Genomic DNA, 288,358 nt, shown 5'->3' on the forward strand with positions numbered 1-288,358 from the left:
AGGGTGGGATTGGCCAGGTAGGAGGAGGTAACTATCCAGTGCTCACAGCAGAATTAATGCTTACATTGCAGAATTAATGCTTACATTGCAAGTTAACTTCTTTTCTTCCGCAGGCGAACACACACACAGGCACTGCTACGACATGGCTGCTGTTGAAGGGCCGGAAAGGAATTCCCCTGCATTGGCAGGTTTCGCCTTTCCCATAGCAATTCGTCACAACTTTGGCGGTTGCAGGCCTTGGGCGGAATCCTTTAGACATTTACCCAAATGGGGTGGGGGGGTGGGGAGGTGACCCCCACCCCCATTGTGGCAGCGATACCAGAATTCCCGTTAAAGGGGTCTAGGGGGGAGGCATTGACCATTCGCCCAGCGGCGACAAAAAGGGGGGCAGGCTATCTGCTTGAACATATGTTCTCCAGAGCTAGCTCAACCCCCATATATGCTGGATAACCCGGAAATTACCCAGACCCCCGGCTGGGGGGTTGGGAGGATAAACGCCCAATGCCTGTGCAAGGTCTCCCTACATCTGAATCTTAATAAAATTGTGGCCAATTTTAATCCCATAGAACATTGTCTGGTGTCATTATTCCGCTCGGGGGCTGGCTGGGGTTTTGGGGGTCTCCGCCTGACTGCGCAATTGAAAGAACTAGGTATGTTTCACCTGGGGAAGAGAAGATGAAGAACGTAACATGACAGTAGTCTTCAAATATCTGAAGGGTTGTCACGCAGAAGATAGATCAGTCATCTTTTCCATGGCCCTAGAAGGGTTGTGTTCAACTAGGTATGGGCAAAATTGTCTGGATTTGGCCCATGTCCCTTGCGCACTAGCAGATTGGCAAGTCCATCTCATCCCAAACCCGTAAAGAATTTTAAGGAAGAATCCCAAAATTTAAATGGAACGAGGCAACAATTACGCTGAAAAACTTGTAGAGCTGCCACCAGGCATTGCAAACCGTACTGAGCTAGATGGACCTATTGCCTGATTCAGTATAAGTCAGCTACATATATTGCTATGTTTTTTGAGGGTGTGTATGTGTGAAGTAGTAGTATAGCTCAGTGGTAGAGCATCTGCTTTACATGCACAAGGTCCCAGGTTCTATGCCCGGCATCTCCAGGTAGGGCTTTAACAAAATTATTATTACATGTGCATGCAATAATATAAAAGAGATAAGCTCATTTTGGGAAGTCTGAAGGCTGTGTGTGTGTGTGCACGTCTTATCGGAAAGAGTTGCTCTTTGAAAGCTCGCCCTGCTGTTTCTTTCCCACAGCTCCCCAGCACTTGCTCAGAGTATTCTCCCCGGTTATTTTTCAAGGTCCAAGCTTTTGAGTGATTAGGCCAGAGGCACTCAGCTTTAGTCACATCTGCTGCTTTTCTGGAGGTCAATCACACAGTTCTCCATTCAGGGCTAGGAGGAACGGAGGCCTTACAAAGGAAAACAATTATTCCAATTGAAGGTATATCGATCCACATCCTGTGGTTTGCGTGGCGGTTTGGGGACAGGGCGGCTGCTGGGGAAGAGGAGGGGTGGGGGTGGGGAAGAGAGAGAGAGAGAGAGAGAGAGAGAGAGAGAGAGAGAGAGAGAGAGAGAGAGAGAGAGAGAAAGAGAGAGATCAATTCCTAGGGTTGCTATATCCCAATGGAAAGATGTTTGGGCCACCGTTTGTGTGAGAAATGGGGCTTAGACTACAACAAGAAAGGGAGAAGGGGTAGTATTGAGCACGCACACGATAAGATGACGAGATTACCCTCCTTGATTCTGTCCAAAGCTTATCAGAGTTCATCAATGAATTTGTTGGAAAGTTGTTGTGTTTGCACAAGGACTTCGGCATGTGCAATGGAATTTCTCCCTCTCTTAAGAACACGAGAAGAGCCTGCTGGATCAAGCCAATGGCCCATCTAGTCTAGCATCCTGTTCTCACAACCCAAATGCCTGTGTGCAACCGGCAAGCAGGACCCGAGCACATGAGAACTCATGTTACGAGGGAAGTCCTGGGATAGCTCGGTTGGTAGAGCATGCGGCTCTTAATCTCATGGATGTGGCTTCGAGGCCCGTGCTGGGCAAAAGGTTCCTGAAATGCCCTCCGCGGTCCCTTCCAACTCTATGATTCTTCCCTCCTGTGGTTTCCAGCAAGTGGTTTGCAGAAGCATTCTTGCATCTAACCGTGGAGGCATAGCCATCGTGGCTGGTAGCCATTAATAGCCTTCTCCTACATGAATTTCTCTCATGGCTACATGAGGGAAGAAATGCCATGGTACAGCTGTAGCAGCAAAACTGGAAGCCTTCATCGGCCCCACCTGCAATGGAACATATCTCTCCTGTATTTGTCTCTACTGCCACAGCAGGTACTGCTGCCACAGCAGGTCCCAGTGGTTTGACTTTACTCTTGAAGACAGATGGATGCCAGCAGCAGCAGCAACATGAATTTGCACAATCCTCTTTTAAAACCATCCAAATCGGCAGCATCACTTCCTCCAGTGGGACTGAGTTCCACAGTTTAAGTGTGGGCTACATGAAAAAGTACTTCCTTTTGTCTTTTCTGAATCTTCCAACAGTCAGCTGCATCAGACGTCCACAAGTTCTGGTGTGCTTCTCTGTTTCCACTTTCTCCAGGCCACCTTTAATTTCATAAACGTCTGTCATGCCTCTTACTTGCTTTTTTCCTTCTCCCTGCCTAAGGGTTGGGTGGAAACCCAGAACAGTTTTGAGAGGTGCACAGGGTGAGGAAAGGGCAAGTGGAAGTCTCTGCGTGAATGGGACCACTTCACTAGAAACAACCCAGAGTTTCTTAAGCATAATTCGGTCATAACTTGGTAATAATAATAATAATAATAATAATAATAATAATAATAATAATTTATTATTTATACCCCGCCATCTTGCTGGGTTTCCCCAGCCACTCTGGGCGGCATTCAACAGAAAAATGAAATAAAACAATTAAACATTAAAAGCCCCCCTAAACAGGACTGCCTTCAGATGTCTTCTAAAAATCTGGTAGCTGTTTTTCTCTTTGACATCTGATGGGAGGGCGTTCCACAGGACAGGCGCCACCACCAAGAAGGCCCTCTGCGTGGTTCCCTGCAACTTGGCTTCTCGCAACGAGGGAACCATCAGAAGGCCCTCGGTACTGGACCTCAGTGTCCGGGCAGAACTATGGGGGTGGAGACGCTCCTTCAGGTATACTGGACCGAGGCCATTTAGGGTTCCAACCATGCCAGGAATTTGCACCCTCTATCTTGAAAGCTCTTCCACAAATGTATTTATTAATTTATTTTCTTCCATGGAATAACATGTATTTCTTCCATCATGGAACACACTGCAGCCTACGTGTCGTTCCTAGGTGGTCACTCATCCAGGCCCTTTCCAGACCCAGGGTCTGCTTAGCTTCAGAAATGTGCTGGGTTGATGTGCCTTCTGACCAAATACCCTGAGACCAATGTGTGTCAAGGCTAAATTTAACAGCTGCTTGTCAGCCAGATGTTCAACAGCTGCTCTGAAGGTGCCTGGGCTGATAACAAATATTCAGCGAGTATTTGGTGTGCATTCGGTGTCGACATTTTCAACAGGGTCGGTTTTTTGAGAGTAGAATCGTTGCAGGTGTGGAGCACAGGTGCCTGTATTCCCAAAGTGATGAATGTTCCACGCTGATAGCAGGATGGTACCCTTCCAGACTGGGCACCTGTCTGGGTCTTTCAGTTCAAGTAGACAACCACTACAAGATGAAGTTCCTGGAGACTCAGTATGCTATATGAGCGCATTTCCTTTTGCTTCATGTGCCTTAGCGAGCCTACATGCACTCCCCAAGAACACCAGCAGACACACTTGGGCCCCCTCCAGACTGGTGCTTTTTGTGGGATAACCAACCTTGAATAAGCAACATGTTATTAGTGCATGAAGGGGTTAAGACCATAGAGTAAGCTGTCCTGCCAGGCTTAGCTCAATCAAGTCTTTCTTCCCCATCCGGTGGATCAGAACAGCTCAGCATGTGAGCTGCATGGCTCTTACAAACCACTACACCAATAATTCCTATACCGATAATTTAGGAACTTTCATCACTATAACTATGCCAAGTTTTACTGCCTGTGCTTTCTGACTGATGCATGGAAATGCACACGAACCTGACCTTTGAACAATTTCTAAGTAAACCAATTTTTAACTTACCACACGTAAAGTCTTTTTCTATTATAGGGGAAGAGGGGAGGTTTGGAAGGAACTTAGAGGTGGATATTTAAAAGGTCTAACAGCCTTTATTTCCACACTTCACATTGCTGCATATTTTTATGATTTTAAATCTCTGCTGGAGTTTTCTCATTAAAGAATACTTCCCCCAAACATGGATCTTGACAACCAGAGAATTCTCCTTTTATACATATTTTTTCCTCGACACCAACACTTTTTTTTTTTTGCTGGGAGTGACCTGTGGAGAGTTCTTAGGGTATTCATTATAGGGGCATTGTGGGATAAGTTGTTAGCTGACACCATACATCATCACAATGCCGCTGGAAAGGTGCTACATCATGGCATAATATTATGGGATTATGGGTAAACAAACAAGCAAACTACTTCTGAGAGTAGCTTTATCACTGCTATAGCTTCCAAAAATGTAAAAAAGAAAGCAGAAAGGAACTGATAATTGCTGAAACCGCTAACCAATAAGCCCCGCCCCCAACTTTTCAAACAACGCCTCCGAAATCTCTCTCTCCCAATCCAGATTTTCACTTCCCTGAATGTCCACAAGTGTTGAGCTGTTGAGCATTCAACTGTTGAGCTGAATGTTCTCAAGTGATTTGTGGCTCGGCCTTATAGCTTATGAAGGGCATCTTACCAGTTAGGTATTTACAGGAAAAAAATCCAGAAGTTCTTTATTTCCTGAAGCCTCATATTAGCACCTGTATCCATTTCGGTAATGGGGTGTTGCAACATTGGTCATTGGAAACTGCATGAAAGTCAGGCATGATCAAGAACAGCTCATCTTCTAATTAGTAAGGACCGAAAAGAATCACAATGTTGATGATCGGATCGAGAGTGATTTATAAGTCAAAAGATGATGGTTGGGCATGGGGTTCAAAGCAAACTCTTCAGATCAGAATCTTGACCAGGGCTGGACCAGTGCCGGGTTTACGTATAAGCTAAACAAACTATAGCTTAGAGCCCCACTCTCTTGCCCCCCCCCAAAAAAAATTTAAAGGAAAAAAACAACTGGATGTACATTTCCAAAATATAAGAAAAAAAATAAAATAAAGTAAAACCTACATACAGCAACAGTGGTTTGCGTTGTGTAGGCTCCTATGATGTAAGTAATGGGCCCCGCCTGCTAGCCTGCTTTCTAAAATATCACTGGTTTGCTCATTTCTATATACAATGGTTTCTAGAGACTAGATTATGAGTTTTTGTAAATTGTGTTTCTAAAGGACCTTTTGTTATTGCCAAATGCCAAAGTATTTGCATTATTAAGTTTTTTATGAATAAGTTACAGCTTAACAATTATTTCACTATTAATATACTTCTTAATTGTATTTCAGTTCAACAATTACTTTGATAAAATACATATTTTGTTATGTGCAAAGGGCTTTAGATCCCTATTAGGTCCATAAATTACCATATAGCGTATATTCAACAACAACAACAACAACAACAAAACAGCGGCAATTTGTTGTTGACAATGGACAGCTGGACATATAAAGGGCCCCATTACTTTCAGTAGCTTAGGGCCTCATCAAACTTAAATCCAGCCCTGAACTGGACCAAAGCAATTTGCTGAGGCAAAGAACAAGATCAGGGGTAGGCAACCTAAGGCCTGTGGGCTGGATGTGGCCCAATCACCTTCTCAATCCGGCCCTGTGGACGGTCCAGGAATCAGCGTGTTTTTACATGAGTAGAATGTGTCCTTTTATTTAAAACTCATCTCTGGGTTATTTGTGGGGCATAGGAATTCGTTCATCCCCCCCCCAAAAAAAGTCCGGCCCACCACATGGTCTGAGGGACAGTGGACCAGCCCACGGCCGAAAAAGGTTGCTGACCTCTGGACAAGATAGACAAGTTCTTAGATGTTTACTACATTTCAAGTCATTCTTGTTTCATGCCAAAGTGCCAGGAACTACTGACCACTGCCCCCTTGTGACCAGGCACATATCTGCAACTTTTCTAGAAAGTGCTGTATCTGGCTCACCACTGCCCCATGTGGTGAGCGATGTAATTGCAGCTTCACAGAGAAAAAATTTCCAAACCGATTCCACCTAGGCTGGACATTGGCAACACTTGAGCAACAGGGTCTACGTCAGATCTAGTGAGTTTGTATTGCAGATGGGCAAATTTGTCCATTTCAGCTTCTCATCCTTCCAGTTTTCAGTTCTCCACATTTCTACATCAATTTGTCATTATTATTTTTTTAAAAAGAAGGTCCTTGTGAAAATCCACCAGCACTTTAGTCTGAATTTACCCATTTTTGTATGCAATTTTGCCTAACCTGTACATTGTTGTACAACAATTTCCCTTCATATAATGAATTTTGGTACCTTATTTTCACACGTATATGCATTTTAATGCAGTATATGTGTTTTGTGAAGCTGAGGCTCCAATACTTTGGCCACCTCATGAGAAGAGAAGACTCCCTGGAAAAGACCCTGATGTTGGGAAAGATTGAGGGCACTAGAAGAAGGGGACGACAGAAGGCCGGTGGCACTACTTGCGCTGCCCCCCACTCGCTGGGAATGGCGGGTGGGCAGGAGGGTAGTCTTCTTCCCGCCAGCCTCCAGCCTCCCGGTAGAAAGCCTTGCTCGGCAAGGAGGCGGCTGCCTTGCTCGCTCATCTGCTTGGCCAGTGTATGCTTTGCTTCTTCCTTCCTGCTGGGCAGAGCCGAGGGGCGGGCCAGGGAGGCCTCACCTCCACGACTCTGCCCAGCAGGAAGGAAGAAGCACAGCGCGTTGGCCGAGCAGATGAGCAAGGAAGCCAGCAACCGCCACGCTGAATGAGGCTTTTTACCGGGCGGTGGGGCTTGGCTTGGGAGTCACCGGGGAGTGTCACCCCCCTCCAGGGTGGCACCTGGGATGGACTGCCCCCAACACACCCCTTGCTACACCCCTGGTTGGACTAAATGACCGTGGTGGACCCTTCCAGCTCTACAATTCTATGATTGTATTATTGGGACTTTTATATTGGATAAGATTGTTACTATTAATGTTTGATGTTTTATTATGTTTTTATGTCTTGGGCAACCCAGCCAGATGGCGGGTTATGAATGAAATATGATGATGATGATGATTTTATGGACCCCCTTGCAATGCAGGAATCTTGCCTACAGCCGTCTCTGGCTTGGCTCCAACAACCAACATTTCAGTTAACAGCCAGTCGCTCCGACCCATTGCTCCACGGAAGGACTCAGTGACCCACACGAACAAAAGCTGATCACAAAAAACTAAAAAACTGTGCAATGCAGAGATTAAGCAGAGACGGAGGCTCTGAGGAAGGGCTATAGCTCAGTGGTAGAACATCTGCTTTGCATGCAGAAGGTAGAACTGAGAATAAAGACCCTTCTGAGACCCTGGAGATTGACCAATTGAGCAGATTGACCACTGGTTTGCCTCAGTGTAAGTCAGCACCTGATATTCCGATGGTTGTTCTTGCTAAATAGGGGTAGCTGGAAGTTACAGTGCTTTTGGGGTGCAACAGGGCACAATTTTAATGTTCTACCTCGGACACCGGAACCCTGCAGGACAACCCTTCTTTGAAATATCTAGGCCCCTGGCAACATCCCAGAGGGATGCAAATATAGTAGCAGATGGCTTTCTCGTGAACCAAGGCCAATGTGCTGATAATTTCTTCCTGCAGAGTGACCGTTTGCCCACTGCTTTTTCTCGTAGGGGGAAAATGGCAGGGAAGTTACTCAATAATTTACATGCAATGCTCTATACATCCAAGTCTATAAGTGATGCATTATTCTCCCATCTAGAGCAAGTGAAATTGATTGTATGCTATATCTTCCATTTGCTGCCTTTATCAGTATTTATAACTTTTGCTGAGTCCGAGGATCTGTTGAAGCTAGCAGCCCATCCATCAGGGTAGTGAATTGTGATTTTTGTGTGTGTGTGTGTGTGTGTGTGCGCGCACCCAGACACACAGAGGCTACTTCAGCAACAATCATTTGACTTTACATCAGCTGCAGTCATTGGCCAACACCAAGGCTGTAAATATGAATTAGGAGCAGCAAGCACAACACAGTCATATGCGATCCCTTTTGCCTTTTGGATGTACAGGGTGGGAGGTCCAGCAGGTGTTTAATTATTGTGCCTGCATAGTACTGCCTCGGGTAAGGATGCTGGGTCTTTAATATAATAATAATAATTTATTATTTATACCCCGCCCATCTGGCTGGGTTTCCCCAGCAACCCTGGGCGGCTTCCAACAGAATATTAAAATACAATAATCTATTAAACATTAAAAGCTTCCCTAAACAGGGCTGCCTTCAGATGTCTTCTAAAAGTCTGGTAGTTGTTGTTCTCTTTGACATCTGGTGGGAGGGCGTTCCACAGGGCAGGTGCCACTACCGAGAAGGCCCTCTGCCTGGTTCACTGTAACTTGGCTTCTCGCAAGGAGGGAACTGCCAGAAGGCCCTCGGTACTGGACCTCAGTGTCCTGGCAGAACGATGGGGATGGAGACGCTCCTTCAGGTATACTGGACCGAGGCCGTTTAGGGCTTTAAAGGTCAGCACCAACACTTTGAATTGTGCTAGGAAATGTATTGGGAGCCAATGTAGGTCTTTCAAGACCGGTGTTATGTGGTCTCAGCAGCCGCTCCCATTCACCATTCTAGCTGCCACATTCTGGATTAATTGTAGTTTCTGGGTCACCTTCAATGGTAGCCCCACATAGAGCACATTGCAGTAGTCCAAGCGAGAGATAACTAGAGCACGCACCACTCTGGAGAGACAGTCCGCGGGCAGGTAGGTTCTCAGCCTGCGTACCAGATGGAGCTGGTAGACAGCTGCCTCCATGGACAGCTGTGAGTCCAAAATGACTCCCAGGCTGCGCACCTGGTCCTTCGGGGGCACAGTTACCCCATTCAGGACCAGGGAGTCCTCCACACCTGCCCGCCTCCTGTCCCCCCAAAACACTACTTCTGTCTTGTCAAGATTCAACCTCAATCTGTTAGCCACCACCCATCCTCCAACCACAGTCTTGAACTGTCATGGATGCTTTAGCTGAGATTCCTGCATTGCAGGGGGTTGGACTAGATGACACCTGAGGTCCCTTCCAACTCTACAGTTCTATGATTCCAAGAACCCCAAATTTCATGTACTGAGGCTGGGGGAGCTTGCCTAGACAAGTGAGCTACAATACCCTGAATTTGAGCCCCTTTCTTTGGAAGAGGCATTTGTCTCCCTCCAAAGCTAATAGCAGCTTTGGAATACCTATACCTGTGATTTACATCGGGGGACATGAGAAAAGCCTTATTATATTTTTCCGTGTATAAGACGAGCCCTATTTTGGGGGACTCCAAATTAAGAAAATGGGGGGAGATTGCCCAGAGTTGTTGAGCTTTTTTGGGGGGGGAGGGTTGCCCAAAATCGCTCACCAGCCTGGCTGCCTGGTTCATGTCAATCCCTCTTCCCCTGGGAAAGGCAGCAGTGTGGGGAATAGGTGCCTCCTCACAACTCTCAGCCCCCTTAGCAAATTATCCTTCCCAGGATTCATTGGGGGAAGCCATGACTGTTTAAAGTGGTATCATGGTGCTTTAAATGTTTGGTGCAGATGTCGCCATGTGAACACAGCTTACGGTGATTTGATTAGGCGATGTAATAGAGCAATAAAACAGCTCCTTTTAAAATAATAATATAAATGAAGCAAATTGTTTGTGCTTTTTGTTCGTTTGTTTGTATTAAATCACACTTCAACCTTTTCCAGTTAGGGTTTGCTGAACTGACCCCTCCTTCTTTGTAGACATAACAACAACAACAACAACAACAACAACAACAACAACATATTTATACCCCACCCATCTGGCTGGGTTTCCCCAGCCACTCTGGGCAGCTCCCAATAGACTATTAAAAACATGATAGCACATCAAACATTAAAATTTTCCCCAAAACAGGGCTGTTAGATTATAGCATACTGAAAAGGCATGCTATGGCCTAACTTGCAAATCTATCTACTATCTATCATCTATCTATCTATCTATCTATCTATCTATCTATCTATCTATCTATCTATCTAATCTTCAGATTCTTTATCCTGCCTGCTATACTTATTGCTATTTGCTCTTGCTTTAAAAAAGGAAATAAATAATGAAAATTATAGATAGAGAACCGAAGGTCATCCATACAGTTGTCCCAATCGCAATCTGCGCGGCTTTAACCCTGTAGAGAAAAAGTAATTACCCTTTGGCTTTTGGTGACCTCAACTAACCTTTGCTGAAGGACCAGAGAAAATAAAAGGCTGACCAATTGCCTGCCCTTTGCTGCCCCACAGTTAACCCTCTCAGAGAGCAAACACTGCCTGCGCTCCCCCCCACAAAAAAACACGACAATAGGATGTGGAAATGTTACCATGGAAATCTCGTCGGAAGAAGAAACAAACAACAAAAATCCATTACAATTAGTAGTGGTTTATTGGGTGGTGCCTGCACAACTGTTTGAATCCATACATTGCTTTATCTTTCATATCAAGGGAATGGAAGGAAAGAGGAGAGGTGAAAAGTGGGAGGTGCCAGGAAATGGCTGAAGGATAATCAAAGGAGCAAAAGGAGGGGAGGGCTTTAAGATTTCTGGGGTGGAGTGTCTGTAGGGGTGGCTTGCTTGGGGTAAAAAGACTGGGCTGAACATTTCCCAACCCACCAGCAAACTGAGCAGTTACAGCCCACTAGCAATTACTTCACACCCAACTTTGCAAAATAGGGATGCGGGTGGCGCTTTGGTCTAAACCACTGAGGTCTAAATCCCCACGACGGGGTGAGCTCCCATTGTTCGGTCCCAGCTCCTGCCCACCTAGCAGTTTGAAAGCCCATCAAGTGCAAGTAGATAAATAGGTACCACTCCGGCGGGAAGGTAAACAGCATTTCCGTGCACTGCTATGGTTTGCCAGAAGCAGCTTAGTCATGCTGGCCACATGACCCGGAAAGCTGTCTGTGGACAAACACCAGCTCCCTTGGCCTATAGAGCGAGATGAGCGCACAACCCCAGAGTCCTCCGTGACTGGACTTAATGGTCAGGGGGTACCTTTACCTTTGCAAAATACAAATGGATTGATAATGGCTTGCTTTTAAGAACAGAGCAATGGAGAATTCCCCACTCAAGGAGCTGGGAAAATTGGGGAGCTGAATGTGTGCCAATTTGAATGAAACCCCCCCCCCGCCCTCCCCACAACTTTGGACGCCCTCCAGTTGCCACCAGGGCCTCACATTGGAGGCAACATTGGGGACATATCCAGAGCTGCAACTCTGTTGGCGCAATGGACTTCTGTGTGCAGAATGGAGCTTCCTCTCCTTAGCCCCTTGTACACCCTTACCATCAGCTCTGGATTTTCGGGGTACATGGGGGTGGGGAGAGGAAACAGAAGTCCCACTGCGCCGATGGAACTACATGAACAGAGCACTAAACACAACCCATTAATCTGAGCCAAAGCTCAGATTAGCAATATAGCAACATAAGAAGCAGTAGCAGAGAATCAGACCATTGTTCCATCTACCTCAATATGTTGACTGTGGGGACAGTCAGAATAAGCACGAGTTCAAGAGGAAGGTTGAAGCAGACAAGCTGAGCACTTAAAGCTTCAGTTGCTTTCTGGAAGCTGCTGCTGTAACAGACTCTACCGACCTCCTCTTAGGTGGAATCTGCACATATATAAAAAAAAACGCTGTGAAAATGCTTTTTTAAAAAAAAGTTTCGAAAAAATGCATTGGATTTGCCGGAGCTCACTTCCGCCATCTAGTGTCACATCTGTATATTGCACTTTACAACACGCTTAAAATGTTTTGTTTGCAGCTGTATAGCTGAGTCCCATTGTCTCAATACCTGCTGGACAACTCCACTTCTGTTTGACCCTGGGTCCTCTCGCTATTGATGTTGCTGGACAGCTCCCTTGCCTTGCTTAAAAGGCCAGAATGGGAAAGTTAAGTTAAAGGGCAGTTTAGCTAGCTTCCTGCAAAGTTGTTTCTGGGGAGGTTCAGAAGTTCTCCTGCTTACCGTATTTCCCCCTGTATTGGACGAGGTTTTTTGACTCAAACCTGGAGAACTGCGCTGTAATATTCGGAGAACTTTGAAGGAGGCTGCGTTTTGGTTCTCGCGTTGTTTCAGAAATTATACAGTAGCTTATGTAAATTTACATTTAAAAGAAAACTGGATTTAATGTTTCCCCGTCGACACCTGAAGTAAGCTGGGCTTTAAAGGTTAATACCAGTATTTGTATTCACTTAGCTAAACCTACACCTGAGATGTTGCAGTTTAAAAAAGAAAATAAAGGGTGAGGGGAGAGAAGTGGTCTTCTTCACCCTTGCATCATGGCAAATTGCCTGCTAAGAAAAGCAACACAAGAATGGTGAGAGTATTGGCCTAGGGCAGGCATCCCCAAACTTCGGCCCTCCAGATGTTTTGGACTACAATTCCCATCTTACCCGACCACTGGTCCTGTTAGCTAGGGATCATGGGAGTTGTAGGTCAAAACATCTGGAGGGCCGCAGTTTGGGGATGCCTGGCCTAGGGACTGGGAGACCCAAATTCAAATCCTCCCTCAGTGATGAAGCTCATTGAGTGGCTGTGGACCAATGTCTCTCTCTTACTCTCACTGACTAATCTACTCCACAGGGTTGTTGTGAGGTTAAAAGCAGGTGGAGGGGAGAAGAATGTATGCCACTTCAGCTCCTTACAGGAATGGCAAGATATCAGTGTACAGTGTACAGTGGTACTTGGTTCTCAAACGCCTTGGTACCCAAACGCTGAAAACCCGGAAGTGAGTGTTCCAGTTTTTGAACGTTTTTCGGAAGCTGAACTTCTGATGCAGCTGTCAGCTATTGTTTCCAGGGCGCCTGCACCAATCAGAAGCTTGCGCCTTGGCTTTCAAACATTTTGGAAGTCAAACAGAGTTCTGGAATGGATTAAGTTTGGCACTTTTGTTTTTGCTATTTATTTTGCATTTCTGTTTTTGAGGCTTTTCCAGTTAATTTGTTTTTGTGACTGTGTGGAACCCAGTTCAGCTACTGACTGAAATGGATAAAAGCCCCCACCCCCCCCTCCAAATACAGTAATGACTATCATCAGTGCGGGTAAGAAAAGAAATTGATTTTAGTTTTAATCACCTACAATACTGTCTTATTTATTTTCTAGTACAGTACATTGATTATTGCTTTCATTTTATGGATCAATGGTCTCGTTAGATAGTAAAATTCATGTTAAATGGCTGTTTTACGGGTTGTTTTTAAAAGTCTGGAACGGATTAATCCATTTTGCATTACTTTCTATGGGAAAGTGTGCCTTGGTTTTGGAACACTTTGGTTTTGGAATGGATTAAGTTTGAGAACCAAGGTACACACACTTCAAAATATTCTCTTCTCTGATACAGGCTGGATCGATACACATAAAAAAAGTGTTTCAGGAAAATGTGTTGATGCTGAACTTTAAAGCCCTAAACAACCTCAGCATAGTATACCTGAAGGAGCGTCTCCACCCCCATCATTCAGCCTGGACACTGAGGTCCAGCTCCGAGGGCCTTCGGGCGGTTCCCGCACTGTGAGAAGTGAGGTTACAGGGAACCAGGCAGAGGGCCTTCTCAGCAGTGGCGCCCGTCCTGTGGAATGCCCTCCCGTCAGATGTCAAGGAAATAAACAACTTTCTGACTTTTAGAAAACATTTGAAGGCAGCCTTGTTTAGGGAAGCTTTTAATATTTGATGAATTATTGTATTTTAATATTTTGCTAGAAGCCGCCCAGGATGGGGCATAAATAAATAAATATTATTATTAATATTAATGTGTTGGTGCTGATCTTTAAAGCCCTAAACACGCTCGGCCCAGTATACCTGAAGGAGCGTCTCCACCCCCATCGTTCTGTCCGGACACTGAGGTCCAGCACCGAGGGCCTTCTGGCGGTTCCCTCGCTGCGAGAAGTCAAGTTACAGGCAACCAGTCAGAGGGCCTTCTCGGTAGTGGCTCCCGCCCTCCCACCATATGTCAAAGAGAAGAACAACTACCAGACTTTTAGAGGACATCTGAAGGCAGCTCTGTTTAGGGAAGCTTTTAATGTTTAATAGATTATTGTATTTTAATACTTCTGTTGGAAGCCACCCAGAGTGGCTGGGGAAACCCAGCCAGATGGGCGGGGTATAAATAATAAATTATTATTATTATTATTATTATTATTATTAGGCAAAATTATCCATTTAAAAAAATAATAATACAGAAAATAACAATCTTACCAACGCCATGAAACGCTTTGATATCCCGCTTTATCACTACCCGAAGGAGTCTCAAAGCGGTGAACAATCTCCTTTCCCTTCCTCCCCCACAACAAACACTCTGTGAGGTGGCTAAACGGTACCCTGCTGTCAATAAAACTTACATATTATTATAGAATTGTATAGCTGAAATTCACTGTTTCGACCTATTTTGACACATTCACAAATGACTTGGACAGGACTATTGAGACAGGGTCACTCCCATTGTTCTGTAGGAATTTTCACAGCAACCTCACAGTAATACCGTGGCCGGCAAATGACTGGCAATACCTGGTTTTGAATATTGTACGAGGTTTGAGAGGAGAAGGGGGGAGAGCCCAGTAGTAAGTTGTTTGTAAATCTCTAAATCACACTTCTGACCTTACTTTACGACAAAACTCTATGGCTGTAAACATGACCCGAGTATTCCATTCACAGCAGTGTGTGTGTGTGTGTGTGTGTGTGAGAGAGAGAGAGAGAGAGAGAGAGAGAGAGAAAGAGAAAGAGAAAGAGAAAGAGAGAGACGGAGAGAGATGTATTATAGACAGAAGGCACTGAAAACAAAACAAAACAGTTTGGCATTGACCAAATGATAACCGTTCAGGCTCTTTTCCCATACGCAGCACAGTTATAACAATCTTTTTACGAAGCAAGTCGCCAGCACAGATCCAAACCTACGGCACCGATCCTAGCAAACAGACTTACTTGTCAGCAAGTTCTGCTGCCCCCAATGAGACTTACTCCTGAGTAAATGCATGCATTCAGGTGGCACCAGAGAGACATAGCAGAAAGAGAGCTTCACTTTGCCAAGCCTTCATCCTAGCCATATCTTCCCCAGAGCCTTCCACCCTCGTTTGTTTGTTTTCAGGAACTGACAATAGCGCTGCCTTACTCAAAGTTACCATAGCAGTCGTTAAATAATACATTGCTGCCTCTCCTGGTGATCTAATTTTTTTAAAAACTGCCCAGCAGAAACTCATCTTAGCATGCAGGAGTTTCCACTAAGAAGTCTCCAGGGTTTTTATTGTGGTCATTTTTGGGGGGTCTTGTAATATTGAAATGACCCAATAATAATAATGATAACAACAACTACAATAAACTGAGTCTCTTTAATCTTAGCCACGCAAAGCCCATCCGATATGGCAAACATTAAGAGCGGACGTACCTGGGAGAAGACAGAGCAGGCTCTTGAGAGCCCATCGCTCTCTTTTTCTTTCGAAGTGTCATCCTTGAGCCCCGGCAATAAAGGCTGGTACATGCCACACGTTGCTGGTCTTTTGCTTATGTCCCGCAGTGCTTGAGAAAAGGGGTTATTGCTGCAGAAAAGAGAGAGCGAAAGCGAGAGAGAGAGCTGGCCATACAGTAGGAATAATCACTGCAGTCCGGCTCACCCCCACCTCCCTCCCTCCCTCTCCCTCTCTGTACAAGGCCCCAGATGATTCTGACTGCATCCTTCCATCCATAAATCATTCCCCTTATTCTATTGGTTACATGCTACATGGCAAGTATTGATTTTTCCCGTTCCCTCATCACTGCAGGACCTATGGTTTTTCTGAGCTGGTATACACAAAGATACACACATACACTCTACGTTTGTGCTTGCACACACAGATGCACGCTAGCATATGTACATAATGCAAGATGCTTTCCTGTTAATTCTACACCACCACCATCCTGGGAAAACAAACTCCCAACTCTGAAAAATGTACAATTTGCACCGCACACGTTTTTGAGAATGAAAGAAAACGATCGGCTTCAGGTATGAGCATGGCGGGATCAATCAAGTCGTTCCCCCCCCCCTTCCAAAATGCAAAAGGGTAAAGAACGCGAGTTGGGTGCTGCTGCAAGCTGGGAAGTCAGAAGTCTGAAATGTTTCAGTTGGGAAGCAAGAACTCAGTGGGGAGAGTATAAACTTTGGGTGGTAATTAGATGTTCACAGTCGGCGTGGCGCTACCACTGAAAGCAGCAGGTCGGTGTCAGTCTTCTCATTGACAGCGTTTGTGGAATTCATCACGTGGCAGGATGTCGTCTAGCTGCAAGTTGCTCTGCCAGCAGCAACACTTGGAAGGTGGGGGAACTTGCTGCCTGACCATGTCACATTCTGAACTCAGTCTCATTGAGTTTCTCATTGGTATGAGCTTTCGTGTGCATGCACCCTTCTTCAGATACATGCACATGAGAGCTCATACCAGTGACAAACTTAGTTGGTCTCTAAGGTGCTACCAGGTGGCGCTGTGAGTTAAACCACAGAGTCTAGGGCTTCCTGATCAGAAGGTCGGTGGTTCGAATCCCTGCAACGGGGTGAGCTCCCGTTGCTCGGTCCCAGCTCCTGCCCACCTAGCAGTTCGAAAGCATGTCAAAGTGCAAGTAGATAAATAGGAACCGCTCTGGCGGGAAGGTAAACGGCATTTCCGTGCGCTGCTCTGGTTTGCCAGAAGCAGCTTTGTCATGCTGGCCACATGACCCGGAAGCCCTCTGCGGACAAATGCTGGTTCCCTCGGCCTATAGAGTGAGATGAGCGCCACAACCCCAGAGTCGGACACGACTCGACCTGATGGTCAGGGGCCCCTTTACCTTTACCTAAGGTGCTACTGGAAGGATTTTTTAAAATTTTGTTTTGACTATGGCAGACCAACACGGCTACCTACCTGTAACTCAGTCTCACTGGTCGTTCTGAGTGGGAAAGAGGGAAGTGGCAGGTCCATGACAGGATCAGCCCCTGGCCTCTTTTGTCAAATGATCCCAGGCAGCAAATCTTGACTCATGGGATAGCTGTGGTCAACTGGACAGTACTGTGCCAGATGTAGCACCCATTTGACTCGACAAAGGGCTGTTTCTAGATATTATTGTGTGCAGATTCAGGAACCTCGGGTGGAATGCCTTGATCTTCTGTTTTCTTCCATTTGCATGCACAGACTCTGCACCCCTGACCTTCCCCGAGTGGTTATGAATGATGGACACAGCAACTTAGATTGGACCAAATAAGGTTGCAACTTTATTGATGCCTGCCTGCCATAAGTGACGCCAAGTGTCAACGCCTGGGCATCTGCGCATGCCTCCTCCATGCCAGAAGGAGCACCAGAAATAGCGTTTGTGAATGCATGTGTGCGTGCGTGCACACTCTGGCCCACCGCAGCATCTGCGGGACCGTGAACCGGCCCAAGCCACAAAAACCTTGCCAACCCCTGCATTAAAGGTAAAGGGACCCCTGACCATTAGGTCCAGTCGTGACCGACTCTGGGGTTGCACGCTCATCTCGCATTATTGGCCGAGGGAGCCAGCGTATAGCTTCCAGGTCATGTGGCCAGCATGACAAAGCCGCTTCTGGCAAACCAGAGCAGCACATGGAAACACCGTTTACCTTCCCGCTATAGCGGTTCCTATTTATCAACTTGCATTTTGATGTGCTTTCGAACTGCTAGGTTGGCAGGAGCTGGGACCAAGCAACGGGAGCTCACCCCGTCACAGGGATTCAAACCGCCGACCTTCTGATCAGCAAGCCCTAGGCTCAGTGGTTTAGCCCACAGTGCCACCTGGGTCCCTTACCCCTGCATTAGGCAGTCCTTATTTCACACTTTCTAGTGCATTTCCCCTCACTTTCCTTGCTGCAAACACAATCTGATCCCCTCCCTGAAGTGAGCCTGTTGGGCAAGAGCACGAAATCCACTTTAATTGTACAACCTGAATGTGCCAGTGTGCGAATGAATCTCATTGGAAGAGTAGCGACAATCTGGAAGTAGCTTTTAGCTTATGGAAAATTGCACATGTGAAAATGGGCAGCCAAGAAGTAGCCAACCCTTCGTTTCTTTTTCCTTTATTTGGATAATTGGTTGGAGGGATGCCGCCCCCTTCGTTCCCTCTCTTGGAGCCTCTCGGTGGCAGGGGGGGCGGCTCCGAGGAGGGGAGGGAGGGGGGGAGGAATCCAACCATAAAATGAAACACTGCTAGCTGCCTACCTTTCGGGGGTCCCTCTGGTGGGAGGAGAGGGCTCTGGGAGGGTGGACGGAAGTCAGTGGAAAATATGTTATGTATTTTTTCTTCTGTATGTTTGTTCTCCTTATAATATAAAATCAATAAAATATAATTAAAAAAAGAAGAAGTAGCCAACCACATGCCCATTTTTCACCAATGTTATGAAAACATTTCTGGGAGGTGCTGTAGCTCAGCTGCAGAGCATGTACTTTAGAAGTGGCAAAGAAGTGTTTTAAATACACAGCGTGGATGCCACCTGTGTTTTATGGCAAACCAAGGCTTTGGAGTTCAGGCTCCCTGTCCATAGTATAGCATAGCTGTCAAGTTCTCCCTTTTTAAAGGGAAATTCCCTTATGCTGAATAGGCTTCCTCGCGAGAAAAGGGAAAACTTGACAGCTATGTAGTATAGCGCTCTTAACTACAACAACATACTAGGGACCCAGCTACATTAGTTAAAAAAACAAAACAAAACATTATAAATGTGTTATAACACTGTGACACTAGATGGCTCTGTAGAGCTGAAATCGGAACCCTGTGGAATTTTCCATTGTGAGCTTTAACCCCCCCCCAGAACATTTTCAGAGTGTTTTTTTTTTAAAAATAGCTGTGTAGATGCTGCTTTGATGGGAGGCTCACTGTCAAACTATCCAACTCTCATGTACCTTCTGAAATGTTGCATTCACATCAAAGGGAATAGCATACCCTCCAACATTTCTCCCATGAAAATAGGGATGTCCCATTCAACAACAACAACAATTTTATTATTTAAACCCCACCCATCTGACTGAGTTGCCCCAGCCACTCTGGGTGGCTTCCAACGTGTATAAAAACATAATAAAACATTAAACATTGTTTTTAAAAATCTTCCTTATACAAGGCTGCCTTCAGATGTCTTCTAAAGGTGGCATAGCTGCTTATGCCAGTGTGGTGTAGTGGTTAAGAGCGGTAGACTTGTAATCTGGGGGACCGGGTTCGCGTCTCCGCTCCTCCACATGCAGCTGCTGGGTGACCTTGGGCTAGTCACACTTCTCTGAAGTCTCTCAGCCCCACTCGCCTCACAGAGTGTTTGTGGTGGGGGAGGAAGGGAAAGGAGAATGTTAGCCGCTTTGAGACTCCTTCAGGTAGTGATAAAGCGGGATATCAAATCCAAACTCTTCCTCTTCCTCCTCCTCCTCCTCCTCCTCCTCCTCCTCCTCCTCCTCCTCCTCCTCCTCCTCTTCTTCTTCTTCTTCTTCTTCTTCTTCTTCTTCTTCTTCTTCTTCTTCTTCTTCTTCTTCTTCCCTTGGCTCGGGGGTCGCATAATTCTATACTCTCCAACATTTCTCTGATGAAAATAGGGACATCCTAAAGAAAGGCGGGACATTCTGGGATCAAATAAAAAACCAGGACAGCTTCTGTAAATCCAGGACTGTCCCTGGAAAATAGGGACACTTGGAAGGTTGAGACTAGCTGGCTCCTCTTTGATACCCATTTCAGCCATTCAAAGAAGGAAAGAAGGAAAGAAAGAAAAAGTACCATGTCACAGCACATGTTGGCATGCTCCTCCATCTCTAAAATTTGTTGCACATGGAAATCTAGCAAGTCAGGGAGGAGAATTCCAGAGCTGTCTTCTGCCTGATGTGCAGGAAGTTAATTTGTGTCACAAAGTATACGCCCAGCCCACAGTCTAGGACTGTCTGGAGAATCCATTGGCCTCCATGAATGCAGAATGCAGTCATCCATGCATTTTGCCATATTGGCTGGCACCTGAGAGCAGGATCCTAGAGATCTAAATATAGTGGAAGGAGGTGGGGGCAGGGAGATGGCTGAAGGAGAGTTCATAGCTGTGGCAGAGTGACCTCTGCAAGGCCCTCAAGGTTAGAGAGAGCTTCGGTGATGAGCTTAGTAAGCAGTTGTCACAAAGACATCTGGGACGTCTCTAACCAAAGCACAGACTTTCCCCTAGACTTTGGGGGAGGAACGACTTTGCTGCTGTTGATGTCTTGTGCAGCAATTGCTCTCGCTTCAGCTCACTCCCCTTGCCAACTCCTGTCCTCCAAAGTGCATCCTCAAAGATGCAAACTCTCCGTTCATTGAGATCATCTGGAGAATCTGTTCTGCATGTGCTTTGAGCTGCGGTAAGCATTAGAGAGGGTGCCGGACGGAGCCTTCTCTGTCGTAGCACCCATTTTCTGGAACTGTCCTCAGTAAGAGAGAAGGCTGACCTGTCTATATATAAAATTTGATGCCAACAATGAACTTAAGGGGAATGAAGAGTAGGCCCACAATGTTGCCCCTGTCCCTAAGGTAATGCTCTCCGCTGGCGACTGAGACTTCCCTTTGGGTGTAGAGACAGAGTGGTAGTCCTTTTGCAGACAACCTACACATGCAAAAGTCGAAGGTGGAGCCTGCAAAGCACATGGTATTGCAAGCGTGGGCCCAGTGGCATTATCCTGCTGCCTGCTTCTCTATACATAACGTATCACCCAAGCATCCTGTTTTAAGCAGGACACCCTGGATCACAGAAGTCTATCTTGGCTTCTGCTTGGATCCCAGAATGTCCCGGTTTTTGTTCCAGCACTCTGGCATGTGCCTTCTGATCCAATCCTCTGCGACACCCTGCTGACAATTGCCAGAGCGTCTGGCCGGAAGGTGTGTGCCCTTGCTAACGCCCCGATTTTGGAGATGAAAATGTTAGAGGGTATGCACATAGAATATATGCAAGGAAGAGTGACTGAAGTCTGCTGAAGCGGATGAAGAAACCAAGCTAGAGATTTCATGCATGCACTCAGCAGAGCATGTTCCAGGATGCAATCTGCTGATTGGAAGTAAATTGGAATAAATTGGAATACTGTAAAGGCAAACTCACTGCACTCTGACATTTATCCTATTTTCCTGGCCCAAAAGGAATCTAAACTTGGGTTTACCATGCAAAGAGGCGGCAATGGCGGGAGGGGAAAGATTTATAGGGGAGCATTGGAAGCTGCCTTAGTCCGAGCCCAGACCATTGGTCCTGCTTCCTCAGCAATGTCTACAGTAAAGGTAAAGGGACCCCTGACCATTAGGTCCACTCGTGACTGACTCTGGGGTTGCGGCGCTCATCTCACGGATCTCCAGCTGCTTTTGGACTACAGTTCCCATCATCCTTGACCACTGGTCCTGCTAGCTGGGGATTATGGGAGTAATAATAATAATAATTTTTATTTATTTATACCCCACTCTTTCCGATGCGGAAACCAGGCTCAGGGCGGCCAACAACAAATATAAAACACTGATTAAAAAGTCTTTAAAACAGCTTAAAAACAACATAAAATACAACATAAATGTAGCATCGCCTGGGCTAACTGACCAAGTTAGTTCTGGTATGGCCAGCAAGGAAACCAGGGAAGTATTTAGATGTGAGGACCCAGAAAGGTTTCTTCATAGAAAAAGGGAAGGGAAAAGGAATGGAGGATCAAGCTAAATTGAAGGCCAGACAGAATAACTCTGTATTACAGGCCCTGCGGAAGGAGAGCAAGTCCTGCAGGGCCCTAGTCTCATGGGACAGAGCATTCCACCAGATCGGTGCCATCACTGAGAAGGCCCTGGCCCTGGTGGAGGATAATCTGGCTTCTTTAGGGCCCGGGACCCTTAGGCCAGGCATAGGCAACCTTGGCTCTCCAGATGTTTTGGAACTACAACTCCCATGATCCCTGACCACTAGCCCTGTTAGCTAGGGATCGTGGGAGTTGTAGTTCCAAAACATCTGGAGAGCCAAGGTTGCCTATGCCTGCCTTAGGCTGTTATTACAGTATTCACAGAGTTTAGGGTCTTCTGAGGGACATACCAGGAGAGTTGTAGTCCAGCAACAGCTGGAGACCCAAGTTTGGGGAACCCTGACTGGCAAAGGCTCTCCACAATTTCAACCCTACCTGGAGACGCTGGGGATTGAAGCTGGGACGTTCTGCATGCAGAACAGATTCTCGATTCCTGAGCTACGGAGATGTGGACGCATGGAGGGGAAGCACTTAGACCTTTCCACATCCACTATTTTTCCTCTAAAAGTCTTTTCCTTCCACCGCTAACTTCCCCTGGCAAACTTCTTAGAAGGATGGAAAGAACAGGTCTCAGGGTAATGAGCTGGGGGAGGATTAATTTACCTAATCTCATTCCCACTTTGCAACTGCTTTGCAACAAATAAGAAGAGTTGGAATCATGTGTTTGCTGCTGCCTGCACCATTCTTCCCATTGTGACGTTAGCAGCAAAATATCCCGAGAAGTTGTTTTGCATTCTGTCCTAAAAGTCTTAAAAGAATATCCCAGAGCTGGGCCATCGGAGTCAATACTTACGCTAAAAGGGAGGAGGTTATTTTACTTGAATTGATCACTTAGCAACCAAGATCTCTACCTACGAAGGGTGCCGCTCCTTTGGGTTACCAAGGAACTGCGACAATTGCTAAACAGCTGACCTGCTAATCTACATAGCCTTTCACCCCGGTCAGCTGAACGATGGGCCGATGACAGCCAACGAACAATGAAAACACACCCTAATATTTTATTTAAGAGCTCAGGGATGCCACAGCTGCAGGGATGATACAACCAGCCAGATTGAACTGTTTCAACTCAAGTGTTTCTGCTTTCAAGAAGAAGAAGAAAAAGCCTGGTTCTTCGCACAGCCGGAGAAGGTTGTGATAAATCACACATGAGTTGTTCCAAAACATCTTTGAATTCTCTCTCCCCCGCCCCCTAGTTCCTGCCCTCCTCTCCGCTTTTGCATGGCCTGATGAAATACAATCTATCAAAAAACATCTTAGCACACGGCTGCATTTTAAAACAGGGGTGCAAAGTGTCCATCTGTAAAAGAGCAGATCACTTGTAAGAAAGCAATTACGGATGTAGAGGAATATGTGAAATCTGCCCTTTTGAAGCCTATAACGTTTCGTAAACCCTCCCCTCTTTGCATTTACTGTCTGTCTCGGGGGGGGGGGGGGAAACTATAGAAAGTGAAGCAGGAAAGGTGGCATAGACGAGGAAAGAAATTAGCCGGGGTGATAAAAGAGTATAATAAGCAGGAGAAATTTGGGTGAAAGGGAGGGAAAGGACAGTGGGATATATTACACTGTGGACCAGTTTCCCAAGGGCGATGGAAGAGTCGCATTCATTTAAAACGGTGCAAGGCAAGAGCAGAGGCAATAAACAACAAATGTGTACTGGTGTTTTGTGATGGTGCAGGTGAAAAAAGGAGCGGGCACCTTATGCAAAGAGGGGGAAATGAGAGAATTAGAAAAAAAAAGCTCCTAAGATTAGAAGAGGAATTCAGCAGAGGAAAAAAAAGATGATGATAATAGTGTACATCTATGTACCTCTCTTATTTGAAAACCACAGAGCAGTTTATAGAAAAAGACCATAGAATACAGCAGTACCTAAGCAATAATAACAGTTGATGTTGTGTATTCAGACTCAAAAAGGCTTTTGATGAAGTCTCTCACCAAAGGCTCCTGAGTCAACTTATCTGCAATTGGATAAGGAGAGAAGCCCTATTGTTGATCAGGAACTGGCTAAGAAACTGGACTAAATGGCTCAGTTGGTAGAGCATGAGACTGTTCGTCTCAGGGTTGTGGGTTCAAGCATGTTGGGTGCTCCTCAGCTCTATGATTCTATGACAGATCTCACAATGGATTGCTTGATTGATTATTTAATATCTATAGAGTGGTACCTCGGGTTACAAACGCTTCGGGTTACAAACTCCGTTAACCTGGAAGTAGTACCTTGGGTTACGCACTTTGCCCAAGGATGAGAACGGAAATCACGCACCGGTGGTGTGGCGGCAGCAGGAGGCCCCATTAGCGAAAGCACACCTCAGGTTAAGAACAGTTTCGGGTTAAGAACAGACCTCCAGAACGAATTAAGTTCGTAACCCGAGGTACTACTGTACTGCTCAGTATATTAAAAACATCTCTAAGCAGTGTGCAGAAAACTGAAGTGACAACACACAACTTAAACAAATGTTAGAAAAATATAGAGTTACCTATAAAACCAAGTTACTAATATATGTAAATCAATAGCAATTCATTTTCCTTCTGACACACCCTCCTTCTCAGCCTCCGGGGTTCTCACCTAGGGTCCAAACAAACTCTCAATTCACCCACAAAAATCTCACAAGAGGAGGTCTTGGAAAGAGCGGACATCTCCCTAGACTCTCACTCTAGGCTTGCTTTTTATGGCCAGGCCCAGGGTGGATAGTACACTCTTAGACTGCCCATAGCTGTGTCCCATTCAGCTGCACACTCAGTTGCAGGGGTAGCAGGTTTGTGGTGTTTCCCAGGGGGGCCAGAGGATGGGTCATGGAGCCCACTCCACTCACAGCTCTTTCTTCACCCTCTATCTCCTCCTCCTCCGTCTTCTGAGATACTGACTGCTCCTGTGACACATGAATTTACCACAGCCTAGATGGAGCAGTCACGAAATTAAAAGACGCCTGCTTCTTGGGAGAAAATCAATGACAAACCTAGACAGCATCTTAAAAAGCAGAGACATCACCTTGCCTACAAAGGTCCGTATAGTTAAAGCTATGGTTTTCCCAGTAGTGATGTATGGAAGTGAGAGCTGGACCATCAAGAAGGCTGATTGCTGAAGAATTGATGCTTTTGAATTATGGTGCTGGAGGAGACTCGAGAGTCCCATGGACTGCAAGAAGATCAAACCTCTCCATTCTGAAGGAAATCAGCCCTGAGTGCTCACTGGAAGGACAGATTGTGAAGCTGAGGCTCCAATACTCTGGCCACCTCATGAGAAGAGGAGACTCCCTGGAAAAGACCCTGATGTTGGGAAAGATGGAGGGCACAAGGAGAAGGGGACAACAGAGAACGAGATGGTTGGACAGTGTTCTCGAAGCTACGAACATGAGTTTGACCAAACTGCGGGAGGTAGTGGAAGACAGGAGTGCCTGGCGTGCTCTGGTCCATGGGGTCACGAAGAGTCGGACACGACTAAATGACTAAACAACAACAGATGGAGGGGTGGAAGAATGAGTGCCTCCCGAGGATCGATATAGATACTAAGGATGGGGGAAGTCTCCATAAGGGTTTGCAATTAAAGGTCGCTCATCCTAATTTGCACTTTCCAAAATGGGCCAAGACACAGCCATCCTTCAAAATTTGCACATCTCTGAATTTTGCAATGTTTTTCACCAGTCAAACAATGTGTACCACATGCATCTACTAGGGGGAAGCGTCCATTTGTGGAAATGACATTAAAAAATTGTACTGTAATAGGATAGCTGAATTTCTGGAACCTGGACACAATTGTGTAAGTGCCAGTTTTTTTTAGTCTTCTTTTGTTAGAAACAAATTATTTATACAGGTTTTCCCCCAAGTACCAAGTGCAGACCATCTTCTAAACCAGAAAAAAAGATGTATTGGGAGGTCAGCAGCACACCATGAACTTTTTATAAAACTTATAACAGGTTTACAGTAGCACTTTGGCTTACATTACCCTCTGGTAATGTAAACTTTGGGTTGCGAAAGCGGCAAACCCGGAAGTGTTTCGCCACACACACATGCGCAGAAGCGCTGTACGGTCTGCTGCCATCTGCACATGCGCAGAAGTGGTCCCTCTGGTTGCGGAAACCTCAGGATCCGACTGAAGCTCCGGAATGGATCCCGTCCGCAACCGGAGGTACCGATGTACTATATTTAAAGCTATGTACAGCAAAAGTGATCTTGCATATTTCGTATCATTTCAGAAAACTATGCTCATTTACACAAAACAACTTGTTTTTGTTCAGTTTTGTTATTTACATTCAATAAAGTTTCTGCAAAATCAGTTTAAAAAATGTACCTAGTGCAGCAGCTGTGAAAAAAGCAGTGCTATTTTTCTAGAAAAAGAGGTCGCCGGAACTCACCCTGAATGCCTCCCTTGTTTTCTTAGAATGGCAATGGCGCCCATCTGAGAGATGCCGGAATTCAGTTCTGTCAAGTCCCGGCTGAACCCCCCCCCTGGGGGGGGGAAATAGCATATTTTAGAACTGGAAAAGTTTCAGAAAAGGGCCACCAAAATGATTCTGGTAACAGCATTTGTGGATTTTTAGTTTAGAGAAAAGGTGTGTGAAAGGGGGCATGGCAAAGGTGTGTGAAATAGCGCAATGTGCAGAGAGAGTGGACAGGGATAAGTTTTATCTCTCTCTCTCCCTCTTCCATAAGGTTGGATGTTGGAAGACTCAGGACGGAAAATAGGAAGTGCTTCATCTTGTTGCATATGGAATTTGCTACTCCAAGTAGCAGTGGCATCAACTGGGGTGGGGGGGCCTCTGGGTGCCCAAGCACCCACAAAAAAATTATTGTGGTTGCTCAGCACCCACACCACAGGACCCCCGACGCAACTTCCGGTGCCTCAACAAGCACCAGAAGTCGCATCGGAGGCCTTGCGAGACGCTGCAATGTGCCATCATGACATTATGTGCCTGGGCACCCATAGCCTGGGGCCCAAGTTGACTCTGCTGCCAAGTAGAATAAGAGAATAATAGAATCATAGAGTTGGAAGGGACCCCAAGGGTCATCTAGTCCAACCCTCTGCAATGCAGGAATCTCAGCTAAAACATCCATGATAGACGACCATCCAAACCTCTGCTTAAAAACCTCCAAGGAAGGAGAGTGGAACAAAATTGCTTGATGGTGTGAACAGGGCATCGAAAGTCCCGAAAAGCCTTAGATCAGGCATCCGCAAACTGCGGCTCTCCAGATGTTTTGGCCTACAACTCCCATGATCCCTAGCTAACAGGACCAGTGGTCAGGGAAGATGGGAATTGTAGTCCAAAACATCTGGAGGGCCGAAGTTTGGGGATGCCTGCCTTAGATTTTCATCTATGTCTGTGCACAAATGTTATTCAATCTAGTCTCTAGTCTCTTACGTTCTTAGGCTCTCCACCCTGTGAACTGTGGAACTGCCTTGCATCCAGCCAACGATACTTCGGGCAAGAAAGCAAAATTCGATGGAAAGCAAAAAAAATTGCGCTGCTGCTAATATTAGACCCTCCGCAGCCTGACAGCTGGTATTCTGACAGCCCGTTTTGCTGCAAATGGGTGTTGACTTTGTTTTGTTTGAAAAGCTCTCAAGTGTTGAGCTGCCACCATGCCGTGACATTTATTTGAGTCTCAAGGTAATAACCACAGAAGCACCCTATATAGATTCTCTCCAGATGACCTTATATTCTCTCTGGAGCCAACCTTTATTATTGTTGGTATTCTTAGAGCTGTTTCAGTATCACGTGGAAAGGTGTTTTGTTTTTTTTAAAAAGGCATTTTATCAAAAGGTGATTTTTTTTTGTGTGTGGCTGTGGCTAGACTTGCATTTTCTTTGCCTGGGAATATCTGGAAAATTGGATATTGTGGAATAGTTTTCTCGGTATATGGTATATGGATGTAGGCATCAACAAGGCATTCTTAATTTCAGTGCCAAACCTATGTATCAACTGTAGGAAAATGGGGAGGAATTCCGTTTCGGTCATCTTTTAGTGCAAATCTAGCTAATTCATGCTGCCCCAAATAATGCGCAAATGGAAACGAAGCTTTTGAAATCCACACTTCTACTGAATTTTGTGCTGCAGTTCTCCAGCCAAATCAGGTGCCCCCCCCCAAATGTGTAAATTATAGGAGGCTGCACATAGAAATGCATATTGTATTAGTTGAAATAACTTTAGAAAATATATGGGGAAATTGAATGCAATGTATTAGGCAAAATTGCACACACACAAAATGTATAAGGAGACATGATCAATAAAATGCCAATGAATTCTTTTGCAGACTTAAAAAAAAATAGATGTAGAAATGAACTTAAGATTGGGAAAAAATAAGAAGCAGAGAGAAACCAAAACTGATACGCAACCTAGTCACCTGCAAGATGTTTATTATGCATTTCAGTTTGTAAACAGACGGCTATGTGTATTGCATATTATTCTATTTATTCTTTAAGAGGAGAATACACTAATCAATAATGTAAAAATGCTTCCAGGTGGATGTTTATTGTGGGATGGGGGCTACTGATGTGTCTTTTTTTTTTGCAATGTCCAAAATGGTATAAGTGTCACCAAATACCAGCCCATGTCACTCCCCCCAATTTAATCCAGATTTACCCAATTGCCTCTTAAAAAAAAATCCTGCCAATGACCCGTTTGCAATATTAAGCTCCCATCTGGTGGGGTTTGTGTGTCTATATGATCATAGAATCATAGAATCATAGAGTTGGAAGAGACCACAAGGGCCATCCAGTCCAACCCCCCTGCCAAGCAGGAAACACCATCAAAGCATTCTTGACATATGCCTGTCAAGCCTCTGCTTAAAGATCTCCAAAGAAGGAGACTCCACCACACTCCTTGGTAGCACATTCCACTGCCGAACAGCTCTTACTGTAAGGAAGTTCTTCCTAATGTTTAGGTGGAATCTTCTTTCTTGTAGTTTGAATCCATTGCTCCGTGTCCGCTTCTCTGGAGCAGCAGAAAACAACCTTTCTCCCTCCTCTATATGACATCCTTTTATATATTTGAACATGGCTATCATATCACCCCTCATTTTTAAAATGTTTGTTTTCTCAAGAGTTGGGTAAAATGCATAGTGGAAAAACCTCAAATGGCACCACCATTGCCACAATATGAACGGTCTTGTCCATGGGTGCCCCTGCTATCAGCAATCAGCTAGATGGCGATGAGGAAGAAAGTCTGTTCATATCTGGCTGGGGATTGGCTGGTTGTTCTGAGCTATATGTCCGTTCCATCCCAATTAATTTGTATTAACCTGCATTTAAAACATCCTCATCATCAACAACATCATCACTTTAAATTTGTATACCACCTTTCGATCTTACAATACCCAAGGCGGTTTACAAGCTGAAGAAACAAAGAATGTACACCTTATAACAATCTAATGCAATACAAAAAGGTGATAATAAAACATAACTTTAAAAAACACAACCTACATCAAATAAAGTAACATTCAACATTCCTTAGAATAGTATAAAGGTAAAGGGACCCTGACCATTAGGTCCAGTCGTGACCGACTCTGGGGTTGCGCGCTCATCTTGCATTATTGGCTGAGGGAGCCGACGTACAGCTTCCAGGTCATGTGGCCAGCATGACTAAGCCGCTTCTGGCGAACCAGAGCAGCACACGGAAACGCCGTTTACCTTCCCACTGTAGCGGTTCCTATTTATCTACTTGCATTTTGACGTGCTTTCGAACTGCTATTTTGGCAGGAGCTGGGACCAAGCAACGGGAGCTCACCCCGTCACAGGGATTCGAACCGCTGACCTTCTGATCAGCAAGCCCTAGGCTCAGTGGTTTAACCCACAGCACCACCTGGGTCCAGAATAGTATAGAATATACTGGGTATAGAATAGTATAGAATAATATTAAATATCAGCATATAAAAGTTAAACAGAAATACGCTCTTAACAATGACCATAAATAATTTCTACACTACAATCAATAACACAACGGCAAGCCACAGTGCATCAAATAATACAATACAATTGAGAAGCAGAGACTGGGCAAGGCAGGTGGAGGAAGGCCTTGCCTGATGAAGTCTCTCCCCTCACAGTTCTTCCTCCAGGCACAGCTTCCTTATGAGGACCACACACACACACACACACACACACACACACACACATGCCCTTGAATGTGCATTTCCTCACAAAATGCACATTTAAAAATGCATTTTGATATGCTTTTACAGCTGAGAGCTGTGCCACAGCACAGTTGTGAGGTTTCCCTCACGCTTGATCCAGAAGCTACAGTTGGTGATGGGTGCTGCAGCACGATTGCTGACAGGAGTGGGGCCTTGTCAGAATATGACATCTTTTCTCAGAGAGCTGCGCTGCTTGCTGATTGCCTGCCAGTCCCCGTTTAATGTGTCACTGTCGTTATACAGAGCCCTTAACAACTTGGGACCAACTTACCTATGAAATCACCTTACTCATCCACATCAATCAGCGCTGTTGCAGATGCCACAGAATTCTCACTCTGCATTTGTAAGAACTCGATCTTTATGGGTGGCCTATTATCAACATCATACGGTGGTACCTTCGTTTTCGAACATCTTGGAAGTCGGACGTTTCGGTTTCTGAACACCGAAAACCCGGAAGTAAAGGCTTCCATTTTCGAATGTGCCTTGGAAGTTGAACAGCTTTCCGCTGAGTGTTTCTCAATTTTCTGAATTAAATTTGCAGGCCGCCCTTTGCGCCTCAGTTTCAGAATTCGAACTGTCTTCTGGAACGGATTACGTTCAAAAACCGAGGTACCACTGCACTCTTTTCTGAGCCCTCTGAAAACCCTTTTGCTTAGGCAAGCCTAGTTTTAATCTGCTTTTAGCATATCGTTGATTTTTCAAATCATTTTAAATATATTTATTAATTATATTAATATAATTAATAATATATTTTAAATATATTTTAATATATTTTGAAAAGCCATGTTAAGCTGTTTTTGTTAAATCTTTTAATTCTTTTTGTAAAAGAGCAGGGCCGTCTTAAGTATATTTGGCGCCTTGGCGCCGTGGTGCGAGGCTCCCTCCAGCGCCCCCGCCCTGCCCCGTTTCCCAGCATGGCGGGCGGGCGGAGCTGTGCGGCAGGCGGGTGCAGCGCACAGCACGGCTGCCGGGAGCGCAGCTCCGCGGCGCCCCCCCTAGCGGGCGGGCGCCCTGGCACCCTGTACCACCTAGCCTGGCCGTAGGGCCGGCCCTGTAAAAGAGCTTTGAGGTGCTTTTTTTCTTTTTTAAACAGTGCCTATCAATTTTATGAAACAAGCAAATAAATCATCACCATCAGTAACCATGGGAAGAGCCAGAATGCTGTGGCTCAGAGCATCTGCTTTGCATGATCCCAGGTTCATTCCCCAGCATCTTCAGGTAGGGCTATGAGAGAGAGACCCTTGCCTGAATCCCCAAAGGGCTGCTGTCAGTCAATGTAGACAATACTGAGGTGGCTGGACCAAGAGTCTGACTTGGTATAACCATATTGCAAGCTGCTTCTGTGTTAGTTGACTGACGGCATGAAAACCCTCAGCTTCTGATCTGGGTAAAATAAATTGACGGGAGCAATTGTGGTCAAAAGCAGGAAATGATCTCAGTCATTTCCTCTGACTTCCTGGTAGAACAAGCGGAAACCTTCCCTTGAGCACACCCAATGTATCTTTCTTTGGGCCATGAGATGTGAAGGTAAAAAGGTAAAGGACCCCTGGACGGTTAAGTCCAGTCAAAGGCGACTATGGGGTTGTGGCGCTCATCTCGCTTTCAGGCCGAGGGTGCCGGCATTTGTCCACAGACAGCTTTCTGGGTCATGTGGCCAGCATGACTTTACAGCTCCTGGTGCAACGGAACACCATGACAGAAACCAGAGCGCACGGAAATGCCATTTACCTTCCTGCTACTTGCACTGGCGTGCTTTCGAACTGCTAGGTTGGCAGGAGCTGGGACAGAGCAACGAGAGCTCACTCCGTCGCAGGGATTCGAACCGCTGACCTTCTGATCGGCAAGCCCAAGAGGCTCAGTGGTTTAGACCACAGCGCCACCCCCTTCCTTGAGCATACCCAATGTATCTTTCTTTGGGCCATGAGATGTGTACCATATGCCAGGGGCAGCTAAATTCCAGATGCTGCTGTACTACAACTCCTATCATCCTTGACTGTTGGCCAGGCTGGCGGGGACTGAGTGGGAAATGGAGTCAAACAATATCTGGACATCCACAGATTCACCATCCTGTCTGAACACTAAAACAACATGGAATAATTTCCTTGAGTTGTTCACAGTGCCACCCCCCCCGCCCCCTTGGGTTGAGCAGCCTCAACCCAAGAGAAAACTTGAAACCAATCTCTGCACTTCGTATTAAGTTTGCAGGCATTGGTAATTAAAACTTTGTGACTCTTTATACTAATCTTTGCACGGAATATGCTTTCTGTGGGCCACATGTTCCTTTGCAAAAAAGAACCCAGGTTTCCCCACCCTTGATATTTTAACTCCTCCATTTGTACAGCTTGGTGGAAATAATTATTGTTCTGGGTGTCACCCTGGATGAAAGCGACAGCCTTCAGTCCTTTGATACGCAGGCTTCGTTTCCATGTCCCTATTCAAATCCTATCCTCCATACTTAATAGGCATTGTGCAATTGATCTCCAAGCTCGGCTCTTTAGTAAACCATTAAGGGTCTTTGGGAAAAGATATTATTGCTTTGGTTACAGTGACAAATTAAGCAGGGAAACTAAATTAGGAAACAAAAATAGTGCGTGCTTTATGGGAGGTCTACCAAATGCAGCAAGAAAACAGGCAAAAAAGGGGGGCCCTCCATGGAACTTAGTTAATATGCTTTGGCAATTGAAGAAGGTCCTCAATATTTATTAGATTTCTTACCCATACTTTGCCATAAGGTCCCAGGCTGGGTTACAACAACAGGGCCAGTGGTTTCACCTGGTTGAATATGTGTTATTTCAGCTGTTTTCAATCAATGGTGATAAGTTCCTGGAGCGATTCCTTTTTGATAAGTGGACTTAACTGCCAAGATTTAATTCTGGCCGAATTTCCGCTGAAGCTGCGTCTTTAATTTTATATAGGTACAGAAAACAGCATATTACCCTCGCCATCTGCTCTCTGGCTTTGGGTTTTTGTTCCCCGAGTTCGACTTGAAACGAATTACCGGGAAATAAAGGAGCAAATCCCTGGAATGAGTCGGCACCCCTGCCGTCTTAATCCATAGGAACAGGCTGAATCTTTCTGCCCTGACCAACTTTGATTAGTTGTAGCGTAATTAAAGAAATTACGAAGGAAGTCTTCTGCTCCGACGTGATTAACCGAACCGCAATTCATACTACTTTCTGCTTCGTAAGAATCGCCCTCCTTCCCCGACATAACAGTTTGCATTGATTAATAAAGGAGACAAAAGAAGGACTATAAGGAGGGGGCACATCAGCGCTTTTGGTGATTCATGACCAACAGCCTGAGTTTTATCTCCTGCTCTGTCAGGTCGTGTGTCGTGCGTAATCACTTATAGCTGATGTGCGTTCTTTAATTAAACAAAGCAAATGGGATTTATGTAAACCCATTTTTTTTGGAGGGGGTGGAGAGAAACAGGCGGCAGAGAGAAAGGGATCTCACCAACTTTTTCTTGCTTTATCTACTGCTTTTGCAAAGTGCTCGTAGCGTTTCGCATCAATGCTATTTGTTTTGTCAGGTTTGCACCCAGCAAACCATCCAGGGATTTCAACACACACTGGGGCAAGGGGAGGGAGTGATGTGGGGAAGGTGAACAGGCCAGCCCTACTGTTAGGCAAAGTAAGGTGGTTGCCTCAGGCAGCAGATTTTGGGTATCATATAAAAGAGCAGTAATATTTGATTTGTTACCTTTGTGCTTTTTCCTGCCGGGAAAGGGGAGAGCAGCTTGTGTTTTTTCCTGTTCCTAGTGCCAAAATAATTTGACCAAATAATTTGACTTGTGTGGAGGGATGTGCGAATCTGTCTGTTTGGTTTCTCATTTTTCTAATCTCAAGTTCAGATATGCAGGGAGGACCCACTGAAATTGGTGGGCCTAAGTGAGTCATGCCCATTAACTCCCATGAGTTAACTCTGAGTAAGATTAGCATTGGATACAACCGTTAGGCAGTGGTGAAGACTTTACATCTGAACGGGTGCACAGCGTGTACACATTATAAGATCTTCCAAAAGTTATGCTGAATGCATCAGGATGAGTTGGGACCAGTCTATGCGATCTTGCCACCCCACAATATGCGTTCATGGGAGAAATATTGTTTTCTGCTGCTCCAGAGAAGCGGACACGGAGCAATGGATTCAAACTTCAAGAAAGAAGATTCCACCTAAACATTAGGAAGAACTTCCTGACAGTAAGAGCTGTTCGGCAGTGGAATTTGCTACCAAGGAGTGTGGTGGAGTCTCCTTCTTTGGAGGTCTTTAAGCAGAGGCTTGACAGGCATATGTCAAGAATGCTTTGATGGTGTTTCCTGCTTGGCAGGGGGTTGGACTGGATGGCCCTTGTGGTCTCTTCCAACTCTATGATTCTATGATTCTATGATTTCTTCATATTTGTCCTGTCCAGATGTGGAAGGTGGGTGCAAGAGGGAGCTTACAACAAGTTGCATTAGAACGGATTCAAGTGAACAGTTGCTTCACTTTTATGAAAGGGCACTTGCCTTTAGCTCTTTTGAATTCTGCCGTTGTCCCAGCTAAGGATTAGTTTCCATGCTACCTAACAGAAGCAGCTCAAAACTTCTGGTTGTTGGGAAAAGGCAAACCCAAGCAGGCTTCAGGGTTGAAAGTGGTGTTCTGATGCTCCCCACTGATGGGTCTGAGTGGGCTTACAGAAGTGGTGACCATAGCTGCCAAGTATCCCGTATCCGCCGGGAAAACCCCTTTTTTCTCACCGTTTCCCGGCGGTCTCCCGTTTGGCAGAGAATCCCGGCATTGTCCCTTAAATTCGATTCTTCCTGGCGGCCATTTTTCTGGTGCCGCTTTGCCCTTCTATGGGCACCAGAAAATGGCGGTGCCGGTGCCGGAAGTCGCTTCCGCGCATGACCGGAAGTTGCATGACGCGACTTCCGGTGGCGCTTCGCCCTTCTATGGGCATCAGAAAATGGCGGCGCCGGCGCCGGAAGTCGCTTTTACGTGTTTCTGGTCATGCGCGGAAGCGACTTCCGGCGCTGGCGCCGCCATTTTCTGGTGCCCATAGAAGGGCGAAACGCCACCGGAAGTCGCGTCACGCAACTTCGGGTCGTGCGCGCGCTGCCGATCCCAGATCTTTACGATCCGGACTTGGCAGCTATGGTGGTGACAACAGCAGAATTTGTGTCAATGGGTGCAGGGGTGTAGCTTGTGGTATGTGTGCCCGTGGAGGCATGGTTTCCGGGTGTACAATTTTTGAGGGGGCCCTTAAAAGAAGAGAGAGAGGGATTTTATAAATAGAAGGAGAAGAAATGGAGGCAGTGAGAGATTTTACTTACTTGGGCTCCTTGTTCACTGCAGATGGTGACAGCAGTCACGGAATTAAAAGAAGCCTGCTTCTTGGGAGAAAAGCAATGACAATCCTAGACAGCATCTTGAAAAGCAGAGACATCATTGCCGACAAAGGTCTGTATAGTTAAAGCTATGGTTTTCCCAGTAGTGATGTATGGAAGTGAGAGCTGGACCATAAAGAAGGTTGATCACAGAAGAATTGATGCTTTTGAATTATGGTGCTGGAGGAGACTCTTGAGAGTCCCATGGACTGCTAGAAGATCAAACCTATCCATTCTGAAGGAAACCAGCCCTGAGTGCTCACTGGAAGGACAGATCCTGAAGCTGAGGCTCCAATACTTTGGCCACCTCATGACTCCCTGGAAAAGACCCTGATGTTGGGAAAGATGGAGGGCACAAGGAGAAGGGGACGACAGAGGATGAGATGGTTGGACAGTGTTCTCAAAGCTACCAACATGAGTCTGACCAAACTGTGGGAGGCAGTGGAAGACAGGAGTGCCTGGCGTGCTCTGGTCCATGGGGTCACGAAGAGTCGGACACGACCAAACGACTAAAGAACAACAGACGGGCTAATGCTGCAGTGCCAGCATTTGCAAGAGGGCTGTAAATGCTAGGAGATTAAGATGATCCCTTTTAAGTACCAGAGATTATGGGGAAATGGTTGTGGGCAGAGATGACCACACATCTGTCTCCTGAAAAATTTCTAAGTCTTCCTCAGAAGCACAGGATGTTGGAGATGCTCAGAAGCAGAGTACCTAATCTGATCTGACACTTGATGATGGCAAAATTCAACAAGGCTGGCCATAATGCAAGCAGCAGAACTGTATGGTTATTGCGTTGAAAGGCAACAGGAGCAGCTCCATTGCCACCTTCCATTGCCACTAGCACCTCACAAGTGTGGTGGGACAAAATCCAGACAAAATGGATGTGATATAGGTTGGGATATTTGAAGGTCGTGGTGAGAAGGGCTGATCCACATTACACATTTAAAGCATGTGGTTTATCCCAGAGAATCATGGGAATGTACTCTGTTAAGGGAATTATGGTTTTGTGGGGGTCAACTGCATTTCCCAGGATTCTTTGGGGGAAAGTCACATGCTTTAAATATGTGCTTAATGTTCTTCAGTAAGAGGAAGAACAAGCAAGCAGTAGGTCCTCTGTGTGGGGAAGACAGAGAAATGCTACTGGGTGACAGAAAAAGTGGAACTACTCAATGCCTACTTTGCCTCTGTCTCCACCCAAAAGGAAATAATAATAATAATAATAATAATAATAATAATAATAATAATAATTTATTATTTGTACCCCGCCTATCTGGCTGGGCTTCCCCAGCCACTCTGGGAGGCTTCCAACAAAAAATTAAAATACGTACATTTAAATGCCACACATTAAAAACGTCTCTGAACAGGGCTGCCTTCATATGTCTTATAAATGTCAGGTAGTTGTTTTTCTCTTTGACATCTGATGGGAGGGCGTTCCACAGGGTGGGTGCCACTACCGAGAAGGCCCTCTGCCTGGTTCCCTGTAGCTTTGCTTCTCGCAGTGAGGGAACTGCCAGAAGGCCCTCGGCACTGGACCTCAGTGTCCGGGCAGAACGATGGGGGTGGAGATGCTCCTTCAGGTATACTGGGCCAAGGTCAACACCAACACTTTGAATTGTGCTCGGAAACGTATGCCCAACCTGGTGATAACAGAATAAGTGTTGTAAGGAGGGAGCTGCAGCCCAAGATAGGAAAAGAGGTAGTAAGGGAACACCTAACTACTTTAAATGGATTCAAATCTCCAGGGGCACTAAAGGAGCTTGTGGATGTAATTTCAGAGCCTTTGTCTATTATCTTTGAGAATTCTTGGAGAACAGGTGATGTCCCTACAGACTGGAGGTGGGCAAATGTTGTCCCCATCTTCAAAAAGGGGAAAAGGAAGTCTCAGGTAACTACCAACCGATGAGCTTGACATCAATACCAGGAAAGGTCCTAGAACAAATCATTCAGCTGTCGGTCTGGGGGCATTTAGAAAAGGATACTATGATTACTAAGACCCAACATGGGTTTATCAAAAATAAGTCATGCCAGACCAATCTGATTTCTTTTTTTTGAAGGAATTACAAATTTGGTGGATCAAGGAAATGCTGTGGACATAGTGTATCTTGATTTCAGCAAAGCTTTTGACAAAGGCTCCCATGATATTCTCGCGAGGAAGCTGGTAAAATGTGGATTGAACAAGGTAACTGTTAGGTGGATTTGTAGCTGGTTGACTGACTGAACCCAAAGAGTGGTCATTTAATGGTTCCTCGTCATCCTGGAAAAAAGTGACAAGTGGGGTGCCGCAGGGTTCTGTCCTAGGCCTGTTGTTGTTCAACGCCTTTATAAAATGGCTTGGATGAAGGAATTGAGGGGATGCTCATCAAATTTGCAGATGACACCAATGCTGCAGAAGACAGAATCAGAATTCAAAATGACCTTAACAGATCGAAGAACTGGGCGTAAGCTAACAAATTGAATTTCAATAGAGACAAATGTAAGGTTCTGCACTTAGGCAGGAAGAACTAGATGCACAAATATAGGATGGGGGACACCTGGATTACTAGCAGCACATGTGAAAAGGATCTAGGGGTCTTCGTGGACCATGATGGTGTTAACATGAGTCAACAGTGTGATGCAGCAGCAAAAAAGCTAATGCTATTCTAGGCTGCATCAACAGAAGTATAGTGTCCAGATCAAGGGAAGAAATAGTACCACTCTATTTTGCCTAAGTCAGACCACACTTGGAATACTATGTCCAATTATGGGCACCACAACCTAAGAAGGACATTGACAAGCTGGAATGTGTGCAGAGGAGGGCAACCAAGATGATCAAGGGTCTGGAAACTAAGCCTTATGAGGAGTGCTTGAAGGAGCTGGGTATGTTTAGCCTGGAAAAGAGGAGACTGAGAGGAGATGTGACAGCCATCTTCAAATATCTTAAGGGCTGTCACATGGAAGAGGGAGCAAGCTTGTTTTCTCCTGCTCTGGAGGGTAGGACTCCAACCAATGGCTTCAAGTTGCAAGAAAGGAGATTCCGACTAAACATTTGGAAAAACTTTAGAGCTGTTCAACAGTGGAACAGACTCCCACGAGAGGTGGTGGACTCTCCTTCCTTGAAGAGCTTTTTAACAGAAGTTGGATGGCCATCTGTCATGGTTGCTTTAGCTGAGATTCCTGCATTGCAGGGGGTTGGACTAGATGACCCTTGGGCCCCTTCCAACTCTAAGATTCTATCAGTCTATGATTCTGTGGTATGAATGTGACTGAAGTGTTGGAAGTGTGGATACAACTCAGCTTGCAGATGGTTTTTCATGGGTTACGAAACACAGAGCCAGGGACCTCCAGACTCCCAGACTATCCCTGCGTCTTTAATCAAATTACGCAGAAATGAGTGCTAAATACATGCTATATTCCATTAGCTTTCTGGAAGCTGCTTGTACATCATGAGAAAGCTCAAATATAATGTGGAAATTAACCTTCATGGAAACGTCAGGGAAATGGAATAAACTACCTTGTGAGCCTTTTGGTTCCGTAATTTCTAGGCACGGGTCAGAGAGGTTTTTCTTTCCTCCCACTGCTTTTCCTGGGGAAACCCACTGTTTACTGCTGAATTGGAACAAACGACAAACTGCAGGAAACCCAGTCAATGTTTGTTCTGATTCAGTAATAGGCAGCAGGCTTTTCTGTGCCTAGAAATCATGGGACAAACCAAAATGTGGATCAGCTCTTAGTCTTCATTTTGGCTAAGCAGAGGCTTCACAAATGAGGGTGGTTCTGAGTTTAGCTTAGAAGGAGGAGAGCCAGGGAGCGACTACCCTGCATAGGTGTCATGGGGGGGGGCAGCGAGCTTCACAAACTCTGCCTACTGAGGCAGCAGCACCAAAACCTCTCCAAGCAGCGTCCTTCAAGCTTGATGAAAGACCCAGGCCAAAGGCCACCGGAGGTCAAAGGCCAATGGAAATGAAACATATGCATAGAATCTCCCAGCTCTTCTCCTCCTTGTCACAAAGACAAATGGGGTTTTAAAACATCTGCCCCCACCCCCAATTCCAAATGAACTGAATTTTTTCCTTTTCCTTTTTGCTGGGTGCGGGGTGCAAACAGGGAGAGGAATCTTCCTGGCTTCCTGTTTGTTTGTTTGTTTGTTAATGAGCTGGAGGTGGTTTCAAATCACCCCTGAGCAGCAATGCAGAAGTTTGGTAAAAAATGGATTGCCTCCAAAAGTCTGAAAATGGAAGGGGAAGAGAAAAATGGAGGGGGTTCCAAATGGAAAAAGAGGGGTTTGTGGTTTTCTTTTAAAGCTAAACCCTCTCACTGAAAAGACTGTTTGGTGTACCATAACATTGAAAGATTTTGTATTGGGATTTATTAGGAAATGATTGAAAACACAGCAGTGTGCTTTGGGGAGCAACTATTCCTTATGAACCACCCCATTCCCACAAGCCTTTTGTAAAGGCTCGGTTTCATGTGCATGAAATCAAACTCACCAAGCAGGGACTTTTTAGTAGAGGCACCTACCATGTGGCACAGTCTCCCCAGGAAAGCTTTGTGGGTCTCGTGTTGACAATCCCCAGCCAGAAGGTCAAAGCTTCTTCTTATTTTTAATTAGTCAAAGTCTTTTCAAAGTGATGATTTGTAGGGATGTGCATAGATGCTAGGAAATGATATATTTATTAGATATTATCCTTCCTTCCTTACGTTTGTGAGTTCAGCTCTGCATCCATTTGCAGCTGAAAAGGGAAGCTTAGATAGGCTACTTTTAGCCTTTTGGTTTAAGTAATCCAGGATGCTTTAAGGAAGACTGGATTCTCCTGGCATTTCCCCCTTTTCTCTCCCATAAAACAAAAATCACAAAAATCTCATAAAAGGTAAAAATAACATTTACTCACTTAGAATACTTGTTGAAGAATAACAGACACAGCAGCTTTGCTCAGGCAGGCTTAAAATGGTACTTCAGTTACTAATACATGCTTAAGTCTAGCAAACACGCATTGCTGGTTTGACTGCATTGTAAATATACCACATGATTGACCTTCTAATGTGGCCTCCACCTTTATTCTCATGACAGTCTCTGTATTCAAATGAAAGGGCCCATCCTGATGAAACAGCAAGCTGCAGTTTGGGGCTGTTCCTCTTCCTCCTCCTCCCTCTTGGCTTGTGAGCCTGGTTTGTAGGTCAGCACAAAGCACAGTTGACCTGTTTGGGTGAACCAGTAAACTCTGGGTATGCAAACTGCAGATGAGGGAAAGAAGAGGAGACAATGTGTGAGCCTAAAACTTAGGGTGGTCATGTGATCTACGGAGGAGAGCTCTCTATTGGAAGGGCTGTCTGGTCCAGGTTTGGGTTGAAGATAAAGGGAGGAAATCAACATCATCCTTCTGAGGGTAGGGCCCAAACCAAAGGCTGCAAGTTATAAAAAAGAGTTTCTGATTAAACATCAGGAAGAACTTTCTGACGGTAAGAGCTGCTTGACAGTGGAACGGACTCCCTTGTGAGGTGATGGACTCTCCGTCCTTGGAGGTTTTTCAACAGAGGTTGGGTGCCCATCTGTAAGGGTTGCTTTAGTTGAGATTCCTGCGTTGCAGGGGGGTGGATGCGATGATTCTCAGGGCCCCTTCCAACTCTACAATTCTATGATCTATAAGCAGACTGAAGAGATACAAAACAGAAGACAAAAAGATAGTGCCGCACCCCAAAGTCGAATTCAACTGGACAACTGTCCAGGGGTCCTTTACCTTTTACCTTTGTAGAAAATATGTGTACAGTGGTACCTTGGGTTACAGAAGCTTCAGGTTACAGACGCTTCAGGTTACAGACTCCGCTAACCCAGAAATAGTACCTCGGGTTAAAAACTTTGCTTCAGGATGAGAACAGAAATTGTGTGGCAGTGGTGCGGGAGGCCCCATTAGCTAAAGTGGTACCTCAGGTTAAGAACAGTTTCAGGTCAAGAACGGACCTCCGGAATGAATTAAGTTCTTAACCCGAGGTACCACTGTATAATAATTTGCCTATGCTAATTTAGACATAGAGATGCAAATTCAGAAATAACTAATACAGGCGTACCTTGGATCCCAAATGCCTTGCGAGTTGAACGTTTTGGCTCCCGAATGCTGCAAATGCGGAAGTGATTGTTCCGGTTTGCGAACATTCTTTGGAACCCGAGTGCCTGATGTGGCTTCTGCAGCTTCTGATTGGCTGCAGGAGCTTTCTGCAGCCAATCAGAAGCTGCACCTTGGTTTCTGAACATTTTGGAAGTCGAATGGACTTCTGGAACAGATTCTGTTCAACTTCCAAGGTACCACTGTATTACTTAAGCAGAAATGCATCTCACCCTAGTGGGGAAGGTTGTGATCAGGTGAGCTGTGTGCCTTGCTCCTTCTGCTATCCACATGGGTAACTCCTGATGGTTCTTTATCTTTAAACCAGACTTGGACTGCACAGCCCTCCAGCAGAGGACTTCTTCAAGCAGCAGCTTTCACCAACCTAGTGCCCGCCAGATTTTGTTGGACCGCAACTCTCGCCATTCCCAGCTAGCTGTGCTGGAAGATGTCGATAGGCATTTTCAGCCCAACAGCATAGATGTTTAGATGCTCACGATAAATATCTCCTGTCCAAAGAGCAAAAGTACTTTCAGAATTTCCACCCTCAGATCCATCTTCGGAGCACGTTTGTAGCATGAGGGCAAGATGTAAATACTGGAAGTAAGCTTGGTCTTAGGACAGGAAATATTTACTGTGGGCCTTTAAATTTTTGTGTCCCTGTGATCAGCAAATTCATGGATGGTGGGGATGATGGGGATGATGTTAGATCAAATGTGAACGAAGTGAAGCAGCATGTAGCAGATGAGCCTAATGGATGCTGGGAAGGGCCATCAATACATCCGAAACAAATGTCACTTGGTCTAAGATTAATGACCAGGGTGAGGCTTGTGAGAGTCTCATTAGAACTCTTCCTCAGTGCAGACTTTGTCCTACTTTGTAATGGCCTCGTGGCCTCATTGTTAAGGGGGATAGCTGCAAGATGTGCTGAAATTTGGAAAGGTCATGTAGACCTTGAATGACGGAGGCGATGGACTCCGGTCGCATTTGGGTGCATTTTCTATGGCACATCATCTTGGGAAACCTTCATCACGTCCCTGCAAGCTGGGATGTAAGTATATAAGCCAGGAGTGGGAGCCTCAAGGCAGCTCCTCGTGTCTCTCTTTGGGATCCTCAGGACTCCTCCAGGTCACAAACTCCTGAAGTCTCACCCTTTTCGTGTTTGATCAGCTCGCATTTGTCCTCACACTGTGGCAACGCCTCTTGCTTGCCACACTGGGGAACAGAAATTGCTTTATATCTCTGCACCTGTACTTGTGTGTGTGCAAACTCTGCTTTTTGCATGTCTGGAATGTAGCCTGCTGTACAAATATGAGAGTCGCATTCATTGTTTTGCCCATTCTTCCATCTGCCCCTACCCATTTTTGTTCTTCCTGATGCCCCTGAATAACAGTTGGTGGGAATTGCAAGTGGGGATAGTGCTGCTGAACTCTGTTGCAGCTTCTGGGTGAGGAAAACGGCACTCTGCATATGTTTACAGGCTGTCTCTCCTTTCGCCAGCCTGCAGGCTGTGTGCCTGGTATGAACTCCACGTTTTGCAAGGAGGGGGGTCCTTGCTCCCTCAGTGACATTAGCAACTCGCTACACCAGGTCCAAGCCCCCTCCTTGGCTCATGTGTGGGTCCTCAACAGGTGCCCGCGCAAGTTACGCTGTCAAGCCAGCCCTGCAAATGCGGGGTTTTAATTTCAGCCAATCTGCAGTGCCCAAGTGCTTATTCAGCAGTGCAAAAGCAGGAAGGATCTATTATCCCCTGCCAAACAGAATTGCGTGCTGGAAAAGTTAAAGCTCAATTAATTGCATCTCTAAGTCTCTGGAACTAAATGGCTCGGCAGCTTCTAAAGGAGTTCCACACACACTTGTCTCGTAGCTCGAAACCAGTTAATGGTGCTTTTGCTAAGGAAAAGGTCTGGGGCAGAAAATCTCCAGGCCATCCGCTATAGGACATGTTAAGGCAACTGTCTGAGCAAGAAGACTATAAAAAGGTAAGGTAAAGGACCCCTGGATGGTTAAGTCCAGTCCAAGGCGACTATGGTGTTGCGGCACTCATCTTGTTCTCAGGCCAAGGGAGCCGACGTTTGTCCACAGACAGCTTTCCAGGTCATGTGGCCACCATGACTAAACCGCTTCTGGCGCAATGGGACACCGTGATGGAAGCCAGAGCACACGGAAACGCTGCTTACCTTCCTGCCACAGCGGTGCCTATTTATCTACTCACACTGGCGTGCTTTCAAACTGCTAGGTTGGAAGGAGCTGGGACAGAGCAATGGGAGCTCACCCTGTCGCAGGGATTCAAACTGCCGACCTTCTGATTGGCAAGCCCAAGAGACTCAGTGGTCTAGACCACAGTGCCACCTGTGTCGCTATGGCAGGAAGACTATACTTTAGACCAGTGATGGGGAACATTTTGCAGCCCGAGTGCTGTATTCTCTCCTGGGCAATTTCCAGAGGGCCACACACTGAACCAGCTTTCGTACAGGAGACTAGTATATATTTTCACCCACCCCTCTTGATTTTCCATCCAGGCAAACAAAAGACGTGGTGGCGTACATGGGTCTCACCCCCTCCATTTAGTCCCCATAATAACCCTGTGAGATTGAATTTAAAAATTCCTTCCAGTAGCACCTTAGAGACCAACTAAGTTTGTCATTGGTATGAGCTTTTGTGTGCATGCACACTTCTTCAGAAATGGAAGTCCATCAACGTCACCAAGAAACTTACACAGGTACAGACTGAGATCTTCCTGTGAGATAGGTTAGGCTGAGAGGTGGGAACTGGCCCCAGGTCATCCAGGGAGCTTCATGGTTGAGAAGCAGTGCTTTTTTTTTCCTAGAAGGGGATGTGCGTCAGCTGTTAGCTGGGAGTCTGAAGAGCATCAGCAACTGCATTTCATCTCAGCAGATAATGCAGAGAGAGAGAGAGAGAGAGAGAGAGAGAGAGAGAGAGAGAGAGAGAGAGAGAGAGAGAGAGAGAGAGGTTGTCTTTTATATTAACCCTGCACTAGAACCAAAATTGATTTATAAAGATGAGAAAGGGAGAATCTTAATAGTACAAATAAAAATTCAAGGAGAGAAGATAATCTTAGTTGGAATATATGCTCCAAATGAGAAAAAAGCAGGCCCCCCCCCTGCTTTAAAGACCACCCCTATGAAAGGGATTGGAAGGGATGTGAGAGGCATTTATGCCCTGTAAAGTTGTGATGGGGCGCCATCTGCTGGTCCTCAACAGCCACGTTTCAGCAGCAGCAACATTTGACGAAGGAGGGGGCAACTGTGGGAAGGAGGTTAATTAACCCAAGGCTAGCCAATCTGGTCACCTCCAGTTGTTGTGGACTATGATTGTATCTGCAGCATACATTTAAAGCACTCTTACATCATTTCAACAGCCGCTGATTCCATGCGAAGTCTCCTGGGAACTGTAGTTTGTTATGGCTGCTGGGTGTGTGTGTGTGTGTTCTGTGACAAAGATACTACAGTTCCTGGGATTCTTTGGAGGGAAGCCATGACTCCACACTGATGTAAGAGTGCTGTGGATATATGGCATGGATAACAACAACAACAACAACAACAACAACAACAACAACAACAACAACAACTTATTATTTATACCCCGCCAATCTGGCTGGGTTTCCCCAGCCACTCTGGGCAGCTCCCAACAGGATATTAAAACACGATAAAACATCAAACATTAAAATCTTCCCCCAACAGGGCTGCCTTCAGATGTCAGGTAGTCGTTTATTTCCTTGACATCTGTTGGAAGGGCGTTCCATAGGGCGGGCGCCACTACCAAGAAGGCCCTCTGCCTAGTTCCCTGTAACCTCACTTCTCGCAGGGAGGGAACCGCCAGAAGGCCCTCGGAGCTGGACCTCAGTGTCCAGGTGGAGACGCTCCTTCAGGTATACTGGATGTGAAATTCCATCAGCTTCAACCAGCCTGGTCAACGGTCAGGGATGCTGAGACTTGTAGTCTAGCAACATTTGGAGAGAACCTAAAGTGGAAGTGAACTAGGGATACTGAAGAGTATTTAAGAGAGGTTGCTGAAAGAAAACTCCTCAGGCAGTCTTTGGGGCCCATAGCTGCCAAGTTCCGGCCTGAGAAATAAGGGACTGGACCGGAAGTAGCAGGCCAGAAGTAGCGCTGCCGCCATTTTGGAACTGGGCGGAGCATGCTCAGAAGCTACTTTTGATGCTGCTCCGCCCAGTTCCAAAATGGCCGCGCCAGAATAAACCGGGGGAAAACAAAAAATCCATTTTTTCGGCTGGGGACAGCTGGAAAAACGGGGGTTTCCTGGGGAATACGGGAGACTTGGCAGCTATGTTGGGGCCCTGCCTGAGATGCCAGACATCGAAGCTTCCCCCCCCCCCCCAGAATAAGATAGGATGAATTCAGTTGAGCGTTGTTAAGCCTGACCTAGAAGTTGGGACTACACCAGATTCACATTCAAACACCCTATGTTTAAAGCCCCGTGGTACCATTTTAAACAGTTGTGGCTTCCCCCAAAGAATTCTGGGAGCTGTAGTTAAGTGAGAGGGTCTTGTCAGAGAATGGCAATTCCAAGAGCTCACTGGGAAGAGGCGTTGATGGCTAGACCCCTCTGTAAATTGTAGCTCTGGATGGGGAATATGGGTCTCAGCATTCTAAAGAAACTACAGCTCCCAGAAAGCTGTATGGTGTGGGGTGTGGCTTAATTGTATTCCGATTTAGAGAGAGGGAAAACAAAAGAATGGATTCAGGCTTCCCCTTGAGCAAGTGTTTGCTACAATCTATATTCCAATTTATTATTATATATTTTCTGCTCCTGGGAAAGGCATTTTCCTGCCTCTTTCTCGGGGCAATTAAGAACTTCCATTGGCATGGGGCTTTTGAGATGATCACATCACAAATTGGTCATGAGTGGCTTGCATGTTTTCTTTCCAGTAAGCTTTTCTCTAGCTCTGCGCAGACTCCTTACCTGCCTGCACTTCTTGATTATGATGTTTTGCCCTGGGCTTAGATTGAAGCCTGGGCACCCAGGAAGGCTGCACAGTACAGACCACAATGCAAGGAATTGTAGAATGAAAAAAATAGACTCCTCAAAAGTAGGACAAGCACGTCAAAACCCCTGCAACCCAGCCATGTGAATTTCCCTGATGTTCTTCTTCTTCTTCTTCTTCTTCTTCTTCTTCTTCTTCTTCTTCTTCTTCTTCTTCTTCTTCTTCTTCTTCTTCTTCTTCTTCTTCTTCTTCCTTCCCCATGTTGATTTTCAAATGCAATTTCTTTTCTCATTAATTGATGGAGAGAAAAAAAAGGAAGGGGATAATATCAAGGCACTGCACTAGATTGGTAAAGTTAAAGATAATTTGTCTGGAGATACGAGTGTGCAGAGCAGGGCCCTAGCTTAGGCGTTTCAGACTCAAGAAATGCATGCACAGGATTTATTGCATCCTGTGTACAAACGTGTGTGCATATAGGTAAAATATGTGTGCGATACTCACTGTTTCTATTTATTTATTTATTTACAGGATTTATATCCTGCCCTCTGGCCAAAAAAGTCTTGGAGAGCAGCTTTCAGAAACCAGTACTGAAATGGTCCCCACCCGTAGGCTCACAATCTGAAAAGACATGACACACAAGGAAAAAGGAATGGGTGGGGATGAGGAAAAAGCAAGCTTAAAGCACAGGTTCTTTAACTACAGCTCTTAAAGCCAAAGCCAGTGTCAGTAGTGGTTCAGGATGACTTGCCCTTAATAAGGGGCAGTCCCTCCCCTTAAGCACTTACTCCCTCCTGAAGCAAAGCTGGTGGCATTTGCAAAGCCGGAAAAATAGGGCAACTCCTGACACAAAGTCTGTTTTGATGCCAGTTAGAATCTTCTCTGAAGGGGGCTTGATAGTTACCCCCTCCCTCGCTGATGCCAGTGGCAATTCTGGCTGCCTTGTCCTCCCATGAAGCCCTCCACTTCCATCAGATCCAGGAGCAGTGCTGATGGTGGCATTGCCTGAGTTGGAAGGGACCCAAAGGGTCATCTAGTCCAACCCCCTGCAATGCAGGAATCTCAGCTAAAGCATCCATGGCAGATGACCATTACATGAGAACATTGCTTCATGTGCATCGGTTAGGACATAAAGATTATAGATCCATTTGAAGATTTGCCCTCAGAATCTGCATTTTATTCATGCAATGTAGGGAAGTATGCTAAGCAGAGGCCTGAATTATTGATCAGGAGGACGATAAAAACTCTGTTTTGAAGCAGAAATTATCCTCAAGAAGCCACACAAGAGCAATCACTCAAGAAGGGTGGGAAAGCGAAATGAAGGGATATGGGCAGCGACTCCTGCTTCCTCCTCCATTATTTAGAGGTCCCTCATCGAACGCTCATTCTTATCTTGAGTAGGCGATCAAGGAACATGAAAATCCAATCCTTACAAGATGCTCACGCTGGGCGGCTGGCATCTGCTCATAGCAGAGGGCAAGGTAAAGCTGGGACAATGTCCCAGTCCATAAATATTCAGGGGGGAAAGCTACGGCACTTTGCATAAATTCTTCTCAAACAGGTGCGCCCAGCAGAAGGAGGAGGGCACCGCCCAGCTCCCAGCAGATTCAGCAAGCGTAAATAAAACAAATTATCCTTGGGGAGCTGGAAGGCAGGTGAGGCTTCTGAAACAGCAAGAAAAGATGTTTTAGCCTAGCATTTGAGAAAGGAGATGTAGTAGGGATGGTTGAATCCATCAATTTTGGTTATTCCTTTCTTATTTTTCCAATCTAGTTCCCCCCCCCAAAAAAAATTCAGTTTTTCAGTTCTGCACATTTCCATGTCAGTTTGTGATTTTTTTTTTAAAAAAACCTATCTATATGAAACCCTCAGGAAAAGTCATCAGCATTTGAGTGGAAATCTGTTTAAAGGTAAGGTAAAGGGACCCCTGACCATTAGGTCCAGTCGTGACCGACTCCGGGGTTGCGCGCTAATCTCGCATTATTGGCCGAGGGAGCCGGCGTATAGCTTCAAGGTCATGTGGCCAGCATGACAAAGCCGCTTCTGGCAAACCAGAGCAGCACATGGAAACGCCGTTTACCTTCCCGCTGTAGAGGTTCCTATTTATCTACTTGCATTTTGAGGTGCTTTCGAACTGCTAGGTTGGCAGGAGCTGGGACCAAGCAACGGGAGCTCACCCCGTCACAGGGATTCGAACCGCCGACCTTCTGATCAGCGAGCCCTAGGCTCAGTGGTTTAACCACAGCGCCACCTGGGTCCCTGGAAATCTGTTTATTCATTGATAAAAATAGCTGTGATTCTGAGAGCCTTCTGGATCAGGCCAATTGCCCACCTAGTCCGGCATCCTGATCTCACAGTGGCCAACCAGATGCTGATGGGAAGCCAGAGAGTAGGTCATGAGCACAAGAGCACTCTTCCCTCCTGTGTCTTCCAGCAATTGGTACCCGGAAGCAGCATGGTTGGAGGCATCATGGAACAATGGAGCTCAGTCATACCGAAGCAGATCTATGGTCTATACAGTCCTGTATGGTCTGCACTGATTGGCAGGGACTCTCCGGGGCTTCAGGTAAGGGTCTTTCTTAGCCGTATCTGGAGATACAAAGGATTGAACCTGGGCTGTCCTGCATGCTGTCATAGGAGCGAGCCGGTCAGTAATCACACAGCTCGAAGATGGAGTTAACTCTTTATTAGCAAAAGCACAATCTCCACAGACTTGGCTGAGTGTCAGCCTAATGAGTAGAGCAGCTCATTCTTGGTGGTCTTCCTCCACGAAAATCAGCTCCTGAGACTGAAAGTCCCCACCTCCTCACCAGGGCTTTCCCCAAGCAGTTGGAGCACAGGTGCCAAGTTCCGGATTGAAAAATCCGGGATCAGCAGCGCCGCGGCACCGGAAGTCGCTTCTATGCACTTCCGGACATGCGTAGAAGCGACTTCTGGCACTGTGGACATTTTGGAAATGGGCACAGCGGCATCGGAAGTCGCTTCTAAGCATGTCCGGAAGTGCGTAGAAGTGACTTCCAGTGCCGGCGTGGCACAAGAAGAACATGGCCGCTGGAAGGAGCTCCGTAATCCGGGGGAATATGGGGTATTTTGCCATTCGGGACACCTGCGGGAAACGGCAAGAAAATACGGGGAGGGGGGTTTCCCGGGGAAAACGGGCTACTTGGCAGCTATGAGTTGGAGACTGCAACTGTATGTGGCCAACCTCCCCTCCGTCCTTTTTCTGCCTCTTCTGGTTCTGGGAGAGATGGGGAGGAGGGGAGCTTGTTGCAGCAGGAAGGGGGGACACCTGTGACTCTTCATCACCTGAACTAATCTCTGCTTCTTGGCCTCCTTCCTGTCCTGCTTCAGCTTCTACCTTTGACTCAGGACTTCTCTCTGTCATAGACTCTCCCAGCTCTTCACCTTCCGATACCTCCTCTTCCCAGTCTTCTCCCTCTTCTCCCTCTGTCCATTCATCATTCTCCCATCACCACTCCCTGAGCTCTGAGCCTTCTTCCCTTGATGGTTCCCCAGCTGGTTCCTCCCACCATTCATCTGCGTCCAACCAGTCCATGATGCTCTGCCACTAAGCTGTGCTCCTTGGGCAGGTTGGTTAGGGGAGGCAACCCCATTGAGGAAGAAGACACTTCAGATTAAAGGCAAAAGAGACTTGACATTGGACCTACACAAATCATGAATGCAGCAACTTTGCTAAAGCTAAGCTGTTTTGTGTTCCATTGTTCATCCCAGCTCTACCTCTCTTTTAAATCAGAACCAGGGAAGGCGGTGAGGGTCCTGTGTGAGTGCCTGGAGGCGGTTGGAGGATGGATGGCCGCTAACAGATTGAGGTTGAATCCTGACAAGACAGAAGTACTGTTTTTGGGGGACAGGAGATGGGCAGGTGTGGAGGACTCCCTGGTCCTGAATGGGATAAGTGTGCCCCTGAAGGACCAGGTGCACAGCCTGGGAGTCATTTTGGACTCACAGCTGTCCATGGAGGCGCAGGTCAATTCTGTGTCCAGGGCGGCTGTCTACCAGCTCCATCTGGTACGCAGGCTGAGACCCTACCTGCCCGCAGACTGTCTCGCCAGAGTGGTGCATGCTCTGGTTATCTCCCGCTTGGACTACTGCAATGCGCTCTACGTGGGGCTACCTTTGAAGGTGACCAGGAAACTGCAATTCAGAATGCGGCAGATAGACTAGTGACTGGGAGTGGCCGCCGGGACCACATAACACCGGTCCTGAGAGATCTGCACTGGCTCCCAGTACGTTTCTGAGCACAATTCAAAGTGTTGGTACTGACCTTTAAAGCCCTAAACGGCCTCGGTCCTGTATACCTGAAGGAGTGTCTCCACCCCCACCATTCAGCCCGGACACTGAGATCCAGCACCGAGGGCCTTCTGGCGGTTCCCTCATTGCGAGAAGTGAGGTTACAGGGAACCAGACAGAGGGCCTTCTCAGTAGTGGCACCCGCCCTGTGGAACGCCCTCCCAGCAGATGTCAAGGCAATAAGCAACTATTTTACTTTTAGAAGACAACTGAAGGCGGCCCTGTTTAGGGAAGTTTTTAATGTTTGATGCTGTACTGTTTTTAATATTCGGTTGGAAGCCGCCCAGAGTGGCTGGGGAAACCCAGCCAGATGGGCGTGGTATAAATAATAAATTATTATTATTATTATTATTATTATTATTATTATTATTATATCCATTAAAGAAGAAAGGTGGGCTATCAATCTAACAACCAATTAAATAAACAATGAAAGCACCCTGGAACTGGGGCTTTGAGGAGGCAGAGGCTACTGTTGCTTTCGTAGTGCTTTCGAGGCGTTGGTGGTCTAAGGAAGAGCTGTTTAGGAACAGCCAGGGGCCACCAAAAACAGATGATTAGGGTGCAATAGCCACCAAATCAAGCTAAGGTTGCTGATCTGCATTTGATGATCTTGCTGACTACTGAATCTGGCAACAAGCTTTGCCCATGCCTATTCTCTTCGTATCTTTATCCTGTTTTTGAGAAGTCTGTTGAAAGATATTGGGGGGGGGGAGATTGATGGATGTTAATTATTTGAGCTTATGATATAGCAATATGCAAAACTGGGAACCTTTCCAGAGCACCATAAAGGCTGATCTGACTCTTTTTTTAAAAAAAAAAAGTTGCATCTGAAATATAGCAATGTAGAATATAGTAATTGATCAGGATTCTGCTAAAAGTATTCTCCTGTGCTTAGACTGATAAGCATTAAGAGTCTTCATTTTTCATTCAAACCAGGCAACAGGTGCTCAGTGTCGGGCTATGCAAGTCTTATCATCAGCCGACATGGGAACATTTCCACGAAACTAGGGTGGTTCTGAATTATGGGCTGGCAACTTCTACCATCCTATAATGAATCCATCCACCTGCGGTATCACTGTTCTTTTGAGGTATTGTAACAGTAAGTAATCCAATGGTCTTATGTTCAAAGAATTATGTTAAATGAATTGTTTTTCCAATCTCCTCATATCACCATTGGAGATAACGGTTTGCACGGAACACTTTGCACTCAAGAGCAAACCATTTAACTAGCATCTGGTGTAGTTGCCTTTTGTCTACAGCATCCCAAACTTGGGTCTTCAGCTGTTTTTGGACTACATCTCCCATCTGTTGGGAATTCAGTTCCACCTTAAGGTACAGGCGTGTAGCTGTTGTATGTCACATGTCTGTGCACTTCCGTTGTGTATTGCTATTGTTTTCTCTCTCTGCTGTGCTAATGAAGAAGGAGAGGGCAGGTTTTTCCCCCTCTCCTAAGATATGCTTAATAAACGCCTGTAAATATGCGAATACGTCTCTCTTTCTCTGTGGACGCTCAAGCTGTGTGAACCCTGCAAAAGCGTACCTAGGCTATCAAAGTCTAGGTCGATATCTCCTGGCTACACCGGAGAGTTGAGACTGTTGGGCAATAATACGCACCAACCAAGTGGCAACAGTGGCAGGGTCGACGAAATAACAAAGCCATCTTCAGTATCTTTGCTTGCTTTTATTTACAATTATATACACCACACTCCTCTACTCCATTCCTCTCATTTCACAATACACCACCACCACACCCACGAACCATTTGGGTAGCTTAAATACAGAATTCAAAATAGTCAATTACCCAATCACATTACAGTGAGCAAACTCTACCTTCAATTATTCAAATTAGCAAAAGCTCACAGGTGTGTTAACATTCAGAACAAGGTTACAAACACACATCTCTGTGTAGCACCATTGACCACATCAGTCTTAAAGGAAAAACCTAACAGAGACACCCGGCAGGCAGGCCAGGGGGGGGAGGGGGGTACGGAGCCCTGGCATCTCCCATGGTGTTTTGCTAACACCATCATCCCTAACTAGCAGGACCAGTGGTCAGGACCACCAAGTTCAGGGGAAGTATTCTTCCTCTACTGCATGGGTAGGCAAACTAAGGCCTGGGGGCTGGATCTGACCCAATCGCCTTCTAAATCTGGCCCACAGATGGTCCAGGAATCAGCGTGTTTTTACATGAGTAGAATGTCTCCTTTTATTTAAAATGCATCTCTGGGTTATTTGTGGGGCATAGGAATTCGTTCACCCCCCAAAAAAAATACTCCGGCCCCCCACAAGGTCTGAGGGACAGTGGACTGGCCCCCTGCTGAAAAAGTTTGCCAACCCCTGTGAGTCTACTAGTTAAATTTTCTCTGCCAGCCATTGAGCCTGCTCACAATCTTTCAGATCAGGCATCCCCAAACTGCGGCCCTCCAGATGTTCTGGCCTACAACTCCCATGATCCCTAGCTAACCGGACCAGTGGTCGGGGAAGATGGGAATTGTAGTCTAAAACATCTGGAGGGCCGAAGTTTGGGGATGCCTGTTTCAGATCTAACCTTTGCTGCAGTGAAGCTGTTGTTACACCTGGAGCTGTCCGTGGTCCTGGTCCTGCAGCCTTTTGCCACAGCCTGTGGTAACCTATACCTGGCTCTTTGGATAACCTGGTCAACTTTTGCTCGCCTTACTGACTTGACCAATCCTGATTTGCTCCTTTAAAAAGTAGTTCATATCCCCTCTGGCCACCCACTTAAGGTCTGCCTGATTGCAGTGGGCTCTTGGCCCAGCAGGTATGGAACAGAATCCACCTAGTGAAATAGGCAATCAGAAAGGCCCCAAATGTCAATGTGCATTTAACTGTAGAAAAGAAGGAAAAGATTGGGAATAGCTGATTGAGAAGCCGGAGTCCAAAAGAGAGGCTAGCTGAGTCACCCATGATAATGGTATGCCGAGTTCATGCCCTGATTCTAAGCTCCTTTCCCCTATTAATTAGTTAATTCCCATAAAGAGCTTTGAGGATAGAATGCTAAGTCCTCATAGTGCTATCATTATCCACTGGGTTTAATTAGTCCTCTTTTTACTGTAATTGGATTAAGGAGATGTGATCTTGGAGATAGCAGGGGTGGAGCAAATTCTGTTCTCTGCAGTTCAATGAAAAGAGCCGACTCTGGTTGGTTCCCATTTGCAGAGTATAGAATAAATCAGTGTGCAAGAAATGTGTAGAATGTGCCAGTGAAATTCCACTAAAATGAGGGTCATTATCCTTCCCTTTGCATACAGGTAAGAGGATGTGAAATGACCTCTAGCCAGATTTCCCTAAACAAGTGACCTCCACTGACTGTTGGGCATGCTTCATCTGGAGTTGCACAGTTCAAAAGATCTGGAGGGCACCACGTTAGGGAAGAGTGCCCTAAACTGAGAGAGAAAGGACACTGCTTTGATTAACCCTCCATCTGGAGAATGCCATCTGGAGATCCCAAACTTGGGTTTCTAGCTGTTTTGGGACTACAGTTCCCATGATCCCTGACCACTGGTCCCGCTAGCTAGGGATGATGGGAGTTGTAGTCCCCAAAACAGCTAGAGATCCAAGTTTGGGAAACACTGATCTACAGGTATCTTCAACATACATACCGAGGTTGATTTCTCGGGCATGACTCAGGTCTTCATAATGGCCTCCATATCTATTTATGAGAATCCCCACCTGATCACTTGCCATTTGGTATCACACCGTTTTTTCTAGAAGCAATAGAGAGAAAATTTGCAGCACCAACCATCTTGCCTGTTTCTGCTGTTGAGAAACAAAGCCTGCTGGTCCTGAAGGATTGTAGGGATGGAAGAGGGCAGTGCTGAGAGAGGACTAAAAGTGGGTTGTCAGCGAGCGGTGTAGTAGGGTTCTCATATTTCAAAAAGTAAAAATCAGGACTCCCCGATAGTTGTTGAGCTTTTTTAGACAAGCCTCAAAGTTGTTGAGCTTTTATCCCCCAAAAGTGATTTTTTCATTGACTTGTCTAAGATCCAGGACAAAACGCCACCCTAGGCTGTAGCAGCTGCCCTAACCTATAACTGCTACAGTGACTCAGAGGCTTCTAGCCACATGGAGGCTCTGTTTTAAGCCCCAGGGTGAACCGAGTCTTCCATGCATGGCTCGCAGAAGGGAAGATCAAGCATTCCTGTCCTCTGAAATGGCATGGGTAAAGAATTCTGTTTTGTAGTTGATATTAGGGGTATATTATCCACTCAGCTTCTGAAACCTCTGAGGCATGACCCCTACACATCGGAAAGGTTGAAACTTATGTGTCCCAAGCCTCAGATTAGCAACTGCCCAGTCAGCTTTGAAAACCAGACTTCTGGATAGGATCCGCTTTTTATTTCCCTTTTTGCTTCAGCGGCAAGAATTCCCGATAGGGAGGTCAGGCTTCACGTGCATTATTTATGATCGTCTGCTACGAACGCAGCAAATATTGGTGTTCCCCCACCCACTGCTTCTTTTCCTTGGCTCTCTGATGTTGAAATGGTTGTTTGCCATGCACAAGCTCCTCAACAACAAGCCCTGGGCTAGTTGGGAGGTGCTGGCAATCCCTGCTTTCTTCTCTTGCTAGCTTAGGGAAAAGAGGACTCATTTGAGGAAGGAGCTGGCAGTCCTAGAGACCTGTGGATCAAGGGCAGCATGGGGTTACATAAATGACAACTTAGGAGCGAAGAAAAATGAAGGAGACAAGGAAAGGAAACCAAGGCCATGTTGCTGTCAGGGCTGGAGTCAGAAGCAGGTCAGTATGGAAGACTCAGGGCTCTGCTGTCAGTGAATTTAACTCTTTATTCAAGGAAATGGGCATGCAATTCATCAACACTTCCCAGTAGGTTTTGTCCCTTTGGAGGAGTTGCCACGACTAAAGGTCCCTGCCATCCACTCTTACTAAGGCTCCTCCTCTCCTGGATGTTTCTCAAGCAGTCTCAAACTGCACCTGCCCACCTCATAGAATAATAGAATCATAGAGTTGGAAGAGACCACAAGGGCCATCCAGTCCAAACCCCTGCCAAGCAGGAAACACCACCAAAGCATTCCTGACATATGGCCATCAAGCCTCCGCTTAAAGACCTCCAAAGAAGGGGACTCCACCACACTCCTTGGCAGCAAATTCCACTGTCGAACAGCTCTTACTGTCAGGAAGTTCTTCCTAATGTTTAGGTGGAATCTTCTTTCTTGTAGCTTGAATCCATTGCTCCATGTCCACTTCTCTGGAGCAGCATAAAACAACCTTTCACCCTCTTCTATATGACATCCTTTTATATATTTGAACATGGCTATCATATCACCCCTTAACCTTCTCTTCCCCAGGCTAAACATACCCAGCTCCCTAAGCCGTTCCTCATAAGGCATCATTTCCAGGCCTTTGACCATTTTGGTTGCCCTCCTCTGTACACGTTCCAGCTTGTCAGTATCCTTCTTGAACTGTGGTGCCCAGAACTGGACACAGTACTTCAGGTGAGGTCTGACCAGAGCAGAATACAGTGGTACTATTACTTCCCTTGATCTAGATGCTATACTCCTATTGATGCAGCCCAGAATTGCATTGGCTTTTTTAGCTGCTGCATCACACTGTTGACTCATGTCAAGTTTGTGGTCTACCAAGACTCCTAGATCCTTTTTCACATGTACTGCTCTCAAGCCAGGAGTCTCCCATCCTATATTTGTTTTTTTCATTTTTTTTGCCCAAGTGTAGTGCTTTACATTTCTCCCTGTTAAAATTCATCTTGTTTGCTTTGGCCCAGTTGTCTAATCTGTTGAGGTCATTTTGAAGTGTGATCCTCTCCTCTTGGGTATTAGCCACCCCTCCCAATTTGGTGTCATCTGCAAACTTGCTCAGGATGCCCTCAAGCCCATCATCCAAGTCATTGATAAAGATGTTGAATAAGACTGGGCCCAAGACAGAACCCTGTGGCACCCCACTAGTCACTTCTCTCTAGGATGAAGAGGAGCCATTGATGAGCACCCTTTGGGTTCGGTCAGCCAGCCAGTTACAAATCCACTGAATGGTAGCATTGTTTAGCCTGCATTTTACCAGCTTCTTTAAAAGAATATAATGGGGCACCTTGTCAAAGGCCTTGCTGAAATCAAAATAGGTTACATCCACAGAACCTCTGGCCTCTGTTCTGTTCTGCTCTACTCATTATTCTGCACATTCTTGGAGACCAGGGGGGAGACTGAGACCCTACCTGCTTGCAGACTGTCTCACCAGAGTGGAACATGTTCTGGTTATCTCCCACTTGTACTACTGCAATGTGCTCTACGTTGGGCTACCTTTGAAGGAAACTGCAACTAATCCAAAATGTGGCAGCTAGACAGGTGACTGAGAGTGGCCACAAGGACCATATAACACTGGTCCTAAAGGATCTTCATTGGCTCCCAGTACGTTTCTGAGCACAATTCAAACTGTTGGTACTGACCTCTAAAGTCCTAAATGGCCTCAGACCAGAATACCTGAAGGAGCATCTCCACCCCCATCGTTCAGCCCAGACACTGAGGTCCAGCTTCGAGGGCCTTCTGGTGGTTCCCTCACTGTGAGAAGTGAAGTTACTGGGAACCAGGCAGAGGGCCTTCTCAGCAGTGGTGCCCTCTCTGTGGAATGCCCTCCCATCAGATGTCCAGGAGTTAAAGAACTTCACAACTTTTAGAACACACCTGAAGGCAGCCCTGTATCGGGAAGTTGTTAATGTTTGACATTTTATTATTTTTTATATTTTGCTGGAAGCTGCTGGGGAAACCCAGCCAGATGGGTGGGGTATAAATAATAAAATTATTATTATTATTATCACTGAACTATACAGCTTGAGTAACTTACTTGAGTAGGCCATTGAGATGAGAGGCTCACCCAGCCCTCCTGTTCCCCACATTGCCCTGGTGTTCTGCTTGTGCACATGCCAACTGGGGGGGGGGGGGGAAGAGGAGGGAAAGTATTTTGTCAAGCTGTGTGACAGTTCTTCCATTACTGTAACTCTTGAAACCAATCTGAAGAAGTGTGCATGCACACGAAAGCTTATACCCAGAACAAACTTAGTTGGTCTCAAAGGTGCTGCTGGACAATTTTTTAATATATATATATATTTCGACTGTGTTAGACCAACACGGCTACCTACCTGAATATTGAAACGGATTAAACGCGCAAACTCCAGCAGTAAAATGCGGGGTCTTATTAGCGCTCCCCTTCCAGAGCTACAGCTCCCAGAATTCCCCGTGAAGAGGGATTGGTGAACCACTCTGGAAACTGTAGCTCTGGGAGAGGAACAGGCGTCCCCTAACAACTCTGAGCACCCATAACAAACTTCAAGACTCTGTTTTGGTTCTTGTATTGTTTTAGAAAGTCCAGATTATATAGGTCTGACTTCAAATGTGAACTGAATCACATTTCTCCCCCATCCCTCCTGCAGGCCCAAAGTCCACTCTCTCCTTTTCTCTTGTTATAAGAATTTTGAGGTCATATATATATATATATAATAATTGTTCATAAAACATGTACATGAATGTACAGAAACATGTCTGAAGCAGCACAGGAAAACAGGCCTGACTGACACCATTTTGACTCTCTCTGACCAGGTGTTCCTCTGCAAGGAAGAAGTGGGGTGGGGGGAACCTTCTCATTGTCTCAGGAATTAAAGTGATAATCCCTGGCATTCTGATACCTGGGTGCCAGACAAAAGGGTGTGATTAACTTGGCTGGGAAACAGGGAAATGTAAATATCTCTCTCTTTTGTTGATTAGGTTTGGGGGGGGGGCAGGGGTCAGGGTCCAGGATGCTCAGATTACTGCCACCAGACCTCCCCTTTCATGATGTACCTATGATGAATCTAGGGAGGGGGGGTCTTGGGCTACACCCCTTCTGTGACATATGGATGATGCTTCTGGGGGGTGGGCTGAAACCAATTTCAAATCTCTTTTTAAGGGCAAGACATCTTTGTTTGGGGTTCCTTCCTTGTTCTCCTGTGTGAGAGGAAGGACCCTGTTGCAACAGCAAAAATAAAAGTGCCTTGCTTCGCACGTCCTGGTTTGGTCTCTGTTATTTGGTGGGCAGGAGACGCTTAAACTTTGTCTGCTTGCCAGGATACCTGGACTCTTCCTGGGTCAAGGATCCACTTAATTCTAGGGCCGTGTAGCTCTGCAAAATTTTTACAACAGTTTGGCGACCACTTCGGGGACCCAGTTTTGCCTTGAGCTCCGGGTTCACTGAGGAAGGGGAGCCCAGCGCGCCCTTGCCTCTTTTGCAGGGGGGTAAACCAACCTCAGGACCCGAGGCACTTGGTAGTAATTGAGAGTCCAAGCGGGACCCCCAGGACGAAGCAACGTTTAAAGGGACAAGGCTGTTTTTTTTTAGGAACCAGTTGGAAGCTGGAGACAACGGGATTCGACTGAAAGGATCGGTCGTGAGTATTAAAAAGGGGACACCTTGGGTGAGCTAAGAACCACAGCAACTAAAAATCTATTTCTCCACTTGGACTATCCTTTTCTACTCTCCTCTTTGGACCTTAGTTGCAGCAAGGCTGCCAGGCACAGTTACAAGGTAGAACTGAGGTCCAGGGCAACAGTCTTTACGTTAAACGCAGAGCTCAGAAAGACTGTCCCAGCTCCCTTCTGCCAAACTGAGCAGAAGTCTGAGCAAACTGTCGCTTTTCTACCAATCTGGGAATCTGGCTATCCCAGCTCTGTTTCCTATTCCTCTGCTCTTAATCTTCGGGTGAAGACGCCCCCCTGCCACGGCGACCCTTGTTGGGTAGGACCCGTGACCAGGGAATGCAAGTGCGCCTGTTCCTTTCTACTCTGTATTCCTCAGTTCCGACCTGACATTGCGTAGGCAAGCGTTCAGTAGGATCTGAGTCTAGTGTGTAAGAGGCAGGGAAGTTGCTGTGGAACCCTCAGGCAATTGATGACCAGTGGGAGGGTTCCAATAGGGTTTTAGCTGCACCAGGCCGCCTAGTAGTTAGTGCACGCGAACGGCAGGCAGGAACACCACTAGGACGTGGGGGTGAGTCATAGACTCGGGAAGTTAAGAGTGTCCAGGAACAGGGTCGGGGACCCAGAACTGCAGTATAAAAAGACAGAAGTAAAATGGGTGCAACCCACTCTAAGGAATTCCTTTCCCAGACTCCCAACCGAGGCAAAGCACAACTGAGGCTTTGCTCCGGTAAGGACTTTGAGGATGAAAGTCCACTCCAATTCGTTCTCTTAAATTGGCATGAAATCCCCGGGGCGGACAAGCTTGAAGGGAACCAATTGCAAAAACTTTGTAAGAAAAAAACATTGGGTCCGATTTACTATGGACCACCCAGATGAGGGGAAATGGCTACCAGGAGGTTCCTTTAACATACAGTGAATCTCCGCTTTAAAATTAACCCTGGTGAACTCTGAATGGGAAAAGTTTTGTGAGGAATCCTGCAAAGTATGTTATGGTATAAAATTATATATGTTTGCATGTTACATGTTGTCTGTGTTGTCTGTTACGTGTATGTGCGTCTGTTCCTTGTGTCTGCTATAGATAGTTGTTTCCTTTAAAGTAAATGAGAGATATAATCCAGGTTTAGGAAATTAGGGGTTTGTGTTTAAAATTTGGCCATGACACCCACAGACTGCCTTTTTTAAAGCATGCATAGTTTAAAATAATATAAAAATTAAGGCAAGCTTGCTTAAATAATCTTATGTAAGGGCTTGATCAACCCAAAAACATGGCAAATATTTAAAAGAGTGGAGGTAGTGTGTAAAGGTTTGTTTTAAAGAGGCTGTAGAAGGCCATTGTTTCCTCTCCAAAAGTAAAAAGAGGGGGCAGGATGAAGGAAAATAACGAGCTGTAAGTTTAAAAATGCTTGCTCAATGCTTTGAAAATATTTTAAACTTGAAAATGTTCATAAACTCCAGCTATAAGTGGATAAGAGATGTACTCAAGGTTTAGAATGTTATGGGGTGTGTTTAAATTGGCTACAACATCCATAGACTGCCTTCTTAAGTGTGCATAGTTAAAACTGCCAACTTGTTTAAATTTCTAGTATAGAAACAATGTTGAACCGATCAATCTTAAACATTATAAATATGAGAATGAGGTGTGCAAATGTTTGTTATTGAGAGAGGCTCCAAAGGGGAGTCTTTCTCCAAGTGACTAGATGAATATTGACTAAAGGAAAATTGAACAGCTATTCCAATAAAGGTGATTTGTTTGTCAAAGGTAGAGCTTCCATAGCCAGGAATTGTCTATCTGAGTCTAGTTTTAACTTCAATTGTGTTGGACAGAAGGGTTATTGTTGGGCTCCCCATATCAGTCTCTTAAGAAAAAAACAACTCATCTGCTCAAGGGTTCTGTATAAAGTTGGTATTTTCATTCAAATCTTGTGAATCCTGTATCTTAGAGGGTTAGACTAAATGACCTCAGGGTCCCTTCTAACTCCCATTTTAGAGCTATGTGAAAGGCAATGTGTCTGATGTGGTGATGGGTTGAAATTCAGCCCAGCTCTGCTTTCTGGCAAGGAAAGATTATTGGTTTTCAGAGTTGGAACAAGAGTGTCATTGTTGTTTTTATATGGAGTGATTATATAAGTTTTTATCACTTTGTCTATTAAGGTTTAAAGTTTAAGCACATATGAAAGTCTTGAACATTTCCCAATCTTTCTCTAGAGAGTGAAAGAGGGGTGTATGTGCATACCTACCCCTTTCACTACAGAAAGGGGGAGCTGGAAGGGAAAAGGGAAATTGTAACCTTGAAAATGTTTGTTTGTGAACTCACAATATTTAAGGTCTGTGTCACAAGGGAGCCATGTGCTCTGTATGTAATATTTCACCATGTGACTATGAAATATGGTGTTCCTTCTAGGGAAATGCTCCATAGCCAGCAAATGTCTATCTGAGTCACTTTAACCTTGATTCAAATGGACAGAATGGTTTTAGTAAGGAAGTAAATTCCCTCTTAAACTGTTTATCCAATCTTAAGGTTTGCTAAAGGCTTCTATATAACGTTGGTACTTTTAATCTTCCCCTTCCTTATTTTTCCCTTAGTACACACATGTGCTTCCGTGATAGGGCATAGCCTGTGTTTCCTTCCCAGTCAGGCGTCTGTACTCAAATGTATGTGTATCCTAAGGGCAGTGATAGTGTTGAGATCCCCATATTTCAGAAGGGGGGGACTAGATTACTCAAGATCCCTTCCAACCCTTTCCAAACTTAGAAAAAGGAGGGAGAGAAAATGTGTTTGTAAGCACTGAAAAGTGAGTTTAAACCCTGGTGGTATAGTGAAATGGCCTGAATTCAGTCAAGCATTACTCTTTGGTGGAGAAGGATGGAAAGATAGATTTTTAAAGTTTGGCATGAAGAGTTTGAGGTGCCATTCAGAAAGAGGTAGAGATGGTATATCATGCATTGAAAATGAATGTCTGGTGTTATTTTTTCCACCATATTGTCAGCTATTTTTTTTAACTGCAAAACTCCAGCCAACAGTTCAAGCACATACAAATTCATAATCAAGCAGAATGAGCCTTGACCATCCCTGTAAATAAAGGGCCAGAAAATTTTGTCTGGAATTGGTAAGGCTGAAAATCAATGAGAATGCAAAGGATTTTATGAATTCTGGCTCTATGACCATATTACCCATAGATAAGGGGGCAGAGAATTTAGTCTGCCATGGCTGTAATAAATTAATTAAAAACAAACAAACAAACGAAAACATTTGCAATTACGAATTCACCCCGAACCCTGTAGATAAAGGGGGCAAATCAAGATTTATTTTGCCTGGGGTATGAGATGTTTATATAGTACAGTAAACATGGCTAATTAGTGCCATGACTTCATTAAGGAGTTTAATTTGACCAAACTTTTCTTGCAGCTTTCTGGTAAAAATATTGGGTTGCCTGGATATTGAAGTTTTATATATTTAAAGTTTAAGATTTATAAGCCTGCTTCCTAAGCAGCAAGGAACAGGAAATAAGAGGTGTCAGAAATATCTCAGGACACAAAAGCTAAAGAAATGGATTTAAACTGACCAAAGAATTTAATTTCACCACTTTTGTTGCTGGTTTGGTGGAAGTGTAAATTGCTGGGTTTCTGTGTAAAATCTAACCCTATTTTAAAATCTACTCTTTCCCCTTCCCCTCCTTTATTCAGATGGTAATTTTGTCAAGAGGTGCAGCACTTTAAAAAATGGTACAATAGACTGCCGAATCATGAACTCTGTACATGCACAGAGGCTATGTCAGCTTGAAGAGGAAAATAGAGGAGAAAAAGGAGGTTTTAACTAAGGGGCGAAAAGGTTATAATCTGCTCATGAAATATTATTCAAATTTCTTAATGTAAAGCTTTGAACCACTGAGGGAAAACAACCTCATGTATGTTACTGGTCCATCAAAGTTAAATGGTTGCCAAGTTTCAAAATCTTAACATGCCAGATTCTTTCCACAGGTATAAATAGCAGAGTACTACTATAAGTCTGTCTCTTGAGTAGTTTATAAATTAATTAAGAGGTTCAAGGTTATGCTTTGCACATGAAACTTAAATTTAAATTTCTTTATGTAAAAATAAATAAATAGATAAAGAACCATTGAGAACCATCAACTGTTTAGAAGCTGCCAATTCCAGTTCAACATGCAAAACTCTGTACATTTTAGGAACATTTCCTGACTGATTTTCACATGAAATAATTTTCCCTTTCCAGCAGGATACTGAGATTCAGTGTGCAGAGAAATTCTTTCAGAACCTTAATGCAAAATTATCTCCCAATGGGGGGGGGGGGGACGCCACCTAAACAAGCCCCCTCCACACTTGGAAATTCATAGAAAATTGCTGTCTACCAGTTGACAGACTATGCAAACAAAAGGCTCCATTTCTTTCCTAGCAGGTACTCAGGATGGATACTTATCTCTCATTTGCATTTCACCCCAAAGCATTACCCTATGTTAATATAACCCTCCCTTTTCTAATGTAGCAATGATTGAGTGTTTTGCCAATTTTTTTCTTCCACAGCACAAAAAAAAGAAAAAGAAAAAGTGAGGAGTGAGGAGATACAAACAGTAATTTCATTTCTCTTTGGCGCTTCTCTTTAGCTTATAAATAATCTGCTTCCATTTATTAAATCAGTTTTTCCATTATGTCTATGAAATTATTCTAACAATAACCAGGTATTGTTTTGTGACTGTATTTTGTCAGGTAGTCTTGCCTGAGTATTTCTTATTATGATGAATTTCAAAGCTTTTTCCGTTATTTTACCATTTTTCCATCTTAATTGGATATTTCACCTTCAGATCTTTAAGGTTCCTCTCCAATTTATAATGTCTTTGTATTATTTAATGATAATTCTTTTTTTAAAAAAATCTGATATCTTTGTGTCAAGTCCAATTTCATTTGAAAAATTGTTGTGTGAGTGGTAATCTAAATTTTATTATTTTATTTTTGTATCTTTTTTGGTATTTCTACTTTTTCTTTCTGTACATACAAATGTAGCATCTAAGTCATTCTTTCCTGTAAATAATAATAATATTAATCCCTTTCAAACAAGATACGTGAACCTCAAAGAGAATTCAGAACCACATAAGGAAAATGTTAATAACTTATCGATTGGGTCCTAATTAACAAAATTTTTGTCCTTTGTTTCCTCCACAGCCAAACTAGGTGAAGTAAATTAAACAGACTGAGTAGACAATAACAGCAGTAATTAAATAACTATGATCTTATATTCTTTGCAGCTTCCCAAGAAGAAATTTCTAGAATATTCTCCCCTTTCTTGACTATTGATCATTATTATACTATTTATCATTATTATTTTTTAACTAATTATATCTTCAGGCCCCAACCCCCTGCAGGCCTATTTTCAAAAGGATGTTTTACAGGAAACCAAATTGACATTTTATCTCTTTGATCACAACCTAAGAAGGAGGACCTAGAAAGCTATAACGTTTCAGCAAGGTTAGAAGTGCTGTTATAGAAGTACTGTTAGCTTCCTCCCAGTGACTCGAAGGCAGACAAGAAAACCCCCTTGTTGGAGATACATGCAAAAGCAGCAAGAATTATCTCAAGTTCACCTGATTGCCTCAAGATATACAAGTGGCGTATAATTAATAATTTGAAGGTTTTGTGCATTATGTGTTATATAGGAATACTGAAATGTGTCAAATGACTTTGGGACAAAGGGGGAAAGTGAATTGCAAGGACATTCTCTCTCCTTGACCTCAAGACTCTGTGCCCTAGGATTTAAAAGCAGCCGGAATTGTCTCAAGATCATGATGGCCTCAAGACATACAACTGATATATGATTATGTTTTATGTTGTGTGATATTCGACAGAAACATTGAACTATGTCTGACAGTATGTTATTTCCACAAGGAGGGGGGGGGGTGAACCAATTTTGTGTTTAATTGTTTTTTAATGTTTAATGTATAGTGTCCCAATGTTTTTTTTTGTATTATTGCCATGCATTGTATGCCTTTTAAAGGATCAGGATATTGCATAGTTCAGTATTTAGATTAGATCAAATTATGACCACATTTTCTTGTCCCACCTGGCACTCTGCAGTGTGCCAGCCTTCTTACACAATTTTAGATTGTTTTAAATCATTTTACCAAGAATAAGCCCCAAGATCCATGAAACACCAGATAAATGAAGGTATTTATGTCTTGATTTAACAGGAATGATCCCTTTTAGAGTTAAATTTGACTAATTTGGACATGTTTTATGGGGCTGTATAAATTTTAATTTGGCTTCAGTTCTAATTGGGCAAGTGTATCCAAGGTGCAAGTAGCTTTCTTCCTTTAAGAGCAACTGGGCAACTCCCTACAGTGCAAGGCCAGAGCCTATAATAATAAAGGCCCATAGGAAGCCCAAGGCAAAGGCATCTCTCTCATGACATGTCCAAACCTGTGGCAGCTATGGTGAGTGCCAGGCGACATGGTCAATATGAAAGCCCTAAGGGGATTCACCAGGGATTGTTGCTGTTGTGCCACGATGGAGGTGTGCAACCAGAGGAGAGCTAGCTTTTGACACCTGAAGAACACACAAAAGGGTAAACAAACAAACTGCGCTTTCCAGTCAATATTGGTGGACCATCCTGTTAAATGAAATACGTAGAGAAGCATTTTTGAGAAATGCTTCTCCCAAAGTACTAAAACAACACATCTGGTTATTCTTTTGTGGGGCAACAATTTTTAAGAAAAATTATAGCCCCAAATGGGGGATATTGTTATAAGAATTTTGAGGTCATATATATATATATAATAATTGTTCATAAAACATGTACATGAATGTACAGAAACATGTCTGAAGCAGCACAGGAAAACAGGCCTGACTGACACCATTTTGACTCTCTCTGACCAGGTGTTCCTCTGCAAGGAAGAAGTGGGGTGGGGGGAACCTTCTCATTGTCTCAGGAATTAAAGTGATAATCCCTGGCATTCTGATACCTGGGTGCCAGACAAAAGGGTGTGATTAACTTGGCTGGGAAACAGGGAAATGTAAATATCTCTCTCTTTTGTTGATTAGGTTTGGGGGGGGCAGGGGTCAGGGTCCAGGATGCTCAGATTACTGCCACCAGACCTCCCCTTTCATGATGTACCTATGATGAATCTAGGGAGGGGGGGTCTTGGGCTACACCCCTTCTGTGACATATGGATGATGCTTCTGGGGGGTGGGCTGAAACCAATTTCAAATCTCTTTTTAAGGGCAAGACATCTTTGTTTGGGGTTCCTTCCTTGTTCTCCTGTGTGAGAGGAAGGACCCTGTTGCAACAGCAAAAATAAAAGTGCCTTGCTTCGCACGTCCTGGTTTGGTCTCTGTTATTTGGTGGGCAGGAGACGCTTAAACTTTGTCTGCTTGCCAGGATACCTGGACTCTTCCTGGGTCAAGGATCCACTTAATTCTAGGGCCGTGTAGCTCTGCAAAATTTTTACAACACTCTGCTCATTCACGAGCTCTTGACTGTTCTCTAGAGAATATGTCTTGTCTTTGTCATTTCCCCTTCCAGAGCTTCCTGCTCTGAGAGAGGCACTTAGCTTAGCTTGCATCTCATCGCATGTCTGTATCACTTCCACAGATTTACGGCTCAGATCAATGGCAGACCTGGATCCAAACTGAGCCTCTTTCCCACTGCATGCATCTCTAATCCCTCCCCAAGTGGATGATGTGAGGGACCCGTTGCCAAGGGATCTTCCCAGGAGAGAAAGAGCGATGCAAACTGTCAATGGCTTTCGCTGAAAGAGGCAGTGCCTCTCCGCCGCTTTCTGAGCTGTGCCCTTCAGGTGAACTTCTCCCCGAAGTCATCTGGAGTACTGCAGTTTTGGATGCGATGATAAGCAAGGGCATTAGCATTTCCTGGCTGGCATTTATTGAAAGGCAAAGTTTGCTTATGGAGAGTCTCTGAGGAGAGGCGGCTTGGCTCCAGCTCTTTGCCAGAGAAAGACTCTAGGAGTCTTGGTAGACCACAAACTTGACATGAGTCAGCAGTGTGATGCAGCAGCTAAAAAAGCCAATGCAATTCTGGGCTGCATCAATAGGAGTATAGCATCTAGATCAAGGGAAGTAATAGTACAACTGTATTCTGCTCTGGTCAGACCTCACCTGGACTACTGTGTCCAGTTCTGGGCACCACAGTTCAAGAAGGATACTGACAAGCTGGAACGTGTCCAGAGGAGGGCAACCAAAATGGTCAAAGGTCTGGAAATGATGCCTTATGAGGAACGGCTTAGGGAGCTGGGTATGTTTAGCCTGGAGAAGAGAAGGTTAAGGGGTGATATGATAGCCATGTTCAAATATATAAAAGGATGTCATATAGAGGAGGGAGAAAGATTGTTTTCTGCTGCTCCAGAGAAGCGGACACGGAGCAATGGATTCAAACTACAAGAAAGAAGATTCCACCTAAACATTAGGAAGAACTTCCTGACAGTAAGAGCTGTTTGTCAGTGTAATTTGCTGCCAATGAGTGTGGTGGAGTCTCTTTCTTTGGAGGTCTTTAAGCGGAGGCTTGATGACCATATGTCAGGAATGCTTTGATGGTGTTTCCTGCTAGGCAGGGGGTTGGACTGGATGGCCCTTGTGGTCTCTTCCAACTCTATGATTCTATGATTCTATGACCTTGGAGCTGAAATGTTTACTGGCAAAGTGGAGGTAGCCTTCCTCCTTCATTCTCAGTGGAACGCCTCATGCAGTGTTGGTTGATGCTGGAAACTATCTGGTTAAGGCACTTGGAAAGAGGCAAAGGCCAAGGCGACTCGCCATTTCCATTCCTTTAGCCTCCCTCACATTTCTTCACATGTGGCTATGGAGCAGAAGGAGAGGCGAGAAGCAGAACTATTGGGTCCTCCTCTCTGCAGAGAGACCAGTTGTCCTACCCCCCTCCCCCCCCGAAGCAGCCATTCCATCAGGATAGCCAGTTTCCATCCCAGCCAGTCAGTAAAAGATTTATAACTTTCAAATAACGGTGCCCGAGCTTGCTTCTTTTTTTTACCCCTTCTCCTGCCTCATCCCTCTTTCCTTGAGTCTTGCGTCTTTTTGACTGTAATCCTGACGCAGGGTGTATTTCTCTACTCATTTTGTAAAACCCTCTTTGTCTAAAGAACATGGTAAAATGCTATCTGAGATAAGTAAACACACATGTAAATAAATGTGTTTTTTTTTTGTACCTGAAGCTGTTTGCATCCCAAGGATAAGCTCTTGGCTGGGAGGCCATTCCAAGTTGTTTCTTCTGATGCATTCATCTTCAAGACACCAATCTTGGTGCATGTTTCCCCACCCATGAGAGCCAAGGCACAGGAGGGCCTTCTTGGTAGTGGTGGCCGCCCTGTGGAACGCCCCCCCCCAATCAGATGTCAAGGAAATAAACAACTGACTTTTAGAAGACATCTGAAGTCAGCCCTGTACAGGGAAGTTTTTAATGTTTGATCTTTTTTAAAAAAATTAAATTTATTACAAGCATTTTAAATTAAATTTATTACAAGAATTGATGCTTTTGAATTATGGTGCTGGAGGAGACTCTTGAGAGTCCCATGGACTGCAAGAAGATCAAACCTATCCATTCTGAAGGAAATCAGCCCTGGGTGCTCACTGGAAGGACAGATCGTGAAGCTGAGGCTCCAATACTTTGGTCACCTCATGAGAAGAGAAGACTCCCTGGAAAAGACCCTGATGCTGGGAAAGATGGAGGGCACTAGGAGAAGGGGACGACAGAGGACGAGATGGTTGGACAGTGTTCTCGAAGCTACGAACATGAGTTTGACCAAACTGCGGGAGGCAGTGCAAGACAGGAGTGCCTGGCGTGCTCTGGTCCATGGGGTCACGAAGAGTCGGACACGACTAAACGACTAAACAACAACAACAAGCATTTTACATAACAAATGTACATACAAACATACAAACAGACAAACAGACAATAACATACAAAAAGCTTACAAAGACACAAACACCTACATTCCAATACCATACATTGCTAATATTCATATCCTCAAAATTGGTTCTTGACCATTTATAACTTGCTACATCAATAATGAAGTAAAATTATGTATTCCAATTTCTTAGCCCTCCATTCTCAACAGAGGAGGCTAAGTTAAATAATAATCATGGTTCTTAAACTTCCCCATTCTATCTCTCCCTTAAACTCGAACCGAGAATAAACAAAGACATACTATAAAACAGGACATAGACTTCTTATATTCTGACTTTCTTTGTCATAATGTCATCCTTTTGTACTACATCGTTGTTGTCATTTTTCGTTATTAAACAAGAGTTATTCTATTGCAAAGGCTGTGTTGGTATCGCATCTTTTTTTTAGATACATCAAAAACCTCTTCCATTCCTCAATGTATTTATTTCTTGGGTTGTCTTTAATTTTTTTCTGAAAGGTAAGCCAGTTCCGTGTATTCTAGGAGTTTGTAAAACCAATCTTTTTTGCTGGGTATTATGTTTGATCTTTTATCATGCTTTCAATGTTCTGTTGGCAGCCACCCAGAGTGGCTGGGGAAACCTAGCCAGATGGGTGGGGTATAAATAATTAATTATATTATTATTATTAGTGAAGGTATTCCGCTGAAGCCTCCTCTCCAGCCACCAGCCTTTGACACCTTACTTGTTGCCCTCTTGGCAAACAAGAGGAGGATTAGACTCTCAGGATCAAAAACACCTTAAAAGCTTCAGCTCTACATAAAAAAAAAATGGCCAGCTGGCCCTATAGACCGAACCCTGCAGTTCTCAGCACCCCTAAGATCATTGGCGGACCTTGTGGTCTCAAACTTCAATGGTGCCCTATACACTGGACTGGTCATCATTGGACTGGTCATGTTGTGTGGATGCCTGATTACAGTCTTCCAAAGAAACTACTGTACTCTATTCTGAACCTAAAAATGGAAAGTGTAATGCTGGTGGTCAACAAAAAAAGGTTTAAAGACTCCCTCAAAGCAAATCTTTAAAAAATGTAGTATAAACACCGACAACTGGGAAACACTGGCCTGCGAGCGCTCCAATTGGAGAACAGCCTTTACCCAAGGTGCCATGGGCTTTGAAGACACTCAAACTCAGGACGCAAGGGAGAAACATGCTAGGAGGAAGGCACGCTTGGCAAATCCACATCATGGTCAACTCCCGCCCGGAAACCAATGTCCCCAGTGTGGAAGGACGTGTGGATCCAGAATTGGCCTCCACAGTCACTTACGGCCTCACTTTTAAAACTGTGTTTATGGAAGACAATCTTACTTGGTTATGAGTGATCGCTCTAGAAGAAGATACAATGCCAAAATTTGGTGCCCCCACCTCTCACCTTCCATTCTACAGGCCTTCAAGCATAGGACTTTCTCCTGCAAAGTGGGGCATGTGGACACCCTGCAGAGAAACAAGATGCTTCCCCAAGACCCCAGCACATATGTAAAAATGACAGCTATCATTGTCGTACATTGCGCTTTAAGCGTTTTAAGTGAGCGCCACAGTGGGGTTCCCTCGCATTGCATCACCTCGTCTTCTGTTTAATTCATGTTCTGCAGAAACAAGGCCAAAACGGAGTGATCAGATTTCTAGAAGGATAAACGGATGTTCGCCAATTCCAGAGACCCAAAGGTAAGAGGAAAATGATGGATGGCGCTCTGGTGAAACCAGGCCAGAGTGAGCCACCTGCCTTGCAGAAATGTTGTCAAACCTTTCAGGGTGAAATGTACACTGCAATTTTAGTAGGAAAACGCCACTTTCCAGAACTGTTGTCTAATTTGTATTTAAAAACCAATTTTTGTGTGTGTGTGTGTGGGTGTGCTGTTAATCTGAAGGGAGTGGAGAGAGGTTGCATTGATTTTTTTGCATTTGGCCCACGGTGGCAAAGAAATGAGGGAGGTATGGCTTTTATTTGCTTATTTTTTTGCAAAGCGAAGATAGCTTAGAAATATCCCCTTGTGTTCTTTTCTGGAGCAGTCACTATTTTAGCACTTGCAGGCAGTGCTTTTTTTAAAAAAATAAATGTTTAGTTGTACTCTCATTTTCCTACTCATATTGAAATACTGCCCCTCAATGAGGCCAAAATTAGATTCACAAAATGTTTAGGGGTATGCGAACCCCTGCGTCCTGTCCCCCCAGGAAAAAAACCACTGCTTGCAGGTGTCTAGACGCTGTGTGGATCCAACTCTCTGTGTTTCCTTCAGAGCCAGCCCGCCAATGATACAAGGTGTGGCTGTTGCCTCAGGTGGCAGATCTGGAATAATAATAATAATAGTAGTAGTAGTAGTACCGTGTTTCTCATATTATAAGTCATGTCTTATATTATTTTTTTCCTGAAAAAAACACAGCATGGCTTATTTTCAAGGGATGTCTTAATTAAAAAATAAGTACCGGTACCGGTATCTGTACAGACCACAGACCTGCTCCCACCGGGTCTTCGCGCGCGGCAGGCAGAGGCTGCAGCCGGGTCCTGGGGCTGCGTGCGCGGCAGGCAGAAGCTGCAGCCGGGTCCTGGGGCTGCGCGCGCGGCAGGCAGAGGCTGCAGCCGGGTCCTGGGGCTGCGCGCGCGGCAGGCAGAGGCTGCAGCCGGGTCCTGGAGCTGCGCGCGCGGCAGGCAGAGGCTGCAGCCGGGTCCTGGAGCTGCGCGCGCGGCAGGCAGAGGCTGCAGCCGGGTCCTGGGGCTGCGCGCGCGGCAGGCAGAGGCTGCAGCCGGGTCCTGGGGCTGCGCGCGCGGCAGGCAGAGGCTACAGCCGGGTTCTGGGGCTGCACGCGCTGCGCGCTGAGGCTGCAGCCAGGTCTCGGGGGTTAACGCGGCAGCAGCAACCCTTCTTTGCCACAGACCTTCTTCCACCACCCGGTACGGCTTATTTTCGAGGTATGCCTTATATTTTTCCACCTCAGGAAAATCCTGCCATGCCTTATTTTGTAGGGATGCCTTAAAATATGAGAAACACGGTAGTAGTAGTAGTTTAGTCGTTTAGTCGTGTCCGACTCTTCGTGACCCCATGGACCATAGCACGCCAGGCACTCCTGTCTTCCACTGCCCATAGCTGCCAAGTTATCCCTTTTTTACAGGGATTTTCCCTTATGCTGAATAGGCTTCCTCGCGAGAAAAGGGAAAACTTGGCAGCTATGCACTGCCTCCTCCCGCAGTTTGGTCAAACTCATGTTCGTAGCTTCAAGAACACTGTCTATCCATCTCATCCTCTGTCATCCCCTTCTCCTAGTGCCCTCAATCTTTCCCAACATCAGGGTCTTTTCCAAGGAGTCTTCTCTTCTCATGAGGTGGCCAAAGTATTGGAGCCTCAGCTTCAGGATCTGTCCTTCCAGTGAGCACTCAGGGCTGATTTCCTTCAGAATGGATAAGTTTGATCTTCTTGCAGTCCATGGGACTCTCAAGAGTCTCCTCCAGCACCATAATTCAAAAGCATCAATTCTTCGGCGATCAGCCTTCTTGATGGTCCAGCTCTCACTTCCATACATCACTACTGGGAAAACCATAGCTTTAACTATACGGACCTTTGTCGGCAAGGTGATGTCTTTGCTTTTTAATAATAATAATAATAATAATAATAATAATAATAATAATAATAATAATAAATTACTTATACCCCACCCATCTGACTGGGTTGCCCCAGCCACTCAGAGTGGCTTCCAACATAATAAAAACACAGCAAAACATTAACAATGTCCCAATACAGGGCTGCCTTCAGAAATGGTTCCCGCTGCCAATGCTGCCCACCTCCTCCTTCGAGCCTGCCCACCACAATGGCCACTTCCTCCATGCCCACCCAACCCTTTTGCCACTACCTTCTCTGAGCCCGCCCTCTGGCGGAGGCGCTTGGGAGAGCTGTGGGGGAAGGAGGTGTTTTGAGTTGTGGGGAGGCAGGTGAGGGGGTGGGTGAGGTACAAATGGAAGGAGTTTGGCCAGGCGTGGGGATGGGAACGGGGTAGGCAGAGTGAGCCAGGGTGGTTGTCTTTGAGTATATATAACAAGATATTTGTATCAAAATGGCATCTCATCTTTTAACAGCGGCTCGTTTGTCAATTTCAGCAAACTGCAAGAACGCAAGAACCCCCCACAGTAGAGGAATGGATTGTGAAACTTTGTACTGAAGTAACAAAGGACAAGAAAACATACAACCTTTTATTATACTGGATGCATCCCAATACATGTCCATTTCTTTATTTTATGTATTATTTTGTTTGTAAACTGTGTATCTGTGATGCTTTAATAAAGGAAAACACGGCGAAAGAAGGAGGAAAAAAAGCATTGGTATTTTGGGTAGGCTGTGCAAAAGAACAGCAGGAGTGATTCATTATTTCCTCCCTCCCTCCCTCCCTCCCTCTCTCTCTCTCTCTCTTTCAATGACAGGGGTGTTTACTTTGGTGATCACAGAAGTGGGGGGGGGGGAGAACCCTCACCACCACCAGCAGAAAACAAACCTTCAAGCTCAGAATGTAAGCATTTATTCTGGAAATCGATGTGTTCATTTCAGGAGACTGCTCCTCGTCTCAATCAATGAGAGTTCAGTCCCAGGTAAATGCCCCATTTTGGAGAAACAGTATGAGGGGCTTGAGAGAGAGCAGTCTGGATCCTGCGGGAAGGAAAGGGAGAGGCAACAAATTAACAATTTTACAACCTCTTTGTGATCAGGGTGGATATTCGCGTATAGAGAGAAGTGTGAAATCGGGTTATTTTTGTATTGCATTACGACTTAGGACGGCCTTCTATCTATTACTCGAAGTACATCAATACTAAGTTGCTTAAAAACTCACTGTTGCTAAACTTCAAGTCATATAGCAATTTCTTTTCAGTTCCTTGGTGGGATCTTGGGCACTTTGGAATATAAGAACATAGGAAATTGCCTCATGCAGAGTCACTTTGTCTAGTTCAGTATTGTCCACACTGGTTGGCAGCTGCTCTTCAGGCATTCTGGCAGAGGACATTCGCAGCCCGACTTGAAGATACCAAAGACCGAGGCTGGGATCGTCTGTGTGGAAAAGAGGTGCTCACAGGGTTCAAGGACTTTGTGGGTGGTTGTAAGGGTTGCAAGCAGAAAATTCAGGGGGAGAACATTCAATTGCACAAAGAGAAACCCTACCGCTGATGCAATGTTCACCTTTGTTGTTGTTTAGTTGTTTAGTCGTGTCCGACTCTTCGTGACCCCATGGACCATAGCACGCCAGGCACTCCTGTCTTCCACTGCCTCCCACAGTTTGGTCAGACCCATGTTGGTAGCTTCGAGAACACTGTCCAACCATTTCGTCCTCTGTCGTCCCCTTCTCCTAGTGCCCTCAATCTTTCCCAACATCAGGGTCATTTCCAGGGAGTCTTTTCTTCTCATGAGGTGGCCAAAGTATTGTAGCCTCAGCTTCAAGATTTGTCCTTCCAGTGAGCACTCAGGGCTGATTTCCTTCAGAATGGATAGGTTTGATCTTCTTGCAGTCCACGGGACTCTCAAGAGTCTCCTCCAGCACCAGAATTCAAAAGCATCAATTCTTCGGCGACCAGCCTTCTTTATGGTGCAGCTCTCACTTCCATACATCACTACTGGGAAAACCATAGCTTTAACTGTACGGACCTTTGTTGGCAAGGTGATGTCTCTGCTTTTTAAGATGTTTTCTAGGTTTGTCATTGCTTTTCTCCCAAGAAGCAGGCGTCTTTTAATTTCGTGACTGCTGTCACCATCTGCAGTGATCAAGGAGCCCAGGAAAGTAAAATCTCTCACTGTTCGCCTTTAGTGTACATCAAAGTGCAAGTAGATAAATAGGTACCACTCCGGCGGGAAGGTAAATGGCATTTCCATGCGCTGCTCTGGTTCGCCAAAAGCGGCTTAGTCATGCTGGCCACGTGACCCGGAAGCTGTCTGCGGACAAACACCGGCTCCCTCAGCCTATAGAGTGAGATGAGTGCCACAACCCCAGAGTTGTCTGCGACTGGACCTAACGGTCAAGGGTACCGTTACCTTTACCTTTACCTTGACTACAACCCAAGGCCTATTGGAAACGACTTGCATATCTAATTTAGTTCAATCTTCTACCTACCCCTGGAGTAGCTTATTATGCCAAAGAAGAGGAGAAGGAGGAGGAGGAGGAGGAGGAGGAGGAGGAGGAGGAGGACAACAACTTGGAAAAAGAAATAATAATTATTATTTTTGCTGGTGATCACCTGATTTTTCAATAGCTCATTAAAAAGATGCAAGGCAAAAAGGTAAGCAAACTGTGATAGATATTAAGCTGTTTGAAGAAGCATCAACAGAGCCAGGAAGGGAGGAATTTACTGGCAATATACATTTTCCATTTTCCCCCCTGTTTTTTTTTTTTTTACTGGCAGTCAATAAATTTGCTGGCAATTGGCAAGTCACTTTTTGATGGTGTTATTGAGGATGTACCAGCAATCAGAGCCAAAACGAGTAACTTGCCCCAAATTTGCAAGTCTAATGCTGCCATTGGAGAAGATACTAAAATATGATTCCCTCCCCCCTTTCCCAAACCCTTGATTGCTTCTGTTCCGTTCATTTTCATCTTGGTATGCAACTGATAAAGTGTGACTTCGCAAATCTCAGCGGAATATCTTGGGAACAAAAGTGGATAATGACACAAACATGTATTATTTATAATATGCTGGGGATGTAGATATTTAAATAGAAGAAGGGGGGAATCAGCTTGCCAAAATCATGAGCAATAAAAGAAGTCCCAAATGAAGCCAAGCAAGAATCATAAATGAGAAGAAAATTAGTCTCTCTTTGGACAGGAAGGCTCAGAAAATGTTACAAAATTGTGAGCTGAGATGAAATTCACACAAGATTATCAACCTTGTATATCCAACATGCTTAAGTTTAATTAATGCATGAATGTGTTAAGACCATAGAGTAAGCTGTCCTGCCAGACTTAGCTACGTCACCCACCTCACCTTGGGAGAAAGGGTAATCAAGCCTTTGTTCTTCTGTTCAACCATGTGAACCCTACCAGTAAGGAGGTCTAAGCTGGACGCTCCAAGCTCAGACCGTGTGGCTTAACCAAACCATCCTTGTGTTTCTATACAAACAATTTTGAAACATTTACCACTTTGGAACCTAAGTTTTACTGCCTGTGTTTTCTTGCTGCTGTATGGAAAAGCACATGAATCTGACCTTTGAAGAGTGTGTAAGTAAACAATTTTTAATTTACCAAACATGTGATCTCTTTCTACGCAAAGGGGAAAGGGGAACTTTGGAAACTACTTAGATGGGGATATTTTAAAGGTCTAACAGCCTGTATTTCCACGCTTTACTTTGCTGCATTTTTTGTGATTTAAAATTTCTGCTGGGGTTCTCTCACCAAAGAGTACTTACCACCCAGCAGAATAACAAGAAAAGTGTAATTCCTCTCAGCAAAAAGGCAAATAAATGAATCAGCTCAGACAGGATTTTTTAAAATTTAAGGTCCTGGAATCTATTTTGAGGGATTCATTGCTTCCCACAATGAGCACACATATTTTTTCTTGCTGTTGCTGTGGGTTAAATAGGTTAAGCAGGTTTTTGAAAAACCGAAAGACCCTACAAAACCTGCTTCCCAGATGAATGCCAATGTCACAAGCGACAATACCTCTACCACAAGAAGTCCTCCTTCGGTTTGCTTTGGAATCCATCAAGAGACAGTTGTCTACCTATAGCTTCACCTTGCCTAAGATGCCTACTTTCTTGACAAAGATCCCATGACAGCTTCCATCAATCTCAGCATGTTGTTGGACTACAACTCCCATTATCTTCAAGCTCCAGCACGACCAATGCTTAAGGATGATGGGAGTTGTAGTCCAACATCTGGCTCATACCACATTGGCTATCTTGGCTTGTTATCCTTTATATTATATCCTTTGAATTCATATCCTTTGAATTATGGTGCTGGAGGAGACACTTGAGAGTCCCATGGACTGCAAGAAGATCAAACCTATCCATTCTTAAGGAAATCAGCCCTGAGTGCTCCCTGGAAGGACAGATTGTGAAGCTGAGGCTCCAATACTTTGGCCACCTCATGAGAAGAGAAGAATCATTGGAAAAGACCCTGATGTTGGGAAAGATTGAGGGCACTAGGAGAAGGGGACGACAGAGGACAAGATGGTTGGACAGTGTTCTCGAAGCTACCAACATGAGTTTGACCAAACTGCGGGAGGCAGTGCAAGACAGGAGTGCCTGGCGTGCTATGGTCCATGGGGTCACGAAGAGTCGGACACGACTAAACGACTAAACAACAACAATCCTTTATATAAAAGTTTTGCGACTGTACAGCACATGCTACCAACTAAGCAGAGATTTCATTTCACCTGCTGTAGCATTTCCCACTTCTTCAAAATACCCCCCCCCCCCGCCGCCAAAATACTCTTCTAAACAGGTACTAGAGGAAAACTACAGCATGGTATAATTGTTTGGGTGCTGGACTATGACCTTGGTGACCAGGGCTCAAATCTCCACTCAGTCACATGGAGATGAAGCACACGGGGTGACCCTAGGCCAGTCACAGTGTCTCAGCCTAACCTCCCTCACAGGGTTGTTGTGGAGATAAAACGGGGAGGAAGAGAACCATGTACACCAGCTTGAGCTCTTTGGGAGAAAGGTGGGAATGAAATGCAATAAAAATAAAAATTCTGCCTTGGCCAGACTATATCTGGAATACCGGGTCCAGTTCTGGGCACCACTGTGTGTTTGGGGCGGGGGGCAACCAAGATGATAAAAGGTGTAGAAACCAAGCCTTCTGAGGAACGGTGGAGGGAACTGGGTATGTTTAGCCTGGAAAAGAGGAGAGAAGAGGAAGAGTAGTAGCAGTAGTAGTAGTTTGGACTTGATATCTCACCTTTCACTCCCCTTAAAGGTAAAGGGACCCCTGACCATTAGGTCCAGTCGCGGACGACTCTGGGGTTGTGGCGCTCATCTCACTTTATTGGCCGAGGGAGCCGGCATACAGCTTCCAGGTCATGTGGCCAGCATGACTAAGCTGCTTCTGGTGAACCAGAGCAGTGCATGAAAATGCCGTTTACCTTCCCGCCGGAGCGGTACCTATTTATCTACTTGCACTTTGACGTGCTTTCGAACTGCTAGGTTGGCAGGAGTTGGGACCGAGCAACAGAAGCTCACCCCGTCGGGGGGATTCGAACCGCTGACCTTCTGATCGGCAAGCACTAGGCTCTGTGGTTTAACCCACAGTGCCACCCGTGTCCCTTCACTCCTCTTAAGGAGTATCAAAGCAACTAACAATCTCCTTTCTCTTCCTCCCCCACAACAAACACCTCTGTGAGGTGAGTGAGGCTGAGAGACTTCAGAGAAGTGTGACTAGCCCAAGGTCACCCAGCAGCTCCATGTGGAGGAGTGGGGAAGCAACGCGGTTCACCAGATTACAAGTCCACCGCTCTTAACCACTACACCATGCTTGCTCCCCAGCATGAGAGAGGGGATGGTAGCCATCATAGCTGCCAAGTTTTCCCTTTTCTCGCGAGGAAGCCTATTCAGCATAAGGGAAAATCCCTTTAAAAAAGGGATAACTTGGCAGCTATGGTAGCCATCTTCAAATATCTTAAGAGCTGTCACATGGAGGATGGAGCAAGCTTGTCTTCTGCTCTGGAGGGTAGGACTCGAACCAATTGCTTCAAGTTGCAAGGAAGACACTCCGACTAAACGTTCAGAAAAACGTTCTGACAGTAAGAGCTGTTCACCAGTGGAACCAGTGGAACAGACTCCCACAAGAGGTGATAGACTCTCCTTCCTTGGAGTTTTTTTTTTTTAATGGATACCCATCTGTCATGGATGCTTTAGCTGTCATTGACGGAGCAAACTTGTTTTCTCCTACTCCATAAACATGAATTTGTAAATCTGCCTGTGCTTGGCTTACCCTGAGCTTAAAAGCATGACCTTTCAAACACCTACATTTGGAGAGGATCCCTAACTTGGCAGAGAGAGAGAGAGAGAGAGAGAGAGAGAGAGAGAGAGAGAGAGAGAGAGAGAGAGGGAGACATGGGGGGCATCTGTCCCCCAAAATCAGGTAAATAGATTTAAAATTCTTAACTAACTGACCTACTGCTTGCAGATAAGTACTGTATTGGCCCGAATATAAGACACACCCGCAAATAAGCCGCAGTTTTAAAATTCAGGGCTTATTTGCAGGTGCACTACTGCCCTGAACAGGGGGCAGCCCGGACCGGCGCTCCGCTTCCCAATCCAGCGCCGGCACTCGGTTTTGAGCGCACTGCGTGCCTGCCTCTCAGTACTACCTCCCCAAACCTGCGCCGGCTGCCCCCTGCCCAGGGCGGTAGTTCTGGGAGGTGGGCACGCAAAGCTTGGTTCCAAATATAAGCCGCACTTTAACTTTTCAGTCAGAATTTGGGGAAAAAAGAGTGTGGCTTATATTCAAGCCAATATGGTAGGTTCTGCTCTCCCCCCCCCCCAAAAAAATCCTGGCTATGCCCACAGCATGGAGAGACAATATCTGAAATAAAACTGTAACAATACAGGACATTGAAATACTGTACAGGACAATCCTGTATTATGAAGGATAGGTGTCAAGCCCTAAATTCTGTAATTCTATGATTCAATTTTAGACGCGGCGCCTGTGCGCCACGCCCGCGAGGTGGCGCCTGTGAGCCGCGCCTCCCTCTCTCTCGCCCCCCCGCCCCCCCCGGCATCGCACGTGGTCCGCCACCTCCCCGCTGAAAAGCCTCGCGCCGCCTCACTTTCGCTCTCACTCTCACTCTCGCCCGGCCAACGTGGACCGCGCCGCGGGCGCAGCGCCTGCCCAGGGCGCCGGAGCAGACCTTTCCTGTGCCCAATGCGCGCTCTGGGCAGTCCGTGCCCCCGAGAGCGCCGCTCTGAGCGCCCGCAGGGAGCCGGTTGCGCAGCCTGAAGCGGGGCGAGGCCCGGCTTCCCGGGACGGGGGAGGAGGAAGAAGAGGAGGAGGAGGATGGCTGCCAGGGACGAGCCTAGTTGAGAAGCGGGCATCGCCCTTTCCTGAACTGCAACGGAGGAAGGAGAGGGCAGATCGGTGCCCCAGCGCACGGATTCTCCCGGAGCAACGTAGGGAGAGTCCGGTTCTCTCTCGGATCTGTGCCTTTCCCCCGCTTCTCCAGCCCCCGATCTCCAAAGCTGCGTTGCCCAGACTGGGGAGTGGGGCGCAAACTTGCCCTTGGTCCGCATCCTCACGTACAAAAGACCCGCGTGTCGCCTTCACGCGCTTGCTGCGTCCGGAGAGGGCGCGTGGGCGTGTTGCAGGATTTAACAGAAAGGCGACCTGCAGCTGGAAAGCAAGGGAAAGTCCTCGAGTCCTGTCCAGGGATCTAGCAAAGAGACTCGGATCCCGCCAATCCCGGATCCCTGCTTCCGAGGGAGGGAGCCGCGCGGTCTCGCGCCGGAACCGAATCGGAGCAACCCCTGAGTTTCGCGGAGCAGAAGGAAGAGAGGAGACACCCTCTCTGTGCCTCCTTTGGGAAAACAGGCTGGGAGGCGCTGGGTGAGCGACCCTTCTCCGCCCAACGGCGCCAAGGATCCTTTTGGGCGGCTCCACTTTGTTTGCAAAGTGCCGGACTTAGGAGGGGCGCGTGGACTCGCCCCACTCGTGATCGCGCCGCGTGGCTCGCAAGTTCGTAGGCGCGGATGGCACTGTGAAACTCCTTAGCGTGCACGGGTGTGTGTGTGTGTGTGTGTGTGTGTGTGTGTGTTTGTTTCTGTTGAATTTGGAAGATCCACTAAACTCTGAGGCTGAAGATTGCTGACTCGGAGGCGAAGCTGTGCGGTAACACCCCAACTCCTTGTTACAACCCCCCAGCCACACACACAACAAAGATTTTGCTGTTTTAAGACTCCCTCCGCGGGGTGCTGTTATAAACGCAGGCTCAACAAGAGAACCACCGGATCGGAGGATTGAAGATTCCTTATCTTCTGTCTCTCCCCACCTCTAAAATAATTTGCAAGGATGTCTTTTTACCACCAAGGGAGAGCCTCCTTCCTTCTGAACAAGCCACAATAGCTTGGGGGAAAGCACTCCCCTCCCACTTTGCTCTTTACTGCATTCCGAAGTCACTCCGATTTCTCGGAGAGGAACAGTCCCGACTGACTAAAGGCGTTGTTTTCGAGGATCCTCCGAGATCTGGGGTTTGAGGGTCTTGGTGGAATACAGAGTGCAACGACATTCCCCCCCCCATCCTAGGCAGGCGATCCCGGAGCCACTTGGGCCGCCGGCACCATGTCTAAGGTGGCGACTCCGTCCGGATCCGCACCTGGAGCCGGGGCGTCGGCGTCTGCCTCGTCGGCGCCCGGCTCGGAAAGTTGCGCGGCGGGTGTGGCCGAAGACCTCTCCAAGGTGTCGGACGAGGAGCTGCTCAAGTGGACCAAGGAGGAGCTCATCCGGAGCCTGCGCAAGGCGGAGTCGGAGAAAATGAGCGCCATGCTGGACCACAGCAATCTCATCCGCGAGGTCAACCGGCGCTTGCAGCTTCACCTGGGCGAGATCCGGGGACTCAAGGTACACACCTGGTGGGAGAGAGGGATGGAGAGGGGAGGCCCGGGAGGGAGTAGTCTAATTTCTGCCAGGTGTCTCTGAGGCAGGATGTTTCTGAATTCCCAGCTGTTGGGAATCACAGCTGGGGAGAAATATCTGGTTGGCCACTGGGAGAATATCCTGCATGAAGTTCCCTCCAAGAATTTTTAAAAATGTCTTTAGCTGGAGAATCCAAACGCATCTCTCTCTCACACACACACACACACACACTTGCTTCCCACTGGTAAGTTCTCCTTTTGAATTACTGTACTGAACAGCTTTCCACCAGGGAGATTCATCTGTCTCCCATTCTGTCGTCCCCAAAATCTGCCAGCTGAGATTGGTTTGCCTCATGCTAGTGTTGCGGTGAAAACAATGTTTCCTTGGTCTTAGATGCCAGCCCGCCCTCTCCAAAAAGAAACAAACAGTTATTGCCTTGATTGCTAGGACTCACAGAATCGTAGAGTTGGAAGGGAACCCTAGGGTCATCTAGTCCAACCCCCTGCAATTCAGGAATCCTGCCCACAGCTGTTCCTGGGTGGGCTTGAACCACCAACCTTCTGCTTAACAGCCAGGCACGCTGACCCATTGCGCCACAGAGGTGCCTCAGTCCCAGAGCCTGTGGAGTAAGGTTAATGTGTAACCTTTGAGCATGTGCAGAGTGCAATCAGCACTGAGTGATGGGTTAGGAACAGCTTAAGGTCACCCAAGCGAGGTTTATGGCTGAAGGAGGGATTTGAATGCTGGTCACCCAGGTCCTAGTCCATGACTCTAACCACTGTGCCACACTGCCTCCCAATGCATGTTGGAAAATGTCCCTTGGAGAATGTTCAAAGCTCAGGAGGTGATGTTCTAGCGCATTGGGGGCAGTGGCTGCCTGCATATGTCTCCCCTCCCTAATTTCTTGAATGCAAGTAGACCTAATGGAGGCTTCATTTCTTCTTCCCCTTCCCCCACCCCCAAAGGTGCTATTTCTTCCCACCATCTTCCTGGCCATCTTCTGTCCTTCAAAAACTGATTTTGGCATATCCCCTGGCACTCCTGTCTTCCACTGCCTCCCACAGTTTGGTCAGAGTCATGTTGGTAGCTCCGAGAACACTGTTCAACCATCTGCCGTCCCCTTCTCCTAGTGCCCTCAATCTTTCCCAACATCAGGGTCTTTTCCAGGGAGTCTTATCTTCTCATGAGGTGGCCAAAGTATTGGAGCCTCAGCTTCACGATCTGTCCTTCCAGTGAGCACTCAGGGCTGATTTCCTTCAGAATGGAGAGGTTTGATCTTCTTGCAGTCCATGGGACTCTCAAGAGTCTCCTCCAGCACCATGATTCAAAAGCATCAATTCTTTGGTGATCAGCCTTCTTTTATGGTCCAGCTCTCACTTCCATACATCACATATTACTTACCACCCTGCTATTCCTCCAGGGAACTTCTCTATCTGCCCCTTGCGTCAGTCTCTGCTATTTCCAGTCCAAAAAATGTCTGGAGGGAAAAAAACCAACAACCCCATGCCTGGTATTCTGAAGAGGTAACAGCCTGAGTCTGTATACAGCATTTTCCTGCTCTTATATGGTCCAGGATAGATGCATGGGACTAGACCTGCTTAGCCCCAGGAGCTGAAATGAGGCAGTGCAGTGTAGTGGTTTGATTCAGGTATCAGACAAAGCTGGGAATCCCAGATTTGAATCCCACTTCAGCTGTGAAGCTCATGGGGTTAACTTGGGCCAGACATTTTCTGGGTTGTTGAGAGGCTAAAGAAGGGGATTGTGTGTGTGTGTGTGTGTGTGTGTGTGTGTGGAGAACTATACGATGTCTTGATCTTTTGGGGGAAAGGATTCATAAACGTGAAGATGATGACAACAAGTACCTCTTATTTCTGCACTGTTTGAGAAAGATCCACCCAACCTGTGGTCCTCTGCAGTTTATGTTCCCTCAATACTTCCTTTCCATCCTATGGTGTTTAAGTCACGATTGAGTGGAGATAGCTCAGTCGGTAGAGCATAAGACTCTTAATCTCAGGGTTGTGCGTTTGAGCCCTACTTTGGGCAAACAATTCCTGTATTGCAGAGGGTTTGAATAGATCAGCGTTTCTCAACCACTGTTCCGCGGCACACTAGTGTGCCGCGAGACGCTGGCTGGTGTGCCGCGACGTGCGGCGACGAGAAGGGCGATTTGCATTGTCACGTGCCTGGCGGAAGCCAGCCGGGTCACGATGCGGGGTGAGCGCAGCTCTCAACAGCCACCACCACGGGAGGGTGGTTTTAGACAAACTTAAAGAAGCTGGCTGGATGAGCTCAACCTGAAACTTGCTGAGCAAAGGATTGTGCTGGCAGAGAAATCAGCGGCTTGTGAAGCCTTATTACAGGAGATTGCAACCAACACAGCAATTGGCAAGTGTTTCTTACAGTCATAATTATATAGTCAATATAGGGCGGCACAGAGTTAATTTTTTTAACTTTTTTAATGGTGGTGTGCCTCGTGATTTTTTTCATGGAACAAGTGTGCCTTGGCCCCCAAAAGGTTGAGAAACACTGGAATAGATGACCCTAGGGGTCCCTTCCAACTCTACAATTCTGTGATTGCCCTTACATACCACCTTTTCCTCCAGGGAGATCCAAGGTGCCGTACATGTTTTTCTCTCATCTCATTTAAACGGCACAACATCCCTGCGAGGTAGGTTAGCATGAGAGGCAGTGCCTGCCCCAAGGTCACGCGGTGAGCTTCATGGCCGAGTGGGGTTTTGAACCCTGCTCTTAACAGCACCTGCATGAATCCAGGAAAGGAACGGTGGTCCGCACCCGGGGAGACCACACCCCCACATCCCTCCCTTTGCCCCAGCACCTACACACCACCAGCTTTTTTGTAAAGCTCCCCCATGTGATCACCTGGAGAGAATTCTTGTGCGTTCTAGGCGATCAGGAGAGCACATGCCCAACTTGGATGTGTACACTTTAAGAAGACTTTGCAAAAAGAAAAGAAAAAGTTTGTTGCGCCCCACACGCTTGCCTCATTGGCTTTTAGCATTCCACAACTCACACCCTGTAATGGGCTTTTACAAGATTGCATTTTTGTCCTGATCTCCCCTCCTTGTTTCTTGCCTAGTCCTATCCAACTTCCCACCACATCTATTTAGGCTAGCTCCTCTGGGTGGGTTGTGCATGTGCGGCAAAAGAAAAAAAAGAAAAAACTCGTCCTAATTGCTTTGCAAATGGCTAGTGGATTGATGAGTTAATGGGCCGTATGGATTATTATGTGTTCTGTGCCCTAATGCAGTCCCCACTTGTCAAGAGAGGCAGAGGAGAAGAAACTGTGGAAAGGAAGGTGGAAAAAATATATCTTCACCCACCCACCCCCCAAAGCTCTTTCCGGGTGGTTATATTTAGTGACAGCCCCAGCTGACTATTGATCCAGCCAGCGGAGGAGGCATATAAAACTTTGAAATGATGCACTCAATTGACCTGGCGACAAGCGGGGCAGCTGGAAAGAGGAAGGGTGAACAAGGAACGGCTGCTGAACCTCACACTTGGGTCATTTCAGGAGACCTAGGAAGCCAAGCTAATGACCCATCTGAGCTCAGGAGTGCCTACACTGGCTGGCAGCAGCTCTCCAGAGTTTCAGAACCAGGGGGACCTTCCTAGTCCTTTCTGGAGATACCCTGGTCCTGAACCTGGGATGCTCTTCATGCAAGATGTTCTTCTGTAGGCTGTTTTTTTTTCACCTGCAAAGGGGGAAATATGGAGAATCTCTTGGAGTGAAAAAAGCAGCTTGGGGAGGGCAGTTCTGAACGGGAAAATTTCCTAAGGGTTAAATAGTCCATCTTCTGGATCACAGTAGGGGAGGAAAACATTACATTCCCCCCTCCACACCTGCTGTGACCCTGATTTTTATTAGCTTCCCTCCTGTCGATGCCATTTTAAAAGACCTTCACACTAAAGGCTAAGGGGTCAGCAATTTTTTTTAGCTGCAGGCCGGTCCGCTGTCTCTCAGACATTGTGGCGGGCCAGAGAAGTGGCACCCGGGGGAGGGGGAGCTGGAAAAAGAGGCGAGGGGGGCAAGTAGCCGCCCTCCCCTCCCTCCCCAGCCCCAGCTGCTGTGCTTACTTTCCCAGGGGCCGCCGCCGCCACCGCTTCTTGTGGGTAGGCAGAGTGAGCTCGTCCGCTGCGCTCTCTGGCCCACAGGAGCACCAGGGTGGTAACGGCGGAGGGAAGATGAGCGGTGCGAAAGGGCTGGCTCCGGAGAGGGGCTGCTTAAAATGGTGCTCAGCCAGCTCAGCCCACCCCCTTCCTCCTCTAGGCAGGGCGGGGAGAAGCCAGGAGGAGGGAGGGAGGAGGTGCCGCCGCCGCCGTGTGTGTGAGGGAGAGGGGGGGGAAATGGAATGGCGCAGGAAAAAAATGGCGCAGTCCGAACGAACAGAATTCCCACGCCGATCCACGGACAGGCTGCAGGCCGGATCCTGAAGGCAATTGGGCCTGGTCCGGCCCACGGGCCTTAGTTTGCTGACCCCTGGGCTAAGGCATATTTAACATCACTAACACCAAGGTTCAATCCCCATGTTGGACAACTGCATATTCCTGCATTGCATGGGGTTGGACTAGATTAGGCATCCCCAAACTGCGGCCCTCCAGAGGTTTTGGCCTACAACTCCCATGATCCCTAGCTAACAGGACCAGTGGTCGGGGAAGATGGGAATTGTAGTCCAAAACATCTGGAGGGCCGAAGTTTGGGGATGCCTGGACTAGATGAACCTCAGAGTCCCTTCCAACTCTACAATTCTATGATTCTGCTTTTGCTGCAAGTCTTGGCCGCACTCCCTGTGCAGAAAGGAACTGTATCCTAACCACACTTTCCTGGGAGTAAGCTTAATTGAATTCAAAAGGGATTAGTTATGAGTAGATGAAAGCTAGTTTTGTGCTGAAAGTCAGGCTCCCAGCTCCCTATAGTACTGTACACCGATTTTAATAGATCTACTTTTGAGTATAACTTGGTGGGATACTCAGAAGGTAAGCCAGGCTCTCTTGCAGTTTGCACATTGTGCTTGGTTTCTCCCCCTCCTCACTGGAGTCTTGAAAGGTTTGGGCCCTGTTTGATAGAAGAGAAAAAAAGAGGGATTAGCCTCATTTCCTACCTCTGACTCTCCTGATATTGTTCTTTCTCTTAGAGAAAAAAAGGTAGATAGCATAAGATTTATTTAACTCTGTATCTGGAAGACAGCCTAAATCTGTTCCTCTACCCGTTTTACAAGGAAGATAGCGTTTTATCACCCACTGATGATTCTTCCTGGAATTCTTTCTCCAAAAGGATAGTCATTGGTATTTTTTTAAAAAATAAACCTTGACTGTACTGAGTTTGCGTTGGCCCAAAATATATTTCTGCAATAAAGGCCAGTGGTCTGAAACTTGAGAGGAACTGTAAAGATGGACTATCCTGACTTTTTTGTTTGGAAGATGTAGTAGAACTTCCTCTGGAGTGATTCTCGCACACTGGTGGCCCAGTTTTGTTGGATTGTGTTTTAATGTATTTGATATTTGATGTTAGCCGCCCTGAGCACGGTCTTGGCCGGGGAGGGCGGAGTATAAATAAAATTTTACTTACTTTCTTACAGATGTCAAGGAAATAAACAACTATCTAACTTTTAGAAGACATCTGAAGGCAACCCTGTATTGGGAAATGTCTAATGATAAAACAAATGTCTCATGTTTTACCACTTTTTTATGTGTTGTAAGCCGCCCAGAGTGGCTGGGGAAACCCAGCCAGATAGGCGGAGTATAAATACTACTATTATTATAAATATTATTATTATTATGTTAAAGGTGCATTTGCATTTGCACGACTGGATGCCTTTATCTGCCCCAGTTGCAATTAAACATGTCTCTCCTGTATCAGTCTTTACAGCCACAGCAGGGCTGTAATTCTCCAACGGTTTGACTTCACCCCTGAAGGCACACTCTTCCACTGTCTCTTGAGACAGATGGATGCCAACAGCAGCAACAGTTCAGGGTGGACTAGATGATCCTTGGGGTCCCTTCCATCTCTATGGTTCTGTGTGGGAGGGAATGGCAGGAGGAAGAGTTTGTAATACAAGCTTCAGCTTGTTTCCCATGAGACATGGATGTTGATCAGACGAGAGTCTTCCCCTTGCTAACCTATTGCTTTCTCTCTCTGCTTCTCTCTCCCTTTTGAAGGACATCAACCAGAAACTGCAGGAGGACAACCAGGAGCTGCGAGACCTTTGCTGCTTCTTAGACGACGACCGGCAGAAAGGCAAGAAGGTTTCCCGCGAGTGGCAGAGGCTCGGCCGGTACAGCGCGGGCGTCATGCACAAGGAGGTGTCCCTGTACCTGCAGAAGCTGAAGGAGCTGGAAGTTAGGCAGGAGGAGGTGGTGAAGGAGAACCTGGAGCTGAAGGAGCTCTGCGTCCTGCTGGACGAGGAGAAGGGCGGTGTTGCCGGTTGCCGAAACTCGATTGACAGCCAGGCCAGCCTCTGCCAGCTTAACGCCACGAGCGCCTTTATCAGGGATGTCGGTGACGGCAGCAGCACCTCCAGCACCGGCAGCACAGACAGCCCCGACCACCACAAGCACCACCCGAACTCGAGCCCTGAGCACCTCCAGAAGGTGAGGAGCGAGGGGAGTCCCGAGCATCAGAAACACCGCAGCGCCAGCCCCGAACACCTCCACAAACCCCGCGGCTCCGGCAGCCCCGATCACCAGAAGCACCTGAAAGGACCCAGCCCGGAGCATCACAAGACTCTCGGAAAGGGGGCTGTGGAGCAGCAGAAGCACAGCTGCAGCAGCCCGGAAACGCTGCCGAAGCACTTGTTGAGCGGCAGCCCTGAACATTTTCAGAAACACAGGCGTGGCAGCAGCCCGGAGCACCAGAAGCACAGCGCTGGCGGTGGCAGCCCCGAACTTCTCCACAAACACGCTCTGAGCGGGAGCTCTGAGCACCTCCCGAAAGTGAGGGGGACCAGCCCCGAACATCTCAAGCAGCACTATGGTGGAAGCCCGGACCATCTGAAGCACTTGGGGGGCAGCAGCAGCAGAGAAGGCACCTTACGGAGGCCGGTGACAGATGACCTGTCCCCACATCACCGAGGCCTCTACAATGGGATGAATGGTGAGTACATGTTATTTTATTTTATTGCAATGATGATGTCAAAGGGTCAATCTTTCCTCTTTGCGTGTGTGCAAATTATGGACGCATCAAGGTTGGGGGAAGGCGCCCATTTCTGTACGTACATGATGGAAGGCTTCTTGCGCAGCGCGAAGCAGGAATCGCAGCCAAGGCTCCAGTCACACACCCACCCCCCAGTGATGATTCAGTTGCTAAGTATGGGCGAAGTTGATGGATGCCTTGCCGTAACAGGCTGCACAACAGTTGTATCTCCTGGGCTTTTGCGCAGAAGCATCTTGCCTGTACAAAGAGGCATTGAAATATGGGATTCCTCCAGGCTGGAGCTAATGTACTGTGAGTGCACATAGGCTAGATATGGAATGGAGAGAAAAGGCTGGATGGGGAGAAGCCTCCTTTTCATAGCGGGGATGGAGGGCATCTGTGTAGCTTTTAATTCATTACGGCTGCTGTCTTCTGGCATAGGGTTGCTTCCAGGGGACATTCAAAACATAGCGTCAAGGACTTCACTGAACCTGGCCTTTCCAAAGGCCAGTGCAGGAGTTTCCTTGGTGTCCACAAATTGCAATCTTCGTTGGAGTTTGCTTGGCCTTTTCCACTAATGAGCGAATCGTTCCTCATGGGCTTTTCTCCTGCTGCCATATCTTAGTGAAAGAAGGATTTTAGAGCAGGGGGTAGACAATGCATTGCCTTCCAGATGTTGTTGGACTCCAACTCCCAACCCCCGCCAGCCTTCATGGTCAGTAGTCAGGAATAGGGATGGATGGGTCGGCTAGTGTTGGTTCTCTGTCTATTTCTCTCTCTCTCTCTTTCCAATCTTCAATTCAGTTCTCTACATTTCTGCAGCAATTTGTGTGTTGCTTTTAAAGTCTGAATGAAAACCCATCAGCATCGAAGTGCGAACTTCTCCTAATACACCCACTGATGTATGCAATTTTGACCAATGTATGTATTTTGTTGTTGTTGCAATGAATAACAATGCTTTTTTGTATGTTGATTTCACTAACATAGTTATTACTATTTAGAAGACATTTGAAGGCAACCCTGTTTAGGGAATTTTTAAATATTTGATGAATTACTTCTTTGGTTGGAAGCTGCCCAGAGTGGTTGGGGAAACCCAGCCTGGTGGGCAGGGTATAAATAATAAATTGTTATTGTTATTATCCACACCCCCCCTCTCATATTTACACTTTTGTAAACATTGGTTGGAGAATTGCATTACAAACTTCAGAGAAGTGTGAATTTCAAAGGATAGCTGTGTTTCAACTCTAAGGGCAAATTAAGTAAGTTTGCCTGTACGTAATGGTGACCTGAATCGAATTTCTCCCGCACCCCTGGTCAGGAATGATGAGAGCTGTCACCTAGCACCACCTAGAGGGCACCACGTTGGGTATCTCTGCCATTAGAAGCATCACATTCTCAAATTGAGCCACAATTCTGAATCCCAAAACTGCCCATGCATTGTACCTTTGCCTTCTTAAAGGGGACATTTCAACAGTCTTGCAGTCTTTGTCCTCCACTTAAGGTTACCTACTTGGCGAATGTTTACTCGCTTCATCTTAATTGCTTTTTCCTGGGATTCTCTGCAAAGAAACAAAAGCAGATTCCTTTGACATTTAGCTCTTTCGATGCAGTTTGCGACAGTAGGCTGACATTTTAACAGATGTTTCTGGGATGCACGTCTAGTCTCAGTTGACGGAGAAGCCGATCAGGCTCTCAACTGCTGTGCAGTTGATTTTAAGCTCAAATAATTTCCTAAGAGTGCAGTTGGCGTTCACGTCTTGGATGGTGATCCAGTGACTTGTAGGCTCTGGGGTACATCTGAGGAAGGATCTTGACGTTGTCGTGATGGTTCCACCAGGGTAAAAAAAATGAGATTGGTGGTAGCAGCCCAGGAATCTGTCTTTGTAGAATTGGGATCTTACTGGGAACCTACAAATCTTCCCATTTTGAAGGGTGAGAGTGTGGAATGCCATGTATAGTTTAACCTCTGGAACTTGCTGCTGCAGGAGGCAGTGGTGGCCACCTTACTTGTTGTTGTTGTTGTTTAGTCGTTTAGTTGTGTCAGACTCTTCATGACCCCATGGACCAGAGCACACCAGGCACTCCTGTCTTCCACTGCCTCCCACAGTTTGGTCAAACTCATGTTGGTAGCTTCGAGAACACTGTCCAACCATCTCGTCCTCTGTCGCCCCATTCTCCTAGTGCCAATCAGATGCTCTGCTGATGAACTTTGAGTTCACAGTGGGATCCCTGAAGGCAGACTTAGTTCCAGATATATACATGTGGATCTACCCCATATGGGGATAATCCCAGTGTCCTCTGTTGGAAAGCCAACAGGGCATTTCTAGCTAAAAAGCTGCTCTAACGATGGAGGAAGTCAAGTGTGCTGTGTGCCTTGTCCTTTTGTTACCTGAACAGGTAAGGTCACGCCCACCTCTAGTCACATGCAAAGGAAGTATGTTCCAGCCCGGAGGAAACAGGAAGTTTTCAACTGGCTGGACCAAACCTTCCCCTGCATGTCCATTCTAGGAAAACAAGGAATGTTGTACTTGACTGCTTCTTATGTATCACATCCCACACTTTGTCTGTTCTTCCTTCCAAGCTGTAACACATAGTAATGAACAGGCCTGGTATGGCTTTATTCTCATGGGTGTTAACTTCGCCCTTCCTCCCTCTGCATTTACCCTGGAAAAGAGGAGAGACGATGGGCACCTTCAAATATCTAAAGCAGGGCTCAGCAAGGTTTACCTCGCCTGGGCCAGTTCGCGCCGTGGAAGTGATTCCCCGCACCGTGCTGTGCCGGTTTAGCGCAGCGCGTGGGAACTCGCCGAGCAGGTGGCTCGTTTCGGGGGCAGCTCATGGGCTGGTTAAATGACCCCCGTGAGCTGCTTGTGGCCCATGGGCCTTAGGTTGCCTACCCCTCATCTAAAGGGTTGTGTTTTCTTCTGCTCCGGAGGGTAGGACCTGAACCAATGGCTTCAAGTTTCACAAAAGGAGATTCCGATCAAATATACAGGATAACTTTCTAACAGTAGGAGCTTTTTGACAGTGGAACAGTCTCCCTCTGGAGGTTGTGGACTCTTCTCCCTTGGAGGTTTTTAAGCAGGGGTTGGGCGACCATCTGCCATGGATGCTTTAGCTGAGATTCCTGTATTGCAGGGGGTTGACTAGAATAGATGGTGCTTAATTCCCTTCCAGCTCTACGATTCTATGGTTTCGGCCTTTCCCCAAGTGGCTGTGTGGGATGGAGAAAGACGCGATGTGCTTATGTCACATCACTTGCTTCCATTATTGGTGTAGGGCTAACACCTACTTCTTTCCCCCAGGAACCATTATGTGGGTCATTCCACTCTGGGATGATTCACAAAAACCAGGGGGGATGCTTCAGTACAGCCTAACAGCTATGAATTAATAGACCGTGTGTGCTCATGAGGCATTCTTCAATAGTTTTATTCCAAACGTCTAATTTTATAACTCCTTTGTTTGACTGAGAGTCTGGCTCCATTTCCTTGCCATTTCCCTTTTTCTCTTTCTCTTTTTGCATTTATGGGGAATATCAAAGGCTGTCGACTGCCACTTCTTGCTCCCCCTTGAGGTTCTTAATGAGCAGAAGCAAAAGTGCTGACTCTCTCTCTCTCTCTCTCTCTCTCTCTCTCTCTCTCTCTCTCTCTCTCTCTCTCTGGCACTGTAATGTTGGAGGTGTGATAGATTGGGAACTGAGACCAGACCTTCAGAGCTCCGGCATTCATTTAAAAAAGGTAGCAGGGAGAAGAAAGGGAAATAAATGTGTGTGTTAAATGAGAGTGAATTATACCAGAATTATACCAGAATGAATTATACCAGAAAGATATGGAGGTCTCGTACACCCCAGGTAGTGTGGTTGCTGACCTTGAGCCAGACATCTTGGAGAGTGAAGTCAAATGGGCCTTAGAAAGCACTGCTAATAACAAGGCCAGTGGAAGTGATGATATTCCAGCTGAACTATTTAAAATTTTAAAAGATGATGCTGTTAAGGTGCTACACCCAATATGCCAGCAAGTTTGGAAAACTCAGCAATGGCCAGAGGATTGGAGAAGATCAGTCTACATCCCAATTCCAAAGAAGGGCAGTGCCAAAGAATGCTCCAGCTACCGCACAATTGCGCTCATTTCACACGCTAGCAAGGTTATGCTTAAAATTCTACAAGGCAGGCTTAGGCAGTATGTGGACCGAGAACTCCCAGAAGTGCAAGCTGGATTTCGAAAGGGCAGAGGAACCAGAGACCAAATAGCAAACATGCGCTGGATTATGGAGAAAGCTAGAGAGTTCCAGAAAAACGTCTACTTCTGCTTCATTGACTATGCAAAAGCCTTTGACTGTGTCGACCACAGCAAACTATGGCAAGTTCTTAAAGAAATGGGAGTGCCTGATCACCTCATCTGTCTCCTGAGAAATCTCTATGTGGGACAAGAAGCTACAGTTAGAACTGGATATGGAACAACTGATTGGTTCAAAATTGGGAAAGGAGTACGACAAGGTTGTATATTGTCTCCCTGCTTATTTAACTTATATGCAGAATTCATCATGCGAAAGGCTGGACTAGATGAATCCCAAGCCGGAATTAAGATTGCCGGAAGAAATATCAACAACCTCAGATATGCAGATGACACAACCTTGATGGCAGAAAGCGAGGAGGAATTAAAGAACCTTTTAATGAGGGTGAAAGAGGAGAGCGCAAAATATGGTCTGAAGCTCAACATCAAAAAAACCAAGATCATGGCCACTGGTCCCATCACCTCCTGGCAAATAGAAGGGGAAGAAATGGAGGCAGTGAGAGATTTTACTTTCTTGGGCTCCTTGATCACTGCAGATGGTGACAGCAGTCACGAAATTAAAAGACGCCTGCTTCTTGGGAGAAAAGCAATGACAAACCTAGACAGCATCTTAAAAAGCAGAGATATCACCTTGCCGACAAAGGTCCGTATAGTTAAAGCTATGGTTTTCCCAGTAGTGATGTATGGAAGTGAGAGCTGGACCATAAAGAAGGCTGATCGCCGAAGAATTGATGCTTTTGAATTATGGTGCTGGAGGAGACTCTTGAGAGTCCCATGGACTGCAAGAAGATCAAACCTATCCATTCTTAAGGAAATCAGCCCTGAGTGCTCCCTGGAAGGACAGATCGTGAAGCTCAGGCTCCAATACTTTGGCCACCTCATGAGAAGAGAAGAATCCTTGGAAAAGACCCTGATGTTGGGAAAGATTGAGGGCACTAGGAGAAGGGGACGACAGAGGACAAGATGGTTGGACAGTGTTCTTGAAGCTACGAACATGAGTTTGACCAAATTGCGGGAGGCAGTGCAAGACAGGAGTGCCTGGCGTGCTATGGTCCATGGGGTCACGAAGAGTCGGACACGACTAAACGACTAAACAACAACAACAAATGAGAGAGCTCCTAACGATTGGGAAGAGCGGTGGCTGAACTCTCCATCCTTGGAGGTGTTTTTTTAAATAATTTTTTTATTTGATTTTCCAAAATAGACAAAAAGAAAAGAAAGAATAAACTTACATGGAAAGATCATACAAATTCCACGTATCAAGATTAATCTGAATCTCCTGACTTCCCCCCATCCCATCCATGGGTCCTCTAAATTCTATTTGCAACTGCATATCAATACGTCTCCAATTTTTCATCTTCCTAAATTATCTGTACTTTCTATTACATTGCAAGTGTATTTAGAATCCTGCTAATGTTTTGACCCGTTTGCAATGATTTTGTATATACATTATAAACATTTCCCATTGCTTTTTAAAAATTTCTCGTCTTCTTGGTTCCTGTGCTTCCCAGTTAATTTTGCCATTTCGGGAAACAGTCCATCAACTTGATTTGCCATCCTTGGAGGTTTTTAAGCAGAGGTTGGATGGCCGTCCGTCATGGATGCTTTTGTTGAGCTTCCTGCATTGCAAGGGGTTAGACTAGATGACCCTTGGGGGTCCCTTCCAGCTCTACGATTCTGTGATTCTATGAACACATGCTCTCCTGGAGAGTAGGGTGCGGGAACTACAAGGGAATACAAGTGACGTCTGCAACAAATTGTTGCAGTGCACCACCCCCTCCTAAAAGGATTCCATCTGTTCAGGGCTGCAGTCAACTGTTCCCTCCAAGCAGGGCACTCATCCCCCCCCCCACAGACACCCATCCCACCTTTGTCTTAAGGTACCTGGTTCCCAAGTTAGTGCGCTAAAGCAGGGATGGGGAATCTGCTGCCTTTTGATGTTGTTTGAACTTCAGCTGTTGTCAGCCCCAACCAGTATGCCCAGTGGTCAGGGATCATGGGTGTCTGGAATCCAGCAAGCTCTGGAAGGCCACAGATTAAAATTGGTGCTTTATCTTGAGATCGGAAGTAGACCAGGAAGCACGGCTGTTGACTGAAAACCGGTGAGATCACTTCCCCGTGCCAGTCCTTAATCCAGTGGCTGCATTTTGAACCGGCTGACATTTCTGAGCAGTCTTGCAAAGACAGACCCGTGCAACAATGTGAGAGGCAGTGTGCCTGTAGATACCTTTGGGTATTGTCAGGGTTGTTGCGACTACTCTTGAGTAACGACCCTCCACATGCTTGTCTTTCAGAAGTTTTTTATTAGTGCACATTATTTACAGTGAAGTGAGCTGCTGCTTTCATGTCTCATCAGTCCGAATCAGAATCCGGCACTGCCCCCTTTCGTGATCTGGACCAACATAAGAGTTGCGGGACTGCGAATCTCCTCCCTCTTCTCCTCCTCCTTAATTCGGGGGGGGGGGGAAAGGTCTGTGGCCCATCTGAGTCCCATCCTCTCTTTCCTCCTCCCTCTCTTCCTGCATGAGGAGCAGTGGCTCTTGGATGTTGCCAGAGCTCTGGCACTCCCTCTCTGTCTCCTGACCTTCCCCTTCCGACCCTTCGCTTTCATTACTGCTGGGAGATGGGCTGCTCCTGATGGGGGGAGGGGCTGTTCCCTATAAGCCCTCCCCCTTACAGGTATCAAATGTTTAAAGGAAAAGGGAGCAAGCTTTTTTCTCCTCCTTCTCCTGCTCCGGAAGGTAGGACTTGAACCAATGGTTTCAAGTTAGAAGAACGGAGATTACGACTAAACAACAGGAAGAACTTTCTGACAGTGAGAACTCTTTGACAGTGGAACAGGCTCCCTCAAGAGATGGTGGACTGTTCATCCTTGGAGGTTTCTAAGCAGAGGTTGGATGGCCAACTGTCATGGATGCTTTAGTTGAGATTCCTCGGGTCCCTTCCAACTCTGCAGTTCTAGGATTCTATACTAGTTGATGGAAACCAGAGGAAGGGAATGTGCTGTTGTGCTCAGGTCCTGCTAGCCCAGGGGTCCCAAACTAAGGCCCGGGGGCCGGATGCGGCCCAATCGCCTTCTAAATCCGGCCCGCGGACTATCCAGGAATCAGCATGTTTTTACATGAGTAGAATGTGTCCTTTTATTTCAAATGCATCTCTGGGTTATTTGTGGGGCATAGGAATTCGTTCATATTTTTTTCCAAAATATAGTCTGGCCCCCCACAAGGTCTGAGGGACAGTGGACTGGCCGCCTGCTGAAAAAGTTTGCTGACCCCTGTGCTAGTCTGTTTCCCACAGGCATGTGGTCAGCCACTGTAAGAACAGGTTGCTGGACCTGATGAGTCATTGGCCTGATCAACAACAACAACAACAACAATAATAATAATATTTAGACCCTGACCATCTGGTTGGGTTTCCCCAGCCACTCTGGGCGGCTCCCAACAGAATATTAAAAACACAATAAGACATTAAACATTAAAAACTTCCCTAAACAGGGTTGCCTTCAGAGGTCTTTTAAAAGCCAGATAAAGTGGGACCTGTGGTTACAGATGCTTCAGGTTACAGACTCCGCTAGCCCAGAAATAGTACCTCGGGTTAAGAACTTTACTTCAGGATGAGAACAGAAATCGCGCGGGTGCAATAGGAGCCCCCATTAGCCAAAGTGGTACCTCAGGTTAAGAACAGTTTCAGGTTCAGAATGGACCTCCGGAACGTATTAAGTTCTTAACCCGAGGTACCACTGTAGTTCTTTATTTCCTTGACATCTGATAGGAGGGCGTTCTACTGGGCGGGCACCACCACTGAGAAGACCCTCTGCCTGGTTCCCTGTAACCTCACTTCTCACAGTGATGGAACCGCCAGAAGGCCCTCGGCGCTGGACCTCAGTGTCCGGGCTGAATGATGGGGGTGGAGATGCTCCTTCAGGTATACTGGGCTGAAGTAGTTTAGGGCTTTAAAGGTCAGCACCAACACCTTGAATTGTGCTCGGAAATGTACTGGGATGCAATGTAGGTCTTTCAGGACTGGTGTTATGTAGTCTCAGTGGCCGCTTCGTCACCAATGTGGCTGCCGCATTCTGGGTTAATTGAAGTTTCCAGGTCACCTTCAAAGGTAGCCCTACATAGAGCGCATTGCAGTAGTCTGAGCAGGAGATAACCAGAGCATGCATCACTCTGGAGAGACAGAGGGCCTACTCTAGTGTTCAGTCCAAAGCTGAGCATGGATATCTGTGGTCACCAGACTCTCTTAGCCTGAGAGGGTAGTTCCCATGATTGGGACCCCATATGGCCTCATCCTTTGCATATTTACTCAAAACTAAGTCATGCTGTTTCCAGTGGGACTCACACTCTGGTAAACATGGTTTTTGTTTTGTTTTTGTTTTACCACCAGATTTGCACCACGTATTGTTTCCCTAAAGCTATTGCTCCCTGAGCTGCCTGGCATTGCCACGAGTTGAAAGGCTAGCGCGTGGCAGGAATGATAGGATGGTTACTTTAAGAGCCAAGCTGGGCTTCTGGCTCATAAGCTGTCAGGACCAGGAGGCGAAACTTTCTCTGGCAAAAATAAAAAATAAAAAAGAATAATTGTCCAGTAGCACCTAAGAGACCAACTAAGTTTGTTCTTGGTATTGTAGCCTTATTAGCTACTAAGGGTTCTTAAGTTGTGCCCAGGCAGGGACAGAGACAGTCAATAACGACACCGGGGGTTGAGTTCCATTCAGAGAAAGAGTTTAATTCTTAAATTTAAGAGACTCTTGGTGATCAGCTCATGACAAGAGTAAAGAAACACAAATTTGCAAAGCTTCTCATACACTTCTTGGGCTCCTTTCCCCCTCCTCTGTAAATGTGCGCATGCAAGGGAGTCACCGGTTACAAGTCCATATAAGGATCTTCCTGTGTCTGGTTCTTCTTGTAAACACATGCTGACTCATGCTACCCCGGTAGCATCCTCAAGCAGCCTTGAGTGGGGGGCTTGAGTCCCTGACTATCTTGCCTCTTGTGCCTGATATATGCGTCCTTTCCTGGTGTAGACCTTGAGCATCTCCTGATGCAGACTGCAGGCCTTGTGCTCTCTGGGAGGCCATCCTGTCTAGCTATTGAATGTTTTCATTACACTTTAACACAGAGACACAGAGGCACTAAAAGCATTTTAAGGAGAAAAACATCCTAGGAATATGGGGGCTAAGCCACATAATCAGAATTATACAATGCAGGTAATGCAAACCATAGGATCAGATTTAGCTCAAAAATACAATTAGCAAATCTCTCTCCACAGTATAAGCCTTCGTGTGCATGCACACTTCTTGAAGTGCGTCAGACCAACACGGCTACCTACCTTTCTCTGGCAAGATGCAAGAACTTAACGTCCGAGTAAGCGCTATGGGAGGAAAAAGCTCCTTGGCTGAAGAACTTGGTCGGGAAGCACTGCTGAGGAGCGAGGAAGATCTGTCATAGGCGCAATGCCCAATGGGGAGCTTTTTAATGGTTAGATAATGTTTCTGAATGTAAGGAAAGCGTAAGAACATAAGAACCTTCTGGTCCACTATCTCGTTCTCCAAGCTGAATTCAAGCCGAATACAATTCACACCATTACAGTAGTCTGACAATTCAAGGCTTGATCTGTATTTAAACATCTTGTACTTGGATTTGTGATCTTGCCAGGGAACGTGGCCAACTGACTTAAATGGAGCAAAGCCCACTTAATAGACTGTAGCCTTCGCTTTTAAAATAGGAAGCTGTTTTCTGGTGGGGTGGTTTGCCAGACACGGAGCACTCTGAGAAGACGAAATAGAGTGTTTCCCCTTTGCAGTTAGCGATCTGTCACCACACAGCGTCGGAATTTCTACAGAAAAAGCAGGTTTTCCAAGAACACTTGAGAATGCCAAAGGCTGCACAATGCTCTTGTGAGAAGCTGCATTTGCAGCACTTCAGTATGTTAAATTGCAAAGTATTTTTTTTTGGGGGGGGGTTGGCCATCTGCAAAGATAGAAAAGAAAATAGAGAAAAGCTTGTTCTCGCTGTCCTTGGGCCTCACTGGCATTTTTGACACTCAGTGTCCTGATGATATAACAGTAACCTTGTTTTCAGTATATAATATAACAGTTTATAATATAACAGATGATATAACAGTAACCTTGTTTCCATGTACATGTGCTTAGAATTGCAGTAGCCTGATTGCCTTATGGCAGGGGTTGCCAGCACGGTACGCTCCTTAGGATGTGGATTCTGCTTCCTGTCATTGCTAACCATTGGCTATGCTGGCTGATCCTCATGGGAGTCAGGAATCCTGGAACTTCTGGAGGGCACTGCCTTGGCTGTCCCTGCCATAGACAGCCTAGTAGTCTGGTAAGGAGGGTTTGGCAGTGTTAGAAACTCAGATATATAAGCTAGGTGCCAAATGGCTCTCTCTACCAAGACATGCCAAAATGGAATGTCTTTAGAATTCTATCCGCTATACAGGGCCGGCCCTACGTGTAGGTTGGGTGGCGCAGGGCACCATGGCGCCGGCCCACCAGGAGGGCGCTGCGAGCTGCGCCCGCCCGCTGGCCGGCCGGTCCGCTGCGCGCTGCGCCCACCCACCCACCGCGCTGGGAAATGGGGCGGGAGGGCGCTGGAGAGATCGCGCTGTGCCTGCCCGCCCACCCACCGTGCTGGGAAACTGGGCAGGAGGGCGCTGGGCAGGAGGGCCCTGCCGCTATATTCCATCTTCGCAATCGGAGTTAATTTCTGGAACCAGAATGCTTTTTCTGTGCAGCCTGAGCCTGAGCAGTCACTATTGAGAAAAACAGGTTGGAAGAGGTCAATATATATGTGGACTTTCCCTGGATCAAGTGTCTTTTCTTCCTAAAGTTCTCAAAGCTCTTAACATAGCTCATGGTTGTCATCTGAACTAGCTCGATGTTTAACTGAGAATCAATCACATCATTAAAAAATAAGACTTTAGAGCCATCTTGCCCCCAAATGGCAACTAGACATTCCGTTTTGGCGACGGTAACCTTTGGAGCTTAGCTTATATATCTGAGTTTCTAACACTGACCTGGAGATGCTGGGGATTGTACTTCCAATCTTTTTTTGCCCTTGACTTAGAAGAGACAGTCTAGGCGGCTCCTCCTTACGCCTGCTCTGTCCTTCCCCAGTTTCTCCTGCTTTTCATTTCTTTCTGAGCACCCTCTCCTGTGGCAGCTTTCCTGAGCAGCTGGACTTTACAGCTGGCTTGACAGCCAGGAAATGTTGCCTGCACATTCCAGCCTTGCCTGCACCGCCATCTGTTCCTTGGCATTCAAACCTGCTGGTTAACCTTGTTGTATCTGGTTCAGGAAGCACCAAATCAGTCCCGAGAACATTGCAAACGAATCGAGAGCTTGGCATCTGAAAGCCAAGGCTAACCAAAGCCAAATTGGGCAAGGACCTTAAGCGCCATCCCCTGATATATGAAAGCGCTGGATTTCCCAGAGGCTCTTGGCCCAGAAGAGCTCACCACACATTTTTTGTTTTTTAAAGCCAGTGGAATCAAAGTATTCTCAGCCATCCTTGCTTCTTCAGACTACTAGTTCTTCTTCTTCTTCTTCTTCTTCTTCTTCTTCTTCTTCTTCTTCTTCTTCTTCTTCTTCTTCTTCTTCTTCTCCTCCTCCTCCTCCTCCTCCTCCTCCTCCTCCTCCTCCTCTTCCTTCTCCTTCTCCTTCTCCTTCTCCTTCTATCACTTGTAGCCGAGTAAGATTGTCTTCCAAAACAGGGTTTTAGAAGTGAGTCTGTAAGTGACTGTGGAGGCCAGTTCTGGATCCACACATCCTTCCCCAGTGGGGACGTTGGTTTCCGGGTAGGAGTTGATCACGGTGTGGATTTGCCAAATGTGCATTCCTCTTAGCACGTTTATCACTTTCATCCTGAGCTGAAACATCTTCAAAGTCCATGACACCTTTGGTAAGGTGGTTCTCCAATTGGAGCGCTTGCAGGCCTGTGTTTCCCAGTTGTTGGTATTTATACTACATTTTTAAAGATTTGTTTGAGAGCATTTAAACCTCTTTTGTTGACCACCAGCATTACACTTTCCATTTTTAAGTTCAGAATAGAGTAGTTGCTTTGGAATGCAATAACCAGGCATCTGTACAACATGACCAGTCCAACGAACATTGGTTTGCCAACATATAGAACTGGAAACAAGAATTTGTCACTTGATTCCCCCCCCCATACAAATTGGAGTTGGGTGAACAAACTCGATGGGGTTGAGGTCTTTACAGTCCTCCCAGTGTCTGCTGGGATGGGGCTCAGACCCACCCCCACCAAATCTTCAGGGGGGGGGCAGAGGAGTCCTGGTGGGATGTTGCCTCGGGCTGTGCTAGATCAAGAGACGCCAGTGTGAATGTCGCATCAGGAAGAGGCATGGCTGGCCTCTCCCAATGCAACAGTTGTCATGTGTACAATGTGCAACATGTTGGGTGCAACTAGGCGCCTGTATCTGGAGTGGAGTCCCTAAGACGGTTGGATGGTGCCTTGTATGCTGTCTTCTGGCAACTCTTGCTGGTGTCAAACGTATTGCTGTGCTTTCCTTTTGGACCACATCAGTGAGGTCGGGAGAGGGGTCTTGTCGTCTGGGTAGACCAGGACTTCCACGCACCCTGCCCAGGCTTCTGCCCCGTGGGGGTCACTTCGGTGCTGTAATGCCGTGGTTTGACTTCACCCCCGGAGGCACACTCCATTATCTCTTGAGGCAGATGGACGCTAGCAACAACAACCAGTCAACCAACACATGTATACACACACACACACACACACACACACACACACTAATGGGGCCACACCCCTGTTTGTTTCACAGGCATGATTGGGTGGGGCTTGTGCCCCTGTTTGTAGAAGGAAGGGGTAGAGAGTGGGTTGGTTTGCTCACTAATTCACTGCTCTTTTGTTTCTTCTTCTTCTTTTTAAAGAAATATTTTTTATTTGATTTTGCAAATATGAAATTATAACAATGCAACCACACCCACTCAGAAGATTCCTCCGAATCTCTGGACTTCCACTTGATGGGTCCTATTAGTAAATCTTTTCTACTGCATCTTTTACAGTAATCCATGTTTTCTATAACTCCATTTTCTCCATATTTCTTGCTACATTACAAGTGTTAGTCACGCTTGGCAAATCCACACCGTCATCAACTCCCTCCTGGAAACCAATGCCTCCACTCTGGAAGGATGTGTGGATCCAGAATTGGCCTCCACAGTCACTTACGGACTCATTTTTAAAACTGTGTTTATGGAAGACAATCTTCCTCGGCTGTGAGTGATCGCCAAAGAAGAAAAGTATTATTAAAATCCTGCTAGTGTTTTCACTTGCTTACAGTGGTCTCCAAGGTAAATTACCGTATAAATTTCCCTGATTCTTTGTTGAAGTTTTGGTCTTCTTGGTTCCTGAGCTTTCTGGTCAATTTTGCCATTTCGGCATAGTCCAACAGTTTAAATTGCCATTCTCCTCTGGTAGGGACTTTATCTTCTTTCCAGTGAGCCAGTGTGGTGTAGTGGTTAAGAGCGGTAGACTTGTAATCTGGTGAACCGGGTTCGCTTCCCCGCTCCTCCACATGCAGCTGCTGGGTGAGACCTTGGGCTAGTCACACTTCTCTGAAGTCTCTCAGCCCCACTCACCTCACAGAGTCTTTGTTGTGGGGGAGGAAGGGAAAGGAGATTATTAGCCGCTTTGAGACTCCTTAGGGTAGTGATAAAGTGGGATATCAAATCCAAAATCCAAACTCTTCCAACTCTGGGCTAATAGCATCCTTGCTGCTGTCATCACATATATAAAGAGTATTTTCTGCTCCCTTGGAATATCAGCACCTGCAATTCCTAATAAAGAAGCCTCTAGAGTGTTTTTTTAAAAAAATAAAGTTATTTTAAACATTTTTTCAATTCATTATATATCATTGGACAGTGTTCTCGAAGTTACGAACATGAGTCTGACCAAACTGCAGGAGGCAGTGCAAGACAGGAGTGCCTGGCGTGCTCTGGTCCATGGGGTCATGCAGAGTTGGACACGACTAAACAACAACAATATATATCATATGTATCACTGCTCTTTTCTTTCAACATGCTGGAGAGTCACACCTGCTGTATGTAATGCCTGTTTCTGCCTGGCTAGAAATTTAATAGTGCTTCTTCCTTGCCTCGGTGGTGCGTAGAGAGAGAGATGAAATGAACATTCATAGGTCCACCCACTTTTCCCACTGACCTCGCCCTCCCTTGGTACACAGCTCCCAAAAGGAAACAACACCCCCCCCATCACAAGTGATGGTTGTTTGATCCAAAGGCTACTCAAAGCCTTTACTCGAGGTCTGGCTGGACTCAGGGAGCAGGGCGCTCGGCTCGTATAACTCAGCTCTTTTTTAAATAGCATACTGGCTTTCTCTTCGGTACAGTTAATGAAGTATAAAGCACGAGGTTGGCAGGGTTTTCTTGGAAATATAGCTGCGATTAGGGAGCCTGAGTGAGCAACACTGATTTTAATGCATAACTACATTAGGGTAATTCTTGGCAACTGCCGCTTACTTAACCTCTTCATTCCTTTAGGATTTATAAGGCACATTAATCACAGGCCTCCGTCTCCTCCTCTGTGCATAGACTGTAGGTTATTATTTAAGCTTTCCGACCGAAGGAATTGGAACGTTTTAGAACAGGGCTTCCCCAAAAGTGACAGGGATGAGGTGTTAGTAAAATTGCCAGTTTGTTTTTACTGCTCCTCTGCCTTTGATGGTGGCCTGATGCTTAAATGTGAACCCTTTTAAAAGGAAAATACTGGTGGGATCCATTGTCTTATGTGCTTAATCCAGCCTTCACTGGACCCAATAACCCTTTCCCTCTGTGTAAGCGACAGTTAAACCCCAAAGTCTCTGATTAACCATAGTTTCTGCTTTGTCCGAACCAGAAAACAATGGTGACCAGATTCGGAACAAGCCAGGATATTAAACCAACTTCCAAGCTTGTTGGTTTGAATGTCCTGGTTTGCTCCAAAGCTGGTAATTATAGTTCCCTGGTTCAGATTAAATGTGAATTGTGGTTAATTAATTAGAGGTTTCTGGGTTTAATTGCTGCTCACAGCAATGGGAGGAGAGAAGGGGCTGCATTCACGGTCATGCTTTGGTTTAATTACTAAAGATAGAGAATCATAGGATCATAGAGTTGGAAGAGACCACAAGGGCCATCCAGTCCAACCTCCTGCCAAGCAGGAAACACCACCAAAGCATTCTTGACATATGCCTGTCAAGCCTCTGCTTAAAGACCTCCAAAGAAGGAGACTCCACCACACTCCTTGGTAGCAAATTCCACTGCTGAACAGCTCTTACTGTCAGGAAGTTAAATAAAAAAATTCCTTCAGTAGCACCTTAAAGACCAACTAAGTTTTTATTTTGGTATGAGCTTTCGTGTGCATGCACACTTCTTCAGATACCAAGTGTGCATCTGAAGAATCTGAAGAAGTATCTGAAGAAGTGTGCATGCACACGAAAGCTCATACCAAAATAAAAACTTAGTTGGTCTTTAAGGTGCTACTGAAGGAATTTTTTTATTTTACTTCGATCCAGACCAACACGGCTACCTACCTGCTGTCAGGAAGTTCTTCCTAATGTTTAGGTGGAATTATCTTTCTTGTAGTTTGAATCCATTGCTCCGTGCGCCGCTTCTCTGGAGCAGCAGAAATCAACCTTTCTCCCTCCTCTATATTAGACATCCTTTTATATATTTGAACATGTGAGTTCGAAAGCCCCTGTGCACAGCTCCGACTGGCTGGCGTCCATAACGTCAAACACCCACTTCCCCTCCATTGCAGAAGCAGTTTTACAACTCTCAAATAAGCGTTGTTTTTATTGCACTTTCAGTGCAATCAAGATCTCGGTGGATATGCAATTGTTAGAGAAAGGAAAGGGAGAGAGCCTGTTTCATTGGCTTGTATTTCTTCCACTTTCATTGCAATGTTGGGAGGAGGATGTTGAAAATTCTGCTGTGGCTCTCCCCGTCCCCCCAGCTACTGTAATGATTCAGTTTCTGGCTGGTAAGGGGATTAGGGAGAGTTAGTCCCAGGCTGGACAGGGGATTGAACCTGAGACCTTCTGCATTCAAAGCAGACGCTCTACCGCTGAGCTAAGGCCCTTTCCCATCAGTGCTGCCCAACAGGGAAGATGAAGGAACTGACTGGCCAATAGGACGTGTAAACCATGAAAGAACCGGCTGTGCTTTCTCTCACCGCAGCAGAAGAACATGCTGTACAGATGGTCATTCTGCTATTCCATTGCACTCAGGGGTCCCAAAGCACATCTCTCTTTAGAGATCGGCAATAAAGTGTTGCATGCCCAACTCTGGATTGATTTTACGTATTGGTTTTAGAGAGAGGAAGCATTGCTTTAATTACTGCTCAAAGCTGAATTCGGCTCCTCTTCTGCAACTTCCAAATATGATCCCTTTTTTATTATGACAACAAGAGAGGCATTATGTTCAATTAGTCGGCTCGAAATAAACATTGACCAGGTGGTATTTGAATGGAAGTCTCTGTTGAAAAAGCATCAGATTGAACGCACCAGCTTTTCCCACGCTTGTGCTAAGGATTGGGCAAAATTGTTGGTTTGTTTTGGGGTTTATGTCCCCACTGTTTGTCACAAGATCCCAGCGATAAATAAATGAAAACACATCAACAGCCTGTTAGTTCAGAAAACAACAGACGACCCACTAAGTTGAAAATGCCTGTAAGTTTTTAGCTGATGCCTAAACCTGACTATGTTGACTAGGGTTGCCAGACTCAATAGAGGACAGGACTTCTGTGCCTTTAATTGCCCTGCTCTCTTTTGAGCCTGGAAACCTTACAGAGAAACCAGCAGACCCTTTGCTTGGAAATTAAACAAAGGGTCTGCTGGTTTCTCTTTAAGGTTTCCAGACTCAAAAGAAAGCAGGGCAATTAAAGGCACAGAAGTCCTGTCCTCTATTGAGTCTGGCAACCCTAGAAACAACTCCAAGCTGTGTTTTTTCCCCTTTACTTAAAAAAATTAATAACACAGAGCACAACTACTTTATAATATGATCATGGGGCATCCAGAAAGTATAAAACAATGCAGCTACGTAAGAACACCCCCAAAATAGAATTATAAATGAGCCTCTTACATATGTACCTTAAGTATATATACAAACTCATTGAGATGTTTATGCTTGCTTTGGCCAGGTAATCTCATTTATATTTGGTCTAATTTGAGGCAAACAAGCTCTTGTCTCCTCACCAGCACAAATAAGCCTTTCTCTTTTGCCGAACGTTCATATTTGTCAGAACTGAAAATCCATCTTCACAGTATGTCATGGAGAACTGCAGAAGAATAGCCAATGTTCTCGAAGAGAGTCATGGATATTGTTTCTGGTGGTGTATCCCTACTGCACTGAAATGCTCAAATGCTTCTTTGATTGTCCTTGAACCTTCTTGTCATACTTGCTCCCCTTTCCTGCCTCACCTGCTTGACATGCCACACCTTTTGAGAACCACTGTCTTTGGGTCAGAGGAAGTGTGACCCTATTGATTCTCCTAGGTATCTCAGTTGACCACGGTATCTGCCTAGCTCAGTGGTGGCCAAACGTGGCCCTCCAGCTGTTTTTGGACTACAACTCCCATCATCCCTGACAAGCTGACAAGCTGGAACGTGTCCAGAAGAGGACAACGAAAATGGTCAAAGGCCTGGAAATGATGCCTTATGAGGAACGGCTTAGGGAGCTGGGTATGTTTAGCCTGGAGAAGAGAAGGTTAAGGGGTGATATGATAGCCATGTTCAAATATATAAAAGGATGTCATATAGAGGAGGGAGAAAGGTTGTTTTCTGCTGCTCCAGAGAAGCGGACATGGAGCAATGGATTCAAACTCCAAGAAAGAAGATTCCACCTAAACATTAGGAAGAACTTCCTGACAGTAAGAGCTGTTCGGCAGTGGAATTTGCTACCAAGGAGTGTGGTGGAGTCTCCTTCTTTGGAGGTCTTTAAGCAGAGGCTTGACAGGCGTATGTCAAGAATGCTTTGGTGGTGTTTCCTGCTCGGCAGGGGGTTGGACTGGATGGCCCTTGTGGTCTCTTCCAACTCTACGATTCTATGATCCCTAGCTAACAGGACCAGTGGTCAGGGATGATGGGAATTGTAGTCCCAAAACAGCTGGAGGGCCAAGTTTGGCCACCACTGATCCTAGCTTGTCTTTGTATGTTGGGGCTTGGAGACGCCATGGCATTACTCCTACTTGGTTCCAGGGTGTGTGTGCCCTGACCCCTGGCAGTTCATCTGTGGGGTGCCCTAGGGCATCCCTTTGTCCCCAATGCTATTTAATTAATATCTCTATAAAATCATATGGGGGGGTGTCATTAGGATATTTTGGGGTAAGGCATCACCAGTATGCTGATGGTGGCCACCTCTATTACTTGGTACCATCTCAATCATGAGAGGCCATGTATGTGCCTGAACGCTAATACTGTGACGGAATCCTAACAAGCTTCTCTGGATGGCCGATTCCCAGGTCTAGGAATTGTGTACCTGTCCTGGATGGAAATGCATTCTTTCTGAAGGACCAGCTGCATCTTTTGAGGATGCTCCTTAGTCCACCTCCATCCCTAATGGCACAGGTGATCGTAATCACCTCGGAGGGCTCATTACTAACTCGGTGCATCAATTGTGACTCTCCTTGGATGGGGAGAGCTTTGCCTTGGTAGTTCCCCTTGAACCCGATTTGGCAGATCTGCACTGGCTGCCTGTTAGCTACTGAGCCATGTTCAAGTTTTTGGTGATGGCATTTAAAGCCCTAAACAACTTGGGACCAGGAGACCCCTTTCCCCAGTACAAACCAAGACGATTTTTTTGAAATTATCTGAGGAGACCCCGCTGTTCATTCCACAAGCGTTACGTGTTGACAATGTGGGCACATGTCTTCGTAGTGATAGCTCCCAACCTCTGGAATGCGCCCCCCCCCTTGGGGGAATTCATGAGGTGGCGTCAGTAATGACCTTTAAACACCTCTTAAAAGCTTTCCTAGACCTCAACTCTTTAATTCTCTGTTTTGAACTTTGCTCAGCTGTCTCTGCAATACTTTATGCAGTTCTGTTCTGGTTCTATCCAGTTTTTTCGAAAGTTTTATAGACTTACCTCGTTTGCATTTCTATTGCTTTTATGGAAATCATTTAGGGATTTTCACAAAGTAGTATAGCATTTTAACAAATAAGCAAGCTAACAAATACCCTGTTTTCCCGAAAATAAGGCATACCCATAAAAGAAGCCGTAGCAGGATTTCTAAGCATTTGCACGATATAAGCCAGTGATGGGCAACCTTTTGAACTTGGTGTGTCAAAATTCGCCAAAAAACCGAGCATAACTTGGGTGGTGTGTCACTTCAAGAAAAAAAACCATAATTTCGCGATATTTATAGTTTAAATAACAAAAATGTATAATTGTAATATATAACTGTATTTAACAAACAAAAAACTAATTATTTAACCAAACCAAACAAAAAACCCCTTATTTATCACAAAGTGCCCAGAGTTGTTGAGCTTTTTTGGGGGAGCTGCTGACCAAAGTTTTGGAGGTCTTTTTGGGGGGTGCAAAAGTTGCTTTGCTTTTTTGGGGGGGATGCCCCAAAGCTGCTGCGCTTTTTTTGGGGGGGGGAAGAGAACAGAAATAAATGACGAATAATACATTCGCTGGAACTAACACACAGCACCGACAGTCTGCCAAAGCGCAAAAAAACCAGCACAGAATGCGTTAAAAAACGAATGCTGTTACACCCAATCATAGTCTGCCAAAGCGCCAGAAAAAAACAGCACAGAAAACGTTAAAAAACCAATCTCTGGCTACCAGCAACAACAAGAACAACAAAGGATCCGGGGTTTTAACAGCGGAGACAAGCTGTAGGAGGAGCGGGAGAACAAATGGGGGAAAAACAACAACAACAACCGCGTGAATGGGCCGATGGGGCGTGTGCCAGCAGTGAGGGCTCTGCGTGTCACGTCTGACACGCGTGTCATAGGTTCGCCATCACTGATATAAGCCATACCCTGAAAATAAGACATAGTGATAGGTGCAGTTCTGGAGGGCGCCAAGGAAGATGTCTTTAAAAAATAAGACATCCCTTGAAAATAAGCCATAGTGTGTCTTCTTGAGGAAAAAGAAATATAAGACAGGGTCTTATTTTCGGGGAAACACAATAACTTCCAGAGAGGCTGCATTCCACATCCAGAGTTCTTTCGCGATATCTATGACCTAGATCTTCCCCTGCATTTTTGACCTTTGCACATTCTTTGTTTATGCTGTTAGTTTCCCAGTTCATGTGGGGTGTTGAAGTCCTGGGCGGTGGACAACTGGGTTCAGAAGGTCGCTGGGTGACTTTGGGCCAGTCCATATTTCTCAATCTAACATACTGTCAAAAGATTATATATAAATTTGAGATTTGCCATAATCTGGATTATGAACATTGGTCTGTGGCAGTCTGGTTGTTCTTGCATTGCAGGTGTGAGGCCGGGAGGACCCTGGACCCTAAAGGCTGTAAAAGTTATGGGATATTTTGCATGCTAAAGTTGAAAACATTTAGTGGTGACGAATAACCACTATGGTGTGATGTTATCCTTGGTGTGATTTTATAAAGGAACCACTTTAGACTATGTGAACAGCATGAATATCATATTATAGATTTGCCCAATCAAATAATAATAATAAAAAACACCCTCGGTCAATTTTAACCTGTCAAATATTGTCTAATAGTTGACTAGTGTTCAATGCTTTGATTGATTAGAAGAGTTAAAGATAGGAAGAAAATGACTCCTATTAAAACAGTTGTCTTTTAGAAGATTCTGAAAGCTTTACAGAGCATTGAACAAGTGCTTTCTTCTCTCCACAGCAAAGGCAATGGACTCAGCAGTAGCAGTGGTTGGGGAGAAAAGTTCTTTGGGGTAGGGCAAAATTCAAAGGTGAAAGTAGCAGGTCAGAGCTTGCTTCCGTATTCCCCCAATCCCTTCGATCCTGAGCTGTTTCATCATGATGATGATGATTATATTTATACCCTACCCATCTGGCTGGGTTTCCCCAGCTACTCTGGGTGGCTTACAGAATATATAAAACATAATAAAGCATCAAACCTTTAAAAGATCCCAATACAGAGCTGCCTTCAGGTGTCTTCTAAAAGTTATGTAGTTCTTAATCTCCTTGACATCTGAAGGGAGGGTGCCACTACCAAGAAGGCCTTTTGCCTGGTTCCCTGTAACTTTGCTTCTCCCAGTGAGGCAAACCACCGGAAGTTCTCCGGAACTGGACCTCAGTTTCCGGGCTGGACGATGAGGGTGGAGATGCTCCTTCAGGTATACTGGTCTGAGGCTGTTTAGGGCTCTAGAGGTGTGCACCAACACTTTGAATTGTGCTCGGAAATGTACTGGGAGCCAATAGGCCAAATAGGATCTTGGAGTGAAAATGGCCACTGTCAGTGGTGGCCAAGCACTTTTGCTTCTGCCACCTCAACCATGGGCCCTGTCAAAGAAAAATGTCGAGGGGGTAAGGAGTGCCAGTTCCCTCTTGCCTTCTGAAATTGCCGCTCACTTCATCTCCCGTTTGGATTACTGCAATGTGCTCTACGTGGGGCTACCTTTGAAGGTGACCCGGAAAATGCAACTAATCCAGAATGCGGCAGCTAGACTGGTGACTGGGAGCGGCCACCGGGACCACATAACACTCGTCCTGAGAGATCTACACTGGCTCGCTTCCGAGCACAATTCAAAGTGTTGGTGTTGACCTTTAAAGCCCTAAACGGCCTTGGTCCTGTATACCTGAAGGAGCGTCTCCATCCCCACCGTTCAGCCCGGACACTGAGATCCAGCGCCAAGGGCCTTCTGGCGGTTCCCTCATTGCGAGAAGTGAGGTTACAGGGAACCAGACAGAGGGCCTTCTTGGTAGCAGCACCCGCCCTGTGGAATGCCCTTCCATTAGATGTCAAGGAAATAAGTAGCTATCCTAATTTTAAAAGACACCTGAAGGCAAACCTGTTTAGGGAAGCTTTTAATATTTAATGCTGTATTGTTTTAATACTCAATTGGGAGCCGCCCAGAGTGGCTGGGGAGACTCAGCCAGATGGGCGGGGTATAAATAATAAATTACTACTACTATTATTATTATCTGAACGTTCTCGTTTGCCTCGCCAGTGACCATGCTGTGTGTTTGCTTCCTTCTTCCTCCTGGACCCCATGTCCCACTTCCTGTTCGAAGAGTCCTGCAGCTACAGCACATAGCCAATAGGAGGTGCTAGATGGTGTGGCTTAATCCATAGATCATAGGATTGTTGAGTTGGAAGGGACCCTGAGGGTCATCTAGTTCAACCCCCTGTGATGCAGGAATATGCAGTTGGCCCATACGGGGGTCGAACCTGCGACCTTGATGTTATCAGCCCCACGCTCTCACCAACTGAGCTATCCACCAGATTAATTGGCAAAGAGCAATTCCTTTGGGGTGAGATATAGGGCCGGGGGGGGGGCTGTCTTGAAATGAGGGGTGCTTGCGTCTGCGAGACCCTCTCTCCTACAAGGCTGGCCATTATAAAGTGACTCCAGTGTTCAGTCAAAAAGCTAGGTTGGAATACTCGACAGTGGGCAGTCGATGGGCCGGTTGACAATATTTGTCCGAGACCAGTATCCTATCCATGTATTGTACGCATCCTTGAAAAGTCAGGTGCAACATCAAAACATAGCGTTTTAAAGTATAGCATTCCAATGCGGTTTTTTGTTCCTAACCAGATCGCCTGCCACCAAGACCAAAGGCTCTGCAGTCTTAACTTACATGGAGGAAGATGAACGGAATCGGTGCCTCTCACCAGGTACAGGTTCTTAGCATCTTTTACTCTCTGTGGTGGGACTTTGGAGAGAGAGGAGACGAGAGCCCTGCAGCGGGAAACGTGGGCAGCCTCTCCCCTCCCTCTGTTGCTTGTAACAGAATCAAACCCTGGACACAGTGGAGATTGTTGGATGTGCCCTGGCAGACTCTCAGCTTTGGGTGTCTGCCCTCCTTTCTCTGCTGCCAAGAGAGATGCCTTCCATTTTAGAAACAAACTATCTGGCAAAATAAATCTTGTTTCAGGCCTGCTCAGAGGGCTGGAGGCTCCGGGAAAAGATAGATAGCTGTATTTTGAAACTTGTTGCTATTTTGGAACCATTGTGACAAGCTGTTTTAGGATTGTTGGCGCTGCAAATTTATGAGTTCTGGCTACATCTCTGCCTCCCGTGCTGGATCCCTGTGGCATGACAAGATTACCAGCGCTGCAGATTGAACATCTCTGCCCAGTGCATCGATCAACTCATGTTTTGGCGTCAGTAGTGTGATGGTGTATTGGACCAGGATTCAACCGCCCACCCCCAGGAAGTTTATGGGGAGCAGAGGGCAGTGCCATAGCTTGGGGGGGGGCACAGAGGTTGTTGTCCCATTCGGGGATCTGTTGGACTTTTCAGGGAATAAACCCAGACTGAAACCAATGGAAGATTTAAGGAGCCAAGTTACGGATTGGTTACAATACCACCAGCTACAGTCATACCTCGGTTTACGAACACCGCGGACCCATCTGGAAGGGATTAATCCACTTTCCATTACTTTCAATGGGAAAGTTCGCTTCAGGTTAAGTACCGGTACGCTTCACATTAAGTACAGACTTCCGGAACCAATTGTGGTTGTAAACCGAGGTACCACTGTACACAATATGTTAAAATTAGATTTTAAAAATGGGTTCTGGGACCAAACCTCACTATTTGAAAGAGAATTATTACAGCATACGGATAAACAATGGTCTAAAATGTGTAATTTTTTTTTTTACTAGAATGGGAAACAAAAGACGAGCTAGTCAAAGCTCCAGTGACACACTGGGCAACAGATATAGGACACAACATAGAATTAAACCTTTGGGAGAAATTTTGGAAAAATGGTTTGAAATTTGCTGCGTGTTACACGTTGAGAAAATTATATGAAAATGATTCACAGATGGTACTTAACTCTGAGTAGGTTGGCTAAGATACAGGTATATAGAACAGAATCAGATATGTGTTGAAAATGTAAAGGAATAGAGGGAACATTTTTTCATATGTAGTGGACATGTAAAAAGGTAAAGAAGAAGAAGAAGAAGGGAGACGATCTACAATGAGTTTTTAAAAAATGTTTAGACTAACCTTCCCAAAAAGACCGGAGTCGTTTCTGTTGGGAATAGTTCAGACAGAAATTGCTAGGTGTCCAGAAAATTTATTTATGTATGCAACAACGGCAGCTCGAGTTTTGTTAGCACAAAACTGGAAAGTGTTGGAGGTCCCAGGCAAGGAAGATTGGCAACTTAAGATGTTAGAACTAGCAGGTTTAACACATAGAATAAGAGAGCAAGAAGAACATGTATTCAAAGCAGTGTGGAAAATATTTATTGAGCATATGAAAAATAACTGTATACAGCTGAAAACTCTGGCAGTATTAAGATCAAAACCTCAACAGTGTAATTCACATTTGAGTGATGTAAGAGTGGAGAACTGCTTAAAATGGTTAAAGTAAAAATAATAATGCAGGAATGATAAGCAAAATGAACCATGGAAGGAGAAGGCTGTTAAGTAACTGGATTTATAAAGCTATGTAAAATGGAAAATTCAATAAGAATTATTTACATATGTATTAAAAAGAGAGGTTGTTTTCCTGGGCGCAAAATGGTTAGGGGCGCAAAATTTCCACAACCGGTGCTTCCTCAGTACAGCTGCATGCTTCCATTGCTGGGCTCTGTTGAAAATGACTTCTCCATGTGAACCAGGAAGTGACCTCTGCAGACAACGGAACAACTCTTCTTTTCTGCAGATGCAAACACTGTTGGGCAGTTGAATGTGCATCCATATTCTGTCCGTTTTCCTCCATCCGTATAGCCCCGGGCACTGGCAACCCACGCTACGCCACTGGTGGAGGGCCTGGGAGAGCTTTGGTGCCCTCGCCAGGATCATCAACAATGATTTCTGCAGTGGGTAGAAGAGACATTGAGCCAGCCTTCTAAATTTTCACGATGGCAGCGTGGCATCACTGGGGCATTGTGAGCAATTCAAATGGGCAGCCCTCATTGGAGCAGGTATAAATCTGCAATCTTATACACCAGTGACAGGGAACCTGTTTTCTTCCAGACGTTGCTTGGCTCCTACTTCACATCTTCTCTGACCGTTGGTCATGCTGGCCAAGGGCTGACGGAGATGGGAGTCCAGCAATAGCCAGAGGGATACATGGTTCCTGATCTCTACACCGTAAATGCCAGTGACCTCCAGGAGGAGACATGCATATGATCGCACTGAGGAGTACCTGAGCAGCCTAACAAAAGAGCAGCAGCCTCCTCAAATCTAAAAATAGATTAAAATGCCTGGGCGAATATAAAAGGGCTTTGACAAAGGATGCAGCTCCTGACAAGACTCCCTGAGGAGCAGGTTCCGCCTTCTGAGGAGCAGGCGGTGCCATCGAAAAGGCTCTTTCTTGCTTTCGCTCTGCCCCTTTTCCTAAATTAAAAGAAATATTCTGAAACGTCCCTTCTCCTTCACACACCAGCTCCTCAAAACGGGCCAGGACAATAGAGGCTGGCCCATTATTTCTTTAATTAAACAATAACAACCTGCACCGAGGCATTTCCTGCAAAGTTTGGGGAAATCGGAGGCAAGGATTTGCAGGATTGCTTTGTTCTTCAGAGGGGTTGGAGCGATTTCTGGCATCTCTCCAATGCCACCTGGGGAACGCTAGCCTTTTGTTTGGAACTCCTCGAAACAGCTGTGCCTCCGCTGTTTCTGGAGAGGCACAATAGCTTCGGAAGTTGTGCCATTCTGCACGGCGTAGGCACCAGCTTCTTGTCTCCCAGTCCTTTCTGCTGGTTAAATTCGCTTGGCAGGCTTTTGGAGTGCTGTGAAACAGAGAACATGGCGGCTAGACTGCTTGCGTGGGCAAACTCCTACCACCAAGCATTGCAACATCTTGTCGGTGGGATCTGCACTGAGTGCCAATCTGCTTACCCTCTGTAGCTTCAGACCAGGTTACTGGGAGTGCGGTGGGGTTCTGTTATGTACAGAGCTGAATTATAGAACAATAGGATCCAGAATCAGCAGTCTGATTGGTCCGCAGGAGCCACCCAATCCAACTCCAGGTGGAAGTGAATCCGCCACCTGATTGGCCTGCAGGAGCAGCCAATCAGGAGGCTGGCAGAAGTGAATCCGTAACCTGATTGGCCTGCAGGAGCAGCCAATTAGGCTGCTGGCAGAAGTCAATCCACAAACTGCTTGGCCCACAGTTGTAGCCCTGAAGTAGCCAATCAGGCAAAGCCCATTGTGTAAATAATGTATATAAGCAGATGGTTTTGGGAAAAGGGCATTCTTCTCTTCTTCTCCTTGATGACTACGAGCTGAATAAAGAGCATGAAATTCACCCTCGACTCCGAGTATATTTCAGGTTCCCTCTTAAAGTCCCTATAATATCAGAAGCCTGCTCCCACAGCAGTTCAGAAGATGGCTTTCAGTGGGGCTGCCCTTGTTTTGTGGAACAGCATCCCTATTAAGAAGAGACGTTTTTGTTCCAACGATTTTAAAAAAATATATAATAATAATAATAATTTATTATTTGTACCCCGCCCATCCGGCTAGGTTTCCCCAGCCACTCTTGGCGGCTTCCAACAAAGATTAAAATACATTAACAATAGTTAATGTACATTAACAATAGTTGGGCAATTTTTAAAATTTTTATTTCTAGGTCCTTGACTTGGATGTTTATTTGTGTTGCTTTTCAATTCATAATTATAAAAGTTACGAACTCTGCATAGACAAAAGCCGGGTGAAGCCTGGCTCTGTGAAAAAGCTATTACCTGCCTCCCTGTACTGTCAACTACTGGGTGTATTTCTAGTGCCTGGATTAATAAGGATCCTGAATATATTTTATATTGTGATTTTATTTTTCAACCACCCTGAGACCTGATGATGATGATGATAATTGTAACAACACATATTGAGTATCTGCAGCTGTCTAGGTGAATTTCATCGCAACCAAGCTGCTATGTACTGAGCTTGGATCCTAGAACAAGAGGCAGGTAGGATCCTAGAAGGCAGCAACCTGATTGGTTTGCAGGAGCAGCCCAATCAGGCACCAGGAGGAAGCGGACCAGCTACCTGATTGGCCTGCAGGAACAGTCCAATCAGGCTCCAGGAGGGGAGTTGAATCAGCCAATCACAGGGGACCCATTGTGTAAATAATGTATACATAGCCAGAGTTTTTGTTGGAAAGCACTCACTCACTGTTTACCCTGAGCTGAAATAAAAAGCATGAAATCAACGCTCAACTCCGAGGATATTTCACAAGCACTCGATCCTGAGAGCCTGCAGTCGTGTCTTCTAATTGCATGCACAACAAGAGCTGTCAGCACACTTCTTGGGCTGCTCATTGAAATGCAGGTTTTGGGTGGGCTTCACCTCCTTGGCTTTTTGCTATTTTGTGCTGTGATGAGCTTCAGCGGTGGAAGCACAAATGCAAAAGGAGAGGATGCCGGGAAAAGGTAGCCAGGTGGCATTAGGTGCTTTTGAAAAGCTGTTCCGCATGCTACACAGCAACCACTAAGACTTTGCAGAGTCCTCGCTATGCTGGAAGCCCAAACCAATCCTGAATTGTATTTTCAAATACATTTTTGTTACATTCACACACCACACTGTTTTACGCCAGCCTTCCCCAGCTTAATGCTCTTCAACTGCTGCTGGGCTACCCCCCTCCCCGCTTGCTGGCTGGGGGCGAGGGGAGTTGGAAGTCCAAAACATCTGGCAGGTTGGGAAAGGGTGGTTTAGGTGTGCAGTTTAAAATGTAATTCGTAAATCGGTCCTTGGCATAGCATCAAGCCCGGCTTCCTGGTTTCATAACGTTCCTGGAAGATGCTGGGCAGGGATTCATCCCATCTGTATTTGTGATATTCCATAATTTTGATAGAATCATAGTTGGAAGAGACCACAAGGGCCATCCAGTCCAACCCCCTGCCGAGCAGGAAACACCATCAAAGCATTCTTGACATATGCCTGTCAAGCCTCTGCTTAAAGACCTCCAAAGAAGGAGACTCCACCACACTCCTTGGTAGCAAATTCCACTGCCGAACAGCTCTTAATGTCAGGAAGTTCTTCCTAATGTTTAGGTGGAATCTTCTTTCTTGTAGTTTGAATCCATTGCTCCGTGCCCGCTTCTCTGGAGCAGCAGAAAACAACTTTTCTCCCTCCTCTATATGACATCCTTTTATTATATATTTGATCATGGCTATCATATCACCCCTTAACCTTCTCTTCTCCAGGCTAAACATACCCAGCTCCCTAAGCTGTTCCTCATAAGGCATCGTTTCCAGGCCTTTAACCATTTTGGTTGCCCTCTTCTGGACACGTTCCAGCTTGTCAGTATACAAGCTGATACGTTACTCAACCTCTTTAAGAGGCTGGACAGGATGAGACAATGTGAGAAAAACAAACCTCCTCTAATTCCTTTTCAAGACGGTCTTTTGTAAAGCACCGAGAGCCGAAGAAGATGTACAAAATACATTTCTGCGCCTATGCACGCAAATCATTTGAGAAGCTCCAAAAGCTTTCAGAACAAAAGATAATGTTTCTGTCATCTCTCCCTTTATTGCATTTCCACTTGTGTTTAAGGCTTTCTAAATACGTGCACATCTGGCAAAAGGAACCGAGCGGAAATCCCTTAGTATGTATATTGGTCATCAGACTAATCTCATTTAAAGGTCTGCTGGGCATCAGCAGGGGGCCTAAAGGCTGCCCCCCCCCCCGACACCATTACAAATTCCATGACCAAAGCTGCAATCCAAACAGCTTCTTTCTCATCCAGAGGAAGCAGCTGGAACAAGCCCAGTTTTTAAAGTGTTAACTTTCTCCCACCGCACCTGAACTTTTATTGCGTCTCAGGCCTTGCACTCTAGGAGAGAAGGTGAATATGGCAGAGGTAGCATTTTCTGCAGGGGAAAATATTCGTTTCGGTTTACATTTCAACGCCAGCTTGATCTAATTTGCTCTTTCCAAAACAGAACAAAATCCAAAGCGCACCTATCTTTCAAAATCCACGCTCCTCTGGATTTTGCGATGCAGCTGCCTGTGTGCAAGAGAAAATGTGCAGAACTGTGTATGTTAAGGAAAAGCCTTCATGAAATGCACACGTAAAAGAAAATAACATGCGGAAACGCCTTCTATTAGGGAAAACTGCTTGCGGTGAGGTAGATATAAGGCAACAATTTAACCCTAAAATGTGTGTGTTGGGAAAAATGAGACCTAAAATGCTGGTGATTTTTTTTGTGGGTCCCCCCGTCCCCGTCCCCATTTAAAAACTTGCAAAGGGCTGCAGCAGTCTGGCGAACTGAACTTAAGATTGGTGGAAAATGAGAAAGCGAGAGAAGCTGAGATAGGGATGGGCAGATCTGTCAATTTCTGGGCTGTGGCACGGGGCTCTTTGAGCATGTCTGTCAATCATGGACTGCAAACATGTCTGCTGAAGGCATCTCTCTCCCTCGGAACTCTGGTGTACGGTTCCTTCTTATGGGATCTCACTTCTGCCCGCATTTCCCTCCTGATAGCCCATACAAAACTGTGGGCAGATTGTTAACATTTTCAACCTGATCACAGAGGTGTGCCGTCCTGCAGGCACTCCAGTTTCTCATGAGTTTAAAGTTTCAGGAACCCTGTTGGTGCTGTGGAGCAAGATGTATAAGGGCAGCTGTCTACCAGCTTCATCTGGTACGCCAGCTGAGACCCTACCTGCCTGGGGACTGCCTTGCCAGAGTGGTACATGCCGTAGCTATCTCTTGCAATGCACTCTGCATGCCTGTCTCCTGGCCACTTTCGCCTAAAGTTTCATTCTCTTCCCCCTTGCTTTGCATCTCTAGTTCTTAAATCCAACACAGGTTTGAAAAAGAGTTTGCACTGGGGCAGGAGCTGTTCCGACCCCGTGCTGGCGTTTCCCAAATACTGGAGTTTAAGTGACTCCTCACGTAAGCTATTGAGAGGTGACTCAGAAACTGCAGCTAATCCAGAATGCAGCAGCTAGACTGGTGACTGGGAGCGGCCGCCGGGACCATATAATACTAGTCCTAAAAGATCTACATTGGCTCCCAGTATCTTTCCAAGCACAATTCAAAGCCCTGAATGGCCTCAGCCCTGTATACCTGAAGGATTTTTCCTCCATCGTTCAGCTCAGAGACTGAGGTCCAACCAGTGGCGGAGAGCAGGTGGGGGCGGGGCTGGCGTGTGTTCTGGGGGCGGGGCACACTGCCCGTAGGGGTGTGGCGTGCGTTCTGGGGGCAGGGTGCCCAGTGCGGGGGGGGGGAGGGCCAGCCGCGACACCACCCTCAGGATCGCGCTGCCCAGGGCGGAGCGCCCCTATCGCCCCCCCCTTCCTACGCTCCTGGGTCCACCTCCAAGTGCTTTCTGCTGGTTCCCTCACTACGAGAAGTGAGGTTACAGAGAGCCAGTCAGAGGGCATTCTCAGTAGCTACACCTGCCCTGTGGAACACCCTCCCATCAGATATCAAGGAAAGAAATGACTCTCTGATTTTTAGAAGACATCTGAAGGCAGCCCTGTTGAGGGAGGTTTTTTAATGTGTGCTGTTTTCCTGTGCTTAATTTGTTGGAGGCTGCCCAGAGTGGCTGGGGCAACTCAATCAGATGGGCAGCAAATGAATGAATGAATGAAATTATTACAAAATTATCAGGGACTGGCTGGACACTGAAGAGTCTTGGAAGAAGGGATCTGTGAACCGGAGGAGCCGGTAACAGCCAGGAGACGAAAGGCAGGGGCAGGAGAAGATGCAGGATTAGAGGGCGAAGAGCAACTGCAGGGGAGGGCTTCCCCATCTCCTCTTCTTGCCCTGCCTCTCCTGCTCCAGTGTCTCCCAGGAGCTGAAGAGAATTGAAGGAGAGGAGGAGCAGAAGCAGGTTGCTCACAGATGCAGCCTTCCCCTGTTTGCGCACACCGTTGATCAGGCATCCCCAAACTGCGGCCCTCCAGATGTTTTGGCCTACAACTCCCATGATCCCTAGCTAACAGGACCAGTGGTCAGGGATGATGGGAATTGTAGTCCAAAACATCTGGAGGGCCGAAGTTTGGGGATGCCTGCCTTAGATGGAGCAGAGGTCAGGAGTGGAGCCTCTCTGTTGCGGCAACTGCCTCAGTGAGTACTTGCCTACAGATCCGCCGAGTTGCCCTCAACATGGCGGGAGGACTGTTGCACGTGCATGACATCACACATGTGTGCCACCACCCCAACCTGGCCAGGCCACCGCATCCTGCCACCCCCACCCGCTTTACCTTTGTGAAAGGGATGTGCCAGGGTGAATAAACTTTGCCCTGCCATGTCCCTGGCAGAGGATGTTGGTGCCTGAGCATCTACTCTGGGGTAATGAGCATCTACTCGGGGGTATTATTATTACCGTACTGTGTTTCTCATATTATAAGACACGTCTTATATTTATTTTTTCCTAAAAAAAACACACTATGGCTTATTTTCAAGGGATGTCTTATTTTTTCCCTCCTCCTCCTGCCGCGGCCGGCATTGCTGCTGCGCCTATCACTATGTCTTATTTTCGGGGTATGGCTTATATTCCTTGAATGCTTAAAAATCCTGCTATGGCTTATTTTATGGGTATGTCTTAAAATATGAGAAACAGGGTAATAATAATAATAATAATAATAATAATAATAATCATCATCATCATAATCTCACAGGCCCATATAAGTTTAGCAAACAAACAGTTGGGTCCCCAGTCCAGATTTTATTCTGATCCTGATCTGATTTTAGGATGTATTTTAATTGATTGCCTGATTTTATGTTACTGTGTTATACATTTGATGTTAGCCGCTCTGAGCCCAGTTTTGGCCGGGGAGGGCAAGGTATAAATAAAATGTACTATTAATAATAATAATAATAATAATAATAATATAATATATTTATTATTTATGCCCCACCCATCTGGCTGGGTTTCCCCAGCCACCCTGGGAAGCTCCCAACAGAATTAAAAGCACAATAAAACATCAAACATTTAAAACTCCCCCAAACATTTCCTTCTGCAGCAGAGTTCCTTTGGCAGAAAAGTTTTGCTGCATCTTTTACTTCTTTACAGCAGCAGCAACAAACAGCAGCATTCCAGCTATCTCTTAGTGAAATTCCCACCACAGGAATAAACACCATTTGGTTCTGTTTCTCAGAGTCTTTATTGTTTACAAAACTTTACACTGGCCATTGATGTATGTCAAACAAACAAACAAATAAAGCAACATCATCTTTTTTTCTTTTTAGCCATCTAGCCAGAGACCTAACGCTGACTCATTCACTTGCTCCTTTACACTGACCTGGTCTTAGTTGATCACATGCCCTAATAAGGACACCTGTTGCTGGGGAAATTATCTGTTGCCTAGCAACTTGTTCAAGACCATTTTCAAGTATCTTCTAGAATATTCCAGCAGTGGATGCACCTGGATGACGATGAAGCTTTTCAGGATAGACACAAATTATTATTATTATTATTATTATTATTATTATTATTATTATTATTATTATTATTGTGGGACGGGCCCCTCCTTGAAAATATTGGCCCCCCCTAGATGGCGCCCCTGCTCACCTAGGAGTACATGAGACTGATGAACCTGCCTTTCCCCAACTTGTAAGTGTACTTTTGACAACAAGAGTTAATTCCTCACTCTGGACATTCCTGGCTGGCTTGTTCATTCAGGAAAGGTGTGGGTTTCATTTTAAGTCCTGCTGGGTACATCGAAATCAATGGGAGTTAAAAAATGAAGCCTTTTGCCTGATTTGCGCCCTGTCTCAGGCTCTGACCTTCCCTGGATTTTAGGAGTTGGACTACATAGAAACGAATGCTAAGCCCACTTACTTACTAGGAGGTGAGCTCCATGAAAATCAGCATGACACACTTCTGAGTTAAGCGAGCTGAAGGTTTGGGGGGAAAGATACCTTGGTTTTGAAACCTCAAATGAAGCTAATGCCCTTTTAACAGGATTATCTCTATGAAGGAGACTGCGCGGTTGAAAAGTGCAAAATAAAGTAAAATGGTTGGAAGGCATTATATACTGTACTGTGATCAGGTTTGCAAAAAAGAGTAAAATAAAATAAAACCCTGTTGTTGGTGACCTATTTTTCATGGTGTAGACCAAAGCAGCCCTTCTGTTTATAGCACTATGGAAAATAAAAATAGCTGTGGAAAATGAACACAGAGTAGCTAAGTCGACAGCAAACAATGTACGCCCATCATGTGATCTTATGACAAGGTCATGACAACATCTGATTGGCGTGTGGCACAAATGTAGGTGGAGCCAGTAAGAATTAGGGATGGGTGCCAAGTTGGGTGAAAGGTTACAGCATTTTTTTGGGGGGGGGTTTGGACCTACAAAGCTATGGTTTGATTTTATGTTTCTATGCTCATTTTGGTTTCTTCTAGTGTCTTTATTTTTCCAATCTTTAAGTTCGGTTTTCCACAATTGCACATTAAGTTTGTGATTTTATTTCACAAAAATTCTTAAGAAAATTCAACAGCATTTCAGTCTGAACTTCTCCCAATGTACAAATTTTGTATCCAATTTCTCGTGCAGAATACAAATATTTTTTTTTGCAAAGTGCTATTTCCTGATATGCATATTGTATTGTTATTTTCACTAATGTATACATTAAATGTGAGGACGCAGGTGGCGTTGTGGGTTAAACCACAGAGCCTAGGGCTTGCCGATCAGAAGGTCGGCGGTTCGAATCCCTGTGACGGGATGAGCTCCCGTTGCTTGGTCCCAGCTCCTGCCAACCTAGCAGTTCGAAAGCACGTCAAGTGCAAGTAGTTAAATAGGAACCGCTACAGCGGGAAGGTAAACGGCGTTTCCATGTGCTGCTCTTGTTTGCCAGAAGTGGCTTTGTCATGCTGGCCACATGACCTGGAAGCTATACGCCGGCTCCCTCGGCCAATAATGCGAGATGAGCGCGCAACCCCAGAGTCGGTCACGACTGGACCTAATGGTCAGGGGTCCCTTTACCTTTACTCTTCCTTTGGGCAACATAGGGAATGTGGAAAGAGGCAATGTGAGGCTATTTCCCCCACTTTGGGCCATGCTTCCTAATGCATGTCTCCCTCTGCTTTCCTCCTTGCATGGGACCAAGCTGGTGCCTATTCTGTCTCATTTTGGATACAGAGCATCATCATTCCAGTAGGCGTTGTTCTCATCTGTATGGATGTGTGATCCTACCCCACGACCACACAGAGGTTTTTAGAAACTTAAAGCCATGTGTTGGCCATCTCAGAGGCATTCCGGCTTCCATGTGTTCATTTGTTGCTTGCACCTGTGTATGAATGACCCCTGGGAGGAATGTCTTAGGTCAGCGATAGCCCAGGGATGGGGAATTCTGTGGGCTCGCGGTATATTGTCGGACTACAGCTCCCATCGTCCCTGTCTGAGTTTGATGGGAGCCTGAATAAATCTGGAACTGCTTTTAGATTGCACCATGCACATCTATAGATGGTTTTTTCCGCCATTGTTTCTTTCAGAGCAGCTGAGATTTCTAAATTCCTTGAGTGTGGGTTCTACAAACTCTCTGGGAATCTCAAGGCTTGTTAGACGAGCGGCTTTTGGGATAAGCTTTTGTTAAATTTTTATCTCGCAGACTTGGTGCCTTGCATAGCAAAAGGTGGAAACAGACGGCAGGCTGTCGATATCTTTGGACGAACAGCTTTGCCAAGAAGGATTTCTGTTCCCCCGTTTCTTTATTTTAAAAGGGAGGCCGCATGACAGTCCTATTTGATTTATTGATACTGGGGTGTCAGTGAAAATAAGATTTTTTTTCTTAACCTACAAGTTTCAAACTGTGCCATGATTCTACGAAAAGTTAAACAATCTCTTGCCAGAAATGATAACCTCCTCAGAGGCCCAGGTCAATAGTAGAATTGCTTTATATCCTACCACAATTTCCAGCTTCCAAGGATCCCTTTTCTTGTTAAGAAAGATGTGATGAATCCACATAAAAATGTGGATTCCATTCTGTGATGTCATCCTTTGAAGCAGGCTTTAGCCTCCTCTGGATCTAGAAGGGGCAGCCAGCTTTGGAATAGCTCAAGTAATGTCATCTTTCTGCTTGAGGAGTCAGCAAGCATCCAGGTGGAAGCGTCGGGGAAAATGCCTTAAATAAGAGACTGGGAGAGACCAGCCAGGCATACAAAAACAGCTTTGCGAGTCTTCAGTCTGGAGATGATAGTTAAATCTGTGAAAAGTGGAGGGGGAGGGAGAAGTTTCTGAAGGGGAAGCTGGAGATGGGGCAAGGATGAGAGAAAGGAGAGGGATATTGTTAGATGGTACTCATACGGAAAGAGAGGGAAGGAATTAAGGAATTCAAAAGGCAACTATGACTCTTGCCCAAAACATGTGGGGCTGCTTTATTCAAACCACAGATTCAATCATAAAACTGACTTAACTATTGCATGGAAGGGAATTCTTGAGCAAGGTTCTTGAGGAGGTTGTCCCAGACCAGATCCAGGTGTAATTGGGGGAAACAAGATCTTCCAGATCCATTCTGGTCAGGGTTTATAGGCCCAGATTTGGTTCAGAAACTGCTTGGGTCACTCTATAAGGATGAGAGAAGGGGAAATGTGTCCTCGTTAATTCTCCCCAACCTCTTATCATCTTTTGATACCATCAAAAATATCCTTCTGGAGCGGCTGTCTGAGTTTGGGGTGGGTGGCACCACTTTGTGGTGGTTCTGGTCCGACTTGGATGGCCGTTTTCAGAGGGTGATATTTGGGGAGTGTTGGTCGGCCCCATGGCACCTTTATAGAATCATAGAGTTGGAAGAGACCACGAGGGCCATCCAGTCCAACCCCCTGCCGAGCAGGAAATACCATCAAAGCATTCCTGACATATGCCTGTCAAGCCTCTGCTCAAAGACCTCCAAAGAAGGAGACTCCACCACACTCCTTGGTAGCAAATTCCACTGCCAAACAGCTCTTACTGTCAGGAAGCTTGCAAGCTTAGCACCGGTACTCTTTTAAAGCTTAGAATTGCGGGTATATCTTAAGAGCCTCACTGGTGGATTGGTTCTATTAATAACTGGCTCACTTAAAAGGAAAAAGAAAATGCAAGATACACTAAGTGATCTGCTTCCTTTGGAAGCTATTGATCCTTGTGTCACTGAGAAGGAATATGTGGGCTAAGCAGCAATTGCATCCTGGAGCCCAGTTATTCTTGGTGCCAAGGAACACAGTCTGCAGAAGCATCGTGGTGGGAAGCTAAGCTGAGATCACCAATGTTTCTGTTGCAGGGGAAAAAAGGTTATAAAAAAGCTTGAGTGTAAGGTTGTTCAGGAACATTTGGATGCACAACTGCATTTCTTTCTTTGCAAAGTGATATGGCTGAATTTCCTGAATGGGGGAGCCTGTGGCTCTGCAGATACTGTTGGACTCCAACTCCCATCTACCCCGGCAGTGTAGCCCAGGGGTCAGGCATGATGGGAGTTGTAGTCCAGAGCCACAGGTTCCTCCTATCACTGCCATCATGAGGAACTGTGTGGCCTTTGGTTCAAGATTCGGCTGACAGTGTTGAAAAGTTTTGATGTTTTAGTATGGGCTGCCGTTGATTTACACGTGTTGTTACAATGAGTTTTCCCAGATCTGGAAAGTTGCTTGTCTGTTTGATGTGCATTTGGACAGCTCTTAAGATACAGTAAGCAAATTCTGCATTGTGGTTCCTGAGATTGAGGTTTTTGTTTTAGGCGTGGATACACTGGGACACCATTTTGAATCAAGATGGCAGACCGAACTTTTCAAAACTGCTGTGATTTTTAACTATTGATTTTAAAAATTCACACTTTTGGGGGGGGCGTGTTTCTTGGGATTCCCGAGCACTTCTGGGTTTGAGGCTGCTAGTTATTTCTGACCTAGTATGATGCAAGCCAGATGCACATTGAAATCAATCCGATGATCAGCATTTGAAAATAACCAGTGACACACAGCCTTGGAACAATGGAGGCGTGCATAAGTCAACAGTGTGATGCAGCAGCTAAAAAAGCCAATGCAATTCTGGGCTGCATCAATAGGAGTATAGCATCTAGATCAAGGGAAGTAATAGTACCACTGTATTCTGCTCTGGTCAGACCTCACCTGGACTACTGTGTCCAGTTCTGGGCACCACAGTTCAAGAAGGATACTGACAAGCTGGAACATGTCCAGAGGAGGGCAACCAAAATGGTCAAAAGCCTGGAAACGATGCCTTATGAGGAACGGCTTAGGGAGCTGGGTATGTTTAGCCTGGAGAAGAGAAGGTTAAGGGGTGATATGATAGCCAAGTTCAAATATATAAAAGGATGTCATATAGAAGAGGGAGAAAGGTTGTTTTCTGCTGCTCCAGAGAAGCGGACACGGAGCAATGGATTCAAACTACAAGAAAGAAGATTCCACCTAAACATTAGGAAGAACTTCCTGACAGTAAGAGCTGTTCGGCAGTGGAATTTGCTACCAAGGAGTGTGGTGGAGTCTCCTTCTTTGGAGGTCTTTAAGCAGAGGCTTGACAGGCATATGTCAAGAATGCTTTGATGGTGTTTTCTGCTTGGCCAGGGGGTTGGACTGGATGGCCCTTGTGGTCTCTTTCAACTCTATGATTCTATATTTGAGACCTGGCACGAATGCAATGCATCAGCCGAATTCTTCATGCAAGATTCTGACTTAACATTAGGAATAACTTTTTGATGGTAAGACATATTTGAGGATGAAATAGACTGCTGTGGTGGGCTCTCCTTCATAATTTATCATTTATATCTCACCCATCTGGCTGGGTGCCCCCCCCGAACTCTATGATTCTATGTTCCCGTGAGTTGAGAAATTGCATAGAATCCTGGCTCTGACATTGAGTGTCAAACCCCCCCCCCATTTTTCCTGCTCCCATCCTGGAAAAATAACCATAGCTGCATGCATTAAACCCAATATGTCAAAATTTGTTTAGCATAACAGCAAGTCAAACAGGCTTGTGACCCCCTTGACCTTATTAGCAGGAGGATTAATGTCATTGGTTGTGGGTAGGGGGGAGACGTCCCTCGCTGGAGCAAAGTAATCAGGAACAAGCTGTTCCCACCGGCAGGCTGTGTGATTAAAAATAAAATTAAAAAAATACATATATTAATTTTTAGAGCCTGCATTCTGGATAGAAGATGCTTTTCGGATTCTGAAACTTTTTAACAGCCTCCTATCGAACCGTTATTAATAATTAACAGCTCATTCATCATGCATGATTCTGATTATTTTGCTCCGCCGTTCTGAGGGTTTGACCTTTTGGTGTCCTTTCTCCACAACTGGATTGCGACTCCCCCCTCCTTGTTAAAAAAAAGTAGAAACATCTTTGAGATCCATTCCTTCCGTGCAATTCCAATCACTTTTGTTTCTGTCGTGAAATGCCGACGTTGATTTATTTTATTTTATATTTTTTTAAAAAGAAAAGGAAAGGAAAAAAAAGAAAATTAGCTTTATCAATGGCTGCTGGTAAATGTTGCTGGCGTGCTGGCTTCAGGTATCTGCAGCTTGAAAAGGTCAGGGTGTCTATTTACTGGTACATTCAGAAATATCTAATTTTAAAGAGGAAGATTCGGCTCTCTTGCACATTAATCAAAGCCCTGTGAAGAGCAGGCAACATTGAAAGTGCTTTGCGAGTAGAAGATCTCGCTCTTAGAGGAAAAATAATAATAATAAAACAACCAAAATCGGCTGAGCTTTTAGCAGGGTTCTTGCAATAAGAAAAAGAAGTCCAAGAAAGTGTGTCCGTTGTAAGCTGGAACTTTGGCTTTTTACCTCTTCGAATACAGTCGTACCTTGGATCTCAAACGCCTTGGCTCCCAAACAAATCAGCTCCCGAACGATCGAAACCCAGAAGTGAGTATTCTGGTTTTTGAATGATTTTTGGAAGCCGAATGTCCGGCTCGTCTCCGGTGGCGTCTGATTGGCTGCAGGAGCTAATATGTCCTGGCCTTTAGCTGCTTAATGCAGTTACGAACGAGAGGTTCCAATATTAATTAAAAAGAAGAAGGAATCCGTGAAAAATCTCTTGGGAAAGACATTCTCGGTGCCCTGACTTCAGTCCCCCTTGGGCAAAATTTGTAACCTTGGATGAAATTATTGTGGGGTTTTGGCATGTTGAAGCTGGAACCAGGCTCATCTGAACCTGATGTGCAAAACTGAATTCAAGCAGCTCAACACCTCATTTATCTTGGCTTGCCTGCTTGTGAGGGAAGATAGGAATTGAGTAGAATCATAGAATCGTAGAGTTGGAAGAGACCACAAGGGCCATCCAGTCCAACCCCCTGCCGAGCAGGAAACACCATCAAAGCATTCTTGACATATGCCTATCAAGCCTCTGCTTAAAGACCTCCAAAGAAGGAGACTCCACCACACTCCTTGGTAGCAAATTCCACTGCTGAACAGCTCTTACTGTCAGGAAGTTCTTCCTAATGTGTAGGTGGAATCTTCTTTCTTGTAGTTTGAATCCATTGCTCCGTGTCCGCTTCTCTGGAGCAGCAGAAAACAACCTTTCTCCCTCCTCTATATGACAATCTTTTATATATTGGAACATTGGCTATCATATCACCCCTTGCCTTTATTTACTTAGTAGGCACTTGTTCATCATAGTTACTGAACCCAGTTTTGATGTGAGTGACAGTTAGCGTGTCTGTCTGTTTATCCCTTCGATCCAATCAACACACAAACCCATACAGTACATTTTTTTAAAAAAAAATCACCATCATCTCAATTAATCTATAAAAAATTCAGTGTACATTTCTGTAATCTGCACATTTTTTGAGAGCAATGTCCCCCGACGTAATGCATTTTTGGATGCTGTTTTCGCTAATGAGTACATTGTTTTGTATGCACACTGTTGGTAGCACGGTAATTTTGGCGTTTTATTCTTGCACATCATTTTTATTCTTCTTGTGTTCTGCCAAATAAATGTCACCCATTCCATATCTGCCCATCTCCTGGAGAAATCCTGTCTGCTTGAAATCCCGGTGTTGTTGCTATTGCAAAGGATCCTGGCAAAGCGAGAAGAGAAAATGGCAGGTGTTTGAAATAAAACATATTCCGGATCCATTGCATTTTGGAACAAATCATTCCACGGGGCACATGTCTAACAGCAGTTCTTACCAAATGCATGAGATACAGATTAAAAACCCCACTTATGAGGTACGAATCGTTCCAAAGTATGTCAGGAATAAGCTGAAATAAACTTCATTTGAAGCACCTGGAATCCCGTCTCTTCTCCCCCCCCCCCCATTTCGCTTTTGGCCTACCGTTTTTACATTCCTGGTTTTGTGTCTGGCTTTCTGCAAAGGATTCCTGGCCATATTCTAGGGACTGTGGCCAGTTCACACAAACATTGGCCAAGCCTGCTTGGCTGCAATTGTTGAATCGTAGAGCAAACCCAACACTCTCCTGCAGCTATAAATTGCAGGGAAAGACGTAGTGGTGGGAAAGCTGCCTTTATTTACTTAATCAATTTAACTACACTTTAATGCCGCCTAAGAACCGAAATTGTCTGGGTGGTTTATAGCAAGGCCATTGTTATGTATTCAGTGATCTGTGTTTGCCTGAGCTTGAGTCTGGACTAAGGATTCTGAGCCCCTGTGTCCTGATTGGATACATGATGTCCAATCACAGAACATTTCAGGATTTGGGTCTCTGCCATTGGCCCTTGAACTCTGAGTCGTGGTTCGCAGCTTGGAAGTTTAGACAGCCAATCACGTTGGGAGTGGGAGTGCCCAGGCTTTCAGGAATGTATATAAGCAGTTGCTTTGCCCCTGTTTCCCAGTTATGTCGTTCAGTAAAGGTTCTTGCTGTTATCGCTGTGTCTTGCCTCATGGGAAACCACCTACACTTCAGTGGGACTCAAAATCTAAAACAGAATAAAAAGATGACAGTACGAAACTGAAATAAAACCAGCAACAGAGGATAACGGAAATTTGAAATTACCCAGGGAGTGCTAAAACACTTTCTATAAAGCCTGGTTGAGTAAAAAAGAAAAAGTCTCTACCTAGTTCTGAAAACATACTCTCGGAGCTGGACCTCAGTGTCTAGGCTGAACGATGGGGGTGGAGACACTCCTTCAGGTAAATATGGGACTGTATCTGGGAAATAGGGACACATGGAAGGCCTGTGAAAACACTACAGGTGAGCTCATCACCTCTGGTGGGCAGTGTTGCAACCAGGGCACGGGCCACGCCAAGTGATCTAGCAAATGGCAGTCTGGATCGCCCGGCTGCTGGCAACTGGCCAATGCTGGCAGGCTTTGGGTGGGCGTTCCCTGGATGGGCATGCCCAACTTGACTAATGAGGTTGCTTGTGCCCACTCCCAGAGAGGATAAATTGCAGCCTGCCTGGCACCCTTCCTCAGCCTTTTTGTCGGATCTCCCACCCACCATCCTTTAATTATGACTTCATCTAACTATGCTACAGCCTTGCTATGGACCCTGTTAGCAGCTGTATTCAGGGCCAGGCAAGGATTTTCCCCTCCCCAACTTGCAAATTGGCACCGGCTGTCTGGTTTTTGCCTACCTGACAGCAATCGCCACAACTTTGTGAGGTTAGGCGTTGGGTAAGGCTAGAACTTGGCCGGAGGTGAGGTTGTAGCCTCTGCCTGTCCCTCCTGGGTAAAGGGTAGCCTGTTGAGAGCCAGTGAGAGCCAGTGTGGTGTGGTGGTTAAGAGAGGTAGACTCGTAATCTGGGGAACCAGGTTCGCGTCTCCGCTCCTCCACATGCAGCTGCTGGGTGACCTTGGGCTAGTCACACTTCTCTGAAAGTCTCTCAGCCCCCACCCACCTCACAGGGTGTCTGTTGTGGGGGAGGAGGGGAAAGGAGATTGTTAGCCGCTTTGAGACTCCTTCGGGTAGTGATAAAGCGGGATATCAAATCCAAACTCTTCTTCTTCTTCTTCTGTTAAAAGGATACAGGAGGAGTGGTTTCTGTCCGATGCTCAGGTGGGGGCTAGGGGCATACCACTCCTCCAACGGGGAAGCCTTGGGGGGGGTACCTCTATTTGATGTAGGTCATAGGGCACCCCTTCCAAGATGTGGTTTACTCTTAGATGCACTTCCAGCAGAGTATAATAGTGCTGGTTTCACCCTGTGCCAAACTGTTCACGTCTGAAACCAATAAAATTGTGGCCTTATTTGAACCCCCAAACCAATACAGTGGTAACTTGGTTTAGGGACAGAATGTGTTCCGGGAGTCCATTCAACTCCCGGAACCATTCGAAAACCAAAGCGTGGCTTCGGATGTTCGGCTTCCGAAAATCGTTCAAAAATACTCACTTCCAAGTTCCGATCGTTTGGGAGCCAATTTGTTTGGGAGCCAAGGTGTTTGGCTTCCAAGGTACGACTGTATGCTGTTGTCCTGTCTGGTTATTTACTCCCTGGGAGCTGGGAACTCATGGGGCCTTGGCGCACAACTGGGGTGCCACCACTGAAAAGGTCTTTCTGTCTAGATTCCCCTACTTCCATGCATCTGGGTAGGTAGGGCCATCAAGTTTAATACCGGCACATTGAATTGGGGCCAGAAGCAGCCTTTCAGCAAAGCAATTTACCCATCTTCCCATTGCTTGATGAATTGACAAGGGGCCTCCAGGATTTACTACAACACAATTCAAAAATTGCAGCTTCGTAGAGCAACCGGCCCGAGAGCCCTCCGGGGCTTGGTGTAAGGTTACCAGACATCCCCGTTTCCCAGGGACAGTCCCCGAATTTACAAATCAGTCCCCATACGAAATCCATTGAAGTTGAAAAGTGACCCCGGATTCATTGAAAAAAAATCTGGTAACCTTAACTCGGTGCCATATTCCAACCATGGCACCCTCTAGCAAGCTAACCCTGGTAGAAAAGCTGTTGGGCTTTCTTCACCAACTGAGCTTGCGCAGCAGCTGGGGCGATGGAATAAAAACTCGCCCGCAATATCTTTGCTTATCTTTATTTTACATAACAATCAAACAGATGTTACTCACCACTCTACACCAGCCAGTACCATACAAAGCATTTGGTCAACTTAAATACAATTTTCAATATAATCAATTACCATATCACAGGCATGTCCAACAGGTAGATCGTGATCTACTGGTAGATCACGGGGTGTTCCTGGTAGATCTTTGGCCCCTCAGTGATCTCCTCCCCCCTCCCCAAAAAAGGGGGAAAACAGCTTCCTAAAAAAAGCTCAACAACTTTGGTCCAGCCAACAACAATGGGTAGATCATTACCAATTTTTTTATACTGTGAGTAGATCACAGTCTATTGGGAGTTGGACGTCCCTGCCCTATCACATTGCTGCATTCGGTGCCGCAGGTAAACTCCCACCTGCTATTTAGTTAAATTGTTAAGATACTACAGGTGTGTTGAATTGTTAAGAGCTCACAGATGCGCTGCCATACAGGTTATAATTACAAACACATACCTCTGAGTAGCACCATTGACCACATTAATATTAAGAAAACCCAACAACAACAAGTATACAGAGATGGCTGCCCTCCTGTGTTGCCCTTTAAGCTGCTGTTCCTACCTAATGAATGTTGCAAGAGACGTTTTGGCCCTGCTCCTACCTTTTAGGGACTCGGCAATGCAGGTCGACCCGCGGTGGGGTACATAAGAATACGTTTGAGCAGAGCATCCAGATGGTTGGCATGGCGGCATTGTTTTCTGGGCATTGTATAGCTGCTTAAAAGCTTAGGAGAGAGTGCAGCTAAGCATAATCAGAATGAGCCATCAGGCTGAAGACAACAATGCACATTTTGCTTGCGTCCAAAATAGCTTTGCAGATACATATTACTTACGGTTCCCTTTGCAGGACGTGCAAGTTGCATCAGGAGTTGCTCATGCAAGGAATTCAAAGTCGGTGTAATTGAAGGAAAAATAAAGCCAGAAGCCAGGGCACATTTCTCGTGACACGCTCGCCATTACAGTGGTTAAGCCAAATCGTTTTATGAGCAGTTACTCTAAAACAGGGTCTGGTCAACAGAGGCAGGCTAACACTGTGGGTGGCCGTCCCCAAATCCAGACAAAGGTTGATCTGTCAATATTGGGGGGGGGGGGGCTTGGCCCCCTGCCCACAAATATATTTCAGTAAATTTTTATTTATAATTTTCATTTATTACACACAAAAAAACCAAACGGTAAAAAAAGTCATTGTTACATGTTAAACCTTGATTCCCCTCCCTCTCTTTCTGTGGTTCCTTAAATTTACTCTACCCCCCCCCCCCGCATTTCTCAATTAAATCTATTTATACTATTTCATACAAATTTTAGCCACTGCACGTTTTTACAATAATCCTGCTAATGTCTTGATTCATTTACAATTTATTTGTAAATATTCAATAAAAGATTTCCATTCCCTATTAAGGGAGTTTGTTGTCTTGATTTCTTATTCTTCCGGGTAAGGTTTTTTTCCATTTCTGCATTGTCTGTTAATTTCTGTAGCCATTCTTGTCATGTCTGGACTTCCTCTTCTTTCCATCTTTGAGCAAATGGAGATGCTCAGGATCGAAGCTGACAACTTCTGCATGAAAAGTAGGTGCTTTGCCACTCCCCTGAAATTATTAGATATGAGAAAGCAGCAGGAAACAGAGGTCTTGATTCGCCTGATTTTTAGTGCCTGTGGCTAAGAAATTAGGAGGCAATTTTACAGTCTTTTAATGAGCATTTGATTGTGTTGCTTTCACGGGGACTTTTAAAACGTCGTTTACCTGCTCCACTTCTTTGGTATCTGGCGGGCTGGGAATTGGAATATAAATAGATGTAACAATTCAGGAGAGGGAGGTATCAAAAGGCAAAAAAAGCACACTGACGCCTGAGAACCTGGATCGCTTATATTGTCCCCCACTCTGCTTTCCCTTAGCTAATCTTTGCAAGCAAGTGAAATTTTATCCGAAACGAGACGCACACGCAGCAATTCACCCGCTGTTCAAAAGCTGCCTTTGTGCAATGATACAGCCAGAAGTGGATAGGACAGGTGCAAGATGCAGTTTCATGCACTGTAATTCGAGGGCTCCCTGGCTTGTAACATCTGTCCCTCCCCCTTGAATTGGCAGAGCAGTTTGATACAGTTCGCATTTATGAGCGAACCTATCGAATTTGCACCTTCTGAAACGAGCTGCGAACCGGAGCTCTCCCGAAATTTGCAGTGCAGTTCCGCAGCTAACCAATGTGTTCAGAAAGACATGTGCCAGGTCAATGCATGCATTAAGATGCCTATGCTAGCGGCAAAAGTGTACAAAAAATGCCTTGCAAATGTGTGCCTGTTAGCCAAAATTGCAATCAAAGTAGTGTGTTGTAGGAGAAACTTGCACTAAACCGCTGCTGGATTTTTAAAGGCTGATGTTGGAAAGTGGAGAGCTGGAAAGTGGAAAATGAGAAATACTGTAGAGAGAAACCAGAATGGACAGGGTTGCCCATCCCATGTCACTCCATCAGTGGGATCCCCTTTTGTTCTGGACCCCCCTTGAGATTCATGTTCTTTAGGAGTGGAGTCAGGGTCCCGGTGGATGCAAGCAATTTTGTCCTCAGATGCTTTGCAAACAAGTCACAGCAAGTTACAGGTAGGTAGCCGTGTTGGTCTGAGTCGAAGCAAAATAAAAAAATTCCTTCAGTAGCACCTTAAAGACCAACTAAGTTTATATTTTGGTATGAGCTTTCGTGTGCATGCACACGAAAGAAGTATCTGAAGAAGTGTGCATGCACACGAAAGCTCATACCAAAATATAAACTTAGTTGGTCTTTAAGGTGCTACTGAATGAATTTTTTTAAGTCACAGCAAGATACTGTCGGTTCTGCCACCTCCTTTGGTCCAGACAGAGGCCCTGCACTACCTAAATTGACCCTGGGACCTTACATCTGCAAAGCAGATCTTGTGCCACAGCCCTTTCTCAATGTTAATAATAATAATAATAATAATAATAATAATAATAATAATAATAATAATAATATTTTTTTATTATTTATACCCCGCCCATCTGGCTGGGTTTCCCCAGCCATTCTGGGCGGCTTCCAACAGAAAAATAAAATACAATAATGGATTAAACATTAAAAGCCTCCCTAAACAGGGCTGCCTTCAGATGTCTTCTAAAAGTCTGGTAGTTGTTTTTCTCTTTGACATTTGATGGGAGGGCATTCCACAGGTCGGGCGCCACTACCGAGAAGGCCCTCTGCCTAGTTCCCTGCAACTTGGCTTCTCGCAACGAGGGAACCGCCAGAAGGCCCTCGGTGCTGGACCTCAGTGTCCAGGCAAAACGATGGAGGTGGAGACGCTCCTTCAGGTATACTGGACCGAGGCTGTTTAGGGCTTTAAAGGTCAGCACCAACACTTTGAACTGTGCTCGGAAACGTACTGGGAGCCAATGTAGATCTTTCAAGACCGGTGTTATGTGGTCTTGGCGGCCTCTCTCAGTCACCACTCTAGCTGCCGCATTCTGGATTAATTTTAGTTTCCGGGTCACCTTCAAAGGTAGCCCCACATAGAGCGCATTGCAGTAGTCCAAGCGGGAGATAACTAGAGCATGCACCACTCTGGCGAGACAGTCTGCAGGCAGCTGATAGACAGCTGCCCTGGACACAGAATCGACCTGCGCCTCCATGGACAGCTGTGAGTCCAGAAGCCCAAAGTTACCTACTTGGGTTGATCTTCCTATCCTAACAATGTAGGCTGGAGGGAAAGATAGGAGCTTGCCCTAAGGCCATCCACTAAGCTTTATGGTTGGACAAACTAGTACACGGAAACATAGCATCATGGAATTTGTAGAGTTGGAAGGGGCCACGAGGGTCATCTAGTCCAACCCACTGCAATGTAGGAATCTTTTGTCCAACATGACCCTGAGATTACGAGTCTCATGCTCTACCGACTGAGCTATCCTTGATTCCAGTCACCAAATGTGTGTTTCTCAGTTTAAATTATTAAGTGCTGAATTCAACATCTCTCATGGCTCGTGAGGTCCAGGGTGGACTAATTTCCCCATCCTCAGTGGGTCATCAAAAATGCCGGCAGAGCAATCCTTGGCCGGCGGGTTGTTGATACAACTTGTTCTGTTTGTTTGGAGCTGCTGTTTGTGCATGTGTTCCAGAAATATCCACCCACGTTAGCAGATTTGCATGAAGGAAAGAAAGCTAACATCGACAGCAGAATTTGAAAATAATGAATGCTCCTCATTAGGGACTGTGTTACAACATTTCAGCCCCTAAAACAAACGCAGGGCTGTTCTAGCCAAGATCTGAAAAGCAATTTGTTACAGTTCGGAAAACAGATGTACTCATTTTTATAAAGATGATCAAGAAACAAACTCCATAATCTTTTCGGAGCAGGAGGATGTTGATCTTTCTTAAATAGTTCATTTTACATTGTGGGGAAGGGACTAGATGCGCCATTGGCCTGATCCAGCTGGCTCTTCTTATGTTTAGAGAAGATTAGAGAAGCCCAGTGCTTGGAAAAGTCATCTCGAAATATCCTTCCATCAGCGAAGCAAGCCAGTCCCACTGGATTGATATTCCTCCTCAGGGTGCCATGTATGCTTCATGCAAATACTGATTAAAAGATCATTTGGGGGAACGTCCTCCTCCATCCCCCATCCAGTGTGGTGTAGTGGTTAAGAGCAGTAGACTCGTAATCTGGTGAACCGGGTTCGCTTCCCCGCTCCTCCACATGGAGCTGCTGGGTGACCTTGGGCTAGTCACACTTCTCTGAAGTCTCTCAGCCCCACTCACCTCACAGAGTGTTTGTTGTGGGGGAGGAAGGGAAAGGAGAATGTTAGCCACTTTGAGACTCCTTCGGGTAGTGATAAAGCGGGATATCAAATCCAAACTCTTCTTCTTCTCTTCATCCCTTTTTTTCTTCCTGATTTCTGCTGAGCAAAATAGACAGCTTTGGGATGAGCCAAATAAATTAGAAATGGAGAAACTGAAAGATGAGACAGTGGAGTACTGCGATGGGAACTGAGTGTCTAGTGTTATGACAGAAGGGAAAAGCTTTTCTCTGTTCACTTTCTTCACAGCCTCCACACACGACGGACCCAAGGTCACTGTTCCTGGTCCGCCACTGCACTGAGAGCCTATATGTGAAATTAAGATCAACTGTACAGTAGTGTCCAAGTTTAGTTAGCATGGAGTAGAGGTGGGACTGTCATTTTGGAAACCGAGTCTGAAAGTGCCCTTAGGCCACAAGAAGATTATTTTCCTGGTTCCAAGAGAAACGGTGGCCATTGAGATCCTGTTAGACTCCAACTCCCATCAGCCCCAGTCAGAATAATAATAACAACAATAATTTATACCCCACCCATCTGGCTGGGTTTCCCCAGCCACTCTGGGCAGCTCCCAACCGAATGTTAAAAACACAATACAGCATTAAACATTAAAAACTTCCCTAAACAGGGCTGCCTTCAGATGTCTTCTAAAAGTCAGATAGTTGTTTATTTCCTTGACATCTGATGGGAGGGCATTCCACAGGGAGGGTGCCACTACCAAGAAGGCCCTCTGCCTGGTTCCCTGTAACCTCACTTCTCGCAGGGAGGGAACCACCAGAAGGCCCTCAGAGCTGGAGCTCAATGTCTGGGAAGAATGATGGGGGTGGAGACACTCCTTCAGGTAAATCTGGGACTGTATCTGGGAAATAGGGACACTTGGAGGGACAGTGAAAACACTACAGGTGAGCTCACCTTCTCTGGTGGACAGTGATGTGACCGGGCCACGTGATCTGGCAAATGGCAAGCTGGATTGCCCAGCTGCTTGGACTTGGCCAATTGGCCTTCAGGTATACTGGGCCGAGGCCATTTAGGGCTTTAAAGGTCAGCACCAACACTTTGAATTGTGCTCGGAAACATACTGGGAGCCAATGTAGGTCTTACAGGATGATAGAATCATAGAATCATAGAGTTGGAAGAGACCACAAGGGCCATCCAGTCCAACCCCCTGCCAAGCAGGAAACACCATCAAAGCATTCCTGACATATGGCCGTCAAGAGCATAGTCACCATGGCTCATAGCCATTGATAGTCTTATCCTTGCGTTCACATTCAACAGAACCCCACACCTTTGCAGTGTTAAAATTGCCAGGATCGCAGCCCTCAACTGCAGTCTGCAGCTGCAGGAAGTTTTCTCTTGGATGAAATAGTTACAGCAATGCCCCCTTCCCCTCTTCCCACTTTAAATCGAGAGGCGTGTGGATTCGAGGGTGGTTTTGATTTATTTCTAAGCTTGGAGGAGAAAATCTGCAGCAATGCAGAGGCTGCAGTTGGTTGAATAAAAGATTCAGCTCAATTTGCCACGATAACGCGCTGCTTCATGCATGAAATGGATGGGCCCAGCTTCACAGTCTTAAGGTGCATCATCAGCTGTGTGGTTGCAGAGAAGTAGAACCAACTCACAGGAAACATCGGTGAGCTCAGAGGTGGACAGGGGAGGGGCTGTGAAGTGGCCGTGCCGCAGATGTTTTATCTGGGCCCTGGAAACACTGCATTTAAAATAATAATAATAAAGATTTGGCATGGTGGTTGGAGCGGCGGTGATGGCTGGTGCTCCTTAGGACTAGCAGGATGGAAGGCAGGAGTCAAACAGTAGGTGGCGCCAGAGCCAATGACAGACAGAGCCAACTATTCCTAGTTTGGTCTCCGTTCTCCCTGCTGATTTCTACCAGGGCAACACTGAGACGAAGGAAGAGGAAGTGGACAGTCAGAGGGGATAGTAGTAGGAAGGTAGGGACTGGCATAGGTGCCAACTCCCAGATTGAAAAATCCGGGATCGGCGTGGCGTGGCACCGGAGGTCGCGCTGCGGCCATTTTGGAACTGGGCAGAGTGGCACCGGAAGTGCCCATTTCCAAAACGGCCGCAGTGCCAGAAATCATTTCCGTGCATGTCCAGAGACTCTAGACATGCTCAGAATGAACCTCCCCGGGCCGGTAAGAATCCGGGGAATTTACGGGAGTTTTTTAAATCTAGGCTGCCAGCGGGAAACGGCTGGAAAAACGGGGTTTTCCCAGGGAATACGGGAGACTTGGAAGCTATGGGGACTGGTTGAGCACAGACTGTGGCTGGTGGGGCACTGCCCTAATTTCTCTGACGGACCAGGCTCTACTGGGGACTGGGCAGACCCGAGTTCAAATCTCCACTTGGCTGTGAAGCTCAGGGGGTGATCCTGACCCAGCTAAATGACTAAACGACTAAACGACAACAAAGGACCGCTGGACAGTTAAGTCCAGTCAAAGGAAAATATGGGGTTGCAGCGCTCATCTCACTTTCAGGCCGAGGGAGCCGGCCAGCAGGATTAAATCACTTCTGGTGCAACAGAACACCATGACAGAAACCAGAGTGCACGGAAATGCCATTTACTTTCCTGCGCTGCGGTACCTATTTATCTACTTGCACTGGCGTGCTTTCGAACTGCTAGGTTGGCAGGAGCTGGGACAGAGCAACAGGAGCTCACTCCGTCGCGGGATTTGAACTGCCGACCTTCCGATCAGCAAGTCAAAGTGGCTCAGTGGTTTAGGCCACAGCGCCACCTGCATGTAAACAATACATGTTTTTAGTTTAGATATGCCAGGGGGGGCACAAGTAGAGAAGAAATCTCTAACTACAAAACTTGGAAGCGTTCTTAAACCACAGAATCAGTCCCTCCTCCCTCACCCAGTATAGCAAACAGCAAAATAGTCTTTTATTGTTCATGGATCGATGTGATCTTTCATTGATTGCCCACGAGCAAGAAGCAAACCAGGCTTGCTTGAGATGCCCCGTCTCATTCTTGTTTTCCTCCTTTTTGGTTTTGCTCCATCAAGTCCTATTTGTCTTTGGCCTCTCATGCTTTGCATCTGCCTTGCCAGTTTGACGAACAGCTGTGTGTGTTTTCTCAACCCGCCCTGGGCAGCCTGGTCTTCATCCTTGACAAAGTTGAGGGGAAAAATTCTCACGGGCGTCGGTTGTCCTGGAAACGCCGATGCCTGCAAAAAGGAGCTCGCTGCAAAATCGTGGAAGTGTCTCTGGTTCTTCTGATGTCTGACTTCTCCATTTCATCGTAGTCAGTTGAAGGTGTGGAAATGCTGAGCCAATAACCCCATCGATACCAGTTGCTGGAAGCCACAGGAAGGGAAGGGTCTTGGGTCCTGTGCTTGGATCCTGTTCCCCAGAGGCATCTGGCTGGCCACTGTGAGAACAGGATGCTGCAGTAGATGGGCCACGACAGTCTTGGCTTGGCTTCCCCCGAAGAATTCTGGGAAGTGTAGTCTGTTAAGGGAGCTGAGAGTTGTTGGGAGAATCCTGTTCCTCTCAGGGTGTTACAATTCCCAGAGTTCCCTGCAAAGCCTGATTGTTCTGCAATTCTGGAAATTGTAGCTCGTTGAGAAGAGTAGATGTCTCTTTATAACTCTTAAGCTCCTTTAACTGACTACAATTCCCAGGATTCTTTGAGGCAGAAACTGTAACTGTTTCAAATACAGTCATGCCTCGGTTTAAGTACGCTTCGGTTTGAGTACTTTCAGTTTAAGTACTCCGCGGACCTGTCTGGAACGGATTAATCCACTTTCCATTACTTTCAATGGGAAAGTTTGCTTCAAGTTAAGTACGGACTTCCAGAACCAATTACAGTCATACCTCGGGTTAAGTATGTTCAGGTTGAGTACTCCAGAGACCCGTTTGGAATGGATTATTCCACTTTCCATTGGAAGACAGGAGTGCCTGGCATGCTCTGGTCCATGGGGTCACGAAGAGTCGGATACGACTAAACGACTAAACAACAACAACATGCTTTGTTTACTGAGCAGTACAGGACTCCTGGCATCCTTCTGAGCAAGTGAGCATCTTTCTTATACAATGAGTTCGCAGGACAGGGCTTGGACACAATTGTGGCGAGCGAAATGTTAGTGACAGAAATTGGGGGTTGGGGACACAGGGAAGAAACTGTTTCACTTGCCAGCTGTGTGGTCAACACCATTGCCCTGACCTGATTACTTCAGCTGATGTTTTTCCTAAATCTGTCATGAATCAGTAATTATCAGCTTTCGCAACACTCTGCGACTCTCCTGCGAGAAGCTGTTGAGGGATGTTTTTTTTATTGTGGGCTGGATGTTCCTGAAAGGACCTTTGAATATACAAACACACACACACTTCCTGCATCCTTGGCTTTTCCTTGGCCAGAGAAAGTGCAGAAAGACAGAAGGTGGGGTGGGGGGTGGACGAGGAGAGCAAACTTCCACTTCCCCCAAGTGTGAGGGAAGTTCAGCTGAACATAATTTGGATGCGAACCGAACAATGCCTTTTATAACAGGCTCGCATGTCAACAATATATTTTCCCAGTAAGCCCTGGAAGAGGTCCAGATTGAGGAATTAAACGTTCCTTCTTCCATGGGGGTCCTTGCATAATAGGGAATGTGTGGAGTGGAATGGGATTAGAATAGAATCAGAGAATCATAGAGTTGGAAGGGACAACAAGGGTCATCTAGCCCAACCCCATGCAATGCAGGAATCTTTTTGCCCAACTCGGGACTCGAACCCATGACCCTGAGATTAAGAGTCTCATGCTCTGCTGACAGAGCTATCCCAGACATCATCATCTTGCTTTACTGCTGCCAGCCAGGCTACCCCATATTTTATCAGGAACATGAACTGGCAGACTCTGGACTCGCCTCCTCCTATTGTCTGTTTTTCGAGGAATAACATCCATTTATCAAGGTGACAGACCACAGCTTTCAGCAATTCAGACACCCAGATACAGGCATCTGAGTAGATGTCAGTTTCTGGGATCAGCTTTCAGCTTTCTGAAATGATCTCGCAACACGGTAGAAGAAGAAGGAGGAGGAGGAGGAGGAGGGGGGGAGGAAGAGGAGGAGGAAGAGGAAGAGGAGGAGGAGTTTGGATTTGATATCCCGCTTTATCTCTACCCAAAGGAGTCTCAAAGCGGCTGACATTCTTCTTTCCCTTCCTCCCCCACAACAAACACTCTGTGAGGTGAGTGGGACTGATCATGGAACCCAAGAAAGTAAAATCTCTCACTGCCTCCATTTCTTCCCCTTCTATTTGCCAGGAGGTGATGGGACCAGTGGCCATGATCTTGGTTTTTTTGATGTTGAGCTTCAGACCATATTTTACGATCTCCTCTTTCACCCTCATTAAAAGATTCTTTAATTCCTCCTCACTTTAGGGAGTCACTGTGGGAGCCCACACAACTCAGAAGGGAGGTGGAAGCTGGGGCCCTCCAGACATTGTCCAGCAAGAGATCCCATCACCCCGGCTATTCTCTGGGGCTGGTTGTGGTTGGAGACCAACAATATCTGAATTGCCGCAGCATCCCGATCCCTGGTGTGTACTTGATAGTCAAGATCAATCTACACAACAACAATAGAGCTGGGCAATATATTGATATATTGTCCAAAACCAGTTTGAAGTCCATGTCATGATATCGGTTTCATAATTATGCAGAAATCACAATGCAGGAAAAAACATGAAGCCAGCCAATGCTTCTCTCGATTTCTGCTCTGTTAACTCTGCCAGTTCAGCTCTCCCCTTTTCTCCTGCAGGGGGTTAAGACATGAAGCCAGACTCTACGTAGTTCCATCCTTATTTCAGACATCACAATATATCAGTATATCGTAATGTTGGAAACCAGGTATCGCCCAGCCCTAAACAGCAACAGTAACATCAAAATTGTACCACGTGCTTCTCTGAAAATTCTTACAAGCTTCATCTTCATCTTTTCACGTGATTCAGCTTCTCAGCACTTTATATTATGTGCCTTGGTTTCTTTGAGAAACCTGATTAGCGATGTTGCAGGAGTGTTTTTTAAGCTTTGTGTGATCACTAATTGGTACCCTGGACTTGTACTAAGAATAGATTGAAGTTTGAAACCAATCTAGTATAGTGCAGCCAACACTGTGAGTCAATTCAGAACTCCTGGGGGAATAAAACAGATTCCCCCCCCCCTAGAGTTCCCTAAAAAACTCTTGTAATCGGTAAGCCCTTTACGAACCAGCTGAGCCGACTGAAGTTCACCCATGGCTGCTTCTGGTCTGCCACTTTCCTTGCAGACAACTTGTTTGACCTTGGCTTTGCCCCAAGAGTAAGAAAAAAAAATCAGACTTCCAATCAGACTTGGCTTTCAGCTGGCAAATTTACATTCACTGTAATGGGAGGCATAAACTTGTCTTTCGCTTTTTGATGTTGGCAAACTCGAAGTGTCTAACCTGTTAAGGACTTGACTGTGATGTGTGATGTGTTGTGATTTGGGGGGTGGTGGGGGTGAAGCAATTTCGGTGCCGTTAGCTGAAGCCCGGAAGAGTGCGAGCTGCCATTTCCCTCGCCTCCTTCAGTTTGCATTTCAGAACCAGCTTTGGCTTTTTTTCCTTCTGCAGGTAGACTTATGTGTGACTTTTTAATAAGGATACGATATAAAAATCCCTGCATCGTGGCCTGATCTCCACAGAGAATGTCATTGGCTTGGATATATTCAAGCATTATAGCACCTAAGTCTGCTTGATGCAATGCAGTAGGCCTTTTGATCTTTTTTTCCCTTCTGCGCCAGAAGGAATGATTAAATAAAAGGGCAATGTGTTCCCTAAGTAGTGTTTTGATTTGCAGCATGTTGCTAAGAAGGGTCACCTCTTTGCTTAGCCTTGGGCAGAAATAACGCCTTGTTTTTCCTCCTATGCCCCGCTGATCAGTTAACGCTGCCCAAACCAGGGAAAGCAAAATTAGTTTTGCACCTTTTTGCTTCGTCTAATGGGAGCCTGCAGCCTCAGTTCTACTGTGAGAGGTTCTTAGAGACTGTAGCACCGCTTGTGTTTTGCAAGTATATAATCCTAGGTATACGGAATCCGTAAATTGGAGAGCAATGCTTGAGCGGGAAGGAACTAACTAACCATTTTGCTAGCACAGCTGTCACCAACTTGGTTCCCTCCAGATATGAAGACTTGGGCTAATCTGGAGGGCACCGGGTTGTCAAAGGTTCTGCTAAGAGATAAAAAAAAAGGGCATATGTGAAAGTTTGTGTCTGGGCACAACTCAGAGGGTAGGTTTTAACCTTTAAGGTCCTTAATGGTGTGAGTTCATATTTAGAGGCCCTTTGGGTGTTCCTGCAATGTGATATTTGCTGGGCGGTTACTGCAGAGAGAGCCTTTTTGGTGGTGACACCCTGGCTGTGGAATGCCCTCTCCAAAGAGTTTCATGAGATCTCTCTTTAGTAGTCATTTTGGTGGCAGGTTAAGACTTTTTAGTTTCCCCAGCCGTTTAAAATATTGTTGGCATTGGTTAAAAAGTTACTTTTTTAAAAAAAATCTATAAAAACATTTTATAAATATTTCTGTAAATGAATATATTATAATCTTGCTATTCTTATAGAACATGCTAGATTTTCCAGTTTCACTTTGTTGTAAGCTTGAGAGTGGGTGGTATTCAACTACTGTGTCCCATAAGTGCGAAACTTCCTCTTGAACTAAAGAAATCTCCCATCTCTCATACCTTTCATACATTCTCATATCTTCTCTAGAAGTTTGGGGAACCCCTATAGCAGAGTTAGGGGTTGCTTGTTGGGTGGAGAATGTTCTCTTGCACAAGTAGAAATCACTTAGTGCTATACTGTGTCCTACCCTTCGAATTCGCTATTTTTCTTTTTTCTTTTTCTTTTTAATGAGGCATTATACTGCATATTGTGGCTCATATGGTCATTGTTCAATTGTTGTTGTGGGCTGACCAGATGTCCTGATTATCGAGTGGCAAATAAATACTGTTAATACACAAACTGCTACCTCTTGAAAGTGCGGCTGTTAAAGAGCTTGTTGAAGAAAGTTGCTGTGGAGGAGATTCTAGGTCACAAGCAAACTTCACTTCTGGAAAGTGTAAATTTAGAAACTCATTAAATGGTGTCCTTGTGGGGTAGACATAGTTAAAGCATCTTCAGGCTCTTGGAGAGGGGGTAGACTTTTTTTTTTGATGCGGTGAGAGTGAAATCATGGGCCGTGGCAGAAATCTGGGGGTTTGGGGAAGACATAATGAACTACTTGTTTCCACTGGATCGTCTTCTCCATTCCAAATTTCTTAATTTGCAAGCAGATGAGGATAATGGTTATAGAATCATAGAGTTGGAAGGGACCACGGGGGTCCTCTAGACCAACCCCCTGCAATGCAGGCATCTTTGCCCATCTTGGGGCTCGAACCCACGACCCTGAGATTAAGAGCTACCAACTGAGCTAAGTTGCCCTTTTTGTGTAGTACTTAGTTGCTGAAATAGGGCTCTGTGGTGGATGCAGGTGGTTCTGTGGTCTAAACCACTGAGCCTCTTGGGCTTGCCGATCGGAAGGTTGGCGGTTTGAATCCCTGCAATGAAGTGAGCTCCCGTTGCTCTGCCCCAGCTCCTGCCAACCTAGCAGTTCGAAAGCATGCCAGTGCAAGTAGATAAAAGGTACCTCTGCGGCGGGAAGGTAAACGGCGTTTCTGTGCGCTCTGGTTTCTGTCACAGTGTTCCGTTGTGCCAGAAGCGGTTTAGTCCTGCTGGCCACATGACCCAGAAAGCTGTGCGGACAAATGCCGGCTCCCTCAGCCTGAAAGCGAGATGAGCGCCGCAACCCCATAGTCGCCTTTGACTGGACTTAACCTTCCAGGGGTCCTTTACCTTTTTTTAAAAAAAAAAAGCGGCCATAAAGCACTGGGGAAGTATCTGGTATGTTTGAAGGGCAGTAGTTATGGAAAGGTCCGGCTAAAAGCTTGTGACATGGCTCGGCCAAAGGTCAGAACAGTATCATGAGGTGCCACAGGCAGACAGGGAAAGAATCTAGCCCCCCTCCCTTCTCTTATTTCCAGCTTTCCTCTTGCATCAGTCTCTCGCCCCCTGCCCTCCCAACGCCTTCCCCTTCACACAAGGCTCTTCGGTGTGATATTGTGAGCCATGCTCTACTTCGCAGACACGTCAAAAGTAAAGTGACAGCAACACGATCGGATAAACTGCGTCTTCGAAGGAAGCAGAAGGTTGGCCTTGTGTTGCAAAAACATAGGATGGCAGGGGGGAGACGAGGATCAGCCTGCTGTTTGGAAGAAGTGGGTTGCTGAGGGGCAGACGCAAACCCTGTATGACATGGATGTTCCTTCAAATAACGGCATCTGCATTTAGTTTAGCACGACACCGGAAATCCTGTTCAATTTGCCGTGGCCTGAGGCAAAGCGTTGTGTTAATTTCTCTTCCGAATTATTGTTAGCTTTTCATTCTCAGTCAATGGGGAACATATATGTATGTATCCATTCATTTATGTTTGCTGTGTTTCATACAGTTGTTATGTTACTTGGCTCAGGGTGTGAGTTAGTCTCTTAAAGTTTCGTCTTTTGTCACTCCTGGCCCAGTGAATGAGATAGATTTTCTAAAATGAGTTTTTCATCCTCACGCTTCACGATGGCTTTCCCCACAAATCCTCTTTGACATTACACTGCATGTCATTCAGTCTGAGGGGTTATTGAGTGAATCTATCTTATTTCCAGTCCAACTTACTTTTCACGTGGGTTTTTCCATGAGCCCATCCTGCATTAATCCACTTCCCCCCTCCAAAATATGCATGAAAACCCACATATTCTAACAGTGCATTTTTCATGTTTCATAATTTCATAGTTAGGGATTAAGGAGAAATTCAGTGCACATTTAAAGGTGAGTCTAATTCACACTTTCTGAAAAAATAGTGAACCAAAACATAGCTGCACTTCAAAATGTACACTCCAAATCTTGAAATGCAGTTTTCCAGCCAATGTATCAATCCATTATCCAGGTTAAAGTGTGCATAAAAGTGTATCTCTATTAGTTGAGCATAAGAAAATGTATTGTATTAGGGAAAATTGCTTTGTAAATATGTGTGTATTTGGCAGAATTGCATATAAATATGCTTACATTAGGAGAAATTTTCACTAAAATGCTGGTGAATTTTCAATAGGTCTTTAATCCACTCCCCACCCCCAGTTGATGCAGAAATGTGGAGAAATGAACCTAAAGCTGAGAGGAACAGCAACTGCCCATTCCTTCTCATAGTATTGTGAACCCGAATGTATTCATCCTTGCCATGAAACAGCTAAAGCTTTTAATCACAGATTGAAATCTCACTCAACTGAACAAAGAAACACAGTGTGGTTTGGGACATGATGCTCAGAACGGCATTTGAACCCCTCTTGCATTTTGGGAGTCACATGTGAGAGTGCTGTTAATCATGAAGAAAATGCAAAATTATATCCCAGTTTGCTTGTGTGCCCTCTTACCTACATATCAGGTCCATTGGCCATTGAGGTGGCCAACTAACTTTCTCCTCAGAGGCTGGAAGACAACAGCTCTTGAGGGCGCAATTCTGGTGGAGACAGGAAAGAGAGCGAGAGAAGAGAAATTGGTGAAGGAAGGAAGGCGTTGACAGATTGCATGGGCAGACTTCAGACTTGCAGAAATCTATTTTATTCAAATTGTGTGCCTGCACTCCATAATGTGATCAGTTATGTGGGGTTTACCTGCCCCCCCCCAATATTTTTTCCAAGTTGAAACCCCTGCACAGATCCATTAAAAAGTCCGCTCCATGTTTTCTGTTAAGTCTTCTTTCCCACCAATTCTTCTGGAGGGAAAGCTTTTTTCTGCTGTTACTGCTGTAGTTAAGACAACCGGGAGTTGGAAACTCCTTTCTGGTCTGCTTCAAATTGCCCAGAGATCTACCAGCAGATCCTGATTTACCGCTGCTGTCCTTTCTAATTTGAAGAAGAATGACATTTCCCTTCCCGTTTGTATCCAGAACAATGTGATGGTTTCTCTTTTGGGGCGGGAGGTACAGTACTTTGGCTGTCCTGTTCATGGTCAAAGGTCAACGAGTAATTGAAGCTCGCATGGCTCGGTTGCTGAAATTACTATCATTGCCTCCATTAAACCTGGATTGTCTCCAGTACAGATTGTTGCAATAGGAGGTGGCAATGTTGGGCTTTATGGAAACGGAGTACCGAAAACCAGAAGAAAGCAGTTGTGTGTTTCTTTGTGGGGAGAATCTTTGAATTACAAGACCTGTTCCAGAGGGTTGTTGCAATTGCAGGAAGTCACTATTAATTTCAATGAAAGTTGGGTCATGCCCTAACCAGGCCCAGCCAAGCCCATTCCTCAAGTTCTATTAAGCGTCCAGATACCTGAATATGAAATACGCCTCTGGCTAGCAGTTATTGGAATAACAAATTACGGACCACGTACACTTCTGTACGAGCTGCTCGACAGTGGAACTTGCTGCCAAGGAGTGTGGTGGAGTCTCCTTCTTTGGAGGTCTTTAAGCGGAGGCTTGACAGCCATCTGTCAGGAATGCTTTGATGGTGTTTCCTGCTTGGCAGGGGGTTGGACTGGATGGCCCTTGTGGTCTCTTCCAACTCTATGGTTCTATGATTCTGTTCAGATACAGCCAGGCACTTCTTTTACTTGTCAGCTGTGGTGCAGCCTTGCTTCTCTGTATTGGTTGAGCATAACTAGAATTCCCTGCTGGATTGGACCAAAGGCCTATCTAGTCCAGACTCCTGCTCTCACAGTGGCCAACTAAGATGCCTCTATGAAGCCTACAAGCAGGACATAAGTCCCATAGCCCTCTCGCTGCCCATGTTCCCCAGAAGGCTGCTTCTAATACTGGATGTAACAGAACCATATAACTGGTCACCCCAGAAGCCAAATGTTGCTCATGCATTGATGTACATGACCCATAGTCTCCAAGTGTAGTGTTTTAGTTTTGACGTTTTAGTGTAGCAACTCCAGCCAAAGAAACAATTAAAAGGGCTTGCCGATCAGAAGGTTGGCGGTTTGAATCCCCGCAATGGGGTGAGCTCCCATTGCTCGGTCCCTGCTCCTGCCAACCTAGTAGTTTGAAAACACGTCAAAGTGCAAGTAGACAAATAGGTACCACTACAGCGGGAAGGTAAACGGTGTTTTCGTGTGCTACTCTGTTTCGCCAGAAGGGGGTTTGTCATGCTGGCCACATAACCTGGAAGCTGTACGCTGGCTCCCTCGGCCAATAATGCGAGATAAGTGCTGCAACCCCAGAGTCGGTCACGATTGGACCTAATGGTCAGGGGTCCCTTTACCTTTACCCCATCCTCCTGTCACGGATGACTCTGGGGTTGCAGCGCTCATCTCACTCTATAGGCTGAGGGAGCCGGCTTTTGTCCGCAGACAGCTTCCTGGTCATGTGGCCAATATGATTAAGCCGCTTCAGCGAACCAGAGCAGCGCACGGAAATGCCGTTTACCTTCCCGCCGGAGCAGTACCTATTTATCTACTTGCACTTTGGTGTGCTTTCGAACTGCTAGGTTGACAGGAGCTGGGACCGAACAACGGGAGCTCACCCCATCACAGGGATTCGAACCACTGACCTTTCAATCGGCAAGTCCAAGTGGCAAGGTGCTTTAACCCACAGTGCCACCCGCGTCCCATATAACTTTTAAAAGTCACTTGTAATGAGATGAAGAAGGTTTTAAAATTGGATTGTCAAGTATATAAGGTTTTATGGACGTGCACGAACAAATACATTATAATGGACTAGATGGCCCTTGCGTTCCCTTCCGACGTTACAATTCTGTGATTCTGCGACTCGCCAGCACCAGTTTGCATCACTTTAATTCACTCTTGCTTGTGAACGGGTGCCTAGAAAATGATAATTAGAAAACGTAGCATGCTAACAGTGGGGGATGCCATTATGGTGAGGCCAAATCACATCCCCTGGCTTAGAGGCTGGGCCACCCACTCTCATTGAGTAGGAACTCGGGCGAAGAAGGAGCATGTCTCTCTGCATGTGTTGCATTGTGTTCCCCGCTTGACAGATCCTTGCAATATATTAGCATCCACTCTCCGTTCCTGTTTTCACGCTAGCAAATGCTAAAGAGGAATGGCAATATTAATACAGAGGCATTTGATTGACAGTGTTGTTGACAACGAATTTGCTGGGATGAAGATGATACGTGGAAACTTCACTTAGGATTTTAAAGCACAAATTGGATGTTAAAACTTCACTCATGGAAGGCCATCATTCAAAAGCTGGTTTGGGATTCTTACATTTTATTTTGTTTTGTTTCTCTTTAGATTGATTGCCCTCTTAATCTTTACAGTCATCACAATAACATTTTCATCTTTTGAACATTTGCATGGGAACATTTCCTCTACGTGAATCCCCCACCCCCACCCCAAAACACTAAAATTTAGTTTGTATTGAATTGGCAAACACATCCAAGAGTGTATTCCTTTTTTGACAGCAAATCATCACGTCCGAATAAAAGGTCATGCTTGTTTATCGAGCAGTTGTGCAAACATTCAAAGGGGATGGAGACACAACTGCCTGATACTCTTGGAAATTGCTTCTGGGAAATTTATATTCTAGACCAGAAAGATGGAATTCTGTGATCAGAAAATGCAAATTTGGGAACTGATGATGATGATGATTATTATTATTTTGAAAATTTGCAGTGACTGTATAGAGGCAGAGGACCACAAACTGCGAGCCATAAGAATGGGGATGAATTGTAGGGGGGGGGACCCTGAATCCTTAAAAGGCTTCAGTGCACCTTATTGAAGAAAGATAATTGTTGCATTCTTGAACCCTGGGTGCCAAAGTTTCAGTAACAACCCGGGAGGTAGGTTAGGCTGAGAGACAGTGGCTGCCCAATGTGGCTGCTCAATGTCACCCATTGAGCTTCATGGCTGAGTAGGGACTAGAACCCTGGTCTCAGTCCAGTGCTCTAACCACTACACCGCACTGGCTCTCTTTGGATGTCTCCACTGAAGGCAAGGGGAAGGGGTACACAATTTAATACATAAATCAGTTTCTGCTCTAGAATGCACCTGCCTGTCATCTTAGGAAGCAGCTGTCTACCGAATCAGACCATTGGTACAGCCAGTGGTGTAGCCAGTCGTTCGGGTGCCCGGTGCGGCGTGCGCATCCTGCAGCCGGGGGTGGGGCGAGCCGCCCATGGGGGCAGGGCAAGCTGCGTGGAACCTCTCTGCCACTTCCCCCTCAGCTGTGGGGCGGCTGAGGAAGAGGCGGTGGGCAGATGTAAGCCCCACGCTGCTGTTTCAGGCAGCGCAGAGCCTGCAGGCGCCCAAGCCACCATGTCACCCCCAGGAGAGACGCATGGCTCGGACATGCTGCAGGCCCCGCAGTAAGTTCTGCCCCCTGCGGTGTGGTGGGCAGTAGCAGCCATGTTTCGTTACGTTTCTTGAGTGAACTAAAAAGTTTCATGAGCCCGTTTTTTAAAACTCATATTTTTGTCACCCCCCTTCAGTGATGACACCCGGGGCGGCTCGCACCCACTGCACCCTCTTCCCCTGGCACTGGGTACACCTTGTTCAGCAAAGTGCTGTTGCATTCATGTGGTTGGTGAATAGATAGCTGGGAGAAATGGGGAACTCTTTGGAGGCCAATGTATTGAGTGTATGACTGACTCTGCAGACCACGGTCCCATCCAGATCCTCTCTGTCTGCCATGAGAGACAGCGGCTCTCCAGGGTATATGAGGCTAAGAAAAACCTCTGCCTTGTCACCATGAATCTTTCAATGGAGATGCTGAGATTTGAATCCAAGACCCGCTTCATGTGAAATGTGCCTCTGCCGCTGGGCTTTTACTCCTTCCTGAAGTCTATTCCCAGCAGAGCCACGACAACTTCCCCCAGAAGCCATATTTTTCAGGCATCTTTTGTTTCCTTCATTTAATAAGTGGCAAACCACAGTAGTTAATAATGAGCAATAGATATTCCTTATCTATGTATCGTGGCTTATATTGAAAATCTTTTTCTTGGAGTTACGAATCTTTTTGTTTCCTCGCCCCCGTTCCCATTACCAGCCCAGCGGTGCAACCCGATTCTTTCCTCTTCCAAGTCGTCAGATTCTCAATTTAAGACAGGCCTGGTTTATAGAGCTTTTAAACCGGTTATAAAGATCTGAAGAACTGACATTTTGAGCAAGCGCTGCCTTTTTTTATAGGCTGTGAACAAAAGAGCTAGAACAAATGCTCCGAAAGATGTATTGTGAAGGGGATCTTACAGTTGAGAAAACATGACATTCAGCAAAGCAATGCTTTTGTAGAAGGGGGGGGGGAAGCACTGGTAATTTCCTCCTGGGATGATAAATGTAATGTGGAGGTTTACAAGGGCTTTTACCAATTGTAGGAAAGTCTCTCTACGCGCCCCCCCCAAAAGAGAAATAATATGTTCTGGAGGGTCTCCCAAGATGGTTTTTATGGGACATGGAGGGCTAGAGAGGACAGAAAAGGGAGAGGAAGCAACATTTACATGCATGAAAGTCCCGGTGCTAGTCTCCCACATCCTTTGAGAAGCCTCAGTTGATATCAAACCAATGTGATGCATTAGGGAGCTGGGTATGTTTAGCCTGGAGAAGAGAAGGTTGAGGGGTGATATGATAGCCATGTTCAAATATATAAAAGGATGTCATATGGAGGAGGGAGAAAGGTTGTTTTCTGCTGCTCCAGAGAAGCGGACAGGGAGCAATGGATTCAAACTACAAGAAAGAAGATTCCACCTAAACATTAGGAAGAACTTCCTGACAGTAAGAGCTGTTCGGCAGTGGAATTTGCTGCCAAGGAGTGTGGTGGAGTCTCCTTCTTTGGAGGTCTTTAAGCAGAGGCTTGACAGGCATATGTCAGGAATGCTTTGATGGTGTTTCCTGCTTGGCAGGGGGTTGGACTGGATGGCCCTTGTGGTCTCTTCCAACTCTATGATTCTATGATCAGCTGGAATAGAGGCTTTCCTTATGGCCTGATCATCTCGACCTGTGCCGCCACCGCTGCTGCCAACGTCACTCAAGACATGCACCAGCTCTTGCTCATCCCTAAGCTCAATGGCAGCGGCACTGATGGGGAACGTCCTCAGATCAAATCAGAAGCTGGGATGGCTTTCATAATTCTGGGACTGTCTGTGGAAAATAGGGATGCTCAGAGCTTATGATTTCATCCTCTCCAGTTTGCCAGGGAAAATGAAAGGAAAGTCCCCTCCGATGTCTGGTTTGGTGATGGCCTGGGCCAGGGCCTTGTCTGCAAAGGGTGTACTCTTCATGTCACACAGAGCAATATTCAGCCCCCAAAACACGGAAGCCCCTCAGTGTTAAACCAAACAAGCTCCACAGATAGAACATTTCCCAGAATCCTCTGCCTCACTGAGGGGTTCCATGGTGGACAGCGTCTTTCCTCAGCAGGGGGAAATATGCAGTGTGTAAACAGTTGCTTGAAGTAGAAACTTTAAAACCCCAGTGCTTTAAATAAATGAGATTTGGATGGTATTGGTGTTGGAACAGATCAGGGAAGAAATTGATGCCTAAACCTATAATTAATAATTGGCAACGGTGGACAGGAGCCATTTTCTCCAGAGCCTGCCTGGAATATGGACACTGAAGAATAATGAGAGAATCTTGGCTCTCGTAAGATGCTAATTAGGTTACATCTATGCTGTGTCAGATTTTCTTCTTTTTTAAAAAAATGGCTTGACCTATTTCAGAGAGAACAAAATGAGTCAGGGCAAATCTTATTCCTCTGGGCAAACAGCTAGAAATGTGGGTAAAAAAAAAAAGAGGAAGGGGGAAAACCCACACAAATATTTGCACTTGTTCTGAATGCAGGATAAAATAAAATATGGAGCAGGGGAGGCAATGGTGGACTGGTTGCCATTGGGGCTGGTGGAGCAGAAGATGTGGAGACCAATGGTAGGTGGAGCCAGAGCCATTGCCAGGCAGAGCCAACTAATTCCAGTTTTGTCCCTATCTCCCCCTCTGATTTCTAGAATCTTAGAGTTGGAAGGGATCCCTAGGGTCATCTAGTCCAACCCCCTGCAATGCAGGAATCTCATCTAAAGCATCCATGACAGATGGTTATCCAACCCCTGCTTAAAAACCTTCAACAAAGGAGAGTCTACAACCTCCTGAGAGACAGTCTCCTCTTTTCCAGGCTAAACATACCCAGCTCTTTCAACCATTCTTCATAAGGCTTGGTTTCCAAGACCCTTGATCATCTTGCTTGCCCTCCTCTGGACACGTTCCAGCTTCTCAGTATCCTTCTTGAACTGTGGTGCCCAGAACTGGACACAGTACTCCAGGTGAGGTCTGACCAGAGCAGAATACAGTGGTACTATTACTTCCCTTGATCTAGATGCTATACTCCTATTGATGCAGCCCAGAATTGCATTGGCTTTTTTAGCTGCTGCTTGGCAGGGGGTTGGACTGGATGGCCCTTGTAGTCTCTTCCAACTCTATGATTCTAATGTTTCTTCCCCCTCTCTTTCCAACCTTCATCCAGTCAAGGACATGTTCCTGCATACAAAAGCCCTTGAAAGGGTGGATTGGAACCAGAGAAAGGTGTGGCCTGCGGTGAAGGCATGGCTTGGGGAGAGTCTTGAATGAACTAATAAATTCTAACAGCAGAAACCTGGCTTGTTTTTATGCTCACCTTATCTGCTCCCATCCCTCTGCTGGCATTATCCACCCTCCATTTCCAAGAAGGTACCTGGAGTTTGTGCAGCAGGCAATTATTCTCTGTTTCTCTCCTTCTGCGCCCCTGCAGGCTCCTTTCGTGCAAGCAAACATCTCCATTGGGGGATATCCAGCCACATTAAATTAATTTTTACATCATGTCAGGAATAGCCGTGCAAAATGGAACTAACCAACCAGAGAATCCATCAATAAACACCTTGGCTGAGTTCCACTCTTGCTCCCCCCCCTTTTTCTAAAGAGGAGTTCGGAAGCCTCCAGGGCTACTACAGGTCCTTCTGGTAAAATAGCACCTGTGAATGCTTCTTTCTGCAAAAGTACAGAAGAGAAGCTTTTATTTATTTATTTTTGCAGCTGCACAGCCGTAAATGATCACTGGCTGACCAAGATGGGAACCCCAAGCAGAGAGGTGCTCAGGCAACCCCATCTGATTTGTTGTTTGGTTGTCCGACTCTTCATGACCCCATGGACCAGAGCACACCAGGCACTCCCAACCCCATCTGTTATGTGTGGCTAAATGCAGCCCTGCCACCATTGACAGCCATGTGCTTGCACTCTTCCATTTTTGAGCTGTCTGGCAATCATGTGTTAAAAACTCAAATACATAAGCTAGGCGACAAATAGCTCCTCAAACCAAGGTGACAGTCACCAAAAGGGAATATCTGGTTGCCATTTTGGGGTGAGATGGCTCTAAAGCAGGCATCCCCAAACTTCGGCCCTCCAGATGTTTTGGACTACAATTCCCATCTTCCCCGACCACTGGTCCTGTTAGCTAGGGATCATGGGAGTTGTAAGCCAAAACATCTGGAGGGCCGCAGTTTGGGGGTGCCTTCTCTAAAGTCTTATTAAAGGTAAAGGGACCCCTGACCATTAGGTCCAGTCGTGACCGACTCTGGGGTTGCTGCGCTCATCTCGCATTATTGGCCGAGGGAGCCGGCGTACAGCTTCCAGGTCATGTGGCCAGCATGACAAAGCCGCTTCTGGCGAACCAGAGCAGCACACGGAAACGCCGTTTACCTTCCCGCTGTAGTGGTACCTATTTATCTACTTGCACTTTGACGTGCTTTCGAACTGCTAGGTTGGCAGGAGCTGGGACCAAGCAACGGAAGCTCACTCCGTCACGGGGATTCGAACTTTCAAACTGCTGACCTGATTGGCAAACCCTAGACTCTGTGGTTTAACCCACAGCGCCACCCATGTTGATTTAATCTTATTCAATGTTCTCAAAACTTTCCAAAATATCTAAGTTCAAATTTTGGTACTAATTGAACAACGTTCCTATGAGATCTTCCTTCCTTCCTTCCTTCCTTCCTTCCTTCCTTCCTTCCTTCCTTCCTTCCTTCCTTCCTTCCTTCCTTCCTTCCTTTCTTTCTTTCTTTCTTTCTTTCTTTCGCCTGTGCTGTGGACAATAGATGTGGTATCTGTTTTATGCTTGATCACATGACTAAGGACAGTGGGGTGTCTAATGAGGGACTTGTGTGGAGCCCCATATGCATTTTCCCCTCTCCACACATTCTAACCACTGTCCTGGACCCCTCCTTCCAAACCCCCCCACCCTTTCCAAAGTAATTTGCATTATAAAAGAAGCCGTCATTGGTACCAATGGGAGCTTTGTTTGAAAGGTGAATAGCAGCCTGTGTAAAATATTTCTTATAATACAGAGTGCTGTTAGGGCATAATTGTGAAATGTATTGGGACCATAATTTTGATGTGACAGTAAAACTGAAGTTGTAAGTTCAGCTTGGCAGCTTGTAAAAAGAGTATTTTAAATAGCAATTTTGTAATAGGCCCTGGTACTACAGCCCTCATGTAGAGGTTGGCCTTTATTGGAATAAAACAGAGTAATTAAAGAGGTAGTATTGAAGAACTACTATTGCAAAAAGCGCTTGGAGAATCTATAACAAGAAAGTTCTGGTCTATAACAAGGAAACCAAAATGGATGTTATATACATTTTCAAAGGGTTTCCCCCCTCTTTTAAAAAGAAAATCCATTTGCTTTGATGCAAAGAAGTGACTATTATGTCATTTGTCATAATTGTAAAATGGTTGTATAATATGATATACTAAATCAATTTATTCTTTTTCCTGAGGGAAATTATAGATAATCTTTTGCTGTGGGTGGGTTGGAACATGAGTGCTCTCTTGAGTTGTGGGGGAGGTGAGCTGTCTTATTGCTGTTTACTTTGCATAATATTTTGTTTCAAAGCAATTAGGAAAAAGCTCTATGATTTTTTTCATAGTGAAGATCTGTCTTAGGACTCAGCTATACAGCTGCAAATCAAACATTTTAAATGTGTTGTAAAGTGCAATATACAAATGTGACACTAGATGGCAACAGTGAGCTATGCCAAATTCAATGTATTTTTCAAAATATTTTTTTTAAAGCATTTTCACAGCCTTTTTTTAAAAAAAATACATGTGTAGATTCCACATTGGCTTCATTAAGAAATAAATAACAATAAATTGCAATGAGGAAATCTTACAATTTTACTTTCTCACAGTCTTAAGTTCAGTTCTTCACATTTCTGCATCAGTTTGATGATTTTTTTTAATCCTCAGGAAAATCATTCAGCACTTTTGTAAGACTTTCCCCTGATTTGCAAATATCTGCATGCAATTTTACCTTAAGACACACATTTTTTTGCAGGCTGTTTCCACTGATATAATGCTGCTTTTTTGTATGCCACTTTTTCTGATATATGCATTTCACTGCACATTTCACTGGACTGGATGTGCTTTTGTTTGGCTGCATTGCAAAATTTGTAGAAGAGGGAATTTTGAAGGGTGACTGTGTTCCATCTTTAAATGTGATGTCCTTCAGAAAAATATTTCCCCAACCCTAATGTTTAATGTTTTTAATAACATTAAAATGCCCTATAAAAACCACAATTTAAAGCCCAAATATGTGCTGACTGCTTGCAACGTATTTCTTTTTACCTTTTACTTTCTGTTGTTTATTCCTGAATCTTCTTTGGCTGCCTATCAGCATATAGCTCTTCTAAGCATCTCTTTTCCCCAAGCATATCTACATTCCTTTCTGCGGGAGCCGATTTTGTTTTCATTTGCAGTTTTAAATTGAGGTCAAGTTTCCCAGTCTCCTTTCTTAGAAATCAAAGGGAGCTTATTCCTCAATCCCTTTCTAGCCAAGCTGCATAGGAGGTTATGAGTGAAAGCTGTTAGGGGGCTCACCCTTTGCTTACAGCCTTAAAGTACATGTGGCAGCAGCTGCATTTTTCAGGGAAAAAAAAGAGGTTTGCTGTTATTTATATGTTTAATACATATTTTTATGCTGCCTTTCAGCCAAAGGGTAAAAAGAAAAATAGAAAAGGTTTCCCGGGACAATGTGCAACAATAAAATACAAACCAGCAATAAAATCAATAATAAAGCAAAATTGAATCACGTTGTAATAAAACCCAACTGCAGTAAAACAATTCGAAACTTTAAAGTGCCTGAGAAAATGAAAAGGTTCCTTGGCTGGTGCAGCATGGGCTGAAGCTGAGCCTTTGTGGGTATGAAGTTCCATAAATTGAGCACCAACACTGAAAAGGCCCTTCCCCCAGTTAGAATCATAGAGTTGAAAGGGACCCCGAGGGACATCTAGTTCAACCCCCTGCAATGCAGGAATCTCAGCTAAAGCATCCATGACAGATGGCCATCCAAACTCTGCTTAAAAACCTCCAAGGAACGAGAGTCCACAACCTCCCGAGGGTGTCCTTTCCACTGTTGAACAGTTCTTACTGTCAATAAGTTTTTCCTGATTAGTTGTGATCTCCTTGTAAGCTTGAATCCATTGGTTTGAGTCCTACCCTCCAGAGCAGGAGAAAACAAGCTTGTTCCCTCTTCCATGGGATCACCCTTAAGATATTTGAAGATCGCTATAAGCTCCCGTTGCTCGGTCCAGCTCCTGCCAACCTAGCAGTTCGAAAGCACGCCAAAAAGTGCAAGTAGATAAATAGGTACCACTCTGGCGGGAATGTACACGGCGTTTCCATGCGATGCTCTGGTTTCAGTGTTCCGTTGCACCAGAAGTGGCTTAGTCATGCTGGCCACATGACCCGGAAAAACTGTCTGTGGACAAATGCCGGCTCCCTCGGCCTGTAAAGCGAGATAAGCGCCGCAACCCCAGAGTTGTCTGCGACTGGACTTAACTGTCAGGGGTCCTTTACCTTTACCTTTATCATATCTCCTCTCAGTCTCCTCTTTTCCAGGCTAAACACACCCAGTTCCTTCAAATGCTCCTTATAAGGCTTAGTTTCCAGACCCTTGGTCATCTTGCTTGCCCTCTTGTGCACGCATTCCAGCTTGTCAATGTCCTTCTTAAATTGTGGTGCCCAGAATTGGACACAGTATTCCAGGTGTGATTGCAACCCATCTCATGCCTGGAGCCATATGTGGGGCCATTGGTGCCCAGACACCCACCAATTTTTAACAGAGGTGCTGGGCTCCCCCCCAAGTTCTACATGATGGTGCACACATGCTGTGGAGCATGCTTGAATCACATGTGCATGCCATGGGGCATGCACACAACACGGCAGCATGTCCCTGTGACGTGTGAGTGACATCCGCATGCCACCGTGATGTCATGTGGCCCCGGACACCCTCTGTTGCGGGGTCAAGGTGGCGCAAATCATACAACAGGACGTAACTGGCTGATAAATAATAATTCTGATATCACATAATATGAATGATAATCACAAGAAACACGCAGATAATGAGATCAAATGTGTAATATAACGTAAATACACATACTATATGTCCACACTAAAACTCCATAATATGTGCGAAGGTTCATGTATGGAGATACACGTGAGTTTGCAACAAGTCCGGTGTCATCCACACAAATTAAATGATAGTTCCAAAAGATGACTAAGCATAATCTGGCGGTGATGTGTGTAGTATCATAGTAGTCCAAAGTATAAGCGTAATGTTTCCGCGAAGAATCGAAGCAAACAGGACAAGGAGTGGCAATGGCGAGGGCGACAAGGACCTTCTTCACCGTTTCTATCGCAACTGCAGAAAACAGCAGCAGGAGACTGTTCCAGGTGGTTTGTAATATATCTGAACCACCTTCGTCATCAGGGCCTGGTAGGGACCCCAATATCTCCTGCAATGCTTTTGCAAAGTTTTTTGCAGATAAAGTCACTCAGATTCGGAGGGAGGTAGACTCCACCGTGGGAGCAGGGCCGGGGCGGGAGAGTGCTGGAGCCCTGTCTAGTCATGTTTCATGGGATCAATTTCAATCTGTTACCTCCGAGGATGTGGACAGGCTGCTTGGACGAGTGAAACCAACCACCTGTCTCCTTGACCCTTGCCCATCCTGGGTAATAAAAGCGAGCCGGGAAGGGCTGGGCGATGGGCTCCGCGGGGTGGTAAATGCTTCCCTCTATGAGGGAGTATTCCCAGACCCGCTGAAAGAGGCGGTCATTAAACCAGTTCTTAAAAAACCATCTTTAGATGCGGCTAATATGGCCAACTATCGCCCAGTCTCAAATCTTCCATTCTTGGGCAAGGTGATTGAGCGAGTGGTTGCTGAAAAACTCCAGGCACGCCTGGAAGAAGCAGACCATTTGGATCCCTTCCAGTCGGGATTCAGGCCTCATCATGGGACTGAAACTGCCCTGGTCGCACTGGTTGATGATCTCCGGCGGGCTAGGGACAAAGGGGAGAGCTGTTTCCTAGTCCTGCTGGATCTCTCAGCGGCTTTTAACACCATCAACCATAACATCCTTCAGGACCGTCTAGAGAGGTTGGGAGCTGGGGGCACTGTTATACAGTGGTTCTGCGCCTTCCTCCTGGGCCGTGTTCAGAAAGTGGTGGTGGTGGGGGATGAGTGTTCAGACCACTGGGCTCTCACTTGTGGGGTGCCTTAGGGTTCTGTCCTCTTCCCCATGCTTTTTAATATCTACATGCAGCCACTAGGAGAGATCATCAGGGGGTTTGGGCTGGGTGTTCATCAGTATGCGGATGATACCCAGCTCTACCTCTCTTTCAAATCAGAACCAGTGAAGGCAGTGAAGGTCCTGTGTGAGTGCCTGGAGGCGGCTGGACGATGGATGGCGGCTAACAGATTGAGGTTGAATCCTGACAAGACAGAAGTACTGTTTGTGGGGGACAGGAGACGGGCAGGTGTGGAGGATTCCCTGGTTCTGAATGGGGTAACTGTGCCCCTGAAGGACCAGGTGTGCAGCCTGGGAGTCATTTTGGACTCACAGCTGTCCATGGAGGCGCAGGTCAATTCTGTGTCCAGGGCAGCTGTTTATCAGCTCCATCTGGTACGCAGGCTGAGACCCTACCTGCCTGCAGACTGTCTAGCCAGAGTGGTGCATGCTCTAGTTATCTCCCGCTTGGACTACTGCAATGCGCTCTACGTGGGGCTACCTTTGTTTTTTTTAAATGTTTAATCTTTATTAAGTTTAAAATCAATATAAAACAAAACAATTCTCTAAAATAAAAGCAAAATCAATACATACATAGATAATCATACAAATTCAAACAAAGCTTACTCCATCTTCTCAAATATATCGTCAACTTGTCTTATATATCTTCCATTCTGTCTTCACATCTTCTTTTGTAATTCGACTTCCCCTTCTCTTCTATCCTGACTATAAAATTATTTATCCTCCTACTGCTTACATTAACTTTCCTCCTTGGAATACTACAGAATATTGGTTTCAAACCCAAGTTCTTTTAAGTATACTCCAAATTTTCCCCAATTATCAATAAATTTTTTATTGGAACCGCCCCTAATTGAATTCGTCAATCTCGCTAAATCAATATAACCGATTAATTTCTCTTGCCAATCTCTAATAGTGGGTACTTCCTTACTTTTCCATAATTTTGCAATTAAAATTCTCGCCGCCGCTACCGAGTATAAAAATATCTTTTCATCTTTTTTTGCCACTTCCTCTTCAACCATTCCTAATAGGAAAGATTCTGGAGTCTTCTTTATGTTGTATTTAAATATTTTCTTTAACTCTTCTAACACTCCATTCCAAAAAGGTTTAATTTTTGGGCACTGCCACCAGATATGTAGGAACGTACCTACTTCTCTTTCGCACCTCCAGCAATGATTATCTTTAACTTTATACATTTTATAAATTTTGACCGGCGTCAGATACCACTTATAGAACATTTTTATTAAATTTTCTCTAATTGTTTCTGACGCCGTGAATTTCCATGTTACACTCCAGAGTTTTTCCCACTTATCCATTTCTATTACTTTCCCTAGATCCATTGCCCACTTCGTCATTGTCTCCTTCACGACTTCATCCTTCACTTCCCATTCTAGAATGGTGTTATACACTTTGGATATAATTTTCCGTTCACTATGTAATAGACTTTTTTCAAGTAGGGATGGTTCGGACATAAACCCTCCTTTTTTCATATCTTCTTGAAACCTACTATTTAATTGATAATATTGGAGCCACCCTGCCAATTGCTGCTTAACATCTTCATATTTTTTGATTTTAAATACCCCTTCTTTTTCCTCTATTAAGTCCTTATACTTTATCCATTTTCCATCATTATTTACTTTTTTCACTGTTATTATTTCGATAGGTGACAACCATTTTGGTGTCTTCGGTTCCATCAGAGGTTTATGTCTTTCCCATACCTTCAATAGAGATTTTTTAATAACATGCGTGTTAAACCCTTTATGTATTTTTACCTTTTCATCCTGCAAGTAGGCATGCCAACCCCATCTATTTTGAAATCCCTCTAGATCTAGTAGCTCGTAATTTTCCAAGGTAATCCATTCCTTTATCCAAAGAAGGCTTGCGGCATCATGATAGATTTTTAGGTTAGGGAGCCCCAGTCCTCCTCTCTCTTTTATGTCGGTTAATAATTTAAATTTTACTCTGGCTGGTTTATTGTTCCATATAAATTTGGATAGATCTTTATTCCATTGTTTAAAAATTCCACTTCCTGTTCCTAAGATTGGGAGCATTTGAAATATGAACAGCATTCTCGGTAGAACATTCATTTTAATGGTCGCTATTTTGCCCAGAAGTGATAAATTTAATCTTTTCCATATTTCTAGATCTTTTTTAACCTCATTCCAAATTTTGACGTAATTATCCTTTACCAAATTATTAGTATTATTAGAAACCCAAATTCCTAAATATTTAGCCTTTTTAACCACCTTCAATCCTACTCTCTCTTGTAACCTTTCAATCTCCTCTTTCCTTAAATTTTTGACCAACATATTTGTTTTATCTTTATTTATGCTAAACCCCGCTAACTCCCCAAATTCTCTAATTTTCTCTAATGCTTGGGGTACACTTTCCTCTGGGTCCTCCAATGTAAGCCAACGTGGGGCTACCTTTGAAGGTGACTTGGAAACTACAATTAATCCAGAATGCGGCAGCTAGAGTGGTGACTGGGAGCGGCCGGCGAGACCACATAACACCGGTCTTGAAAGATCTACATTGGCTCCCAGTACGTTTCCGAGCACAATTCAAAGTGTTGGTGCTGACCTTTAAAGCCCTAAATGGCCTCGGTCCAGTATACCTGAAGGAGCGTCTCCACCTCCATCATTCTGCCCGGACACTGAGGTCCAGCACCGAGGGCCTTCTGGCGGTTCCCTCATTGCGAGAAGCCAAGTTGCAGGGAACTAGGTAGAGGGCCTTCTCGGTGGTTGCGCCCGCCCAACAAATGTCAAAGAGGAAAACAACTACCAGACTTTTAAAAGACATCTGAAGGCAGCCCTGTTCAGGGAGGCTTTTAATGTTTAATAGATTACTATGTTTTATTTTTCTGTTGGTAGCTGCCCAGAGTGGTTGGGGAAACCCAGCCAGATGGGCGGGGTATAAATAATAAATTATTATTATTATCATTATTATGATTATTATCCCGATTATTTTCCTTGTTTCGCCATTATGGCTTCATCAGCAGTGAGAGTACTAAATGATATTATAATGAAGAAACATAGAATCATATATCTGACATATATATCCAGCCTACAGAAGAATATTATAAAGAAACATGTATCAATCATGTCAGACTTACAATAGAACATTAATATTTGGACGATGTACAAACAGAGACCTGGCAGGTACTCTGAAAACTTCAGTAAAAGTTTCTTGTACAAACTGAAGATATATATTCACATACAGGTAATGCCACTGAGGGTTACAGGTGTTAGTAATTTACTGGCTCTTCTTGTAAAGGAACCACAGGTACAATTATACCAATGGTGCACTGAAGAAAGGAAAATAATTCATATATACAAGTGGAATGCAAAGACTCAAATACATATCGCAGATACACTTATGCCACTATAAATGCATAAGAAACAGATATAGTCCACATCAGTATTTAGCCCGGCAGGATGGAGTGTATTTAACAGAAAGATGAACCTGGCCTCTTTTTGCATCAAGTGTTTTCTTAGCTGATTCCATGGGGCCTGTATAAGTCCAAATTACAAAATATGTGGCCCCGGACATTCTCTGTTGCGGGGTCAGGGTGGCACAGCTGCCTGGAGGAGACCATGGCAACGGTCTCAGGCAGGATGGGGAGAAATTTATTTCAGCTCACCTTTAAAGGTGAACTTTGCTAACTTGCACTTTCCAAAACATTATGCAAATAGAAGCACAGCTGTCCTTTGAAATTTGTACCTCTCTGAGTTTTGCAATGCAGTTTCCTCTAGCGAAGTGATGTGTACAAAAATGCATAGGCTAGCGTAAAGTGTGCATTTAAAGTGAAAATAAGGTACAAAAATGCATTAAGCCAGAGAATGTTGCTTTGCAGAAATGCACAGACCACAGCATGCAGATGAAGTGATGGGCAGAGAAATATCAGTAACTGTACTTGTGGGAAAACATGGTCTCTGACACAGCAGTCAACATTATCCAGCAGGGCTGGGTGATATAGCAATATATCATCCAAGGTCGGTTTAAAGTCCATATCGTGATAATCAGTTTCATACTTTTTGTCCTGGTGATATATTGCAAATCATGAGTATAGCATCTAGATCAAGGGAAGTAATAGTACCACTGTATTCCGCTCTGGTCAGACCTCACCTGGAATACTGTGTACAGTTCTGGGCACCACAGTTCTAGAAGGATATTGACAAGCCGAAACGTGTCCAGAAGAGGGCAACCAAAATGGTCAAAGGCCTGGAAATGATGCCTTATGAGGAACGGCTTAGGGAGCTGGGTATGTTTAGCCTGGAGAAGAGAAGGTTAAGGGGTGATATGATAGCCATGTTCAAATATATAAAAGGATGTCATATAGAACAGGGTGAAAGGTTGTTTTCTGCTGCTCCAGAGAAGCGGACACGGAGCAATGGATTCAAGCTACAAGAAAGAAGATTCCACCTAAACATTAGGAAGAACTTCCTGACAGTAAGAGCTGTTCGACAGTGGAATTTGCTGCCAAGGAGTGTGGTGGAGTCTCCTTCTTTGGAGGTCTTTAAGCGGAGGCTTGACAGCCATCTGTCAGGAATGTTTTGATGGTGTTTCCTGCTTGGCAGGGGGTTGGACTCGATGGCCCGTGTGGTCTCTTCCAACTCTATGATTCTATGATCAGCTGGAATAGAGGCTTTCCTTATGGCCTGATCATCTCAACCTGTGCCGCCACCGCTGCTGCCAACGTCACTCAAGACATGCACCAGCTCTTGCTCATCCCTAAGCTCAATGGCAGCGGCACTGATGGGGAACGTCCTCAGATCAAATCAGAAGCTGGGATGGCTTTCATAATTCTGGGACTGTCTGTGGAAAATAGGGATGCTCAGAGCTTATGATTTCATCCTCTCCAGTTTGCCAGGGAAAATGAAAGGAAAGTCCCCTCCGATGTCTGGTTTGGTGATGGCCTGGGCCAGGGCCTTGTCTGCAAAGGGTGTACTCTTCATGTCACACAGAGCAATATTCAGCCCCCAAAACACGGAAGCCCCTCGGTGTTAAACCAAACAAGCTCCACAGATAGAACATTTCCCAGAAATGCCAAGAGGAGCAATAGCCCTCATATATCACCTTCATCAACCTGACAAAGGCCTTTGACCTCGTTAGCTGAAAAGGACTCTTCACATAGCTCACCTAAGCTCCACAAGATGATTCTGTCCTTCCACGAGAACATGCATGGCGCCCTCCAGTAGGATGGCTCATTCTTGGCCTCCTTCCCTACAAAGAGTGGTGTGAAACAGGGCTGCCCCAACTCTCTTGGCATAGCTGCCAAGTTTTCCCTTTTCTCGCGAGGAAGCCTATTCAGCATAAGGGAAAATCCCTTAAAAAAAGGGATAACTTGGCAGCTATGTCTCTTGGGCATATTCTTCTCCTGGTTGCTCTTATCGGCCTTCAGCTCGACTGACGACAGTGTGTGCCTCCATTCAAGGAGTGACAGGAGTCTGTTCAACGTGGCACACCTGTGCGCCAAGACAAAAGTGCAGCAGGTCCTTATCTGAGAAATGTTGTTTGCAGATGACACAGCCTTGACAGCAGACTCTGAAAAAAAGGTCTTCTGAGATGCATCATCTGTTCATTAATTTCAATTAGTGTACTCTGGGCACAACTTAGTTGGAGACAGCCCTCTTCTTGGATCCAGTGGGATGCCATTTTGAGTCAAGATGGCCGACAGCCTCTCAGAACCATTGATTTCAAAACAGCAATGAATCTTTGGTTTCTTGGAATTTCCTAGCAATGCTGAGTAAAAGGCTGCCACTAATATATAGCAGTTCGAAAGCACATCAAAGTGCAAGTAGATAAATAGGGACCGCTCCGGCGGGAAGGTAAACGGAGTTTCCGTGCGCTGCTTTGGTTCGCCAGAAGCAGCTTTGTCATACTGGCCACATGACCCGGAAGCTGTCTGCGGACAAACGCCGGCTCCCTCGGCCTATAGAGCGAGAAGAGCGCCGCAACCCCAGAGTCTATGGGGGAAAGGATTAAACACCTCCTGGCTCTTTGCCACATCTCTGATAAAAATCAGATCACTTTGTCTCTACTTTAAAATAGTCAGGAAAACTGATCACGGATCCTTTTTTTTTTGCCCCTTGGCTCTCTCTCTTCTTTTTTATCTTTAAATTTAAACATGGAAAGTACCCCTTGGATGCAATTTTTGGCTATCTTTGGCAAATTGGCCATTAAAATCCTATTAATGTGGTAGATAGCAATAGGGTGGCGGTGGCGGGGTGTGTGGGTGTGTGTCATTTTTCTTGGTGCAAGTCCGACGCCAGACTGCCTTCCATTCCTCGGTCTGGATTCAGCAGAGAAATACATAAAAACCTTTGTGATGTAGGAAGGAGTCACTTTCAAGTACCCTCTTTTTCCATTCCTTCTCTAATAGTAGCAATTACTGAGCACTGAGTCTCGGAGACAGCCGAGACTCATACGCTTTAATCCTTGGCGTGATGCCAACGTCTGAAGAAATTTACAAGTCTCTCCCCCCCCCTCAAGTTTCCTATAGCATAAACAAAACTCAATGAGGCACATCAACAACACCACAAAAAAGAGTGATCGGGCAGGAGGGGTGCTCAAATTGCCGCTGCTAGTTTAGTCAAAGACTAGATTGGTATTGATAGTCCAAGATTCCAAGGCAGGGATTAGATACCTTTGGCTCTCTGGATGCTGTTGGACTCCAACTCCCATGAGCCCCCAGCCCGCATAACTAATGGTCAGGAGTGATGGGACTTAGAGTAGAACAATGCCTGGGTGTCTCCCAGGTTCCCCACACCAGTCCTAAAGAATCCCAGAGCAGTTTACCAAACTTCTGGACTACTGCAATGCGCTCTACGTGGAGTACCTTTGAAGGTGACCTGGAAACTACAACTAATCCAGAATGCGGCAGCTAGACTGGTGACTGGGAGCAGCTGCCAAGACCATATAACACCGGTCCTGAAAGACCTACAGTGGCCCCCAGTATGTTTCCGAGCACAATTCAAAGTGTTGGTACTGACCTATAAAGCCCTCAGCGGCTCAGTATACCTGAAGGAGCGTCTCCACCCCCATTGTTCAGCCCGGACACTGAGGTCCAGCTCCGAGGGCCTTCTGGAGGTTCCCTCCCTGTGAGGAGTGATGTTACAGGGAACCAGGCAGAGGGCCTTCTCAGTGGTGGCGCCCACCCTGTGGAACACCCTCCCATCAGATGTCAAGGAAATAAACAACTATCTGACTTTTAGAAGACATCTGAAGGCAGCCCTGTTTAGGGAAGTTTTTAATGTTTGGTGTTTTATTGTGTTTTTAATATTCTGTTGGGAGCCGCCCAGAGTGGCTGGGAAACCCAGCCAGATGGGTGGGGTATAAATATTATTATTACAAAGCAACTACTCTATTCCAAACTTTAAAATGGAAAGCGTAATGCTGGTGGTCAACAAAAGAGGTTTAAAGACTGTCTCAAAGCAAATCTTAAAAAATTGTAGTATAAACACTGACAACTGGGAAACACTGGCTTGTGAGCGCTCCAGTTGGAGAACAGCCTTTACCAAAGGTGTCATGGGCTCTTGAACTCAGGACACAAGGGAGAAACATGCTAAGAGGAAGGCACGCTTGGCAAATCCACACCGTGATCAACTCCCGCCTGGAAACCAATGTCCCCACTGTGGAAGGACGCGTGGATCCAGAATTGGCCTCCACAGTCACTTAGGGACCCATTGTTAAAATCGTGTTTAGGGAAGACAATCTTACTTAGCTACGAGTGATCGCCAAAGTAGAAAGATGATGATGATGATGATGATGATGATGATTATTACATCTCAGCCTAACCTATCCCACGAGATAGTTTGGGGGGTTAAATGAGGAGTGGGGAGAACCATGCATGCCACATTGAACTTCTTGGAGAAAAAGGTGTGATATAAAGGCACGTCATAATCATAATGCTATCAGTGGCTGCTAGTTATGATGGCCCCACATTGGCTGCCCCCGAACTAGGCTATTAGTTCAAAAAGTGAAACAAAAATGGCCTCTAGGATGTAACAGGCCTTGTCTTTGCTGACACACCAGAGCAGGATGGGTCTGGTGCTCTTTCCAAAACCAAGGTGAGCCCGCGTCCGAACGAGACGAAGAAAGAGAGGCACGCTCTCACCCTCCCACTTTCAAGGCTAGCGAGGGATAGCAGTTATCCTTTTCCTCTGCCAGATAAAATTTGTGCCGTTTGCATAAGACCAAGATGGAAGTGAACTGGCGAGCGAGTCGGTTGCCTAGCAGCCAGCTATGGCACTGTCTCTCTGCCCATCACCTTTGCTCCCACAGAACAGGCCCCAAGGCAGCCCCTCAGGGAATAGTGGGGGCCAGGCATTTGATCAAATTAAAACCTCATTAAAGACCCAGATTCCAAATCTGTAAATCTCTTGATTAAAGAATTAATTGATTAAGCACACTGATGAATCGATAAATGCTTTCAGCCCTGCTTGTCTTTCAGCAAATTACCACAGAAAGTTGGCAGAGGAATAAAGCTGCTTTAAGAACGTAATTGGTCATGTTTTTGGAGTGAACTGGATAACCTTTTGAGGCTTCCCACAGCGCTCTAAAGTGCCTGCAATTAATGGGCATCGGTCCTCCTCCTCTGGAAAAATTGGGCTCCTTTTTCCATTTTGGGGTAGGGTTGAGTTGCAAGTGGTAAGTATCTGTGGCTGAAAACACTTCCTGAGTGAATTATATAAGAGCAGGATACAGGAGCAAGAAATTCTTTGCCCCCAGGCGTACAATCTAAGAGACGTGAAACGAAAGAAAAAAGGCATGGGGAGGGAAGAGGAAGAAAGCAAACTCATTCACCCATTCTTAAAGTTAAATAGCAGTTCTTATAGCTATTGTTTTGCCCTTCAGAGAAAGGAGTACAAAGAGACTTATGTTGTTTCTTTCATTTTACCCTGTGGGGTAGGTTAGGACAGGCTTCCTCAACCTTGGCCCTCCAGGTGTTTTTGGCCTACAACTCCCATGACCCCTAGCTAGCAGGACCAGTGGTCAGGGATGATGAGAATTGTAGTCTCAAAACACCTGGAGGGCAGAATTTGAGGAAGCCTGTTCTAGGCAATCTATGGGTTTTTGTTTTTTTTAAGCATTCATTCTGATTTGTTTGTGGGGAGGTTAGATTAGGCCAGGCTTCCTCAACCTCGGCCCTCCAGATGTCTTGAGACTACAGTTCCCAGCATCCCTGACCACTGGTCCTGCTAGCTAGGGATCATGGGAGTTGTAGGCCAAAAAAACATCTGGAGGGCTGAGGTTGAGGAAGCATGGATTAGGTTGTGTTAATTTCAAATACACTTTCCGGTGTGTTTTCCTGTCTTATCACAAAAAAAGTCGGATCTTAGGGAGTGGAGAAATGGTTTGTTGGGCAAGACCTTCCGGTATTTCACTGAATCCCACCTGAAAATGATGACATTCATGACTGTGTTCCTGTCTCAGGAAGGGCCTTAAAGTTAGTGTGTTGTCACCAGTCTTTGTCCTCCGCTACTCTCCTGGCTCCAAGCATGTGCTTGGCTCCTAGATGGTCCTTGCTGGCTCTCTGTTGCCTTAAATAGCTCAGCGCCACTTGCAGATGCTTCCAAGCATATGGGACATCCCATCTGGGTCCTGTTCACCTTAGCTTCACTACGGCATAGCTGCCAAGTCTCCCGTATTCCCCGGGAAATCCCCGTTTTTCCAGATGTTCCTAGCTGAAAAAATGGATTTTTTTGTTTCCCCCCGGTTTATTCTGGCGCGACGGCCATTTTGGAACTGGGCGGAGCATGCTCAGAAACGACTTTTGATGCTGCTCTGCCCAGTTCCAAAATGGCTGCAGTGCGACTTCTGGCGCGGTGGCCATTTTGGAACTGGGCAAAGCAGCATCAAAAGTCACTTCTGAGCATGCTCCGCCCAATTCCAAAATGGCGGCAGTGCTACTTCCGGTCTGCTACTTCCGCCCGGTCCCTTATTTCTCCGACAGCAACTTGGCAGGTGTGCACTACGATGCTCCATCATTGCTACTTTGATTGGCTGCTTTTGCAAGAGTTGTGTGGGCTCTACAGGCCTCAGTTCATGTGGGGGACCTCTAGAGGCAGAAAGGGAGCCGGAAAAAGGAGAGAAAGGGCTGGAAGGATATGTGTGTGAGAGAGAGGAGGGAGGAGAGGAGAGGAGAGGGATGGCACAATGTGTATGCGTGATTTCATAGTGGTTTGCCCCCTCCTTCCCTCCCGTCACTCAGATGGATTCAGCACAGGGGTTAGAGACTTGGACATAGCAAGAAGTCAGAAATTCACAACATCTTTAGCCCATGGCTCAATCTGTGAATCAGAGGTTAGAATGGAAAAGTGAGCATTTGCCCTGGGCAGAAACAATGCGCCTTGCAGGAAAATGTTTAGCAAAGTTGTTTTGTTATTTATTTTATGGTCATTGTCTTTGGCTCCGGATTTCTAAATGATTTTGCAGCTGAAATGTAGAAATTCAATGCCAAGAACTGCAAATGTCTTCAAAATGTCGTTCCATTCTCTGCCAAGAAATATTTCAGACTGAGAGGAGGGTGAATGTGAATGTGGCCATTCCTTTTTATTAGTAAAGTCTGCCTTGTATAAAAGTTAGCGTACTGGAGAAGGTCTAGGGTTACCCAGGTTTAAATCTCCAGTAGGGATGGAGGGGTTTTTTTTTAATGGTTTGGTTTGTATTTTAATGGAAAGTTTCCTAATTTGCACTAAACAGTGTGCAAAGCAAAAGTCATATTTACTTTGGAATTCACACTTCTCAGAATTTTGCAAGGCAGCTTTCCAGCCACACATGTCTATACAAAAAAATGTTTTTCTTAGGGGAGAGAGAAAGCTCATTAAAAAAAATCAACATTAAAAATAGCATTATATACACACACAGCTTTATTGCGGTCCATAGACCACTTTATATAATATGTGCATTTAAAAGTGTGGGAGCTGGTAGCTCGGTTTCCCACAATGCAGTGTTCCAGTGGGTGGCATTGTGGGAAATGTAGATGGTGGCTCCCACATGTTGTGACTGCCATCATTACCAGATGACCCATCCAGATGATTCTTTGCCACAACCCTCTCACACCTTGTGCTGTCCTAAACGGCAGCACGGAGACAAAATTTCCCAATTGAGCCCTGCTTTGGACTAAAAAGGAGGGGGAGAAAAAGGCTGACTCCTTCCATAAGAACCCAGGATTAAAAATACCTAATTATATAGTGATGTATAATTACTGGCAGTGTCTGGAAAGTGTGTGCATTCAGAGGAGGAGTAAACTGCACCTGTTGGCTGGGGTATAAAAATAACTGTTTTGACTAGAAAAGAGATAAATCTGGATGGAAGGGGAGGATGTAATTCTGAATGTAATTTGGTTAGCAAAGGATAAAGCTTACAAGTGCTAAGGCTTCATTTAGCAATAATCAGAGGCACATACTTGGCTCTGAGTTCCAGTGAATTAACAACAGCGCTACACACACACACAGAGACACACAGAGAGAGAGAGAAAGAGAGAGAGAGAACGTTTTGTTCCAGAAAGAAATGAGCAAATCAAATGGTCGCATGCTTGTAATTACTGATGAGAGAGAAATAAGCTGGTTAAGATGTGGCAAAGGTAAAAGTGGGCTGTTGAGTACATATTGGGAGGAGGAGGAGGGAAGAAATGTGATTGAGAAAACGTTTCAAGCCCCGCAGATTCACCAAAGGCGAACTGCTTTAAAAATGCTTCCTTATTTGGTGTGAATTTGCACATTCGTAGCACTTCAACTTCTGCAAAGGGCTTTCTCTTCTACTATACCCATTCTACAGACAGAAATTTGAGGCTGAGAGATCCCGAATAGCCCAAGCGACCACAGACCTCCCACATCACATGTGGCTTGGCCCTCAATATGTAGGGGGATCATCACAGCTGGCTGCAGGATGTCTGTACAAAACCCAGTTCAAACACAGACTCAATACTTGGCTTTGCGATACCCGTTCTTTCATTTCTCCCAACTAACTTCTCAAGGCTCTGAAATGGCTCCATTACGATTCCACTGCTGCATCGCTCATTGCAACGATGTGCATTTATATCTTTCCCTTCTTATGTATTTCCCTCCATTTATATGTTGTCGTATGCACTCCTAGGCATTATGAGGAGAGACTGGATAAGGGACTGGGGAGAAATCTTACTCGATTTGCATTTAAGGGGAGACCTACCTAGTTTGCACTTCTCAGTTCTCCAGCAAAATAAGTGTTCAGAAATGTGTCTATCGGGCGAGAGTGTGGCTAAAAATGCACAGGTTAGTGAAAATGACAGGCATGAAAGTAGGGATGACACATAAGGGAATAAGGCTGACTGAAGTCACATGGCCCCATCAGGAGATCAAGGTTGAGCATGAGGAATAAGGTGGTTCTGCCGGTATTTTGGGCTCAAGTTGTTTAGGGCTTTTTGAATGAACACGAGATCCTTGTACCTGTCTCAGAGGCAAGCTGACTACCAGCACTCCTCTTCCCCCAAAGAAGTAACATGTTGCTAGTTAGTACTTTTTCTGTCTTCTAACATCACACGGCCATTTGCAAAAGGGCTTTGCGATACGCAGCAGCATCATGAGGACAAGCCATCGACGACAGCAGTTTTCCATTAGTTTAAAACCAACAGCAGCTTATAAAAACAAAACAAAACTCCAGTCACACAAGGCACATTTACCTGGGGCGAAAACATCTTCAGAGTTCCCTTAAAAGTTAGCAGTAATGAGGCCCTATGAACTTTGGGGCGTTCCAAAGGTGTGGAGCCGGCACTAACAAGGTTTGGTCCTCAGTATCCACCCATCTTAACAGCATGCATTTGGTATCATCTCTCTCCCTCTACAGAGAACAGCCGTAGCTCAGTGTTACAGCATCTGCTCAGCTTCAGTCCCCAACATCTTCAGGTAGGGCTGGGAGAGACTCCTGCCTGAAACCTGGGAGGACTGCTGCCAATACAGTGTGGACCATACTGTAAAGGTAAAGGCACCCCTGACCGTTAGGTCCAGTGACGGACAACTCTGGGGTTGCGGTGCTTATCTCGCTTTACTGGCCGAGGGAGCCGATGTCACAACTTCCGGGTCATGTGGCCAGCATGACAAAGCTGCTTCTGGCGAACCAGAGCAGCGCACGGAAACACCATTTACCTTCCCGCCGGAGTGGTACCTATTTATCTACTTGAGCACTGGTGTGCCTTCGAACTGCTAGGTTGGCAGGAGCAGTGACCAAGTAACGGGAGCTCACCCCGTTGTGGGGATTCGAACCGCCGACCTTTCGGTCGGCAAGCCCTAGGCTCTGTGGTTTAGACCACAGCGCCACCCACGTCCCTTGACAATACTGTAGGTGGTCCAAATACTGGTCTGACTTGATAAAAAACCTATGTTCCTATGTCTTTGTTTTCAGCCAGCAGCTTTGTGGGCAATCACAGCGGTGGCCAACTAGCACACATTGGAGAGCTTTGCTACTATTGCTGCCGCCACCCTTACTCTTCTAGTAAGCCCACTCACCTGCCTTCCTCCACGTCTGGTAGTAAAAAATGTGACAGGGGCATCTGAGGGCTCCCCCTAGAAACCTGGAGCTGGCCCTGGGTGCAGGTACCCGATATGCACCTGGTCCCCAAACTGTCAGCCCACCTGGAGGTGCCGAAAGAGTGGATTTCCTTCCGTGGAAACTTGCCAATGGTGTGCAGTTGTCCTCGGTTCACTCATCGCTTGCTGTGACGACTCTTAGCGCAGCAAAGTGCATGAAACCTCAGCTTACCTCTTTCCCCGCTGTCCCACAGCCCTATTTTTAGCCTGTTTACCGCACACTGTATATTAATCACTTCTGACAAACCACAATAGATTTGCCATCTCGGTCTTTCGCAATTCACACGCAGTCCCGGTGCGTGCGCATATTGAAATCTCCGGCGAGCTGCAGAATGGAAAGGAGCGAAACCTCGCACGCTGCCATTCATTTTTATTTCATAGGTTGCCTGGCAGGTGAGGTGATCTGGATATAATAGAGCTGCCACCTCAGCAGCAAAAACAGGTCTGCCAACTCCTGTTGAGCTCACGGCTTTGCTGTATCCACATGCCTGCTCTTAAATCCAACAATTGCCCTTTGGATTAATATGACACAGCACCACTAGCGAAGGTGTAGTACATCTGCTTGGCATGCAGAAGGTCTCCGGTTCAGTCCCCAGCATCTCCAGGTAGGCCTGGGGGAGACTCCTATCTAAAGCCCTCAGGAGTTGCTGCCAGTCAGTGTGGGGAATATTGACCTAGATGAACCTTTACGGCAGTTTGCTATATTCCCATGAAACATATATTTCAATTCCATATTTTAGAGATACAGTATTGTTATCATCATCAATGTTAACTTGAAAACGCCGTTTACAGAGCTTAAAAGAACCGCCCGCAGAGACATGAACAGCAGTGATAAAATGGTAGGTTTTATGTATTTGTTTTTAAATAAAACCCAAACCCATCAATTTCACTAATGTATAAGTAGCTGGAACAGATACATAAATAAATAGCTCAGGAGATATTCAGAAATTATCCACAAGGGCTAACGCAGGCTGCTCAGCCTACATAGTTAGCCTTCAAAATGCTTCCCGGATTAAAGTCCTGATATTAAATAACTGCACTATATGGAGACAGCCACAGCAACTTGGGGAGACCCAAATTCGCAATCTGCCCCCCCCCAACTTCAACAATGCCTGCTAATAGCAAAGCTGGGCTTTGAAAGAACTGAGGCTGTCCAAGGTGTTTCCTCTAGAGCACTGAAGAACTCAGAATTGTTTTCTGTTAAGGCACAGCAGTGGAGGATTTAACCCCCTCAAAAAAACTAGCAAGTTTCATTTAAGATTTTTAACAATCCTACATTGTTCTGCTCTTTACAACCCTGCAGGGCAGTTTTCTAGACAGCCTCGCATTGAGAGGCCAGCAAAACCTATCGGAGGACAAAAACACCCTTCAGAAAGAAAGACCAGTATGAAGCTGTACATAGTTCAAAAAACGAGTAACCAAGAATTCGATGCACCCTTGAATGAATGAATGAATGAATGTGTGTGTGTTGTAGCAGTTCGCAACATAAAATGCCTTACTCAGCTGTCTCTTAATTATTTTAAGGTAAGAAAGAGACATCGATTTCCTCTCCCCTCCCCATGAAGTATTATGGGGGAAAGTGAATCCCTTTTACTTTCTGCACAAACACAACAACCCCTGGACCAATTTATCTGCAATTTGGCAGGCTTAATCTATACGCGAGGGGCTCCTGTGCCTGTAAATTTCAGCCACCCTGGCCAAAACTGGGGAAGGTGTAGCTATTTTTAATTCCCCATTATAGTGAATAGGAGAACAGAGGGCTTCCTTTTACACAGAATGGCTCGGAATCTGAAAGACAGCTCAAAGCAGAGAGTCCACAGGGCGATTCAGAAACAGATTGGATGTTTGTTTTTTTAAGACACGAATGCAAAGTGGATCTGGGGGCATGCGTGTCCCTCTAGTTTTTAGCATATGAATCTGAACATGGATGCCTCATGCCTCTGCACCACCCAGGGGGAGAAATGTGACTTCCAAACTGGGCCTTGAGACCAGTAGTTTAGATCCTGTATAGATAGAGGGGAAAAGGAGTCGATAATCCCAAAACTTTGAAATTTTAGATGGCTTCTAGCTGCAGTCAACACTTAGAAATACGAATCCAGAGAGCATGACAGAACAGAATGCTTTTACCATATATCTTAGAGTAAATGCATAGCTACTGCTCTGAAGACACCCAGCCAGAAATCACCTGTCGGTGACTAATTCTGATTTCGGGTGTGCCAAAGTAGACGTGTGTATAATCAGAGTTCTTTTCTTTTGTCTTTTTTTTAATTTTAGAATCAACCTTGTCCTATGTTAGGCAGCTGGAAGCAAGAGTAAGACAGCTGGAGGAGGAAAATCGCATGCTGCCCCAGGTGGGTGATTTCCTATTGCTAGGTGCACTAGCTTAGGTCCCTAGCTAGAAGATTGGCACAGGTGCCTGTTGTTAGTTTGTCCCCATCACACTAAGTATCAAAGCCTTGATTGAGCAGTTGAGCTTGGATGAATCTGAATGTGTTTCATGAGACAGGTAGCCGAATTACTTGTCGTCAGGGTTCGCTGGGGTCAGAATCCCAAGCGATAACAGGATCAGGGCCTCCGAGTTCATCAAGGAGGAAGCCTTGAGGCTGGTGAGGAGCCGGAGGTAAATGCTGTAGCCAAAGCAGACCAAAAAGGTCTTAAGTGACAGGTTCAGGGTGGACAGAAGAGTGAGAAGGATCTCAGGTTGCAGGTCCTAGGGCTGATAGAACTAGGTGGCATTCTGTGGTGTCCCTGGGTCACTTGACCAGTCAGGTGATATGGCTTGCAGTATTGCTGACATCATGTCTCTGGGTAACCCAGTACAGTCCACAGGGGATAAGGAACTTGTGCCCAATTGGTAGGAGTCCTAATTTAAAAGCTCATGTTGGGTAATGGTTTCCTGTAATAGTGAACTTTTCCCCCTGGAAAAGACCCTGACGTTGGGAAAGATTGAGGGCACAAGGAGAAGGGGATGACAGAGGATGAGATGGTTGGACAGTGTTCTCAAAGCTACGAACATGAGTCTGACCAAACTGCGGGAGGCAGTGGAAGACAGGAGTGCCTGGCGTGCTCTGGTCCATGGGGTCACGAAGTGTCGGACACGACTAAACGACTAAACAACAACAACAACAAATGGTGAACTCAGGTGTGGTGAAGGGTGCTGGCAGAATTGGAGCCAACATGACAAGTCTTGAGCAAGACCTTTCCATCTGTTGCAACAGAGCTACGCCCCTGGAAATGGATTGCACGGGAGACCTCCCATTGAGCCACAGTGCATAGTTGCATTATGGAATTTGCCACAACCATATGTAGCGATGCCACCAATGTAGACAAGCAAACTCATAGAGGATGAGGTCATGGAGGTCGCAACAGACTTCTGCGATGGAGCTCTCCCCTCCTCTCTGCTTTCCCGCAGTACCTCATGCTTCCTCAAGATCTGCTTCAGAGGATTGAAGGACCTCCAGGATCAGATTTTGAGAGTCTGCACAGAGGGGAAGGGGAAGTCCCATTGCACGAGTGGAACTCCATGCATGCAGTGTGGGACACACGCCATGATAGTATCAGAGGCTCCGGAGGCAGTTTCTGGAGAGCAACAGTGAGAGAGGGGGATTGTCTTCAAGTTCTGCTGGTGGACTTCCATAGGCATCTTGTTGATCACTGTGAGAACAGGAGTCTGTTCTGGATGATCCTTTATTTCAATCCAGCAGGCTTCTTCTTATGCTTTTACTGTCCCTTCTGTAATAAACCTTCCAGTTGTTTAGTGCGATGACTCACTCCCGTCTGCGCTTTGGTACCCCTCTGATCACATCTGTGAAGAATGGACCTCCCTCCTTTGTAAAAGGGAACTTAACAGCACAGTGCTTGGTTCCTCCGTGGCCGATTTCTCCCACGCTGGTATAAGGGAATGGATGAAGCCTTCTCACCCACGTGGTTAACGACCAGATGATGTGGGCAACAACAGCCCACTGCTGCATGGAGATGACTTCACACATTCCCTTACTTGTGTGAGATCCACTGCCAAGAGAACAGCAAGTAAATAGGCCAGGGGTGTTTGTCTGTCATATTCTTGAGACGGTTGTGAAATGGTGGCAGCGGTAGTCCTTTTGAAGTGCAGCTTTCGGCACTTTGTGAGCTGAGCTGGGCTTGCTTTTAAGCACAAATCTCTCTTTCAAGAAAGCCGAAACCTCCCATTCCAGCAATCAAATGTGCTGCTCGCATCCTTTTGTTTTAATTTCTCATTAATGAACACCATCAAGCACATGCGCTTGGGGTGTCTCAGATTAAATACTTTCTCACGCTTTATCTCTGCCCCCCCCCACTTCCCCAAGTGTTTCTACTTCGCTAGCAGAATCTCACTGGAGGCTCGAACCTGTGTTGTGGAATGAATTTTTGATTAAAAGAAGTCTGAAGTTACAAACGGCCGGCTTCAAGCTTTCATGGATTTGTCAGTCTTCTTCTTCTTCTTCTTCTTCTTCTTCTTCTTCTTCTTCTTCTTCTTCTTCTTCTTCTTCTTCTTCTTCTTCTTCTTCTTCTTCTTCTTCTTCTTCCTAATCATATTCTGCGGGAAGCTTTGGATGTTGGAGGATGTCTTCCAAAGTCCCATTGCAGTAACCCAAATTTCAGTTGCCACGGCACAAATAATTAACACGGTTCTGGAGCTTTCACTTCTAAGGCTTTTCAAGTGGGATTGGAGGGTAGGTGGGTGGGAAAAAGTGGAGGAAGAAACTCAGAATTTCCAGGAACAGCTTAAAGTTTTAAAAACAAAGAAATCAGAGACAGTAAAGGTGGGAATGGTAGTGTTCCCTATACAGCCTAGGACCCTCGTACCTACGGGACCGCCTCTCCTGGTATGCTCCACGGAGGACCTTATGGTCTGCAAATAATAACAGCTTGGAGATCCCAGGCCTCAGGGAGATTAGTCTGGCCTTGCCCCCCCCCCGGCCTGGTGGAACACTCTGCCACAAGAGATCAAGGCCCTGTGGGATTTGACATCTTTCTGCAGGGCTTGCAAGACGGAGTTGTTCCGCCAGGCTGGTTAGGGCTCAGCCTGACTCCCCTTCTCTTTTTGTATAAGAACTAGTATGAAAGAGGCTCCCAGCATTCTCACAGGCCCATATAAGAACAACGTAAACAATTGGGCCTGATGAGCATTTACTGCTCCCAACCCTAATCCTGCAGAAAGCCTTCTAATTAGATTTTAATCGATCCTGACTTCTTTTTAAGAGATAATTTAATTATTGTTTGATTTTATACCAATGTTATATATTTGATGTTGGCTGCCCTGCACCCGGTTTCGGCCAGGGAGGGCAGGATACAAACAAACAAACAAACAAACAAACAAACAAATAAATAAATAAATAAATAATAATAATCACTAAACTTCTTTTTAGAGGAAATTTCCTGCCCCCTGCAGTTGGTGGCTAGCTGGCCTGCCATGTTATCATATTATTATTACGTCAACATTGGTGATTTGTTAACCTCCTTCTAAATACACTCCTGGACAATGACAGGCCGACAGCTGAGCCACTGCTGCTTACAAACAAATAGAAGGAGAGGGGTGAGGCAGTTGGACAGTTGGTGGAGTGCAAAAGCCCAACCCATCTCTCTTGCCAGTGCATTTGCAGCTTGCATATCTCCCCACTGCACTGCCTCCCTCCTTCTCCTTCCCACTAAGTGGAAGCATCCTTTGGGAGGACAGGTGAGTGCTGATGCTCACCTTGCTGTCCTCTGCTGTGTGCAATGGTGCTGTGCATTTTTTTCAGAATCATTGCTGGGGGAAAGATGGTGCCACCCCTCCCAGACCACACCTGTACTAGAACCTCTTGACAAAGACTGACCTTCCTGGGTAGCAACTCCTGATGCTAAATCCAACTCGGGAGAAGAGTCAGCAATCTCTGGTGGAACTTGTATTGAAGGCTTTTCTCAGATGGCGTCGCAGGAAGTGTGAGTGATGGGCCTGAACTGCTGGCACTTAGGCATCGAAGATGGGCCCCGCTGGGGCCATGGCTGCTGCCAGTGGATGCTGGGTGTTGGTGCCAGCCCTGGGACACAGCCTGCACCATACATGGGGCGGGAAAAAGTGTGCCTGTGGGCAAGCTGCCCCAGTTGGAGCATTGTTCTGAATGTACGAACCAGCACGAAGTTTAGTGATTCTGGAGGCGTTTTGTAGGTTTTCCATTTGGCCAGGCTGTGAGTTAACGAAGGCCGCTGCTCCCAGTTGGCATGAGACTGGACAGGATCCAAGCTGCTTCTATGACCGTAGATGGAGCCGTTTTGGAGCAAGGAAACAGGCTCTGCCCAAGAATCGCAGCAGGCTGCTGGATCCTTGTCCCACAGATCATGTCAAAAATGAATTGGCTGGCTGCACAAAGGCATGTGTGTATCATCAGTTTATGGCAGCGCTCACCCAGGCGCAAAGCTATGCGAGGCGGCTGGGTGGAAATATCGTTTGGAAGACCTGGAAATACAGTACGACCTGTGTTTGGAGAAGCTAGAAATGTGCTTTGAAGGAGTTGCCCACAAAGGGCGTCTTGAAAATGTCGTGCATGACATAAAGCAGCTTCTCTGGAATCATCAGAGGCTTGGTACCAATTTTCTCTTTCGGTGTGGTAATCACAAGCTGATTCCTGCGCTTTTTGTGCCTGTATAAAAAGTTCCTAGTGGTCACATGGGAGAAGAGATGCTGGTGTGACGGCACACAGTATGGAACATTCATAAACATTCTGGTTGCTGATGGGACACAACTGTTTTGTTTCTGTGAGGAAAGAGAAAGTTGGCAGTTGTGACTCGGAGTAAAGCCTCACCTAGTGGGACGCGGGTGGCGCTGTGGGTTAAACCACAGAGCCTAGGGCTTGCTGATCAGAAGGTCGGCAGTTTGAATCCCCATGACGGGGTGAGCTCCTGTTGCTCGGTCCCAGCTCCTCCCAACCTAGCAGTTCGAAAGCACGTCAAAGTATATAAATAGGTACCGCTACAGCGGGAAGGTAAACGGTGTGCTGCTCTGGTTCGCCAGAAGCAGCTTTGTCATGCTGGCCACATGACCTGGAAGCTGTACGCCGGCTCCCTCAGCCAATAACGCGAGATGAGCGCCGCAACCCCAGAGTCGGTCACGACTGGACCTAATGGTCAGGGGTCCCTTTAAGATCGGGTTGTAAGAAGCTGGAACATTAGGGGATAGGGAGCCTAGAAACAGACGGAAGAGTACACCCTCAAAACAAGGGCCACTGTGTTTATGTGTGTTTATATATAGGCAGTGACCATTTTGTGGGGGGATTACATTTTGGACCCCTGTGCGCATCGCTGGGGCTAATTCTAGACTAATAGACTAATATTGGAAGAAGCAGAAGTTTGGGGGGGGAATACTTGAGTATGTTTTCTATTCTCTGGTCCAACTGGAAGGGATGTTACTAATAAAGATGGACAAATTTGCCAATTCTCAATTTGTCATTTTTGATTTATTATTACCGGTATGTTTCTAATCTAATCAGTTATCAAAATTTGTAAACATTTTAGTGTGCATTTGTCTGAAATACACAATTTTGCATGCATTCCCCCCCCCCTCATATATGCACAGTACTGTGGGCAGTTTCCCTTAATATAATGGGTGATATTTAGTGCCAGTTCTACTCAGGGAGACCCTTTGAAGTTAATGGACTTGATGAACATGAAGTTAGGTTCATTAATTTCTATGAGCCTACTTTGAGTAGGACTTAGCTGAATACAGCCTAATATAATTATGCAAGCTATTTTAGCTAATATATGTGTTTTAATGCACACTTCCCCCTAATATACATGTTTTCCTATAACTTTTTCTTGTTGGAGAACTCACTGCACAATTTGGAGAAGAGTGTATTGTTAATTGGGTCGGTTCACGATCAAATGTGAACTGAATCAAATATCTCCTCCGTTGCTAGTTATCAGTGCAGCCAAAGATTGACTTTTTCTGTTGAACTGGCTCCATTTCTTCTAATAGACAAAACCAGAAGCCTGTTAATGGCGTTCTTAAAATAATAATAATAATAATAATAATAATAATAATAATAATAATAATAATAATAATGTGGTAATGTAATTTGCCTTAAAGTGTCACCTTTTAATAGAACAATACGGCAGCGAAAGCTATTGCCAGGACAACACTATCTGAACAAAACAGATGGATTCCACCTTTGTTGCCAGAAGTGTACAAGCAAATGTACAAGAGCTGGAGGAATTGAATCCTCAACTTCCATGGCAACGCGGCAGAAGTCGGACAAAGACAAGGCAGAATGCACTTATGCAGAGGTTAGGCAATGAATCAGAAAAGTGGGGAATAATATCTTCGGGGATGATATTTGCAGCGGTTGTGTCAAAGACGGCGGAAATATACTTCATAATTACCTCTGAGCAGGGAGAGTTGTTGCATATCCCACTTCTTTTCCTGTTATTGGTTTTGGCATATATATAGGCTTCTTGGTCAGGGCCGGCCCTATCATTAGGCAGAGTGAGGAAGCTGCCTCTGGTGGCAGATGCTGGAGGGTAGGAAGCAGAGGTGAGGTGTTATGTATGCCGTGTGTGTGGCCTGCCCTGTACACCCAACCCCAACTAAGCCTTCTGAAGAGAAGGGTGTTGGCCCTTCGGCAGTGTTGAAGTACAATCTTGACTGTCAGTCTGGTCAATTTATGCCCATGGAATGGGAGTGGGTGCCATCTTGTATTCCGCCTTAGGCAACGATGTCTTGGGATGGCCTAGTTCTTGATGGGGCCCAGAAAACAGAAATATGCAAGCAAAGACAACGGAGTCTTTCACTGGGTTGCTGCTTGAGAGCCTAATCAACCCCACAGAATGGAAGGAAGGTTATTTGTGATGGAAGAAACCTCAGTGCTTAGTATTGCTGACACTGTCTGGCAGCGTCTGTTTGGAGTTTCAGGGGAGGCATTCCCAGTCCTACCTGGTGAGGCTGGGATGGAACCAGGGGCCTTTGGCATGCGATGAAGGTGCTCTCTGAATGAGTGGCCACCCTTCCCCAAAGTTTGATGCAGTCGTTGCAAGTTGGACAGTTGGGAATGGATGCTCTTGTCAATGGAGAACAGCTTCACTCTTCCGAACAGCCTTCTGCGTCCCAGAGGTATGCAGGAGTTGAGGGGTGGTGGAGACGGAGAACAGCAGCTTGCAGCGTTGAAACTGCTCTGACATATGTGACTCCCATTCCCTTTGCCCTGAGCTCTTTGTAAGCACCGGTGCAACATTATTTAACACAGTTGCACCCTTCTGTCTGGCAGGTCAGTTAGTTTTGATGGATGAAACATTGATTAAAAATCTGGCCAGCAAGTTCTGTCTGCCTTTCTCTTTGGTCAATAGACTGGCTGTTTGTTCCGATTTCTCCTCTCCCTCCTTTACACCTCTCCAGCTGCTTTCCTACAGTCATCTTCTTCTTCTTTTGGTCTTGATTCAACCATTCTGAGTGTTACATTTTTTAAGAATAAAGCAACAGCTGCCTTTTCTTAAACCTGGAGAACCAAGGTGCAAGATAGCATTGCTAACTCTCCCTCGGACTTCATTTTGTCTTTCAACACCTCAAGCGCTTCCCATTTATCTCCTGTGCTTTTTCGTTCCATTAGTTTATCACCTTGGATTTCACCCTTTGCTTCCCTTTGACTTCAATTCAGCCTCTCCATATATTCCCTCTCCCCCCTCTGCCTCAGCCTGGATTGTTAAATCTATCCTTCCCCCCCCCCAACACCTAGCTAGACTTTTGACTCGAAGCCCATGCCAGCCTTTTCTATCACACATATTTATTTAGAACATCTATACCCCACAACAGCCCTGAAACCGCTGGCTGAGAGAATGTTTTAAACTGTTTTTGGAATATGTATATATTACTGATGTGCTTGCTGCGCTGGGCTCCTTCGGGAGGAAAGGTGGGATAATTGAATAAAATAACTAATAACATAGCAGTCACCCCACACAGGGAAGCTGGTGGCAAATTTCCACAGTTTATAATTTCTAAAACACTTAGGGTAGAATTCAATGTCGGCTGTGATGAGCGCACCGTGTGCACAAGCGTTTTAGCTTACCAGACGGAATCATCCCCTATCTCCTCTCCCCTGCATCCTATACTGTATAATAAAGTCCCTGTGTCTCTGCGTCCAGTCCCTGTGTCTGCGCTAATGCGCATGTGCCCCACAGACACAGGGACTGGACGAAGAGGTGGGACGTACACACGCACACGCTCTCTCCCCCCCTCTACCCTCTGCCTCCCGTTCCCCTGCGGTGGTGGACCAAGATGGCGGCATCAAGCTCCGGGGCCCCGGAGCCCGATGCCGCCATCTTGGTCCGCCTCCTCCTCCTCCTGACAACCCTACTTGGCCCGTGGGAGGAGCGGCGGGGCCGCGGCCTTCCCTCCCTCTCTGCGCTCGGCCGCGGGACACGACGGGAGAGCGCTTTGTTTAATTGCGTTCCCGGCGTGCCCCGTGGCCGAGCGCAGAAAGGGAGGGAAGGCCGCGGCCCCGTCGCACCTCTAGTGCCCGTTTTCTTAATGGGCTGAATGAGACTAGTAGAATCATAAAATTGCAGAGTTGGAACGGACCCCTGAGGGTCACCTAGTCCAACCCCCTGCAATGGAGGAATCTCAGCTAATGCATCCATGACAGATGGCCATCCTATCTCCGCATTAAAATCTTCAACGAAGGAGAGTCCACGACCTCCTGAAGGAGTCCGTTCCACTGTCACAGCTCTTACTGTCAAAAAGTTCTTCCTGGTGTTTAGTCGGAATCTGCTTTATTGTAACTTGGAACCATTGGTTTGAGTCTTACCCTGTGGAGCAGGAGAAAACAAGCTTGCTTCATCTTTCATGTGACAGTCCTTGAGATATTTGAAGACGGCCTCTTAGTCTCCTCTTTCCCACTCTAAACATACCCAGCTCCGTCAACCGCTCCTCATAAGGCTTGGCTTCCAGCCCTTTGATCATCTTGTTTGCTATCCTCTGCACAGGTTCCAGCTTGTCAATTGTGGTGCCCAGAATTGGACACAGTATTTCAGGTGTGGTTTGACCAAGCCAGAATAGAGTGGTTCTATTACTTCCCTTGATTGGGACACTGGACTTCTGTTGATGCAGCCTAGAAAAGCATCAGGTTTTTTTTTTGCTGGTGAATCCATTCTTGACTCATGTTAAGCTTGTGGTCTACTAAGACCCCTATATCCTTTTCACATGTAGTATTGGCAAGCCAGGTGTCCCCCATCCTATATTTGTGCATCTGGTTCTTCCTGCCTAAATGTAGAACCTGACATTTGTCCCTATTGAAATTCATTTTGTTAGCTTGTGGCCCATTTCTCCATGCTGTTCTTGGGGAGTCTTGAGACCCCTCAGCAGCTATATGGGAAGAAGGCTGGGGTATTTCTACTTAGTATCCTGTAGTTATGACGCTAGATTGGGTCTCTGGCCAATCTACATGCTTGCCAGTGCAGTATGTTTCCTTCCCTTCCAGAGCAAACAAGAATAGAAAGAAGGTTCTTCTTTTCGGGTTTCTTTTTTTCAAAAAAGATCTTTGTTACAATGCCAATGACAAGGCCAATCTGTAATGCAAATAAATACAGTATTTCTTTGTTGGAAGTCTCCATGCTCCCATTGTGTTAAGTGTGTGTGCAAGTTGCAGGCAGATAAGGATCGATTAATCCTCACACAGCTTCATTGCGGTGGCAGTCAAATCATTAGAAAACCTCCTCTCTCTTTTACCAAGAACTCACAAGTTCATCATTTAACCGGAAAGCTCCACTTAGAAACTGATTGAATGGTTATTCCTGCAAGATGGCAGCTTGCCTGCGCTGCTTGGGTGATGGCCAGACTATTCGGGCATCTCATGGACTGAGCCTTGTTCCAGCAAGGCTGGGGATATCCCCTTATTTCAAATGTGGCGAATATTTGACTTACTCCATACATTGCTGAACTACAGCTCCCATGCTGGCTATATATAAGGAGAAATTCACACTAAAATGTTGAGAAATCTTTATGATGATTATTTGTGTGTGTGTGTGGAAATGTGGAGAACTGAATTTACAACTGGAAACATGCGGAACGGAGAGAAGTCAAACTTTATAAATTCATCTACTGTACTCCAAAGCTGGAGAGTTTTGGTACCTGCATCAGATCATCCTTCTGTCACACAGCCAGTTTCTCTATTGATTTGTGGCAGCGGGCGCAACCTTGGGTGACCTTTGTGCACAAATAATTGAGACATGACATGGCTGGAGCACTTGCTCTGCTCTTCAGTGCTGCCTAATCGTAAACAAGTAAATAAAACTACCTAGGAAAGTGGTGGGCTCTCATTCACTGGATGTTTTTAAGCAGAGGTTAGATTTAGATGGCCAGCTGTCAGGGAGTCTTTAGTTGTGATTCCTGCATTTTGAGGGTTTCTTCTTGTTGTAGAAGGAATAGCAAAATTGCAGCTGAGACGCTCAAATCATATATATAAGTGACACCCTTCTTTGGAAATTAAACCAATGTCCAGACTTTAACATTCAAAAGCTTTACTTGCAGAATCTTCTAGATGAATTAAAACATGATATTTACAGTCATATGCTTCTCCAAGCGTGGGCTTACAGTCTCTTCTTTCAGCTTCCAAACAACTGTATTTTCCTCTTTCCAGAGCTCAGCACTCAAGCCTTCTGTATCTCAGTTAGGCCATGCCTTGCAGCTCCTAAAAGGGATTTCCATTTCCCCCTTCTCCTGCAGCTTTGCTCTCTTTCTTTCAAGTAAAGAAGAAGCACTCCAACGCTCTATTCAACTTAGCAGTGTTCACAGTGGATGCTAAACACAGTCACCTCGAGTCACATAAAATGGAGTCTCTTCCTCATTAGATACCTCTCATGTGACCAACGTTATCCAGTAACATGAGAACTACTAGAGAACTCTAGAATTCAGTTTCCAGCCAATCAAATTTAAACACGTAGTAATGCATACAAGCATTTACAATTTCAGTGAATTAAATCACTATACTTAACAGGGCTGGATCATCCTTGGGGTCCCTTCCAACTCTGCAATTCTATGATTCTTTGAAAGCACCTTTAACATTAATGGTGCTTTACAGAGCAGCAACAAGAACATTGATCTCTGCCCAAAGCAGCTGCAAATCTATTATACAATCTGTTATACAACACAGCTTACTTGTGGCCATACTAGTTACGGATCTCTCTCTGTGTGTCTCTTTATGTTTGCTCTAGTCAAATTAATACAGTTTCTTCCTCTGTGCACTTTGTTTGCTGAGGTTTTTGGAAACCGGATCTGAGGCATCTAGTTTGTTTTGGCCAAGATAAAGGTTAAGATACCAGGGGCTGGTGGCACAGGGAAGAAAAGGACGTCCTCTGGCATCAAAAGAGGGGCTGGGTTGCACTGCCAGCCTGCCCAGCAGGAAACAATATGCCATCTTGGCTGACCACTTTTGTTGTTGAGATTGCAGATCCCGCTTAGGAGCAGAAGTAGCCTTTCCCCACCATTGCCGTCCTACTGTGCCAAATGAGTAATTGCTTCAGGGTACAACAGAACGATGTCTGTTGGGGAGATTCCTATGGAGTCCTGAAGTGCCTGTCCTCAAGATACTGATGTACTGCTCTGTCTCTCTCCCCCCCATCATGTTCTTGGCTGTTCTTGCACGTCATTGGGAAATGGCTGGGGGAGACGGCAGCCAGCCAGGCTTTCTCTGACAGAGGATGGATGACAAATGGGAGACAACTTTCAAGACTGGGCAAATACATAGGTTTCTTCACTTGTGCCAATTCTAATTGAGGAGAGAGAGAGAGAGAGAGAGAGAAGGCATCTTTTCCCTTTATTTTTCATTCAGCAGTGCTGCAAGCCAAGGCAACCCTCATCCACACTAAACAACAAATCACAACTAGCTCTTCTTCTAAAGTAAAATATGCCACAAATGATCCAATCGGGTCATTCGTAAACAGTGAGACATAAGTAATTATTGTGATAGTCATGTCTTGTTTTGCCATATTTTATCATGTTGTATGTGAGTGGGCGGTAGAGAAATACTTTTATAAATAAAATAAGCTAATGAAATGAAGACTCCAGTGAGCTCATAGCATCATTCTGTGGAGCAGTCTGCCTGCTGCATCTAAGCATGCTTTATCACTCTGGGATATTGCATTCAGCCCAGTGCAAAGGAGCAGAGGAATTGGGAGGAGGGTGCACATTTTTTGTGTCTAGATGTCACTGGAGTGTCCCGGTCAGTAATTACAGACTCATTAGCAAAAACACAACCTCCACAGACTTGGTTGAATGTTAGGCCTAATGAGCAGAGCAGCTCATTCCATGAAAATAACTGCTGAAACTGAAAGTAGCTGCCTCCTCACGAGGATTTTCCCCAAGCAACCAGAGACTGTGCCTGCATGCAGACAGCCTCTCCTCCGCCCTCTTCATGCCTCTTCTGGTTCTGGGAGACAAGGGGGAAGGGGAGTGTGTGGCAGCAAGAGGGGGGAGACACCCATGCCACTAGATGAATCACTGTCCTGATCTGGTCTCCTTCCTGTCTTTAGACATATACACAGGGACGTCTTGTGCTGAGACATGCATTAGTCTGGGGGCAAGCTATTCTCCTTTACTTAATAAAAAAATTCCTTCAGTAGCACCTTAAAGACCAACTAAGTTTATATTTTGGTATGAGCTTTCGTGTGCATGCACACTTCTTCAGAGCTCCTTTACTTACTTACTTACTTTTTTATTTACTCATGACATTCATATCCTGCCTTTCTTTCATTTCATGTTTGCAGCAGCTCATGCTCAGCCGAGAGAGAGAGAGAGGGGGGGGGAGAGGGAGGGGGGGAGAGGGAGAGAGGGAGAGAGGGAGAGAGACAGAGAGACAGAGAGACAGAGAGACAGAGAGACAGAGAGAGAGAGAGAGAGAGAGAGAGAGAGAGAGAGAGAGAGAGACTCTGGCCCAAGATCACCACAGGAGCTTCATAGTGATTTGAACCTGGGTTTCCCAAATCCCAGTCAAACACTCTAAACCTAGCCTTCCCTAATCTGGTGTCATCAAGACATTTGTTAGACTACACTTTCCATTGTCCCGGACTGTTGGCCATGCTGTCTAGGGCTGACGGGAGTTGTAGTCAGAAAACCCGGAAGGTCCCAGGTTGGGAAAGAATGCTGTAGCTTTACCACACTGACATTTACTCTCTCACACTCTGAAATTAAACCATTTAGGGTAAGACAGGTGCAGTGGCGGGTCTCAAAATTCAGCAGTGTCCTGTGCAGTGCCAAAATTTGGTGCCCCTCACCTCTCCGTTTCCATTCTACCTCACAGTTCTGGTGCTCCTGCAGTGCCCTGAAGGCTCTGCACCCAGTGCAACAGAACCGGTTGTGTGCCTCTGAATCTGCCTCTGACGGGGGTGGAGTTGTGAGCCTGCAGTTTTCAAAATCTCCAGTTTAAAATGGGGCCTGAGCTGTCAGAAGACATGTGCCTGTGGAACTTAGCCTACTGAGTCATGTTTTGCTTTAATCCAACGGGTGGCCACTCTCGAGTCAGTGAAGGGTATTCCCTATTTGCTGCCAGTTGAGATCATTTCATCAGGAGAGGCCAGGGATTGAGCCAGAGATCTCCCTCATCCAAAGAAGCAATGTGCTTCTTCCAAAGTCTGAGGAAACATTCCTCTGGTACAAAACTTTTTGGGTCTCCCCCTGCCCTGCTAAACACACACACACACACACACGTCTGATTTTTTTTTTCAGGGTCAGCCTTAGGGAAATGCATGTGATTTCCTAGAGTGCTATTATAACGGAGTTGTCGTTAAACATTTTCCTGTCAGGATTTCCCTCAGGGAGATTTTCTGCTTCCAATTTCCTGTTCACTTAAAAAAAAATGGCTTTGGGTCGCTTGGCGGTGACAGGAATTAGATGTGTTTATAATACAACGGAGAATTGCTTTACATTGTTATTGATTTGGCCTGTCTCTGCTGTCAGATTTTTTTGGGGGGGGGTGGAGTTCTGTATTCCTTGGCTTTCTCCCTCAGTTATGTCTTCTGTAAGAGCATAACAGTAGCCATTTTGGGCCGCACCAAGAAGCCACATAAATCCAGCAGTTTTCAGTTGAGCAGAGAAGTTGTTTTCAAAGTGTGTCTCAGACTCTTGACATCCTCAAGAGTAGCTGTCAAGGGCCATGATGTCCAAGGATGGCCCACTGGTGGTTTTGTCAGCTGTGGGGAATCAGGCCCACCCATCTCAACCTCTGATTCCTAGTGTCAAATAGCTATAATCCACCTGCCAATTTAAATTCCAGTTCCTATTGCAGGAAAAATTCCAGTTCCTATTGCAGGACTTTTTTTTAAGCAGGACTTTCATGCACAAAGAGGGACCCAGGTGGCGCTGTGGTTAAACCACTGAGCCTAGGGCTTGCTGATCAAAAGGTCGGCGGTTCGAATCCCTGTGACGGGGTGAGCTCCCGTTGCTTGGTCCCAGCTCCTGCCAACCTAGCAGTTCGAAAGCACGTCAAAATGCAAGTAGATAAATAGGAACCGCTACAGCGGGAAGGTAAACGGCGTTTCCATGTGCTGCTCTGGTTTGCCAGAAGCAGCTTTGTCATGCTGGCCACATGACCTGGAAGCTATACGCCGGCTCCCTCGGCCAATAATGCGAGATGAGCGCGCAACCCAGAGTCGGTCAAGACTGGACCTAATGGTCAGGGGTCCCTTTACCTTTACCTTTTTCATGCACAAAAATCAGCATTGTTTATGCAGCATGATTGTATATAGAGAGGGAGGGTTATGGGGAACAACATATTTGTTGCTGCTATTGTTAAACAGTCAGGAGTGAGAAAACATCGCCAATCAATTGCAAATGCAAATCATCCAGAGGTTTGTTAGATGTCCTAGGAATATAGGAGTAAATGCTCTAGAGTCATCTGTAGGCACACACATGTTGCTTAGCAGGCATGTCAGTCTGGAAATTGTCCCCTGAAAGCAGAAAGTTTGCCTTTAGGAAATATTGCTAAAAATAGTAGCTCTAATAAGCCCTATTATTAGCTTAGCCTAGAGGATACTAAGGCATAAAAGCAAGTTGCTAAGGCATTAAGGTCTAAATCTGAAAGAAAATCTTGCAAACTTTTTAAAAGAAACAGATGGGGCTATTAAGAGCGATGGGGAGCCATCTCCAGCCACCACCAGAATCAGGACATCCAAGCCCAGGGGTGGACCAAAGATTACACCAAAGAAAGTAGCAGGGATTGACTAGCAAAGGCTGCCACTTAACAGTGATAAAAGTTCTTATCTCTCAGAATCAGTTTGCTCATTCACAGCAAACAAACCATAGTTTACAGACCCTCCAAGTGTCCCTATGTTTCGGGGACAGTCCCGGATTTACAGAAGCCATCCCTGTTTCCGATTTGATCCCAGAATGTCCCACTTTTCCTTAGGATGTCCCTATTTTCATTGGAGAAATGTTGGAGGGTATGGAGTTATGCAACCTCTGAGCCAAGGAGATAAGTAACTATACCACTTTTAGAAGACATCTAATAATGTTTTATTATGTTTTATGCATGTTGGAAGCCACCCAGAGTGACTGGGGCAACCCAGTCAAATGAGTGGGATATAACTTTTTAAAATATTACTACTACAGTCGTACCTTGGATCCTGAACACCTTGTGACTCGAAGGTTTTGGCTTCCGAACGCCACAAACCCGGAAGTGAGTGTTGCGGTTTGCGAACGTTCTTCGGAAGCCGAACATCCAACAGGGCTTCCGATTGAGTGCAGGAAGCTCCTGCAGCCAATCGGAAACTGTGCCTTGGTTGTTGAACATTTTTGAAAGTCGAACAACCAAGGTACAACTGTACTACTACTAATATGGAGGAACAGGATGTTCCTGTTTCCATTGGAGAAATGTTCGGGGGTCTGAGTTTATTAAATCATGTGCAAACCAGCCCAAAATAATTGTGCATAGGACTGCAGTCTTAATTAAGCTTTGACTTAGAAACTGAGCATTTGTTGCCCAGTTTTGTTACCTTCCTTTCTCCAAGCAGCAACCCACCTCTGGTCGAAGGAGGAAGTTGGTTTGCCTCAAACTAAAGTGCTTTTGTCTGAAATGCATGCTGGGGCCTGAAATTCTTTTGCTATTTTAAAATGTGATGTTGGGGGGGGGAGGACTTCGCAGGTAGAATGACTCACACAAGGAATGTATTATTTGTTCTGGCTTTTGTGGCATGAAAAGAAATATGTGTATAAAAAATACATATTATATTGTGCTGGAATGAGATGAATGTTGCGCTGCCAGTGGGATTAGCAAAAGGGGAGAAAAGAAAAAGAAAAAACAGTATAGGAAAAGAAAAAGGGGGAGTCTTAGCGCAGGGGTGGGCAGCCTTCACAGATCTTCATCTTTTTTACTAGCACCCCAAGAGGTACCGAGCAGACGAGAAATGGTGTGAAAGAACAAAGTGCCTCTGAGCACATTCTGAGGCTAGGAATTTGTTTTCAGTACCAGAATTGAACTGAGCTCCCACAGTCCTTTCCCACAATGTTTCACACGCCTGCTTAGTGTTCTTCATTTCAGCAACCTATTTTAGGGGGGGGGCAGAGTTGGTTCGCTGTTGCAGTTGTTAGGAGCCAGGAACCTTTGCTGATCTACTGCAAATCACCCAGAGATCTACAGTACCAAAAGATCCCGATCTAACTTCTGCCCATCCCTGCCTTAGAAGATTCCTCTGCCAAAGCCATTGCATATTATTTGACTTCTTCCCTGTTAACACGGATGTATGTTCCTTTGCAAAAATGTGTATATTTGGCCCAAAAAGAATCATACAAATGTGTATATAAGGAATAATTCACACTAAAATGCTGATGAGTTTTCATGAGGATTTTAAAAAAAGTATTCCCTCTGCCCTGCTCCTGCCCCCCCCCCAAAAAAAAACTCAAGTGGAAATGTGGAGTACTGAATTCAGGATTGGGGTGGGAGAGAGAAACCGAAATAGACAGATTCTCCCACTCCTTGTGAGCCGCCACCTGCGGTCTGAAACAGTAAACTAAGCATAGCCTTACCATTAAGGTGGTTCATAAAAAACTTTTTTTTTAAAAAAAATGCCTGCTCCAAAGGTCTTATCTTAGTACACTAGGGATTATATAGCTATATCTGAAATTTCATGCATATCAGTTAATATCTTGACCCTGCTCCACTGAATTGAAATTTCAGCCTTCACAACATAGGAAAGCGGCCAAGTAAACAGCTATTTTCATGCAGGAGGGTCAAGATATTAACTGATATGCATGAAATTTCAGATATAGCTATATAATCCCTAGTGTACTAAGATAAGACCTTTGGAGCAGGCATTTTCAAAAAAAGCTTTTTTATTAACCACCTTACTTACCATCTCAGTGGGAACTAAGTTGAATAGGCCATTTTTATACACATTCTAATGCAAGTACACCACTGAATGTTCAACAAGCACTGCCCCTTATGCACACTGGTATTTGCACACTGGCATGACTGTTTCAAAGGTTGCAGAGCGCTGGGATGCAAATACTAGGATTATAGGAGCCACTGCATGGGCACAAAAATGTTATGTCCACCATCTTGGGCACCTGAACCATCTTTGATGGCCTCTTCATGGTGGCCATCACATTTAACTTGGTCTTAAACATTTTTCAGAAGTTGGAATGCCTCTGAATATTTCATCACAACAATACAAACACAACATGTAGGCTAATAGTAGAGAATATATAATAGAATAATGATATCATTCAAATTGTTGAAATAAGTCAATCAAGTTCATATGTACAATATAACAGAGTGGTAACGAGGATCGTCAAGCCGTGTGTTCAAAACAGATGTCTAAGAACAGTCGCACAATAGTCTTTCAAAGGAAGACGTCTCAAAAGTTTCAAAAATAAAGTCTCTCAATAGTCTTTCAAACGTTTCAACAGAAGATGTCTCAAAAGGACAGTGTCAGAATGATACTACTGTTTCATAATAATCTTCACCAGCTGGAAATAAGATACAAGGCATACAACTGATGAATTATAACTGTAAAAAATAATAATCACATTTAACTTGGTCTTAAACCTCATTCTTTGGAAGTTGGAATGTCTTTGAATATTATGCGGCAATAAGACAGTTTGGTCAATAGCTGCGTGGGCAAAACTTCATTTAACTTAAAAGTGGCAAACAACTGGGAGCCCTCAACCAACCTCTCTATCATGGTTAGCAAATCAAATGTAAAATGGCCAAAGGATATGGGGTGCCCCTGTTAAACCATCCTACCTTTGAACCCCTTTAGTATTGCTCTCTTGCCATTTTGTTAGCATTGCAATGTCTTCCCTCCTTATGAGGACTGTGTATGCTACTTCCTGTATTAGGTCCCTGTGATCTCAAAAATAAAACCCTGGGCTCTGATCTTGCAAAGCCAGTTGCACTTCCATCCTGTTGAAATCAGAATTTCAATGGCTCTGGACCATAATACCTTAAAGTGGCTCAGGACCGCAATACCTCAAGGACCACCTCTCCCCATATAAACCACCCTGAACTCTGTGTTCATCATCTGAGGACCTTCTTCATGTGCCTACTCCACATGAGGTCCAGAGGGTGGCAACACGAGGACAGGCCTTTTCTGTGCTGGCTCCCCATTTGTGAAATGCTCTCTCCAGGGCAGTTTGCCCGGTGCCTTCATTATATATTTTTAGGCGCCAGTCAAAAATGTTCCTCTTCAACCAGGCCTTCGGCTGATGAATATTCCACAGCCTTTTAATATGTCCCCATGGGAAGGGAGGGTATTGCTGTTTTGCTGCTTTGTTTAAATTATTTACTTGTGTTTTTGTCTTGTATTTTATTCTGTGAACCGCCCTGAGATCTTATGCTGAGGGACAGTAAATAAATTCAATAAATAAAATAAAAATCAGTAAGACATGTTAATTGCAATGAGTTTGATTTCAGTGGGACTTAAAACATGATTTAAGTATTTCTAGATCGGACTAGAGATTTTTGCTCCCTGTGCTTGTCATCATCTCGATATGACTGAGAATCTTACAGGAAATTACAGAAACAGTTTGTTGCCCTGGGATAGCCTAGCATCCCAAGGGCGCAATTACAAGGTGGTTGAATTAAACATATACTCAGAGTATGTACATGCCCAATGGGCTTTGCAGTGAGGGGCTAGAGGTGGTTGGGGAAACTGTTCATCTTGATGAGCTATTAAATAGTTTTTGATTTTCTACAAAGGGTCCCATTAGGATGCCAACAAGGGCAGATGGGAATGTCTGCTCTCCGAGCGTCAATGACCAGGCCTCCTCACCTTCTCAGCAGCCTGAAGCGGTGGTTAATGGCCTCAAGGTAACACGCCTTGCTGTGTTTGGCATGTAGGTGCCAAATCTCCCATCTGTATGTTCTGTGACCATCCGTGATCCATTGCACCAAAGCATCAGCGTTTCTCAGGGGGAAGATACAATACACCACAAATGCTGCTTCCATCTCCCCACATGTTCTTTTGCCCGTCTCACCCATCATCTACCACTTGTCTCTACTTGGGCTGTCAGCTGGTGAGACGTCTCCTTTAGCACCTGTGTGGCCCTCCAGATGTTGTGATCAGGGATGACAAGAGTTTTGGTCTAGCAACATCTGTAGGGCCACCTTTGGCCAGCAGAACAAAAACGGCTACATTTTCAGAAGTCCTGTGAGCAGCAAAGAGACCTGCCTAACTCTCCATCAGAGCATTCTGTGGACTTCTTCCTGGCCCCATTCACACAATTGTGTTTTAGACTGAGTTGTGGATGGTGTGGTCCTCCTAGCTAAGAACATACAAAACATATCTGCTGGATTGGACCAAAGGTCCATCTAGTCCAGTGTTTCCCAAACTTGGGTCTGCAGCTGTTTTCAGACTACATCCCATCATCCCTTACCACTGGTCTTCCTAGCTAGGGATGATGGGAGTTGTAGTCCCTAAACAGCTGGAGACCCAAATTTTGGAAACACTGATCTAGTCTGACATTCCATTTCCAGTAGAAACTGTGCGCATTCAGATCCCTCTGAGACACTCACAAGCAGGGCATTAGATAACAGACTTCCTGAGCTGTCTATCCCCACCATCTGATGATAATAATATGAGTCTTTCTGAACATGGAAGTCCTGTTAAGCTGTTGTGGTGAATAGTCACAGATAGGCCCACCCACCATGGATTTCTCTAACTTTCTCTAAACTTGAAACCATCATCATATCTTGTGGCAGTGAAATCCATAAGTTAAGTATTTGTTTTGTGTGAATTAGTACTTCCTTTTGCCTGCCTTGAATCTTCTACAAGTCTTTGGGTGACCTCAAGATCTGCTGTCATGGGACCAGAGGGGAAAAAATGTTTTCATGCTGTTCACAATTTTATTGACTTATAACTTGTTCTTTCCCCTTTCTGGTTGGAAAAGTTTTCTCTTTGTGCTGTGACAAATAGTTGCATCTCAATAGGTGCCCCGTTTTGGAAAGGTTCTTGTCCACCATGAGAAGTGGTGGCACCCAGGAAGCGAGAGGGATATCTGTCCCACTCTCAGTTTGGAACGTCCTCTTCCATAAAATGCAATTGGCTGGGGGGGATGGGGTTTTGCAGGCAGCTTTACAGCTTCATCATTTGCATCCTCTGAAAAAGACAAGGAACATTTCCAGGTAGCAAAGACTTTCTCCAGTATTTTCCATGCAACTCAGAAAAAAAATGGGTTAATCTTTTATGTTCTGATAAAATATTTATGAGTTTAATAATGGAAAAAAAATCTAAAGCATGCTTTACACACACAGGTACTGTGTCATCGGTTCCTAAACTTTTTGTTTCCATTTCCAAAAATCCCACACACACATTCTGCACTGCCTTGTGGCACCTTTGACAGACTCAAGTTACACAGAGAGGCTGTCTGGAGCCAGGAAGCAACACTTAGCACCTGGCTAAGCTAGGGAAAGGGACCCAGGTGGCGCTGTGGGTTAAACCACTGAGCCTAGGGCTTGCTGATCAGAAGGTTGGCGGTTCGAATCCCTGTGACAGGGTGAGCTCCCGTTGCTTGGTCCCAGCTCCTGCCAACCTAGCAGTTCGAAAGCATGTCAAAATGCAAGTAGATAAATAGGAACCGCTACAGCGGGAAGGTAAACGGCGTTTCCATGTGCTGCTCTGGTTTGCCAGAAGTGGCTTTGTCATGCTGGCCACATGACCTGGAAGCTATACGCCGGCTCCCTCGGCCAATAATGCGAAATGAGCGTGCAACCCCAGAGTCGGTCACGACTGGACCTAATGGTCAGGGGTCCCTTTACTTTTTTAAGCCAGGGAAATATCTGGGAAAGGTGTGAACTTGAGATCTCTTCCCTTCTCCCTTGCCAGACAAGAGGAAAGCACCCCTTTGTGTAGTTGGATAGGATTCCTTAAAGCGACAGAAGGACTTTGAGTTCAGAATGGCTCAGCCAGTAGAGCATGAGACTCAATCTCAGGTTCAAGCCCCGCATTGTGCAAAAGATTCCTGCATTGCCCGGGGTTGGGCTAGATGACTCTAGATGACTAGAAGGAGGATCATTGTGGGCTGCATGCCCGCCCACTCCAACTCATAAGAAATCACCTTATTGGTCAAGTTTAACTCAATATTGCCTGCCACTGACTGACAACAGCTCTCTAGGTTTTCAGTCTTTGCTGGTCCTTCCTGGAGATGCTGGGGATTAAACCCAAGACTTTCTGCTTGGAAAGCAGATGCTCTACCTCTGAGCTGCAGCCCTTCCCCACAGAAGGCAGGCAGGGTTGTTTGCCTGTGCCAAGCATACTGCACACTTTCACCTAATCTCACCCGATTCACTTTCACCTATCCTGCAGCTCCGAGAAGGATGGGTCTTCGTTTCACTGTAGGCTTCAGCTCATGCCTTTGCAAGGATAACCCCATTGATTGTAAGTGTATGGGCCTGGGAGGCATGGGTTCGAATCCCCACTCGGCCATGAAGCTCACTGGGTATGACCTTGGGCCAGTCTGACCTACCTCATAGGGTTGTTGTGGGGATCAAATGGGGAAGTGGGGAACCAGGTACCCCCACCTGCACAATCTCAGAGAAAACGGTGGGTTATAATTAGCAACAAACAAACAAATTATAAACAAGCACACTCAGGGATTAGCCTCGCGAAAACTATCTTCCCTTCTAACAGGAAGGAAGAGAGCAGGATCTGAGATTCTGCATGGTTGGGGCACTCATACAGAGCGCCTGGTTCACCCAATATGTAGTCGCAGACAGAGACGCTCTCCAGCTCCCCAGAGAACCTGGGGATCAGATTCCTGCATGCTGGGTCAATGGTTATATGCTCACTATCTTTTCTGAACTGGCCCCATCGTGCATTCATTATCAGAGCTGCCTGCGTAGCTTTAACCTCCAAGGTCACATTAACGTTCTTGATTGCAGAGGAAAAAGCAAGCTTTGTTTTAATGCGGAAAATTTACATTTTTGTTCCCCGCCCCCATTAACGCGCCCAATTCTTCGGTTATGGATAAAGGCTATGAGCTTAGTGGCTGGTGTCCAGGGGAGAAGAGTTACAGCCAGAGAAATTTACAGTGCACGTTTTAATGTCCCTCATTTGGTATTCTCTCTTTGAAGCTCGAAATCATATTCAGAGAAATGTTATGAATTTTTTAAAATGCTGACAATATGCCTTGGAAGTATTTTAACATGCAAATGAAACCAATTATCCTTTGATTCTCCTGTACGGTGGAATTTATTGACTTTACGTGAATGTGAGCTTTGCGCTGCTGAGGTCAGCTAAGAACGTTGTAAATTCACCTTGCATGGAAGGCAGTCGGGAGCAGAAGGAACGGAGTGGGAGTAAGAACCGTCTGACACTTTAGTCTCCATTTAGACATTTGTGACAGAAGCGTCACAGTTCAGTGTGACCCCGAGTACTTTTTGATATATCCGTCTGTCAACCAGGATATGTAACCAGTCCATAATTTAAGATCACAGTTTAAGAACGTAGAAAACCAAACTGCTTCAAAATACCAATATTATAGGGCAGTGATGTACCCAAAAATATTTGTTGTCTGCTACTTTGATCTCTCTGCCAGATTAAAGGTAAAGGGACCCCTGCCCATTAGGTCCAGTCGTGACCGACTCTGGGGTTGTGGCGCTCATCTCGCTTTACTGGCCGAGGGAGCCAGCGTACAGCTTCCAGGTCATGTGGCCAGCATGGATAAGCCACTTCTGGCAAACCCCAGAGCAGCGCACCAAAATGCCGTTTACCTTCCCGCCGGAGTGGTACCTATTTATCTACTTGCACTTTGATGTGCTTTCGAACTGCTAGGTTGGCAGGAGCTGGGACCGAACAACGGGCACTCACCCCGTTGCGGGAATTCGAACTGCCGACCTTCTGATCGGCAAGCCCTAGGCTCAGTGGTTTAGACCACAGCACCACCCGCATCTCCTCTCTGCCAGATAGCTGCATTAAAAGCCTTGTTTACATGAGTTGACCTCAGTTAGGGAAATCTGATCAGGCTGAGTGCCGAGGAGAAAGGTCCCTCCCTGCTAGGTGCGCCAAGTTGGGCCCGACATTCGGGAGGGGTGCTGTTGCAGGTGCATAATGTCATGTGTGATGGCCCTGCCCCAGTTCACCTGGGCATCCCTTGGAGGATTGCCCTTCTGGGAAGGTGCTCTGGCAATCATGGTGGGGAGCACAGAGGGTGAAAATTACTCTCCATGCCTCCCACCTGGAGGATGAGCACTCACCCAGGGGTGATGAGAAATGGTGGCCCCCTCTATATTGGGGGGTGGGCTCAGTCTCCTGCCTACAAATATTGAGGGGGCCGAAAGCCCCTTCCGCCCCCCTATAGTGGGCGTCCCTGCTCCCTACCAGTGTCGATAATCTCCCCCAATGCAGAGCTCCTTGGATCAAAACATTTTGGTACTCATTTTGCGTTGTGGAATGGGGGTGGGAAAGGAGCACATGAAAGGAGGTCTGCCTTCCGCAGGCTAATGTATTTTTTGGCAGAAAATATTGGTGTTTCTGCATCATGCATGGAAGTGGTACAGCCATAGTTAATTGCAGCGCTCAGCTTGGAAGTGCCGTTTCTCGGACATCTGACCGTGGAAGCAATTTTAGGATTTAAGTACAATTGTTACCATGCACACAGGTACTGTGGAAGTTGGTAGAAACCAATGTAATTTCCTCATAGCAGCAGCTGCTGCCCTTCAATCTGCAAACTCAGTTTTTATTCCGTGTGTCCCTTCATATCTGCCTAGAGGTCATTATTTCCCCTGGAAATAAAGGCAATTGAAAATGTCAGCTCTCACTTTCTTGCCGCATCAACATTATCTGCTGGGTAAATATTTTCTGTTGCTCATTGAGCAGAAAACGGATTGTTGGGAGATGCACTTAGATAATGAGCACTTTTTGAAAAGACACTCAGTTAAGCATGGATACCCTAGCAACAAAATGTGAGGTTTGCCGCTTGCTATTTTTATGGATGAGTACGAGAAAGGCAGCCTTTGATTTCTGCCAAAAAATGGGGAAGAGGAACATGAAATAGCACAGAATCTCAGCAAATATACCTGTTGCACAGAAAAGGAGGATGTTTGGAAACCTTGCTCTTCAATGTTCTGTCAATAAGGGCAAAACCCCATGGATGGTATTACTAGTGGCAGTAAATGTGACTCTGCCTTTAATGTCCGCATTACCACATTCCAAGAACAATGTACAAATACAGATAGCAATGTCTGTCTCCTCCACTCTACCACCACCCACACAAACATGGGCGGTCACCAGTGGAGAACATGGATCACATCATTTTCCAGAGCTGCTGTTGTGCCGCATTTACTTGAAAGCAATGTGCACCTCTTTTGGCCAAATCACATTGCGAAAATTAGGGCGCTCATTAGATTTGATGGCACATTTACATTCGCCAGCAAGTATTGTTTTGGTTTCAAGGTTTTGAAAATTGAGGTGCTCGTTAGATTCGCATGAATATGGTACATTTAGTGATAGGTCTGGGTAAGATGTTTTGCAGGTAGCCTGCGGGCAGATCTGCACAGACTGTCTCGGCAGAATGGTGCATGCTCTGGTTATCTCCCGCTTGGACTACTGCAATGCGCTCTACGTGGGGCTACCTTTGAAGGTGACTCGGAAACTGCAATTAATCCAGAATGCGGCAGCTAGACTAGTGACTGGGAGTGGCTGCCGGGACCACATAACACCGGTCCTGAGAGATCTACACTGGCTCCCAGTACGTTTCCAAGCACAGTTCAAAGTGTTGGTACTGACCTTTAAAGCCCTAAACGGCCTCGGTCCTGTATACCTGAAGGAGCGTCTCCACCCCCATCACTCAGCCCGTACACTGAGATCCAGCACCGATGGCCTTCTGGCGGTTCCCTCATTGAGAGAAGTCAGGTTGCAGGGAACCAGACAGAGGGTCTTCTCGGTAGTGGCACCTGCCCTGTGGAATGCCCTCCCAGCAGATGTCAAGGCAATAAGCAATTATTTTACTTTTAGAAGACAACTGAAGGCGGCCCTGTTTAGGGAAGTTTTTAATGTTTGATGCTGTACTGTTTTTAATATTCGGTTGGAAGCCGCCCAGAGTGGCTGGGGAAACCCAGCCAGATGGGCGGGGTATAAATAATAAATTATTATTATTATCTGCATTCCTCCCCATTATTTTTTAAATTGTAGGTGTGACTGAGAAGGATAGGCATTCACAGGTTGGGTTTCCTTCCTTGTGCTAGCTGGTTATTTGGATGTCCTGACACCTCGCAGGCCATGTGGCAAACAGACTTTCTGCGCCTGGTGAACATCAAAAATGAGTTGCTAGAAAGCTTATATTGGTTCTGTTTACATGTCAGAACACTAATGTCGACATGATAATACAGACGGGTCTCTGCCTATTAGACACAATACAAGAGAAAGGATGGGGACGGGGAGCAGGCTAATTCTGGTAAATGCAGGTTATATGGGAAGAATGGTCACTGAATCTAAGGACCACTTGTCCGCAGCCAGGCTGGTGCAGAAGTCACCTGAAAAAAAATAGCCTTCATGCTAAAATAATAATCTGTGGTGGCTTCTTCTTTCTTGGTATTGTTATTCAAATAATTATTTAATGAATGTTTATGCCGCTATGGCGAAAAAGAAAGCAAAACTTGAAAGCTCGCTAAACATTTTCCAAGCACATTTCATTTAGCTAAGCCTAACCAGAACATGAGTTTGACCAAACTGCGGGAGGCAGTGCAAGACAGGAGTGCCTGGCGTGCTATGGTCCATGGGGTCACGAAGAGTCGGACACGACTAAACGACTAAACAACAACAACAACCAGACATGTGGACCCAGGTGGTGCTGTGGGTTAAACCACAGAGTCTAGGGCTTGCTGATCAGAAGGTCGGCGGTTCAAATCCCTGCAACGGGGTGAGCTCCCGTTGCTCGGTCCCAGCTCCTGCCCACCTAGCTGTTCGAAAGCACACCAAAGTGCAAGTAGATAAATAGGGACCGCTCCGGCGGGAAGGTAAACGGCGTTTCTGTGTGCTGCTCTGGTTCGCCAGAAGCAGCTTTGTCATGCTGGCCACATGACCCGGAAGCTGTCTGCGGACAAACGCCGGCTCCCTTGGCCTATAGAGCGAGATGAGCGCCGCAACCCCAGAGTCGGACACGACTGGACCTGATGGTCAGGGGCCCCTTTACCCTTTACCTTTAACCAGACATGTAATTTTATTACGCATTTTATCCGTGTTTTGATAATTTCATTCGGTCTGCTGGTTTTCAAAATCTTATCTCTTTGTATTTTCTTATGGCACTTACGTAAAACCGCTTGGAGGGGATTGTTTGATTAAGCGGGATAATAGAATCGGAGAATTGTAGGGTTGGAAGGGAATACAGTAATGGCATCCCTCTGGCCTGTTCTTTCTGCCCTCCTAGTTCTAATGTCCTTCAAAGGACTCATCAGGTGACAAGGCATCAGTGTGGTATAGATATTCCTAAAATATCATATGCCAGTTGATGGGGGCAAAGCTACTCCTAACATGCCATTCTTGTGTCACATAGTTACAGCTGTTGTGGCTGTGCAGATTTTTTGGTAACTTTTGGTGACCTCCTGATGGCAGCCAAAACATATGATCTAGCTCTTAGTTAATTGAGTTAATCAACTCTTTCTCTATTAAAATAATAATAATGTATGATGACTTTACACAATGGCGTGGTTCACATGTCAAAGTAAGCCAAACCATGTTTTACTGGGCCCAGAGGAATGTGCTGGCTCCCAGAGGGATGCTCATGCCTGTTTCTATCACCCCAGTCCTTTTTTAGCACAGTGTGGTGTGGCAACTAAACCAAGGTTTGGCTTAGCATGTCATGGTTAGTGTAGCCAACCAGGGCCATGGTTAATGTAGCCAAGCTTTGTCCTATCGTTAACAACCATGGTTGGTTAAGGAAGAGAGCCCTTGACCATGATTTCCGGTTTGGACAACACACTAAGTCAAATGTTGATGCTGCATTTTGGTAAAAAGACCAGAGAGGGATGTGTGCTTCTCTTCAGGAACCATCATGTCTGTGCTGTGCTGATCCAGTAAGCTATGGTTTTGTTTACGTGGATGTGTGAAGAAGGCTAGTAAGCATCTGTTTAGAATATGTTGGGTTGTGTGCCTAATTGCTGGTTTCTGGCGAAATCTACTGACATACTTTTCTCTTTCCGTTTTCAGGTTGTGTGGAGGAAACTTGGAGATGCTGTAGGCTCGTGTCCTGGAATTAGGCAACACTTGTCTGGAAACCAGTACAAAGGGCCTATGTGAATGGACATTTTTTTTTAAGGAACAAAGGAACATTTTCAGCTACTGTTGGATTTAATCTTGTCAAAGCAACCTCTTTCCTAACAATGAGACAAGTCCATTCATGCTCTATGCTCAACTCTGGAAATTGGATTGCTCTCCCCACTCCCTCCGTTCCTGCCTCAAGGACTTTGGTGAAAAGTATCCAGATCTCATTGCACTCAATATATATTCTGACTAATCTAACTCTGCTTCTGCCATGAGCACTTACAGTGTATACGCCCAGGAGGTACCGGCTGATATTTCCGAAGGCTGTTTAAAATCTGCCGCAGGAGAACCCACACGGAGGAAGTGCTTGACGTGTTGGAATTCCCATGATGTTTCCCCAGGAGCTTTTCACCAGATTGGAAAGATACCTACAAACTGTGCCTTTTGGCCATCACAGTTTGGACAGTTAGGTTCTCCTACACCAGGGTGTGTAAAAAAAAAAAATAGTTAATATGGTGCTTAGGCAGATTGCAGCTGAAACACTTTCCTTTGTAGAGTAATTGCATTCTGAGGTGCTAAATATAAGACCTTCAAGTCTCCTAACCAGCCAGTAGTGTAGCAAAGAAAACAACAGCACTAAAACTGAGCCCCACCCCCGCCTGAAACAAAAAGAATTCATTTATTTTCACTCGTTTTGGCAAATGTCTTCCGAAAAGGTGGCATTTCTCCTCTTAAGAGAAGGCAATCCTCTCTCTCCAGCAACACCTCAAGGCCAGTCCTGAGGCAACCCCAGCAATGGAGCAGGAATGAGCCTGTCTTGTAAAGAGCAGGAGTTTCCCTCTCTGAGGGACCAGATAGATCAAGGAGCTGTGTTGATGGAAGGGCAGTCCCCCAGCAAAGATCAGGAGTCTAGTTGCTAGATGGCAGTAGTGCGATCCATCACGGAGTCTGATTTGGGATCAGGTATGGTCTGTGTTTTACCAAGCACAAGCCAAAGAGGCAGTCCAAAAAAGGAGAGGGTTGTGCGAGGGAGGCCCGTTGGAGGAAGATAGATGAAGCAAAGGCAATGGAGGACTTTTAGAGTTTTGGCTTCCAGAAGTTCGCCAGGGTAGAACAGAAGTTGGCAAGGGGGTGGGGCATTCTGCTGGATTCACTTGCTAGGCTTTTCACGCTGGCCAGATGCTAAAGGCTTTTTTCCAGACCCAAAGAGCCCCAGTTTCCAGGTCCTCATGAGGGTTGCACATACCTGCTCATACATGATACAGCGCATCCAAGTTAGTTTCATGGATGCTGTTTAGATGTCCAGAAAATTAACCTTGATTCTAGATCAGGCTTTCCCAAACCTGGGTCTCCAGCTGTTTTTGGACTACAGTTCCCATCATCCCTGATCACTGGTCCTGCTAGATAGGGGAGATGGGAATTGTAGTCCAAAAACAGCTGGAGACCCAAGTTTGGGAAATCCTGATCTAGATTGCAACTTGGGGTGGAAGTCATTGTAGCACTATGACAATCATTCCATCAGGGCAAGCATTTCAGTTTGGGAGGCAGAATGTTCCCCTTTCCCTCCTCCAGTGCACTGTTTGAGGGGTTCTCCTGACACCCCCCCCCCAGAGCCAACTTGAGGGCTGCACAGGGAGGGGGGGAAAGCCCCATTGCACTTGTGGAAGTCTGCTAGTGGGACTTCTTAGTTGGATCTGGCCCTTAAGACCCTTGCACATATTGATGATTCTGCACCAGAACCGGGTGTCTGGGACTCATAGAATCATAGAGTTGGAAGAGACCACAAGGGCCATCCAGTCCAGCCCCCAATGGGGTCCTCCTTGCTGCCTCTCTGCTTGTATTACCGGGGGAGGAAAGAAGGGAGGACTAAATTTGTGGTCTGAAGATCTTATAAAGTGTTTTAAGGCACTGAATGCTCTTTCGAATGCTTGGCATCTGTAGGGCAAGTAGACATTAATGGGGCTGAAGTGGCCAGCTACTCAGGATGTAGGGAAAGCAGCCGGGACTTCTGGGAAATCACGTGTTGCTCTTGCTGCTTTTGATGAGTAATGTGGGTGGCCAAAGGCAGTGGAGAGGTCTCCGGGGCATCAGCTTCATCAGAGCTCTGGCTATTTCAGCAGATATGTGGTGCATCCTGGGAAGTCCGACCCCATGGAAGAATGCATCCTGGGAAGTTCAGCTTCCACGGTGGCCAGCTGTTCTGAATGCGCCAGGTGTGCATGGAAGCACCTGAGGTCCAAGATCCTGGGTCGACCCTCTGGCAACTTAGCTGGATATGTGCGCGTGAGCGTGCACGTGATTTACAGCCCATCAGTTCCAGCAGGTTTGGGGCTTTCAGGCCTGGAACCCTCTAAAAGGCCTGATCCAGATTAACTTGAGGCTACATCCTAGGTAGTTTGGACCCACACAGTGCGGACAACCGAATACAGAACGTGCGAGCTGAACCGCATGACTATGTTCCAGCCCACACAATGCTCTAGGAGGCGTGGGACAGGTTAGTTGGCTCCCGGATGCGGAGTGAACAAATTCCTCCCCCTCCCCTACTCCTGACTCCTTATTATGACATAGTAAGTATGCTCCCATGTAGATGACATCACAGCTGTTACCTGGCCTTTAGAATGCTGCCTGGGTTTCCCCAGCCACCTTGACTCCCATATATGAACCCATTTTTCTGTGCCACATAGAAGCTGTCTACAACACCTAAATAACAATTGTCCGTGCTGGATGTTCCTGGTTTCCTGGTGCTGTCTTCTGCTGCGCTATTGCAGAGTCCTGAGTTGAGTTGTGATGTCAGAGAGCACAACGAAGCAAGCCTCAAACCTGTTGAAAAACACACTCCTTCCCAAATGCTTCTTTACTGGTGCCGTGGGCTTTAGAGTCAGGCTGTTCGGAGGTATTAAATATTTGAAGCCTCCACTCTGCCAAATCTTGCCGAGTGTCCTTTCTAAGTACTGGGTGACTTCCTTCTTCCATTTCCTTGACCACACACAGATTTTGCTTCACAGGAGTCTATAAGAGCTTATCAAGGTAGCGCTGTATTTATGAGAAGAGGAGGAGGAGGAGGAGGAAGAAGAAGAAGAAGCTTTTGTTGCTGACGGTCGCATCCTTTTGAAGGAAATGTTGAATATTCTCAAAAGCATGTCCTTCCTTCATCCAAGTTTTTAAACTCTTGTCCATTGTGCCTGAGTTTTTGGACCTGGGTGGGCCTACATTGATATTTCTCTTCCCCCCCATTCCCCCCATATGCCATTAGATTGTGTGTATTCAGCTCTGATAGCTATTTTGTGTATATCTCAAAATGCAGCAACAGTTTCTCGTATGAATGTGCAACAGGCTTGTGAATAGATGCTGTTGCTTCGACTTTTTAACCATGGCTGAGCATTTAAAGCAAAAACAAACAAAACAAAACAAAACCAAGGCAAACATAGGAATGCAACAATTCCCAAGTTTTTGGGTCCCCCCCCCCTTGATTAATGAGATTGGGTTCCCCAGGCTTATATCTTTCCCTCCCCTCCCCCCCGCCAGATGGGCTTTGTTACATGTTGTGTTATTGATCTGTGGGTTGTGGAATGTGGCGGCGCTGTGTCGGTACAACCCTTTCGCCCTATACATGGTAGCGCAAGCGTAAATTGGTTACCCGTTTTCCAGAAGGAAGAAGAGGAGAAGAAGGGAAAAAAATCACAAAGGGATTGATTTGCTTCAGTGGATCGGTCGCTTTGCTAATTTTTCCTTTTCTCTCTCTCTCCCCCCCCCCCCGTTTTAACGACGTCATGCTAATGAAAACCACCACTTCGGCTATTTCTCTTTAAATTGTTGTATTCCTATAATCGTGCGAGGAACAAATGGTGAAAAGAAAAGAAACCCTCAAAAGAAATTGTGCTTGCAGTCAAGGGCTGGGTCCAAAGAGCTATTCTCGAGTTTTTCCAGGGAGGTTGTCTGACTATTTTTCGTTGAAGAGCAGACCTTCCCAATCCCGTATTGCAAACTGCTTTGGAAAAGGCTGTAGAAGTAGCTTGCTGCGGGGGCAGATGGAGGTGCTGTTCGAGGAAGAAAAGCCCAAAACCTCAAACCCCCCACAATCCCATGAGAGTTTGGATCCAGTTTTGTGGTTCTTTGGATCCCAGCCATGCCCTGCAGCCACTAATTTGAGCGATGCTGGTCTTTTGCCACGATGCGTATGTAAATTTTGATACTGTATTAAAGCTATTTTTTTACAATTCACCATATAATGGGGGTGCCAGGCATTATGTGTTCCATCTTAGCAACGGTAATAAATTATTTAATCTCACGCTCATTCGCTTGCTTGATTTTGACACTGGACTCGGCCTTGGGGGAAATCACTCCACTTTTATTTTTTTAAATTAAAAGTATTCTCTGTTTGATTATTTATTTGGAGCCCCGGAAACTCTCAGAGTGTCCAAGAATCATTGCAAACATAATTAATCTACTCACTGGCAATGCCAACATCCACGCTGGCCCTGGTGGAAACCCAACTTTTGCTTTCCCTTTTATTCCTCTATCAATTTTCACTTAAAAGCCTTCAAGCCATTGCTGTAACTTTATTAAGCATGCACACCACTCCCCCCCTTTTTAAAGCCCCAAAGCTATTTGCAACCAAGTAAAAAGGAGACCCTACAGAATGGCCCCACTGTTTTTTTGCTTGCAAAGTGACTTGTCCTAGTCCCCAGGACTCTGCTCAGCCAAACAAAAGAGGATGCCCATGTCTTTATGGAAGCCAATCTCAAACCCTTCTGAGACAGGGCTTCAAATAAGGTTCTTGACAAGTAAGAGATTCTCCTTTGTAGTTCACAACAAAAGCTGAAAGCTACGTGCCCACCTTGCAGCAAGCATCAGCTCCGTCCCATCCAGGGGGCTTGAGGGGAGTTTGCAGAAGCGCTCGATGAGCCCGGCAAAAGCCAGTGTGGTGTAGTGGTTAAGAGCGGTGGACTTGTAATCTGGTGAACCGGGTTTGCGTCCCGCTCCTCCACATGCAGCTCTGAAGTCTCTCAGCCTCACTCACCTCACAGAGTGTTTGTTGTGGGGGAAGAAGGGAAAAGGTGATTGTGAGCCGCTTTGAGACTCCTAAAGGGGAGTGAAATGTGGGATATCAAGTCCAAACGCTGCTTCTTCTCTTCCCAGGGAACTCTGAGGAGTGTAGCTCTGTGAGGATTGTCCTACAGCTCTCAGCACTCTTAACAAACCACAGCTCCCAGGGTTCTTTGGGGCAAGTCACAACTGTTTAAAGAGGCACGATACGACTTGAAATCCAAACTGTTCTTCTCTTCTTCTCTCCCATCCCTCAGCTGAAGAGAATTACATCAGTGGCACAGAGACGTTACCATGGGAACAAGGCTTTGACTCCTGCTTCCAAAAAAATAATAAAATTAAAATTAAAAAAGGGGGCCAGGACTATAAATATAACAGCAGATTCCTTTGTTACTGAAAAAAGAACCAACAACAGCGAAAGCTACCCACAGGAAAGAAGCACAAAGAAGTAACCAGCAAAATTGTTAGATCTCGAATACTTTATGTGGTCCCACCCACACCGAACACAATATACATATCACATTTCTAAAAATGCGAAAAGGAGTACACACACACACACACACACACACACACACACACACACACACACATATATATATATATATATATATATATATATATATATATATAGTCAGCCAGTACAAACCCACACAAAGGACAAGGTTTGGTACCGTTCTGGGCTGCAGATACTTTGCTGCAAATGTTTCCTGTGATCCTCAAACAGCTCCCTGCCTCAACTGCTGCTCCTCAAAGATTTGCCCTCGCTTGCTGTTTTGAGAGCTGATAGGCAGGCCCCCTCCCCACTGCAACAAATCAATTGCTTCCAGGAGGGTTTTTGGCATAACTGCCTCTTCCAGTGGAGTTATATTAACAGCATTTCGGGCATGGTCACATACTGGTTTCCAAAGGATCAAGAACTGGTTTTGCATCTCCCTTCCCCCAACTCTCTCTTCCCCCCTGCCCTTCCTGCAGTGCACATGTACATCATGTGCTGGTTTGGTCTGGGTCCAGTAGTCAATAAAATACATTGGGGGGGGGCATAGCTGCCAAGTTGCCCATTTTCCCTGGGAAATCCACGTTTTTCCAGTTGTTCCTAGCTGAAAAAACAGGTTTTTTTTGTTTCCCCCCGGTTTATTCTGGCGCGGCGGCCATTTTGGAACTGGGCGGAGCATGCTCAGAAGTGACTTGATGCTGCTCTGCCCAGTTCCAAAATGGCTGCAGTGCGACTTCTGGCACGGTGGCCATTTTGGAACTGGGCAAAGCAGCATCAAAAGTCACTTCTGAGCATGCTCCGCCCAGTTCCAAAATGGCGGCAGCGCTACTTCCGGTCTGCTATTTCCGCCCGGTCCCTTATTTCTCTGACAGCAACTTGGCAGGTATGGGGGGGCAGGTAAATCCCTCCCCACATAATCTCAAGATACAGTGCTCACACACCATTTGAATGGCAATGCCCATCAACTTTTTGTGGGGAGGGAGGAAGCCCCCTCAAATATTTTGTTGGGATGGTGAAGGGACCTTGGCCCCTAGGAGTTGGTTTCTATGCAAGCAGCTCTCTGCACCCACCCCCATAGTTTGTTCAGTTTGGGGAAAACCATGACAGTTTGAAGTGGTATAATACTACTTTGAATACTACTTTAAATACAGTGGTGCAATGCCTCGACTTACGAATTTAATCCGTTCTGAAGGCATCTTCGTAGGTCAAAAAATTCATAAGTCGAAAAGTGCCATTGGAAACACGATTTCCCATAGGAGTGCATTGGAAATGGAAAAATTTGTAAGTCGAAGCAACCCCATCTAAAAATTCATAAGTTGAAACCACCACAGTTTCCGTTCGAATGTCGAGAAATTCATAAGCGTGCGGCTATTTGCCCCATTCGTAAGTAAAAAAATTCGGTTGTCGAGTCATTCGTAAGTCAAGGTACCACTGTGTATATAGTGCAGAAGGGGCTTGTGTTGCATGTTTTCAGCATGTACAGGACCAAGAACTCCATGTTTGCAACCAAATGTTTATTTCTGCTATCTAAAGGCTGGGGATAGTCAAAGGTATCCCATACAAAATGGACAACGTGTTATATACATGGGAACAGGAGGCAAGCCTTCCCTAACCTGATCCCCTCCAGATGTTTTGGCCTACCAATCCCACTGGCCGCAGTCACTGGGGCTGATGGGAGTGAGAGTCTGAAACATCTTGAAGGCTGCAGAACAAACTGCCCAGAGTAAGAGGTGACATGTTTATAAAACGATGCATGGCATATTGCAGATATTAATGTTGCGCAGCATGAAGCAACAGCATGCGTAAAAGCTGACTCCTTTTGGATTAAAAATTGTCCAGACCCACAAGTATTATTCAAAGCTTTACTAACCAGAACTTCTTCAAATACAGGTACAAAGCAATCAATGATGCATCCAGAAAGTTGTATAAAGCATTTGAACATGCAAGCATAGGTTCCTCTTCTTATATAACATAACTCCAAACAGGCCTAGCTTCAAAAAATTCCTCAAGATGGAGATTTGCAATCAAATACCGCAATCACATGTTCTAAGGTTAAACATTCATGTGAGAGCTAGCAGAGAACATCAGCAGTTAATGATCAACTCGGTTAGAGCTCAGAGCTTCAGTATACTTCCATGGAAATTGCCAGTGTTAGACCCTTTCAGCAATATACATACAGGCATTCTCCAATTCAGTGTGCAATCAAACAATTCTACTTAACATGAAGAAAGTAGGCAAAGAAAAGTATTTCCCCCTCTCCCATAATGCTAGAAGTTGTGGGCATTCCTTGAAGCTGAATACTGGAAGATACGGGATAGAAAAAAGAGAGTACTTCACACACCACATAGTTAAACAATGGGACCCACTCCCAATGGAAGCAGTGATGGCCACCAAATCCACCAAATCCATGGAGGACAACACTATCCATGGCTACTAGCTATGATGTCTGTGATCTGCCTTCACACTTAGAGGTAGTAGTAATTTATTTATACCCGACCCATCTGGCTGGGTTTCCCCAGCCACTCTGGGTGGCTTCCAACAAAATATTAAAATACAATGGTCTGTTAAACATTAAAATCTTCCCTAAACAGGGCTGCCTTCAGATGTCTTCTAAAAGTGTGGCAGTTGTTTTTCTCTTTGACATCTAGTGGGAGGGCGTTCCATAGGGCGGGTGCCACTACCGAGAAGGCCCTCTGCCTGATTCCCTGTAACTTGGCTTCTCGCAGCGAGGGAACTGCCAGAAGGCCCTCGGCGCTGGACCTCAGAACGATGGGGGTGGAGATGCTCCTTTAGGTATACTGGGCCAAGGCCATTTAGGGCTTTAAAGGTCAAAACCAACACTTTGAATTGTGCTTGGAAACGTACTGGGAGCCAATGCAGGTCTTGCAGGTGTTATGTAGTCTCGGCGGCCGCTCCCAGTCACCAATCTAGCTGCTGCATTCTGGATTAGTTGTAGTTTCTGGGTTACCTTCAAAGGTGCTTCTGAATACCAGTTGCTGGAAACCAGAGGAGGGGAATGCCGTCTTGTGCTCAAGTCCTGCCTGGGGGTTTCCCATAGGCATTTGGCTGACCATTGTGAAAGCAGGACTAGATCGCCGGATCCATCCAGCTCCTCTTACGTTCACATAATGAACCACCTTTAAAGGTGGGCGTCAGGCTTCAGAAGATCCAACCCTCCAACCCCGCACCAAAGTTTGCCAGGAATGGATGAGACAAGGAAGTTCTTACCAATGCTTTGTATTCAATATTCACAGAGAGAGGCTTAGAAATGCAGCCTCCTGGAGTAATGGTATTGCTCCGAGTGAAACCCCACCATCTCCGTCTTTCCCATTATACGTCATCCCTATGGTGGCTGATCTATGCCTTCTGCCTCTGAGCTCTCTGCTCTCCTACTTTCAATGCCCACCGGGTTCTGGGAGAGGAGTGGGTCTGGAATGCTTTCTAAAGACACTGAGTCTGTCAGCTGTCACTCCCCTGGTGCTTCTTCTTCCTCCTCCTCCTCCTCCTCCTCCTCTCCCATTATTTCCCAGCTTTCCCCTTCATCTGCCTCTGAGCTGTAACCTCCCTCAAACCCCTGCTGTAATCCTGAACTGTCTCCCTCCCTGAAAGGGTCAGGCTGGGGAGGCGGTCTCCACCATTCCTCCTCTGCCCAGTCCCTGACAGTGGGACCCTCCCCTCCCTTATGTAATGGAGATATGAAACAAATCGAAACAAAACTGGTAGTGGAGCAAAACACCGTAGCCTATCATTTAATTTTATACAGCCCAGAAATGGTTTGCTGCTGTGAATTAGGTTTTTGAAAACATGTTCATCTTAACTACCTTGCTAAAAGATTTAAAAGGAAATATGTATGTGTACACACACACACACACACACGAAAGATGAATTATTCATCTCATTCTCGGCAGATCACATTAATTAATTTTAAAGGAAAACAAAACAGGCAGCAAGCTGTGTCTTTGGGGCTGATCTCGTGGCGAGACGAGGACGAGGGTATGTTTAGCCTTAAGACAAGCGTTAGATGATGGGAAGGATGTGTTGACAGATGGCAAACATTTAAAAGAACAGCGCGGGGGGGGGGGGGGGCTTTTCACATTCGTACAGCACTTTCTGAAAGTGTACCAAAGCTTGTCCCTTGCTTTAAGAAAGTAAGAAGAGACGGCTGAATCAGGTCAAAGGCCCATCTAGTCCAGCGTCCTGTTCTCATAGGGGCCAGACTGATGCCAATGGGAAATTTGCAAGGAGGACCTAAGGAGAAGAGCACTCTCTTGTGGGGCAAACATTGCGGGTGGGGGGAGGGGAGATCAGCAGGAAGGTAGGTCTGTCAGAAAGGACAGGATCCAGTCTCAGCATCCAATGAGGGGGGCATATTCATTGTAGGTGACGTGGGTGGTGCTTGGGGCGCAGGTGGCGCTGTGGGTTAAACCACAGAGCCTAGGGCTTGCTGATCAGAAGGTCAGCGGTTCGAATCCCTGCGACGGGGTGAGCTCCCGTTGCTCGGTCCCAGCTCCTGCCAACCTAGCAGTTCAAAAGCACGTCAAAGTGCAACTAGATAAATAGGTACCGCTCCAGCGGGAAGGTAAATGGCATTTCCGTGTGCTGCTCTGGTTCGCCAGAAGCAGCTTTGTCATGCTGGCCACATGACCTGGAAGCTGTACGCCGGCTCCCTCAGCCAATAACACGAGATGAGACCTCAACCCCAGAGTCGTCCACGACTGGACCTAATGGTCAGGGGTCCCTTTACCTATTCATTGTAGGAGAGGTTGAGCGAGTATAGACAGGAACTGAGCAGGAAAATGCCTCTCATGCATTGTGGATTTCTGAGGTGATATTTACTGAATTGGGGGGGGGGGCACTGGAGGAGATACTAGTGGGCACACTGGCAGCCATGGGCCCCATTTTGCCAACCCCTGGCTTGCAAAGCTATAGACATGACTCACACAGAAGATATCAAGGGGAAAAGGAAGGCAAGCAAATTCTGGTAGTTTCACTTGAAAAACAGTTGTGTGGAACAAACCAGTGATGCAATCACTGGAGAGAGATGGAGAGAGAGAGAGAGAGAGAGAGAGAGAGAGAGAGAGAGAGAGAGAGAGAGAGAGAGAGAGAGAGAGAGAGAGAGAGAGAGAGAGAGATGATGATGATGATGATGATACAGCTTTATCTCACCTTTTCTCCTGTGAGCTCAAGTTGGCATACAAAGTTCACTCTCCTTTATCCCACAACAGCCCTGTGAGGTAGGATAGGCTGTATGAGAGAGGTCAAAGTTGCTGGAGGAGGTGGCATTTGAGCTCACATCTCCCTATTCAAGGTCAAGCACTCAAACCACTACACCGCACTGCCTCTCTAACAAATTGAACTGACTTGTCCTGCGTCCTCTCGTGACGCCTGCCAGGTTTGATTGGCAGTTGATGACGGTGCCATTCCGACAAAACCCTCCCCGCACCTTCCAGCCATGACTGCTTACACGAGGCATAAGTGTGCGGCTCATGTTTAATTAGAAATCACATCTTGGCCCCTTTGGCAATTGCTTGCATGCCATATCATACCACACCGATCTGATTACTGAAATCATTCAGCTGGGATCACAGGAACCCTAGATAGATGAAAAACCCCTGCAAGGAAAAAGACCTTTGCACTGTGTTCCAGTCTGCCCAACAACCTCCAAATGAAATGCATGACTGGAAGCAGCAGAGGGGGCCTCTGGGCCATTCACTGACCTCTGGAATCCTCCCCCCCCCCCGCCTTGCAAGTGACTCAGCTTGCCTGAATTACCGGTGCAGGCTTGCGATGGGAGAGTTGTAACTCCAGCAATAATCTTCCTCATCCCTTTAATGCATCAACTCATACATGTGTCAAAGCAGCGACTCCAGGGGCAAGGCCCAGGGTCTTCACTGGCCTTAATGGCTGTGCTGAAGAATCGCCGTTCCTGATGGCCACAGAGTGGAACTGCAGCTTCCAGGCCAGCAGAGATCGAGAAGCCAGTAAGATCTTTTTAGTTTAGTCAGCGGTGACACGGTAGAAGTTTGCAAAATTGTTCATGGCATTGAGAAAGTGGGTAGCTAGAGGGTTTTTAAAAATTTATTCATCTGCTGGAACTTGTAAGAAAGCCAATGAAATTGAAAGGATTCAAGACCGATAAAAGTCCTTCGTCATGCAGTGCACAGACGGAACTCGGTGCCACAGGAGGCAGTGGTGACCACCAACTTGGCTGGCTTGAAAAGAGGATTGGACAGATTCCCAGCACAATTCAAAGTGTTGGTGCTGACCTTTAAAGCCCTAAACAGCCTCGGTCCAGTATACCTGAAGGAGCATCTCCCCATCGTTCTGCCCGGACACTGAGGTCCAGCTCCGAGGGCCTTCTGGCGGTTCCCTCCCTGCGAGAAGTGAGGTTACAGGGAACCAGGCAGAGGGCCTTCTTGGTAGTGGCGCCCTCCCTGTGGAACATCCTCCCATCAGATGTCAAGGAAATAAACAACTATCTGATTTTTAGAAGACATCTCAAGGCAGCCCTGTTTAGGAAAGTTTTTAACGTTTGATATTTTATCGTGCTTTTAATATTCTGTTGGGATCCACCCAGAGTGGCTGGGGAGGTCCGGCCAGATGGATGGGGTATAGGTAAATAATAATAATAATAATAATAATAATAATAATAATAATAATAATAATAATATAAAGCTATCAGTGGCTACTGGCCATGATGGTTTTGCTCTGCCTCCACAGTCAGAAGCAGTGATGCTTTTGAATACCAGTTGCTGGAAACTACAGGAGGGGAGAGTGCTCTTGTGTTCGAATCCTGCTTGAGGGTTTCCATAGGCATCTGGTTGTCCCCTGTGAGAACCAGATATGGGACTAGTTTATGGGGCCACTGGTTTAATAGAGCAGGCTCTTCTCATGTCCTTAAAAGCTGATGTAAGTGGGACTTATCTAGCCTTATTCAGGCACATCTCTCTCTCTCTCTCTCTTTTTAATTAGCTGAATAATTTTGATGAAATAAATCCTGCTGATATTCATGATATTGCTCCGAAAGCTAGAAAACCAAGCACCTCGATCAGTTTGCTTGAAAAAGCAGGCTGGTTGTTTTTCATTATTATTTTTTGCAGAAAGTCTCCTAAGTTTTGGCCATGATCGTTTCGTGGAGATCAAAGACAAACCTTTATCTTGCACTTGACCACAATAATCTGAATATTCTAGGAAAGGTTGGCTCGCTGTCTGAATGCTATCAGGAGCCATCTCTGTTTCCCATTGTTAGGTCTCTCCTGAAGATGGATAGGTATTAGGCCTAAGAAAAGTCAAAGCCGTGTTTGCAAGGATTCTCTTTGGGGATCATTACATTAAAAGGAAAAAAGAAAAACCTGCTCAGAAGTCTGGAACTGATGTTCCAATGGGATTTTAAACTATGAATCGCTGTTCAGTGGATAAATTTACCAGTGGCATTTAGTTGTGAGCCGAGGCCCCGTCCCTGCTTGGAGATAAAATAATACACATGGACTCAAAGCTTGGCAGTTGTGGTCCAGGCTAGGTATTTAGCATACAGAAAGTCTGAAATTTGTATCAAGCTTCCTGGCTTTGTTTTGCTTTCGCTTTGCATTATTATTAATTAATTTATTTATTTATACCCCGCCCATCTGGCTGGGTTTCCCCGGCCACTCTGGGCAGCTTCCAACAAATACAAAAATACATTAAAATATCACAGATTAAAAACTTCCCTAAACAGAGCTGCCTTTAGGTGTTTTCTAAATGTCAGGTAGTTGTTTATCTCTTTGACATCTGTTGGAAGGGTGTTCCACAGGCGGGCGCCACTACCAAGAAGGCCCTCTGCTTGGTACCCGGTAGCTTTGCTTCTCGCAGTGAGGGAACCGCCAGAAGGCCCTCGGAGCTGGATCTCAGTGTCCGGGCTGAACAATGGGGGTGGAGACGCTCCTTCAGGTATACAGGACCAAGGTCAGCACCAATACTTTGAATTGTGCTCGGAAACGTACTGGGAGCCAATGTAGGTCTCTTAGGACCAGTGTTATATGGTCTTGGCGGCCACTCCCAGTCACCAGTTTAGCTGCTGCATTCTGGATTAATTGCAGTTTCCGGGTCACCTTCAAAGGTAGCCCCACGTAGAGCGCATTGCAGTAGTCCAAGCGGGAGATAACTAGAGCATGCACCACTCTGGCGAGACAGTCTGCAGGCAGGTAGGGTCTCAGCCTGCGTACCAGATGGAGCTGATAGACAGCCGCCCTGGACACAGAATTAACCTGAGCCTCCATGGACAGCTGTGAGTCCAGAATGACTCCCAGGCTGCGCACCTGCACCAGCATTGGAATGGATAGCCATGTGAACACTCCTCTCTGCAAACTCCACATTATAGCTGGACAGACCGACATAAACCATGCTGCTTATGGTAGCCATTTCAAAAGTTACAGGGGCTGAGAAGCATAGCTGCCAAGTTATCCCTTTTTTTAAGGGATTTTCCCTTATGCTGAATAGGCTTCCTCACGAGAAAAGGAAAAACTTGGCAGCTATGCTGAGAAGATGGCTCACACATCCCTCCTCCTCTCATGCAAGTGGTACCTCGAGTGACAAACTCCTCAGGTTACAAACACTTCAGGTTATAAACTCCACTAACCTGGAAGAGTTACCTTGAGAACTTTGCCCCAGGATGAGAATGGAAATTGTGTGCTGGCGGTGCAGTGGCAGCAAGAGGCCCCATTAGCGAAAGCACGCCTCTAGTTAAGAATAGTTTCAGGTTAAGAACGGACCTCCGGAACGAATTAAGTTTGAAACTAGAGGTACCACTGTATCAGTTTGGACGTAGTGAAGCCTAGAAGGACTTTTGCTTGAGGTGAGTCAAGTGCATCGGCTTGCACGCGCACACACACACACACAGAGAGAATTGCTATCTGGAAGCTTTTGAGTGGTTTCAAGGGAACCAATAGCAGCCTAATAGATTTTCCGTTGTAGCGGTGGGAATGAAGAAAGATTGACTGCATCTTTTCTTGAGTTTCCCATCATCAGAGCTGGATTAAAGGGTATGCTGGGATGTGCTACTCCTTGGGCCTTGCATCATTCCCATCCGCGGGGAGCTCTTAAAGCTGAATATGTGGAGGATCCTCTGCAGAAAAGGCAAGACAGCGAAACTGGCATAAATCCAAAGGCTGCGTGGGGAGGCCTCTATATAAGCCTCCACAATGCCGTTCGTGTCTGCTTGAGATACAAGGTACAGTGGTCCCACTGCATCAGGAATCCTAACAGAAGAAGAAGAAGAGTTTGGATTTGATATCCCGCTTTATCACTACCCGAAGGAGTCTCAAAGCGGCTCACATTCTCCTTTCCCTTCCTCCCCCACAACAAACACTCTGTGAGGTGAGTGGGGCTGAGAGACTTCAGAGAAGTGTGACTAGCCCAAGGTCACCCAGCAGCTGCATGTGGAGGAGCGGGGAAGCGAACCCGGTTCCCCAGATTACAAGCCTACCGCTCTTAACCACTACACCACACTGGATCACACAGGCAGTAGCTGTGGCAGCCATACCTGTCAGTCGCCTGACATCACAGTGAAATGAGGTGACATGGTGCTTTGAGGTCCCAACAATCAGCTGATTGGTAAGACTTCAAAGTACCATGCAGAGTTACAGTGGTACCTCGGTTTACAAACACAATTGGTTCCAGAAGTCTGTACTTTAACTGAAGCGTACTTAACCTGAAGCGAACTTCCCCATTGAAAGTAATGGAAAGTGGATTAATCTGTTCCAGACAGGTCCGCGGAGTACTTAAACTGAAAATACTCAACCCAAGGTGTATTTAAACCAAGGTATGACTGTATTAGCAAGAGGCCCTATGTACTTAGAAGTCATGAAGATCTGCCACACTTCAGAAGTCCAGCATGTGAGGCTTCTGAAGCACCAACAACCACCTGAACAACATGGCTTCAGACACCCCTTTTAGCCTAGTCCACCTGCCTTTTCCCTTGCCCAAACCTGACACTATATATATATCAGCAGGTGACTTGGCAGGTGGCTCGGCAAAAATGACCTGGCAGGCCAAATGAGGGGGCGGAGGAGGCTAATAAGTCCTGCAGGCTGCAGGTTCTTCGCCCCTGGTTTTCACTGTCTGGCAGCAGCTGGTCTCCAGGGCATAGCTGCCAAGTCTCCCTTATTCCCCGGGAAACCCCCATTTTTCTAGCTGTTCTCAGCTTAAAAAACAGATTTTTTTGTTTTCCCCCCTGGTTTATTCTGGCGCGGTGGCCATTTTGGAACTGGGCGGAGCAAGCTCAGAAGCGACTTTTGATGCAGCTCTGCCCAGTTCCAAAATGGCTGCAGTGCGAATTCTGGCGCGGCGGCCATTTTGGAACTGGGCAAAGCAGCATCAAAAGTCTCTTCTGAGCATGCTCCGCCCAGTTCCAGAATGGCGGCAGCGCTACTTCCGTCTGCTACTTCCGGTCCGGTCCCTTATTTCTCCCACATGAACTTGGTAGGTATGCTCCAGGGATTCAGACAGGGTGTCGGGGACTGGCTGGATGAAGAAGAGTGGTGGGAGCCTGCCTCCCAAGACTTGCCCTCCCCTTGCCGGGAGGGCTCTGAATATGACACCTTAGAGCCCGGGCGCTGGTGGTGGGACACTGAGGAGCAGTCAGCAGAAGAGACGAGCTGGGAACTGATAGAAGCAGGAGATTTGAGCGATCAAAGAGGGTCAGGACAGGGAGGGTTTTCCAGGGCAGGATTAGAAGCCGATAGTCACGGTGTGTTCATAGACAGTCTCAGTCCTGCTGACTCTGCTCCTCCTCTGACCCCCCCCCACTTGAGGAGGTTCCTTGTATGTTACTGAGAAATGTGCCAGACCGACCTAGAGGAGGATCTCACCTCCTAGGTGCGGGAACATTGCTGTGTTGTTGTTTTCTGCTAATAAAGAGCTAATTGCCTTCCATGCCTTCCATGTGTGCCTGCCCTGTGGATGACCTGGCTCCTCGACAGCTCCTTGACACAGCGGTCTTGCCCCAAGTCAACACACCCCACAGCCACAAAGACTGTACTTCACACCCTCCTTGAGTGTTTTTTGCCAGGCTGAAATGTATCCTCAAACTCTGAAAATTCTTTGTGGTTGCCTGAAGAAAGATAGAGAGGAAAGTGTGAGTCTGTATAGAAACCAGTGTACTGTGTGCTGTGTATTGAGTCAAAGGATTTCATATCTGTATTATTATTGTCTGTATTTGCATTAGGATAAAGTAACTGCCTTTTGGTTCCAGAGGGTACAGCTACTATTGGTTCATTTAAGCTGCTGTATTTGGATCCTCTGTCTTATTGGTTTCCTCCAAAAGGCAGCACTGTGATTGCTTGATATTGTTCCCTCCAAAATGTATCCCTTCCTAGCTAGTCCCCTGTCCCTATAAATGTAGCTTTCCTCTCCTCAGTCTTCAGTCTTGTTCACTTTAATAAAGAGCTGTTACTAGAGAACTGTCTCCAGCATGTTTTGTCAAGAGAGCTGAAATCACAAACCCCACGTCACAACAACTGGCGACGAGGATGGGATCCGGAATGCTGAGGAACGGTTAAACACAACCCTGCCTCAGAGTCCGGATTGCAGCTGAGAACAAGACTCACTGGCCAGCTGAGAAGACGACCCTGCCCGCTAGGACAATGGAGAGTCCAAGGGTATTGGAGCCCTTCCAGCCATCAGAGCCCCACACCTGGGAAGACTACGTCGAACGCTTCGAGTTCTTTGCAGTGGCTCAAGGGATCACCGATGCCAGCAAAAGAAGGGCCACATTCCTGAGCTACTGTGGGCCCGAGACCTTCAAGCTGGCCAAGGCATTACTTGCTCCAGCGAAGCTGAGTGAGACATCTCTCAAAGATATTCTTGCCTGCCTAACAAGCCACTTGGCGCCTACTGAGACCAAGATGGCCCGGCGGATGGAGTTCCATAAGAGGCAGCAGCATGCTGGGGAGTCTGTATCCACATTTCTGGCTGAACTCCGGAAGCTCGCTCAGCACTGCGGCTTCCAAAATCTGGAAGAGACTCTCCTGGATCGGTTTATTGGTGGTCTGAGCAGCAAGAAAGCCAGAAGACGCATCGTGGCTAAAGAAGAGGTTACCCTTGCTTCAGCCTTGAAGGAGGCCACCGCCACGGAGAATTATGAAAGAGAGGAGCTTGATGCCAGTCGCAAGGCCACTAAGCCACAGATAGAAGTTGCGCATGCCATGGACGAGCTAGAGGCTACTCCAGCCAGAGCCCAGTCCGTGGGGTTGAGTCGGTGCGTCAGGCCTGCACAGTGCACAGAGATCGCCGAGGCAGTTGCCCAGGTTGTGGCGGAAACCATGAAAGGAAGAGTTGTCGTTTCAGGGATGCTATCTGCCGGACGTGCGGAAAGACGGGTCACATCGCCAGGGTCTGTAGATCGGCGGCGTCGGGAGCGACAGGAGCACCTAGACTGGAGCATCGCAGACCGCCCACAGCAACTCGTTTTCTAAAGGACTGCCACTACGTAACGGAGATCAACGGGAGGGCCGTGCAGTTTCCAGCGCAAGGCAAGGCACACGTCAAGGTGAAGATTGAGGGTCAGCAGTGCGACATGGAGGTGGACTCCGGATCCGCATTCACCATCGTGTCGGACCAGACCGCGAAGACATTCTTCCCCAGGGGTAAGTTGCCCCCTCTGGAGCCCTTTCCGGCAACCTTGCAGTCGTACTCAGCAGGCCGCATCCATGTTATGGGAATGTGTGCCGTGAGAGTACAGTTCCGGGACAAACAGGCTGTACTCAAACTGGTGATTGCGAAGGGCAGTCGCCCCAGTCTCCTGGGCACTGACTGGTTCCCTGCCCTGGGACTGAGTATCTCAGGGCTTAATTCAATCCAAACCTGCCCTGAGATGAGTGAGGTATTATGCAAGGAATTTGCTGATCTCTTTAATGGAAAACTGGGTTGTTATAAAGGGCCCCCAGTTGACTTCGAGTTGGACCCCGGGGTGGCTCCAATCCGACTCAAACCAAGGCGAGTGCCATTTGCACTGCAACCCAAGATCGAGGCAGAGCTGGATAAATTGGTCAAGCAGGGAGTTCTCTCACCCGTGGACTCTGCTAAGTGGGAGACTCCAATCGTCACACCCCTTAAAGCAAATGGGGAAGTCAGGATATGTGCAGATTACAAATGTACTATCAATAAGGCACTCAGGGGAAACTCATACCCCATTCCAGTCGTATCACATCTGTTGGCTAAACTGGCTGGAGGCAAGGTGTTCGCCAAAATTGACCTGGCACAAGCTTACCAACAGCTGCCAGTAACCCCACAATCAGCGGAAGCACAGACTATTGTCACACATAAAGGGGCGTTCAGAGTTAACAGATTACAGTTCGGAGTTTGTGTGGCCCCAGGGATTTTTCAAGGGCTCATGGAACGCCTGTTAAGAGGTCTGCCGGGGGTCTTGCCATTTTTTGATGATGTTTTGATTGCTGGAAAAGACCCACAGGAACTGGTTGCGCGTGTCCGTGCAGTGTTGCTCAAGTTCAAGGAGGTGGGGTTGCAACTGAAAAAAGAAAAATGCAGTTTTGGGGTGCCAACTGTGGATTTCTTGGGGTTTAAAATTGATGCATCAGGCATCCACCCCACAGATGCTAAGATTAAGGCCATCATCGAGGCACCACGACCACAGAACAAGACGGAGTTGCAGTCATTCCTGGGACTTATTAACTTTTATCATTCGTTCTTACCCCAGAAAGCTTCGGTAGCTGAACCATTACATAGACTATTGCAGAAAAAGAATGTGTGGCGATGGGGGCGGGAGCAGCAGAAGGCTTTTGACTCCTTGCGAGGAATGCTGAGTAGCAGGAGCGTCCTTGCTCATTATGATGAGTCAAAGCCGCTGGTCCTGGCATGTGATGCCTCTCAATACGGTCTGGGGGCTGTGCTGAGTCATAGGGAACCGGATGGGTCGGAAAAGCCCATCTCTTTCTATTCCCGTACGTTGTCGCCCACAGAGCGCAACTATGCTCAAATTGATAAAGAGGCACTGGCTATTGTGTCCGGAATCAAAAGGTTCTATGATTATTTGTACGGTCGCCATTTCTCCATTGAAACGGACCACAAACCACTGTTAGGGTTGTTCAACCCAAACAAACAAACGCCACAAATTCTCTCCCCCAGAATGTTGCGTTGGTCAATATTCCTGAATGGGTTCCAGTACACCTTGACCCATGTGCCGGGGAAACAGTTGTGCCATGCTGATGCGCTGAGTCGATTGCCCCTTCCTGGCGGGAGCAATGAGGATCCTGCTCCGGCGGAGCACATTATGATGCTAGAAACACTTCCGGGGGCTCCTGTAACAGCTACGGATATAGCTGAGAAAACTAGGAAAGATGCTGTTCTCTCCCGTGTGCTCACTTGGGTGGGGAGGGGGTGGCCAGGTGGTCCGCATGAAGAAAAATTCAGGCCTTATGCGACAAGGCAGCACGAATTGTCCATGCATAAGGGTTGTCTCCTATGGGGAGATAGGGTGATCATCCCAGCACCACTGAGAAACAGGGTTCTTGAGACGCTTCACATGGGACACCCGGGAATGGTCAGGATGAAGTCGCTAGCCCGATGTTATGTGTGGTGGCCTGGAATGGACCAGAACATAGAACAATGGGTACGAACATGCAAGGCATGCCAAGAGGTGCGGCCAGAAGTGGCCAGAGCACCAGTCCACTGGTGGGAGCAGTCCAGGACTCCCTGGAGCCGGCTGCACATAGATTTTGCTGGGCCATTCCAAGGGAAGGTCTTTTTGGTTATCGTTGATGCATATTCCAAATGGTTAGAAGTGGCGATGGTCCCTAGCATGGCATCAGCTGCCGTAATCAAGGTGTTGAGGCAGCTGTTTGCTACCCATGGGTTACCTGAGACCATTGTATCAGATAATGGGGCAGCTTTTGTATCCCAAGAATTCAGGGCATTCTTGGCTGATAACTTTATAAGAGGGGTCACATCCGCGCCCTTTCACCCATCCTCCAATGGGCAGGCTGAGCGCATGGTAAGAACAGCCAAAGAATCCATTGCGCGCTTAATGGAGGGTAACTGGTCGGCTCGCATTGCGCGAATGTTATTTTTGCAGCATGCGACGCCGTGTACTGCGACGGGCAAGTCGCCAGCCGAGCTGCTCTTAGGTAGAAGACTGGTAACGGTGCTGGATTATGTCCACCCAGATAAAATGCCAAACCGTAATTCAAGAGCAACCCCCCAGGCTGAGACTGACACAACAAGGTATCTCGCCCCTGAAGATCTGGTCTGGGTGAGGAACTATTCACGAGGTCCGCGGTGGGTGGCCGGTGTGATCACCCGGGCTAGTGGACCTGTGTCCTATTATGTGACCTTGGAAAATGGGCAAGTTTGGAAGAGACATATAGATCAGCTGAGGCGCCGGGCGCTCAGCAGGGAGGAGTCAGATAATTCATCCCTGGCTAATGACGCACAGCTGCAAGACCAGAGTGAAAATGGTCCAGAGGTACAGTCACCAGGGGCTTCAGCAAATGAACCAGGGTCTGCTAGTCCTCATGATGACGAGGTACAGGTCGGGGACCCTGAGATGTCTGGGACTCCATCTGTTCCTGATGAAACCCCTATAGCAGCCCCTCCACCACAGGTAACACCCAATCCAGAACCTGCAACACCTGTTGTCAGGAGATCAGGTAGAAGTTGTAGGACCCCACAGTACCTGAGGGATTACGTCTGCTGTGCTCACTAGGGGGGGAGGGGTGCTGTGTATTGAGTCAAAGGATTTCATATCTGTATTATTATTGTCTGTATTTGCATTAGGATAAAGTAACTGCCTTTTGGTTCCAGAGGGTACAGCTACTATTGGTTCATTTAAGCTGCTGTATTTGGATCCTCTGTCTTATTGGTTTCCTCCAAAAGGCAGCACTGTGATTGCTTGATATTGTTCCCTCCAAAATGTATCCCTTCCTAGCTAGTCCCCTGTCCCTATAAATGTAGCTTTCCTCTCCTCAGTCTTCAGTCTTGTTCACTTTAATAAAGAGCTGTTACTAGAGAACTGTCTCCAGCATGTTTTGTCAAGAGAGCTGAAATCACAAACCCCACGTCACAACACTGTGCAAAGGCAAAATTTTACATCCTTTGCTTTCCCCATTTTTTGCCTCCCACCCACCCCTGATATGTGGTCTCTGGAATCTTTCCCAGAAGAGAATCAGTATGGAAAACGTTCCTTGCCCTGCTGTCCAATGTTGGCGGTCAAAGCTTTTCTCATCCCTGCATGATAAACTACTGCACATGCGGAAAAAAAACCCTTTTCACAGTGCAGTATACCTGCTCTCCTTTTAATCCTGTCGCCCTAGATCTGGATTAAGCGTAGCAAGCTGTAACCCTTCCGATCTGGTCAGACTCCAACTCCCATCAGCTTCATTCAGCAAGGCCAAGCACCAGGGATTATGGGAACTGTAGTCTAACATCTGGACAAATCCAGATTCCTCACTCTTGCAGAAGCCTTCTGCCCCAGGCATGCTGTGTAAAACTTGTGTCTTGAAATGAGAGCCGTGTCAGTCGTATGATTAATCACACATTACGGATCATACCATACAAAATTAACTGTGAGCCTTCAGCTAGCATGAAAGGTCAGGGAAGAATATTGACTGCCTATCATTTTAAAGAGATGTGTTCTAAATCATATTTAGTGAATCGGAGTCCTCAGACATTTTCACTCATTACAGAAACAAGCTAGGCAGCCAGGTCCATAAATCAGAGAAATTGCAAGATGGAAACATAATTAGTCTAATTATCCCAGGCAGTCCATTATGGATGGGGGGGGGGGGAACTGTAAGTCTGACTGCTGAACCCTTTGCCTGAGAGCACATAAATACATTTTCTAAATGATTCCTGTATAAACCATACATTATCCATGTTTTTTGTTTTATTACATCTTCCCCCCCTCAGATATGTTTTGACAAGTAAAAAAATAACAATAGATTTACATTAGAAGTTATGCCACTTACATTAGAAGTTATGTGTTTCTTTCTCTTTCAGAGGTTGCTTTTATCCCATTTCTGTCGAATCTGACCAAAACTGGCTCCCTGTCGCTGCCAAATTTGTCATGCACACAATTCACACCTCATTGGTTGGAGGATGGATGGCGGCTAACAGATTGAGGTTGAATCCTGACAAGATAGAAGTACTGTTTGTGGGGGACAGGCGGCGGGCAGATGTGGAGGACTCCCTGGTCCTGAATGGGGTAACTGTGCCCCTGAAGGACCATGTGCACAGCCTGGGAGTCATTTTGGACTCACAGCTGTCCATGGAGGCGCAGGTCAATTCTGTGTCCAGGGCAGCTGTCTATAAGCTCCATCTGGTATGCAGGCTAAGACCCTACCTGCCTGCAGACTGTCTCACCAGCGTGGTGCATGCTCTAGTTATCTCCCGCTTGGACTACTGCAATGCGCTCTACGTGGGGCTACCTTTGAAGGTGACCCAGAAACTACAACTAATCCAGAATGCGGCAGCTAGACTGGTGACTGGGAGCGGCTGCCGAGACCACATAACACCAGTCTTGAAAGATCTACATTGGCTCCTAGTACGTTTCCGAGCACAATTCAAAGTGTTGGTGCTGACCTTTAAAGCCCTAAATGGCCTCGGTTCAGTAAACCCGAAGGAGCGTCTCCACCCCCATTGTTCTGCCCGGACACTGAAGTCCAGTGCCAAGGGCTTTCTGGCGGTTCCCTCGTTGCGAGAAGCCAAGTTGCAGGGAACCAAGCAGAGGGCCTCCTCAGTAGTGACGCCTGCCCTGTGGAACGCCCTCCCATTAGATGTCAAAGGGAAAAACAGCTACCAGATTTTTTGAAGACATCTGAAGGCAGCCCTGTTTAGAGAGGCTTTTAATCTTTAATCGATTATTTTATTCTTCTGTTGGAAGCTACCCAGAGTGGCTGGGGAAACCCAGCCAGATGGGCGGGGTATAAATAATAAATCATCATCATCATCATCATCAAGCATTGGAAAGTACCAGAGGAGTGAGGCTTTTTGAAAGCCAACTACTGGTCTTGATAACAGGTAAACCCAACTGGCTTGCTGTGGGCTAAGAGTAAGTTAGAGTCTATGCCCCCAAAATTTGCTACCTGTATGCAAGATCTCAGGACCTGTCCGACAGGAATGTCATCAACCCCCATGTGACTCAATCAGGAGACCAGCTGATCTACGGGAACCTCATGGGACACATCCATAAGGTCAGCTGACCTATACAAGAATGCCATGCTGTGTCTTCTCCCCAGTACAACATTTTCTAACAAATGCAGTACACTTTGTACAATTATAACAGTTACTGAGAGTAAGAATGCATTTTCTTATGACTATAATATAATAAAACAGCTGTGGAGAACTTTAGGCCCTCCAGATGTTCCTGAACTACACTTCCCATCAGCCCAGGTCATGCTGGCTGGGGCTGATAGGTGTTGTAGTACAGCAGCATCTGGAGGGATGAAGGTTCCCCACACCTGTAACAAAAAATAGCAGGCTGAAGACCTCCACATCTCCTGCACCTATGAGAAATGAAATCCTTGATCTATGTGTGGTATAGTAACTATCTGTGTTCTAAACTTACTGCTCACCCCGAGTTCTTTTCACAAAGAACTCAGGAATAGAAATGGTTTCAAGGGAGCACGCAAATATTAATGGAACAGAATTGTGGTATGTGTGTCCATAAGAAACAGTATATTGCAACAGCCATATTCGTTTGAGGAGATCCTGGGGGTTCCTCTGATGTTTAGCAGCAATTTCCCAGAGGTGTACTTTGTCCTTGAAGGCTACTGGTCTTTCCATGTGGTGGCAAGTTGCACAACGGGAAACACCATCAGTTCATGCACTGAAACCGATCACATCTCTCTACAATTTCCCATGTGAACTCTAAAATGTTGTTGTTGTTGTTGTTGTTGTTGTTGTTGTTCTTGTTCTTGTTCTTGTTGTTAAATATATGAAAGGATGTCATATGGAGGAGGGAGAAAGGTTGTTTTCTGCTGCTCCAGAGAAGCGGACATGGAGCAATGGATTCAAACTACAAGAAAGAAGATTCCACCAAAACATTAGGAAGAACTTCCTGACAGTAAGAGCTGTTCGGCAGTGGAATTTGCTACCAAGGAGTGTGGTGGAGTCTCCTTCTTTGGAGGTCTTTAAGCAGAGGCTTGACAGGCATATGTCAAGAATGCTTTGATGGTGTTTCCTGCTTGGCAGGGGGTTGGACTGCATGGCCCTTGTGGTCTCTTCCAACTCTATGATTCTATGATTTCTATGATTCTAAACTTGTTAGTCGCTTTAGCATGCCCAGGGCAACCCGAAGCGACTTACAACATAGGTCCCAGAATCCTTTGCAATGTGAAGAAGTCAAAGTCAAGCCTACAGGTGCTCCTCAGCAAAGGAGCCACAGTGAAAATGCTCCCCTGACGGTGGAATGTTTGAAAACTACGGCATTATAAAACACCAATGGATCACCTGTTTAGGAGCCGAAGACAAATAAGTTTTAGAAACATTACAGTGGCCCTCTGCTCATAAATTGCTGCTAACTAACTAGAATGTATGCCCGCCTTGACAGGTAATTAGATGGTAAATATGCCCAAATGAAGACAGTACGTGAAATGTTGGTATATATAAGGTCTGCGATTTGCATTTGGAGCTGACATTCTGGGTGAGTAATAGCTGGCAATGGCGATTATTGCTCCTATTTCAGATTCAAATCTAGGGGAACCTGACTGTCCTCCAGGTCCACAAATTACACCTGCAATGCACAGCTCATTCGAATGGCTTGGTCAGGACCGGCATACAAAACGAGATGTTAAAATCTCAAGCCAGGCTGTCAGGGCAGGTTCAGCTGAGGGCACACTTTAGCTGGGGGAAACTTTTCAGAGAAGTATTGAACAACTGAAGCTGCAATCCTGTATGCATTTAACTGGGAGTGGGCTCCATCCTACACCACAGTCTTCCACAGCCCGGGGTCCTTTAGATATTTTGGATCACAACTCTCATCAGATGCGAGCCATAGTAAAAAATATATGGCGAGTAGCAGGCTGCTATACCAAACTTACCTTATTTCTTAGTAGATGGGTTTAGGATTATGCTTAAACATAGAGTCATATAATTGTAGAGTTGGAAGGTACCCCAGGGGTCATCTAGTCCAAACCCCTGTAATGCAGGAATCTCAGCTAAAGCATCCATGACAGATGGAGGGCCGCAGGTTTGACATGCCTGGCCTAGGGCTAGCTGATCAGAAGATCAGTGGTTCGAATCCTCGTGACGGGGTGAGCTCCCGTGTTCGGTCCCTGCTCCTGCCAACCTAATAGTTCGAAAGCACATCAAAGTGCAAATAGATAAATAGGTACCACTCGGGCGGGAAGGTAAACGGGATTTCCGTGTGCTGCTCTGGTTTGCCAGAAGCGGCTTAGTCATGCTGGCCACATGACCTGGAAGCTGTACACCAGCTCCCTCGGCCAATAGAGCGAAATGAGCGCCGCAACCCCTGAGTCGGTCACGACTGGACCTAATGGTCAGGGGTCCCTTTACCTTTACTATAAATTTGAAAAGCATATTTTTTATTTTAAAAAGTGCTGATGTGAGAATAATCTAGTTCTCACAGTGACCAATCAGATTCCTATGGGAAGCTCACAAAGAGGATTTGAGCGTAAGAGCACCCTTCTGGTGACTGGTATTCAGAAGACCACAGCCACCATGACTAGTAGCCATTGATAGTCCTCTCCTCCATGCATTTGTCTAATCCATTATTACAGCCATCAAGGTTGGTGTCCATCACTGCCCCTTGTGGCAGGGAGTTCCACAGTTTAACAATGTCTTGCATGCAGAAGTACTCTCTTTTCCTGTCCTGAATCTTCCAACATCCAGCTTCCTGGGATGCCTGTGATTTCTAGTGTTGCGGTAGAGGGGAGACCAACTTTTCTCTATCTGCTTTCTCTATAACATGCATAATTTTATAGACTTCTATCATGTCACCTCTTCCTCACCTTTTCTTTCGACTAAAAAGTGCCAAAATATGCAACCCTTCCTCACAGGGAACGTGATCCATCCCCTTGATCGTGTTGGCTGCCCTTTACTGAACCATCAAAAGTGGATTTTTTAAAAATGGAAATCCACTTGGAGAAGAGAACGCCAATTCCTCCTGCAGGGTTTTTCACATTGGCGCAACCTTTTCCTCGCTGTGATTCTTCCTTCCTCTTCACCTCCATCCCCTCTTGTGCATTCCTGGCTTGGTTTCCTCTCCCTCATTAAGCCGGGCTGTTGATTACAGGGGGTAAGAGTCAGTTTTGCAGAAATGTGCCCAAGCAAGCAGTTATCCCCTCCTTTTGACCTTCAGCTTTTCCTTCTCTTCTGCTGCGATATGCAGTTTAGTTTTTCAAGGGAGAAGACGCCTCTTGCCATGTGCGAGAAATAATGGTGTTTTGCTGATGCAAAAAAAGAACAAGAAAATCTGAGGGTGGGAAACTGATCTTTTTCTCCTTCCTCCGCAGCAGTTGAAACATGGCAGGTTCACTGACGGAGACTTTTGCTTTGCAGTGCAAGCTAGACAGGAAGGGACCACCTGGCGGAGCAAAATTCTGTTGTAAGGTTTCTGAGAGCAGATGAGCGTTCTCCTACTTTCTCCTTTCAAGGGAGGGATTGGGGGGGGGATTTTGCTCAGTTCCTGCTTAAAGACGAATCTCCCAAATCTGCCCTTGCAGAAAGAATCTGTGAACCAGAATACAACAGAAGTACACTCCTCTGAATTTTGCAGTGCAGTAATCATAGGATCATCGTCCAACCCCTTGCAATGCAGGAATATGCAACTGTCCCATATGGAGATTGAACCTGGGAATTATCAGCACCATTCTTTAACCAACTGAGCTATCCATGTATACAACAAATGCATTTAGCAGGTCATATGCACATACAAATGCATATATTTGTGATTTGTTAATCGTATAGTGTGACTTTTGCCGTAATTGTGATGTTTAGCTTATTTTTTAGTTGCCGCCCTGTCAGTAGTGTCTCATAGGGACATGGGTGGCACTGTGATCTAAACCACTGAGCCTCTTGGGCTTGCCGATCGGAAGCTTGGTGGTTCGAATCCTCGCAACGGGGTGAGCTCCCATTGCTCTGGCCCAGCTCCTGCCAACCTTGCAGTTTGAAAGCACACCAGTACAAGTAGATAAATAGGTGGTGGGATGGTAAATGGCGTTTCCGTGTGCTCTGGCTTCCATCACGGTGTCCCGTTGTGCCAGAAGTGGTTTAGTCATGCTGGCCACATGACCCAGAAAGCTGCCTGTGGACAAACGCCAGCTCCCTCAGCCTGAAAGCAAGATGAGCGCTGCAACCCCAAAGTCGCCTTTGACTGGACTTAACCACCCAGGGGTCCTTTACCATAGGTTCTAACTGTTTTGTTGATGATTTGTCAATCATTTCATATGATTTATGCTGTGTTCTGTTATGTTACTGTTATGAAGAAGAAGAAGATGAGGAGGAGGAGGAGGAGGAGGAGTTGGATTTGAAATCCCACTTTATCACTACCCGAAGGAGTCTCAAAGGGCTAACAATCTCCTTTCCCTTCCTCCCCCACAACAAACACTTTGTGAGGTGAGTTAGGCTGAGGAGAAGAAGAAGAGAAGAGTTTGGATTTGATATCCCACTTTATCACTACCCGAAGGAGTCTCAAAGCGGCTAACATTCTCCTTTCCCTTCCTCCCCCACAACAAACTCTCTGTGAGGTGAGTGGGGCTGAGAGACTTCAGAGAAGTGTGACTAGCCCAAGGTCACCCAGCAGCTGCATGTGGAGGAGCGGGGAAGCGAACCCGGTTCACCGGATTACGAGTCTCCTGCTCTTAACCACTACACCACGCTTATTGTTTGTAAGCCACTTTGGGATTCATCTGAATAAAAACCAGCGTAGAAAAACAATAAAATAAATCGAATCAATTCACTCCCCGCCTCTCTCCTAGTGAGGAACACCGAGCCCTGGTGCACTGCCTCTGACCATGGGACATGCTTTGGGTCTAACATAACACGAGGAGCGTCTCTCCATTACTCCATGTGAATTCCGCAAGCAATCTACCGGTAGACCACACCCTGACCTCTCCTGTGGCTACACATAGCTGCGGGGGAAAAAGGATTGGCTGGAAGGCTGTCATTCAGGGAAGATCCCCACCTCCATTTACTGACAAGCTTCCAAGGAACACCAGGGTTCCTCAGCACACAGTTTGAAAGCCACTTCAGGCATGCTGGCAGGCAGAGCGAAGCAATCTGTGTGACTCTCGAGTCATTATTTATTTTCGTCGAAGTGTCTGCTGCGAGGCACCCCATCATCAGTGTGGCTTGCAAACAGTGATTAAGACATGGGAGCAATAAAATAAAATAGCATAAAAAAACATTAAAGATTAACAACCACTCAGTCATAACAACATTTCTTACAATTAATATTACAAGAGGGAGAGAGGGGGCGGGAGTTTGGTCTCTGCAGAAGACAGGGTGGAAAAGATAGATGAGATCATAAGGCCAAAGGCTCATCTATACCACTCTATGGGTGGAACAGAAATTTGATTCAGTTTGCATTTGAAGCCAAATTTATTGGTTTCACACTTTCCAAAAGAACAGAGAAACAAAACACAGGTGTACTTTGAAATTTGCACTTGTCTCAATTTTGTGGTGCAAAATTTTCCAACCATGGTTCACAAAACTGCATATAAATGTGCTCAAAAAAGAACAAAACAACATATGAAAATGTATTGTTTTTGTGGAAATTGCTTGCAAAAATGTGCACATTAACAATAAGATATTTTTATTGGGATAAAAGTACACTAAAATGTTGAATAATTTTTGTGAGAGGTTGTTTTTTTTAAAAATACAAATAGTAGTAACTCGCTGCAAAAATATGGAGAACAGAATTTAAGATTGGAAAAACGAGACACTGATAAGCTTATAGAACCAAAAACTGACAGAATCTTCTAAGTTCATTCCTCTGGAAAGCCCACAAGCGGGCCTCCTGCTCTTGTTGTCTAGCAAGGAGAATTCAGAGGTATCTGATCTTGAAGGTAGCATGTGAGAGAGCCAGCATAATGTGGTGGTTGGAGTGCTGGACCAGGGCCCGTGTTTTCCTGAACATATGAACAGTGGATTGGGGCCAGGCTTCACATGCAAGACTCACGCTCTAGGGCCCTCGTGTGAATCTTGCTCCTCATCAACCATGACCTTCCCTGTGCTTCTCTGTGAGTCACTTGGATGTGAGAAGATTCCTCTGAGCAGTTGAAAACCTTGCTTCCCCCATTCCACAACAGCATTACTTGCATTCAATTGAAAGCATGCAGAAGCCCTCTGCAGACCTTCTCCTCATAAGCGGCCTTATGAGGAACGGCTTAGGGAGCTGGGTATGTTTAGCCTGGAGAAGAGAAGGTTAAGGGGTGATATGATAGCCATGTTCAAATATATTAAAGGATGTCATATAGAGGAGGGTGAAAGGTTGTTTTCTGCTGCTCCAGAGAAGCGGACACGGAGCAATGGATTCAAACTACAAGAAAGAAGATTCCACCTAAACATTAGGAAGAACTTCCTGACAGTAAGAGCTGTTCGACAGTGGAATTTGCTGCCAAGGAGTGTGGTGGAGTCTCCTTCTTTGGAGGTCTTTAAGCAGAGGCTTGACGGGCATATGTCAAGAATGCTTTGATGGTGTTTCCTGCTCGGCAGGGGGTTGGACTGGATGACCCTTGTGGTCTCTTCCAACTCTACGATTCTATGATTCTCTCAGCACAAGGAGGAGTGGAGGACTAAGGGTGCATGTGTGAATACACACAAAGAAGTTGGGTTGCAGGTCTTGGGAAGGGCCGTAGCTCATTGGTGGAGCATCTGCCTTGCAGTCAGAAGATCCTGTGTTCAATCCCTGGTGTCTCCAGGCAGGGCTGAGAGAGATGTCCTGTCTGAAATCCTAGAGAGTCGCTACTAATCAGTGTTGACAACACTGATCCAGATAGACTCAATATTAGGGGGCTTCCTCTTTTCCTTGCCATGTGTGCCCATGCTTTGAACATCGGCACATTCGGGCAAATGCCTGAACACGCATCTTGGGGCGGGATTCTGAGTGCAGAAATTGGGGAGTCAATCTCGAGCAAGATGTTTCTGCACGTGCTAATTGTTCCAAAGGGAGAAATATTTTGGACACAGAAAAGAGAGGAAATACAAAGGTGGTGGTGGGGAGATTATGATGTACTTGGTTGGAAGATCTGTTGAATTTACAGTGGTCTGACAGGTGCCAGATGGAGTGAGCGAGGAGGCTCGTGTCTCTGGAACAAAGGCTAAGAAGGCTGGTGCAGGAGCTGACAATTCTAAACCAGAGAAAAATGCAGGACGGCAAGGTTACTCGGTAACCAGGGGGAACTAGGAAACTGTTTTGGAAGAGACTTCGCAAAACACATGCAGAGATCTAGAGGGGTTAAACCTCTGAGCCTAGGGCTTGCCGATCAGAAGGTCGGCGGTTCGAATCCCCGCGACGGGGTGAGCTCCCGTTGTTCGGTCCCTGCTCCTGCCCACCTAGCAATAAATAAATATTCACCCCATCCAACCGATTTAATAAGCAGAGAACTTAATTTAGATTTAATGATTAGAAATCCATTTTAAAATTACGTTTTTATCCCATTTATTTCAGTTTCTGTTCTACAACAACCCAGGAACCAGTTAGAAAAATTTTTCTTCAGTAGCACCTTAAAGACCAACTAAGTTTTTATTTCGGTATGAGCTTTCGTGTGCATGCACACTTCTTCAGATACACTTGAAACAGAAGTGTCAGACCCTTATATATACAGAGGGTGGTGGGTGTGGGTGGGAATGGGTGATGGGCTGATGGGAGTGGTAAACCTGTAGATGGCTGTTAACAACTGCTGATGACTGCAATTAGTCCTGGGGGGGGGTGGAATGCAAGGGCTGAGGCGCTAAAGAAAGCTTGATCAGGCATAATGAGATAAGAATCCGATGTCCTTATTCATCCAGTCTGTTCCTGAAATTTCTCTGTAATAAAACAGCTGCTTTGAGATCTTGTATAGAATGTCCTGGGAGATTGAAGTGTTCTCCTACTGGTTTCTCTGTCTTATGGTTCCTGATGTCAGATTTATGTCCATTTATCCTTTGGCATAGGGTTTGGCCTGTTTGTCCAATATAGAGAGCTGAAGGGCACTGGAAAGAGAAGTTTCTGAATTGGAACTCATTACCAAGCTTAAAACCATAGAGCCATCTGGGATGAATAAAGACATCGGATTCTTCTGTTTCAAGTGTATCTAAAGAAGTGTGCATGCACACGAAAGCTCATACCAAAATAAAAACTTAGTTGGTCTTTAAGGTGCTACTGAAGATTTTTTTTTTCTATTTTGCTTGGACTCAGACCAACACGGCTACCTACCTATAACCAGGAACCAATTGTGAGTTCTGCAGTGTGTCCTGCAGCGAGCTGTTGGGCTTGGGTTGACAGGTCCCAATGGAGGAGGAGGAGGAGGAGGAGGAGGAGGAGGAGGAGGAGGAGGAAGTAGAAGGAAGAAGAAGAAGAAGAGGGGTTGATTGGTGGGAATCAAGGTTGGAAGACTTCAGCCACTTGGGGAGCAGGGATGCCGACTCCTTTCTCTGACCTTGGAGAACCTTAGTGGAGGCTGGTGATGCTGCTCAGGAGGCAGCAATGACCAATCAGAAGCATGAAGAGGAAGGTGCAATATCATCCCCTAGAAGCAGGCATGACCTCCACAGATGGGAGCAGACTCACCTGCCCTGGAGGAGCAAGCATTTACAACCCAGACATTCTTGCAAAGTGAATGTTGGAAGATTCAGGAAAGATAAAGGGAAGCACTTTTTATGGAACTTACTCTCAGAGGAGGCAGTGATGCCTGCTAACTTGGATGGCTTTAAAAGAGGATTAGTCTAATTCATGGAGGTGAGGGCTACCAGTGTCTACTAGCTGTGATGGCTATGCTCTGCCTCCATAGTTGGAAGCTGTAATGTTTCTGAATACCAGTTGCTGGAAACCACAGGAGGGGAGAGAGCTCTTGTGCTTAGATCCTGCTCCCTGGTTTCCCACACGCATCTGGGAGGCCACCGTGAGAACAGGATTGTGGACTAGATGGGCCTTTGACCTGACCCAGCAGGTTCTTCCTACATCGTCATCAGCGAGAGCATCGAATGTCATCTTTAAAAACTTGGCTGGTAGGCTGTGGAAACTGTTGGGACAGCTTCATTGTTTCCTTCCAGTTCTGATCATCTTGCCTCATTCTCGAACTCCTAAATCAGGCCTCCTGAGCTTTGTGTCTGCTGCCAAATCTGTACCATTACTGGGCCTGAATAAAGATCTCTTTCTTACTTACATATTAGCGAGCCTCTGTCTGCTTGTGCTGGGTGCGAGACAGGACAGTACCAATCACAGAGCTAATGGTTCCCCCTGACACCCTGATCCCAGTGGCTTCTGGGTGACTGGATTTATTTATTTTTTTGCATGTGAGGATCTACAGTGCAGAAAGCCCCCACCCGCTCACTTCTTCTACCCTCTTGTCTTTGAAGGTGACACAAAATTGTCAGCAAAATTGCACTCCCGCAGTTCAACAGTAATAGAAAAGAAACTGCCGTGTTTTGCATGCCACGTTCAGGACATGCCTCTGGTTTCCTGCCATGCAACCAGTTAAAATGTTTTCCTCCTGCCTCTTTTGTTTGCTGAAAGCAGGGTTTTCGCTTCGACAGCTTGAGATCTCTTTTAACGGCAAGGGCTCGGTAGCTGGAGTTTTGATCTGGGACCAGATGATTCTCGTCTCTCCTTATCCTTTAGCTGTGATCTGTTTATTCTGTGTATCATTTCCAGCCTGTCGGAGAAATGCCATTGATGCAGTTGACAATCTCAACACAAAATGTTCAGCCATCTGATGCGCTCCCTGCCAGCTGTACTGGCAAATTCGGCATGTTCCAAATGCTGCCACCCGGAGCAGGCGGCGGCCGGGGGTGGGGGTGGGGAAATGGCATGGTGATGGCATAATGAGTAGAAAGCTGCGGGGATATTCTGCAATCCCAGTTGAGTAGTAGAGCATCTGTTACTCATGCAGAAGGTCCCAGGTCGAATCCTTGGCCTTTCCAGCTAGGATTTGGAGAGGCTGAAGAGCCACTGCTAGCCAGTGTAGACAATATTGAGATACGTAGATGGACCAATGTTCTGGCTCTGTATAAGACAGCTCATCCTAATAGATTGGTGGTGGTGGTGGTGAGAAGACAAATATTCAGACATTCCTAGTTGTCTCAAGAGGGGTGTTCTGTGCTGGTTCCATGGGTAATCTGAGAGGCGACGTCTAGGTCCGGTCTGTGGCCGAAAGAGTTAACGTAGAGTCAGTCCGATGTAGCCAAAGCAGGGTGCAGGGCAAGAAGCCAGGCGAGGTCAGGAACAGGAACACAGGCAGGATCTGGTAAACAGCAATGTTGCTCCCACAACCTGGGACAGGGTCTGACCACCTTTTATCTCTAACAGGTTAATGGCTGGTCCTGATCCCCTGATGACTCACTACCCTGTGACTCCTTCTCTCAGACCTGAGTCTCTGCAGCTCGGGAGACGCTGGTGGGTTACTAGACCCAGGAGCCGCCTCAGCCTCTCCTGACTCAGCCAGTAGTGGACCAGCTGTCGGTGATGACCCAGCTGATGGCAACGAGGTATTCCCCGCATCTGGAGCAGGGCCGGCTCTTGGGGTAGGCTGGGTGGCGCGGGGCGGCAGGGCGCCGCTGCACGGTGAAGCTGCGCGGAAACCACGCTGCACACTGCGCCTGCCCACCAGCCGCGGGAAGAAATGGGGCGGGGCGGGGGCGGGGGCGCCGGAGCCAGGGCGCCCGACCCGCTTAAGACGGCCCTGATCTGGAGCCAGGACAGGCTCAGGCCCCTGACTCGGCTCAGCTGGTGCTTGTTGCAGGGGAATCTATGTAGACTGAGGCTCCTCAGAATCAGGCCCCAGACTTGGTTCAGCTGATGTCCAAGGCAGAGGATCCAGTGCAGACTGAGACTCCTCTGGTTCCGAGTCCGAGCCCGAGTCCCAGGCCATCACATGTTCACACACTATGTTCAACAAGTGTGCCATCTGTGAAGCTGTGTATGCAGATAGTGGGGTTTTGTCAAGGAGCTGTCAGGCGAGCGCAGGTCATCCACAGGGCAGGAAGAACACAAGGTGCAAAATGCAATAAGCTTTTATTTGCGGAAAATAACAACACAGCAGCCTCAACTCATTAAAGCTTGAGATGTTGCTGAAACTGAGCACTGGCCTTACCTTTCCCCCTCTAGCCTCCTACTCGGGATCCCTCCCAAGCAAGACAAATGCTATGTCGAGGGGCTGGGCTCCTCCTCTGGGCTTGTCTGGCCCATTGCTCAGCAACCTACAGGATTCTCCTTGAGCGAGGTGCCAGAAGGGGACTGTCCTACTGCAGTGTAGCAAGGGCAAGCTCTGACTCTTCTCTGTCTGAGTCTACACTCACACTGTGACCCTCACCCTCTAGTTTTGTCCTGGAAGGGCCTCCTTCTTCTGACCCCCCCCCCCCTTGATAGCTCAAACTTCCTGCTTCTAGCCCCTCCCAGCTCGTCCCTTCCATAGGCTGCTCTCCAGTGTCCCACCACCACAATCCAGGGTCTAAGTCGTCTTCTGTGACATCCTTGGGGGCTCTAGGGCAGGTGGTGCCCACCACTCTTCCTCACCCAGCCAGTCCCTGACAGGTGTACAGTTATTCACATGTAGCATTCAGCAAGAACAAAACCTGTGTATCTGTGTGCAAAATAGTTGAGATCAGCAACTAGCACAAACACTTGTAGAGGCAGCTTGTACCTTCGTTCACTGTAACATGAGAACAAGCCTTATAAGCGATGTCAAGCTGGGGTCGGCAAACTCAACTCAGTACATGAACAGTTGGGCTTAGAGCTAATATGAACTAGGCCGCCCAGGGAATATAGCTCACTTTCTCCCCCTCCCACCCCGAGTTCCAATATCAGACACTGCACAGTACTCTTTATCAATATCCCTCTGATACTTGTGAGTCCCTGAGCTCTCATCTGCCGCCTCCTTATTTACTAGCAGTGGTATCAAGGTGGTCTGTCTGCAATGCCACCATTGATCCCTGGTACCTGGGATGCTGAAATGAGAGTGTCCTACATACCAGAGACCCTGGAGGATGCCGTTTTCAGGGCATCCCATGTCCCTGTTGAGTAACTCAGTTGCCCTGGAAACCTGCAACTCTCAGATCAGCTCTAACACAATGTGTTTTATTGGGTCAGTCGACACAGTCATTGTGCATGCAGCAATGAAGTGAAGAGAACTCAAGCGACGTGCCAGCATGGGTGAACAGAGACTTAAGGATGCAATGATCCAACCCTGAGAGACCAAGGGGATATGTGTGTGAATCATCCTCCGCCCCCATTAGCAAAGAGAAGCTTGTCTCTTTACCTATCTCATAGTGATTGTCCTTGAATTGTCCCTAGAGGGCTGGTCACACACTACGTTCAACAAGTGTGCAATCTCCAGAGCTGTGCATACAAATAGCGGTTTGTACTATAGTGGGAGAGAGGGCTGAGTCAGTTCATCCACATGCAAGAGAGATTTTGCTGCCCTGGGGGTTAGGAGAAAAAACACCACCAACATCTCTCAATCCCAATAGAGTTGTGGGCAGATCTGCTGGGTTTTTTATGTTTTAAATATATTTTTATTAAGTTTTACATAACAATTTTAAATTCAAACACATCATTCATCTCTCCATTCAGGATTCTCCGGATCCTTTTAACCTCCCTCTGCCCTTCCATGGTTACCATTATCAATCTTTTATCCATCTGCTTATCTTATTTTCTTTAATTTGTTAAAAGAATAATAATCCATTTCCCGTAGTTTTTCATACATTGCAAGCGTTACTCAAATCCTGCCAAAGTTTTTAGTTGTTTACAGTGTTCTCTTAAATGCACTATAAATTGTTTCCCATTCCTTCTTAAAAATCTTCTCTTCCTGGTTTCTGATTTTCCCACCCAGTCCATTTCGCCATTTTGGCATGATCCATCATCTTCACCAGCCATTCCTCTCTGGTCGGGACTTTGTCTTCTTTCCACCCAGGGCCGTCTTAAGCACCTTTGGCGCCCTGGCGCCGTGGTGCGACGGATCCCTCCGCCGCCCCCCGCCGCCCCGTTTTCCAGCGCGGTGGTGGCTGGGCTCAGCGCGCAATGTGGTCGCCGAGGGTGCTGCTGCATGACGGGCGGGCTTGCTGCGCGGTGGAGCGGCCGGCGGGCGGGCAGGTGCGGCTGCGTGGCGCCCCCCTTGGCGGACCGGCGCCGTGGCGCCCTGCACCACCCAGCCTGGCCGTAGAGACGGCTCTGTTTCCACCTCTGGGCCAATAGTATCCTCGCTTCTGCTGTCGTGTACATGAATAGACGTTTCTGCTCCTCAGACCTGCTGTTTCTCACCACGACAAGCACACCCAGCTTTATCGAGACGTTGAAATGAATGACTGATGACATTGTTTCCATCTGTTCTATAAAGAAGGGCTGAGGGCCTGAGGAAACTTCTCAAGGCCACTGTCATTGGTGGGTGGAGTCAGGGGCAAAGGGGGGGGGTGGCCAGAGGAAACATAAGCAGAACAGTGGATGAGTCTTTTACCATTCTGCTGCATTTGAGGCAATTAAAACCTTAGACCTACAGAACCACATTTGACCTACAGAACAGATGTGCCTTGCTGTAAAGCATGCAACTGATGCCTCTGACAAAATACGTATTTATGTACATATTGCCTTGCTTTTCTCTCCAGGTGGCTCAAGGTGGTATAAATGGTTCTCCCCCTCCCAATTTACAGTGGTACCTCGCAAGACGAAATTAATTCGTTCCACGAGTCGTTTCGTGTTGCAATAATTTCGTCTAGCGAAGCGCGGTTTCCCATAGGAATGCATTGAAATTTTATTAATGCGTTCCTATTGGAAAAAAAGGTCCGCCCCTTGCTTCCCCTTCCCCCAGCTCGCCCTCCAGCCTCGCATACAGCGCTGACTCACCTGCCGAGCCCAGGAGCAGCCACAGCAGTCACACGGCCACTCTGGAAAGTTTTAAGGCTCTCTCAGCCCAAGCCTGGCCCAGGCCCAGGCGGCTGTGCGGGCGGGGAGGGGGAAGCAGGAGGAAGGCCAGGGAGAAGCTCCCTCCCTCCTTCCCTAGCAGCCGGACCCTCGCGCCCAAGCAGACAGACAGCCTGCCAGCCGTCTATGCTACTTCGTCTTGCGAAGCACGGCCATAGAACAATTTTTCCTGCGAGTCTCCCAAAAAATTGCAAGACGCTTTCGTCTTGCGAGTATTCCGTTGGACGAGGCATTCGTCTTGTGAGGTACCACTGTAATCCCCAAAACAACCCTGTGAGGTAGGTTATGCTGAGAGACAGCAACTGCCCCAACGTCACCTAGTGATTTTTGTGGCCTGAGTGATCTCTACCAGGTCCTAGTCCAACCACTCTAACCATTATACCACATTGTCTCTCATTTGTTCTGCTGAGCATGGTCTTTGCCAGCCATTTGCTCCTCTGTGTTAATTTTTCTGGAGCTGAATTTCAAAATCTCCCTCTGTTCTCTTTCAATGAGAGAGCGGCCCTATGTTTACGCATTGCTTTGCTGTCGTTATTTTCTAATCCTGCTCTGCCCCCAAAGGCTCAGGCTCTCTGGGGTGCCTGTCAAATCCCGAAGCCTCTGGCAGCGAGACAAGAACACAAAGTGCGGCTTTCTTGGGGAGTGACCAGTTTTATATATAAACAGCTCTCCCAATCGATAGTTAATGGCTTATTGAATTGAATCAAACAGTATCCAAATGTGTATTTTAAGAAGGCAGCGACCTTGGGATGCATCTCCGCCTTGGCTGATGTTATCTGCTGTGTCAGTGGCTCTAACATCAGATCAATAGCCGACGCTCTCCTTCAAGGGATGTTGTTATTTAGAAAGGTGATATTGCAAAATATGACAGGACCCTCCTAGCAGATGATTCGACACTTCCGACGTTGTGGCGAAGAGGAGTGTGTGTGGAGACGAGCCACTCTGATGGGTGAGGGAAAAAGACACATACTGTACTTTCCAGGAAGTAATTTTGGACTTTGGCTCAGCAGGTTATAACACTTTGCTATACCAAACAAACACCACACCACACCACACCACAGTCTCTGTTCCTCAGCCTAACTACCTCACATGTGGTGTGGTGTAGTCTCTCAGGTCCTAGTTTGACGCTCTAACCCAGGCATCCCCAAACTGCGGCCCTCCAGATGTTTTGGCCTACAACTCCCATGATCCCTAGCTAACAGGACCAGTGGTCAGAAAGCATGAGAATTGTAGTCCAAAACATCTGGAGGGCCGAAGTTTGGGGATGCCTGCTCTAACCCAAGGTTTCCCAAACTTAGGTCTTTAGCTAATTTGGGACTACAATTCCCATCACCCCTGTCTTGCTAGCGAGGAATTATGGGAGTGACATTGCTGACATCGCTGGGGCCTGCCCCCATGACATCGCCAAAAGCTTCCCCCAGGGCTCAGAAGGTTTGGGCCCTGACATCTCAGGGTCTGGGATGCTCTTGAAACAGGGGCGATGAAGAGTTATTCACTTGACCAGAGTCAAATGATGGGACCCTTACCTGTGTTTAGTATTGAAGTAAGAGTAGCAAAATCGCAGCTAAGAAGCTCAAATATATATATATATATATATGTGACTAGCACTCTCCTTTGGAAATTAAACCAATGTCCAGACTTTAACATTCAAAAACTTTACTTGCAGACACTTATAGATGAATGAAAACATAATATTTACAGTCACGTGCTTCTCCAAGCATGGGCTTACACTCTCCTCTCTTCCAACTTCCAAACAACTGTATTTTCCTTTTTTCAGAGCTCAGCACTCAGCTTTCTGTATCTCAATCAGGCCATGCCTTGCAGTTCCTATGATATATTTCCACTTTTTACCTTCTCCTACAGCTTTGCTCTCTTTCTTTCAAGCAGAGAAGCAGCACTCCTGTTCAACTTAGCAGTGTTCACAGTGGATTCTAAAGCACAGTCATCTTGCGTCACATAAAATGGACTTTCGCCTTCACTGGATACCTCCCATTTAAACACATAGTAAAGCATACAAACATTTACAATTTCAGTGAATTAAACCACTATACTTAACATCTAGCAGGGAAATTCCTACTCCGTGCCGAAGTCAGAGGCTTCTATATCTACCCAGCCACACATTTCGTCCCAACCAGGCAAACAAGAACCACCGTCACCATTTAAGGGCACATTTCAGCCAGGCAAAAAGCACCTGAAGCAGGGGTAGGGCAGGGACAGTGAAAGGGCGTGGTCTGGGGAGATGGTTGTGGCCTGAGAGAGTCCTGAGGGCCAGATACTAGAGAGCTGGAGGGCCACATCTCAGACCAGGGCCCGAGATTCCTCCCCACTGGTAAAAAGAGCTTCTTGGTGGATGCAGACTTCAGCTGGCAACATTAAAGAACAAGTCTTCACAGCCCCCTCTTCTAACACAGCATGTGAGTGTGATGTACTGCTATGGTCTAAGGATTAATGCAATTAAAGTTATTCTACTCTACCTAACTCTCATGAGAAGAGATCTAAACTTGATGCATGCAGTTGACACCTCATGGACCTTACTGCTACACCGGGCTTCGGTTAGGAGTATTTCTTAAAGATTCCCCCGATTTTCCATATTTTTGAGTTTGCATTGTTATTCCTCCCTTCTGCAAAGCTTGGATCCATCTTCGGCGGTTGCCATAGCAACTCTCTCAGGCACAAGAACAAGCAAAGGCTACACAGATCCGGCGCAAGAAACTTAGTCAGTTGGGGGTTTCGTAAGTACCCGAGCCTGCAAAAAGTCCCACTGTTTCCAGAACATCCATATCTGATAGTTAGGATACTCGGCCTTTTTGCTGTATCTTGATCACCATATACTGATGTCTTCGTCCACAGTAAGAATGTGTATAGACTAGCACACAGAGAAGAGGAACAGCCCAACTCCTCTGAGGAGTCAGAAGTCTTTCAGTGTTTTTCTTTGCCAAGATAGTTAAGGCAATCCTGGCTTCATCTGCACTATGCATTTCAAGTCGTATCGTGCCTCTTTAAACAGTTGTGACTTGCCCCAAAGAACCCTGGGAGCCAGGGCCGTCTCTAGGCCCGGGCTGGGTGGCGCAAGGCACCAGGGCACCTGGCCACCAGGGGCGCGGAAGGAGCGCCGAACGGCTGGTGTCAGGGAGCAGCTGCTGCCGGCACGCCCCCCCACCCCCACGGCAGCAATACCTCGTGGCCATTGAGCTTCCTCCATGAAGCAGAATCAGCGAGACTCCTTCCGAGAGTGGCACCACGCACCTGCTGCCACTCTAGGCAGGAGTCTCGCTGATTCTGCTTCATGAAGGAAGCTCAATGACCGCGTCCCAGAGTGGCCGCTGGAGGGAGACGCCAAGGAGGGGCCAGTCCAGGGCGGGAGGCCGAGCAGCCCCCTCTCCGGGAGGTGGGCTCTGCACCCAGGCCAGCCCCCTGCAAGGTGGTGCGTGCTGTCCAGGCTCCACCACCCTCCATCTACGCCCCTCAGCCGCGCACTACTGCCGCCGGGGGGGGGGGGCTGGAGGATTCTTGAACCACGGCGCTGGATACCCTTAAGACGTTACTGCTGGGAGCTGTAGTTTGTTAAGAGTGCTGAGAGCTGTAGGAAGATCCCTCTTCCCCTCACAGAGCTACACTCCTCAGAGTTCCCTGGGAAGGGAAGAAGAGGAGGAGTTTGGACTTGATATCCCACCTTTCACTCCCCTTAAGGATTCTCAAAGCGGCTAACAATCTCCTTTCCCTTCCTCCCCCACAACAAACACTCTGTGAGGTGAGTGAGGCTGAGAGACTTCAGAGAAGTGTGACTAGCCCAAGGTCACCCAGCAGCTGCATGTGGAAGAGCGGGGAAATGAACCCTGTTCACCAGATTACGAGTCCACCACTCTTAAACACTAGACCACGCTGGCTCCCAGGCTCTTCAAATGTGACCTTCCAGGCCATTCTGTCAGGCTATACCCCCACTGGTCCTGTTTTGTGTTCCCCCCCAGAACTGGAATGTGTCCTTTGACTCTGACAGTGCCTCTTCCTCATGGGAATGCAAGACGGAGAAGGCTGCATGGATGTAGAAAACAGCCCACTTTTGCCACTCGCCGGACCAGCCACTGGCATGTGGCCCTCAGAAGGCTGCCCAGAATGGAATGTGGCCCTCAGGCTGCAAGAAGGTCCATCATATCTGTTATCAGTTTTAAATGGTGCTCCAGGTAACTGTGGACATCCCCCTTCAAACCATCCTCTCTCAAGCAAGGTGACTTCCGTTGAACCCAGAAACACCAAGAATTGTCAAAGTGAGTGAGCAGCACGGAGAATAATTTGATGAGAAGTCTTGCTTTGTGCCTGTAGTAGCTATCAGAAGTGCTGGCTGCTACAGTCACCTTCAGGCTTCCTTCCTTCCTTTAACCATGTGGAGCCTCAGCCATAGGCTGGACCAGGACAAAATGTTCAAGTTCCTTCAGAAGTCTGCAGGTTGTGGGACTAAAGCAGGCATCCCCAAACTGCGGCCCTCCAGATGTTTTGGCCTACAACTCCCATGATCCCTAGCTAACAGGACCAGTGGTCAGGGAAGATGGGAATTGTAGTCCAAAACATCTGGAGGGCCGGAGTTTGGGGATGCCTGGACTAAAGCAATGGCTGAATTTCTGCAAAGTAAAATAAATCTTAGAATCATAGAACTGTAGATTTGGAATAGACACCAAGGGTCATATAGTCCAACCACCTGAAATGTAGGAATCACAGCTAAAAAATCCCTGACAGATGGCCACCCAAACTTAAAAACTTAAACTCAAAAACCTCCAGTGAAGGAGAGTCTACTACAGGTATCCCCAAACTTCAGCCCTCCAGATGTTTTGGACTACAATTCCCATCATCCCTGACCACTGGTCCTGTTAGCCAGGGATCATGGGAGTTGTAGGCCAAAACATCTGGAGGGCTGCAGTTTGGGGATGCCTGGTCTACTACCTCCTGAGGGAACCACTGTCGAACAGCTCTTACCATCAGAAAGCTCTTCCTAATGTTTAATCAGAATTTAATTCAAATTACAAGGATCAATTGGTTCGGGTCCTAACATCTGGAGCAGGAGAAAACAAGTTTGCTCCATTTTCCATGTGACAACCCTTTTAGATATTTGAAGGTGTCAATAATATTTTTGCTCAGTCTCTTCTTCTCCAGGCTAAACATACCCAGCTCCCTCAAGTGTCCCAACCTTCAGTAGCTTGGTCACCTTCCTCTGCAACCAAGCATAGGTCTACCGAGAGCTGCTTGATAAATCTTTTTCCTGAAGTACTGTTACTGGTTATTGTTTGCCCTAAGCATAACCACTTCCCAACGTTGGAGGGGCATCTGCATCCATGGAGATGTGTTAATCACTGCAGACAGATCTCTCCCTCCCTCTTTAATCCAATGTAGAACAGTGGGAGGGGCAAGGAAACAAATGGAATGATTAAATTCAGAGTGCAATTGGGTGTTTCCAATATAACTTTTATTAGTAAGTTCTTAATGTTTCTGATAGCAGAAATCCCAGCAGGCTACACTCATAATATCCACTGTGATGAATGCAAATGACAAAAGACACTGGTGCAGATAATAAACTTGGAAGCTAATGAGCTGGTTGCCTAAAATACACTATGCATAATGAAGATCTTATACTTACTTGACATTTGTTTATTCTGAATTCCCATGTCAATAGTCTCAATTTGCATTCAGTTGTATTAAAACTCAGTTGAGTTTGGCGAATAATTCCGTTGTTTATTATTTGAAGGGTGAAGGTTAAGTCCCCTTTAAGCCCTGTCAAAATTGAGGTCACTTAGACTTCTTGGAAGAAAGTGAGGTTGGCCAATGTGGTGTCCTCTAGATCAGTGACGGCCAAACTTAGCTCTCCAGCTGTTTTGGGACTACAACTTCCATCATCCCAAACTAACAGAACCAGTGGTCAGGGATGATGGGAATTGTAGTCCCAAAACAGCTGGAGGGCCAAGTTTGGCCATCACTGCTATAGATCAACCTTTCTCAACCTTGAGTTCTCAGATGTTTTTGGACCACAATTCCCATCATCCCTAGCTAGCAGGACCAGTGGTCAGAGATGACGGAAGGTTTCTTTTGAGGGGGGGGGTGTTGATGGAAGTTGTAATCCAATGACAGGAGCGAGCCAGTAGTAAATCACACTGTGTACTCTTTATTAGCAAGAATAAGATCTGCACTTGGTGGAGTGTCAGGCCTAATGATCACTGGAACTCATCCCTGCTACGTCTTGCCCCATGGATCAGTTGCCGAGACTAAAGCTCCCTGGCTCCCCACAACTGTCTATGTTTCCTCCTTCCCAGGAATTTCCCCAAGCAATCAGAGACAGCGCCTGCATGCCCGTCTCTGCTCTGCCCACTTCATGCCTCTTCTGGTTCTGGAAGACCAGGGGGAGGAAAGATTGACACAGCAGGAAGGTGAAACACCCGTGACTCTTCACCAGCCTGACTTATTTCTGCCTCTTGGCCGCTCTCTTTCCACCCTCCTGCTTCTGCCTCTGACTGTGATTCTGGACTTCTCTCTGTCACAGACTCTCCCAGCTCACAAAGCCCTGTTTCTCCTCCAGCTTCTGACATCTCTTCCCAGTCTTCTCCTTCTCATCACTCATCATCATCCGACCGCCAATTCCCAGGCCCTAAGCCTTCATCCCTTTGTGGTCCCCCGGCTGGTTCCTCCCAGCATTCCTCTGCGCCCAACCAGTCCATGGCATCCAACAACATCTGGGGACCCAAAATTGAGAAAGGCTGCTCTGTACTGGCTACAAAGCCCACCAACCCCAGGCAACATAGCCAGTGGCCAGGGGTATGATGGGAGTTGTAGTTGAACAGCAGGTTGGCTACCCTAGGAATAAAGGGTGATGTTCAACTAAGTCATTCTCTAAGTTAGACCCCTTGGAACCAATAGATGTAAGCTACTTAGCTTCATTGATATCACTCAATGACTTTAAATCTTGTGGCATAAAAATATGTAGGTGTAGTTGCCGTTCTAATTTTATGTTGAACTTTACAGATAGATGGAAAGGTAGATAATATATATCAAACTATGTACTTGAAAATTACATGAAAACTTAGAAAGATGGGGGGAATCAGATGAAGAAGAAGAAGAAGAAGAAGAAGAAGAAGAAGAAGAAGAAGAAGAAGAAGAAGAAGAAGAAGAAGAAGAAGAAGAAGAAGAAGAAATAATTAGGTTTCCTCTTCCAGAAGTGCTGAGAAAGAAATGACCTTGTGCTTTCCTGCAGATAAGAAAAGACCAGAGCAGCAAATGGCAGGATCAGAATTTCACAGCCAGGGCTGAAAGAGGATCAAAGGAGCAGCGAGAGTCGACAGATTATCCCAGGTGTCATATGCATGTTCTAAATACAAGTGGCAGGACGAAAAGGGAAGCAGCTGAAAGGGAATCTGCTTTGACTGGGATTTGAAACATCTGACAAAATCAAAGGGGAACGTGAAACTGGCTTTTTTTTGTCCCTTGTTAAGCACATTTGGTATGGGCTGAGGGTTCTTGAGTCAAAGCTTAACATTGGGGTGATGGGTATTTCCAAGTTTCTTCTTCATTTAATGGTTTGAATCCCCACGACAGGGTGAGTTCCCATTGCTTGGTCCCAGCTCCTGCCAATCTAGCAGTTCGAAAGCACGTCAAAATGCAAGTAGATAAATAGGTACCACTCTGGCGGGAAGGTAAACGGCGTTTCCGTGCGCTGCTCTGGTAAAGCAAGATGAGTGCTGCAACCTCAGAGTCGTTCGCGACTTGACTTAACTGTCAGGGATCCTTTACTTTTAGCTTTACCTTTTAAAGGGTTTTTTGCAGCACCTGCAAAAATGGTCTAGGAATCTTGGGTGCTGTCACTATAGATCAGGCTTCGACAAGCTGGTAACCACTAGATGTTTGGTCTGCAACTCCCATCAGACCTCCTTCTCCTTCTCCTTCTCCTTCTCCTTATCCTTCTCCTTCTCCTTCTCCTTCTCCTTCTCCTTCTCTTCCTCCTCCTCGACTCTCTAACTTCACACATTACATTATTTTCCCAAGAGAGAAGGGGAAGAAGTCATGTGCACCACAAATTAAGAAGGATTTTGGCAAGCTGGAATGTGTGAAGAGGGTGATGACCCAAATGGTCAAAGGTCTGGAAGCCAATCCTTATGAGGAACAGTTGATGGGGCTGGGAATGATTACGGTAGCTTAGAGAAGAGGACTGAGTGGTGATATGATAAAGGTAAAGGGACCCCTGACCATTAGGTCCAGTTGCAGACGACTCTGGTGTTACGGTGCTCATCTCGCTCTATTGGCTGAGGGAGCCGGCATACAGCTTCCAGGTCATGTGACCAGCATGACTAAGCTGCTTCTGGTGAACCAGAGCAGTGCACAGGGACGCCGTTTATCTTCCCGCTGCAGCGGTACCTATTTATCTACTTGCACTTTGACGTGCTTTTGAACTGCTAGGTTGGCAGGAGCTGGGGCCGAACAATGGGAGCTCACCCCGCCATAGGGATTCAAACCGCTGACCTTCTGATCGGCAAGCCCTAGGCTCAGTGGTTTAACCCACAGCACCACTCGCGTCCCTCGTGATATGATAGCCATCCACAAATATCTAAAGGGCTGTCATGTGGAATACAAACAATGCCTTATGAGGAACGGCTTAGGGAGCTGGGCATGTTTAGCCTGGAGAAGAGAAGGTTAAGGGGTGATATGATAGCCATGTTCAAATATATAAAAGGATGTCATATAGAGGAGGGAGAAAGATTGTTTTCTGCTGCTCCAGAGAAGTGGACACGGAGCAATGGATTCAAACTACAAGAAAGAAGATTCCACCTAAACATTAGGAAGAACTTCCAGACAGTAAGAGCTGTTCAGCAGTGGAATTTGCTGCCAAGGAGTGTGGTGGAGTCTCCTTCTAGTCTTTAAGCAGAGGCTTGACAGGCATATGTCAAGAATGCTTTGATGGTGTTTCCTGCTTGGCAGGGGGTTGGACTGGATGGCCCTTGTGGTCTCTTCCAACTCTATGATTCTATGAATATGGTGGGAGCTTCTTTTCTCCTGCTCCAAAGGTTAGGACCCAAACCAATGGATTCGAGTTACAAGAAGGCACATCTCCACCATGGAGAAAGCATATGTACTCTGAAGTCAGGCTCATTAAATTCGGGGGGACTTGTTTCCTAATAAATGTGTTCAGGCCTGGAAGCCAGATCTCATGCAAGCTGACTTGGAAGCAAGTTTGACAGCATTCAGTGTGCTGGGGTCTGTTGAATTCGACCCGGCTTTCTGCAGGTAGCTAGCATTTAAGAATACAGGACAGGTGTAATAATATTTATTGGAAGATATTATGTAATATATATATATTCTTTAAAGTCAATTCTCAGTGGAATGGATTTGCAATCATTGGAAATAGCTTCTGCAGGAACAACAACAGCTTGCTTGCCCCCTACCCTTGGGAAACAAATAGGTGGGTGAGCCATAGCTGAGCAGGTGCTAAACCATGATAAATTATGCCTTCTTGGTCAATCCCTGCATTGGCAGTTTATTCCAGGAGAGCATGCAGAGCCCGTAAAAGCATCTGTCTCCGGAAAATGGCCGTGGCAAACTTGCTTATTTGACTCGGGGTTTTTCACCAGGTATTTTCAATTTTGTGTATATGTTCAGAGTACATTCTTTCCCCATTATTGTATCACTAAAACCCGGAACTGGGCCTGGGAGTTAATTGGTAAGCAATGGAGATCCTCCAACTCTGGTCTAATACACTTTTTATTGACCCAAACTGGTGTTTTGGACCTAGGAAGAGCCTGCAGGATCAGGCCAATGGCCCATCTAGTCTCGCCATTCTCGCAGTGGCCAACCAGATGCCTATGAAGCCCACAAGAAGGACCTAAGCATTATAACACTCTCCCCTCCTGCAGTTTCCAGCAACTAATATTCAGAAGAAGACTGTTAGCCTACGTTGGGTAAGCAGCCGTAGCTCAGTGGTGGAGCACATGCAGAAGTTCCTGGGTTCAATCCTCAGCATCTCCTGGTACAGCTGAAACAGACTCCTGTCTGAAACCCTAGTGTACTGCCACTCAGTGACATGGGTGGCACTGTGGTCTAAACCATGGAGCCTCTTGGGCTTGCTGATCGGAAGGTCAACGGTTCGAATCCCCACAATGGGGTGAGCTCCTGTTGCTGTGTCCCAGCTCCTGCCAACCTAGCAGTTCGAAAGCACGCCGGTGCAAGTAGATAAATAGGTACCACTGTGGCGGGAAGGTAAATGATGTTTCTGTGCGCTCTGGCTTCCATCACAGTGTCCTGTTGTGCCAGGAGCAGTTTAGCCATGCTAGCCACATGACCCGGGAAGCTGTCTGCGGACAAATACCAGCTCCCTTGGCCTGAAAGCGAGATGAGCATCACAACCCCATAGTCGCCTTTGACTGGACTTAACCATCCAGGGGTCCTTTACCGTTTAATCAGTGCAGGCAATACTAACCAAAGATAGATAGATAATATTCACTCCTAAAAGCAAAATCATAAAATATCAGGGCAATGTTCAACTTTAAAACACAGAACACCATTAAGAACAATACAGATAATTGAAATGATGTGGCAATGTGAGGAAAGGATGATGATCCCATGTTCGGAACAGGAGCGGGAAACCTGATTTTAAGAAATTGTATTAAATTGAATTTATTTGGTTGGATTTGTAGTAATTTGGAAAATTAATAAAAATAATTTGGAAAAAAGGAACAAGAGAGATAATCATTAAAGTGGCTGGTTAATTAAAAAGAAGAAAATAAACAGCAACATAGGCCTGACGTCATAGCAAGTTATTAAGGTAACCACTGAAAGTCAAAAGTGAGGAGGCCTGTCACATCTCTGCTGGAGGAGTATTCTAGCAAAATGCTGGATGGCCTGACTTCCAGTTGAGACCAGCCAAGTCCCTATAATATGGGAGATGATGATGATGATGATGATGATATAATTTATTATTTATTCCCCAGCCGCTCTGGGCTGCTCCCAACAGAATATTAAAAACACAGTACAGCATTAAACATTAAACATTTCCCAAAACAGGGCTACCTACCTTCAGATGTCTTCTAAAAGTTGTATAGTTCTTTATCTCCTTGACATCTTGTGAGAGGGCGTTCCACAGGGCGGGTGCCACTACCGAGAAGGCCCTCTGCCTAGTTCCCTGCAACTTGGCTTCTCGCAACGAGGGAACCGCCAGAAGGCCCTCAGTGCTGGACCTCAGTGTCCAGGCAGAATGATGGAGGTGGAGACGTTCCTTCAGGTATACTGGACCGAGGCCATTTAGGGCTTTAAAGGTCAGCACCAACACTTTGAATTGTGCTCGGAAACATACTGGGAGCCAATGTAGATCTTTCAAGACCGGTGTTATGTGGTCTTGGCGGCCGCTCCCAGTCACCAGTCTAGCTGCTGCATTCCATGCTGTTGTTGTTGTTGTTGTTGTTGTTGTTGTTGTTGTTGTTGTTGTTTCAGAGCTCTTGTACCAGGCAACAGGAAAGGTGTTAAAGTTGCTGCTTACAAGTGCTTTTCTCTCAAGTGTGCCTTAAACTCAGCACACTTTTCCACCTCTCATAATTAAAGAATTGAACAGAACCTTAACCCAATATTCTTATGGCTTATCTAAACTAAAGGCAAGAATGGATGACTCTCTTTATTCCGCTCTACGGTTTTTTGAATGAAAGCTGGTTTATAAATAAATGGATAATTTCATTCTGATCTGCACAGAGTCCAGGATATATATATATATATATATATATATATATATATATATATATATATATATATATATGGGTCATTCAAATTTCTAAAGCACTCCTGCTCAACACATAATCCCACCCTTTCACACCGCGGTGATCAGAATCACTTAAAAGATGGTCCAAATGTAAAACCAAATCTAAAGGTGCCTTGCTTATAATAAGAGCATTTGGCACTAACAGGGAGAATTTTTCCTCCCCCTCCCCTTGTATATTTGAATGTATATCTGGAGGTGAAGGGAGGGGACAGTTTGATCTGCATTAGTATTTGTAAGCAGAAAAACAGGGGATGCTGTTTTCATTTCATTAAACACAGCTAAAGGATTTGATCTTTTATTGGGTGCATTTGTGGCTGCATGTTCCAGGCTCCCTATTCAGAGCTGCTCCCCCAAATGCAGACAGTGGGGGTGGGGCTATTAAGGGGTGTGTCCAGCTGGAGGCGGGACTGCATTAATGGGGGCGTGGCCAACAAACACAGCCTGGCTCTCTCACTCCCCGTTATTGTAGCTTAGTGATCCCTCCTTGGGATTTGTCTCTGTAAGGAAGAAAGAGGAGAAAGGTCTTGTTTTGAAACAGTCCTAATTGCACACTCGAGGCCGTTCAAGGGCCATCAGCAGCTACCCTCCACGAGCCTTGGCAAGCTGTTTCAAATCTATTTCCTTTCGTCTCCGGTATTTATAGTACGCCTCTTGTCATGAAGGAGTAAGTGATGAGAGAAGGGAGGGATCGATCTGGGGCACTTTAATTTAATAAAGCAAATATATGAAGAACTGCTTTGTAAGTGCTTTGCCCTTCCGTCGCAGTAAACAGAACACTTGCAGTGTGCGGTTGAAATCCTAAGCCTGCTCTTGTGCAATAATTAAGGTGCCGGGAGGGGGGGGGCAGCCTAGGTGGCTACTACAACATCCCTAGAGCTAGTTCCTGAGAGGTCAATGTGAATAGCATTAAAAACATTAAAAGAGCTTGCTGGATTGAACCAATGGTCCATCTACTGGGATGGGTGGGGTGGGGTGTTGGGTTATCTTTCATAGAAGCCGCCCAGAGTGGCTGGGGAAGCCCAGCCAGATGGGCGGGGTATAAATAATAAATTGTGATGATGATGATGATGATGATGATGATATAAAAGGAAAAGGGACTGGGAGGGAGAAGGAGGAAAGCAAGCTCAGGCACACATTCTTGGTTGCAAAGCTCTTGAAGTCAGCAGTAGGAATGAAAAAATTGTGATATTAAAGCCATGTGGGGGACAAATTGCTATGTCCCCATCTCTATAATAATGTTCCAAGTGTTTGTGGGTGAGTTTGTCTTCCTCTGGCCCTTGAACTGCTTTGCTGAGGAGGGCAGGAGTGTTTCTGTCAGAAAACTGAGAGGGAGATAAAGGGGGTGGGCTGACTGTGGTTTGCGGAATCTTTCATTCCGGAATAGTCCCCAAATGCTTATTCATGCTAGTAAGAGAGCCAGTGTTGCGTGAGAGAGTGTTGAACTAGGACCTTGGGAGAGGAGGATTTGAATCCCCGCTCAGCTATGAAGCTCCCTGGGTGACCTTGGGCAAGTCACCACCTCTGAGCCTAACCTACCTCACAGGGTTGTTGTGAGGATGAAATAATAATAATAATAATAATAATAATAATAATAATAATAATAATAATAATAATTTATTATTTATACCCCGCCCATTTGCCCGGGTTCCCCCCGCCACTCTGGGCGGCTTCCAACAAACAGAAATGACAAGGAGCAGTGCTTTTGTTGCTGCTGTTGGTACGTATTGGTACAGCGTACTATAATAATAATTATAGTACACTGGGTTTCCCCAGCCAGATGGGCAGCTCCCAACAGAATATTAAAAACACAATAAAATATCAAACATTAAAAACTTCCCTAAACAGGGCTGCCTTCAGATGTCTTCTAAATGTCAGATAGTTGTTTATTTCCTTGACATCTGATGGGAAGGCATTCTACAGGGAGGGCGCCACTACCAAGAAGGCCCTCTGCCTGGTTCCCTGTAACTTCGCTTCTCGCAGTGAGGGAACCACCAGAAGGCCCTCGGAGCTGGACCTCAGTGTCTGGGCAGAACAATGGGGGTGGAGACGCTCCTGGTATACTGGGTTGAAGGCCATTTAGGGCTTTAAAGGTCAGCACCAACACTTTGAATTGTGCTCAGAAACATACTGGGAGCCAATGTAGATCTTTCAAGACCGGTGTTATGTGGTCTCGGTGGCCCAGTCACCAGTCTAGCTGCCGCATTCTGGATTAGTTGTAGTTTCCGAGTCACCTTCAAAGGTGGCCCCACGTAGAGCGCATTGCAGTAGTCCAAGCGGGAGATAGCTAGAGCAGTGTTTCTCAACCAGTGTGCCTCCAGATGTTTTGGGACTACAACTCCCATCTTCCCTAGCTAGCAAGACCAGTGGTCAGGAATGATGGGAGTTGTAGTCCCAAAACATCTGGAGGCACACTGGTTGAGAAACACTGAGCTAGAGCATGCACCACTCTGGTGAGACAGTCAGCAGGCAGGTAGGGTCTCAGCCTGCGTACCAGATGCCCTGGACACAGAATTGTCCAAATAACTAAATAGTAACACACCTCACACTGAAAATGGACCGAAGACCTGGAAAGGAATGGTCAGCAACAAACGGCCATGGATCCCTGGCAGCGCATCTGCCTTGCATGCAGAAGGTTCCAGGTTTAATCTCCAGGCAGGGCTGTTTCCTTTCTGAAACTGTGGAGAGCTGCTGCCAGTCAGTGTTGACAATACTGAGCTAGATGGCTGCCTCAGTCTCAGGCAGATCCCTATGTTTACATGCCTGCACATAGGAAAGAGCAGCAATCTGCGCACATCCACTGACAGCCCACAATTCCATGCACATCCCTGCTTCATGGTGGGCGTTTAATAATAATGATCACCATGATTTATTACAGATCTATTTCTTCCTCCTCCAGAGCGAAGCACACATGAAACGGAGAATGTGCTTGCGTTCTTGTAACATGTCATTTGCCGTGCAATATATTTTCCGGTCAGGTCACATTGCCTTGAGTAAACTGAGATTAGATCTAAGGGTAGCACTTAAAGCAAATGATAAGAAAATGGCCGTATAAAATGAGCGGACAGTCTTCTTTGTGGCTATGCAGAGCACAACAAGGCATATTGGTGACATGCATGTTTAGTCGGAATCTCCTTTCTTGTAACTTGAAGGACAGATCCTGAAGCTGAGGCTCCAATACTTTGGCTACCTCATGAGAAGAGAAGACTCCCTGGAAAAGACCCTGACGATGGGAAAGATTGAGGGCACAAGGAGAAGGGGACGACAGAGGACGAGATGGTTGGACAGTGTTCTCGAAACTACCAACATGGGTCTGACCAAACTGTGGGAGGCAGTGGAAGACAGGAGTGCCTGGCGTGCTCTGGTCCATGGGGTCACAAAGAGTCAGACACGACTAAACAACAACAACAACTTTTAGTGTTATGCTGCAAGTAAATAAATAACACCAGCATAAAAGGCAAAGCAGTAAAATCTAAAGATTTTTAAAAAGTAGGACTAAAGCATTCAACCCCCTCAAGGAACGATGTAGCACTTATTCTATGGAAGTGACGGCATGCTGCAACATTTTGTTGCAGGTTCCGTTGGTTCCACTGCAATAGGAACCTCTACAGCCCTGAGTTGGGCATTCAGATCAACTCATTTGAGTTTATGTTCTTTAAATTCTGTGGTCTTCTTGGCTATGGCTCTCCTCTGACGGCCGTCTGTCTGCTGCCATCGTTCCCCACTGAGCATCATTTACCACCTTGCTATCTGTGTAGCTACTAAGAGACCATTTTTAAAGTGACAGATTAAGGCCATTTGGTCAATTGTTGATTTTTTTGCTTGGCGGAAGGGAATTATTTGAAAAGCATTCCACGTTTTGTTGTTGTTCCGTCGCGGTTTTATTTACTCCTTTTGTTGCTGCGTTTTGAGGACCTCTCTGACACTTGAGCAATGCCTTTCATCTTGCAAAAGGAAAGGAAAGGAAAACATAGGAAAATGCTCATAAATTACTCTCAGTGCTGAATAGCATCCAAGCAGGGAATCTAGGGAGTTTGATGCAGTTAGGTGTGTGTGTGTATATTATAGGATGGATCAGCTTTCTTATCTGTTAAATAATAAACCAGAGGGAGAGAAAGAGAGAGGGCAAGAAAAAGCCATCATAAATCAAACGAGTCTTTCCCATGACTCCCATCCAACAGAGAATTAGCCATTTTTGACAGTCGCAATGTATAGCCTTATAATTGCTACCTCTAAATCATATTCTAAAGATTATCTGCAAAGCAGAGGAGAGAAAGGAATATTATACAGATTCGGGCTGCACAAGGACTGACTCACCAGCAACCAAGTATTAATACGAGGTGGGGAAGCCTCTGGCTCAGGGGCCAAATGAGGCCTCCTAGGCCACCTTGCCTGGTCCGCAGAAATCTCATGACGGAAGAAATGCGAGATATGAGAAATGCAAGAGAATAAGCTTGTTTTCTGAACCAGCGGATTATAAGCAAGGAGATTCCAACTATTAGGAAGAATTCTCTGATGGTAAGAGCTGTTTGACGATGGAACAGACAACCTCAGAAGGTGACGGACTTTTCATGGGGCTCAAGGGGCTAGAGAGGGAAGGGGAGGGGAATTCTCTCTTGCATAAGTCCCCTTTTGCTTGTGTTTTTTATTTATTAATTAACATTCTACTACATAAATTGAATACCCTTCAACATTTATCCAAAGAAAATCGGGACATCCTATTCCCTAATGATGATGATGATGATAATTTTATTATTTATGCCCCACCCATCTAATGGAGTTGCCTCAGCCATTCTGGGCGATTTCCAACATACAGTGGTACCTCGGTTCTCGAACATAATCCGTTCCGGAAGACCGTCCGGCTTCTGAAACGTTAAAAAACCGAGGCGTTGCTTCCCATTGGTTGCAAGAGCTTCTTGCACTCAGCAGAAGCTGCATCACACATTCGAGTTCCGAAAAACGTTCGAAAACAGAAGCATTTACTTCTGGGTTTTCGGCGTCCGAGAACCGAAACTTTCCTCAGCAGAGGCATTCGGGAACCGAGGTACCAGTGTATATAAAAATGTAATAAAACATTAAAACATCTACTTCTGCTTCATTGACTATGCAAAAGCCTTTGAATGTGTCAACCACAGCAAACTATGGCAAGTTCTTAAAGAAATGGGAGTGCCTGATCACCTCATCTGTCTCCTGAGAAATCTCTATGTGGGACAAGAAGCTACAGTTAGAACTGGATATGGAACAACTGATTGGTACAAAATTGGGAAAGGAGTACGACAAGGTTGTATATTGTCTCCCTGCTTATTTAACTTATATGCAGAATTCATCATGCAAAAGGCTGGACTAGATGAATCCCAAGCAGGAATTAAGATTGCCGGAAGAAATATCAACAAGCTCAGATATGCAGATGACACAACCTTGATGGCAGAAAGTGAGGAGGAATTAAAGAACCTTTTAATGAGGGTGAAAGAGGAGAGCGCAAAATATGGTCTGAAGCTCAACATCAAAAAAACCAAGATCATGGCCACTGGTCCCATCACCTCCTGGCAAATAGAAGGGGAAGAAATGGAGGCAGTGAGAGATTTTACTTTCTTGGGCTCCTTGATCACTGCAGATGGTGACAGCAGTCACGAAATTAAAAGACGCCTGCTTCTTGGGAGAAAAGCAATGACAAACCTAGACAGCATCTTAAAAAGCAGAGACATCACCTTGCCTACAAAGGTCCGTATAGTTAAAGCTATGGTTTTCCCAGTAGTGATGTATGGAAGTGAGAGCTGGACCATAAAGAAGGCTGATCGCCGAAGAATTGATGCTTTTGAACTATGGTACTGGAGGAGACTCTTGAGAGTCCCATGGAATGCAAGAAGATCAAACCTATCCATTCTGAAGGAAATCAGCCCTGAGTGCTCCCTGGAAGGACAGATCGTGAAGCTGAGGCTCCAATACCGGTACTTTGGCCACCTCATGAGAAAAGAAGAATCCTTGGGAAAGACCTTGATGTTGGGAAAGATGGAGGGCACAAGGAGAAGGGGACGACAGAGGACGAGATGGTTGGACAGTGTTCTCGAAGCTACGAACATGAGTTTGACCAAACTACGGGAGGCAGTGCAAGACAGGAGTGCCTGGCATGCTATGGTCCATGGGGTCACGAAGAGTCGGACACGACTAAACGACTAAACAACAACAACAAAACATTAAAAAATTTAAAACTTACCTAAACAGGGCTGCCTTCAGATGTCTTCTAAATGTTGTATAGTTACTTATCTCCTTGGCTCACGGGTTGCATAACTCCCTACCCTCCAACGTTTCTCTGATGAAAATAGGGGTGTCCTAAGGAAAACTGGGATATTCTGGGATCAAACCAGAAACTGGAATGGCTTCTGTAAATCGGGACTGTCCCCGGAAAATAGGGGAGGATCTGAGAATACCTCAGATGACCAGTGAAGGGTCTGGGTAGGTACATCTGGGGATAGCTCAGAGCTTTGGGGGTTCTGAGCTGCTTAAGACTTTATTGGTCAAAAACAGCACTTTGAGTTGAGCCCAGAAACTAATTAGTTAGTTGTATCCAACAGAGACGTCATATTATTTTCCTTAGCTGCTATGAGGTTGAATGAGTCTCCTTTGTATGATTTTGCTCTCTAACTTTTTAAACACAGTGTGAAATTCTCTGGTTTGCAAACAAAACACTGGTATTTTCCGCCTTTGTGATTTCCGAGGTGCCCATAGGATCAAACTCAGGGGAAGGTTAATATGATTCATGCAACGCGAATGTCCCTTAATTATAGGATCCTGCTCAATTCCCCTGCTAACTCATGCAGTCGGCTGTATACATTTCTTCAACGGATAGCTTCATTAACAAAATGTAATCACGTTAAACAAAAATTCCATATAATTCTGTTAGGAGGCTCTTCCCACTTTGCATTGCAAGACGTATAACGTGGAATTGTTACTTTAGGCCAGAGCAGTTTAACATTTAATTCCCTCTTCCCAGGAAACTCTGCAAATTGTAGCTCTGTGAGGGGGGGGGGGGAAGGCTCTCCTAACATCTCTCAGCACCCTTAACAAACTACAACTCCCATAATTCTTTGTTTAAAGTGGTATACAGTGGAACCTCGGTTTATGAACACCTCGGTTTATGAATTTTCTTTTTTTTTTTAATATATTTTATTAATTTTTCCAATTAAAACCAATTATATCACATTCATTATTTCAAATTATACACATATATATCAATCAAACCGAATGTTATGCCAAATCATCTTAAAAATTTTTTTAGGGTTCCCATGCTTCAAGAAATTGGGGATTCCTCGCAACCGTCCACTGTCGTCTTTTTTCTAAAGTTCAAATCGTCTCTCCAAATCCATAATAATCCAGATCTTTCCCTTTACAGTCACATAGATGTTTTCCTCTTTCAACCGATTATTTCCCAGCTGCTGAGATAAATGTCAAACAAAGTTTCACAAATGTTCTTTCTCCTGTGTGAGTTAATCAGTCCAGCCCCCCCATAAATCTTCTTGGTCCGGAGCGTCCCTATTGCGTCGGCTCTCAACACGAAGCAGCGCCATCTTAAAAAAAACTCAAATCACTTTCGTTTTCTCTCATAACCATGTAGATTAAACGATCATTATAGAATTTACAGCTTTTCCAGGCCGAAGAACCAGATCTCACACCATGCATTGACTCTTGGTAAATTAATGGTTCTCCTTGCCCTATAGCTGAACTTAGCTTCAGGTCGCTGCTCCAATTCAAAGTGCGTCACAACTCATAAATCCTCCGAACGCGTCCAGGCACTCCTTCCGTCCAACTAGAGGGGGGCTTTTCTCATCAGCAACTCCTCATCTTCAAAGAATATGCTCAATAACAACGTTTATAAAGTTCAACTCACACAGTCTTTTGCTTCTCTTTCACTCCAAACAAGCCAGGACATCGCGTCTGGGAAGGTACGAAGTAACCTTCCCTTATCGCTCTGTCCCCATCAATCCTTCTTCCAGATGAAATACAGCCTTTAACTCCTCACCTTCAGCAGCATAGATTTCTCGGCAGTAAACAGCGCTTCTGCCCCTCCTTCTGAAGTATGTCCATAGATTTAAGCCTAATTATCTTCTTTAATCATGGAAATCCCCGCCATGCAGATTAGCGTCCGGGAGTCCTGGCCGTCGTAAGGGCTTGAGCCCAAGCTCCCCCCACTCCATAAACAGTCGGAGTGGGTCTGGGGGCATCGCGGGCCAGCGGCCCCTCTCCGTAACCCCCGGAGAGGGCAGGGGGTTGCCATTTACTCCCCTAGCAACCGCCAAATTCCTTACGAAGGTCAGAGGGATGGAAAACAGGTCCGCCATTCCTGCAGGCGGAAACCGGAACCTCGGTTTATGAATTTTCAGTTTATGAACGCCGCGGACCCATCTGGAACGGTTTAATTCACTTTCCATTACTTTCAATGGGAAAGTTCGCTTCAGTTTATGAACGCTTCAGTTTATGAACAGACTTCCAGAACTAATTGTGTTCATAAACCGAGGTACCACTGTATCATACTGCTTTAAATGTGCCTGGGGCAACCCAGCCTGATGGGTGAGGCATAAATAATAACATTATTATGATTACGTTTGTGGTGCAAATGTGGCAATAGTGAAGCAATTCAGCCTTGGATTTCTTGGAAGCCATAAAGATGTTGTTATTATTATCGAATAATTATGTACACTGGCATTGATGGGTGTCCTGCGATTCCCCAATGAGTTGGGGGATGAGGAGACCTGGAAACAAACAGCTTGAGAAAGGGGTCCTCTGTGGTTATTACTTTTGTGATGTCTTTCCCTGCAAGCAGGGACTACTGCAATGCACCTTTGAAGGTGACCTGGAAACTACAACTAATCCAGAATGTGGCAGCTAGACTGGTGACGGGGAGCGGCCGCCGAGACCACATAATACCGGTCTTGAAAGATCTACATTGGCTCCCAGTATGTTTCTGAGCACAATTCAAAGTGTTGGTGCTGACCATTAAAGCCCTAAATGGCCTCGGTCCTGTATACCTGAAGGAGCGTCTCCACCCCCATCGTTCTGCCCGGACACTGAGGTCCAGCACCGAGGGCCTTCTGGTGGTTCCCTCACTACGAGAAGCCAATTTACAGGGAACCAGGCAGAGGGCCTTCTTGGTAGTCACACCCGCCCTGTGGAACGCCCTCCCACCAGAAAAACAACTACCAGACTTTAAGAAGACAGCTGAAGGCAGTCCTGTTTAGGGAAGCTTTTAATGTTTAATAGATTATTGCATTTTTTTTTAATAAGATTTTTATTGCAAAAAAAGAAGAAGGACAATACGTATATATATATATATCTACAATATATAAATTCAATTTTCATTACATTTACATACATTAAAATCTCAAAAAGACTAATATGCAGTAAGAAGAGAAAGAGAAGTGGAGAGTTTGAAAAAAAGAAAAAGAAAAAAGAAAAAAGAAAAGAAATTAGAAAAAAGGAAGAGAAGAAAAGAGAAAAAAAGAGAAAGAAAAAAAAAGAACAGACTGTATCGACAGTCATCACTTATCTACATATATTACATCTTATAGTACTTCCACCGCACTGAACACAGAAATAAACCCTTCAAAAATTTTACACAGTTGTCCTCTAAATAACACTCATCTTTAAATGTACTGCGAAACAAAACGTTTTAAACAACCTTTTATGTCTTTACCCTGCATAATTATTCTAAACACAACCATGTTTCCTTTCCCACTCCTTGTTTCCTTAAATATTCGTTTAGACATTCCCACTGAGTCTTGGTTTTATTTTTAGGTTTGTTGCGTATCATGTCTGTCAATTTCGCTAGCTCAAGATATTCACAGAGCTTATCAATCCAGACCCCTTTCGTTGGTATAGTAGGTTCTTTCCATACTTTCGCAATCGTTATCCTAGCCGCTGTTGCTGCATATAGGAAAATGTTGATCTTGTCTAGTGGTATATCGCTGTTAAGAATTCCTAATAAATATGCCTCTGCCCTTTTACTAAACGGTATCTTAATTAATTTTTGAATTTCTTGATGGATCATCTCCCAAATTTTTTTAATTCTAGGGCACGACCACCATAAGTGGTACGTTGTCCCTATCGCCTGTTGACATTTCCAGCATTGGTTGTTACTACCCTGTTTCTCATATTTTAAGACATACCCATAAAATAAGCCATAGCAGGATTTTTAAGCATTCAAGGAATATAAGCCATACCCCGAAAATAAGACATAGTGATAGGCGCAGAGGAGGAGGAAAAAAATAAGACATCCCTTGAAAATAAGCCATAGTGTGTTTTTTTGAGGAAAAAATAAATATAAGACATGTCTTATAATATGAGAAACACGGTACTCTTGTTCATTTTTGCTATTCTTGCATTTTAATGTTCTGTTCTGTTGGAAGCCGCCCAGAGTGGCTGGGGAAACCCAGCCAGATGGGCGGGGTATAAATAAATTATTATTATTATTATTATTATTATTGACTCATTGATGCCCTGTGCTACAGTAATCTGTTCTGAAGTCTTTCAACCAGCAGAAGGTATTTGGAAAGCAATGAATTACAATAGAATGTTTGCAAAATACTTGGGGAACATAAGGCCTGGGGGCCAAATGTGACCCTCCACACCTCTCTCTCGGATTCTTCCTAGGCCATGCCTAGGGTGTGTGTGTAGAAATAGCCTACTGTACTTAAACATGGAAAGCGTAATGCTGGTGGTCAACAGAAGAGGTTTAAAGACTGTCTTGAGGACAATTTTAAAAATGTAGTATAAACACCAACATTTGGGAAACACTTGCCTGCAAGCGCTCCAATTGGAGAACAGCCTTTACCAAAGGTTTCATGGGCTTTGAAGACACTTGAACTCAGGATGTGCTAAGAGGAGGGCATGCTTGGCAAATTCACAGTGATCAACTCCCACCTGGAAACCTATGTCCCCACTGTGGAAGGACGTGTGGATCCAGAATTGGCCTCCACAGTCACTTAAGGACTCACTGTTAAAACCATGTTTATGGAAGGTAATCTTACTCGGCTATGAGTGATCACCAAAGAAGGCCTTTGTACAGTAGCCTATTTCTACACCCCCCCTTTCTCCTGTACAAAGGTAATCCCACCCCATTGCTCTACTCACTTTTGTTTCTGGCCCTGCCCACGGCTGGCACCAGGCCGCAAGAAGGTTGGCCATCTGCTCACTGGAGATGCAAGCGATTACATTCTTGCAAAGAATGTTCTCTGTCACTGGTCTAGGCTAGGGCTGGGCGATATAGTGATATATCATCCCAAACTGGTTTGAAGTCCATATCGGTGTATCGGTTCCATAATTTATGACCTGGAAGTATATTGCGACTCATGATGTGTGCGTGTGTTAGGCAAAAATATCGATGTGCGGGAAACCACGAAGCCAGCCAGTGCTCCTCTCGGCTCCTGCAGCTTCTGTTAACTCTGCTACCTCAGCTCTTCCCTGCCTCATGCAGGGGGGCAGCGAATCACAAGATTTGCCTCATGCAGGGGGGCAGAAAATCGCTGGCAAAAATCACGATGCAGGAAAAACTGTGAAGCCAGCCAATGCCTCTACCTAGCTCCATCCATATTTCAGGCACCATGATATATTCCTATGTCGTGATGTTTAGCAGGCGATACATCACAATGTTGATATCGCTCAGCCCTACTGTTAGCCTCTACATAGTTCCATTCTATCAGAAAGAAGGCTGATCGCCGAAGAATTGATGCTTTTGAATTATGATGCTGGAGGAGACTCTTGAGAGTCCCGTGGACTGCAAGAAGATCAAACCTATCCATTCTTAAGGAAATCAGCCCTGAGTGCTCACTGGAAGGACAGATCGTGAAGCTGAGGCTCCAATACTTTGGCCACCTCATGAGAAGAGAAGAATCCTTGGAAAAGACCCTGATGTTGGGAAAGATGGAGGGCACTAGGAGAAGGGGACGACAGAGGACAAGATGGTTGGACAGTGTTCTTGAAGCTACGAACATGAGTTTGACCAAACTGCGGGAGACAGTGCAAGACAGGAGTGCCTGGCGTGCTATGGTCCATGGGGTCACGAAGAGTCGGACACGACTAAACGACTAAACAACAAGTTCCATTCTTATTTCAGACATTGTGATATATCAATATATCATGATGTTGAGAACCAGATATTGCCCAGCCCTGGTCTAGGCTGTGGGTCATTCCTTGCCACTTAACTAACTTCCAATCCACATTAAAATTCCAGGCTAGATTTGCCCTCCCTCTCAAGTTCCAGATTGTCTTTTCATTCATGCATACCTGCGCTGGAGGTATATTGCTGATGCAATGCTTTGAAATGCCAGAGAGGAGTTGGAAATTTCAGGAGCCTCTGCGACGTTTGTGAAAGGAATGATGGCAACCGTCAACGCTATCCTCTTATGGGATGATTTGTTTTCATTGCCTGTCACTATAACTGGATCACAGTCTCTCTCTCTCCTGCTCCACTTTCTCGTGACGATAATCACCACTGCATTAAACACCATGAAAACCCAAAATTCATTTGAGGTCATGCTAAGGGTTGAAAGCCAAGCCGCTAAATCAAGCATAAAAGCAAAGACAGCATCCTTCACCTGAGTAACTTGAGCCTTTCATTTGCAAATGCATGGACTGTAGCGCCTGTCGTGTGAAGGCATAGAGATGCATATTCATATGTTCTGCATGCAGAATTCAATCCCTAGGTGTCAGGAGTATGGGCAGGAGTCAGGTGCTGGGGCCTGTAGTGCTTTGGAGGACTGGGGCCTGCCTCAGCTTTTGCTGGAGAAGCAAGGAGTGACCACTCAGGTGAGGCCACTTGATAACTCACTGCACCTGGTGGCAGGAGCTGGGAGGGATAAAAGCTCAGCATTTCCCTTCAGCTCTTTGCCACAGCAATGCTATCCCTGCCTGGTTGCATCTGGCCCCTTGCTCCTTGCTCCTTGGACCCTTGCCTTGCCGACGCCTTGCTCCTTGGATCCTCGCCTTGCTGATGCCTTAATCCTCGACCCTTGGACCTTTGCCTTGCAGATGCCTTGCTCCTTGACTCCCAGACCTTCGCCTCTGCCTTGCTCCTTGACCCTGTGACTGCCTGCTGCTGGACCCTCAACCCTGCACCTGTTCCTGCTTCTACACCACCATCTTGCCTCTGGTCCTGATGCCCTCAGCCAGGGCTTCAACTGCCTGCTGACCCGACTGTGACACTAGCTTCAGTCCCTAGCATCTCCAGGGACAGCTGGAAATATTCATTGCCTGAATCCCTTGTCCTCCCAGACCATTGCAGGAAGCGCTGAGAGAAGAAAAGCCATGGTGCCTCTGCATCGGCACAACCAGACTCCTTCATCTGCCCCGGCTGCAACAAAACATGTCTCTCCCCTATCGTTCTCTACAGCCACAGCAACCACAGCAACTCTCCAATGGTTTGACTTCACCCCAAAGGCACACTCCTCCATTGTCTCCTGAGAGTACTCCCTGGAGAGTAGCTGCCAGTTGGTGTAGGCACTCCTGATCCAGATGGACCAGGGGGGGTCTGACTCAGTTTAAGGCAGCATACTCTGTTCCTAAAATGGTCTTCCTTTTTCTTTCTTTTAAAAATGAGATTTATTAACAACAGAAAGTGCAAATGTAACAAACAGATGGAAAACAAAGTATCCAAAATCTAAAGCATAAAGCATCATAGCCTGGGAGGACAAAAATACAGGGACACAACACAGGGAATATTTCATAGAACCATAGACTTGTAGAGGTGGAAGGGACCATGAGTGTCATCTAGTCCAACCCCCTGCAGTGCAGGAATCTTTTGCTCAACATGGGGCTTGAACCCACAACTCTGAGATTAAGATCCTCAGGGTCTATCAACTGAACTATCTGTATGAGTTAATACTTTATTATCCCTTTGGTCCTTTACAGAACAACCCAAACTATAAGAAGCTGTCTTATTATTATGTCTTTTTGTATTGGGTCAGATTATTATTAGGTTGTACAAATTAAAAGCAAAATGAAATGAAATAGCAGGGTTTAGTGAGCAGGACGAGTCTGTGGCAGGGAGAAGTCCAGAATCAGAAGCAGGAGAGGAGGGAAGCCAAGAAGCAGAGATAAGTCCAGCAGGTGAAGAAGCCAGGGTGTCTCCCCCTCCTGCTGGGACCAGATCCCCTTCCCCCTGATCTTCCAGGACTAGGAGAGGTATGAAGAGAGAGGAGCAGAGACAGGTGTGTTCACATAGTCTCAGATTGCTTTGGGAGGACTCAGGGGAGAAGGAGACTTAGGCAGCTGTGGGAAGGCAGTCTCCACAACTGCCTCATAGGGGCAAAACCTCCTGAGAAGAGTTGCTGTGCTCCTTAGGCTTGGCACTCCTGAGCAGACTTTGTTCCTTCTAATAAAGAGTGAACATATGCCAATGATTTATTGCTGGTTGGCTGCTTAAAAAAAGTCCCCCCCCTTACAGGATCAGCTTGCTCTGCTAATGCTTTCTTCTTTAAAGGGTTATTCTCCAAGTTTCTGGCAATGTCAAAAGTCTCAGGAGGAAGTTTGTCTCAGTTGTTCCTTTATTGATCTCGGTGCTTGAAAAGCATGGAAGCCCTGTGCATTGTAACTGAGGCATAGACTCCGACAAGGATTCAGGCCCTGGTCAGAATACAGACTGAAGTGTGCTGTCAAGGGCATTTCGAGGAAATGATCGCTTTCATCACATGTGACAGATTACGCCTGGAAGCCCAACAACATCTGCCATTCAGTAAACATGTTAGATTCAGAGAGGAGACTGCGAAGGGGGGGGGGGGAATCACGTCCGATTCACTTCCAATTAGAACAGCTCTGTCTGCCTTCTCTCTTTAATTCTTCACAGATTTTTTATCATACATTCTTTCTGCTGCAGCCTATTATCATGTAAAAGGTAGCGGTTTGTGCTTTCACTTAACCCGAGCTGTAGGAGATTTCAGGGACAGCTTTATGGAGCCTGTGCAGAGGCATTGCTGGTGACTGACGCTGTTCTTGTAATGTCTGTTTATTTACAAACCCCGTGTTTTGGAGCGGCTCCAGCTTCCAAAGAAGAAGATAAGAAGAGCCTGTCTGGATCAGGCCAATGGCCCGTCTAGTTCAGCATCCTGTTCTCACCATGGCCAACCAGATGACTGAGGGAAAATTGCAAGATGACATACAAATGGCTTTTACAGATGCAGGTTTGTCTGTTCATTTATCATCATCAGACCATCACAAAGTAAAGGTCAAGTGAATTGTTATGTACTGAGCTGAATCCTAGAACAATAGGATCCAGAATGCAGCAGTCTGATTGGTCCGCAGGAGCCACCCAATCCAGCTCCAGGTGAAACTGAATCAGCAACCTGATTGGCCTGCAGGAGCAGCCAATCAGGCTGCTGGCAGAAGTCAATCTGCAACCTGATTGGCCTGCAGAAGCAGCAAATCAGGCTGCTGGCAGAAGTCAACCTGCAACCTGATTGGCCCACAAGTGCAGCCCTGAAGTAGCCAATCACACAAGGCCCATTGTGTAAATAATGTATATAATCAGACGTTTTGGGGGAAAGAGCCATTCTTCTCTTCTTCCTCTATTGCTACTACAAGCTGAATAAAGAGCATGAAATTCACTCTCGACTCCGAGTATATTTCATGAATGAAAGCAATGCAAGGGAACTTTGTGAGTTGATTACCCACCACCCGCGTGGCATAAATAAAATACAAGGACGCATGATTTTAGGTTAATGGGCAAAATAAGGCCACAATTTTATTGGTTACAGCATGTGAGTGGTATTGGCTTAGGCATTGGACAAGAGCACAGCAATTGACTCTACCCTGTCCGGCAGGGAGTCCCTTTGGGGGTTAACAACCAGTGGGAGGAGCTTGTTGATGTGTGCAGGAAACCGAGTGGAGAATTGGCGCCGCCACAGCTGCCTAAATGCATCCAGGCTCCGCCCCGCCAGCTAGCCTTATTGGCCGGTTGAGGGGCTTGGCGCGGTGGCGGAGCGGGGCTGACGCATGGGGCCAAACATGCCCCTCTGCAAGCAGGGGAAACGGCTCCCGCTCGCAACTCCTCCCCTCTGCAAGGAGGAGAGGTCTTGTGAGAAATTCAAACAAACTGAAATCATAGAATGGTGGAGTTGGAAAGGACCTGAGGAAACTGGGACAGAACAACGGGAGCTCACCCTGTTGAGCAGATTCAAACTGCTGACCTTCTGATCAGCAAGCCCAAGAGGCTCAGTGGTTTAGAGCACAGCCCCACCCGCTCCCCCTAGTCCCACAACAAACCTGAAACCTTGGTGTTGTGAGCATCATGCTCCAACCAAATGAGCTATCCATGCAGGGTTTGAAGCATCAACTGCCTTAGAATGCTGAATTTTCCTGGCAGATCACAGCAGTCCCCTTTAAAAAGGAAAAAATAGTTCATCTTTTAACAAATATTTAAATTAAATATTTAAATTCAATAAAATAGGATGAAACCAAATGTGTTCATCTGAATAGAAACACTAAAGAGGCTTAAAATACTGGGTAACACAACATTCTCTTTCAAAAACCTCCCCTCCCCTTTTCATAAAAGTAAAGGTAAAGGGACCCCTGACCATTAGGTCCAGTCGTGACCGACTCTGGGGTTGCGCGCTCATCTTGCATTATTGGCCGAGGGAGCCGGCGTATAGCTTCCAGGTCGTGTGGCCAGCATGACAAAGCCGCTTCTGGCAAACCAGAGCAGCACATGGAAACGCCGTTTACCTTCCCGCTATAGTGCTTCCTATTTATCTACTTGCATTTTGATGTGCTTTCGAACTGCTAGGTTGGCAGGAGCTGGGACCAAGCAACGGGAGCTCACCCCGTCACAGGGATTCGAACCGCCAAACCTCTGGTCAGCAAGCCCTAGGCTCTGTGGTTTTAACCCACAGCGCCACCTGGGTCCATCCCTCTTCATAGTTATATATAAAATGTAGTATAAACACTGACAACTGGGGAACACTGGCCTGCAAGCGCTCCAGTTGGAGAACAGGCTTTACCAAAGGTGTCATGGACTTTGAAGAAGCACAAACTCAGGACGAAAGGGAGAAACGAGCTAAGAGGAAGACACATTTAGCAGGCCTCACTGTGATCAGCTCCTGCTCAGAAACCTATGTCCCCACTGTGGAAGGATGTGCAGATCCAGAATTGGACACACGTCAAGACCATATTCATGGAAGACAATCTTACTTGGCTACGAAGAAACCACAGTAAGAAGGAGTTGCATACTGATCTTGTAGATAAATTATAGACTCATGGACAGACATCTCCCCTTCTCTGCCTGAAATTTGCCCCCAGTATTGCTCTTTCAGTGTATTGTATAAAGGACAATATCTAATTTGAGATCCTGAGTCCGGTTTATACCTCAAGGACAGATATGGGCAGAGTACAGCATAGTTCTGAAACGTCCTTATAAAATTGCTGAAGGCATGAGATTTAACTAGGCTTTAATAAAGGGCAGCTTACCTCTCAGCTTCTGCAAACCCTTAAAATAACAAAAAGTGGTATGAAAGGAACACAAGGAAAATTATTGTATCATGGTTCAATTTTAGAAACCAGCACAGTTGTTCTACCTATGGGAAGGGAGACATTGGACAATATCTGCTTCAATAGGTCTTTAATGAACTCAATTCACTAGACTTTTTACACGGAGTTCAGAAAAGTGACAGCAATGGCTGCGGTGTCCTCCATGGATCTGCCTCCTCTACAAAAAAAGGGGGGCACTGCTGGTGTCCTCCTACTCTTTGGGGTCTCCTGAGCTCTGCACCCTCCTGTTAGGGACTGCCTAGATGCGAAGGAGTGGTGGAGACCGCCTGACCAAGAGGCCTTCAGGGAAAGTGCAGGAGAGGACAGTTTGGACCCAGGCTTGTAGTGGTGAGAGACAGGACACACCCCAGAGGAGGAAGAGAGCTGGGAAATACTGGAACCTGGGAGTCGGGAGGGTGAGGAACAGGGGGCAAATAAGCAGAAGCCCTGTCACGGTCCGGTCGGCGGGCGGTTTAAGCCCTGGCTGAGGACGTCAGGACTAGAGGCAAGATGGTGGTGTAGAAGCAGGAACAGGTGCAGGGCTGAGGGTCCAGCAGCAGGCAGTCGCAGGGTCACGGAGCAAGGTAGAGGCGAAGACGAAGGTCTGGGAGTCTGGGAGCAAGGTGTCAGCAGGGCGAGGGTCCAAGGGTCGAGGATCAAGGCGTCGGCAAGGCGAGGGTCCAAGGAACAAGGCGTCGGCAAGGCGAGGGTCCAAGGAGCAAGGGGCCAGATGCAACAAGGCAGGGATAGCGTTGCTGTGGCAAAGAGCTGAATGAAAATGCTGAGGTTTTATCCCTCCCAGCTCCTGCCACCAGGTGCAGTGAGTTATCAAGTGGCCTCACGTGAGTGGCCACTCCTTGCTTCTCCAGCACAAGCTGAGGCAGGCCCCGGTCCTGCAAAGCACTACAGGCCCCAGAGCCTGACTCCTGCCCATAGTCCTGACAAGCCCCAACCCTGAGTAAGGACAGGAGTCAGCCTTAATAGAGGCAACACCACCATCAGCTGATAGCATGTCTGTTGAAATTCTGCCAGCTTCACCTCTCACCCCTAAAACAAGACGATTACTCCATGTAACAGAACAGAAAGCCAGGCAGAAACAGAGAGGGGACTCTCCATAGGCAGAGGGAGGGACCTGAGACACAGAAAATAGACCAGATGGGAGGAGCAAATCAATCTGGGCAACGGCTCATTCTGAGGGAGTATACTTCATGAAATTTCATGTCTCCCTGTATTGACGCTAATAAAAGAGCTGTGAGCTGAAGTTAGTTGCACGCCTTGCTTCTCTCTGCTTTTTGCCAAGTGTGCTTCCTGTCAGCTGCCCAGTGACACCACCCAGCGTAATTCAGAATGGGCCCCTCCCCACCTTGTGATGACCTTTTATTCCTTAACTGTTGGGTAAGCTTGGTTTTATTCCCCACATTCTTCCCAATGTGAATCTTCACACACCCTTACCTGGTAAGGGGAAGAATGGTGTGCCTTTTGTGGAAATCAGCCCTGAGTGCTCACTGGAAGGACAGATCGTGAAGCTGAGACTCCAATACTTTGGCCACCTCATGAGAAGAGAAGACTCCCTGGAAAAGACCCTGATGTTGGGAAAGATGGAGGGCACTAGGAGAAGGGGACGACAGAGGACAAGATGGTTGGAGAGTGTTCTCGAAGCTACAAACATGAGTTTGACTAAACTGCGGGAGGCAGTGGAAGACAGGAGTGCCTGGCATGCTCTGGTCCATGGGGTCACGAAGAGTCGGACACGACTAAACGACTAAACAACAACAACAACAACAATAGCAACAACAATTACAACAATTAAGAACCTTTCTTGGAGAGTGTGTGAAACGAGCCAAACAATTCAAGTAAGCCTGTAATTATCTTCATCATCCTCATCAAATTTACTTGCCTTACTCTGCTGCTTTTGCATGCTCTCCAAGGAAGGTTTCAAATCTGCATGATAATTCCAACATTCGTTTTTACTCAACCCTTTCACTCGTGCCTGCATTATATACACCTTCCCCCATGGCATTTGAATTTGACCTGGTTCACGGGAATCAAAAGGATGCATACATAAAGGTGCCTTTTAAATACAGAACCCCCTTCAAGGCAATTGCCTGTAATTTGGATCTGCATGGCACTTATGTAAGATAAGAGCAATATCAGAGAGCAAAGAACATGGCACTTTCTCTAATGCCTCATAAACAAATGAAATTTCATGAAGAAGATGGGGTTGAGAGACGCTTATTGGAATAAGGCAGGGTGATGCAATTGCCACTTTCAAACGCTTCTCGCAGCCACCTCAAGTAATTACACAGCAGCATTTCTGTGAGAGCAGAGAAGCCCAGGGGCATGAGATTGTACTAATGCTGCTTGCAAACACTGTAGACACCAAACACAAAAATGCCTGGCTTATTATATAAGCTCTCTTCCTACTAGTTGGTCTAAAAGGTAAAAGTAAAGGACTCCTGGACAGTTAAGTCCAGCCAAAGGCAACTATGGGATGTGGTGCACATTTCACTTTTCAGGCCAAGGGAGCTGGTGTTTGTACACAGACAGCTTTCCGGGTCATGTGGCCAGCATGACTAAACTACAGGCACATGGAGGACCGTGACAGAAGCCAAAGCGCACGGAAACACTGTTTACCTTCCTGCCACAGCGGTACCTATTTATCTACTTGTACTGGCGTGCTTTTGAACTGTTAAGTTGGCAGAAGCTGGGATAGAGCAACAGGAACTCACCCTGTTGCATGGATTTGAACCGCCTACCTTCTGATCAGCAACCCCAAGCGGTTCAGTGGTTTAGACCACAGCGCCACCCGCTCCCTAGTTGGTCTATCCCATCTTAACAACCCACCTTGAGTGGATTCACCTGGAGTGAGTGGCAAAGGGAAGAGAACCTTGATTTGACTTTGAACTATCTACAATCTGCTACATGGAACTATCAAAATGGGCAAACATCAGCCTTCTTTTCGCAGTGCAAAGTTAAGCTATGGAATGAGCCTCCAGAGGAGGCAGTGATGGCTTTAGAAGAGGATTGGACAGATTCATGGAATCATAGAACTGTAGAGTTGGAAAGAACCGCGAGGATCCTCTGGAATATGACGCTGTCCCTTAAGGGGATCAATCCTGCGACCTTGGTGTTATCAGCACCACACACTAGCCAACTGAGCTATCCATAGGAGGCAGGATAGGGCTGCTAGTCGTAATGGTTGCGCTCTGCCCTCACAGTCAGAGGCAGTAATGTCATTTCTCTGATGAAAATAGGGATGTCCTATTCCATTACCACCACCATCGTTTTATTATTTGTACCGCAGTAACTGACTGGGTTTCCCCAGCCACTCTAGGTGGCTTCCAACATATATAAAAACATAATAAAACATGAAACGTTAAAACAACTTCCCTCTATAGGACTGCTTTCAGATGTCTTCTAAAGGTTGGTATAGTTACTTACCTCCTTGGCTCAGGGGGTTGCATAACTCCATACCCTCCAACATATCTCCAATGAGAATAGGGACATCCTAAGGGAAAACTGGACATTCCAGGATCAAATCAGAAACCTGGATGGCTTCTGTAAATCCAGGACTGTCCCTGGAAATCAGGGATACTTGGAAATGCTTCTGAATACTAGTGGCTGGAAACTGCAGGAGTGCTCTGGTACGTGGGTCCTGTTTGTGGGTTTCTCAGAGGCACCTGCTTGGCCACTGTGAGAACAGGATGCTGGACTCGATAGGCCATTGGCCTGATCCAGCAGGGTTTTCTTACGTTCTTTAGGGTGTGTGCCAAGAATCTTCTCCATCATTGCACTGAGCCATCCCAAACTCAGCATAACGGTTGGGATGGACTTGAAAGATCCACATTGGCTCCCAGTACGTTTCCGAGCACAGTACAAAGTGTTGGTGCTGACCTTTAAAGCCCTAAACGGCCTTGGTCCAATATACCTGAAGGAGCGTCTCCACCCACATCGTTCTGCTCGGACACTGAGACCCAGCGTCGAGGGCCTTCTGGCGGTTCCCTCATTGTGAGAAGCCAAGTTGGTGGTGCCCACCCTCTGGAATGCCCTCCCATCAGATGTCAAAGAGGAAAACAGCTAACAGATTTTTAGAAGACACTTGAAGGCAGCCCTGTTTAGGGAGGCTTTTAATGTTTAATAGATTTTTTTATTTCATTTTTCTGTTGGAAGCCGCCCAGAGTGGCTGGGGAAACCCAGCCAGATGGGCGGGGTATAAATATTATTATTATTATTATTATTATTATTATTATTATTATTATTATTAGCTAAAGAGGAAGGCTTGGGCTGTTTTGTTGTTCTTGCTAGGGCAAAGATGATGCATAGAATGCCTACTGTAGCAAGTATATAGATTGGTAATACTGAAACCAAATGGACTGCAAAGACTGAGAGTTAATTTCTGCATGCATCGTACATTAGCTGTGTTGCTCATTAACGTTCAGCACCAGACCCTTGGCCTTTTGAGGGGAAAGTAGGACATGAAATCTATTTTTCAAACTTCACACCAAATGATATTTCTCAGAAGAGATATTTTTCCAAGTGCACACCATCAGAAAGCATAAAAGACCTCTTTGACTTTCCCCAAAGAGATTGAAAAGAACCAGCAGCATTTCCTGTTCCTTTGTTTATTTATTATTTGGCTGTTGCAAGAAGGAAGGGGAGGGGGGAAACAACCAATAGCGCCCTTGAACTTAATTAAAGCCATTGTTAATCAACCATATTACAGCTTACAGGGCCCAAGCAATATTTTTTCTGCTTGCCCTCACTTTCTTATTTTCCTGCCCCAAAGAAATGGTGTTTTTTTTAAAAAAGCGCTTCGAAAAGACAACGTGGATGTTTTGTAGTGAGCACTGAGAAAACTTTGGCTTTAGAAGAGTTGTGAGAAAAAGAATAATATAAATGGAGATGGGTAGTTTTGTTTTGGCCTTGCCTAGCACAAAAAGGGCTAAAATAAGAAGAGGAAGGAAGGGAAACAAATGTTTTAATGATAATTTCCTGCAGATACAGTAAGTGAATGGAGAGGCGAATGCTCATAAACTATTCCAAAGGGGGATTTCAACTGCAAATGTTACCCAAGGCACTTAAAGAGGCAGGCGAAAGGAAGTTAGGTCACTGCTGTCTTCATATCGCCTCTTGTCAAGAGGGTATTCAACATAGCTTTTCGCTATTAGAGGTAAAAGATAGGGGACCAGGTTAGCATCTCAAGGGATAGAAGGAAGGGTGATTACCATGTGAAGTCAAATTGCATATTCATTCAAATGTGGAAATTACTTATTCACTCGAGGAATAAAAAGAAAGCGAAATGTGGGCTATCAGAATGTCTGGAGACTGGGTTTATCCTGCTGTCACTGATCAGCTGATTGGGGGGGGGGTGCTGCTGCGGAGGAACCCTACCCCTTTCAATTGAGCTGTCTCTTGATGTGATCCATTGACTATTAAACCACGCCGGGAATGGTAGCTTTGTGAATAGGTGTTTCCTAATAACTCTCAACACCCTTCACAAACTACAGTTCCCGGCATTCTTGGTGGGAAGCCATGGCGGTTTAAAATGGTATAATATTGTTTTGAATATACAGCAAAGGAGGGGCCTATGTCTTAGTACACAGGAGCATGTGACCTCCCAACCTGAAGGGGTACAGATTTACCGCCACAGTGAGAAGGACACCCCAGTCAGGGGCGTTGACTTGCCCCCCCCCATATTGGAGGGGCCCAGCATCATGTGATATATCCTACCGCTTGGTGGCAGCAGCAGAGGCTGGGGAGCTCAGATGGTGATCTTCACTCTCTGCACGTCCCGCTCCTGCCCGGTGCATGAGCACTCGCCCAGTGGCAGCAGGTGATGGCGGCCCTCACAGCCCCCTGCCCACCCCTAAGTTGGCGCCCTGACCCCAGTTGTCCTCTAACCTCTGCCTTGTTAGGCAGGTGCCTCATCATAAGAAACGATCAAAGAAAATCAGGAAAATTCCACGTTTCCCTCTAGGAAAACACAGTTTACCTGAAGGAGCGTCTCCACCCCCATTGTTCTGCCCGGACACTGAGGTTCAGCACCGGACACTGAGGTCCAGAAGTTACAGAGAACCAGGCAGAGGGCCTTCTCAGTAGTGGCACCCGCCCTGTGGAACGCCCTCCCATCAGATGTCAAAGAGATAAATAACTACCTGACATTTAGAAGACACCTGAAGGCAGCCCTGTTCAGGGAAGTTTTTTTAATGTGTGACATTTTAATGTACCGTATTTTAGATCTTTGTTGGAAGCCTCCAAGAGTGGCTGGGGAAACCCAACCAGATGCTCGGGGTACAAATAATAAATTATTATTATTATTAGGACTTCTTAAGCTGCATCATAGCTCAGTGTTTCTCAACCTTTTTTGGGCCACGGCACACTTGTTCCGTGAAAAAAATTACGAGGCACACCACCATTAAAAAAGTTAAAAAATTTAACTCTGTGCCGCCCTATATTATAATTATAACTGTAAGAAACACTTGCCAAATATTGCTTTCCGGCGGGTTAGTGTTATTCATTGGCGGCCGCCAGGCACGTGAAAATGCAAATCGCCCTTCTCGTCGCCGCACGTCGCGGCACACTAGTGTGCTGCGGAACAGTGGTTGAGAAACGCTGTCATAGCTGATCGAGCTGCTTCTTTGTTTGTTTTGCCAATCCTGTGTGGATTCCGTACGACTTTCTCACCTGACTCCCAGGTCTTGCTAAGAATCAAATCTTGCAGCGATTGTGTTGCTGGCTTGCGCTCGCAGTGTGACCTTCTCCTCTGAAATGTGGACCAAAGCAAGAGGGAAGCGTCAGCCAAGTGGCACTGCAGATGCACTCGGGTGAAACTTTCCTCACGGCACCCAGAGGAGATAGCGTGACTGTTTGACATCACAACGCCATCTGGAACACTTTCCCAGAAACCTGTTGTGCGAGCACAGAAGCCTGCCGGGTTCAAATAAGAGCCAGACGAATTTCTGAAGGATAACTAGATCATTACAGTTTCGGATGCCTCATCTAGGTTTCCTCATGCAGGGAAAATGGTCTACAAGGTCCAGCTATTTTTGGAGCTTTTCAGACATTTCCTGAGAAATCCTGTGATATTACTTGAATATTTGATGCTTTCCTCAGGATGGAAGTCAGCAAAGGCAGGCAAGCTTTTCTCAAAACAGCTTGCCTAACAACACTGACCTTCACTTGCAATGAAGGCAGTGGGCAACAGTGAGGACAATAGCTTTTTTTTTTCTTTTTAGAGTTGTCTTGCCGACAATGTAGGTAGTAGCTATGGAGCTTCCTATTGGTTGAGTTTTTCAGCCAGGGTTTATTAGCCAGCTGATTATAAAACACAGGTTGGAGGAAATATTTAATATACCGGAAGAATGTAGCCAAGATGGTATTATATGGTTGGACTCCAACTCCCATCATAAATAAATAAATAAATAAATAAATAAATAAATAATTTTATTATTTGTACCCCACCCATCTGACTGGGGTGACCCAGCCACTCTGGGCTGCTTCTAGCATATACAGAAGAAACATAATAAAACATTAAACATTGAAAACTGCCCTGTGCAAGGCTGCCTTTAGATGTCTTCTTAAGATTATATAGTGACTTACCTTCTCAACATCCACAGGGAGGGTGATACTACCGAGAAGGCCCTCTGCCTGGTTCTCTGTAACTTCACTTCTCACAGTGAGGGAACCGCCAGAAGGCCCTCGGAGCTGAACGATGGGGGGTGGAGATGCTCCTTCAGGTACACCGGGCCAAGGCTGTTTAGGGCTTTAAAGGTCAGCACCAACACTTTGAATGGTGCTCAGAAACGTACTGGGAACCAATGTAGGTCTTCCAGGACTGGTGTTATATGGCCAGCAGTCAGGGATGATGGTAGTTGTAGTCTAGGAACATCTGGAAGGTACATGGGGTCACGAAGAGTCGGACACGACTAAACAACAACAACAACAGGTTGGCTACCTCAGTATCAAAACCAATTCTATTTCTCAAGCATTTAAGGTCTAACATTAATAGCTAGCAATGTTACTAGCAATGGCAATACAATCCTACATGCCTACTGAATAGCAAGCCCTATTAGCCCTGGTGGGTGATGGGTGTTGTAGTCCTACAACATCTGGTAGGCCACAGGTTAGCATTCCACAGCCTGTATACCTGCCTCCAGGCTAAATAAAAAAATTCATTCAGTAGCACCTTAAAGACCAACTAAGTTTTTATTTTGGTATGAGCTTTCGTGTGCATGCACACTTCTTCAGATACACTTGAAACAGAAGTGTCAGACCCATATATATATATATACAGAGGGTGGTGGGGGTGGGTGGGAATGGGTGATGGGCTGATGGGAGTGGTAAACCTGTAGATGGCTGTTAACGATTGCTGATGACTACAATTAGTCCTGGGGGGGGGAGCAAGGGCTGAGGCGCTAAAGAAAGCTTGATCATGCATATTGAGATAAGAATCCGATGTCTTTGTTCATCCGAGGTTTAAGTTTAAGGTTTTTGGCATTAATTTGGCCACAACTTTATTTAAATACAACTGAATGTGACTGGTTGCTTAGGCATTGGTTCTTGCCATCTGTCCCCTGCCTGGGACAGATCTGACTCCCACTAGCCTAGTAGGGGAGCCAGTAGGTAAGCACCCTTCTGGAAGAGATCGGGGCAGGGCCCCACACCCTTGACCTCATCCCTCAGATGCTCCCCGAGGCTCATGCATGGTCCTGGCCCCTAATGGGGATAAACGGACAAACATGTAGAGCCCCAGGATTCCTTTAAGGGAACACCCCTAAAGGCAGGAGCAACCATGAGGGGCAGGCCCAACCAAAATCCGTGCCCCTCCACCATCCAATTTGAACCAATAGTAGTAGGCAAAAACCACCTGGCACCAGCCAATCAGCCAAGTGGCAAAATTCCTACCAGGCCCCTGATCCAAAACAGGCGACTCCATGAGAGGCGCAGCAAGGTCAATGCAAAAACATCGAAAATTAGAGGAGGGCGGGCGGGAGATTCGTTGCGAGCAGCAAAAGTGGAACTGAAAGCTGCTCGCTAAGCATATATAGGGTTATGGCTGTCAATCAATCATTTGCTACATGCACATTTTCCCAGCAACAGCACACCCACCAATCACACATGTGGTCATCCAAACTGACCCGCCTCTCCAACCCTGGGATGTCTTGTTAACCCTTCCGGAACCCATGTTCTCCTCTAGGAGGAGAACCTGCTCTGTCATAAAGCGAGCCAGGAGCCAATGTAAGCAAAGCTGGTGTCATGATGCGTAAGATTCAAACCCAGTTCAGCAGCAGGGCTCTTGCTGCTACTCTGCCTAAGCCTGTCAGGGGCGGGGGGCGGGGGGGGGGGGCGGGGGGCGGGAAAGCAACCTTTGAAATGGTGTTCTATGCTAGGTTGTTTCAGATATTAAATATTTCACAGTTTGAAGAGACTGGAAACATAAGAACTGACTCCTTTAGAAATGAAACGTGGCCCAGACCCATATAAATATTATTTAAACTTTTACTGGCAGAGCTTTCTTTAAAACAGAATTGAAACATCAAAAAATATGCATACAGAATCTTATGCTGTCCAGCACAAACTCAGCATTTTACAAAATATGAAATAATCCAAATGGACCTATAAGCAAAGGTCTCTATCTCTAATCTGCTTTCTGGCCACCAGGCTGTATGCCCCCCCCACCTCATTTTTGCCTTGCCATGGGACTGCCTTCTTAGTTGAATTCAACCCCATATGCACGGGTATCCAAATTTTGAATTAACCTTCCCAAGTGCAGAAAAACATGGTACTCTTTCTGCTCACGCCATAGCAAGCACTTTTCCTCCAAGTGTCAAATCCTCATCAGCTGGGATCTGGTAAATCCAGCCGCAGTCCTGTTGCTTTAATGGGTTTATAAATTGGTTTTGCAATTAGCAATGGCTCCATCATTCTGATGCTAAATGGAAGGAAATTGTCCTGCTGTTTTTCGTTAAGCGCTCCCCTCCCTCCTGCGAATGCTCCTCATCTCCACCCCCCTCCCCTCAATTTTCTATTAAACCAAGTTTTCAAATTCTGGGTTGAAGAAAAATCAGAGGATAAGTTGAAACCTCTGTGAGGCTGAGGGTTAGATGGAAGACATGAGAGGTTTGCCTGGCAGACAGTTCAAGGAGGAAAGGAATCCCTGGAGGCTGAACTTTTGAAAACAACTACCCCAAGGTATTGGAGATGGGAGAAATGAACTAATATTCCCTATAAATATTTACAGAAATTCCTGTACTAAAGACCTTCTTCCCTTGGGGATAGGGGGCCAAGGAGGGAGAGAATGAGAAAACGTGGCCTGTTTTCCTGGAGCTATTGAAGGACAACAGGCACAGTGTTCCCTTACAAACAGTCGCCGAGAGAAATAATTATAACCCTGGTCTAAGTAAAAGTCAAAATAGGTAGGGTATTCTTATTTTATTTTTAACCGTAATGAAGTTGCTGCGGATGATAGGAAAATTATACACTGCCGAAGCCAAGTATTTCCTTTTCGTGTTTAGAACAGAGAAAGGACCTTCTCTTTTTGTGTATTTATGGGATAATTATAGACTGTGGAACCTCGGGGAAGTTGTTGGAGAGGGTAAACCTCCATTTGGCACTGTTATTCTGATCCTAATAATGTTTGGTTTTTTTCTTTTTAAATAGAGAATGCCCGTATATCCTTTCCCCGTAAAGAGAAGCCTTTGCTGGATCAGACCAAAGGGTTTGACTCAGGAGAGGTCTAAACCACCATTCTATGCAGTGTGGGTAACATCTACATGGGATATTGATTTGTTTGCAGGATCAATTCGAAGTTCTGGTTCTTCCCTTTAAAGCTGGGATGGGGAACCTCAGGCCTGGTCACCAGATGTGGCCCACTGGACCCTCTCACAGCTGCACGACTCACCCCCAGCCCTCCTTTAAACCACCCGTGAAAGTTTTGGTCTGTCTAGAATGGGTCTAGAATGGGTCTTTGAACTGTTAACAATGCTTCGTCCTTGGCTGGGTGGCGGAAACAGAAGGGATGTGTAGAAACTTGCCTATTGTGTAAAAGTCAAATTCCCATTCATTTCCCTGCCCACTTTTGACCCTGCCCCCCGCTGACATGTGTAAGGGAACTGTCTGGCACTATGCATCGCCCCACAATAGTGCCCCACACCGAAGTATGGCTGCCCCAGGTGGGCCACCTTCCAAGGGGGTGGAGGTGATTGGGGAAACCCAGTCAGATGGGCAGGGTACAAATAATAAAATTTTATTACCATATTGGCTCGAATATAAGCCGCACCCGAATATAAGCTGTGCCTTCAAAATTAGAGGGGGGGGAAAGACAGTACCTGAATATAAGGTGCTCCCTTAGACTGCCACACCTTTACTTGGAGTCTATGACATACAGTCAAGGTAGAGCCGTGATTGCTCAGAGATTGGGCGACATTGCTAGACAAGAGGACATAGCCTGCGTGAAACCAGTGATGTTCCTGGGGGGGCAGATCTATCAGGTCACACCAGCCCCTTATCTCGCGGTAATCCACTATGTGGAATACCGCAGACTCCTCACTGCGGCCAGACTGAACGTCCTCGAATCTGCGGTATTATGGGGAAGGTACAGGGGAGTTCCATATGATCAGAGAACTTGCCATTGTGCCTTGGGTGAGGTAGAGTCCACCGAACATATCCTCCTGAGTTGCCCTTTCTATGTAGATTTAAGACAATGTCTCATAGCCCCATTCCTATCTCAGTTTAGCTGTCTACCCAGAGAAAGTCAGGTTGTACATTTGCTGAATCATCCCACTGGGAAAACAGCTTTCTTGGTGGCCAAATTTCTCTTCCTAGCTCTCAAGCGTTGTAAGAGTAAAATCGACTGCATTGATGCGGGTTTATCTGTATAGCCTTTATTGATGCTGCCCATGTTTTATTTTAGTTTTTAGATGTCTTAGATGTTTTAACTTTGCACTGAAAAATGTATCTTTTCTGACTGACGGTCGAATAGAGAATGATGATGATAAGCTGCTCCCTTAAAATTGGAGGGGGGGATTCCAAAAGGCACCTGCCCAATGAAGCACAATCACACAATGCGGAACACACACACACAACGCTTGCCCAGGGAGGGAATCAAAAGGGGGCCAACATGCACTCGTCCTAAACAAGCACATTCTTACCACTGAAGCCCACGCGGTCGTCCGCTGGTGAATACAATAATCAGAAGATGCCTGCTGCCCAGCTGTAAAGGAACAGCTTAATAGTTGATCAGAGATTGTAGCGTGTAGGAGAAATCTTGGGCAGCCGCTCCTGCTCAGCTTGGGGGAACACCGCCTCACAGCTGATAGACTCCTGCGGCGCGCCCAGAGCCTGAGTGATCCTGAGCGCTGCAGCCGAGCCCCGCCAAATCCAAAAGCGCCGCTGCCACAGACCAACTGAATGGCTCCCCGCAACAGTGCGCCACCTCACAGCCGATCAAAAAGCCAATTTTGGTAAGGTCGCGAGTATAAGCTGCTCTTTAACTTTTCACGGTCAGAATTTGGAAGAGAGAAAGTGTGGCTTATATTCGGGCCAATAAGGAATTATAATAATAAAAGGGAAAGGGAAAGAACCCCTGACAGTTAAGTCCAGTCATGAACGAATTTGGGGTTGCGGCGCTCATCTCGCTTTACTGGCCGAGGGAGCTGACATTTGCCCGCAGACAGTTTTTCCGGGTCATGTGGCCAGCATGACTCAGCTTCTTCTGGCAAAACCACAGCAGCACACAGAAACACCGTTTACCTTCCTGCCACAGCGGTACCTATTTATCGACTTGCGTTTTGATGTGCTTTCAAACTGCTAGGTTGGCAGGAGCTGGGACTGAGCAACGGGAGCTCACCCTGTTGCGGAGATTCGAACCGCCGACCTTCCCATTGGCAAGCCCTAGGCTCAGTGGTTTAGACCAGTGCTCCCCAACTTTTTTATCGCCGCGGACCAATCAACATCTGATAATTTTACCACGGCCTGCTGAGGGGGGGGGGCGTTGATTGTTTTGATCTAATAATTTTAATTTAATTGTATTTAAATGTTCCTTGGGCGGCCCGGTACCAATTGATCCATGGACCGGTACCGGTCCGTGGCCCGGGAGTTGAGGACCACTGGTTTAGCCCACAGTGCCACCCGCGTCCCTATTATATTATACATTATATTATATTATATTATATTATATTATATTATAATAATAGGTGTTGTCAATTTCCTCAACGTTCCTCAGCAGGGGTGAACCACTGAGCCAAGCGCACTGCTGCATGAAAGACAGGCTCTTCCTGAGTGCTAGGGAGGAGGAGCTGCAACCATTGAAGCTGTGGCAAGGCCTCCTCCCAATGCTGTCTGTGTGATGTCATATATACGGAGCTCCTTTGGCTCAAGGAGGTGCCTCTGGGCTGCCCCATCTAACAAGGAAGGTTGGTTACAAGGCTGCCGCCACCAAACACGGTGGCGGCAGTTTATAACAACAGCAGTCACCCATTCGGTGGCTGCCATTTCCCTCCCAGAATGCCCCTCAGAAGGCTATTAGCAACTCAGCAACACTGAAGCACAGTAGGTGGGACCAAGGGACCTGATTGTTTCTCTTATGGTGCAGAGAACTTTTGGGCCTCCAGATGTTGCCAGTCTCCTCTCATTCCTGTGTCATTGGTGATGTTAGCTGGGGTTTATGGAAACTGGTGTCCAGCAGCATTTGAGGAGCACCAGGTTGGGGAGGATGCTTTAGAGCAGGCACCCCCAAATTGCGGCCCTCCAGGTGTTTTGGCCTACAACTCCCATGATCCCTAGCTAACAGGACCAGTGTTCAGGGATGATGGGAATTGTAGTCCAAAACATCTGATGCTTTAGAGCATCAGGTTGGATCCTTATCTCTTCCCCCCACCAAGTTTGATCTCACCCACCTGTCAATCACTTGACATCAAAATGACATTAGCTGACCTGTTTTTACCTCCCTAGTTTGAAATCGAACCATGCGGGTAAGAGCACAGCACTTTGCAAGTCCTGATTGACAGCTGGTGTCATCCCACATGACATCAGGTGTAGGGCAGGTAAGGATGGATTCCCAACCATGTCTAGGTGGGTGGTTTCCTAAGAATAAGAATAAGAATAATTTATTATTTGTACCCCGCCCATCTGGCTGGGTTTCCCCAGCCACTCTGGGCGGCTTCCAACCAAAATTTAAAATACATTAAAATGTCACACATTAAAAACTTCCCTGAACAAGGCTGCCTTCAGATGCTTCTAAATCTCAGGTAGTTATTTATCTCTTTGACATCTGATGGGAGGGCGTTCCGTAGGGTGGGTGCCACTACCAAGAAGGCCCTCTGCCTGGTTCCCTGTAGCTTTGATTCTCACAGAGAGGGAACTGCCAGAAGGCCCTCGGCGGTGGACCTCAGTGTCTGGGCAGAACGATGGGGATGGAGACGCTCCTTCAGGTATACTGGGCGAAGGCCGTTTAGGGCTTTAAAGGTCAACACCAACACTTTGAATTGTGCTCGGAAACGTACTCCTTCCAAACTGGATGACCTGAGCTTTCAGCTATCAGAGCACATGGTTTAATTTTCCGAGCAAAAATGATCCTCTGCAAAGAAAAAAAGCACTCCAAGCATTTATCTTCTTGGAGGCAAACCCTTGAGACTATCCTCCTCACGGACATACATTAGGATGAATCCTTGCCCTTCAAGGCTTTATTTCTGTTCTGCCCTCTCATCATCTCCAGTCTCTAGCTCCCCATTGGCCTCCCATTTGCGCATCCGCCAGGTTGGAAAGCAAATGAGGCTACGCAAGAGCAGGCCCGCCGAGGTGAGGACCTGCCAGTCTAGCGAAGGATGGATTGGTCCCTGTTGTGATGCTGTGCCAGTGTGAATCTTCCCTGATAAAACAAAACAGGCTTTCCCCTGACTTGCCTCGGAATGACAAGAAGACGGTAATTTATTAAGCACTTTGTGGAAAGCAAGGCAGGGGAAGATAAAAGAAAGCAATTCATATTAATGAAATGGATTGCCGTTTCCCCTTGCAAATCACTTTGCTTTGAGGACGCTAACTTCATAAATGTCCAGGCTTGTTTTCCTTGTTATAGCTTTGAGATAAACATGGACATTTCATGAGGGACTGTGGGGAGGGCTGCTCTGGAATCTCTGTGGTATGAAGGGTGTCAACGAGCTGGAACATGTGCAGAGGAGGACAACCAAGATGATCAAGGGTCTAAAAAATCCAAGCATTATGCATACAAACTACTTAATCTCTAAGATGCCTTGTTCAGGATTGAAGGGGAATGCTTCCTTGTTTTTCCTTAACAATTCTCCCCGCCCCCCAGTCCTAAAAACTCCAATGTTTTGGCAATTTTGTGATACTCCTTTTGAAAATGTCGGCTTCTTCATTTAACTTGCGCTCATTCTCATGTGCCCCCAGTGTATCATCTCTGGAAGCATGGTCTGTGATGGGTTTTTCTGGATTAAGACCTTTAGAGGTCCTAAACCCTGGAAAGATTATTGTGCCCAGCATAGGTAATTAAAATCAATCAATCAATACTTAACCGCAAAATGAAAATGCAAAACAAACCAAACCATAGATCTATGGCAACGCATGATGGGATCTGGTTTTCTTGCATTACAGACAACCCCACATTTACACGGGGGTTATGTTCTGGGTCATCACACATGTCGGCAGAATATGGATAAGCCTGCCCTCTTTCGGTGCCGAAAGTGACTTGCATGTGTGCGGTTGCACTTGCCTTAAACACACAAAGAGTGCCAGATGTTGCCTGTATTTCTATCTACAGTGGAACCTCGGTTTATGATCACATCGGTTGACGAATTTTCGGTTTACGAATGCCGTGGACCCATCTGGAACGGATTAATCCACTTTCCATTACTTTCAATGCAAAAGTTTGCTTCAGTTTATGAACGTTTCAGTTTAAGAACAGACTTCCGGAACCAATTACACCCATGCTTCGGGTTAAATACGCTTCAGGATGAGTACTCCGCGGACCCATCTGGAATGGATTAATCCACTTTCCATTACTTTCAATGCAAAAGTTTGCTTCAGTTTATGAACGTTTCAGTTTAAGAACAGACTTCCGGAACCAATTACACCCATGCTTCGGGTTAAGTACGCTTCAGGTTGAGTACTCCGCGGACCCGTCTGGAACGGATTAATCCACTTTCCATTACTTTCAATGGGAAAGTTCGCTTCAGTTGATGAACGCTTCAGTTGATGAACAGACTTCCGGAACCAATTGTGTTCATAAACCGAGGTACCACTGTACATCAGTAGGACGTCCCCTGGTTTAGGCATGGATTAGTAATAAAAGAGAGCAGAAAAATGGAGGAAGCGCGTGCGGTGAAGCCTAAGGAAGTCTGAAAAGGTTCTGACTCTTCCCATGATGCCTGCTTCCATAGAGGTGGAACTTGGCCATCATGGCTTGTAGCTGTGGATGGCCCTCCCCTTCATGAATTTGTCTAATCCTCTTTTGAAACTATCCAAGCTGGTGGCCATCACTGCCTCCTGCAGGAGCGAGTTCCACAGTTTAACTACATGCTGCTGTTTAACTAATAACTGGGGGGGCCGGGGTGTGTGGATTTGTGTGTGGGACACTAAAGCTCTCCTGACAGTATGAGGCCTCCCTTCACCCGCTTCTATGAACTTCAACAATACGCTTCTCCTTACCAAGCGAGCGGCGCTGAGGTTGGGATGTTTCTTTGTTCCATAGTATGTCGGTCCTCATGGCTCCTTTGTGTTGTAAATGTAGGAAACTCTAAATAATTCATAGGCAAGAGAGACACCGGCTGTCAGTTCCGTGACCGGGTAACTTTTTAAAATGATGACATCTCCTTTTCTCTTCCCTCCCCATCCTGTCCCCCACCCCGCCACCTACCCAATCCCGCCACAAAGCATGAAAGAATCAGACATACATTAACAATGCCAAATGCTAGACTGTTCGTCTCGCTTTGGTTTGCTGTTTTGAGGAACTACTGGAGACAAAGGCCAAAATAGACTGCAGAGGGAGAGAGGGGAGAAGGCTGTGAATCAAAGCTGTATTCCAGAAACAGCTTCTAAATGTTTGTGCTCATTAGCTGGTCTTCCGCTCTTGGCTCAGGGCTCCTTCCCTTCCTCCTCCATCAAATCTGAAGGCAGGACTCGGGAGCCCGTTGAGTCCTGATGGGACTCCAGTTCCCATCAGCCTGAGTCAATAGTCAGTGATGATGGGAGCTGTAGTCCAACAATGTGGGGCAGGGGGGGCACAGGTCCTCTGTGTCTTCCAGCATTTCACTGGGGACCAACAAATGGAGTCAAGAGAGATATGATTGTCTAAAAATAAATAAATTGTGGGTCGTAAATGAGTGCAAACCCAGACTTAGGTATATCTCCAGTATGTTCCTGCCCAAGTGACATGGACTGGTTGGACACAGAGGAATGATGGAAGGAACCAGCTGGGGAACCCCCAAGGGAAGAAGGCTCAGAGTTTGGGGAGTGGTGGTGGGAGGGTGAGTGATCAGAGGGAGAAGAAGGAGAAGACTGGGAAGAGGAGGTGTTGGAAGCTAAAGAGGTAACAGGACTTAGTGAGCTGGGAGAGTCTGTGGTCGACAGAAGTCTGGAATCAGAGGCAGAAACTGAAGCAGGAGGGTGGGAGGAAGGAGGCCAAGAAGCAGAGATGAGGCAGGATGGTGAAGAGTCATGGGTGTCTCCCCCTCCTGCTGCAACAAGCCCCCTCCTCCTCCATTTCCCATAACCAGAAGATGGCCGAAACAGGCAGAGCAGCAACAGACTGCATGCAGGCGAAATC

General features: G+C 46.1%; 1 protein-coding gene across 4 annotated transcripts; it reads left to right on the plus strand.

Annotated features, from left to right (window-relative positions):
* Positions 1 to 81,343: 81,343 nt before the first annotated feature.
* CCDC85A (coiled-coil domain containing 85A) lies at positions 81,344 to 207,988 on the plus strand. Of its 4 annotated transcripts, none has more exons than XM_035110930.2 (4): positions 81,344 to 81,635; positions 87,828 to 88,761; positions 176,311 to 176,387; positions 203,647 to 207,988. In XM_035110930.2, the coding sequence occupies exons 1-4, from the start codon at positions 81,357 to 81,359 to the stop codon at positions 203,734 to 203,736; spliced, it is 1,380 nt and encodes a 459-aa protein (XP_034966821.2). In that variant the 5' UTR covers positions 81,344 to 81,356; the 3' UTR covers positions 203,737 to 207,988. The 4 variants fall into 4 exon arrangements, with proteins under 4 accessions (XP_034966821.2, XP_060129124.1, XP_034966823.2 ...); XM_060273141.1 differs by lacking the exon at positions 176,311 to 176,387 and adding an exon at positions 111,843 to 111,922 and having other exon boundaries at positions 203,647 to 203,701; XM_035110932.2 differs by lacking the exon at positions 176,311 to 176,387.
* The last annotated feature ends 80,370 nt before the right edge of the window (positions 207,989 to 288,358 follow it).

Source organism: Zootoca vivipara, chromosome 3, assembly GCF_963506605.1.
Source record: "Zootoca vivipara chromosome 3, rZooViv1.1, whole genome shotgun sequence".
In the NCBI taxonomy this organism is placed as follows: domain Eukaryota; kingdom Metazoa; phylum Chordata; class Lepidosauria; order Squamata; family Lacertidae; genus Zootoca; species Zootoca vivipara.

Coding starts and splice junctions, on each gene's coding strand:
- CCDC85A (XM_035110930.2), top strand. CDS start 81,357: ATGTCTAAGGTGGCGACTCCGTCCGGATCCGCACCTGGAGCCGGGGCG. Junction 88,762..176,310: donor CCTCTACAATGGGATGAATG/GTGAGTACATGT, acceptor TTTTAATTTTAG/AATCAACCTTGTCCTATGTT. Junction 176,388..203,646: donor AAAATCGCATGCTGCCCCAG/GTGGGTGATTTC, acceptor TTCCGTTTTCAG/GTTGTGTGGAGGAAACTTGG.